This window comes from Anas platyrhynchos, chromosome 2, assembly GCF_047663525.1.
Source record: "Anas platyrhynchos isolate ZD024472 breed Pekin duck chromosome 2, IASCAAS_PekinDuck_T2T, whole genome shotgun sequence".
Taxonomy (NCBI): domain Eukaryota; kingdom Metazoa; phylum Chordata; class Aves; order Anseriformes; family Anatidae; genus Anas; species Anas platyrhynchos.
Window position 1 is genome coordinate 132,400,963 of NC_092588.1, and position 246,620 is coordinate 132,647,582.

The window sequence follows — 246,620 nt, forward strand, 5'->3', positions numbered from 1 at the left end:
AGCTTTTGAACGGCTGGGGAGGAGGCGCTGCTGGCTCCCCCTACGCCTCCTTCTTGCTTCGTTCACCTCCCTCGTGAGGGCTGCCAGGTCCTGGCGGCTCCCTCGAGTAGTCTTGGTGCCTTGGTGCTCGAAAAATTAGCCCTGCCTGTCCGATCCCCAACTCTGCTACAGAACGCATCTGCCCTGGAGCCAATTGCCTCACAAAATAATGATTCTTCATGATATCAAATATTTTGGCAACTGAAAACTGTATAAAAGCTTGCCCATTAAAGTGAATAACAACAACAGCAACAACAGCAACAGCAGCAACAACAGCAACAACAGCAACAACAACAAAACATCAATGTCCCTGTGCTTTTTTTTTTTTTTAAATAAATAAATTAATGCTTTACTTTGTAACTGTACCTCATGCTTTTAATGAAAGCTTCTGGATTACATTTGGAACCTGTTTAGAAAAAGGCAATTATTCGCTCAGCTATTTTCAGACATAAAAACTATTGACAATAAGAAAATTTAATTTGAACATGACAACTATCTTAAATATAGAAAAAATAATAAAACTTTTCTATTCGGAATATTTCTAATTTTCCTATTAAACATTATCCACATTCTGTAATACAGAATTTAATTTCTAGGACAAAAAAGATAAAACATTGATACTAGTAATGGATTTTAATCTGAAATGGAATGAAGAAAAAATAGGAACATGCATTAAAATATATTAATGTTAGTGTTTGCATAATATCATAATATGTTTTTAATGTATTTAGGCAAGCTGGAAACAACTGACATTAACAGCAGATAATAAATCCCTTTATTTTTTATTTCCAGATATAATTTACATGCTGTGATCATTGTGTTCTTTGTCATGCATTTTCAATGAAAATAACAATGAAATAAATTAATCTAACACTCCTAAATTGGACACTACAGTACCGTCTCTCAGTGGTTTTGATCCAAAAAATACACCACACATCTATACAACAAATAGGACACCGTATATACTATCTTACACCTATGAAAAAATACTATCTTACACCTATGAATTCTCTTAATACATAGAGAAACTGCCAATATGCCCTTGGAAAATATATTGTATTAAACATGTCGATAACAAACTCTATCAACTTAATGAAACAGATGTTCAGGATTTCAAGTAGATTGAATGACACTGATAACTTCATTCACAAGTAATAGTCAATATAAAATATGATTTCCTTAATAGAGTAGAGCACTGTATTGATAATTAAATAAACTTTTAATAATGAATCTGTCACAGAGCAAGAAGTGCTATGAATCATTCATAGTTACATGCTTGAGGCAAAAAGTGAAAAATGGATGATTTTTTTTCACTTTATTTTCTGCCAGATTTGCTTTTCCAAATTAGCTAGTCAAACCAGCTGAATAATGAGGTCAAATTTTGACAAGGTTGAAACATCGTGGGTTAGGGGTAATAAAAAAATAAATTATTTAACAAGAAGCCTTAATATCCAGTAAATTATTCAAGATATTTTTTCTTGTTTGTTTGTTTTTGTTTTAAGGAAACTGTGATGGAGTCTACAAAAGTTTTCCATTGCAAAGTTGGAGGAAATATCTCTTCTTAGTATATCACTGTATCTGGTTCCTCTGACTATTCAAATTTTCCACAGTCGTTTTCACTCTGTTTGGCATCAATGCTTGGGCTAAGAACTAAAATACAGAATGACTCTCTTATGATCCATCCACAGAGTTTTCAGTTGGGAATATTATAAGTAGACATACAAGCTGCATCAAATATATTGTGGTTGTTGATATAACAGGAAAGCCCTAAGGCTTTTGACAAGTTGACCCTCTAAGATCCTTCAGCCAGACACCTCAAACAATTCCATGCAGGAGACAGCCCTTTCCCCGAACGAGTTCAGTCAAAACAAAGCATACTGAAAGAAGAAAAATGTAATGCCAAGTTTGCAGATGACACCAAACTGGGGGAGACAGCAAACAGGCTCAAAACCAGAGCTGCTATTCAGAGGGACCTATTCAATGTAGACAAATGGGCTACAGGGATCTGATGAAATCCAGCAAGGGTAAATGCTGAGTTCCAGTCATGGGAAGGGAGACTGCCTTACGATGATACAGGCTAGGGAAGGGCTTTCTTGAAGGGCCAGGGGTTTAGCAGAGAGTGAGCTGCACATAAGCCTACAGTGAGTCCTTGCAGAAAAGCAGACCAACAAAATCCTGCATCACATGGACAAGAGCATAGACAGTATCTTGAGGTCTTGAGGTGAGTGATTATATGTAATGAATGAATCAGCATTCATTATAACACATCTGAATTCTATGTCCAGTTTGGGACCCTGGTATAAAGTATCAATCAACTAGAGCAAGTTTAGAGGAGATCCACCAAGAAGGTCAGGTCTTGAGAACGTACCATGTGAGGAGAGGCTGAAAGAGATGGGCTTGTTCATCCTGGAAAGGAGATGACATGGGCAGAACTAACAGCAATTTTATTTCTTACAATCAGGTACATATGGTGAGCAAACAAGCAATTCTTTATTATACTCATGTTTTCAATTAGTTCTTCCCTACTGAAGAAGTAGATCCAGGACAGTTTTTCCTAGGTAGATTTTCTACTTTCTGGAGCATAAAGCTGTCTTCTCTGTATTTGAAGAACTACTTTCATGTTTTACTGTCTTCATTACCTAATGGGCTTCAAAATGGTTATTGTTAAGTCCCTCATGAATTTATAGTATCTTCTGGTTTTTAGCACTTCAGAGTTGATGTAGGAATTTTCCATTTCAAGTCCGATGACCTATAACAAATGCACATGATCACATGATCATTTCTTCATTGTACACATTTATTTTTTCCAAGGCATCCAGTAACAATAAATGGTACTGTTCTATTATTATTATTATTATTATTATTATTATTATTATTATTATTATTATTATTATTATTATTATTATTATTATTATTAATCTAAATAATAATTAAAATATTTTTCAACATTTATTATAATATATATATATTTAACTCTCACCTAATTATACATTCTCTTCTGTTTCTTCCTCTATTGCTATTTTAGCACTTTTTTTATATACATATTAACCTTTTCTTTTCCTCTATAACTTCCAAATAGTGTAGGGCGTGTGCAGCTAAAAGTTGTGTTTTTTGTTGCTGTTGGTTTTTTTTGTTTTGTTTTGTGTTTTTTTTTTTTGTTTTGTTTTGTTTTTGTTTTGTTTTTTTTCCTTTCAACTGAAAATTAATGATTTTAGCTTATGGGCTTTGCCAAAAAATATAAATATCTTTGCCATCCATTTGTGTTTGTATTTTCTTTTAGGAAAGCATGTTCTGTATATTAAATAAAAGATACAGTAAGACATGGTAGTTGCTAGGAGATTTTTTTCACTACAATAGCAGAACAAATAGTGATTTGTCTGAAAATAATTTATAGCTACCCTGAGGCTGCAGTAAATTATGCATCTTCTTTTATTCACAGAATGTCTTCGAATGTCTTACAAATATCTACTGAAAATACCTTTTTCCACCTGTGTACTTTTTTTTTTTCCTGTAGTGTTGCATATCTTTAATATAGAGTAGTAATGTGTTCATAAGAAAAAATAGCACACTTTTCTCTATAAACTAACTTCTACAGTAGGGATGATATCTTTATAAGCACACTCTATAATGTAGCCAGCTTCTTGTCATACATAACAACTGATAATGTCTAATCACTGTTTATGGACAAGGTGAATGTCGCAGAATGTCTATTCCTTCTTCCTCCTCATCAAGAGTGTAAGGGACATTGTACAGAATCACAGAATCACATAATCATCTATGTTGGAATAGACCTCCAAGATCACTAAGTCCCCCCTCTGACTTAACACTAACAAGCCCTCCACCAAACCATATCACTAAACTCTACATCTAAACGTCTTTTAAAGACCTCCGGGCATGGTGACTCCACCACTTCCCTGGGCAGCCCATTCCAATGCCTCACAATCCACTCAGTAAAGAAATTCTTCCTAATATCCAACCTAAAACACCCCTGGAGCAACTTTAGCCCATTCCCCCTCGTCCTGTCACCAGGCACATGGGAGAATAGACCAACCCCCACCTCTCTACAGCCTCCTTCAAGGTACTTATAAAGAGCAATAAGGTCGCCCCTGAGCCTCCTTTACTCCAGGCTGAACAAACCCCGCTCCCTCAGCTGCTCCTCACAGGACTTGTTCTCCAGACCCCTCACCAGCTTCATCGCCCTTCTCTGGACTCACTCGAGCACCTCGATGTCCTTCTTGTAGCAAGGGTCCAAAACTAAACATAGTACTCGAAGTGCGGCCTCAACAGAGCCAAGCACAGGGGGAAAATCACCTCCCTCGACCTGCTGGCCACACTGCTTCTTATGGAAGCCAGGATGCTGTTAGCCTTCTTGGCCACCTGAGCACACTGATGGCTCATATTCAGCCGACTATCCACCAATACTCCCAGGACCTTCTCCGCCAGGCAGCTTTCCAACAACTCATCTCCCAGCCTGTAGCTCTGCTTGGGGTTATTGCGCCCCAGGTGCAGGACCCAGCACTTGGCCTTGTTGAACTTCATACAGCTGGCCTCAGCCCATCAGTCCAGCTTATCCAGATCACCCTGCAGAGCCTTCCTACCCTCGAGCAGATCGACACACGCACCTAACTTGGTGTCATCTGCAAACTTATTGAGGGTGCACTTGATCCCCTCATCCAGATCATCAATAAAGATATTAAAGAGAACTTACCCTATTATTGAGCCTGGGGAGAATGAGGGTTAGTTTTCAGAACTTTTAAACTACTTGTTTATTTTTAAAACCTGCACTGTGGTGTGTGGAAATCTGGAGTAAATTTTCTTTTTGGTGTTCATTATGTCCTTTCCCAGAGATTAATTCTGTTGAACTCCCCGTGTCTTTGTTTCTTACATCCAAAAAGTAACTTCAAAGACAATTCTGAATCAATTTCTTGTTGTTCATATTGGTTATAGAGTGGAACATCCAAAACTGATCCAAAACTATCAGAACTAGTTTAATGACATTGTAGGACTCTACTAAATTTTATGGAAATCTTCTTATCTTATAGTTTATAAAATGCATTTTTTTTTACAGTATAATATTGTCATGTGCACATGGAATCAATTTAAACTGGTTCCAAAGGTATGGCAGACAATCAGATTAATCTGATGAAACTGTAGCTTCACAGAAGACTGAACACAATGGTATTCTTGATGCATGGGGACAATGAAGTCTAAGAGACTGAGTATCCAGACTGACACTCTAAAAACTGTGATAAGGATGGTAAAGACTTATAGTAAGAAACCACCTTACTTAAATGATCAAAAGATTTATTGGTTATGGAAAAAATGTTCTTTTCACCTCATACTCCCTAACTCATATTATTCTCAAGCTCATGACAGGGCATAAAAGACTGGATAAAACCAAAAACTTGACTAAAACAAATTAATTTTTTCAGTCATAGATTAAGTCCAGTAAATGATATTTAACACAGAGCAAGACAGGAGATGACAAAGGAGATAGCTTTGGGAATTCCAATTTCAGAGGGCAAAAAGATCTTAAACTTGTTCAGCAAACCTTGGAGAAAATTTAAACCTGTAGGATGCTTAGAGGATTCCAATATAAATTTCTTTGTAAATCTTTTTATTTAAAGGGAGGAGATAATCATTAAAACTAAAGCATTCAGATTTTTTCCCCTGCTGGTTTGATCTTCTCAATTGACTTTGTTTAGATTCTTCATCAAGATCATCAGTCCCACCACAAATAAGGTTGGTGATAACATGGCTTCAGTGAATGTAGATGAAGATGTAAATATAAAACACTGTCACAGGTCGGCTTATCTCCTAGAGGAAAATAAATAAATAAATAAAAGTCATCTATGTATGGAGAAAGAAATCATAGAATCATAGAATATCCTGAGTTGGAAGGGACCCTTAAGGATCATCAAGTCCAACTCTTCCTGATCTATGTCTTCCAGACTTGCTTAAATTCTTAGGCTTGTGGTATTGGTTTCTAAATCCAAGAAAACTTCAACTGACCCTGGGAGTTCAGTCTTTCTGTGAAAGAAATTTGTAAATATTAGCTATTTTTAAAGGAAAAGTTCTGGTAAATATCACTCGAAGGCCTGAGCACTGAAGAATTGAGTAGGAAATTGCAATCTTAGCCTGTGGTCACTCTGCATCAAGACAATACTGACATTTCTCAAGGGCTTTTGTGGAGAAAATAGCATCTCTTCAGAAGAACCTGAAGTAGCTAAGTATTACTCTCCGAAACAATACAGTTGCAAGTTCAAGTCCTTCTCATGAAATAAATAAGAGCAAAGATTTGAAATCTGCTTTTTCATACTGCCAGTACATGGCTATCTGCTGGCAGTGACAGGTTTACTTTTTTTTTAGTTTTGACAGAAGTTAAACACTGAAGAAACAAAACAAAGAAGCAACAACAACAGCAAAACATATATTCATGCGGAAAATTCCCTTTCAATGTATAAGCATTTTGCATTTTCTTAATAAATAAATAAATAAATATATCTCCTTTTCTAGTATAATTTTTATACACTGTGTTACTTAGTTTCTGGATTTTAGGGCCAATAAAGGCCATCGCAGTATGTTATAAAGTTCCTTTTTAATAAGAATCCTTAACACAAATAAAGTCTAGAACTAGCAATAAAAGATACTTCATCTATAGCTTATTAGAGGAAAGTAATATCAGTCATAACTCCAATTTTCCTACATCTTCAAACTAATCCATTACATGGACTCAACATGAATATTAACTTTTAGCTTTTCCTAAGCAAAACTGTATCATCTCTTGTTCTTTCTGTATTTCTAGGTTATAGAAATAGGTGTTTCTTGCTTCATGTGTTTTGTGATAATGTTTTACTGAATTTTGTTTGTCCTCTTTTGTATCTAAAAACATATTTTCTGAAATGTAAATTTTTCACGTTTCACACACCTAAGAAACTTAGTAGGCTCAGTGGGGCTTATAGCAGCAGCTGTTCTGTGACATTTTTCATGCAATTTTTACAAATCTGAAATTTAAGACAAGAGCTAAGGTAATTCAAAGAAAAAAAATCAGACAGTTTCAAGTGCTTTCTAAGTTAGTGGAAGACCTGCCTCTGTGAAATAAAAAGTTTTAAGCATGGGATGAGACATCCTTCACCTTGATTTCTGACACTCAAAGAAAACAAGAAAGGTTTTAGTTGTTAGCTGCTGACAAATGTAAATGAAGTTTCGTATTTTGTTATTAACTGGATTGATATATCCTGGGTAAAAGCACTCTAGAGCACTCTCATTAGGTAGTGATATTGGGTGAAATAGCTGTTTTGCTTCTCCCCAGTTATCATTATGTTAATTAAGTTAAAAAAGTTACAGCCTCTAGCTGTAATCATATTCCTATGTGTATATCTTATTTGCCTGAGGTGTTTGAATCAACGTACTAGTCTTATCAAGTCTGACAAAATCCATATTTTGTTACACAAAATTACCAGTTTAAAAAAAAAAGGTTTGGAGGATTGGGATGTATTCAGTTACTGACACCTTGAAACATCCATTTTTAGGAAATACACCAAACAGAAACTTACAAAACTTTCCAAGTACAATTGCTGTCCCCACATGTAAACTCCAGTTATAAAGATAAAAAATTTTTTACTGTACACAGAAGACTGCAGAAATTCATATTTCTTTCTAAATAGTATTTCATAGGTTTTTATCACATAGTCATCACAGTATCAAATTTTCATCACAGTAGTTCATCAAATGGAGTCATCTCTACTTATTTAAATTAGATTTTACTTTTCCACATCTTGGTGATGTTTTGCCAAATTTCCTAAAATTTCTCATAGTTTTCAGAACATTTTTCTCAGTTTAAAATATTTGTTGATCAAATAATAAATTTCAGACCTTATCTGAGATCTGCTAAGGTAAATGGAAAAGCTACCAGCTAGAGTGGGTTAGAATCAATTAGAATCTAAATGAATCAATCAAATCAAATAGTTTAGCTTGGTTCAGTTCAGCTGGGAAGGACCTGCAAAGATCATCAAATCCACTGCCTGACCTCTTCAGAGCTAACCAAAAGCTAAAGCATATTATTAAGTGCATTATTCAAATACCTCTTAAACACTGTCAGGCATTTGTCATCAACCACCTTACTAAAAAGCTTGTTCCAGTATTTGACTACCCTCACAGTCAAGATTTTTTTCCTAACATCCAGTATGAACCTCCCCTGCTGCAATATTGTGATGATCCCTCATGTTTTACAGTTTACCAGGGAAAAGAGACTGGCACCTCTCTGTCCATTCCCCTCCCACCCACACCCCTGGAAGTTCTAGAGAACGATGAGGTCACCTCTTAGCCTTATCTCTTAGTCTACTTTTCTCCAAACTAGACGAGTGAAGTGTTCTTAGCCTCTCCTCATGTGGCATGACTTACAGCCTTTTAAAGGTTTGTTACCCTCCTTTGGACACTGATAAGTACCATAACCTACTTTCTACATTCTGGAGCCCAGATCTGTACCCAATATTCAAGGTGAGGTTGCACAAATGCTAAATATAGTGGGAGAATCATCTTTATGATCAGCTAGCTATGCTGCATTTAATGCACCCCAAAATGCAATTTGCACAGTTGGCTGCCAGGGCACACTACTGGCTCATGTTTGGCCTACTGTAAACCAGCTCCCCCAGATCACTTTCCACAGAGCTTCTCTCCAGCCATGCATCTCACAGCCTGTACCTGAGTCCATTATTATTACTCCATCTCAGGTGCAGAACCCAGCATTTATCCAGCTTCACATCCTTCCAGGGTGTCAACAGTATCTCACAGTTTACTGTCACCAGCAAACTTGTGGAAGGTGCATTCAATACTGCCATGTAAGATCACTGATAAAAATGTTGAATAGGAGTGGCCTTAGAATTCTACCCTAAGAAACACCATTAGGACCAGCTACCAGCCAGATGTAGCCCCATTCACTACAACCCTTTGAGCTCTACATTGCAGCCAGTTCATCACCCAGCATATCACGAGCCTGTTCATCTCACAGTTGTAGAATTTGTTTAGAAGGGTGTTGTGAGGGAAAGTATCAAAGGCCTTACTGAAGTCCAGAAAGATTATACCACTGCCTTCATGAGCTCATATTGACTACCCCTGTTAACAGCTTTTTTCTTTAAATGTCTTTTGATAGCACCCAAGATAATCTTCTCTGTAACTTTTCCAGGTTACTGAGATTAGACTGACATGTATACAGTTTCCTGGGTCTTCTCTTGTGCCCTTCTTGTAGATAGGCATAACATTGGTTAGTTTCCAGTCAGCAGGGACCTCCTAAGACATTTAGTAAATTGTTGAGATGGAACCAAATATAACATCTGCTTTTGATGAGACTTATAAGTTTGTTTGTTGTGTGTGTTTTGTTTGTTTGTTTGTTTGTTTGTTTTTAAAGAGAAATCGCATCATATTTTTCCCTGAAATATGCTCATTGAAGATAACAGTTATACCAGGCTTGATGATGTATTAAAAACTTTGGCACAGATTTATTATTTTTTTCCAGCTAATGCTTTCCTTTTCCAGTGCAGATCTGCAGACAGTTTAACAATATGCTAAAATTTAAAGATTCAACTATCTGTTAAAATTTAAAGATTCTCTAAAGTACTGTATCATCTAAATTTTTCCCAATAATTTCATTCTCAAAATAAATTTTATTTATTAGTCCACTAAAATGTATGATGATTTGATCAGACTGGATCTGTTCAATTTCAACCGGCAATGGTTGTATGCCAGTAAAGTTTAGCTTAGTCCAACCCACTTTCAAAGCTGTCACTGACTTGGAAGTTCTCTGTTGGGTTGACACAAAGTGCATGAAGTCAATGGGCATTTTCACTTGAATGGTAGCTAGAACACTGCATGTATAATGATGGTATCAGCACTTCCATAGTGTTCAGACTGTTCCAATTTTACTGTAAATGTCTCTTCAGCTGATTCATCTAAATGCCTCAGTTATCAGTAAACAATAGAAACATCTATGATAGCTTATTTGTGTAGTCATATTTTTAACAAACTCATCAAGGATACCAATTTACAGATGTTCTCATGCTCTTTAGCTTTTAAAAATCATATTTATATCATATGACTGTGGTGTGTATTTTTAGTTCTCAATTCTGATTTTCTTTGGGTTTGAGATTTTTGGAAGGGTTCTTTTTTCCTCTGGTTCAGCCAAATTAGCAATGTGAGTTCTAGTACAAATCACAAAGTTTTGTTATTGATTTCACAGACATCTCAAACAAGAGTTTAAAAAGGAAAACCTATTAGGAAACTTAATCATTTGTAGTAAAATTATGTTAGCTACTACTTGGCAAGATTGCTTTAGAACTAAGGCTTTGAAGCCTGTCACAGGTCTTAAAACTAAAATTGCTTGAGTAGTTGAGGAGAACTGTATTAAAATGCAAATTTCCAGCTGCTAATATTTCTTCAAAAACCAATAATCCCTCAAGGCCACCAATATGTCAAATACTTAATGGAAAAATATCCCTTAGGCAGAATGGCCTTTTTAAGTTGACTTTTGATTAAACTTAAAATACTATATAGAAAAAAAAAATCAAAAAAGGTCTATAAATATAGTACTAGACTAAAATGTCATAGAGAATGCAATTGGAGGGGCAAATTTAAGGTCACTAATTTTTAAGTAATTGTCTACCCTTTATGAGGATTAGCCAAGGAAATAATTGCTAATATAAGGTATACCTTATAGCACACATTTACAAATGGGCCTTGGTGAAACAGGGAAAGTAGAAACTGATACTTTTTCAAAGTAATATTTATGTTTACATGAATTTGAGATATATTTGGCATGTATACCACTGCTAAACACTTCTGCTTCTATACTGCTGTATGAAATCTGGAACTTGAAGATCAAAATTATTAAGTAAAAATACAACAACAGGTCTCTTTCCCTTGCAATCAGCTTTGAGGACTCTTTGTGTCTCTGTCAAACACGGGAGTCAGATTTCCTTTGGAAAAGAATGACTAGATCAAAAGTCCAACCCTGCTTCTATGAAAAGCAGTGATAAAACAATAATGTAAGCAAGAGATACTGTTTTCATACACTGTGACTGAGTTTACCAGAATTTTGTGGAAGAGAAATTGTCATTGAAATACTAAATCAACCTTAGGATGACTAGCTGTTAACAACCTGAAGTACATAATTCCTAAGTATTGTCCTATAAAAAGTATTTATGGAAAAGAAATCACAAAAATGTCTTTTTACGGATAAGCATACTACTGTGATATCTGCTACTGCAATATCAACTTTTGTGATGGAACCTGTGGCAGTAAGGTGAAAAAACATGACAGATCCACATTGTTTGTAGTGTCAATGGCTAAATAGAATTTTTAGTAACAAGAAAAGGCAAATCCAGATGCCTGAAATACAATCCAGTCTCAGTTAATCTCTAATGTACATTTGTTTTTAAATAGGACTTAGACAAGTGTTTTTCAGATAACAAAATTGTATGTGATCATGAGAAAACAGCAGCTGTATTCTCAGCTAATGTGAACCAGAATAGTAATACTGATATATCTTGAAGATATGAATAGCTCTATCAGCTAAGAACATTGTATTTGGTCTTTAGAAGGTGTGGTATGATGTTCTTAATTTGTAATATAATTCCAGAGAGCATGCTTTCAGTACTACATCTGTTTTATAGTCTTTCAGAATATAATCATCTGTAGAGCTTTAATTTAACTTTTGAGACTCCAGTCACCTATGCATTATTCTGGTGATTGTGAATTACCTAACTGCAGTGAAATTACTCAGGAAAACAAAGCATGAGGCAGGGACAATATCAGGCCCCCATTTTTAAACAGAAGGAGTGATAAAATCTGGAGTTTGCACAGAGAAAAAATGTCAAACATAAGCTTCCTTCCTCTTCTGCAACAAGCCCTGAAAAGAAAATTAGTTCCTGGAGAAGATTTACCTGGTATTCAAAACAGAATGGGTTTGTTTCAGTTCTAGAAGATGCCAGAATGGATGAATATACTCCAGAACCACAAGACTCAGGCACCACATTGAAATCTGGATTTCACAGTTTTTCTTAGAATTCTGTAGTTTCTGGATTTCATTTGTCTCTTACTAAGGAACATTAGCAGCATAAGATTCTATGTTCAAATAGAGATGCAAGCAACTGAGAAGGACATTTGACAATTTATATATCCAAATACAGATTTTACGTGCATCTTTGTATCGAGAACTAGAGCTCCCTAAAATGGCTGGGGAAGGAAGAAGAAGGTGAAGTTATAACAACAGGTGTGGAAACAAAAGAGTAAGATATAAGCACCTACCTTTACTAGAGGGCTACAGGATCTGTATGTCAAATCAGTACGGGCTCTAGTTCTTAGCAACCCTGGTCTTTAACATCCCAGAAGAGTTACAAAGGTACCCCGAATCCTGTATTTCCTCTGACTATTTCTCAGTTGCTAAGGAAGCCAAGAGTCCTAGATCTCATCTTGAAATGTCTGACCACCTTCATGTATAATCTCAGATCCTCATACAGGATTTTGGATTTTAGTTTCAGTTTAAAGACTATACATTTTCTCTCAGTATCTAATCTAGTCATTTAGAGAGATACTTCAAAAAGAGCACCCCTACTTTTGAAAACCCAAGGATTTAGTTTTGATGAGCACTCGGACCAAATAAAGTAGAATCAGATAAGGACACTCAATGTGTCCTTAGCAAGCTTCCAATTTGCTAAGTGCCAAGCTCTTTTCTGGGAAAACAAGTTAAAGTCTAAAGAAACAATAAATTATATTTCATTTTTTTGTGGCCTTTATAAACTCTTGTTCTTTTTGTCACAAAGAAGTTTCTTACTGGGTATTGAGGATGCCATGTTAAAGACAATGACTGGTCTTGATTATGACCAATGATCACATTCAAATCTGGGCTGTGACCAACAACCAAAATGTAGTTGCTGACATAGTGTATCAAAACAGTACAACTCAGAGCATCAAAATAGCTGTACAAGCAGTTGCATTTACACCAGCTGCAAGATGAATAGTAGCACTTACACATTTTCAGTTTAACAAGTCTATGATAAAGAAAGGGTAGAAAATGAAATATGATTAGAATGACAATAAACAAAGTTTATTTCACTTACAGTATTTACTGTGGAGTTTGTTGTATGAAAAATGTCAAGTGCATTTCAACCTAATTCTCTGACCTTGTCTTAGAAATTAATTTTACCAATTTATGTTGAAGTCTTAGCTCTATGTCTAGCCAAAGTACATGTACCAATACCATATAACTACAGCCATTTTTATCCCAGCTTCTCATGACATTTAATGATGGTTTGTTATAAATTCATTTTCAGTCATTTGTGAGTCAGACTTAGCAACAAAAAAGTAGTTGTTATGAGCATTGTGAAGCTAAAGATTGAACCACATTGTGTTCTGTGTTCAATTTGGGGAGTTTCATATCCCTTTCTCTCCATAATTTCAGGAGAGAAGCCAAGAAGGTCTCTTTCATAGATTTGGTTGGATGCATTCATAATTAACAGTTGTTCATTTACACATTTATTTAACACTTTTTTATATTTTCTTGTTAATAATTTAAACTCATGAATAGGTGTTCTAATACAGCATATGTAGTAAGGTTACAGCTTTATTTCACAATCACAATCATTTTGCCTTTGTTTATCTGGCAGGAAGTTCTGACAATCTTTTTAAAGTTAGAGGTCTTGTACATTTATTTACTCTATTTTCTGATGTTTCCCTTTATTTTCCCTAGGGCCCATTAGGGGTTGAAATTCTGTTTCAGCTAAGTCCAAACACCTTTATTTCTCTGTTCTCCAAATAGTGGTAAAATATAATTACTCTTAAGGGACCTTCTTACACTTAAATGGACAATTGAGCAGTCATTCTTTTTTTTCGCTCTTTTGTTTGGGGTTTTGGTTTTGCTTGTTTTGGCTTTGTTGTTTTGTGGTTTGTTTTTTTTTTGTTTCTTTTTTTGTTTTTTTTTTTTCTGTTTTTATTTTGTTTTGTGTTACATTTAAATGTCTGTTTAATTTGTTATCCAGTCATAGCATCAAATGAATTTGTCATATTTTACCTTTTTTTTTTTTTCTTTTTACTATTCACATAACAGGGGAATCAGGAAGTTGTTACACAGTGGTGTAGATTTAGACACATGGTATTTTTAACCACAAATTTTAAAAGAGACTTGTTATCTTTAATAGTTTAAAAAAAAAAAAAAAATAAGATTTGTATCAGTGAAAGAACACAAATAATTTTAAAAATATAAGTTTCTGTAAAGCATATCCCAATAATCAGTGTTGTCTAAAATTTAAATCCTTTAGTGTTCTTAGAAAAAAATTTTAAAATAAGAATTGTATGGACTTCTAACATGAGGTTTTATCATCAAAGAAAGATAAAAGTAAGAAAGAAAAAGCCTAGTAACAGATTTGTATTTAGTACCACAAAATAATACTTCTTCTAATTATTATTTTTGAATTATTGGAAATAAAGGAGTTTTTCATAACTTGTCTGTTGAGTCGTTTTCAGTTTGTTGTGTGGGTAATGTTATACTTATTTGTGAGACCAAGTATTGTCTTAATAGATGAATTCTTTTCTTTTATATAAACTTATGATTTACTTATCTTTTCACAAAGGTTGTAAATAGATTTATAACCTGTTATTGCTGACTACCATGGTTTTACCTTCGTCAGACAGCCACTGAGCTGCTCTCTCACTTCCCCTCCTCAACTAAACAGAGAGAGAAAATAACATGAAAATAGTTCATAGGTCAACATAATGACATAGAGATCGCTTGATAGTTTCAGTTATAGACAAAACAGACTTGACTTGTGGAATATTAATATATTGTCAATTGAAATAGATCTGGATGGTGAGAAAAACAGGCAATTAAAGCAACACCATCCTCCTACACCCCATTTTTCTCGTGCTCAACTTCACTCCTTCATTCCTGACTCCCCTGCTTCCTCCCTACCTCAAGGGATGCAAGCAAATGGTGAATGAGGTTTACAGACAGTCCATAACAATTTATTTCTGCCATTCCTTGTTCCTTACTTTTTCCCTGCTCCAGCATGGTCATCTACATGGGCTGCAGCCTTTCAGGATGAGCCTGCTGTAGCACAGGCTACAGTTCCTTCAGGAAATATCCAAATGCTTCAGTATGAGGTCCTCCATTAGCAGCAATGTTGTTTTCTGCTTCAACATGGTTCTCTCCATGTGCTGCAGGGAAATATATACTCCACTGTGGGCTCTTCCATGGGCTGCAGGTAAGTCTTTGCTCTGTTGCCTGGAGTGCCTCTTTTCCTCTGACTAGTGTTTGCTCTGATATTTCTCACTTATGTTTTTCACTCTCTTCTGCCTGCCTCCTCTGCCTGCTTGGTGTTTATGCCTTTTTTTTTTTAAATACTTTTTCCATGAGGCAACACCACCTTGATTGGTGGGTTCAGCTGTTTCCCAAGTGGGTCCACTGCAGCTGGCTGGAACTGGCTATATCCATCACAAGACAGACCCTGGCTTCCTACCACAGAGGTCTCCTGCTGCCAATACTTTGACACCATATGCCAGTTTATCAGAGCTGGTTACTAGATATTTTTAGTATTTTATTCAATATTTGTGTTTAAAAAATAAATCATATTTTATGTAAATTTTCCTGAAAAAAAACTTGTATGATTTATAAAATTAAATCAGGAAAGGAGTTATAATACAAGTGTTTCACATTTGTAGAAATATGGGCAAGTTTAGTAAAACTTTTGTGAACAACAAAGTACTATCTTCCTGGGTGTTTTGTTTTTACATAGGTGACAAAGTATAAGTCTTTCAGCATTTCCCTTTTCAAGCTGTTTATCTCAATAAATTGAGCAAAGACTGAACGATATTTTTATATCGTGATATTTATATTCTTCAAGTATATATGTAAAACTGAGTGTCTCTTCAAGTCAGTAACTACACAAGCAAGAGCTTAATAACATATTTTTCCCCAAATATATTGGAATTATTTTATTAATAAGTGTTTTTGTATCTCTGTTAAGACTTACTTCCTATATTGGTTTCACACCAACATGCTAAAACAAGCAGCACCTTCTTGTTGGTAATGAAAATAGAGGCAGTGATATCAGATGAAGGAGGTTACAAAGGGTCATATTCACCATAAACAGAAAGTGTTAGAAGAAATCTGATTCATTTTGAACTTGTTGGTAAATGAAGAAAACCCTTTCATACAATTTGCAGACAAAACAGCAGATTTAAAACTGCAATGTAATAGGCAGACACTCTGTATATGCATTTTACTTGAGCATGTGAACAATGTGGCACCAAAGGGGCAAAGATGTTGCCCCTGATGTATGAGGTATCCAGATAACAAGAAATTTAAAAAAGGGAAGAACAAAAGACTGTAAATACATATGATATATCCAAGAAGGATACTCATAGCTGTTTATGAAAAAAATGTTAACGACTAACAGTTATGTAAATGCAGTCATAATAACTTGCAATATGTCAGGGGGAGGGTGGAAGGGGGAGAAGGAGTAGGTATACTCGATTTCAGTAAATTTCATTTTAAAGCCCAGAAAAGGTCTGTTTTTTTTTTTCAGTAGGTTAAGCACTCACAACAATCTTCAATTATATAAAAACTATACAAAAATAAGAATAATATATTATATGAATGTATTATATTGTATATACCTACATGTAGTTATCTTCACTTGTAAGAAACTTCATGAAATTTGTCCATCAACATATTTGAACATAAACATTTTTAATTGTAACATCCAATAATTTTCAAAATGCCAAAGAGTTACCTAAGGATCAATATGCAAACTCGTAGAAAGTCTAATTAAATATGGGAAGGAAAAAAAAAAAAAAAAAAAAAAAGGAAAAAGTGTTTCAGAAATATTTTCTTACTCCTCCTGCTGAGAGCAGAGGGAGAGCTCTTCAAGCTAAGCTAATTTACCAAGCAGATGCTTAGTCAGCAAGAGTAACTTATTTAAGTTCTCTTACATTATATATAATAATAAATGTTTCACTTCTGTCTTTACTCAAACACAGTGTTATCCCCTGCACTACATAATTTTGGGCCTTTAGTGAGAGAGAAACAATAGATACCCTCTCCGAGTGTTCCTTCTGTGCTGGGAGAAGAAAAATATCTTGGAGAGGAAAAAAGAAAATTCAGACATACAAAATTTCACATAAAATCACCAAAAGTGAAAAACTTGAGACATGAGGCTGGCAATAAAAAATTCCTAAAATCTCTTTTAGGAAGCATGATTAAGATAAAGACATGTTTATCAGCATCAGAGGTCCATCCAGACCTCTCCATTGCTAACTGAAGGACTTGTTTTCAGAGTGCTCCCTGGCAAGTGCCTTCAAAATCCAGTTGTGACAGAAAATTCCTCTCAGTCCCACTGGTCCACCTTCAATTTCCATGATCACATTGTCAGTTCTGATGATGATCAAGACCACCTGTATCCTATACGTTGCCTCCAAAGTGCACTCCCAACATGTTCTCCTTTGTGTCCTTCAAATTATCAGCCCTCTCTGAAAAAAAAATAATTAATTAATTAAAAAAAATAAACAAAACAAATAAATAAACAAAGCAAGCATCTGAATAGGGATCAATTGTGTTATATGGACAGGGATATCCTAATACATCCAGGATCTTGGGACTTATCTACTTGAGTTTTATATTATTTCATAAAGCAGTTACAATGCACTGAGACAGAACTTCATTACTGTTCTCCCCAAATCAGAGGCACAGATGGTTTTGTTAATCTTATGTTATGTGCAGCATTTGGGAAGAAATAAATTGCCAGTGTAAGAATGTATTTCTACAGTATGTAACAAATTATGTAGAGAAATTCTCATATAACAAAATTCCATAACCCTAATTTTCTTTTTAAAATAACTTTTTATTTGCTTTTCATTCCAGTGACTGAAAGTTTCTTCTAAGAGAATTTTAACCAGAAGAATAAATAAATAGATAAAAAATACATAAATATAAAGAAAGCTAATGAATATGATGTTTAGTATGCTGTCAGACATTTAAGGTTCATGCTGCCACAACTCCCATTATCTGAGCACAGCAGTAGTTATGAGGAGTAATGAGTTTGCCAGACATTTTGAAAATCTCTCCTGCTGTGTGCTGTCAATTGAAAAAGAGGGAAACAGTGATGGCCAACAATTTAAACACAATGGATTGACCATAACTGGCACCTAAACAACAATAAAGCAAATACCAATGTCAGAATCTTGCCAACTATCTTGTAAGTTCCCTGAGAATGGCAAAAGCTGTTGTATTTTAAGTTTTGCTCAAAAATAAAAGTTCAGCTATGGATTCAGAAATCACCAAATAATTCATTAGAAATAAACATATTTTATTAGAAATGTAAGATAATTTATGACAGAATGATAAATATGAAAGATTTATCTTTCATATTTATTTATTAATATGAAATATTAATTTCATATTTATTTATTAAATAAATATATTCATATTTATTTAAGCATATTTTCATTTTTCTTTTACGCCTAATTGAAAGCAGAGATGCTGGAGATTATTCTCCTGCATTTCTACTGTGAAAGGTTGAAATCAGGATTAAGGGGGGGAAAAAAGTCATAACAAAATAGAACTTCATAGCTGCCACCATGCTGCACAGTTTGGTCATTTGATATTTTCTGGTAAAAGAGGTATTAGACATCAGAAATTCCACTCCAGAAGAAGCCCCTGCTTTTTGAAGTTAATTAGATATGGAAAAGTTACTTTGCTATAACCTTATTTTTAAAGTAATCCTTTAGTTTTTGCAAAAAAGGGGAAAAAATGAAGTCACAACAAATCTTATATGTCACTTTTTTACTCCTTTCCCATGAATTTAATATAATGCTTCACCATTATGAAATTAACCAAATCAGTGTCACTTGAGTTCAGTTCTACTATTCAGCAAGAGCAAGTGAGTCTGGAGAGGGCTATGAATCTGTTCTTTATTCAGCATGCAAGGCTCATCCACGATAAGTAGGAAGGCCTCATGCACCCCACTAAGATAGCCAAAGCTTAGTGTCTGAGGCTTAGCTAGTCACCCCAATATCCTGATATAGCCAGTTGAGGGAAAAAAGCCACCTCTAGACAATAATTTAGCTCCCCAAAATGGGCATAGATGGATCAGATTAATTTGGAGTATCTATTTTTGTTTATAGCGCCTACAAAGAGTCTCAAGTGTTTAATTCTGATTTAAATATCCAATTTTGAGTCATCTAAATTCTGTGCAAATTACTTTTTCATCATAATTCAATCTCATCTTGAGTATTTTGCTACAGATATTCTTTTTAATTTCCTTTGAGATAAGCAGAGTTTTTTCCTAAAATCTAATTCTGCAAGATTATGCAACAGCCTGCATTTTCAGACAGAAGAATCAGGCCTATATGCTATTTGTTTCTTGTTATATCAGTTAAGTTATGCAATAAAAATAAATGTAACATTGATTAAGTTTGACAATGCATCTCAGTTTATCTGGGTTATGAGAAATAACAAGTTTCTAGCTTATTTGGAGACTACAACAATAAGTTGTTGCAAAGTATCCTTGGGGAACTGGAAGTCCACAGTCCACAGCTGATCCTCTGGTAGCCCCCCAAAAGCCACTGGAACTCATCAGAACAATGCTACTAGGAGAGTTTTTAGTTCACAGAATACTATCTTGACCAAATATATGAAATGTTTAGCTATTTATTTTTTAATTTAAACTATTAAAAAATAATGGAACAGATTTATTTCAAACTATGAAAACAGGAATTCATCTGCTCTGTGCGCATCATGTCTGTAGAAGAGCTGTACAAAGAAGCCTCTAGACTACATGGATAATGCATATAACTTGCTCAAGGAGGCCATGGTGGATCACAGGGTTGAGATGTCTAACAGAAGCGCAGAGATCCAAAGTCAATACTAGGGCTAAAACTCACCATTGGATGTAACTGTAATCCCAGTCTGGTCATTCAATGGGAAAACAAGTTTTTGTCTTCTCACATCACTTTGATTGACATATGCCTTCTTGTCACATCATATAAAAAGGTGAGCTTTCATCACCCAAGAAACAATACCTATTGTGCTTGTGTGTGCAAGAAGAAGGAAACTGCAGCTCTGTATAGGTCACATGGAAGCTCCCCATGTTGCAGCACTGGAATGAAACCTGGGGTCTGACATTCCCAGATAGTTCTCTGCCTCCTTAGCACACTGTCTAAGCACCACAGAAAGACTGCATCTTTTACCACTAGAAAAGGAGAGCAGTTTACAGCAGGAATGTCAATAGGCTTAGGTAACACAATGCCACAATGCACAGCCAAGTCTATAACCTAAATAGTGTGTTCATAGGGCCAATTATGTGAATCTACTCTGTTAGATCCTTAATAGGATCCTATTAAATCCTTATTCAGTTTCATTTATGTGATTTTTTTCCTCTGATACTGAAATGCCTTCATAAAATAAAAGTATTTATTGCATATCTATCCAAAATTCTATAATGATATTGTCTGGAAAGACTTACCATCTATCATTTTAAAGTAAACGGAAATACAAACTTCTGAAGCATGTGCATCAACTGTCACAAGAACAAGACAGAAAACCAAGAAAAAGAGAATGATTTGTGTTTGGAGAAGGAAGCAAGCAGAAGACTTTGGAGTCAATTCCTTAATCTGCCACTGTCTTTATGTCTTTACATCCTTAGACACACCAAATAGCGTTTCTTTATCTGTGTTGGTCTTTTCTGAGGGGTGTTTTCTCCCTATCTCACAACTTTATTTTACAAATAATCCATGTGAGACTGAAGCACTTGGATAAAAAGTCAAAGAAATAAAACAATTAACTGTCCATTCTAAACATTCTAAGCTTCTCCCTCAACTCTCTTTCTTCTGGAAAATAATAATAATAATAACAACAACAATAATAATAATACAAACATTACTAGTCTATGAAAGAGTGTTCAATGTAGACTCAACACTATATTACTATCTGGGTTCCTCTTTTCACTGCCATAACTCCTAACTTTTCATTTATTTCTGTCCAATCCCCGCACTGCACAACATAACCACCCATTGATCAAGATCTTTTGAACCAGCTTCAATATATCTTTTTCACACAACTGACTATACCAGTGTTTAAGCTTTTCAGATTGTTTTGGTCTCAAATTCCTCTTCTACATTTTTGCTTCTTTTCTCTCATTTTCCTCCTCCCACCTTTATATCCCATTTCTGATCCTGAACTATAATCAGATACCTCTTGCAATTCAGGCTTCTCAGTCCTCTCCTAATTGGCAAAAGGCTCCTGGGAGGATGACTTTCAAGCATTTTAACATCTTATGATATTGCTGTGATCTTTTCTGTATAAGAGCTGCCAGACACAAATGATTCATGTTGAGTTTGCCAAATGAGATAACTAATGGGAACGGACAATGATCTGCAGATGTACCATTTTGTCTCATTCTACCCCACATGTGTGTGGATATATCACCATTTAGTTTACTGCCATTTTGTGGGGGTGGCAGGAGTTATTTATAACAATTTTATACATTCAAACTAGGAAATAATCCTCCTATTTTCAAAACCGTTATCTCTCAGAGATTACATATCCTCAAAGTCATATTAAATCCTTGTGTAGGGTATAAAGGCTTTTTCTAATTAATTCAATTTGGTTATGCAGATTTGGTTCTGTCTACATAATTTTTCCACATAGCATTTTAATATTAACTCTTTTACAAAGAGATTAGACCAGAAATTAAAATAAAATCTATGTGAAAAATAGGATGACATCAGTCTTGTTTTAAGCCTAACAACTTCCTCTGTAAGCTAACAGGTGCTGAGCAGACTAAAGTTCTTAAGTTGAAATGTGACTGCATAAATCATGCAAAACAATTCAAAGTTTCTAGACATCAAGAGGCTTGCAGACTTGAGGTGTGATTGAAGAGTAATAATGTACTTTTGTCAGTGAGTTAGCCTGGGTCTGAAAAATAGACTAGCTGATTGAAGGACTTGACCTAATGATCTCATTCTTTTATCACTACTCTGTCCTTGTTTCCAGTCCACTCTAGATCTTTGTTCTCCAGTTCTTACTGGATGAAATTTTTCCCTCAACTCCACTTATGTAAATGTATTTCACTGAGCCTGTCAGTTTTGGTGAGATCACATTTTAGAGTGCTTTACTATGTTCAGCTGACATGACGAAGCAAGCTATAGGTAACGCAAATGCCTTTGGCACAGAGATGACAGGGAAAATTCCAGATGACTTAGATAAAAATATAAATAAATATATAAAAAATGTTATTTTACTTAAATAACAAATCTTTAAGCAAGTTTAGACAAGAATCTTCATTTAGGAAAAAAAATATGTCTCAAAACCTGAGAATTAAAAAAAAAAAAAAAAAGGCTGAATATGTCTATTTAGATTTATCTTGATTTTGTTATTTGATAGAAAGTTTCATGTCTTTTTGATGTCTCAAATCAATCCAGTATAGAAATGATTCTTATGGGATTGGCAGGATTTTTCACAGACTCTATCAATTATTTTACAAATAGACATTGTGAGAGACTTGCTTTTTGAGAGATCTTGTGTGAGACCCTCACAAGTGGGGAAAAATAAAAAATAGAATAAAATAAATAAAATATTATAATTAAATTAAATACTGAAATGAAATGAAATGAAATGAAATGAAATGAAATGAAATGAAATGAAATGAAACAAATCAAAAAACCACAATGCTTTATTTCAGAAAACCAGTAAACATTTTGTATATTTACAGGGCAGGTAAAGAAAAAATAGTATCCGAATCAAAATGATAAATAAATATATTGATTAAAAACAATGATAAATAAAAGCTAATTTTAATGAAACAAAATACAATACACCATTTACCTTTTGTAAATTAGTTTGTCCACAGTTGTTGGCTTTGTCATCAGAACAGAAGGCTATTCTTATTTTCACAAAATATATGTGAATGGCTTTATGTATATGCATGTGATTCTAGATTTTGGTGTTCTTGCAGAAAATGTAGGCTTGATTTTAAATGGCTAACAGGAAAATTAGTGAAGATACATGATTTAATTTAGATATAACTGAAAATGACTTCTAAGTGTTAGATACCATCCAAGAGTGCATTTCCTCTTTCACAGAAAATGAAAATATCACTTTACAATATCTTCCATCATCAACATTATCAGTCGTTTACTGTGTTTTGGCTATTTAAAAATAAGAAAAAATCATTGCATGACTGCTGTTAAAGACAGTGTTGCTTTAAATTAAAGGAATAGTTTTTTCTTTATGTTGTTATTTTCAGTGTGTAAAGAACAATGAATTTATTTTAATATTTATTTTAATATTTTTTATTTATAAAGTACTGTTGCAATTTTGTAAATGTTATTTCTCTGTCTTCTGCCAGTTTTATGTGTTAGTTCCTGCACAAGAGACCAGCCATAAGGGAAAAAAAAAAAAAAAAAAAAAAAAAAAAAAAAGTTTTACTTTGCTTATTTTTATTATTTTTATAAATGATTTATTGTTTCTAGGGATTTAATCAAAGTTTCCCCATGAAGCCTAATATTTGAAACCAATTTACAACTTACTAGCTCTTCTAAAATAAAATTAATCAGCAGAAGACTCATTTTTATGTTGGTTTTTTTTTTTAGCTGAGAAGGGGATTTTTTAAGGGAAAATTCATCCAATACCAAAAGGGTTTGCAAAAGTTATGCATTTGCTATTTATGCCCTGTGTTCATGATAAAAGTGAAACTCTCAATGGTGCTTGCTCAGGAGACTTTAACCCAATTAAAAAGCCTTTGACAAAACAGGGTACTGCATTTCAGACTCAGCCTCAGGAGAAAACATCAGGGGTAGGGACAGGATGACATGGTCAATTAACACAACTTCAAATGTGTTAGCTGGATCTAGAATGACTAAACTCAAGTGAACTAACACAATTAAACAGCAAAGAGTATTCTTTCAAATTCTTCCCAAAGACTAAGAAGACAACCTACTGCCCAGCAGATCTTTTCAAGGAAGACAATAAAAATGCTCCATCTCACTTTTATCCATTTATTCAAGTCAAATCTGAAATCAGTTCTTCTAATCTCTTGTTTCTTTTGCATAACTTTTTATTATTCAAATTCTCTATATACACAGTGAAATATATTGCCTGTCCTGATCACACAACACACACAACACACACATACAACAGACTAACATTGTATAGAAACCATACAACTCTTATGGTGTTGTTAAACACCTGTTATAATGAAACCATATGAGAAAGGATTTTGGCTTAAGTTCTCTTTTTCCTCTTTTTCCTTAAATCATGTTTAATCCCTGTCTGGTTTTCAGTCCTTCAAAATAAATACAGAAGAAACCTATGTGCCTCTTTAGTCTTTGAGACCAAATTAGCCTACGTCTGTTAATCTACTGTAAGGTAAACTTTGATATGTTTGCTCATCCTGTCTTCTCTGTACATTTTCCAGTATGATGTAATCTTTCACAAACATGAAGAATTTAAATGGTATTCTTTGATTAGAGATTCTGATTCTTCTATGAGGTTTTCTGCATTAAGTAACTTCACTAATATTCTTAACTGCTCAAAGTTCAACCTATGCAAGTCAAAACTTCTGAATTTTATCCAGTCTTCCTCTATATTCACAAACTTCAATAAAGTTTATTTCAATCTTTTCCTGTTTTCTGTTTTCCTTTATGTCTTTATTCTTTTATTATTCTTTATTATTCTTCTTTATTATTATTCTATATATGACTATATAGTAGTCTTTATAATTATTATTCTTTATTCTTTTTTTTCTTTATTTTTTTAAATAAACTGAAAATCTTTTATAAAACATACTATCAAGACTGTATCAACAAGTCAGTAGTTTTTTTCATAACTATGGTACTATGCATGGAAATATATTTTCAATTGTCCAGACAATTTTTATGGATTTATTTTATGCTTGGAACTGAATATTTTCTTGTATTGTTGTACAAAACACACTTTCTCCATCTCTCAGCAACACAGAGCTGGATTCAGCCTTTTTCTGTGTTTTTTCCCTTATTTGAGCTATGTATACAAGAGAGTTTTTGCAGATGGAGACTACTCTGAATGTCATGCTCCTCTGAGACTTTTGTCCAGATTGTTTCCAGAAAAGAGTGTGCTCCTTTAAAATTATAAATCATAAAAGCATTTTTGTTTATCATGCTGTTATTATTGAATCATCTTCTTTGAATAACTCTCCTAAAATATCTTAATTATTTACCAAAAATAAATAACATGTCACTTTATTGGTTTTATTATTACTTGGTTAAGAAATCTGTCATATCACATATAAAAGTATGTGGGTCCTACTACCATTATCAGCACTTATTCTCTACTGTATAACTGGAAAGTTAACCTTTCTAATGTTGCCATTGAAGGCTCTACCTTTAGCCTAATTTGGGCTATTCTTTGTAGGTACTTTTATCTTCACTGTCTGAACATACACCCAACCGTCTGATTAAAAGTCATAATTCGCTTTGAAAGTTTCTTTGACCACAAGTTCATTGAAATTCTAGATTTCTAAGCACAAGTGGAATATTTTTTAAAAGGTATTCACAGACCAAAGAAGCAACGATAACTTAATATTCTTTGAATGGTAAAGCCTCACACCTTCTACAATTTGAAGAATCATCCTCAGCAAATTTCAAATGTGAAAAGCGTGACCAGCACAAGAACTGCATTAAACAATGAGTTTGTGCAATATGATACTGGTGATGTCAAAAACAAAGTTGCCCCATGTAACACAAGGGTAAAATAATGCAGATGGAAACAGACATAAATGCAAGTACACTTTTATAGCATTAGGTAAATGTTATAACTTGTACTGAATGTTGATACAGAGCAGCTTTACAGGAATTCATTTAGTCAGGTGTTTTATTAACCTAATAAGTGCAAAAGAACTGTAACTGCCCAGTGCTTGTGGGGAAACACCTTTCTCACTGCCTAAACCTGGCACCTCTGGATTGACACAGAGCATTTTTACATGTGTTTGCATGTTTACATACTGAAGTGAAATGAACTGTCTAGACAGACACACACACACACACACACAAAAAAAAAAAAAAAGCCAAAACTTGCAAATTATTTGTAACTAACAAGCCATGTGTGTGTGGCAAGCCATAAAGCTGTCAAACTTTTTCACCTTTATCCTTCAGTTTTTATGCTCCCTGCCTTGTTGCTTATTGCATTCCTTACGATCCATCTCAGAGTTGATCCTGACCTCTTCAAGGCAGAGGCTGTGTTTTCTCTGTGTATTGTCTACAAAGTGAAAAATTTTTTTGGACATCAAATAATTTGTTTCAAATAATACTTGAAAGAACTATGAATTGATTTGGATAATTAGCATTAGCTTGTCTCTTAGTGGGTCAGAAAGGAATAGCTACACTTGCTGAATCATCATTTTGGATTAAAACCTGAAAAGATTTGACAAGGAATCTGACATACTCAAGTAGTTTGCAATTTGTCTTGCAATGCTCCTAGAGAAGTCTCATAAAGGAACTGTGGTGAATGTTGCCTCTTGAATCTAAAAGGTTTCCGGAGGCTGTAGGTCTTTACAGACCTGCAATGGTTGTCATCTCTTCAGGTATGTATTTCACCTCTTTCCAATGACTCAGAATAATATTATAATGATCTCTTTGTTGTTTCTCTATGGCAATCATAGCTGTCAGTTATGCTACTCTTTGTAATTTCATGGTTTTCATGACCTTAAGTAGCAATAAAACAAAGAATTCTCTTTTATAACCAATCTAAACTTCTCCCACAACTCCACAACTCTCTTTTCACTGAAAATAAATAAATAAATAATCAAATGAAATATTTTAGTAGTATTTGACCTTTCATCTTTCAGCACAGTACGTCCAATGTAATTATGCATCTCTTAGCAATCAGGAATGCTTAAACTCTACAATAACAAATGATTTTTTTAGTCAGATAATATTAAATGTTTTAATAGGTTTCTCTAAAAAAATGTCATGACAATTCATGAAAATTCAGTTTATTTTCATTAAAGGAACTGGGTTTGTTCAGCCTGGAGAAGAGATGGCTTCAGGGGTAACCTGAATATCAGAACCTACAAGGAGAGCATCATGAAGGGCTTGTTGTTTCTACAGTTTGAAGCAAAATAAGTTCAGCTTTGATTAAAAAGTTTTTTACCATGAGGAAAGCTAAGTAACTGAATAGTTTGCCCAGAGAGGTTGGTCAGTCTCTGCCTTTGGAAATTTCATCACCTGACTGGATAATGTCCTAACTATCCTAGACTAATTTCATAGCTAACAAAGAGCAAGACTCTTTCCATCACAAATTTTCCAATGATCCTATAATCCTATGAGTAACACAAGCAGGGAAAAAGATACTGAACTATTCATGTGGTTGTATTGCACTTGTAATTCCATGTAGATACATTGAACACATATTCCTCTTTTCACCCGTAGAGAAACATCACTGACAGTACGTGTGAACCAATGAAATTCTTATTCTGCTGACTGAATAGCATGTATAATATAGCAGAGGGCCAGGGACCAGGGAGTTTAAGTGCTCAAGTAACACAGGTCATGAATAGTGATATTAAGCATACTTTACCAAGGTATTTAAATGTTTTGGCTTATTGAAAATAATATAGGACATTTAATCATTGTAAATGTACTACTAATCAAAGAGAATTTCACTGTGTGTTTACAGATATTTCCTTGTGCTCTACACATGCACCAACACACAGCATATGGCATACAGAAAACAATTAAAGCAACCATCTCATACCTATAAAATAGTGACTTGTCAGGATGCAGCCACAGGGATTTTAACATAAACATACAGTTAGAACTACTCATAAATATATATTTCAACCTTTCAATGGCTGCACTAGAGAGATTTAGAATAAGTATTTGCAGAAAGTGTCAGTACTGTTGAAAGTTATTTCCTGTGATAAACCTGCTTATCACCTCTTAGCAGGGTGCAGAGTAAAACCTCTTTACCCTCTTCTTTATATTCACTTATCCAAGTATCCATGTTTTAGTGAAGAAAGAGGTGTCACCCCTTGTGTGTGAGCATGTGTAAATAATTTCTATAGGTATCTATAAGTATCTAGTCACTGGAGAAACTGTAACTGGAAACCAACAGTCCGAAGAGTTTAAAAGGGTGTATGGAGAGGTAACGTGAGTCTCTCAAGAACTGTTATGCTTTGGTGACCAGAGGTCCTGTTGAATGTGTACAAACTTAGAAACCAAGAACACCAAGGACTGGCCAAATCTACAAGACCAGCAGCACACACTGGCATCATTAACAGATTGTGTATCTTCAAACATATTCATGAATTTGATGACTGCAAAGACTATAGAACTGTGTACATACCTCATAAAAGAAGGGAACCATTAAGGGACTTTCCAAACACCTACCTAGAAGTCACCAGTGTAAGAGATTTTAAAAATTTTAAATGGATTGATCTTGGAAATCTAGCCCAGATGAAAAGGTAGCAGGTGACTAAACTTAATGAAATGTAATGATTTCAAATAAAGGCAATGATGAAATATAAATGTCTTGATTCCACTGTGATTGGTAATGCCCAAGGACACATTTGTGGAAACATTTTTGATCCAGCTTTTCTTCACAGGTCTATTAAGATTAATCAATTACACAAAGAAGGAAAACATTTTTCAACACCTATAAAAATTGAACATGTCATTTTATTTTGTCCTAGATGTCTCAATTTACTTACTGTTTCCATAAACAAAAGGTGACGTCTGTTGTCATTTAGAGACAATTTATAACTTTTAAGGTGCAAGATACATACAAATTGCCATTTTGTTTTACTCTATGAATTTTATATTATTGCTTTGATTTGTAATGTACTGCAATTTCATTTTCAGTTTGTACTATCTTTCTAGGGAGATCAATTAAAGATAACCAGACAAATTCTTGATTATATTCAGAGAGTCAATTTTAATATTACTTACATAGGGGATTGTAATCTTATCAAAGACATAATCTCTCCAGTTCTTTCACTTACTGGGAGGTTTAAGCACTGTAATTCAAACCAATGTGATATGGAATATAAGCAAAGTCCAATTTATCAGTGTTCAATCATATAAACTGAATAAATAACAGTGCAATGAAGAAAAATCAAAGCTACAAAAAAAAAAGATTTCCATTAAATTTTCCAGAAATACAATGACATTTCTGAGAGTATATTCTGTATATTCTGAGGCAGTGAGTCCCAAAGCCAAAGCAGAGAGTGAGAAAGGAATCAAAATAATACCAGTTTCAGACAGAGGAATATACAATAACCTGTTAGATTCAGAATGATTTTATGTTGTCTTTATATTCAAAAGATAGAATGACATCCCTGAAAGAGCAGAAAAATAAAGTAGCTAGACTTCACTAACTGCACCCTTCACTGAACATGGAAATGTCAGTTACTTGCCATTTGTATAGCACTTCATGAATGGTGAACATCAAAAACTCCCAGCACTGGTCTCAATGTGGATAAGACCCTCACCTTACTGAAAGTCAGGCGTCTTATCTAATGTATAAATTTAGATGCATACCTTGAGACTTTCACTAAGTGTAAGACCTAGTTCAACCCATGTGAATTTAAAAATAAATAAATAAATAGTTAATTATTTGGTTTTGATTTGAGATAGGATGACTGGGCAGGGAGTGAAATAACAGCATTTTCTGTGCCTTTGGCTACATTTTTGTAAGAGAGTAAGTGACTCTGCCCTTGCAATAAAGGAGCCTATTGATGTCCTGCCAGTATTGCCAGCAGGCCGATTGACCTGATCCTTCCCCTCTACTAAACACTGTTGAAGCCATACCTGGAGTGCTGTATCCAGTTCAAAGCTCTCCAGTACAAAAGTGAAATGGAGTTCCAGGGGTCTACTGAAAGTCCACAGAGATGATTAAGGGCACTAAGGCATCCCTGTGGAGGGGCTGTTGGGGCTATTCAGACTGGAGAAGAGAAGGCTCAGGGTGAGTTCATCAGTGCATATAACTACCTGTGGGGAGGCTGTGAAGAAGGTGGAATGAGGTTTTTTTCAGTGCTGCCCAGTGACAAGACAAGAAGCAATGGACACAAACTGAAACACAAGATGTTCCCTCTGAACATAAGGAAAAAAATATTTTTACATTGAGGGTAACCAAGAACTGGCGGAGGTTTCCCAGAGAAGTTGTGAATTCTGTATTCATAGAGATATTCAGAATTTGCCTGGACCTAGTCCTATGTAACCTACTGTAGGTGGCCCTTCTTCAACAGAGGGGTTAGGCAAGATGACCTCTAGAATTCTCTTCCAACCTCAATCGTTCTGTGATTCTAAGTCTCTGACTCAGGTATCTCACATCTATTTCAGAAAGTAACTGAAACATATAATGACTTTCAAGACCAATTTTGGCAAATATGGGACTTGTGAAACCAGGGAAGTGGAAAGAATGGCATAATGGGAGTCACAAGGAACTGGATTCACAGAATCACAGAATGGACAACTTTGGAAGGGACCTCTGAAGATCATATAGTCCAAAACCCCTGATGAGTAGTATCACCTAGGGCACATTGCACAGGATGGCATCCAAGCGGGTTTTAAATATCTCCAGAGAAAGAGACTCCACAGCGTCTCTGGGCAACCTGTACCAGTGCTTTGTCACTCTCACAGTAAAAAAGTGCCCTCTCATATTCAGCCAGAACCTCCTGTGCTTCAGTTTGTGTCCATTGCTTCTCATCCTGTCACTGGGCACAACTGAAAAAAGACCAGCTCCATCCTCTCAACACCCTCCCCTCAGATATTTATACACATTGATGAGGTCACCCCTCAGTCTTTTCTTTTCCAGGCTAAACTGGCCCAGTTCTCTCAGCCTGTCCTCGTACAACAGGTGCTCCAGTCCTCTAATCACCTTAGTAGCCCTCCTCTGAACTTGCTCCAGTAGTTCTATGTCCCTCTTGTGCTGAATACTGTTACTCACAGTAGCATCATACTTCAGTGGGTCTGCAGTGCTTGAGTTCTGTTACATTCCAGCCAACAGGTGTAAGTTGGTCTCTTGGAACCTCATAAAGTTACGAGGTCTGTGTTCATTGAGAACAGCTTCTGTGAGCTGCAATGATTTGAAAGCCAATTGGTGCCACAGGCCACAGGCAACTTCACACTTACCCCAAAAGAAATCTGAAGTCCCACCTAAGAGCATATTTGGGCACAGTTTTAAAAGGATTTTGGACATATTTTAATTGATCAGACATACTTCCACTGGTCCTAGGTAGAATAGTGCCTTGTGAAATGCACAAATTTGAATAAGCTGCTATGTAGGCCTTCTTGGTTCATCACATAGAGGTTATGGGAAGACCAGGAGCAGGGATTGGAAGGACTAAGAACCTGAATCTGGTAGCACCCAGAGAGCTTGTGCCACTGTGGATCCCAGACAAAGTCAGTCTTCTCAATCTCTCTTCCCATGTTCAATATCTCTTAAAGAAAAAGATGGTGCCATTTTGTTGTTTGTGTAGATGTTCAGGTTTTGGAGACTTTAGTTGGGCCCTCCAGCTACAGAGTTTACAGGATGGCAATCATTAGGCACTTTATACAATTTCATTCACAAACTAGATATTCCCAGCTTCTACAGTAGTCCATCTTCAGAGCTTTAAGGCTGGAGCCAGTGCTCTGAGCAGCCCAGCAGGAAAAGTTGCAACAGTACTTTGGTTGCTTTGATGAAGCCAGTTGCAAGGGACCATACACATAACTGAATTAGACACCTGGGAGATTAGCCTGTAGTTATAGCTGAGAAAGCAGCAGCAGTGCCAATACAACAAATCTAAGCAACAATCTGTTGTTCAGGGAGTCTGAATTATTTTGAAGGCCCTAGGAAAATGGCTCAAGGAGACTGAAGGCTACAGTTACACAAACATTACTTGTGATAGAATGTTTCATAGAGATACCATGCCAGGTCCTGAGGTAGTCACTTGGGTTCACGTCCACACTAGTAAGTGTATCTTCCCTCTCAGAAAGTGATGTTTACTTGAACTAAGAACCCCACTGAGACTGGTATAGCTGCTTCTAATAGGAAAGACATATTTTTTGCTCACAGATGTTCAAAATCCCTATGTCTCTCAGGAACTTATGAAAATTGAACATTAGGTTCCCAAGTCATTTCATAGTGGATTCTAACTCATCATTCTCAATTTCTAGAACAAAAATAATAATTATTTGACCAGTAAGGAATACATGGCACTGTCTGAGTTAGTGCTTTCACTAACTTATATTCCTGTGAGACATGTCTCACAACAAGACTTCAGGTCTCTCACTTCCCCGAGCAACAAATACAGATAAATAAATAAATAAATAAATAAATAAATAAATAAATAAATAAATAAATAAATAAGAGTTTTTCAAAACGGTTCCAATCTTATTAGATATTGTGGAATTACCTTCTGATACTTGCATGTGTTCTTCCTGCTTGTAGGAAAATCAGGAGATGCTACCACCCAATATAAGATTTTAAAGTTGTAACAGTACTTCAGAAAAAAATACACATATATATATATATATATAAATTACAGTAAAAGCTAATTTTGCTTACATGTTCTCCATTTAGAAAATCTGACATGGTTTAAATTAGTCTTGAAGTCATACTAAATGCCCCATATTTATTTAGTAGTTTTAAATAAAATTTGCCACCCAGCGGGGCTAGCTGCAAAACATAAGGCTTACTGGCACTTTTTGTCTTCCTAAAATGAGATTTGTAATTCAATTATGTAGTCATAGGGGGAGAAAATGGTGTATGTTCCAGGCTGCAGCCCCCGTTGTCCGCATGTGCATTCTCAGATCAAACAGATCTAATAATTCCTTGTTAAAGTCATCATTTCCCATTAGATGAGCAACTGTGGCTGGTAAAAGGTAATAGTTACAGTGTGTTACACAATTAACACAGTGTGAAATGAACTGAAATATATTTTCTAAAGATGATTTTCAATGGAAATGGAGTATTTAGACTCTATGTATCAAAAGTACAGATCCAAGTGTTGGCTGTGGTGAATGTTTTTACAAAACTGACAGCGTGCTTACTCACAGCAGGTCTTCTTCTACACATTAACATTAGTATGTTGTCTAAAGCTCATCAAGCATTCTTTAGGGCTATGAAAAAGAAAACTTGCATTAGATGGAAATCACTTGAAGTTGTCTGGATATACATAAATGACAGAAATGTCTTCAGGCTTTGTAATGGTTTCTGCCATACACGCGCGCGCGCACACACATACAAGTACTAAAAATTCAGATAACCACAAGGACTGAGATGTATAATAATAGCAAGTTTAGTGTAAGTAAAACTAATTTTGAAAAGAAATAACACTTCTCTGGGGAAGGGAAGGGAAGGGAAGGGAAGGGAAGGGAAGGGAAGGGAAGGGAAGGGAAGGGAAGGGAAGGGAAGGGAAGGGAAGGGAAGGGAAGGGAAGGGAAGGGAAGGGAAGGGAAGGGAAGGGAAGGGAAGGGAAGGGAAGGGAAGGGAAGGGAAGGGAAGGGAAGGGAAGGGAAGGGAAGGGAAGGGAAGGGAAGGGAAGATGAAAAACCATGATTGAGCAGTTTTCTATGTTTTCTACATGATATGTGTTAAACTAACCAAATATAACTCAAGTAGTCAGTGAACCACAATATCCAGCAGTTCATAGATGCAGACATTTCTTATCAATTCCTGCAGAATCCATCTATCTTAATAAACAAAAAGAGCAGGTCTGGTGACAGATATCTGATCTGATGAAAAGTTTCATAGTTCCTTTAATGTAGTGGAGTGTTTTTCACTCCTTATTGGCTAAATGCAACTCCATGGAATTTAAGGCAATGGAACAATTGAATATCTCATCTGGGCAATGACACATTGCTGGGAAGTGGCAGAACCTGCTCTGGAAGACTGCTTCAAGTTCTGTTCTTCAACTGCATAAATCTTTAGGACCAACTTTCTAACGAGATTTATGGCCAGTGTCCATCAGCAAGTGGTGGCTGTTATGCACCAGCTCCATGCGTGCTCCAAGCCAGAGGAGATGAAGCTAGCTGAGATTCCCAAGTCATTTAGATAGGACTGTGTCCCTGCTGACAATTCTAGATTCTCATACAAACGTATTAGTATGAGCTGGTATGACTAGCTTAGATTTTATGTCCAAGTGACCAGCAAGTTTATGTCCAAGTGACAGCCTCTGACCATGAAGACAAGTCCCACATACTGTTGTGTTCAACAGAGCACATTTCTACCCTTGAGGCAGCCTGATATGGTCTTAGATGATAAGAAGCACCATGTTAGCAAGGTACGGAGATATCACTAAACTTCTCAGAAAGGAATTTCAGAAGACGGCCATATACTACGATTGAGAGAATCAGGCTGAATCTGTAATATGGGTAGTAGAGCTTTTCAGGATCCCTTAGTGCAACAAAACTAAGCTCACCTTCCAGTAAGGGTGAGATGAGGCCAACTGACAGAACAGGAAGACTTGTCAGATGAAGGGGTACAGAAAAGTGATGTGGAAGTTAGGTATCACACGAATAGTGAGATATTTAAGACTGCGCCAAAACTGAGTACTTCAAGTCATGTCAGTAGTTTTATTTAAGCAATGAATGGCAGGAAATAGAGACCAAAAAATGACCTAATGGGACAACTGTAAATACTTAGAAGAGTTATGTCCTTCAATAAATTAAAGTGACTTTGTAACTATGACCTTTGCAGAAATTATGCAATATAATGTTCCTGGACAGTGAAATGCTAGAGCATGACTTCTTATTCTGGAGTTGAAAATGCACATAACAGAAAATATCAATCTTAAATCAGGCAGACTACACTGTGGATGATGTCCAGTTAAGTTGCTTCAAATGATTGGCAGACAGACAGAGTTTACAGCCAAATCTCTTATAACCAGCAATTTATTTTCAGTCCACAGAACTTCCAAACTGCTCTGTGATTCAGACTGTCCACACATGATTTCTTTCAATACAAGTGCATTAGATAGTTCAAACTTAGAAAGAAAAGATTGGCAATAATGATGTTCTTCTGTAGCTCTTTTGAGAAACTTCAAAACAATGACCCATAATTGTACATGAAGAAATGTGATTTCTCAGCAGAAGGGCATTTCTTCAAGAGGAATATCTGCAACAAAAGCCTTTATATAATTCTTTAGAGTAGTGGTGAAAGGGATGGTAGGAAGTGTAAGAATCTTCATGCAGGGCATGAAAAAACAGCTACCAGTAGGAAAACGAGACATCTATCTATCTTCTCTCCTTGAACAGCAGGAAGCAACATGGGTGAGAAGAAATTGTATGGCTGCAAGAGTTGATTCAGTGCCACACAAAGGAGCTATGTGGAGTTCACTGTCTCCTTCCAGTATCATAGCCCATGGAAAGGTCAGGTTCCATTCTATACCCTACCTAGGATGGTGATTAACAAGACTAATAATAACAGATATATAAATAAAATTCTGGAAGGACCCACCTCTGACAGTATGTCTGCACGAAATGAACCAATTTCTTTGGGTCAGACTGTGAAGCAACAGAGAATAATTGGTATTTCAGTTCTAATAGTGAGCAGCACTGCAAACAAACTCTGAGGATACTGACTAATCAGTAAATGAGGAAATGGAGGAAGACACTGTCCTCCTTTACAGTTTAGGTGGTCTTTCCTTTGTTTAATTAAGCTGTAGAGGTTAGGTTCACAGAAACACCTTGAAGCCCATCAAGTTTGCCCTAATCCAAAATTTCACAAAATTCTTGCTTAGCCAGTGTCTGGTCATACAGTCATAAGATAAGATTGAATGGTTATTAAAAAAAAAAAAAAAAGGTGTGGAGAACAAGAAACAGAAAACTTTTTTCAGGAGCACTCTGCAGAAACTGGTCCAATGTTAAAAAAAAAAATTGCTTCCTCAGTTCCAGTCCAGTCTCTGCAAATTTGTAAATACATTTTGTTTTGTTTTATTTTTTTTACAGCAAGGCTTGAACAGACTTCACTTAAGCTGCAAGATTACCAAACCACCCTCCAACCCAAAAGTGTACAACTGCATTACCTCAGTAATGTTCTTACATTTATATCTATCATGGACTTATATTAGCACAAGAGAGTGTGTTAATGACATGACATTGATTCATCCTGATATCTGTTATGGTGAGAGCACTAGTAAAGTTTGTCTCTGCAGGCAATGAAACAAAAAGACCTGCCCATTTGTTTCCAGATGAACCTACTCCATATGTTATGATAGCCACTTTGGAACCAGAGGTAAACAGAGAACTAACAATTAACAGTAAAATAGTGTAAACAGTAGCTTTAGGTGAGTTTTGTCTTCCAAGTATTTGCATTTTAAGGTTTCATAGATGAAGATCAAACTCAAGCTAAATGACCTACATTTAATGATCAAAATTAAACAATATTTGTAAAGGTTCAAATCCTTGTTTTGATTTAAAGGTTAACTTACAATGCAAACTTGCATAGCTTCTGTTAATCATATGGTGCACATTAAAATGTAGGAGCTTGTCTAAGAATGATGTAAAAGCCATTTCCCTAGACTGGAAATTCTGATCCAGGCAACACTTGTATTTGTAATACATACATACTAACATGCCAGAAATAACGACTACTTCTAATTCATTAGGAACTGTCAGCATAAATCCCCAAAAGGCTACAGATACCCTCCTTTGGAGAACTAAGTGTAGGTAGGTCCAAGAGAGACAGTTTTCTGCCTTGACTTTACACATGAAAATCTACTTAAAGTTTAAAGTTGCTGACCTACTTTCCTCCCAAAAGAAGATAAATGATAGAAGCATCTCATTCCCTTAACACATGGAAGTCATCTCTTCTGGTGAATAATCTGGTGATCTTCCTGTTTAGTGCCCAAATAATCATTTATTTGAACTTGTGTGATTGTAGTCTAAAAACTGTACCTGTAAAATTGCCAGCTTGGTTATTCTGGCAATGTTAAGACCCCACCTGTACCATCTTGCAATGATTTACAGTAGCATTAAAGACTATGAAGAGCTGATGTTGTAACATCGTTGAAGAAGAAAAAAATAAAAAAAAAATAAAAAAATAAAAGAGGGATGCATTATTGAAAACCAAAATCATGTTGATAAATGGGAAGAATGGTCTGAAATCAATATCAGGAAATTCAATAGAGATAAGTGTAAAGTACTACACTTGTGGCTTGTCTACACAAGCAGGTTAGTACAGCAAGTTAAAGCATGAACTTGCAGTATACTTGCTGCTACATACTAACTTTTCGTGCTGACACTTGCTAAGCACTAAGTACAGCACTGTGTGATGCTGTTTACTCCACATGTTGCATAGAGCTGGCATTAGTGCAGGCAACACGTATCCACAGGGGAATCTGGCAGAGAGAAGCCAGTGTGACATAAATTTGTACCCCATTCTACTGTGATTTACGCATGTAAATAATCCCTTAGGCAGAAAAGTCAAATGCATAAATAGAAAATGTGGATTTACAGGTTAGACCACATTACTGTATAAGAAAGTTATATTATAGTCAGTGTAGAAAACACAGCAAGCAGTCAGTGACAAATGATGAAAAATAACTGTGGTTTTGGTATTACACACAACACTACTGCTAGTAAATAGATAGAAATAGAAGAGAATTTTTCATATTGTGTTTTGCTTACTGTTGATAAGACTTCAGCCAGAATAGACTGGTTTCTTTAGGGTTCTAAACTTGAAAAGGTAGGCAAGTTTTGGAGTGCTTGTAGGAACACATTCAAATACTCTACAAGACTGAGGAAGTATGACCTATAAGGGGAGGTTAAAAGAACTGGGACTGTTTAGAAACTCTAAGACTGATAGCTAAGTCTGCTAACAGCTTTTGAAGATGTAAAAGAATGCTATAAAAACAATCTCCTGATAAGTCTTTTGATTCATGGGGATTTGGAAGGAAATAATGATGCATTTACAATGAAGGTGATTTTCAATACCAACATTTGAAAATATTGAGGTCTGTCATCCTGAGGGGTACATGAGCAGGTTAACAACAGGAGCAGGAAGAAATGGGTTTATTACTTTCATTTCTAACCTGGAGACATTCTGGTTCCACAAGAGGGAGAGGGAGAGGGAGAGGGAGAGGGAGAGGGAGAGGGAGAGGGAGAGGGAGAGGGAGAGGGAGAGGGAGAGGGAGAGGGAGAGGGAGAGGGAGAGGGAGAGGGAGAGGGAGAGGGAGAGGGAGAGGGAGGCAATATGAGGTGGAAAGAGAAAGGGGGGGTGGAGAGAGAGAGTAAGAGGGAGGGAGAGAGAGTAGGAGGGAAGAAGAAAGAGTAGGAGGGAGAGTAGGAGGGAGGGGAACTTGAACAAGGATTTCCCATGGGGAAAGGTCACAAGACTATATGGTTTGAGAAATGCTGGCTGAGTTTTGAGCCAGATTACCTTCAGAGAATGAGGCATCAAGCACACTGGAGAGTCCTAATGTTTAGGCAAACATCTTTCAGTGTGGTCTAAGAATTCTTTAGCCTTCATCTGAGCAGAAGCGCAGAATTAGCTTTGCAACTCCTTTTCATTTATCTGTTGAAATCTAAGAAACTCACACTAAAATGTAGACCCTCTAGGGGCCTGTACTTGGATCAAATATACTTTTTGCAATTAGGTACAGGGCAGCAATATCTATTGACTGAAATATTGAGAAATAGGCCTAAAGAGGTAGAGCAGCAGAAAATAACATAAGAAAGAAGCTATGTAGGCATCTGAAGACTGCTAGTTCAAAACTTGAATGGTGACTGAGAAAGAGCACTGAAAAGCAATATAAGTAAAGCTTGCCATTTTTATTAGAATTAATAGTGGAGAACTCATTAGAAGTCATTTTTTATACTTTGAGACTTGAGAGAGACCATTGGAACTATGCACATGGAGAAATTTCTTTAAAAAATAAAAGATGAAGCCCTCTATCTTTGGAATTCTAACTGACATCCTGAATTCATTTGTAGTTTTAACTGCAAGAGATGTTGAGAAAATAGGATTTGTTCTAAAAAGATGAACAAAGTTCTTTTGGAATGGTTAACGAAAGACAACACTACTGGTAATATTTATGCAACTTAGATGGAGAAAATTTGCATGATTCCTATGAACAAAAGAAATGAATGCTTTTAACTCAAAATAAGCAAAAGCCTTCTGCAGGGATCTAAATTAAATACTAGCTTAATCTGAGGGGAAAAAAAGTAAAGACTTGCTTGGTACTTCCAGAGCAATGTTAGAAAATGAGAAAATAATACTTCCTATGCTACAAAGAGATATTATGTAAAAAAAAATGTTTTTCACTGTAAGAGTTTTGATCATGGCCAATACGTAAGATGCTGATATGTAGAAAAGAGAGTATTATCCCAAAATAAGGGTGGAGTTACTACTGAAAAACACTACTGATCTCCAAAGTCCAAAGTTTACAACAAATCGAGTTCATTAATCTTGTTTTCTGAAGGACTAGAACTAACAGTAAATTTCATCAATTAAATGTTTCCATTAATTGCTTTCAAGTCATGGAAGACCCATTCAGGAATTTCCTTGTTAAAGTCTGGTTGACACACCGGTTGTGGCTACTGACTGCCTGCATTTTTAACCAAGAATAACTTACATGTCATAAATAATGACAAGTGCACTTAATGTCAGATACTTATATACCAGTCCCTTTCAAGCAGTTATGAATGAACATTTGAAGGGTTAAAATGAAAAACTGCTAGGTAAATGCCTTTCCCAGAGCTTTACATTAAAAATGAATTTATTATTATTATTATTTCATAGAATAATAGAATATCCCAAGTTGGAAGGGACCAATAAGGTTATTATTATAATTATTTTTATGAAAAGGAAGAAGAAAGAAAGAGAAGGAGGAGAAGGAGAAGGAGAAGGAGAAGGAGAAGGAGAAGGAGAAGGAGAAGGAGAAGGAGAAGGAGAAGGAGAAGGAGAAGGAGAAGGAGAAGGAGAAGGAGAAGGAGAAGGAGAAGGAGAAGGAGAAGGAGAAAACTATCATGACTTCAAGATCACCACAGTCTCTATGAGTCAAACTTTATTATTTCTGTTTTGTTCGCCATCAGCAGTAATTGTTCTGTAATCTAAGCGTAGGTGGTAAAAAGGAACTTAGTCTGTTGTCTGTTGACAATAAAACCCACTTTCATCAGGAATATTATATATGTCTTGAAACTCCTATATAGATTTCTGCTCAAAAGTGGTGTTATTAGACATTTTTCTCACTATAATTATTGAAAATATATCTCTCAAAACTAGATGGGGACTTCTCATATATCTAAACAGAATATCCCCACACATAATAGTGGAGCAGAGAAACTGAGCAAAATAATGTTTTATGTATAGATTCTGTATATTTGAGGTAAAGACATACTTTATAACTTGATTTTTGAACGTTTGCATTTTAATATCATAGCTTTATTAATAATAATTTAGTAGTAGGTGTTATAAATCACTTACCTTAAACAATTTCTCACTACTGAACAAAACACAATTATGTCCCTGTGGTATAAAATAGCTGTTTTTGTTTGTTTATTTTTAGTTTTGTTTTTGTTTTCTTCAGCAGTGTTTAAAGTATTGACAGAACTGACAGATTGTTAAGTTACATCTGAAGGTTCACTGGCACCAAATTGTCTCCATGTGTTATAGCCTCAGTCTTGGCAAGGTTCAGATCTTCTTAAGGAGAACACGGTTGGAAGGCTGAGGCCATTCGTGAGTGCCTAATAACAAAGCAGTAATATTATCTTCACTGATCTCCATGCACCCCCCTACACATAGTTAAATACAATATTTAGCAAAATTTGCCAACCAATCAGTCCAGAATATTTGGAAGGAGTATGTTGCAATTGTTGGAACTTCTTTGCAAAAATTTCTGTCTTTATTTCCAGGACATCCCTGCTCTATGACTAAACAAACTACTTACTTCCACCCAAGAAATTCAAACATGCTTCATAAATATGGCACCATAAAAATCACCACGCTATTGGACATTGTAAGAATTAATATGACTTTTTATTCACTTTCCATATCTTACCTCATTTAGGTTGCCTGTTTCTTATAGTCTTTTGCATCTTATTTTAAATTTGCAGTGACCTAAATGAGGAATTTAATGTCTCATGAATGTCTCATGCTATTTATGCATTTGCCAATTCTAGCTTAACTTAACTTAACTTAATTTAACTTAACTTAACTTAACTTAACTTAACTTAACTTAACTTAACTTAACTTAACTTAACTTAACTTAACCTAAGTTAACTTAACCTAAGTTAACTTAACCTAAGTTAAGTTAAGATGAACAGATTTGTAAGTACACTGGTCTTTCCCCAGGAATGCAGTAGTTCCTCCATAAAATACCCAAAAAAAAAAAAAAAAAAAAAAAAAGTATCTTTTTGGAATGGCTAATTTTCACAACTTCACCAGTGTATTTCACCTTTATGAACTTTTTTGATCCCTCTACTGCCCATTACCAACAGACAGAAATTCATTTCACTGATCACTAAAGCCTTCCTCGTAGCAATATCTCTACTTGCTACAGGGCTGAGGTACACTTTGAACAAAGAATACACCTCACACAGGCTCCACCTTCTCAAATCTTATCTTTGACAATGAGACTGAAGCTCTCAGAAATAAATTTCATGTGAGTCATTGTTTTGCTCCTGATCTAAAGTGCACCTTAAGAAACAAACAAACGGTTTAAAATATGTACCATGCAGTTTACATAAGTCTAAGTTGAAGTAGAGACATATGCCCTTTAAAATATATATAAAATATATAAATATATACAAAATATATATAAAAAATAAATTAAAAAATAAAATTAAAATCACAGAAATATTAACATTCCAATGAGAAAACAAGCTTTACAAAACAAAGTGATCTCCCTCTTAGTTTGGGTAATGACAGAATTTCAGCCAATTAATAGGGAATTTATAAAAAAAAAAAAAAAAGTAAAGATGGTTCACCAACACTTTTTGAGAGATCATGCTATGTGTATTAGACTAGATTATCATGTGTTTACTACCCAAGTGAACATAATTTCCAAAGTCCTGCAATTTATTGCACTATTTAAAGTGATTTTAATCTTAATGAGTGCTCCTTTCACAATCAGCAATAAGTGTTAAACTTATCCATAGATACTGACTTGCTCAAATGTATTTAGAAAAAATAATTCATATGTGAATTTTAGCATAGGTTCAGTAAGACTGCCAATTCCTTATTAATAGAAAAAAAAAAAAAAAGTTTTTTTAGGCAGTAGTCAGTGCTTCCAGTGTCAGAATACTTATACATTAAAGCAGTAACAGGGAAAATCACCAAAGGACTTTATTATGCATTATAATCAAGGTTTCAGCTTTTGGATACTTGTACAAAGTGAATCAATTACTTCACTTCTCATGAATTTCAGACAGATACATTGGGATCAGAAGTTTTGAAAAGGGTCAGGAATGCTTATATTTCATTGACATATATAGAAGCATTGAAAAATAGTACTTTTTTGGGGAACTGTTCATATTTTTTAAAAAAACTAATTTCATAAATTTTATACCTCAAATTTATACACATATGGTTTACAAGAAATCTGCATTACACTGTTTTGAAAACTGGGAGTTCTTTGCATCAAAACTCTTTCTGACTATGTAAAGTAGCTACATATTTCTGTATTATAACAAAGTTCTTTGATGCAGCCATTTAAGGTCTTTGGAATGGTAGACACATAGTTACATATGGTTCAGGTGGTGAAGAGTAATTCTTTAGACAAAATGCCTAAGCTTTAGGCATGTCTTGTTGTCCAAGTAAAGCAGCTGTAATCCTTGTTTTCATCCACAGTCTTTGAACACATAGTTTTCAGTGCAGTCTGTGAAATTGCTATAGGATTCTATGTTACAGCATAGAAGTCAGAGAATGTATGAAGATGCAATGATTTAATCACAGTAACACTTCACTCTAAGTAAACACCTTAATGTAGCATTATGTAAAGCTCTAGGTCAATTTATACTACAAGACTTCCCTTCTGATCTCCTATAGATGGAGTCTGAATATTACTTAGTTCAAAGGTATAGCGAATTTCAGTAGTTTCTGGCTTCATACTTTTTATGTAAGAGAAACTTTGAAAGATAAGAACTTTTTTAAATATAAACTTACTATTTTGCTTACTATCCATGCAAACTTGGGGAAAAAGGGAGAAAGGGATAAATACATTATGAGTGACTTCATACAGAGGGAAGTATTTTCTGTCCTGTGCTGATGTATTTTCATATAACTAACAAGTTAACATTTTTCAGCTTTTTAGCACTGTTTAGAACTTTGATCTGGGATAATTGCAGTGTAAAACCACCTGTTTCTTGTATCCCAGATTCCTTGTCTCAAAACACAAATACATAAGTTCTTTTACTGATCCACCCAAGGCAAGTTTAATAAATTGATCTTTTACTCAGATGACTGATCCATGTACTTTTGCAACATGAATAATAGGTTTCATTAAAATATCCACATTTGTGGCCTCTCTAGTGAAAATAAGACACAAAGCATGCTATAGATGAAAAAAAGAAAAAGAAAAAAAAAAAAGCACTCTTTCATCTCTTAAAATTACTACCTCGACCTTCTTTAATCCTAAAAATATACCTTTAGAGCTATACATTTTTATTATGTCTAGATTTATTATGTCTAGACTTGGTGGGCTATAGTGAGGCAACATTTGCCTGACCTAGGGCTTTATTAAGATAATGTTGTACAAGACCCAGATACCCATATGTACATTGTTTAACTGAATTAAATATATTTATGCTTACTGAATTCCTTTTTCACCTAGAAAAAACAAGTGTTCTTCAACACTGAAGAACACTGAACAAAAAATTTCTTTCAAACAGAAAATATTTCCCAAAGAGACTGAAAGAACTGTAATGAACTAACAGCTAATAACACAATATATGTTATGATATTAGATCACTGTTTCACAAAAAGATAACCAAAACAACTCTTCCAACTTCATGCTCAAGAGGACTTAGGAGGAACAGAAAGTTATTCTAAGGTTTAAGACTAAAAAAAATCATGACTGGCTGTCTCAGAGGCAGATAGATAAAGTACCAGCTACCACAATCGGAAGAATCAGAACCATTACATGATGAATAATTCCAATGTGTATTGATGCTTCTGGAAATGTTGGTATACATATATATAATTTTATGTATATATACATATTTATTTATATTTATGATCACAATATAAATACTTCATATATTTATGTTTTTTTTTTAAATAATAATAATAGTAATAACAAAGCTGTACCAGTAGTAGTCATTCACATTCACTTTTCAGAAATATAAATGAGAAATCACACATGTAATGCTCAGTCATAATATAGATTGCTGATCATATTTAACACTGGAATTCTTATACTATTAAATGAAAATTAGCACCCTACTAAATAGTAAAATCCCAGTGATTTCAATGCAGCCAAGATTTTCGTCTTAGTCATAGCACAAATTACTTTTGTGTCTCATGTTCAGAATAATTACTTTCCATACAACACAAATGAGGAAACATTACTTGTATTATCACAGATCCTGTCAAAGAAAAAAGAAAAAAAAATGTAGCTCAGCATCTTCCTGAATGAGATCAGAATCTGGACTGTATGGCTTGGACCGTTTCTTTCCCCAAATCTACATAAGATCCAGCGTCACAAGGTTGTTTTGGGAAAAGTCACATATAATGAAGAAATAATTCCCAGAAGCATATTGGTTTGAAGGAGCCAAAGCATTAATAATATGTAAGTCTCCTCTACTACCTGTACATCACTGGAAAATATATACTTATCAGTAAAATTATCCATTTGTTTTATTTCATTCTCATTTAAGTTCTGCATGTTTCAGCAACAGTGGTCCATAACTGGAAGTTCTTTCAACTTCTCACTTCTTGAAATATTGTTAGAGTGTTTATTGGGACTTTGGAGAAGTTGCTCATGATATTGTGCATATTTAGAAGCCAACCTATATCTGCTTTCACAGCTTTCAGAGCCAGGGTATAAGGGTGGGTGGGGGAAGGAAGCATTGCCAGGAAGGATAATTCTGAAATGCTGAGTTCTTTGGGCAGCCTTCTTTAGGGATGGACTTGTTGCTGGTTATCTGGATAGTGGGGTTAAAGTATGCAACCATACACACCAAAAATATAATAGACATGAGCTTTTTGTTCATAGGAAGAAAAGTCCCTCATTCCATAAAAAGGGGTCTCTTTATTCCATAAAAAGGGATCTCTTCATTCCATAAAGAGAGAGCAGTGCCTCAGAGGAAGTTAAAATTAAGGCAAAGGTTCCCCACTTCTAAGCAATAATGAATCATATAAAAAAATGTCCTGCTCCAGTAATTTCTCATCTGAGTGGGGTCTACAACTCAGGTTATCTAGACCCTTCACAGTAATCTGCTTGATAGGAAAAGGGCCTGAGAAGTTTTTATATCTTCTTAATATATGTCTACATGTATTCACACACGCACGCACGCACGTGTATATGTACCCACACAAACATGCCCTCACACAGAGTTATAAATATATATATGTACATATGCAAAGAGACAGACTGAAAACCATGTCAGATGTGGAGTATTACCCACTTTTCAGAACCATTTATACTATCTACACAATACATATTGAAACTCAACTTTAAGATATTTTATTTTTATGTACAGTTCTTTTTTTTTTTTTTTTTGTCTGGAAATAAAATATCTAAATACAGACAGACTGTAATGTTGTATATGTATAGCTTTCAACAATACTTTAGCTGAATAAATGCTTTGTACATAGTTCTGTCTTTTAATGGAGTTTACAGCTACATTGATAAAATGGATTCCTCATTTCCTTGATTGCTTTTAACCAATAACAAGCAGAGAGACAATTACAAGTTAATATTAATATGCAGCTCAAATAACACTGGTTAAATTATGTACAATACAAACCATTCATACAAATGAAGACTAGGATATTGAATTTGTTACAATATTTTGTAATAAAGATAAGACAGCCACTTATAACTTACATGTTCTCCGCCAGGCATCTTCCTTTGTAAAGATCAGTTGAAGGGTTTTTAAATAGCTTAGCTTGCCTAAACTCAACCAGGTTTAAAGAATCAGAGCATAAAGAGTCAGAGAAACATGAAACCAGAATGTCTGCCCACATGTAAATTCCAAATGTTTGCCCATCTTTACTAGTAACAGGCTCGTTCCATGGAAAAAGTGCCACCTAACGCCACCTCGAATGTGCCTACTGTATGCTGGAAAAAAGTCACGATGTTTTGCTGTGTTCATATAATAAGGAATACTGAACGCTAGACACACATTTCTCCCGTTTTAACAAGTATTTACTCCTACAGCATTATTTACCAGTACAGCTACTCCAAGCAGTAGAATGCATGAGTGGGGATTATTGATTGGCATGTATTCAAAGGACTTTCAAAGAGATTTCCATAACAGTCTGTGTTAGAAACCATTCTCTGTCTAGTTGATCCATTTTGCTTGATGATAGGTTATCCAGAAACCTTAGATATCAGACAATGAAATCTCCCTTAACAGAAATCTCAATAGATGTGAGCTGAACAGAGTGTGTGTCTCTGTGTATGTGTATGGTTTTATTTTAAATCCATAGTGATTTACAACTAGATTGATACATGGAGCTGACTGGGTAAAAATTACATTAGATTGTTTTCCACTAACATATTTGCAGCCATTTGACATCAGCAGCAGCAGGTAGACACATTCCAGGCAATAGATGTGGCCTTCCTCCTTGAGGTTACAGCCCTGTCATATGACCTCTTTTATTCCCCAGGCTTCAGTCTCAGACACGTGTTCATCCTCACCCTGAAGGGAAGTAGGGTGTGTCACTGTGGTAGTTGTAATCAGGACACACCTTCTGTACTAGTTTATAATCTGTACTATAAAAGGAAATGTAAATACAGATTACTTTAAAGGGCTTGGAGCAGAGCCATGACACATGGCTCTGGGTCTGCTCCTGATAACAGGTTTTTGAAGGGTCATAGTTGCAGAGTGTGTTCTTGGTAGCCTTGTCAACCTTTTCATACTCAATTCGACAGTTAAAGGACTTGGAATCTTTGGCATCAATCACTGTCTGTTGTGCCAAGTCAAATTCCACTATTTTTGTAGGGGGCACTAGGCTCACAGATACATTCCCTTGACCAGTGGAGTTATGCCTGAAGTAAACGCTAAACGTCCCATTGCCATGGTCAACAATTTTCCCTGTTATTAACAGATTTAGCTTCACAGTCTTGATGTTGGAATGAAAATCGCCCCAGCCAAACATTTTCTTAAATTTCCCAGTCTTGACAATGGGCCGTCTCTTTGCTCTGGGTCGAGGCTCTTGCAGGTCTGTGGAGTTCCTCAGCCAGTCCCAGAGATCTTGCTCAGAATAAGTTTCTGGGGCATCATATCGCAGGTCCAAATCTGTATCATTTTCCTTTCCACGAAAAGTCTGTGACAGCAGTCGGCTGATGGACAAGTCTTTGTTACTTTCTGTCCATATGTGCTTTAGTGTGGATTTGGAGCTTCCTGATTTTAGAAGTTCTGTTTTTCCTCCATTTGTTAAATTTGCACAGGTAACCTGAAAAATAATGAAGAGAAAAAGAAAGAAAGGATATGATGAGATATGTAATATCCATATGTAAAATCCATCATTTCCTTGTGAAACAATGAGCAAATTTCAAAATCATAAGAATTTTTTTGGAGAAATAATTATATTCTCTGTACTCAGGTAAAACAAAACCTAAATGTCTTAACTTCTTTTGGAAGAACATAAACTTCTTTTAAAGTAGTCATTATTTAATGCTTTTTTGGCAATCTTTTACACTGGCCTTCAGAATTAATTCTGATCAATTCTTCAGCCTGTAAGTCACCTCTGTTATAATGCCTTTAAGTGATGAGTAAGTAAAGAAATACTGCACAAACTAAGGTACACAGCCATGTCATCTTCCAGTGTGTATGTGGTTTTCACTGGACACTTCTTATCTCAGAGGGAAATATTCTTGCTTGAATGTTCTCTCTAAACAGTGGATGCATTTTCCACCATCAGAGGCACATCCATTTTTCTTAGCTGTCCCTGGAGTTTACTGTCAAGGTCCTGTCTTGCTGGTGCCACCTTGACCATGCTCAGAGTCTATGTCATTATAAAACAAGTAATAGCAATATAACTTTCCTACTCCTTTTATAAGAACACATTGGTCTGTAGTCTTGACTGGGACCTTCAATAACAACTAAAGAATAAATAATGGGATGAAAGTTTTAATGAGTTTCTTTGACAGCAATAAACATACTGTAAGCTTTACCTCAATTAATGCAAGAGGAGTCACACATGCTCCTTTACAGATTAACTACTGATTTGCCTTGTCTATATCTAGTACGACATGTATTTCTCCTTCCTCACTCAACTTCTTTCTTCACACCTTCATCCCAAAACCAGTGGTCTCTGAAAGACAGAGATCCATTTGCATATTTTCAAGAAAAATATGGCTACCTATCTGAAAGTAGTAATAAAAAGAAATCTTACAAATCATGTTTTTATTTTGAGAGACAGAAGGAAAACCCTGCACCAAGTTCCTAAAAATCATAAACCTCAGAGATTGTTTTTCACAGAATTCAGTGTCAGTGCAATTTTACCTTATTTATTTTCTATTCACCCTGTTTGTGTGGAAAACAGAGAACAGATGCAGCTTTACACCTGTCTGATGCAGCACTAATGGAGAGCTCCGATGAAAGGTGGAAGGGATGGCTAGAATTGGCTGGGGACAGCAGGTTGACAGGGAGGAACCTACAGACTTTTCCCTTAAAAACTCACATAAGACATGCTGCCTCATTTTTTAATATTTGAACTGGTCTGAAGAAGCCATTGAGTTTCTTATTTCCCTTTTCATGGCTACATAGCACATTCTGAAAATGTCTGCTTTATGACTCTGTTCTGGTGCTGAGTTACATGCTTCTTTCATATCTTCAGTTGTATCTTTCTCTTCACTTAAAAATGAATTGGGTGTATTCCCAATCCAAGAAACACAGCTAGTATTTAAATTATTTAAACCATGGCCCTTTCTTACTGGTACAACTGCAAGTATATGTCACAGAGGTTATTTATTACATGGCCTTTTCATTTCTTAACAATCATGGAATTGAAGCATATTTTCATTAGCTTCAACACTCTTTCAAGGTCAGTTGAAGGCATATACATAAAATCAGTTTAAGCTTTCTTAACACCTTAATCAGATCAGCAACTATGCCCCAAAACTTTTACAGTAAACAAATAGGTAAACAATTCTGTCACATCCCTTACTATACCTCCTCAGTGCTCTTCAAGTTGAGGGGACAGTAACGATAATAGATAAAATATGGGTTTTTTGTAAGATCTTGCCAAAGGGATGACTTTCTCCTCCTTTGTACTGAAGGAAGGATAAACATACTCTAGAATTTTGATAGGCAGTTTGTAGATGCATTTTAGCATCAACACAGGGAGCCAGGAGAGAAGCTGTAATGAAATGCACTGATGGTGTGATGGTTAATGAAGCAGCAATGAAGATGTCACAGGGAGAGAGAAAAAGACTCAGAATAAAATTTTGCAGCAGCATATGGGGAAGGAGTGCAAAATGAGAGGAGAAATGTGGTTAAAAGGAAAAATGCGCCTGTCTAGTAAGAATCTGTCAACCCGGTCCGAGTCTAGCAGTTAGCTAGCAGAGCTAGTATACCTTCAGTCTGTAGGTAAGACACAGATTGCTGGCCACTGTATAGTTCTTTCCTTAGAGCTTGCTTTTCCTTTGTTTTGCTTTCTGCATCCAATGATTTACATTTCATAGGATTATACTACAAGTTCCATTTAGCAAGATGTAACAGTATAAAAACTACTTAAGAAGGTCTGCTTTTTTCAGCTGTGTAAAACTAAATGCTGAGGAAAATAAGTATTTTCTGAAAGAGTTGCTGACTGATCCGATATATTTGTGCTCTTGAAAGGCAGTATATTTGATGGAAATGGATGATTCAGATCCCATGCATGCTGTACTGCTTCATACCTGACATAACAAATACAATTGATTGTTACTGTCATTGATTTTGTAATACCTAAAAGGCTTCTGGTCATGCAGTTAGCCCTGAGACCTCTGTTTGCGATTTTCAGTGTGGGTAACAGTCTGCTTCCATGATTAAAAGCCTGAATTTGCCCTCCCTAGTCAAGTGTCTATGTAAGTAAGCACTGGAAAAAAAAAAAAAAAAAAAAAAAAAAAAATGAGGGTTAATAAAAAAGCTCTAGAATTCATTGCTCTTCACTAACATTTTCCAGACAACTGCTTTTTCATATACTGTTAGCGTACTATGTACTATAGAAAGTATCTATATGTATCCTCAGAGACTTGCACACCCAATAATACAGAGCATTGCTGCGTAATAGAATTTCTGCAAATGCAGCAGTTATTTTCACATGAATTAATTTACAATTTTCTTCTCTCTCTCTTCTTTCCAACCATAAGTTGGCAATAATACAAGAAAGATATTACAGATCCATGAGATTTTGCACTTACTCATGTGAAAAACAGCTTAGACCCATTTTAGCAAGGCTTGAAAAAAGTGCTGATTGAAAATGACTGATAGAGTTAAAATACTGAGCACCCAAAATTCTATGGTGGCTTTTGCGATCTTCCTTGAGTATACATGTATATAATTCAGAAACATGCAAATGCTCCCTTACCAACTAATTCACTGTAACAAGAGTTCCTTCTCTTCCAAAGCCAACTGTCACTCCCAAACTGAAATGCCTTGCCCTCGATTATTTACCTTCTTTACAATAACAGTTCACTGGAACTGTTCAAGTCTAGGAGGATTGGGATGAGTATGGGTATTTTTCTAGATATTTAGGTTCTATAAATTTATAGAGTTGGCAAGTAATACATTTCACTGTACAAAAATAAGTGCTATTTCAGTTTCTGTTGGTTTAAGTGTTCATGGTACAGACTCTTACAATGTATACAGAACTTTATATGGTAGTCTCCCAGTCTTCATTGGTAGCTTTAAGCTTTATTCTAAGGAAGTAACAATGATGAAATACACATGAACGTTGAAAACTCTAGCCCAGTACAGTGTAATATATCAATGTTGCAAAAGGGCTGAGGAGGGGTATTTCCTGTGCCAGCATACCTAGAAGTGAGTGATTATGATGTCAGCAGTGTACATATAGAACAAGAATAAGGACAAAAAAATATGGGAATGCTTAGCCAATACTACAAATGTCACTGGAAAAACACTCACTAAGACTAGGAGACTGACCTTCTGTTCTAGTCTTGTATTTTTAATGGAAAGTACAAATTTCCACTACATTGAATGACAAATTGCTATCCCATTCTTCTTGTGTTTCTAAGCAAAGGCAAAGACACTGGGCACAATATGCCAAAGCGTCATTTAAAAATAAATAGATACACAAGAATTGATCCATAATTTATTTTTTTTTCATTAAAATAGAATATTCTATTCATTCTGTATCCTCCTTTTTGAGGCTGAAGAAATTTTATTGATGAACTTTAGCTTCATTAGATGTGTTTTAATGAATATGTGTAGCTCATTTAGGCCTTCCTAAAGGATAGGTAGTTGTCTCAAAAAGCTTGGTGTTCTCTTTCAAGACTCAACTCTGAATGCTTAGGCAGGTCGAATTTAAATACTTGAAACAGAGAAAACAAATATGGAAAGTCATATTAGGAAACCATCAAGGTCTCAAGTAGTGATTTAGTCCTTCTTCCCATCTGAGGTTAAAATAAACCATAGCTGTATTAAGATTAATTTAAGACTGATAAATCTGAGATTAAAAAATAATAATAATTCAAAGATGTACAGAATGCCTCTTGATTTCTCACTCTTTTCTTTTTATTCTAGCTCTATTACAGTTCATTACCTATAATTACAGTATTGGCTTAGAAATTATGTATTTATTCCTCTGAATGTATGACTACTTGAGGGCAAATGAAAATGCAAACAAACAATCTTATAAGGTAGAAAATCTCTCTCTTCAGGTAAATAACTAATCAAAACCAAGATCATTTTTGCTGGCATAGCACTGTAAGAATTTGGCAGCGCTGTGTTTGTATGTTCTCTGTATACAAGAATTTGGAATTTTCTTTCCTCTGTCAGATATCTCAGCATTGATAAAACAATACTGATAGAACAATACTGATAGAACATTTGATAGATAGAACATTTGATTGATAGATAGATAGATTTGATTGATAGAACAAAACTGGACTATTATCAAGGCAGGATGGCACTCAGAAATTTTTTGCTGAACCTAGTTTTCCTAGGTTTTATCCTTTTTTATCCTGTTTCTTCCTGTTAGGTAGAGGAAAATCTGGACCTAGATTGCTTTGACACTGCTTTGAACAATTTTTATTCCTATACTTGTGTACACACCATACAAAGTCACTACTGGCATGGATCCATTTTATCTAATGAATAATTTCCAGATAAGTCAAAGCCTATATTCTACAGATATTTAACCATTTACATAGAAATTGAGAATTAATTTTGATATAGAAATGATTATAACAGAGGGAAATAAAACACAGTGATGGACTTGCAGCTGTTACAAATGATTACAAAAATGATATGTGAGAAATGGAGGACAAAAGCAGAATACCACACACAGTACTACTTCATATAAACAGAACTCTCTGTTTCTAACTTTCAATTCTTTTTGTTATATGACTGGCAGAGAATAAGCATGTGGATTGGCTGATCAAAATGTGCAAACTCAAATGAATCTGACAAATGGGACAGTATGTCTTAATTTACTGTGTCAAAAGAGAACACAGAAATGACTATGAAGGATCAGACCAAAAAGTCATTTAGAAGTGTCCTGCCTCCAAAAACAGCTATGAGAAGCCTCAAGAAGAGCAAGAACAAGGCAAACATGTCGTAGTCCCTTAGATTCTCCCCAGCTACCTAATATTTTTATAGCTCCCTAATATTTTTAATTTCCTCAGCTATATATTATTTCTCTGTTTGTTGGTTTTTGTTTTTGTTTTTTTCAGTAACTTTCAGTAGTTCTTTTCTGCACTTTCATCGTAATTTTGAGTAGATTTACATGAGTTTTCAGAAAAGCTTTCTTCATGCTATTTCAATTCTGCATATTTCTTGTTTTACTTTTGATATATTCTGTGTTTTTTTTTTCAAATGGCTCTTGCTAGAAGGAAAACATATCTATCTGACCACAGCTCTTTCACACAACAGAGGTTATGCAGGACCAGAAGCTGATATAAATTCACTTGATGATAGCTGATATAAATTCAGTGAAATTTAATACCATTAAATTTGAGTGACTGTATCAGTTTATGTCTGATTTGGATCTGACATACAAATAATCAAAGGGTAGTTAGAAAAGAAAGATGAGGGCACTAATAAACATGCATTCATGTTGACTGTAGTCACTGCCACAAGCTCTGTGAATGAAGAAACAGACTGAAGAAAAGAAGTGGCAGACTGCCACTACAGTTTACAAAAGTCTCAGAACATATTTTGTATTAGCCTAGTTCATGATCTAGAGTGGGAATAACCTCACTTACCACCTCGCTTGTATGGAATTTGGGTGGTAGGTACAAGGTATTCTGGGCTACAGAAGAGTGAAACAGAATGAACTACATCATCTATCTCAATTAGCTATTAATGGACCCTCAAGGATTGAATAAATGTCCATCATCTTGCATGTCTCAGGGTATGCAAGAAAACACTGACCATATTACTTATGGGTTCATATTACTTATGGATTTGCCATGGAGAGAACACAAAGGCTGCAGGCTGGAAGGTCAATGATTGCCCTTTATGAAATTCTCTAGTCATGTCCAAGTCCACTGCTCCCTATTCCATAAAGGAGGGAGGCTAGTGCTATGCTACTTGTACAGCACGGTGTGCAGGCTAAGAATCATAGAATCATAGAATCATTAAGGTTGGAAAAGACCTCAGAGATCATCTGGTACAACTATCCCCCTACTACCAATATTACCCTCTAAAGGATATCCCTAAGTACCACATCCAACCTTTCCTTAAACATGCCCAGAGACAGTGACTCCACCACCTTCCTGTGCAAACCATTCCAGTGTTTAACTACTCTTTCTGAGAATAAATTTCTCCAAATTTCCAACCTGAACCTCCCCTGGTACAACTTGAGGTCACTCCCTCTTGTTCTATTGATAGTTATCTGCAAGAAGAGGCCAACGCCCAACTCCCCACAACTTCCTTTCAGGTAGAATAGTAAAATCAGAATCATAGAATGGTTTGGGTTGGAAGGGACTTTAAAGATCATCCATTTCTGAGCCCCCTGTCATAGGCAGTGATGCCACCCACTAGATCAGGCTGCCCAAAGCCCCACCCAACTTGGCCTTAAACACTTTTTGTATTCCACTTGAATGTTTGCTAGTATTGTTCCTCTTAGATACAGGAGATTTCCTATACAGAGGTTCCATTTTGGAGGGAGTATAGCTTTGTATTATTCTGTTATCTTTGGGGTTTTGTTTGACAATACAAATAATTTTTACCGTTATTTAAATCTGAAAAATAACTCTCCTTGTGTCTTTTTTGTAGACTAGTGACTAGAACAAATGTTTTATACACAGGATTTTTAAAAGTGTTTGGTGATCTAAAGACACAGATAGGCACTTGAAATCCATCAGACAGACTGTGATTATGAAATCATTTCTTCTAACAGCAGTGCCCTAACACATTTTTCTCTTTCTCCTTTCTCTCTGCTTTGCTTTGGCAGTGCTGTCCTCTCAGCTGTGGCAGCACAGCTCATGGTATACACTTTGTAATGACTTTCTATTTCCTTTCACAAAATTCCAGAGTGGAAATCAAACTTGAAGTTAAACATTAAGGATTCTCTAAGTGCATGGAGAAACCTGGACACTTTGAACCAGGAACCAAAAGCGCAGAGTCACAACAGGAAGCCATTAGATATCAGCCCTAAATGTTCCCTTTTTCTGGAAAACAGAGGTGAATACAGGAACTGCTGTCACTCTTGTCTTTCAGAGATGAAATCTCACTCTTTTTCTTTAAAGATGTAGCAGGAAAGGAAAAATAGAGGAAAAATAAAATAAATAAATAAATAAAAATAAAAAATGTGATTGTCATATTAATTTAAGAGCTTGAGAACACCAGAGTCAAACCAAATGTCCATCTTGGATACCATGTATCCAACACTGGTCAAAAGGTGATTTTGTTGGCTAAGAAAACAAAGAGAAAAATATGTTAATTCTATCAGAAAATCTTCTCGGTCTTAAAATACTTGAAGATCACAGACTTCTGAAGTTGGAATGGTGGTTATGAATTCAATAACCTTCAACAAATATTACTTATAGGAACTGGCCTGTCTCTCTCTGAAATTCTAAACATCTGAAATGATCTGTGAGCAGCAGTTCCACACCTCAAATTCCATTTGTCTGAGGAACCTTCTCTTGGATGCTCAGGACAGAGAGAGCTGTAGAAGTTTATGGATGGCACTAGGGGAGCTTCCAGGTAAAGAAAATGAAGTGTTGTCTGAGTTAGAGGTACTTCCAGAACTAGGAAGCTCCAAAGGTGATAGTCAACAGAGAGTATAAAAACATGTTGTAACTGTGTTACTTAAATACATTGAAAATGTATGAACTCTCTCTCTCTTTATCAGCCAAATCCTGACCACCACTATAGTCAACACTAAAACAGGAGTTTTACGGGAAGAACAAAAGGATGAATATACAATATATAATGTAGTTTGCTTTCATTTTCTTGCCTAGTCATATAATTAAGGCAGATTGGATGCTGTTTAGCATGTAAAACATCATTTCTCTTTCAAATTAGAAAACATTAAATTATCCCATATAAGACTCTGTAAACTGAAGGACCAACTGAGTTACAATACACTGTGAAAATCTTCACGTTACCGTTTTACAGCTTACTGCTTTTTGCCTTAGAATTGCAAGATTTCAGCCCAAATATTTCTAATGGTGGAGATGCAAGTGAATTTATAAAGATTTGGAAAATGATTGAAATATAACTGTATGAAATATCCTATTAACTCTTGCCCTACGTTTTACATTTTTAGAAAGAATTTAAACTAAACTCTTGAAGCCTGCTGCCTATGTTGTCATTAAAGATTTTTTACTTCAGTGGATTATGACTTGAAAATTCACCCCAGCTCTGTTCAGCAGGGGATTAAACTTCCATGGAATAAATTAAAGTGGGTTGAACATGTCTAACAGAGTTCTAAGACCCCTGTATTATACCAATATCACAGAGTGCTGCTAACTTTGAAATGAAAGTCTAGCTAGGTAAATAAATTTTGTCAAGGATCTATTTCTCTCATTCCACATTCCTATAAGCCTTCTTTTATTAATGTTGGTTTGCCATTTTCTGCATACATGTAGAAGTAATATTAAATAGAATTAGATTTAATATGAAAGGCCACAGAGCAACATTTTAATCAAAATTTGCACTGTATTTTTCTTTACATATAACACACTGAAGAAAACGTCCATTTCCATATTGTTACACATATTTCTGAAGAGAGTGAAAAAGACTGTAATGTATTCTTCATGTTAAATGGAGGATCATGACAACAGTATCATATTGTCAAGATTTTGGCTGGGATGGAGTTAATTTTCTTCATAGAGGCTCACACAATGCTGAGGTTTGGATTTTTGACAAAAAGAGCTGCGATTACACACCAATGCTTTTAGTTGCAGAGCAATGTTTGCACTGAACCAAGAAATTTTCAGCTTCTCATGCTTCTCTGCCAGCAAGTAAGTTGGGGGTGGATAAGGAGCTGGGAGGCGACACAGCCAGGACAGCTTACCCAAACTGTCCAAAGGGATGTCCCACAACATATGGCATTACACTCAGCAATAAAGGCTGAGGAAGAAGGAGAAAGGGAGGGACATTCAGAGTAAAGGCATTTGTCTTCCAAAGTAATCGTTACACATGATGTACCCTGCTTTCCTGGAAGTGGCTGAATATCTGCCTGCCAAGGCAAAGTAATGAACAAATTCCTTGTTTTGCTTTGTTTGCATGTGCAGCTTTTCCTTTACATAGTAAACTGTCCTTGTTCCAACCCATGAGTTCTCACACTTTCACCTTTCCAATTCTCTCCCTCATTCTTGTGAGATGCCTCACAAGATTCCTCTGAGTGGAAGTACACACTCTGCCAACATTAGTGAATTTGTACAAGATTCTTGTGAAATACAAAAAAAGGATTGCAGAAATATGTGAAATCCTCCTGCAAAACTATAGTTTCCGGTCATAAAAATTGCCTTTTGTTTATCCATTTATTAAAAAGCTCTGTACTTTGGTAAGGGTATTTATAAAAGTACAGGAGCTGTTCCACAGTCCAGCAAGAGTTTGGTACATCCCTGCTAACATTCATGCCTTCGTCTTCAGCTTAAATCCTTACCAGAGATGCATAATATCTTTTCAGAAGTCCTCTGTAATCACAAAGACAACATTGCCTTCTCTTTGAATTTCAGCCAGAAATAGCAATATATTCCCTTTCTAACTGTGTTTTGTTTAATAAGCATTGATCATTCATTCATTCTGTCAGTGGATATGAAAATCTTTTAAAATCCATCTCTAAGAAGAGAGGTGAGTTCCTTTGATGATTTTCTGATAAGGAAGGGAAAGACTAAACAGCTATTCTATTGCAAGGGTACTCAATTATTTTTATTGAGATGTACATATCTCAATTTACATTCTCTTTACATTCACTTTACAAATCACTCTTACAGAAATTTGCTCAGCAAGAAGCAGCATGTGGTTAATGTCCCTACTGAACAAGAAAAGTCACATTTCTTTCCTGGCTATGACCTATGCAAACATGTTGCAATGTTCCCAAAATGCAGAGGTGTAGAAGAAATATGGAAATTGGCAAAAAATTGTTCTAGATCCAAATCTGATCAGGACTCCTCCATCATTTGCTCAGTTGGGATGCAAGAAAACCAAGTAGCCTCAGAAAAAAGTACTACTTCTTTTTGCATACATTGCTGGCTTTTCTGTTACTGTGGACACAGGTAACATGCAACTCATGTTATTCCATTAAGAGGAATAAAGTCACAGACCACTAGGAGATACCATATACCAATTTTTCTACTTTCTACAAACTAACAATATTTTGTTAAGTATTTCTTTGCAGTGATTATCTCTGAACTTTTGGAGACCTGTTTTTAGGTCTATGGTATCTTTTTGAGTTGATCTAAACAGACACTGTGAGGGAGCCTAGCGCAGCCAAAAAAAAATAAATACCCAACAGAAAATTGACATTGCCTATGCCTACTAGCTGTCTTTTATTTTCTTCCTACAATAGTATCATACCTAATTAAAAGTGAAAACTAATATCCATCAGGATTAATCAAATTCCATATGCAAATATCTGCCTCATGTGAGGCTTGGTCCAATTGCTAGTATCATCACTAAGGTCATTAATTTAAATTGAGATGAGTTAAGAGTCCTATGAGGATTGACATATAAATTGAAGGAGGTTATTCATTGCTAAGTTTTTCATACTGAAATGACAACTTAGGAAGAAAATATGCGAACAGTGCTTTAGCACATCAATTCCTAGGATAATGAGCAGTGCCGTGAGTTTGTCTGTGGAGGAGCATGAGTCCTCTCCTTTAATATAGTGTGGTTCTGATACTTTGCTTTAAATTCACATTAAGATGTTCAATGCAGATAGTTCAAGGTCTACTAGGCTGATATCTCTGGGATTATTTTATACTTGCTGAGTTCTGCCAAGCACCTTCAAATAACACAAACACATTTTTACTCAAAACTTGAGTGCAAGTTTCATGGACCCTTCAGAGATTCTTTCACAGTTTTTAGAAAAGGACCAAATATTTCCAATTAACAGGAAATATACACTCAATTTCCAAACAGAAATATGGGAGCTCTAGAGCACTGGTTGTACTAGTGCAAATACTCTGCATTCTCAGTTTAGCGTCACAGAATCACAGAATCACAGAATTTCTAGGTTGGAAGAGACCTCAAGATCATCGAGTCCAACCTCTAACCTAACACTAACAGTCCCCACTAAACCATATCCCTAAGCTCTACATCTAAACGTCTTTTGAAGACTTCCAGGGATGGTGACTCCACCACCTCCCTGGGCAGCCTGTTCCAGTGCCTCACAACCCTTTCAGTCCCCTCAACTCACCTCAGCTACCTCCAGTGTCTTGATCCATAACTGCATTTCTAGGCAGGGTGACTAGAAGAAATCTAGTCTTTTAAGGCAAATAATTATGGTGTGTCCAACATCTACGAATTTTCTCTAAATGCTGATGGCTGAAATATTTTAAGTCGAGTAGTAACAAAAAGACTGCAGAGTAATAAAGTAATGATGGTATTATATTACTTTTCATACATAAAGAATAAAAGTATAAATTTTATTATTCTAACCTTGTACCACAAGGACTTCTCAGGTATGTAAAAAAAATAAACTGGCCTATCAAATGAACTTAAAATAAAGGGAACCCTGCAACACATGTGGCATTCAGAAACTTTTTGAGAAATAAGTAAAAAAAAAAAAATTAGTCCAAAAATTAGTCTGTTTGGGCTTCACCACCTTGACCACACTGAATTCCTCAGACCAGTTCTGCCTGCAGCTCCATTTGTATAGACTCTTGCATGAATAGGATCTCAATGGAGTGACTCAGACAAGAATTAAGTTCTTTGCCTTTCAGAGAATAAACATTTCTTCAAAGGCAGGTCAAGATTACAGTATATTAATATATTCCTATGTCTGTCTCCCCCTCTCCCCCCCCCCCAAAAAAAAAAAAAAGCAAATAACTTTCTTCCATTGTCACATTTTTTATAACTGTGCAGCTGAACAACATCACAAAACAGTTTAACCTTAGCAAGCAAATTTCATTTGTTACCTGCCAAATGCCGATACAAAAGATAACTATGAAAAAGCAATAAAATCCTCATTCTAAGGCAATAGGTAACATGCCTTTGCTATAATATACTTGCTAAATAACATTCAATGAACTCATAAAAGCGTTTAATTTAAATATAAATGCTTTGCAGTTCCATTTTTCAGGGAGTAAATGACACTTCTGCTTGTTTCTTTGAAATGCATTTGCAGAAAAGACATTCTTTCAAAATCCACAGTTAGTGTTATATATTACCCCTATTACTGCAATGCTCATGGACCGCCCTGTGGTTAGAGCTGGGATGTACTAGAAACTGTAAAAATAGATAGTCCCTGCCCTAAGCAGCTTTCTCACTGAAACATAATTTGCAAAAGCAAGGCTAAAAGAAGAAATATTGATGTCTTATCAATTGCAGAGGTAAGAGCTAATACAAATCTCTGCACTTTTTTTTCAAGTATCATATCCAGGATGTTCCCCCAAAAATGTTGATTTCAGTAAGTGGTAGAAATATAAAATGCCACTAGATGTTTTAAACAGGATAAAAGTTCCGGGAAATAAAGTCATTTCAGGGGGTATTGGGTCCAATTCATTAGGTCTATGTCATTAAGAAGCCTGAAAACCACTCATAGTGCATTAAGAAGTCCTATTTTTTTTTCCAGGAACAGGGACACCTGCCCTCAGCAATGAGACATGTTTGACTTGTTCTAGTAAGAATTGGAATAAAAGTGATCATATATATAGAATCTGTCCTCCAAGATGTGAATCCCTCAATTCCCCTTTCATCCTTTAGCAGTCAGTCAACAGCACTTATCAATAGTTCATAAGCTACCTAGTGAATAAGAAGAATATTTTCAATTTTTTTTTTTTTAATGCACTTAATTCTAATGATATTTTTCCCATAAACTTACTGAAAACCAGAAACATCTTATTCACCTTGTTCAACCAATTAGCTTTTTAAGGTGTCTTCTTTCCTATTTTGCTGTACAGTTAACAAAGACATGGGACTGTTGGACAGCAAGAAAAGTCCAACTTATACTTGTTACAGTACTTGCACACTGAAATTTTTTTGTGCACTTATCTTAGGGATATTGATGTTAACATAAGTTTATAAAATAGTGAAATCCATTAATACCCTAGATGAATTAATAAAACAGATGTCCTAGTAATTTCAGAATAGTTTTTTTCTATGGAACACAGTATATATATGTATTTGGTCTAAAGATATCATGTTTACAAACAAATAAATAAATAAATAAATAAAGACATTCTGTCTTTTTTATTTGCAGGATAATATGAGAAAGCCAGGCTTTTTAATTCATAGTATCTATATCATGGTAGTAACCCTAACCAAATACCTGACGCCTAAGCCCCAAATCAAAGCCATAACCTCTTCATTCTAAACTTCTAACATTGAAACCCTCAGTTACACCTAAATCTAACCTGTTTGGTGCACAGGAGGTAAAAGAAGAGCACAGGCTGTGAGGTCCTGGAGTGAACACACACACATACGTATAATTTTTCTATGATACACTTTGTCTACAATTACTCATACATTTTCAAGTATCATCATGTACTTTGAGTAATACGGAAACAGATCCTTTGCCAACATTGTCTACCACTTAAATAATTTTTCAGCAGATTCATGCCCAATTAATCCAGCTGAGGATCTGATCACACATATTTAAAATTATCAAAAATATGTCATTAAGTTGCAGGTCCTTCTACATTCACATCACTTAAAATAATACACAACTATATTTGTGGTCCAAAATATTATTTAACTTCACTCAGGATAAAAGATTTCCAGATACACCAACAGAATATAAAAGACTCAGGCAGAGACAACAATTTTCCATCATGCCCTTCATTCTGAAAAAGACGATATTTTTTTGTTATGCAGTAAGGGTTGAGTGGCAGTCTCTGTGCCTGTTCAAGTACTGTTCATTCTAATCAGACTGCCAGCAAGGAATCATTAGGTATTTGGTGTTTATGATGTAAAATATCTACTAGGAATTGGATTTTGATCATAACTTCATTTTACATCTGTTTCACACTAACCAATAGAATACAGTGTTAATCACTCTTAACCTTTACTGGATTTGAACTAGTATTTTGATTGCTAATCCCTGCTGAGGGACTCTGAAGTACACCACCGAGCCCCTGAGGCATGCAGCTTGACCCCTTCTCTTCAAGTTGGTTTTAACCAACAGCATCATCAAGAATATGCTTAGACTTGCCAAGGCTAATTACAGATTTGGCCATAGTTTTCAGCTGAAGTATAGACAAAACTGTCTAACTAGAAATGTTAAAAAAAGTATGCTGGGCTCTAGGTGATTCTACATGAATAAAAAAGTAGCTCCAGCAAGAAGATTTTGCAGCCAATAAGATTTATATTTTGCAGACTCATGCAACTGCACTATCAGTTTGCTCCAAATAAATGCCCAGCTCCTGGCGATTAGTATTCTTAAGGGGCTGGGTGGAAATCTGTTAGTTTGGGCTTCTTTCAAGATCTTCCCCCAGATGGTAATACAATTCCAAACCAGCTGAGATTCACTTTGTGTTGAATTTCATTGTAAGAAAGGATCATACAGCAAAGAAATGAACAAAGGTTTTTCCTTCCTCAAATTTCAAACTACAACAAGAGAATTTCTTAGAGTTTTTTTGTTTTGTTTTTTTTTTTGTTGTTGTTGTGGTTTTTTTTTCTGAATATGATTATCTTATTCTAAATTCCTTATCTTCAGATCTAATCTTTTTCCTTGGTTATTTTAAATTTACATTCAATTATGTTTCAGATAAATGATTACTGAGGGAAATATGGGGACAATACAGATCCCCTCTGGATGAGGGAATCGAGTGCACCCTCAGTAAGTTCGCAGATGACACCAAGTTAGGTGCGTGTGTCGATCTGCTTGAGGGTAGGAAGGCTCTGCAGGAGGATCTGGATAGGCTGGACTGATGGGCTGAGGCCAACTGTATGAAGTTCAACAAGGCCAAGTGCCAGGTCCTGCACCTGGAGCGCAATAACCCCAAGCAGAGCTACAGGCTGGGAGATGAGTGGTTGGAAAGCTGCCAGGCAGAGAAAGTCATAACGATTTTCCCCCTGTGCTTGGCTCTGGTGAGGCTGCACCTCGAGTACTATGTTCAGTTTTGGACCCTTGCTACAAGAAGGACATCGAGGTGCTCGAGTGAGTCCAGAGAAGGGCAGCGAAGCTGGTGAGGGGTCTGGAGAACAAGTCCTGTGAGGAGCAGCTGAGGGAGCGGGGTTTGTTCAGCCTGGAGAAAAGGAGGCTCAGAGGCGACCTTATTGCTCTTTATAAGTACATTAAAGGAGGCTGTAGAGAGGTGGGGGTTGGTCTATTCTCCCATATGCCTGGTGACGGGATGAGGGGGAACAGGCTAAAGTTGCACCAGGGGTGTTTTAGGTTGGATATTAGGAAGAATTTCTTTACTGAGTGAGTTGTGAGGCATTGGAATGGGCTGTCCAGGGAAGTGGTGGAGTCACCATCCCTGGAGGTCTTTAAAAGACATTTAGATGTTGAACTTAGTGATATGGTTTAGTGGAGGACTTGCTAGTGTTAGGTCAGAGGTTGGACTCGATGATCTTGAGGTCTCTTCCAACCTAGACAATTCTGTGATTCTGTAGTATGGCCTACCTTGCACTCAGCACCCAAACAACAGGTATTTTAGTAGTAGAGCATGTAGGTCTTCTTTCAAAGCTTAAAACTGGAAGAACGTGGTCCACACTGTATTTGTTGTACAGTACTGACAGAGCCCTCATTTCCTACACTGCGATCCACTAAATATATACATATATATGTATATGTGTATATATATATTTTTTTTCCAAGCTAACTACGCATCACAATATTTGTATGTCTTAACTGGAGTGAATCATTTTCTGTATGAACAGAGTTCAGGCCAGTGCTTTGCAAATCCATTTGGAGTTGGGTAAGGACTTCAGCAGATACTAGGTAGTTCACACAGAGGGACACATTAAAAAATACTTCCTAGTTTGACGGGCTACCAACCACTCAGGTTGTACTTCAAGAGACAAAAAGAGAACACTTGTTTTCCAATGTGCAAATAAAAGCATTTTATATTATGAGCTGACTACATTTCAGTGGAGTTATTCTGGAACTACACCAACATCACCAAAGTTCTAATCAGCTCCATATAGTTACTGAATAGTCCAGTGAATATCAGCTTACTGAAATGGGTAATGAATTTTTGTCAAGACTGATAATATTTTCCCTTTTCTGATATCTTGGTAATACTGTGGCAGGTCTACATATATAACAAAAAATGTTTTTAAATTAATATTTTGGGCAATTTAAGTCAGGAAAAGAAAAAAAAAAAAAAAAAAAAAAAAAAAAAAAAAACCTTTCTCTTAATTCCTGCCCTAAGGTCTCAGCAAGAAACATAAGTGAGTTCCTAAAATGGAAAGCTGACTGGGAAAATGTGTTTTGTGGTGTATTGGAAATATTTCCTCAACTAGGATTTTTCAAACTTTCACACTTTCTTACGAATTACACACCCATCTCTCTCAGACCCTTCAAAGGACAAACAAAACATAGCAAGAGCCATGAAAAAGACTCAAGAATTTTTAACCATTCCCAGATCTCCTGTTGCCACAGCTCATCCAGGAAGGCAGCTTGCAAGTTTCCACAAAAAAATCCCCCACAAAAGGGAACTAAGATATTGGATAGACTCAGTCAACAGGAACTTGTGACCAGCAAGCCAGGCCACCTGTTCTAAGGAGGATCAAGCCATGGAGAGGAGTTGAATTCAATTTCCTTAGCAATTCTCTTTACATGGCTTCTCAGCATTTATCAAATCTCTGCCACCTGGAGGAACTCTCATTGTATCTAACAGAGAGGGAACAAAGGAGCAGAATGTGCATTCTCCCCACCCCCATACAAGAACAACACTGGAAACCCCTAAGTAACAACTACAGACCTTGCAATGGAAATGCAGGTTTCCAGCAAATACGATGAGGACACTTCTGGCAGATTTAAAAAAGTATTACAATTCCTTATTAATTTTCTGTGAAAATCAATGAAAACTTCAGGGGACTGAAAAAGTGAAACATCTATAGTTATTCCAGGGGAAAATTTCTATCCATTACTCTCATATTATTTACCACAATGAGGCTCAGGTGTTTTCAGGAAAATAAAACCATTCACCAGAAAACCCTCTTCTTCTTACTTATCAGTATATTTAAAAGACAAAGATCTCAGCAATGTATCAACAGGAAATTATACCACATACAAACACATATGAATACTTTTTTTCCTTTACTTTGCAACTAGAAAACAACAAATATTTCTTTCAGTATTTGGGGGAAATATTTAAGTAATTAATTGTTACTATTGACCTTTTATAAAATGTGACATGAAAAATATATTGTGAGATGAAGTTTATAGTACTGTGGGAACAAAACATACAAATAATATCACGCTCAGATACAGCACTTTTCCTTGAAGATGTCAAAGTATTTTACAGTAGAATCAAGTCTGTCTACTACATAAGAATTATTATAATCATTAAAAATTATAAATGTTAAAATGAAAGTACTTAAAGTTACACAACTTGCTCAAGGGAATCCAAAGCTACTCTAAATGTCACTTTGACTGCAAAATGGTATCAACAAAAATCAACCTAAGAATAAGGAAGGCCAATTAAGTTGAATATTTGGTGAGGATATTAATGCAAATGTGATCTTAGCTAAAAAGCACGGACAGTAGAATCTCTGTAGCTGGAATCAATTTTAAGCTAATAAATATCTGCTTTGATCAGAGATTCAGGAAATAATTGAAAGGTTAAAAATAGAAAGTACAAATAACTAATAGCATATTTTGAAAGGAAATGTGAACAATGACATTTAAATGATGCAAAGTGTTTTTTTGTGGGTTTTGTGTGTGTTTTTTATTGTTGTTGTTGTTTTGTTTTGTTTTGTTTTGTTTTGTTTTCCAATAATCTACCTGAATTCAGTATAAAGAAAAATGAGACAAGACAGACAAGAGGACAAAGCTGCTCAGTGCTGGTCCGTCATTGGAAAAGTCATAGAGAGAAAGGAAGGTGTATAGTTGGTTTGGGCCCATGTGACACCTTCTGGAGAAGGAAGCTTTTTATTCAGAAAAGAAACAGATGTTTTGGCAGATAGCATAGAAAGAATCCTGTCAGAGACTATAAACCAGTCCTGAAGGGAAGAAAAGAGTGTGGAAAAAATGTGAAGTATAAAACAAAAGAACCAAAATGACATGGATAAAATAGAAATGCATAAAAAAAGACAAGGGCTTTGTTATAACTGAAAAGAGAAAGTAAATATGCTAAGGTCCTTGTAACTTTTGTAGAAGTTTTAAGGAAAAAGGAAGGAAGGAAGGAAGGAAGGAAGGAAGGAAGGAAGGAAGGAAGGAAGGAAGGAAGGAAGGAAGGAAGGAAGGAGGGAGGGAGGGAGGGAGGGAAGGAAGGAAGGAAGGAAGGAAGGAAGGAAGGAAGGAAGGAAGGAAGGAAGGAAGGAAGGAAGGAAGGAAGGAAGGAAGGAAGGAAGGAAGGAAGGAAGGAAGGAAGGAAAACCAATTTCTCATCCACTGACATAGCTCACTGCAGCATGAGGCTGGGAGATTAATTTTATAACCGCAGACAGAAATCAAATAAAAGGAAGAGTCAATGCCCTTTTTAAACATCAGTAGAAAAAGATCACAAGCACACAGCCAATATTAAAATGCAGCCAAGGTTTATTGCCAACATTTAAGTAGGTTTGTCCTGGAAGAACAGAAAATAACCAATCGTGTAAATGGAGACAGGCATACAACCATCACCAAAAGCTTTCCTCTTTCATTTGTTTGTGGTAAAGAATTTTCTTCTGAGCCAAACAAATGTGCTAAAGAAGACTTTAAACTGAAACTTACCAAGACACTTTCTGTGCATACCCTCAGCCTTGACAAAGAGCTTTATCAAGAAACTCCCAGTCTGTTCCATTCTGAAATCTACTGCTGATGGATAATTACCTTTAACCGTCTTTAAAAATATCTTCTTTTACTCCTAAGAATAGCCTTTTCTGCAAGATTTGAAGGAAGCTACTATCAGAGTAGCAAAAACAGTTAGTCCCATCATTTCAGAGACAGGTATACCAGCTGGAGATATTATGGCATGTCTTGGTGTAAATATTTAAATTGCAATGTAGTGTGGCCTTCATGCAAGGTGCACTCCGAGCTGTGTATCTCCTGTGCTCACACTGGTAATTAAACAAGTGGTTGAAAAGGATTCAGACCACTTGTATGTCAGCTTGTCCAGGGTAAGAATTTTATACGCTTGTCCTTAGCACATAATAAATTCAACATATGTCAAAGACATTTATGCATAAAGAACAACAAAGAATTATCACAGGGAAAAAGCAAGAGCATGCGTTGTTATTGCAGAATATTCAAGATTACTCATTAGCTTCCACTGCAATAAGTATCCTACGTCCTAAAATAATGCTAGTCAGTCAGCAGGGATGCAGCTTAAGGTACAGTTCCTGAAGATGTCTTTAAGTCAGAGTCTAGACTTAGTGTTTAAATGTTGTCCTGAATATCTGTTTCTATGAGGAGAGACTGCAAAATTTAATAATGCCCAACACTTCTCATATGCTGTACAGGAGACAGGATTAAAAAGGTAATATTTCAATGAAAGTTTTACAAATTTAATCTTTTTTGATGGTAACCCCTGCATTAAGTCATTAAGATGTGTCATTTCTTGAACAGCAGGAAGTAGAATATGTATATAAAAACAGGAAACCATGAGAAAAACTGTACTGAAAGGAATGTACAAGGAAAAGCAGCAAGGAAATGAATATAAAGTCCCAGTGGAGATGACAGAAAGAAGGTTCATCTGGACAGAAAACAGACCATACAATTTTTTGCATTCCGTATGTGTTTCCAGCAGTGGCTCCTATTTGAAAATTTCTTAGTTTCAAGTCAAACCCAGATTTTCCTCTCTGATGGGCATGAAAGCTCAAATTCACATCTGCAAATTAACTGTGTTCTCTGTGCTTCATACATCAACTGTTATGTGCAACATTATTTCTGGAATTGTATCTTAGCTTACAATTTGACTATTATGGTACATCAGGGAGAAAAAAGTGCACTTTGGTCTGCCACAGCTATATTTTTATTGGCTTCACAGTACTGAATGAGGAAATCTCTTTTTGTTAGCAAACTAAGCAGGTCTGACTTGAAAGATTTAAAGGGTACAGATATGCATCAGTGATCAGGTGATGTTTGCAATGAATATGGGATAGCAAAAAAGTATCTACTTCTAGGAAGGTACTGCAATTATTTAATGGCAGCAGGAGAAATTTTTATGCCAGAAATATTAAAGGGTAGCAGACTTTTACTTGCTTTTTGTCTGGAAAGGCTTTTTGCACTCTCACCATCACCCCACCCCAGCATTTCCAGACTGTTATTCATCACTGAGAAATGGTACAAAGTAGTCTTGTCAATGGTTTCCACTGAGTCTGTTGCTTTCAGGTATTCTGACATGATCAGTCCTCCCTAGGAAAGTCTATGGCATACCAGTTTATTTCTTCCAATTCCAGTACTATGAAATAGACAATAAAGCAGGATCTTGCTCTCTCTCACACGTTCTCTGAGGCATTTAGCAGGGTCTTTCCTCTTCCTCCCCCAGACTTCTCAAAATTTTCTTTGACACTGAAAACTGGGTTTGTGTCTTCTGAGAAACAAATCCTTCCCTGGTCTGATTAAAAATCTGATGAAAAGTAAATCTCCCTTGTTCTGTAAAGAGGAAACAATTGAAGTCAGTTCTTACTGATGGAAAAGCCACAAGTCAAAAATGCCAGAAGACAGATGGACTGATCAAAAAGACAATGAAGCCTTTCCATTAACTTTGATAGACTTTGGGCTTAGGTCATTAATCAGCTCCGTTAAGAATTTGTAGGGTCTTGTAGGGAGGTTCTGTACTGGAAAAACGGAGGCAGAAAATACAACCTTGACATTTCTGTTAAAAGAGAACTCAGGAGATATACTCACAAGCATATGATACTTGCTAGACTATAATAATAAGTTTTATATTTAAATAAAGTTTTTAAATAAGTTTTATATTTAAATAAAGCAGATCAATGATAAATTAAGTATGGAACAAATGCCATTTGTTTGGTCAACAAGTTGTTTTTTTTTTGACTGGTTGTGGTCCTGAGCAATGATAAACACATTTTTAGAAATAAATGTTACAATAAACATGTATGTATGTTTTCCTTTGCAGAATTATTAGAATTAGAATTATTAGAATTATTGTTTATACTTACCTTCTCAATGCACCAAAACAGTGGAGATAGTTTCATCTCAGATTTAGTGATTTTTTAATAGTATACTAAAATAATTTTTATTCCATCATTATATTTATGTATGCTTGTTTCTTTCTTTGCTTGTTCTTATTACACATAATGTAGAAAAAGTTTCTACCATTCCTTCATCTTGATCTTCCTCTTGATTAATGTTGATTTGTTTGTGACTATGGTGAATTAACTGTTTTTACATGTTATTTTACTTCTTTCCCCTACAATTCTCTTACATTATTCTAGCTGGTATGTACACGTCAGTTCACTGAACTATGTTCCTGAGTTATCCCAGGCAAGCATGAATTAGTTTGCTTACTTCCATTATAACTCCAGATTCTTCACAGCTGCAAATCATTACCAATTCTCATCATTTTACTCACCTATGCTTCTCCTTCTTTGTATTGCTCTTGTAAATGAAAATTACCATTATGCTGATCCTTGCAAAATGGCTGAAATCATTTGCTTTCATTTATGTTTGCCATTATCTGCTAACTCCAAAGCTCTTTCATCTCCTGAAGTTAATCATGTTCCCTTATCCAAATAAGCTGAACATTTCAGCGGCTGCTGCAGTTGACACTGGTATATTTATTCCAAAGTGGCACCAATCATATCATGGTTCTGATGGGTGCAGAACCTTTGTAGCACCACTGAACCCTGAGAACATATTTCAAGGAATCACAGACTGAAAAGGAGGCCACTGCGATTTTTATATGCACAAAGATATTTTCTGGCCAGAAAACCAAAGATTTTAACAATCTCGTCTCTGTTTTAGATCATTCTGTAACCAACACTTCTTAGAATCAATTGCATTTATGTCAAAGAAGCATAGAATCATAGGATGGTTTGGATTGTAAGGGAGCTTAAAGATCATCTAATTCTAGCCTCCCTGCCATGTCTCTTGTCTCCCTCCCTTAGTTAACTTTTAATTTAGCTGAGGTAACAAGACAACTGTTTGAAATAATTAAATATCTTTCTTTTATGATTTAGTTATGACTGTAATCAAATAATACCTTTCTGAAAGTGAATGTTCATCTCTCACTATCCTCAAGAGCAGAACTGATGTTTAAATATCAATAATTTTCTGTTGCAGTTTCTAGTCACCACTTTTAAGTCTGCCAACATCCTCCCTCTGTTAAAAGATGGGTTTGACTATACCTGCTCAGGTTCTTTTGTTTTGGATATCCAGGATAGACTCATTCTGGTCCTAGAGCTTTGTTAATCTTTAGACATTTTAATATCCTGATCATCTGTTCAGGTATGGCCTTGATTTCCTTCAGTATTTCTTCTTCTTCTCCTACAAAATTTACATCAATATTCAACATCTGTCACCTTCTTTTGAATGTTAAGGCAAATCATTAATTTAATGTCTGGAAGTTCTGTCTGTTATTTATACTAAGTTTTTATTTCTACTACCTTTATAGACTTCATTCAAAGTACTTTAAAATGACTTCACAAAAGAACTCAGTACGTCATATCTAATGTTGACTCTTTCTATAGGCTTAGACTTCACACAGAAGTCACATATATGACACTTTCTTCAGGAAAAGCTACAAAAAGAAACCTATAGTATGTAATATATTTTTTCTCAAATATTCCATTAGCTACCTGGTCTCAACTACAGCAAGTTGGCCTCCATCACCTGTATTTCCCTGACTTTCAGGAAACCTATCTTTTTTTGCAAGCATTTAGGTAGTATAACTGGTCTTGCAACAGAACTACTAATAGCAAGGACTATGTAAAATTCAAATTAATCAGCTAAAGCTTTGGGGGGAAAAAAATAAATAAATAAATAAATAAATAAATAAATAAAATAAAAAATAAATAAAATAAAATAAAATAAAATAAAATAAAATAAAATAAAATAAAATAAAATAAAATAAAATAAAAAATCCCAGGATAGCATAAGTATCTGGCCAATAAAAATGGACAGAAATTAGTTTCTGTCACTACTACCATTGCTCACACTATATTTTTGTATGGAAGTGCATGAATTTGTATAAACATGTATGATTTAACTCCTTAAACTTCCTTCATTGCCTTAATTCAGACAAATGATGTAGTTTTCCACAGGAAAAAAGAAAGGAGGAGTAGACTGCATCCCTTACACAACTTTCTCTCAACACCAGATAGTGTCTGTATTTTACCTGTATAAAAGTATTTCACATACTTCTAGAAACTGATATCACATAGATATCACATGACTTTTATCCTTTATAAAAGTCAGTGTTGTAAGTAATGTTAAATAATTTCTCCGACAGTTCAGTGTAAATTTCATAGATGTTTCCACGTAACATCTTTAAAGAATGCCCATTACTATTCACCCCTATAACCAAAGGTCTTATCCAGTTTTATCCACAATCCACCTCAAATCTCCACTATTTTAACATTCATTCCTCTGCTGAACTCTGATCCCCTCACACAGAATCAAATGCAACAAAAGAATCAGCTTCTTTGACCAATCTCTGCTTATAATTTTCTAAATAATCAGATATGTATGAACTGTTTGTCTTAATCTTCAAATTCCTTCTCATTTTTGTCCTACTTATCATCTCCAGTGTATTCTGTCTCCAGTTAGACCATAATGTTGGCTTCCTTTACCCATGGAATTGACAGATATTTTTAAACAAGCTCCTCTGTGATTTTTTTCCAAGCATCTGCCACACAACCTCATTATCTTCCTTCAAATCCCTCATTAAAACCCTCTTGCTGTGATGCAAAAACATAAGAGAATGTTTAAGCTAATAATGAATTGAAACACTTTCTCTCATACTGACCAATGTTGCTTCATTGTCCTTGTGCTCCTTTGGCTGTCTGGATCCATGTGTTTTTTCTTATATTTGAATCACAGCCTCCCCATGAGGTCCTAGTTTATGACTTTGGTACTGATAATATAAATAATAATCAGAAGAAAAGGTTTTTCCTTCTCATTATATATTGTTAGCTCCTGAAAACACATTCACACTTCCTTTTTGTGTTAGTTTCTAGCAAGTAATTACATAAAGTAATATAATATAATCTCAAAGTCCTCTCTCCCTTTTTGCAAGGGAACACACAAGTGAAGGACCCAGAAAAAAAAATAATCTTTGAAAAGGAGAACTGTGGGTTAGAGGAAAAAGCTCATGTTTCAACATCTTTTTTTTTTTTCTTTTTTTCCATAGACAACAGAGAATTTCAACCCTATTTTCTCTCCACCCTGTTTCTGCCACTTAGAACAGAACAGATAGGATTCTCTTCACGGAAAGGATTATATCTTTTCTTTGAATTAGCAGTTTCCTTGCTTCCTTCCCTGAACACTACATTCCAAGTCCTGATGCTCATGAAGTTACATACTCTTGCTCTATCTCTTCTGTTCGAAAGGCAAATGTTTTCCTTTGGGAAGGAAAAGACCCATTTATTTTTCACTGATGATGGAGAACAGAATAAAAGGCAAATTATTTATTTCATCACACATTTCACAGCTCACCAGCCCACCATTTCACAGCTCATCATTATTTCAATGCTCAGGTATTTAAGTTTTTTTTAATCTTCTGAAATAAACACACCCAAAGCTGATCTGCACCTGCATTAAAAGGAACCATTCTTCTGAACAGGCCTCAGAGTGATGGCAAGGGCTGACATTCCCAGTTTAGTTTTTAAGGCCTCTACCAATATGAATTGCTCTTAACCACTACATTTTCCCTTTTACACTTCGTCTCTTTCTTTCCTTTTTACCAGACTTCATCTAACACTCATGCATTGCTCAAGGAATAACCCATGTTCACAAGCAGGATAGTTATTTTTCTGGTCTGACACATTATTATTGTTGGCAGTATACAGAGTTGTATACTTTAAACAGACATAAAACTCATTAATGTTGTTCAGCTGATAATTGTCTATCACCTGCAGAAAAACTGTAGTGTTCTTCTAACAAGAGATACATAGCGTTCAAAGACAAAGCATTTTTCTACCTATGAGAAAAATGTAAACATTTATACGCCTATAAAATATCCACAGACATCAATAAATGATAGAGCAATTACTCATTTTTGCATGTAAATAATCAGTTTTGATGCCTGTTTTTACATATAGACAAAGACACAAGAGGTCAGATTTCATTTGCTTAGGTGAGACAGGAGTTCTCAAATCCATAGGATGTTTTTTCATCCATTGTATTTTGTAAACAAAAATCACTAGCAATAAAAGCTGACAATTTATATTAGTTATGTTCATGAAGGATTAAACTCAGAGTTCTGTCCTTTTAGTCAATCTGAGGCATCAGAAAATGGTTTAATTATGTGAATTTAAGCAGTCATAGAGATTTAGTAGCACATTAATTCCATAGCACTTCCACGGGTTGCAAACCTGAAACTTCAGCTCAAGTGCTAAGCAGAACCAGAGCTATGCAACTCTGATGAATGTATGTTACAAAAGAATGGATTTTCACTCCAAACAATGTACACAAAAAAAGTTTGCATGTTACAAACACAGCTCAGCTTTGACAAGTTGAAGTCCTTCATTTTCACTCAAACACTTCTTGCAAACTTTTTGTCTTAGTCTGCATAGAATAAGAAAACTACACAAAGTGAACTGTTCCACCTTAAAATCTGAGCCACTTTAAGAAGAAACAAAATGAAACAAAATAAAATAAAACAAAAGGAAAAAGAAAAAAGACTAAAAAAAAAAAAAAAAAAAAAAAAAAAAAGAACATAAACAAGAAACATAATCTTCCAGAATTTCCCCTTTTTCTTTTTCTGATTTTCCTCAGTGAGTTTTGATCATTTTCCTAATATCACTTTCAATGTGTCTTATATTGATATCAATTTCAATCTGTTCCTAAATTCAAATAGACATCTTCACCTGCAATTGTGTTCTGATTCAGCAAGAAATGACCTTGCAAAACAGCATGAAGGGATTACCTTCACATTAAGTGAGCAGAAGAAATATAAGGTAACAATATATTAAGATATTAAACACTGGTTCATATTATTTGCATAATAATACCAATATAAAAAAAAATACTCAAAAAGGAAAATCTTTACTGTGGATCATATAACAGATGAAGTTAAGGAGGGGAAACAATTATATGATCTACAGTCTATGGACCAGATTTAAAGTTATGCACCATTTACGAAGTTCTTTTGAATAATTCACTCAGGGTAGGAAAAAAAAAAAAAAAAAAAAAAAAGTGCTGTCCAATAAAGCACAAAGCTTTACAGTTCATTTAAGCTATGTTTCTTTATGCACAAGTGGCCATATCTCCATTATGCATCCAAGGGTGCACAATCACAAAACAAGGTGGACTGTGACAGAAAGGGACATGACCTGTTCCAGTACACAAAATATATGCATTACCAGTGCTCATTTAGAAAAGGAAAAGTAAAATAGGTGTAAAATGACAGCCTGCCTGATGTAGCTTTAACTTAAAATAAATGCTCATTACCTTTGAAGGTTTTATTCTTAGATTTGCTGCAATGGAGACTCCTCTAAAAGTCTAAAATCTAAATGAAAATATATTTAGTCTAAAAACTAAATGAAAATATTAATTATATGAACAAAGAATTGGCAGAATCTTCCATCACACCATGTGCTTGAAACCACTGGGTAGAGAGAAGAGTGAACCAGCTGACAGATAACATGACAGTGGCATCCTTAGTAATTTTCAAGTAAAAGGAAATTTCAAGGAAAAGTGTAATGATACTATCTTTGTATATTTGACAATGGCCTAAATATTGCCAAAACACTCCATTCTGAACTGCTGTCTACATTTTAAGAGGACTGTTGATACAATGTAATCAGTTCACAGAAGAGCCTTGAGCATGCTTAGCAGAACAGATCTGTTCATAGCTAAATACTTCAGGAGCTCGATATTTTTACATAAGATTAAGAATGATTTGATCTACAGCTTAAAAGGATGCATACAGGAATCAACAACATTCTAAATGGCTTCTTTGATCTACACTAAAACACAATTTTAAGCACACATCTGAAAAAAAAAAAAAAATCAGACAAAAAAATGCAGATAATATAAATAATATTCATATTATTCAGAAAAGACTAGGGATTAGAAACATGGAACTTTTGATCTTATTTAGGCCAAAAATCCCCAGACTGCTGTAGAGCAACTACGTTGGAGTTGCACACACTTCATAGCCTTCTCAGACATAGGATATAGTGAAAAACAGAAGGACATACATTCACAATGGAAGAAAGACTACAAGACATGAAATGGGAATAGTTAAATATGTTACCAACAGAAATAGCTTTAAAGCCATTAGTATACACAATTAAGATTAAAAGAAGATAGCTCAGCAGTGACTTCAGCACTACATCTACCTTAAAGGAAGAAAAATAAAGATTAATAGATGATCAGTGCTCTGAGTATTTTCAACATCTGTATGATGTCTTAAAATTTTTACAGTCTTAGCATGGGAAATGAACATGTAAGAAAGAAATAGAAATAATATATATTTTTTTTGTGACAGTTTAACTCTGTTAACTTAAACGGACGTTGTAAAGGACCTTTACATAGCCCTGTTTTCTCCTCAGCCTATTCAAAAATATCTATAGCACAGATTTGGGTTACTATCAGCTAGACCTGTCGTACGCTTACTAGGCCAATCAAGTCTTTGTCTCTTGACATCAAAAACCTGGAGGGAGGCAAATGTAAGTCATACATATAAGAGAAATGTCTCTTAGAAATGTCTCATACTGTCTTGTAAGGAAAAAAATGACTCAGTAGAGAAAATGTGAATGATGAGTGTATATAAAAGACATTGTCTTAGATAATCCAATTTGCGGACACAGATGTGAGGTATTAATTCAGACTTTTATTTCTTGTTTTTTTTTCTGAAGTCCACTATATAAATCATAAATGTGTTGATACCAAAAAGAAAGACATACGAAAAAATGAAGGACAGTACAAAAACACAACTTCCAGAAGTACATCTTCATCCTGAAGACTGTAAATGAATAACTTAAAACTATTACTCAATGTGGGCTTTGTGCTACTATAATCAGTGTGATATTGCAGAATATGTCAAGGCTCAACGAGAAGCTGCAAGTCTACAAAGACAATACAAAACTTCAGTGAGAGAATAAACTGAAATGAATTTGTTAAAAAACTTGGGTAGCCTTCATGGCTTTAGTACATAATGAACTACATCTGGAATCCCACGTCTACTTTTGGACCCCTTGGTACAGGAGAGATGGATGAGGGAATGAGGGAATCTGGTGTATTGATCTGAAGATGGCTAAGGGGAAGATGTATGAGTTTGAAAGATTTGAGTTCAATATGGACATGAGTCTAAAGAAGGATCTAATTCCCAGATTTCTATTGCTTAAAAAGGAAATATAGAGAGGAACAACATTTTCCTCAAAAATGTTGTTCAAGGACAAGAAACAACAATCACAGAGAAATTCCTGTCAAAGATTAGAATAAAATTTCTCACCATATGAGTAGTCAAGCACAGACTACAGTCTCTGCAGTCAGAAAGACCATAACATCTCAGTTTACAGTATGGGACTGAACATTGCCCTGATCAACCTGATTAACATCAAAATAATCCTTGCTTTGAACAAGAGGTTAGGGTAAGTTAAAAATGAAAGAACAAACTGTGGTTATTCAAGACCTCCTTCACATCAGAATTAGGAATACAAAGTTAAACACAGATTGAAAACAATTATATACATTAACAATCAGCAGTAAAATCTGACACACACACACAAAAAAAAAATTGACATTAGTTTTAGTAAGAGTTTAGGTGATAAGGTGAGAGACAGAGGTAATTGTTATCTGATTATTATTTAAGAAGCATGATGGAACAGTTGGTATAAAAAGGTGACAACTAATGTTTCATAAAATCTGTATCTTTAAGTCCTGGCTTTTTAGTATCCAATTACAATTTTTCTTCCCAAAAAATTTCTTTTGAATGTCAGAGAGGGAAGAATTATGCTTTGAGAAGTATTCCCCCATTGGAAAATAAGTGTTTATACCCTCCCCCCCCCCCCTTTTTTTTTTGGTAGGAGTTCATTTGAGTACAGATTTGTTGTTCTTTACCATTCATTTCTATGAGGGCATTTGGTGTGCTAGGTAAAATATATTCTATTCTGGGAAATTCAGATACAAGATCAAGTGCTTTTCATGGTTCCTTTGGAGGACACATTTACTATGGTATGATGGACAGCATTGGCAAATTGTACATTTGTTCTTCAGACAAGTCTAGACCGATTCAGAGCATTATAATTTGCAGAGAAATTTCTTCTGATAGTTGAGTTTAGAGAGGCTGAGACTGTGCAAGAATTTTACAAGGGTATCAATGCATGAAGGAAAGAATATCAATAATGAGAAAGTCTGATAAAAGATAAAAATGGAAATGATTTTATTACAAGGAATGAAACTACAGAAATATGGTATGAATACTTAGACAAGCTCCATAAACAGAATGAAAAGTCTAACAACAAATGGACATTTTCCAGACAGCTGAGCCAAATTTTTGAAGAAGAGATTCAAGAGGCAATCAGAACTCTAAGGAATAACAAGCACCAGGTGTCAACAGTGTTGCTGCTGAAATGTTAAAAAAGCAGAAGCTATAATCTTAGATATCTCATCCAATTTCATTTTTTTTATAGGGAGGTTGGTGAAAATGCCAAAAAAAAAAAAAAAATAGAAGAAGAAAGCAGACATATTTCTAATTTCAAACAAGAAGACAAAATGTAAAGAGACAGTCTGCTTTCCCTACTCATTATGATTCATAGAATTCTAGCTTTAATATTTTTATATAGATTTTGCCCTTGCAGACAACAAACAATAGGAAAACGCCAGTGTTTCCAGGCATATATAATATTTCATAAATCTCATCTCCATGTATCAGATATTTTTAATGCTTCAATGACAAAGAAAGATTTTAGTTTGACCAGCATACATATCTAAATAGATTTCAAGAACTGCGTGGTAGCATTTTTCCAACCTGATTTTTGTACTGAAGTGAAAGAACTGCTTAATAAAATTATTAGGGTGGTACAATTCTTTGTTATATGATTGAAAATTAAACTGTGGCATGGGAAAACTCTGTGCAATTTGCCAGCAGTATGGGATTAAAAAAGACAATACTAAGTGCGGAAATAGTCTGGTAAGAGCCTACAGGAAGTTTATGAAGAAGCTAGGATTAAATAAATAAATGAGTCTTAGGCATGTTCAGCAGCAAAGAAGACAGTCAGAATTCTGGGAAGACATAACAGTCACAAATCTTTTGGAAAACCATGCTTAAACTGTGATTGTATAAGTATTCAGAATGCTGACCTAGGAGGAGGCAGAAAACTATGGCAAGCACCACTAGGTATCTTTAATGTCAATGTGATGAAAGAGGAGAAGCAAAAATCTGAGCTTGATTCATCACAGTGATATTCAAGTTTTATAACTGTTGGCCTTCACTGAAATTGATAGTTTCATGAGTATAATTTCAGTAGCGAGTCAGGCAGAGTATGAACTCAGTATTAAGTTGTGTTTATTCATTGAGCTAGAGCTTGTTATGGGTGTTATTTATGGCCTGCCCTTGGAGTCATACCTTGTTTGAGGTATGTTTCTGAATTATTGTCACACTTGATATTGTACTTCATTACATTAAAATTTTGCTGATGGACAATTTTAATATTCATGTGAATGATTCAACTGTACTATGTGTTTATTCTGTTTTGATTTAATTAAAGTTACCTACCTGAATATTTTTTGTCTTCCCTTTTGCTTTCAATGACCATTTCATGTCCCTCTTGCTTATTTGATAATTATTGCTCTAGGCAGACTTTAGATCCAGATAGATCTAAGTTGAAGAAAGCTGCAAATTGCAGTCTCTAAGCCAAAAGAAAGGTAAATAGGTTTTTGGCCCTGGAAAACACTCATATGTAGAAATCAGAGTTGTCTTGTAACATTTTATTATTATGAGAAGTTCTGCAAGGTGAAATCTGCCCCTGCTATCCTTTCAGATATCATCAATAGCTTTTTAATCAAGAAAAATTAGTTGAACATAGTGTCATCTATCTAAGGCTATATAATCTTTACAAATGTTTCCTGAATAGGGTCTTCACTGAAATAACTCTCTGCTGGCTATTTTATTTATTTGCTAATTTCTGCCTGTCTTAATGTCTGGCTACTGCGTTATGAAAACTATAACTGAATATTACAGCTAAGTAAAGAATTGAGAGGCCATTAGGTGCAGCAGAATAAAACTCATCTCTCTAGTCCCTTCCTAAAACAATTATTGACTGTACAGATCACCTTACAGAATACTGTAACAGTCAACAGTTGTAGTCTTTCTTGGGCCAAAAGAAAAAAAAAAAAAAAAAAAAAAAATTACAGAAGCCAATTGTGCACCAAAAAGATTTTTCTAGTCCTTCAGTATCTAGATCAGGAATTGATCGATTAAATCTCTTAATATACAGGATACATTTTAAGAAATAATGTTTTAAATACACATCTACATGTAAACACACAGATTTATTTTATATAGACAGAGTCAACTGCACCTGCAAATGAATGGTTTATGAATGTTTAAATATATCTCATGAGAATCAGCTCAGTGGAAACAGGAAACTGTTTAAACATTGCCCAGATATGAAAAAAAAAAAAAAAAAGTGTGGCTTACAGGATACTTGTTCAAACTGCCAGAGTACAGTGAAAGATGCAAAGATGGAAGGAATTCAATGATTCAATGCAAAAGTCCCTATGATCATTCAGGGATTTATTTTTTTGATATGATTTATTATTTTTTTGATGATTTGAGGAGTAGAACTCTCTCCCTTTACCCAAAGATTAGAAATTCAAAGGTATAATTCAAACATACATGTATAAACAAACATAATACAAATTATGTAAATGTGTTGTTTGCTTAACCTAAATAAATATTATCACTACATTATTACTCTAACTTGATTTTTAGGAAAGACTTGATAGCTTTCACTTTTTTTTTTTTACTTGAATTAAAAAAAAAAAAAAAAGATACAAGACTGATTCTACAGCTTTTTCTATCCTTACATGTATCTCTACGGCACCACTTTCCATTTGTCTTTGTTACCACTATGCATTTTCATTATAGTGTTGGATATTTATGGCTGGGTAGTAACTCTAGTTATAGCTAAGGACAATTGCAGCTGAGCTATGAGGAGTAACTACTTGTTTGTAGTTACTTATTTGAGTATAATTTTTGAGTTTCACCCATATACTTCATATTTAGATCATGAGTGCCTCTTTGTTGATTTTTCATTCTTTCTTTATAATTATATTGCGCTCATATCTCCACATCATAAGATCATATCACCTGAAGGTATAACTTCCCCAGAGAGACAGAAACACAGGATATCTCAATATACTTAAACGTACACCCACATATGTATATGCAAACCAAATAAAATAAGAATAATGTACAAACAATATTGTTTCAGAAGCAGTATTATACCTGATGTCAAAAAAATATATACTCCCAAGAAAAAATAATATTATTTGTTTGTCTATACATAATAGTCCCTATATTTACAGAGATACAGAAGTTGTTTAGTGTCAGACTTTGAAATAAATAACAAGTAGGCAACAGAGGTGAGTTAGGAACACAATTCACACTAATCATGGAGTGAGCCAGGTATAAGAAGATACTCTGGATCATGCCTCCTAGGAATGACACAGTAGAAATTTTCTTACCACATGCCAGAGAACATAGGGACACAGCACCTTGCAAAGGCTCACTAACTTTGGACAAGCTCCAATCATTACACTTGTTTTAGCTTGTCATCAGAATGTCAGCTGAACTTCCAATGAAACTTTCTTTCCAGTCCAAACTTTTTTGCAAGACTCCTCTCACTGAAAAAAAAAAAAAAAAAGGATGGTACGGCACACGGTTCCCCTATGAGATCAGCCACCTTTGCAGATCATTACAGAGTGTTTAAATGTCCTAGCCTTCTTGGGCTGATTTAGCAAGTAAAGGGAGCAGTGCTTAGACTCTCTGAGCACATGCTATAATTTCTGGCTATGGCTGCTGTATAGGACTGGAGTGAAACAAAACAGATCATTTCTATGTTCCATGTTACAGGCACTAATTACAATCTGATCCTACTAGAATTTCACTAAAATGATAGAAAACTCACATATGATTGGGTTCCACAGGTTTCAGTTAGGTTTTTACACTGAAGTGCTTTGGGGCTTGCACAGTGAGATTCAGCTTAGGATTTCAAAGCTGTTACACAAGGGAAATTCATGCACGAATCCCAAGAAAGAGAAAAGATTCAATTCTAAGGGTACAATTCTGAATCATTTATAATGCATTTTCAAATCCTGGAAATGAAAATATTCCAGCAGATTAAGTTAGCTATATAAAATACAGCACTTCAATATCCAGTATTCTGTCAGGGCACAGCTCTTTTCTATGTCTAAATCTGATACAGAGGTTAAAGTTGTTGCATGACAAATATAATATTGATGTGGTCATACAGATAATTATACAGAACCACACCCTGGTGTTCTAATATTGCTGTCCATCCTTCACTTTGCAAAGATCACAAAATCTTTAGTAGATTTCACTTCACAACACCTCCAAGATATACAAAGTGCTCTTAGCTTGCATTTTTCACTTGGGAATGATGGACAAAATTTGTCAAGCTATTGAGACATCTAAAGAAGTAGATTCTGGCTTTCCAGAATTTTTAAAAATTTCTAAAGCCTCTGTACACTAAGATGTGAAGAAGGTATGTCTTCAGAAAGTAAAAAAAAAAAAAAAAAAAAAAATGAACACCTACACATCTCTGAGAATTCCATTGTACTTAACCATATCTTCAACCACATAAAAAACCTGTCTTCTATTTCAAAATCATGTTTTCAATACTTCATGGAAAGAAATCCTCATTAAACAAGAGGTAGAAGATGTAATTTTATGGATATTTGGATAGTGTCCTTTTCTTGAGATGCTTTTCCTTCATAGAGTTTGCAAATGCATAGTCTGCAAACACAGGCTCACACTAGAATTGTGTAACTAGGAATGTGGAGCTAACAGAGTCCCCATATATTCTTGAGACACTGTGAAAGTGTCAAGCAGATTCGTTATGTGTTTAAACATAGGCATCTTGTGCTATTTTAGACACACTAAGTTATTCAAGTTATCAGATACCCTAAAGTGGCAAAAAAATGTCACTATGTAATTGTAGTTAAATTTAGGCACTTTAATATTTCTCAGTGTGACTACCTGGACAACAAGCTCCATTTACCTTACACTTTTCTGTCTTCTATCTGTTGATATACCTAAGCTAACTAGCTAGCTAGGCTGTGACTTTCATCTAAACTACAGATATTTCCAAAATAATCAAAAATAACTATGAACTGATAAAGACTTTCTGCCCTGATTCTTGTAATTCTTTTCTTTTCAAATGTTTTTATCCTAATTTGGGTCCTGATTTTGCAACTATGACAGACTGTATTTCCATTCTTATGGACATGTACAGCAGCTTAATTACATCTCTGCACAGTCACTCAGTCACAGACCTGGTCTTCTCAAGGTTATAAATTTTTTTGTGTGAGGAACAGATTTAAGGGCTTTCAGATTTAACAATTAAGAAATCAACAGTTCTAATGACACTGTTTTTCTGCCCCCTTCTACTCCTCCCCCCCCCCCCAAAAAAGGACAAAATTATATTGAAAGTTCATTCAATGATATTTCGTCATTATTTCAGCTGCAGAAATTAATTTTATTATATTCTGGATGTTGCATCAATAGTAAATCAATTGTAAATATGTTACTATCAGTTTCTGGCAGCAGTATACATTTTGACTTGTCACTACACACTTTACCTGGTAGAACAGTTTCATACACTGAAGGCAAAATAAATAAATAAATAAATAAATAAATAAAATGAATAAAAATAAATAAATAAGTAAAGTGGGTTGACCTGCTAACAAAAGTCTGAGCATACATCTGGCAATGTATCTATCTTATGAGCTCACTAAAGCTCTTCTCTAGATTCAAGATCAAACTCTATAGAGGAACATATTACAGCTAAAAAAGAACCACAGTGTTAAGATGAAACTGGAGTAAACCCTAGAAATTTATGCTGAATGCCATTCTTAGCCAGACTGCCCAACAGCCCAGTTGTAACGAACATTCATCACAGAAACCATTTTTAATTATTTCAGCCTCTAGGAATGTCAGTACTAATGTTTGATTTCCTGCAGAGACAGTGCACCACTCTGTAACATAAACAAAACCCTCAAATCTTGGGATCGGTGCTACTGTCACTTAACTTTTTAACTCACACTGAAGAAGATAAGAAGATGCACAGAAAAGTCTTACTTGAAGGTATCAGCTGCATAACTCAATCAGTGCATAGCTTAAAGTAACCACCCCCTATAGACCTATTATCAAAGGCAGGAAGGAAAAGAATGTTTTTCTATGAAACAGGGCAAAAAGGTGTTTCAATAGCTAATTAGATGATAAAAAGTATTTGTCAATGGGTGCTCCTAGGAGAATCCCCCATTAGCACAGTCTGTGTTAGGTGTCTGGAGACCTTTACTGAACCAAGGAGGCACCTGAACCAAATGACCTCAGGATTTAGAGTTGCAGCCTATGTAGAAGGGAAGGCCAATCATCATATCAATAACTGAATTACATATAAACTTCACATAGGTATGTAAAATAATAGGAAACAGATTGGAGAGCTGGGAGATCACCAACCACATGAAGTTTAACAAAAGCAAGTGCTGGGTCCTGCACCTGGGACGGAGCAACCCTGGCTTTACATACAGACTGGGTGACAAGACGCTGGAGAGCAGCCCCACAGAGAGGGATCTGGGGGTTGTGGTTGACAGCAAGTTGAATATGAGCCAGCACTGTGCCCAGGCAGCCAGGAGGGCCAACCATATCCTGGGGTGCACCAAGCACAGCATTGCTAATCAGTCAAGGGACATGATCGTCCCGCTCTACTCTGCGCTGGTGCAGCCTCACCTCGAGTACTGTGTGCAGTTCTGGGCACCACAGTACAAAAAGGATATTAAACAGTTAGAGAGTGTCCAGAGGAGGGTGACAAAGATGGTGAAGGGCCTAGAGGGGAAGACATATGAGGAGTGTCTGAGGTCACTAGGCCTGTTCAGCCTGGAGAAGAGGAGGCTGAGGAGGGGATCTCATCGCAGTCTACAACTTCCTCGCAAGGGGCAACGGAGAGGCAGGAAGAGGTTCTTCACCGAGAGGAGAGTGCACAGTGGAACAGGATCCCCAGTGAAGTAGTCACTTCACCAAGCCTGTCTGAATTTAAGAAGCGATTGGACTGTGCACTTAGTCGCATGGTCTAAACTTTTGGGTAGACCGGTGCGGTTCCAGGAGTTGGACTTGATGATCCTTACGGGTCCCTTCCAACTTGGGGTATTCTATGATTCTATGATTCTATGGAACAGAAAATGCAGAAGGTACATGTTATGGCAGGGCCACTGTCTCCAAAAATCTTCTTCCCCAACCCTGTTTTACTGTCCTCTAAGAAACATTTACGCAAGATGAAGCGACTCTATGCAGAACACTGTTCTTTACTTAGTAGGCTCACTTGTGATCCCCATGCAGTCCATCCATCTGTTTCTGCCCAAAACCACTTAATTAGTTCAGCTGTCTGAAGCAGCCATTTGTGAAATTTCTTTTAAATTCAGGGCATACATCATGAACAGAGTGTGGAGGACACTATCCAAGATGTGGGTGTCCACGTGGATTCGCCTCATTCTTGGTTATATGAACATTCTGGCTATTCCATGTCCTTTTCAGCTCGGGAAGTAAAGAATGACACAAAAAGGGACACACCAATGTAGTGCACTGTTCTAATAGGAGGTCTGCTGTATGTTGTCAAAAAACAGCAGCAAAGAATAAACTCTCACCTGGCTCACAATTCATCTTTCATTTATACAGGTTCAGTTTAAGAACAGCAGGTAGATGGACAGTGATAACAATCTACAGGAGAATAGGGTACCAGCAAGATACCGTAGCAAACTTGGCAGAAGAGGGAAGGAGAGGGAAGGTATGAAAAGTAATCAAAGGAAGTGAGAAATATCAAGAAGTATCAAGAAATGTAAAGCAAATGCTGTCCCATCTAAATTGATGCACAAGTTGTGAGTGTGGATAAAGGAAACACTGCAGAGGAGATAAAGATTATCCACACTAAAAAAAAAAAAAAAAAAAAAAAAAATGTTTAATAAAACACTTTGGTTGAAGAATACAAGTTAAGACACTGACTAAGGCCTTGATGGTGGGTATCACTGCACTGAGAGATTGGTTGGGAGTCAAAAGAGTCAGGATGAAAAGGGAAGGTACCTGCTCCCATAGGTAAAGCTCCAGGGTGGCTTTGAAGACACCTGATCACAGTCCTAGATTTGCAGCTAACTTCATGCCCCCAGGCAATTCATTTTGTTTCTCTGTGCTTCTGTTTCCATTCCTGTCTTCCCTGGCATCTATTTTGGGTTGTATGCTATTTAGGATAGCAGCTGTTCTTACATACTTACTAAACAATGGGGCTCTGATCTCAGAGGAGGCTTCTAGGCACTTCTAGAATACAAATAAAAAAAATCTTAATTTAGTAAATATTTATTGAGTTCTCTCAGGTATTATAACTAATTACTGCCATTTTCCTTTAAAGAACTAATCCATCACTCTGCTGATGATAAAAGACCTTTTCAAAAAAATGGATTTATAATCTATCTATCTGTTTGGAGAAATAATTTGTTCTTATTTCTTTCCCATCTTTTTATGCAAATTGTTTGCTTCCTTGTGGGACAACTCAAAAGTCTCTAAATTGTCTGAACCAAGTAAGTATTGAGCAGATTCAAATTCTGTACAATACAAAGATGCAGAGAGAGAATTTCTATTTCTAAAGAAATTACATATATACAGAGTCTACATTCCACTCGTAAGTCATTAATAAAAGAGCTGAACTACTATGACTATATGACTATCCAACCAATTAATTCGTCAGTGATATATTCACAGCAATTTTTTTCTATTTCTGAACTTTGTGATTATTGTCCAGTAATTCTATACAATCCATTTCTATCCAATCTGTTTTTCAGTGCTATACCATATAGCCTAACACACTTCTGGTAGACAGACACACTTTTAGGAGTAGTTCCTCATTTCAGCTGGATCATTTTGAGAAGCTAAAGTGAGATATAGAGTTAAATGAGACCTCACAGACCACTCGCCAGAAAGATCCAGAAGTTTGGCACTCTGCAAAAGAGGTTTGCCTACCTCAACACTGTTTACTTCAGCTAGTTTGAAAGGGTTTACTCTTAAGCACTGGAAATATTCCCATGAACTTCAGCACTATTCATCACAGACAGATGGATAAAAATTAGAAATTCTGCATTCTACTAGAAATAATAGACTAGCCAAACAGCAAGAAACATTTAGCTTTTGACTACACTGATCTCAAGTTTCAGTTCTACAAAAATAATCTCTTGCAATATGATTGAAAAGTAAATGCTATAAATAAATTATTTCATTACCGATTTGTCTTGTGGAGGCTTAAAAATCTATTCTGTCTATACGCAGCAATTTAAAATAGATATTATTCTGATATTAACCTGCTGGTATACCTTTGGTAACTGGAATGAAACTTTGATTGATTCTCATAATTAAAAAATTCATTTAGAGTAAAAGTTTAAGGTAAAATTCAAGTTTAAAGTTTAGGGTAAAAAGCATTGGTGTAGCAAAGGCTGATAGCAATTCTAGTTTGAATTTTAAAATGTTATCAGTCTTTTGTAGACACCTCTGTATCAGTCCTGCTGGTAAACCAGGCCAGTCTGCAGAAGATGTTGAAAAGATAAAAGTATTGGAATGTTTACTTTGTTATTTATTTATCCTGTTCCACAGATATCATTATTCTCATGGACCATCATGGATATTATTCTAATGACAGAGGACTGCAAAACTCTCTTTGCTTGGCATATGCTGTGGTCTAATCATGAACACATGGCCAGTAATCACAGGTCAGGTTATAAGATATAAGATTTCACTAACTGTTTCAGTCCTTGGACTATCAAATAACCAATGTTCCCAACACCTTATCCATTGATCCCATATAAAACTGCTCTTAGTGAGCAGGGCAGTGTGTAGTAGTGGACTGAATCTCATGGAATATGAAACTAAGCACAATTTGGCTACTCTGAGTTGTGTGATCTTCATCATTTCATGGTATTACTTTCTTTCCCATTCTGGCCATAGGTAGTCCAGACTGCAAGCTGTGTGTGGCAGGTACTCTCTGTTGCTCTTTTTGTACATACTTTCCAGTATGTTGTGACCTCAATTTCATGTGAAGCTCTTGGGAACATCAAAAACTCAAAATGTACAGAAATAGTAGCTCCATCAAAGCAGCTCACAATACCTCCAGACAGGGGTTACATAAACACAAACCTAAGGGACTCATCCACCTCCCAAATTTATATGGAGATAAAGCTGATAAAAGTGCTGAAACTCCATCCAGTCATTGGACTAAGTATCTGGATCAATTACAGTGTTTTGTCACCACTGAGGTCCATGTGAAGAAGAGTTAAGGGAAAAAGAAAAGGCAATAGGAAAAGAAAGAAAATAGGCATGGAGAATGGAGATAAAAGTCAGTGGAGGTCCTCCAATGTCCAGGAATATGTATACTGGAAATGTGGGAGAGAATTATTCTTGGTCAAAAAGTTCAAGCGCCACCAGAGAAGGACTGTAGTACTGAATCACAGAATGGCTTGGATTGGAAGGGACCTTAAAGATCACCTAGTTCCAAACACTGCTCGTGCAACACTTGCTTTGGCTACACAAGATGTCTAAAGACTGAGACTTCTACATTCTCATCTTGCTTTAGGGAAATTACAGGTTTTGGTTTTATGCATAGTTTTGGTTTCAGATTGTTGAAGCTCAGAGTCAAATAGAATCATTGAATGGTTTGGGTTGGAAGGGATCTTAAAGGCCATCTAGTTCCAAACCCCCTGCCATGGGCAGGTACGCCACCCACTAGATCCTCAAAACCCCATCCAACCTGGCTTTGAACACCTTCAGGAATCCACAGCTTCTTGGGGCAACCTATTTCAATGCCTCACCACCCTCATAATGGTGCTATCTAACCCTAACATCTAATCTAAATCTCTCCTCTTTTAGTTTAAAACCATTTCCCTTTGTTCTGTCACTATCTGTCCGTGTTAAATGTCACTCCCCATCCATTTTATTAGCCCCCTTTAAGTATTGAAAAGCCACAATAAGGTCTCCCCAGAGCCTTCTCTTCTTCAGTCTGAACAACTCCAGCTCTCTTTTTCCTCATAGGAGAGTTGCTCCAGCCCTCTTTGTGGTGCTCCTCTGGATCTGCTCTAACAGATTCACATCCTTCTTGTGCTGGGGGCCCCAGACCTGGATGAAGTATTGTAAGTGGGGCCTCATGAGTGGGACAATCACCTCCATTGACCTGCTGGTCTTGCTTCTCTTGATGCAGCCCAGGACACAGTTCAACTTGTGGGCTTCAAGCACACACTGCTGGCTCATGTTGAGCTTTTTGTTTGCCAGAAACCCCAAGTCCTTCTCCACAGTGCTGACCTCAGTGAATTCTTCTCTCAGTCTGCACTCATGTCTGGGATTGCCCGAGGCAATCAAGTCCTGAAGTCAGGACTTCACCTGACTTCCATGAATTTTCAAATATGATGGACAGTTGTTTAGCAATTACATCAGTCAGTTCCCTCAGAACCATTGGATGCATGTCATTGGGTCCCATAGACATGCACCTGTATTAACATCCAATTAATCAGTTCCACTACAGTGCTCCAATCTCCTGAACTCCTGTTGATTGCAGTGAGTGCGCAATCACTAAAACAAGTCTTGGAGCTCCTAAGAGCGTACCTTTGAGAATCCAAACCAATACCTCTGAATCAGTTTAGCATAGCTCCCATGCAAATCTAATATTCATCCTATTCAGAAATACAAATTCAAAAGATAGACAGGATTGTTCTTTTAGCCACGTGTGTTCCTGTACCTGCATGGCAATTACTTGTGCTTTTAGTTTTGTGCCTACTATTACAGGGAGTCTGCAATTATGTCAACCTATTAAAAACTAGGACCAAAGATCAGCGGGTTTTCCATGACAATAGTATTAAAGTTTAAAAAAGATTTAAAGTTCAAAAAGATTTAGAATTTTTATGCATCCTCCCAAGTAGTACAAAATCATTCAGTTTAACAGAGACAACAACAGATAGTAATAGATATAGTCTTAATGGCTTAATGACCACTTCTAATTGCTATTGGACCTGTGTAATATAAAACTGTTCTTCCAAAATGATGCAAGACTAGCAGAGTATGAAAAAAAATAATCCCTACCATTTCAGCATGAAGCTTGCTTAAAATACCTTTTTTTCCTCATTTGTACAAAAAACATCACCAGGTGGAATGTTTTCTTGACTGCAATGCTCAAAGGTACTCATTAAGTCCAGGGGAAAAAAAGAGATCAGATGAAATCTGGACATAGCCTTAACCCAAAACACTTCTGAAGTTCAGGCTTATTCAGATAAGTTGGGAGGAGGGATTGTTAAATAACTGGCTGGTGTTTTTGTGATTACACTATTTTGTTTCAGGTTGGCTGGCTGGCTGTGTATTTAACATAAACAAAAAATTACAAATTGCTTGAGTGGTCTAACTCCAGAATATTTTAAAATTAAGATGGTGTCATTTATCCTATTGTATAGCTAAAGGATGGAGACACACAATACTTGATACTAACTTAAGTTCAGTAATGACTTATAATTTAGCTTCTGTAATTGATTGCAGAATCACAAACCATCATGAGTGGAACCTCCCAGACTGAGTAAAGGTGGCAGGACTGAGTCCAGATTTGTCAAGACTGAACCGTTCTTAGTGTTTTAAAAGAAGAAAGAATATTCTCCAAAATCTTGCGTAAACTATTTCAAGTGAGCAGATAAAACCCACCCACTAAGGTCCTCTCAGACTTGGGCTATTTGGGTCTTTGTACCTTTGTTTTACAATAGGTATCCTAATTTTCCCATCAGCAAAAACAATTCCCTCTCCACCTTTGGAGCAAGCAGAATGTTGCTCCAGGACAGGGACTGTGAGAGACTGTTCCCTACCTCTGAAGCACAGCATCTCAGAGCTACTCCTCAATTGCTGCAGGTACTTAAAATTTTAAATTTAGAGTTAAATTACTTTCCACAGTGTACATGGGACATCAGAGAAACAAATTCTAAATTCCTGAGTCCCAATGATTTGCTTATGAGATCGTCTTTTCTGATTGACTCCAATTCAGCATTGAAAGACACTCTTAGATAACATCCAGCTGAATTTATTTAAGGCCTCTGCAGAATTTAAGCAGCCTGACTTAAGATGCATTGAAAACAGTGGGGAGTGATTTCCTACAGACCTCAGTGGCCTTGATATTTCAGAGCAAGTGTGCACAAATAACCTGTTTGCAAAAATACAAAAATACTTTCCAGATGCATGTGTTCCATATACGTTTTTAGGGTTATGTGTTAACTTGAAAAAAAATAAAATTTAGGGTATTTGTAGAAGTCTTGTAATTTCAAATTCCCATTCAGGCAGATCTATGGAATTCACCTCTTGTTTATGGCTCTTTTAATGCCCCACTTTATGAAAGCCATGAATACATATGGATTTGCACCAAGGACCTCATGTAAGTAGCTCCACATCATCTGACAAAACAGCAGTCTGATTTAATCAGATTTTTTTCTCTAGGTTCTCTCCATCTGCTTTGCACCAGTTACAGAATATAAGGTCAGAAAGAAGGTTTAACCTAGATTATTATTTTTTTTGCAGATTTTAGCAATGCCATGTTCAGAACAGTTTTCCTGATCGTTATTATGTTGTTAGCTCATCATACAAAAGAAACAGTTATGTCACAGTAGGAGCTGTCTTAGTATAAAGTGTTAGACCACTGATGGCAGATGTGAAATATTCCAGAGTTGTTGTAATGTTTGAAGGTTTGGTACACAACTGTTAAATAAAGCAATATGATTTTATTTGTTTTATTTTGTTATTAAAAAAAGGTCTGCTTTGTGCTTTTGGTTGGTTGGTTGTTTTAAAATTGGGTCATAAGATGTCACTTCTAAATCTCGAGGCAATTAACAAGAAGAATTTTTACACAGATAAGGAGCAATATGAATATTCAAATATGATTTTAAAATTACCCCCAAAAATGTCTTCACAGATTATTGTAATTTTATCTTTCAAATTTGAAAAAGAAAATCATAAAAATCAAAATCATTCATAAAGCTTCCAATGATGAAATAGAAGTCCCTTCAAAGGATAATAAAAAACAGTTCATAGGTTTCTTAAACTATACAGACAAAAATACCTTCAGCCTTGCAAAAATTTGAGATATAATATTCTGATGCTTTTCTTTCACTACACGATAATGATATATATCAGGACCACACAGAAAAGTTTCTGATTTTTTTTTTTTAATTCTTCAGGTTTTTTAAATGTTTTGATCTTCATGTTGAAAAATTTGCACACCAGATTTGTACGTATGGTGATAGTACATAACCACCTCAGCAATATAAATTAATTTCCCTACATACAATATATGTCAATTTCTATTTTTGTCATTGTTGATCTTTCTGGTAATTGCAGAAAGGCAATATGTGTATGACAGCAAGCACTGTGGCTGCTAGTCCTCTGCAGTAAATATACCTCGAATACAGACAGAAGTGGCACTCAGCCTAAACATCCATCACTACTGTGATAGTTTGAAATGCATCTGGTCCTTTGGAGTATATTTGCTGTGATTACCCAGTTCAAGTGTTTTCCAACTATTGTATGTGTCATCAAATGACAGTAATGAAAATAACCACAGCCATTATTGTAGGGTTTAAGACTTTGCCATCTGTTGAATATTAGCCTTTGCCTTTCCCAAACTGGCATGCTGTTGTGCCAAAATAGACACATAAAGTGTCACACTTGTACACATTTGTATAACTCTTTTGTTTTTACACATCCTAAGAAGTTCCACAAAAATAGTGTTAATAGAGCCAGCAATCAACAAGGGAAAAGATCAGACAGAATAAACGGAGTTCAAGTACTGACACCCAGTCACAAGTGAATGTAGAACTGGGAGCTGAGTCGGTATTCACCATTGTAAGCTATGGATTTATGAAGTTAGTGCAACTGTGTCAAGCACGTGTTAAGATCTGGTAGGATCAAAGAGATTCTAGCAGATTTTTTTTACCTTACAATCAACATAACTTAATACACTGTAAAGCATCCTAGCTAAAAGGTAAGGTAGAATACAAGCATAACATACTGCAGAACAGTTAATAGACTATTCACAGAGTTACCCTTATAAAATATCAGTATTTGCCCTCATATACAAGACATCAGTTCTGTCCCAGTATCTGAATGCTAGGTATGACTGCCTAGATCTCAAGCCATAAAACTCTCAAGTCTTTGAAAGACTCAAGTCTCATTGAAGATAAAAACACAAAAATATTCTGATACCAGTATCTCCTTCTCATGTCCAGTCTAGAAAGTTCATCAGTCACAAGACTGATGGATTAGGCTATATCTTCCATAACAATATGTACATTCCTATTGTATATGTCATGCAAGAGATCATTCTAAACAAAATACTCATGTATGCATTATGACTTGCCACGTCACAGATGATTAGGATTATTTTGTAAAATTCACATGGTATTTCCTTGTAAATGTGAGGTTTTAATGCTGACTACTTCAAAGACAGTATACAACCATTATTTTGAAAAAAATAATAAGTCAAAAAAAAGCACTGCACTAAAAAAATTTCAAGAGGAAATCCAATCAGTGGAAATGAACTCTATGAGATATAAAAAACAAAGCACCAAAGAATTTATGAGTATTTCTTGTCTGGGTTAGATTTACAAGAAAGGGAGACAAGAAAGGGAGACTTTTATTAGGATTAAAAGATCTTTGGGAACATTTATAATAGTCCATTACTGGCCACTTTCTGCCTGGAATGTATCATCTGCATTACATTTAATTTCAGAGGTTATTATTTTGGAAAATATGTGACGTCATCCTTTCATCCTCCAATCTGTAAACACAGGATGAATGGAAGATAATGTCTTAATCTATTGCCTTCAGCCAATGAAGCCATCTTAACCACTGTAAGCCATCTTAACCACTTAATTATTGTGCCACTGTAATGAATTTGATTAAAGAAAGAAAAAAAAAAAAGTGTGAAGGAGGTTCTTACATAACTTTTAATATCAAAAGTTCTTATTCATTTCTGAGAAGTCAAGTGAGATATGAACAGGCACAGAAAAAAGAAAAAAAAAAAAGTATCAGCTACAACAATAAAAAAACTGAGGAAAACATACATAATTCCACAGACTGCAGGGCACAAAACACAACCTGACTTTTACTGAAAAATGGCTTCCAGTTCTGTACTCTGCTAACCAGTGTTGTTAGTCTTATATTAAAATAAAAAGGTAGTACTTTAGAATGCATAACCCCATGAAGAACCTATTGTTGCTAGAGCTGTTAAAATAACAATAATATAGTATTCCAGTAAGCACTATTAAATACTTAGAATTGTTCTTTCATAAGCAAAGCTTACATTATGCTACAGTTTTCATCTACAGAGCAAACGTACCTTGAAATGTAAATGCTGTCCCTATGTCTATTTGGGGCAGTATATTGACTGCCTATAGAGGAAGAAGGTTTACAGCAACAGAAATCCATTTCTGTAGATCTAATTCAGTTTGCTTAATTCAAGGCACTAGATTACTCTCATGTCATCTTTACAACCCTGAGTTCTTAAATTACGTAGACTGGACATCAGGAAATGGATGCATTAAAACTTATGGAACCACTTCAATTTTTTCCTCTTGATTTTTTTCCCAATTTCTTCTCAGCTTGCCACTATGTTCACACATTTCATTGGCGTCTTCGTTAGATGAATTTTTCATTTAAAAAAATAGATGAAAAGTCTAGAAGATGGGAGAGGGTAGCATGGTTCCTTCAGTGCATCGTTTATGGAACACATGACTCTATAATGTGGGAGAAGGTTCCTCTGTCCATTGGGGACAGAGAATATAAGAGAAAATGAGTGATCAATCAACATTCAGAAGAGCTGATATCCCAAGGAGTAACATGCTCAGCCACCAATATGGTGAAGACTCACTTTTGGTTTCATACTCTCACCACATTAATTAACATACTATGAGATAGTAGATGTGATTAAGAACTCTTCCTCCATCTATCTCTATCTTACAGTTTATAATCAGAACTTCTACTACTGTAGGAGGGAAAAAAAAAAAAAAAAAAAAAAAAAAAAAAAAACCTTCTCAAATAGACTTACTGAAATATTTAGCTTACTGTGGAAAAAAAAATTGGCTTCAGTAAACTGGGATGTTTTTAAGAGCCACTTTAATAAAATATGCCTGAGTAGTGTAATTCTTTGGAATTAGCTGGAGCAGAAGAAAAAAAATAAAAATAAGGATAAACTCAGACCCTGTAATGGAAGCAGGACAACATATATCTTGCACTTTACCATAGCTCTGTAGGAACTGTAATCAGGCTAAGTGCTCTAAAATGTAGCTGCAACTATTTGCAGATGAAAAATTCCACCTACAGATATTTCTTGAATCAAAATTGAGGATGAAGAATTAGAGGTCACTGTTAAACTAAGAGCATTTTAATGTAATGTTTGTCAAGGTTGTGTCTCACAGGATTTTTGTAGTTGCTTTTATAAGATAGGGTAAAAATAAATTCCAACATTCTGCACACAATTTCTTCATATTCAAATGCAAAGCATTGGCAACTCAAAATGTTGCCAAGCAAAATAATGCTTCAGGCCATCTTCACTGATAGAAGCACAGCTGGAATGAGAACCTTCACTGAGATCTCCACTGGAGCATAGGAGTACAAAGATTGGAGAAACGGCTACATAAATGGGCAATGGGCAATCTGCTGTGGTTTCTAAGGATACAAAATTGGACCAAATTATAGAAAATTATAAATCCAGACTATTCAACCATCTGTGGAGGCAAAATGAAGAGTACTAGGATTAGACAAAAAAGTTCTAATAGTTTCATTAGATTTTGAAGATGATTTATGGTTTGCTATTTCCCCCAATTCATACAGGAATAACCTAAAGCCTTTATCTCAGGTGGAAGAACACTAGGCTCTAAGTACAGAGGGAATGTTAGGCAGAGGGGAAATATGATTGAAGCTATAAAGGAGAAAACAGGGAGCAACTAGAGAAGTCCATCTGGAGAATGAATATAGGGGGTATGGGGGAGTTATTTAAGTTTATTTATATGGCTATTCTGAAGAAGCCCATACTCAATGTTTTCATAAGCAAATTCAGTTTTGTGTTATTCCAACTATCTCAGCTGGTTACTAACCAAAAGACTAATCCCCTAATACAGACCCAGACTTTCTGAAGACCAAATTAACTCCTGTTAACTGAGCCTGACCAGCATCCATACCCTCATTTGAGTGCAACCACACAACATGTGAAAGACAACCAGGGGATCAGGCCCAGCCAGCATGAGTTCATGAAAGGCAAGTCCTGCCTGACCAACCTCATCTCCTTTTATGACCAGGTAACCTGCCTGATGGATGAGGGAAAGGCTGTTGACGTAACCTACCTAGACTTTAGCAAAGTCTTTGACACGGTCTCCCACAGTATTTTCCTGGAGAAGCTGGAAGCCCATGGCTTGGACAGGTACACTCTTTGCTGGGTTAAAAACTGTCTGGATGGCCAGGCCCAGAGAGTGGTGGGGAGTGAAATCCAGCTGGTGACCAGTCACCAGTGGTGTTCCCCAGGGTTCAGTGTTGGGGCCCATCCTCTTTAACGTCTTTACTGATGATTTGGATGAGGGAATTGAGTGCACCCTCAGTAAGTTTGCAGACACCAAGCTGGGGGAAATTGTCAATCTGTTTGAGGGTAGTAAGGCCCTGCAGAGGGACCTGGACAGGTTGGATCAGTGGTCAGAGGCCAATGGGATGAGTTCGATGTGGCTAAGTGCCAGGTCCTGCACTTTGGTCACAATAACTCCATGCAATGCTATGGGCTTGAGGCAGAGTGGCTGGAAAGATGTGCAGAGGAAAAGCATCTGAGGGTATTGGTTGATGCTCACCTGAACATGAGCCGACAGTGTGCCCAGGTGGCCAAGAAGGCCAACGGCATCCTGGCTTGTATCAGGAATAGTGTAGCCAGCAGGACCAAGGACCAAGTCCTGTGAGGAGCAGCTGAGGGAACTGTGGTTGTTTAGTCTGGAGAAGAGGAGGCTCAGGGAAGACCATATTGCTCTCTACAACTACCTGAAAGGAAGTTGTGAGGAGCTGGGGGTCGACCTCTTCTCACAGATAACTAGTGACATTTCTACTCAGAAAGAGTAGTCAGGCATTGGCATGTGTAGTTCAGAGATATGGTGGAGTCACCACCCCGGGAGCATTTAAGGAAAGGTTAGACATGGTGCTCTGGAAAATAGTTTAATGGGTGACATTGGTGGTTGAGGGACACTTGGACCAGATGATCTTGAGGTCTTTTCCTACCTTAATGATTCTATGATTCTGACTTTATACAGAAATACATATTTCCTCATTTCACACCAAAATCATTTTTACCAACATTAAAAAAGAAAGGAAGGAAGGAAGGAGGGAAGGAAGGAAGGAAGGAAGGAAGGAAGGAAGAAGAGAGAGAGATGCTGATTTCACTATAACTTCTTGAAACAAAATCAAAGCTTCTATCAAATAATCACTGTGATGCCTATTCGTTAGAAGTAAAGCAAAAACCCATAAAACAATCCAAAAAATCTGCCATACAGTAGGACTATGTGAAAACAAGTAAAAATGTGAAAACCTCATTAGCATTAATTCAATGGCCATGAGCAGTGACATGAAACCAGACAGAGCTACAGTAACTGTTGCAAAAATTATCCCTACTTTATTAGTAAATGCAGAGTTATTAAAAATAAAAATAATAATAATAAATAAAGATAAATATGCTTCTTAATTGTGAAAGATCCTGAGTCCCTAAGAGACTCAATAAATCAGTCAATTCATACAATCAGGAGGTATGGTAGTTATTGCTCATTATGATGTAGCCTTCTCTAAAGCCAAATTAAGAGAATGGGAGTAAGATATTAAGAAAGGAAATGTGTCTAATAGATTGACACATGCCATTGTGCTACACTAGATAAATTAAACCATTCTGATAGTCCTCATAGTCCTCTGACGGTAAACTGGCAGATATTCAGAATAAATATCTACACAATCTGATGAAGATTTTGAAACAGAAATCATTGATTTCAGTATGAATGGCAATAAAGACTGAACATATGACTGATGTTCTATACAAAGTCAGCCACTGTATAAGAATGCAAGAGTTGAGGCACTTTAACATTTTCTAATAAACGCCTTATAAAAATAAAAATAAATCTAAAAATAAATAAAAATAAATCTATAAATAAATAAATAAATAAATATCTTCTGTCATTAAAATGGCTCAGTCTGCTCTGCCAAACTGGCCTGAACACACAAACTTGCCATAAACAGACTAATAACTATTTTGTACTAGCAATAGGCCTTGCAGTAATTACTTAAAAAAGTCATTATTTGATTAAAGAGGAATATAATGAAGCACGGGAGCCACAGCTTCACTAGAACTGAGTACAAAGGGTAAGGAATGTGCCATTTATCCACCAGCCTAATTTAAGAGGCTGCTGAAGTAAGTTTGCATAAGTCAGTCTCAGGTTATCACTAATTCTACAAGCTATTCTTAGTGAGACAACAAACCACCCATGTCTTCTGAGCCACTCTTGAGCCACTCTTGCATTGTTCCTTTTAATCCTGTCACATCCACTCTTTCAACTCTGCTCTAAAACTGCAAGTCCTGTATCTTTTGAGAGACAAGAAATGATTCAGAGAGGTGTCACAAGGTATGAAGGAGTCATTTAATATGGCTTAAACCAATCCAGGACTGCCCTGTTTTTGAAAAGAATGATCCCTTTTCCCATGGACACAGATTGTTGTTCCATCCTTTTCATCAGCTGTAACACTGAGCTGATACAGCCATGCAAAGAATCACATCAGTCTACTGGTCCAAAGGAAAACTACTTTTTGAAGTCCTGTTTTTCAGTGTAAGTCATCAGAGCCACACACTCACTAGTGCCAACACAACAAGCGGAAAGGATGGAGGGAAGGGCAAGACCACCTTTTCTTTGTACTAGTCTTAGACTAGCATAAGTTGAACACAGCACTACTGCCTTAGAAGAAGCACTGTTATTTAGAAGCAGCTCAGTTCTCGGCAGAGCAGGGAAATTAGAAGACACTGTTAATTGGTAGCTGCAAGTGTTTACACTAGCCAGGGGACATTTTCTGGCAGAAGCTCAGATTCTCTAGGATAGAGTCAATATTCACAACATCAGGCAATTATTAGAATTTTGTCATTCCCTAACCTTACGGAACTGTGATCTGGGGGTTTAGCAGTTCATATGCAAGAAAACACAAGAGGTTCTCCCAGGTTCAGAAAGCTTCAAATAAGGGTGCTTCCATCATACCAGAAGAGTTCTTTCCAGAAATGAGGACCCAGGAAGTGGCAGAAATTGCATGCTCCTACAAACTGTGGAATATCAGCAATTTTCCTTCTTTGAATAGTTTTGACAAATTGTAAATAATTTGAATGTAGAGCCTTGTTGATGTTTCAGCAGTCAGGGTCAGTCATCTCTTAGAAAAACTTAGACAACCTGCAGTAACACCATCCAGAGCAAAAAGGAACAGTGTATAAGCTAGAGACTTGAACTCAAGTCAGGGGAAGCTATTGGGTCACTCTGTGCCTCATACCACATCTGCAGTGGGAGGACAAGTATCTTTGCTAACTGAAAGCCATTTAACCTCCTTGCACAGTTATGAACTCAAATTTTTCAGGTAAAGTTGCAGAGTTTGAAGGAAAATGAAGAATACAGCTATGGCAAGCAATAAGACTTTTGCATGTTTCATTGCAAATGTCAAAATTCCAATGCTTTAATATGGAAGCTACTGCTGGAGTTAGTCAGGGAGTAATGGAAATAAAATATCCAAAATGAGTGAACATTTGGGCATCTCCAGCTGATCAGTCTCAAGCCAGTGTCAAGAAAGCTTTCAGTGCAGCAGTTATCTTGTTTATGCAAAACATCAGTATCTTCCAAAACAAACTCCTCTTGCAAAAAAAAAAAAAAAAAAAAAAAAAAAAAAAAAAGTTTGACTTCCTTTAATTATCTTAGCAATTAAAAAGTTAAATATTGAAATTAACACGAGAACATTTTGTGCTTTCTTTGTTCCCAAATATTCCCCTGCTTCTTAATCATTTGGCTCCCCACCCCCACCCCCCAGCTATGTAAAGTAATCCTTGAAACATACTCCTCGACAGAGATCCTTCAGAGATCCTTTTAAGTGCCAAGATTTTCAAAATCTCATTTTCCAGAAACTTTATAGGAATGCATTTTAACACTTGGCTATATCACCTCAGATTAGAAATTTGGTAGAGATGGACCTTAATTAATATTTAAATGGAGTATTACACAATAAAGTTGACAATTTTAGTCCACAAAACAGTCTGCTACACTGGGACTTACCAGAGATGAGGCTTCTTTTTTAGCCAAGCCAGCAGTTGAAATTTCCACATTCCACATTTCTCCTAATTGTTCATTGTGTTCATAGAATGACAGTCTAAAAAACTGTCAATATAGGATGAATAGAATGCTATGGTCAACACGGGATACTAAAGTAGTGTCTGCTTCATGTGCTAAAGATACAACCAATGGAAAGAAACATAAACTATTGACTTAGAAGTTTTTCATCTATTCAAATTGGTCTTCAGCTAAATATAAAATTGTTGCTCCTCCCTGTCCCCCAAACTGGTTGCTTTGTTTTAAAAACATGCTTAAGATAGGACACTTTAGACTTTATTGTTAGGCTATTTAACAATGGTGACAATGTGCAATGAGTTAGAATTTTCATTATCCCAATTCCCATGTTGCAGAAATCATTTGAAGTCAGACATTTTGGCTAATTGCTCATCATTTCCACCACCCATGTAGAGGATTCATTCACCTCATGGGTTCTAGCTCTGTCCCGGTATCATAAACCTGCATTTTGTAATCCTTTGTCAGAGGTAATTCATGAACTCTGAACTGTTAGAGACTGAAGATGTGTTCTGAGGAGGCATTCCTGTATGCTTTTTTCCTACTCATCTGCTTTCGGTCGCTGTCTACATGGGCAAACATTACAGATACAGGTGTACTTTAAGATGTCCAGCTTGTGTCATTTTGTGTTAAATCTAATAATTCACACTAATGCCTGTTCTTTGCAGAAATCTTCACTGCACCATAACTGGAAGATCACAAACAGAGCTGTTTCAGTAGTAGAAAAAAAAAAAAATAGCAAAAATACCAAGAGCATCCAACCTGTGCCAGCAACTATCAGTAGAAATAGACAGGTTAAATATCTAAAGCCTATCCCAAATGTCACATCAAGAGTTAATCTTATTTTTTTCGCTAAAGTGTGACGTTACTGCAAGGTGAGGGATTTCTAGGAATTTTTTCTCAGCTTACCTCACTTAGGTCTCATCACACTTAAAGCATATTAGCAACTAAAAATTCTTTATTTTCAGAAATGGAATACTTTTAATTATAAAGACTACATAATGATTTGTCTTTCTGTTGCAGATTTGTGAGGCAACTTGCAAAACCCATACATTGGAGAGTTCAGGCTCAAAGACTGGTACAGGCCAAAGATAAAATGGGAGCTATGCAGAAACTGTGCTGTTTTCTGCTCTGTAAGGGGAAGGCTCTTTCATGCTCCCATGTCTCCACTCTGAAGTACCACAGAAAATTTGTCCATAAAGCCTGCTTCATTATGTTTTGCATTGAGATAGCGGAAAGTTATTTTTATTTCTGTTCACCATTAGTTATCTTCAAATGTATTTTATAAATGATAAGTTTCTTACAGTCAAAGAATGTTTCTTTTATGGTCTGTTTTTTATTTATTTCAAGGTTTTGCTATGACAACCGTATTGAAAGATTTTCCTACCTTCCTAAGGTTGTAAATGTGAAAATAAAAGCATACTCAGAATATTAATCAAGCCCTAATTCTGTCTTTAAGGTCAAACAGAATTTTTTAAGTTGATATATCTGACTAGGGATTATGAGTCACAACTGCACCTTAAAAACAGAGTTGAGAAATGCCAAATTATTTCAGTTCTAGCTGAAAAGCCAGGAGAAAACATCTTCACACAGAACATCTCATTTGTTTTAAATAGTTTACTCAGGTATTAATTTTCCAGTATAGACACAGCGTATACAATGAGCCTAACAGTTTCAACTGCATTGCCAGAAGTCTTGTGTTATTATAAATAAGGTCATCTACCAGTACCTACCAGTAAGGAACATCTGAGAATGTATGAAACATTACAAGCAAAAAATAATAATAATTAAAAAAAAAAAAATCACTATCCCTCCCTCAGCACAGCATGCGAGAACCTGCCTTGCCTACTTGTGACATTCAACAGCTTTAGGGAAGGTATAGCACAATGCATTAATATTTCATTATCTCTTTTTAACTTCATTTTGGGGAAAGAAAAATTCTGCATGTTGTTGCCCTGCTATTCTATTACTCCAGCTGTACCATTCTTCCATTTTACATGATTTCTATAGAATCAAGGTGTCCTCCTTCAGAGAAGGAGAAGCCAGATCATTAAAGCAGAATTGGATTATGCATTCATATTGTGGTGGGGGTTCCTTGACAAACAAGAGCATCTGATACCAACTGATACTGGGAACTAAGAGTAGAGAACATCATTTGTAGAGAAACTTCCCAAAAATTTGATGGCCAAACTTCACTTGAGAAGGCGATACTTGTACCTTGCAATTTATTAGTGTGTGCTCTGCAGCCTACTTTTCTTTCTATTTCCTCACTGAGACTCCTGCACTGGGGAGCAGAGAACATACTTGTTTCTCCCTCTGTCCAGCTGGTAGCATGGTACCACCATATTGATCAGTGAAGGAACAAATCATGACTGGTCCTGCTATTGACTTCTTTCAGGATGCATTAGTACTATTGGTCTAATCTCTTCTGGAAAGGAAACAGGAGATAAGAGCTTCCTCCGAAGGAGTAAACATTGGAAAGGTCATATTTTTATAGCAAACTGAAGAGCAAATATAAACATAGGGGCAATTTTGTGCCAAATCCTATGTTGAGTGCATTTTTGATGCTTTTTTTTTTAAGCAAAAATATTATCTGATTTTTTTCTTCATTTTTGTTCTCAGTCCAAAACTTACCACCTTTTTTTTTTTTATGAATAAAGTAAAACATGGCTGCTTTTCATGAAAAACTGCCTTTTGTGCTTTAAAGAAAATGTCCTTGTCATTTTTTGCATACTGCTTAATCCAAAAAGACTTATTTTGCAAGCTTAAAATGCTGTATATTTATGGTCAAAGGGGAATATTTCACATTTGACTGACTTTAAAAGTAGTGGATAAGAAACGAATTCACTAATACATAAAAAAACAAATGTTTGATAACGTCACTGTGGGCCACATCTGGCTTTGTGGCTAGGTCTATATGGAACATAAGATTTATAAAAACACCAATTTAATGCCTGAGGACAATAGGATTATAAGTATGCTTAAAGTAATAAAAAGTCAAGGCTTCAGGTTCTTATCAAGTCCTGTGCAGTCAACAAGAGGTCTCAGAATATTCCATTAGGTGCTAAACACCTAATGCATCCTAGGAAAGCATTATACATAACATAATCAAGACAATTTCCCTGTCTTTTCAGCCCCTGTGATCAAACCTTACCAGTACAGATTATGACAAACACAGGTGTAGTCAGTTTAAAGGAAGGAAAGTATTCTCTTTGAAAGAATACTTTTGTGATGTTAAGAAATTCACACTCACCAAAACGTCAAGCAATTAAAATTTGCATCCTTAGCAAATGTAACATCCACACTGCATGTAGGCTTGCAAATAGCTGCCAAAGGAAGTGTTAGAAAAATCTCTGCAAGATAAAAGGGGACTAAGTTAAAATTCCTGTGGAATTATCATTTTAAATTCTTGACTCCTTTATGCATGTACATTCTTTTCATGACATTGCCCAGACATACTTTTTTGCATTTCATACTACACTTCCACTACATTTGTAACACTCTAGAATATTTCACCATGGATGTAAAGCACTGGAATTCTAATACTTTGTTCTTATGGGAAAGGCTTACCAGAGCAGAAGCTGAGCTGTATTAATTTATTGTCATGATGAAGGGGCTAGTGAGAATCAGAACTGACACTGACTCTTTCTGTTTTCTCCACTACTTTTTGATTGCAATCATTGTGGTGTCTACAGATGTCATATCCATAACAGGCACACCAGAATTCGAAGCAATTTACTGAGGCTGGAAAACAATTCTGATAAAAAATGTGCTTCTCCCAGAACTTGCCATATTAGAGTATCTGAAAAGATTGCCAAGGCTGGCATTTTGCCTATGTTGCCCAGGGCTATAGAAGATTGGCACAAAGTAAAAATATTTGAAAAATGATCAACTGTGTTTGGTTTTATGAGTCACGTTTCTTTTAAAACACAACTTGCCTGTCAGACCACAAAGGCCTGATGTGACAAAGTGATGATGATTTGAGAATTGGTGTTACAGATGATATGGTTTCTATATGGTTTGAAAAAAACTGCAGAAATGGATTTATAACATCTGTTGGTATGTAAAATGTTGTGAGCAAGGTGGAATTTTGAAGACCCAAAGGAGTCAGAAGAGCAAATCTCACTGAAAATCCTACAGATCATCTAAATGGTCACAGAGAAAAACTAAAAACAGATAGGAGATTAGTATTTGATCAAGTATTGTAAATGCTGTGGTCTTCCTATACCCACAGAAAATTCAAAACTCAAGATACAAGCAGGCCGAGTAATAGTACAATACATAATTTTCACCAGTTTTTTGAAGATCCTATTCAGCCTTTTGAAAAGATGGAAATGAATTTGCCCCAAAACTCACAGAACCATTTGGACAGATGCACTCAAACATACACAATATTATTCATTTACTGTGGAATTTTTAAATCATTTTGCTTCTAGTTTTTGTGCTTTCCTTCTGTAAGTCATCATGGACCAAAGGTGTACAGGCAAAAATGTGTGCAAAATGCTTACTACCAAATCAATTACAATTGTCTAACCAGTAAAATTCAGTAAGTTCACAGCCCATAACAAACAGCATTTTTCAGAAGACTATGTTTTAATGAATTATTCTAGGATATCAGGGAAAGATAAGCATGGGACAGCGTTCTTTCTGATGTTTCATAAATAGAAAAAGATGTTTTCTCTGAGTTTGAATGATTACTAATTGAGAACTTTTTACAAACTTTAGATCTTACTGCAAAAGGAAGAACATATATTGTACACAGAAAGCAGTAGGTTAGTCTATCTTCCAACATTTGCAGTTTCTGACAGTTTCTTGCCCAGATCTTTGCCTAAATTCCTTTGAAGCAGACGATCTAAGTAATTTACAAATTCATACTGTATAATCCCCAAAATGCAGGGTAATTTTAGTTATCTTCATGTGGATTTTCATAAAACTGCCAGAAGCTCCTTTCAGGTTCTGTACATACAGATGGTATAATTGCTTTGAACTAGAATCTGATGATCTCTGGCACCTGAAGGAACTAAAAGTATAGCAAAGCTTTCAGGGACTTCAGAGAGGTAGAATCACAACCAAATTTCCTATCTATTCCAATAGGATTTTACATGGAATTAATTCAAAATGAAGACTATAGACTACATAATCTCCCCTCTGGAAGGTTACTGTATGTTTGGGGAAGCAAGCCATACACTGTAAAAAGCTGCTTCTATAAACCAGTCATAACAGGAGCAGGACTATATCTGATGGACATTATTTTCAAGGCCTTTACTACTCAGCTGTGGAAGATTGGGGGTTCATTTTTTATTTATTTATTTATTTAATCTGATACAGATGAAGTACTGACTTTCTCAAGGAAAGTAAACAAGAAATCTATTTTGGCAAGATGAATTTTTCTGAGGAGCCAATAAAATTTCATTTCACAAGCTTCTTTCAAATGCTGATCCACACATTTCTAGTTGCCGGTAGTTGGGCATCTGCCGAGTCATCACAGTGACTGACATATTTTTCTTTTCCCCATATACTTTTGGCTTTAAAAATGCTTATTTGGTGCATCACTAGCAGTTTTCAATACACTGGTTACTGTGCCCTACAGACCTCAGAGTGGAATTAGACCTTCTCCTGGCCCATAGAGATAGAACCTCCAATTATTATTTCTGCCCTATTGGTTTCCCCTACTTCTTCCAGAACAATGGGGTGTTGGATGCTGCAAAACACAGACCCCACTGAATTCACTCCTACAGATTTCTTCCCTGCTTCCTGCAGACTTTGTGGCACACAATGATAATAAATAGCGTACTACAGTACTAAGAGACAAATAGTTCTCTACAACTTTTCACTCATGTTAGCCTTCTCTCTTTTTTTTTCCTTTCCTCTCACTCTCTAAAGAATACAGTTGATATGTACATCAACCTTTATTTTTCGTTATGATAACAGTAACAACAAAAAACAGCCACAAAAAATATAAATTTAGCAGCTCTCACCTGAATCATCATAACACTCTATGTAAACACTCTACTTTAAATCCAACATAGCAATACTTAGCTTAGACTTTCCTCTGAGTTTTACTGTAAATCCCATTATCTTGCAATTGATGTAGATTAAGAACACACATCAGCTGTGCCTATTGATCAGATGATTTCAATTACTTCTGATCACTACAGCACATAGGATCAGGACTGGGTCCCCAGGACTCAGTACAAAGCCTCCAGACAATTGTCAGAGCTTTATTATTAACTAAGATAGAACCTAAGAGAATAAGCATAATTAAGTAGGAAATGAACATGACAGTTTTTTCAATGAAAATCTTTCTGCCATCTTGTTCTCTTGTTATATGAAAAGCCTGCCGGCTGCATTTATCAACACAAATATTAAGGTTATTGCCTCTTAAACCTTCAGACTGGGGCCCAAAGGACTGGCTCAAAAATTTCACCAGTCAGATTCGTGCTACACCTTTCCTTGCTGCACAGATTATACCGTGCCTCCAAGTATGTTTGAGATATCACTCTCAAACACTGGAAGGAAGAATTTTGAAAGGCTTTTGAGAAGGCTGTGAAATCATTATAGAAAAGTTCTGATATTGCTGGCAAATCTAATGTGTTTAGATCTTTAGATCTTTTGACACAATCTTTATGTGTCACATAGCTGCAGGCACTGAAGGTGAAACTTGATCTAACTAGAAGAGCAGTCAGATAGGTCTGTTAAAATATACTTTTGCTGAAATCAGCTTGAATAAAGCAGTCGCCTGATCTCTTGAGTGTAGTGGATTGGTCTCTTGAGGAAGGGCTACTTTTCAGTCCAAGTGTCAAGCACCACAACTGTTCCTTTCTATAACTTGTTGTTGTGGCTAGACTTCAACTCTTTGCTTTTGTAAACAATGAATGAAGTCATGCACTAATGTTCTACTTAACAGGTCTCTTTGTAAATCTCTTTTATCTAATATAAAGAGAAGAAAATATGAGAGCATTTGATCCTGCTTTATCTCAGTCCTGTAACAGTTTGCGAAACATTCCAGCAAGAAATTTAGAGTCCCATTAATTGCTGTAGGATGGATTCATCAAAAAAGGAAAATCCTTTTAAAGGCTCTAACCTCAGGAAAAAATACAGATGTCTGTAATAATGATTTACATTCCTTATGCATTAGACAATGTATAAAGTATGTGATTCAACATGAAATATCCATAGCCCTATGGACCATGCAAGCTCTGGATGCTGGTTCCTCAGCAGGCGAGCTGGCACATTCAGATGAAAGGTCAAACTAAAGTAGAAAGCAAATACCAAAAATACCTCAAGTGTGAGTTCTGAATGAACTCCTTGCTTCCATCTGCCACCACCCCTGGTCTCTAGATAGTCTCCCCACTGAGAGCCATGTGAATTAAATGACTTTCATTTCCCTGCTTCCCTCCTCCTCTCTTATTTCTTTGTTCTCTTTCCCAGTACCATAAACTATACTCTGCTTCTTCACTGGTTTCTTCTGATTCCTTGCTCCTTAAATAAGCATAGATGATGATAAGCAAATCCACCCAAACTGTTGGTTCAAAGCAGAAAACCAAACTCCGTATAAATCATGCTGATTTCTGTTTGTCCTTTCTGACAATAACTGCATATTTCTGCACACCAAATAAATTTTAAATATTTGTGTTTTTTTCACTATCATTATTTGGTTAATCAGAAGAGGTCATATTTGTCTACCGAGACATTCATAACCATGTAAACTACTTAGCAAGGCAACTGATAACATTTATCTTTTTAGCACGTTTCCCGTACAGTACCTATACCAGCATCTCATTCATATTTAGCAGGAAGACTTCAAAAAGGATTGAGAGTAGTTGATGTCAGCTTAGAGGAGTGCCCATTATCCACATGCTCATGTAGTATATGTTTGAATGATCCAAATCTACTGCGCCTGCAAAAATGGACTAAAAAATGTTCAGGGCAGTTCATCCTTTAAGATGCGTTAGAAGTATTTAAAAAATAGCAGACTTCAGGTAGCATTTCCTCTGTCCTAGGTGAAAAATGGAAAACAGAAGGCAGTAAAAACTAAAGTAATACAAACCACAGCTCATGAGAAATATTAAATATTTGCCCTAGGTTCAGTTGCAGTTTTTGATGGAGGTTGGTTCATATCTAGCTCTGTTTGTCAAAATCTGATTTTACAGGCAGGATTTCGAAAAAAATGAATGCTATAAAATATTACTTTTCTCCAAATACACACAAACATTTTATGTATTTGTTCTAACTAGCTACTGTGAATAAATGTGTCTGATTATTGTGCAAGCAGTTGCATCTGTACAGGTGATATCAAAAATCTGGTCATGTACAAGGCATGCTTTAAAACAGATGATTAATTACTTTTAGAAGTGGGGTGCTCTTTCTAAAATGAAAGGAAATATTTAAGTTAGTTGAGATATCTTATTACTTCTCCATAATATACAGAGCTTTAGGGAAAGATTAGGTTTATTAAGTCAGACTCACAATGCGGGCTTTCAACACTGCCATTTCCAATAAGTACACATTTGTTTAATATTAAAGTTCCTTTTCAAAACAAAATAGTTAAGCCTACCCTCACATTTATACATCTGCAGTTTGTTTGATAACTTACAACATAATTACAGGCTGTCCTCCCACTAAATGCTGTATTCAGACTTATGAAACAAGGTGGTAAAATATGCACTGGAGTCTGAGTACTAAGCCCGTAATTTACCACAAGCACTAGGAAGAAAAGAAACAGAGGGGAACCCTGCTATTTAAACTGCTCAGTTATCATGTTTCCCTCCCCCACATATACAGTAGAGTATAACCCATTCATATTTCAATTTTACATTTCCTAAACTGTCATCTTCTTATGTTTCAAGTTCATTTGAAATGCAATCTGTTTATCAGAGCGGCAGTGAATGCTTTTGCAGATCAAGAGAGAGATGTCTCTCCCCACTAACAAATAGGTCTGCAGCAAATGGGTTGGTGAAGCAACACAGGCATTGTGGGATTAAGTAAACTGCCCAGAGAATTATGGAAGGGTGAGTTTTGCAGCCCCTTTCTTATCTCCAGTGTTCAACCAGTGAGAGTGTATCCTCCCTCTCTGCTGGAGATGCAGCTAAAATAATTAAGTAAATACTCAGGTAGAACTAGAACACGTGGAAAAGGAGCTTTGGATGGCCGAGAGTAACTTCATTTCAACAAGGTTTCTTACAGAGAGTGGCCAGCCCAGGAGACATATAGAAGTGGTCAGGCTCCAGCATCCTGGGATGCTCACCGGCAGATGCTTCACGACCACCCTTCTTTCTTCAGGGCTGCTTGCTCAGGCAGAGAGCAGGACTAACCTGGCACCTGGGTTTTGCCCTGCCTTGCTTTCCAGCCACAGTTTGCAGGGCTCTTGGGGAAGGGAGCTCTTGTACTCCCTTTTCCTCAGGAACTGCGAGCCTTTAGCCAGGAACATTGCTTTCACACAATCACATTCTCTTTCTATTTTATTTATTTATTTATTTATTTATTTATTAATCCATTTTGTTATTCCATCATACTTAACCAGCAATCATGGTTCTTAATGGTGATTTTCAGTGATATGTATATGTAAAGCTCACTGTGCAGCAAAGTGTTCTCAGCACAACTCTGTTCTGTAAATATGCCAGCTCACTTGGTGCTGCTCCAAAATACATTTTTCTCAGCCACTACTGCAGTTCTAGAAACTTATCCATGTTTTAGATTTAAAAAAAATAAAGTCACATCTTCACATATACTATTTACTAAACACATCATGTACTATAAAAAAAAAAAAAAGAATGACTATTAAAAAGCATATTTATTTTTCACTGTTTTTCCCACCTTCCCTCCAAACCTGCACCATAAATATCAATGAAAACGTATTCACTTCTGATTCCATTTAAAAATCTCTAAGCTACATTTGGCAAGTTGCAAACATGAAAAAGTTCATCTGCTGTGAGAAAATATGTTGTACCAGAATAATATTTTAAAAGTAGGTGTCTGACTTTCATAACTGTAGCAGACTTAACAGGGAAGGGAGATATAAGATACCAAAAGCTGGATGCTTTAGTGTAATTTGTTTGCTAAAGCATCTCCGTAAAGTGAGCCTAGGAAACCTCCTCACTTCAGATTTTGCCTGAGATTTCAAAGACAAAGAAAGGGTGTTTTTCTCATGCCAGAGTCCAGGCTGGTTTTGTTAACATGCTAGACAAGCAGAAAAAGATGCTAAAGACACAAACTACAAAGAAGCTATTGAAATCGGTTGAAACCATCTCCACCAATTACACCCAAAGCTGCAACCTTAAGGAGACTTCAGCACTGCTGTAAAAGAGAGGATATGGAGGAGCCTGTCAAAGTAATTCTTAAATTCTTAAAAAATATTTTTTTAACAAAGTTCCTATATAAAGTACACTAAATCTAGAAATGTGTACCTTGTTGTTATGTGTGGAAGGTGGCCACTTGCATATCTGAGTGTATATATAATCTTAATGATTACAGGTACCATTTATGCTTCTTTCCCTAAACCTTTCCCTAGCAAAACATCTCCCTGAGAATACTGTCAAATATTCCAGCTGTTCTCTTCTTTCCTCATCTATCAATTATCCACAAAATATTCTCAGTGAAGTGGTGAAACACATGCCATTATTTATAAAGCCCACCTAGCTTTATAGAGATGTTTATAGATATTGTCTATGACACAGGTTTCTATATGGGTACCTAATTACTTTAGGCTTTATATCATTGCCTAATTAGCATTTGCCAATAGTTCAAATAATAATATAAGAATGTGATTGGTGATGTCCAAAAAAGGAAAGGAAACATTCTAACTAACTTCTGAAGACATTTCCCATCTGTAAACTGACCTACCTGGCATGAGAATAAGAACAGAAAGGTACACAAAACACTTCATTTTATGATCGGTCTTATTATCAAACTGTTCATTTTGTCCCATATAAGTTTGCTATGAGGGAGCGAATGATGCTTACTGCTGGATTCACAGGAAGGTCTGCTGAACTGCTTTGATGACAGGCAGTATTTCTTTTTTCTAGTTCCTGCCAGCAATAGGAATCTACTGCTGACAGATGTACTATGAATCAGAGTTAAATTACTAGGTGGCTGGGCACTATATTTCCTGTTGCTTCTTCAAAGTTCAACAGCAATGATCTTTGGCAGAAGAGCTCTCATTTCCACAGCTAATGCACTTATTTGGGGTTTACTCACACTGCTCTGTTTCATAGCAGCATCTTCAGTGCTCCATCAAGGTGAATTCCTTGAAAAAAAAATGTGACAACAAAAGTGAAGCTAAATTCTCATTGCAGTTCTTTGATCTGGGAGCATGAAATTAAGAGGTCTGGTCCTATCATAGCACTCCACTCCCAACCTCAAGCACCCTAGCTGGGCACAGCAGCACTTCTTTCACAGCCCTTCTCTCTAGACATGGCTCTTTGCCAGAAAGATGGCACATGAACTCCTATGACCAGAGAGATTGCTCAACTTTTTAAGGTTAATAATCAAGGCAAGGTGGATGTTGGCTCCACAGAACAGCCATATGTAAGGCAGAAGAGGTCAAAAGAACACTGCTAAAAAGGTAGCTAATGGGAGGACACTGTTACCTCACAGCACCCTGGGACAAAAACTTGACCCAGAGTAGGTAGGAAAGCCAAGGTCCTACATGGCTTCTATGTATGGAGAGGGAATTGCAGGACTGGTGAGAGAAAGGCATTGAAATCCTGCACCAAACTTCAGTAAACTAGTCAGCTACCAACACATTAACAAACTGGATTCAAGATTAGGGAAACTCCAACACTGGGGAATTACATATTACTTGTCCTACTCCAAATCCTCTCTTTTGCCATTAGGAAAGACTTCCTTCTTTTAATGTCATTATAATAAATAAATCTGTAGTTCATGCAGAATGAGATCATGTTCATGAAAGTGATATTTTTACATAGTCACTTCTCAGAACACAACTGCGCTAGAAAAGAGACCCTATAGTTATATACTCGCACTAATGAAAAGCAAAATTTGCATGCCACCTACTGACTTGCCTGTTCACAGTGTGCAGCTCATAAAGAATTAAATTGGGTTAAGAACATCATAATACTCAAGAGAGACTTTTCAATAATTTCAGACTCTGTCAGTTACAGTAGAAGCCTGAATGCAGTTAGACCTACAAAAATACATGCACAGGCTACATCCAGTACTACTGATGTTTTTCACTCAACATTAAGTTATGACTGAGGGTGTTAAAAAGCTGTTAGGGAAGAAAGCACCACCACAAAGTATTTGTGTTGAAAGCAGGCTTCAAATGGATTACAAGTGTAAGAAATAATAGAACATACTAGTCAACAAGACAAGGATAAAGACAATTATCTACACTATAAATGCTCATTCAAAACAAGGCTAATCAGACCATTGCCAATACTTAACAACCAAACTATTTCAGGCAGTGTCAGCTTCCCAGACAGGCACTAATGCTGACTGACATGCAAAGTGATTGTGGAAATATCAAACAATAGTCCAATTCCTGAGGTCCTTACTCATACATTTAACTCTGTTGTTACTAGGGCAATTTTTCTATTGAAATCAATCCATTCTGACACCTTGTTCTAAATGCGTGTTGGACTTGGCAATAATAATTCCGTCTGCTTCTTTTCATGTGTTATCCCTTCAGTCTCAACCCTTTCATCTGTGTCCCCTGTAGGAATGATGTGAAATCGCTACCCTATTTCCAATTATTGAGACATCTAGAGATGGCAGTGAAGAGTCACAGCAATGAAAATATTACAAAGGACCTTAAATTTAAACTTCAGATTGACCTAATAATTACAGGGGAAACAGAATATTATGATTATAAATGTATAGTCCAATAATCTACTATTTTTTTTTCTATTTGATGTATGTTTAATTCAACTAAATGCAATATCTTCATTCTTACATAAGTTTTGTATTTAAGTAATAAGATTTAAATATTTATGGAAACTCAGTATTTGAGGGGGATGTAAACATATCTACCACTTGAGGAAAAGTAAAAAAAATCCAGGTCTCCATTAAACTGCTCCTGCAGAAATTCTATATCAATTAAAATTTTAGTCAAGTAAAGATGAGGTACAAAATATAGATTGTAGAACTATTTTTATTTTTATTTTTTTCTGCAGAGAAGGAATATGGCTTATTATTTTTAAACTCTTATGTAAACCCCTGTAGTGTGGTTGTAAGAAATGAATTAGGGAACTGTTAAATTATGTTTAAATTCAGGATGATAGAGAAATAATGACCACAAATATTTTGGTATGTTGTGTCATGGATTATAGTGAATGACACAGTCCCGGCAACTTGGCAGAACATTTATGTTCTGTGTGCAAGAGGGGAAGATCAAGCACATTTTCTCATGCCTCTGAGATAAACTCTCTGTACATCTGTATATGAGCTATATTGATTTCTATTAGCAGAAGATAATATCCTGGGTGTTTCTGATTTGTAGGCAGCCCATTGTTTGTAGGTACTCTTCCTTTCTTTTAGCCCACCTAGTCCCACACTTGCTGATTGTCATCAGATGAGTGCTTTGCTCTGCCACTTGTCAGCTGCAACCTACTAGGCGTGCAAGATACCCTGCCTAAATTCTCAGCAATTGTTTCCCTTCAGAGTGAATGATTTGAAGGTTCTTCGAAGGAGGGAAGAAAGACTGCTTTATAAGCCCATATCATGCTGTGCGACAAGCTCACAGTTTTGTGTCATGCAAGCCTTAATCTCTTCACAACCTGTCTAGTTGCATTTTAGTCTGTTCTCAATATCATCTCTCTGCTGAGGGATCTGGATTTCTCATGATCTAATCATATCTCCTGTCATCTCAGTACAGGTTATTTCCCCTACATGTTTATCATAGATGCATACTTCAAAATGTCAGCTAAAAACAATGTGACATCATCAGCAAAAGGTTTTGCTTTACTGAGTGCAAACAAACTGCCCTGATGGGCATTCTAGCAAAATGGCACAGTCTTTTTTCTAATCTTTAATCCTAATGTTTGCCTTTTCAGTGTGGATAGTTGCTTCCTCCCTGCTTATCTTCTGAATCAGATACTGATGGTATGTTTTTATACTACATTACATTTTCATAAACCATGTAAGCTGAAAAGTTGTTTGTGTCAAGTTTATTTTTCTGTCATCGATTATTATAAATGTAAGTCTTCATCCACTGATATTCACAAAGCATTTTTTGTATGTATCCTTGAATATACCTTTAAAAGCAATCATTCTCTCTTGTTCAGAAGTATAAAAGTCTTTCAAGTACATTACCACCAAAAGAGCACACATCCTTGGGCTCCGTGTGTGGTGCCTTCTTTGTTTTTCATTGTGGTTTTATTTGAATGTTTTATTGATTTTTTCCCCTCAGATCCAAAACCATAAAAACAGGAAAGAACATCTACTTGCAAGTGACAGAAAAAGAAAGGGGTATTAAAAGCCTGTAACACAGTCTGAAAGTTGGAGAAAGAATCCTAATGTGATGCCATGATACAGATACTGAGCCTCTGCTTGTACACAGGGTACTACAGATGACAATGTACCTTCCTCAAATTTAACATCACTTGTAGGAGGAAGAGCAAAGGCCAGGTCACACAGTAAGCAAAGAGCAAGAAGAAGGGAAGGGAGACAAAACCAAGCACATCACTTGGCCCCTGAGAAACCAATAAAATCTCATCCTTTCCTCAAAATAGGAGGGAAACAGGTGAAATATTGCCCTAAGGTCTGCTTGAGAAGGGATGCAGCTACACAGTGTTTACTCAGACATTTCACAGGCACACAGTCTTCAGTAGCTCATTGCTGTGAAAGCATTATAGCACAGCTATCAGCCTAACACAACCATTCACAAACAGGCAGACTGAATACTTCATACATCACTCTGTCCAGGGCTTTGCCTTTAAAAGCTCTTATTCATCACCTCAAAGGTACCTCAGTATGCCCTAGTCAAGCTCACTGCAACATTTATCAGTAAGAGCAGTAGCTGCTGCCATGTCTTGCAGTTACTTGGAACTGTAGCAATCCACCTGTAAGGAAACAGTGAGAAAAAAACAACGAGATTGCCTTAGATCTGCACTGCTAACAAAGGCAAGGCCCTGGTTTAGTGAGACTAATAACATGCTCCAATATTCCAAATTTAAATGAATGTGACATTGATTTCTCCTGTAGCTCTGTTTCATAATTAAAGCTATAAGTAAAGGTTCTTATTCATTGTTTTACTCAGGCAAATTCTCACTGCATTCAGAGGAATCTATCCAATGAAAGACCAGGAAAATGTGAGTAGTAGCCCAGAGGTTTAACTGTACTTCGTTTATTTCTAATCATTCTCTTTTAAAAGGATAATTAAAGCCACCTGACATGTGACTGGTGTATATGTACCCCAACCTAGTATGAGAAAGAAAAAATATAACTTCCTCTGTTAGAAAACAAAAATCATGAACCAGAAGCCATTATCTCACCAGCGTGCCCCCGATTATAAAGAAAATCTTTCTTCTGTCCACAAAACTAGACTAATCCACAGTGCAGCATTCAAAGCCCACAGCCACAGCCGCAACTCTGCACCCAACTCCTGACTCAAACTTCCTCATCCTCTGTCTCTGTAACCCATGTTCCCTACCCACACATCTGCAGATACCCCTCATTGCTCCCCCCACCTGACCTCTGACTCCCTCCCCTACTTCCATACACATGCACAGGCATTTCCTCCACCACTGAGACTTGGATTCTTACCCCTATTTATTTGGTTCCCTTTTTCTGAGCACTGGAGATGACCACATAGGATTGGCTTTATCACATTGTCACCGCTCCCTTTTATAATTATGGGCACTGGTCTCCTTGTGTAATGTTAAATGCAGTTTAAGGATTAATGGTATTACATTTCCTTTTCTCTTGACAGTGCTAGACTGTTTTCTCTGTATTGTTACATATTTACAATAATCTTTGAAGTTTCTGCTGTAGAAAGTACAGCACCATCAGAAGCAATCACCAGTTAGTAGCATGACTTTTATACTGTGATATCAAATGTGACTTTAAAATAATGATAAAATCTTAATGCTTAAATTCTTTTTCTTTTTTTTTCATAAACACTCAGAGGGCATTTAATATGGCTTTAAAATAATGGAATAGGTCACCTGGAGGCAAAACAGTCTGAGAAGCTATCCGCCTATACAGCAAAATGTTAATGCCCTTTGAAATACAAAGGCGAGGGAGTTGTTCTCTTTGTTGCCTAATGTTTTGCACATTTTCAGACCCAGGTCCAGAAGTATTTATCTTTCACCTCAAAATCTGATTGCTGTGCTAATGCTATTTAAAACTAAATGGAAGAAAATTATATTCTCCACAAGAATTCAATTGATTCTTTTCTTTGGACAGAAAAAGAAATAGTAGTCATTTTCATTCACATAAAGTCCTGTATAGAAACCTCTGTGTGTAAATCACATTGGGCCTCTATAATTTATTAGCTATTGGTTATAGCTGGGATAAATGCATGGGAACATTATGTATGTAGTTGCAAGCAATGTCACATTTGGATTTGGGACTCAGACTTCCTGCAGAATTCTAGAAATCATTACTCTTTTTCCAGTTTACTCTTTTTCCTGCAAGTCTTTGAGTTTAAATGAAACAGGAGTGCTGTTCTCAGGCACAGGAAGAGTCAAATTAATTCTTGGAGTAAGAAAAAAAAAAAAAAAAAAAAGAATGCACTATGCAGCTGTATTAACCTTGTGCACAATGTTTAAAGTGGCATTTGAGGAATTAAATGTGCTGAAAATTTCAAGAACTATTCAAGTATTCAGTGACCCATAGGATGCCTGGGTCAACATGAACACTCTTGACATAGAAGCCCAGCGTGTTTTCCTGACTTCTGAGAACCAGCAGTCCAAAAGAGATAGTTTAATACCGCAGACCACATTAATTCTTATTTTTTTCTCATACACTATCTTGTGATCTTCCCCATTGTGCTGATACGATGTGCAACATAACACAGGACAATATGATCAATGTACTGATGCACAACTACAGAGGACCTCAATGAAAAACGTTAATATTTGTGCGTGATGCTCAGATATCACCTTCCCAGATGAAGCAGGAAAGTGATTGAATACAAATATCTCATTCTATTATGCCCTTTTGATCATTATCAATAGTGCATCTAGAAATCCAGAAAACAATTTGCAAGACTTCTTTTCAGAGAATTGTTAAAATTATCTGGAAAAAAATCATGGACAAATATTTTAAGCTTTAGCACATTACTGAGATCCAAAATCATACTTGTTTTCATGAAATATGGGCATAGAGCAATACGCTTTATTTTAATATGCAGGTACCACCACTATATGTTCATATCGTTTATATGTAAATAGGTAGTTGAACACCTATTTGCGAGTTAAGTTTACATGCCCCAGTTACAAAAAATGCTGCATTGAAATTAGGTACTTAATCGCATACTCAAAGCCTTGACTTGTTTGTAAATCTGATCTTTATTGGATTTTCCCTGGATAACAGATTCCCAAAGTACCTCAGCCTTTGTATTGCATAAATTTTCTTTCCCCTCCCAATCTCTAACTTTTATTACAGCTTCTCTGGGGCAAACATATCATTTGCTATCTCAAAGCATGTTGCAGCTCTCCTGATCTTTCTATTTGCAAAAGCACAAAAATCATTTTGTAGAAGGAAGAGTCCCTTGATCCCCTGATGTGAAGAAATTAGAGATTGTTCTCCTGCACAAGATATTTAAAGTGGGACATGTATATGAAAAAAATAATAAAAAAAAATAATTAAAAAAAAAAAATGTTCCTTGCTCTCTCATTTCCTGGATACACATGCAAACACTACACATAATGCAAGATGCAGTGATGTTTTTCAAAACAACAGCAGAAGTTACTGGCTGAATCTGGACCACAACACAGGCTATCCAATTTCCTCAATCAGAACAAGTCCATGTCTCTCTGGACTCATCAGTTTATACATGTATTTAGAATTGGGCTTCCAGAACTAAGAATACCAAACTGTCTCACAAATTTTTCCAGCTGATGATAAATGCTACAGTCCACTAGGAACAGATCTAAAATAATTATATTTCATTTCACCTCACGTCAGACAACATGTTAGCTTAGCACATTTTAATGGAGTGGTGCACAGTGTCTCTTTTTCTTAATGAGACCACATTTTGATGAGAGACTCTAGTGGTTTAAGGAATCATAACCATAATGAAATCCAAGGTTTTGAGTTTTGGTTCATTAGGCAACAAGGATAGCTCTTCAGAATAGTTGCTTCCAAAAAGGAATACAGATGCCAAGATTTTATATTCCTCTGGAGAGTTTTTCTGTGAACTGTCATTACTGAAGAAATGTACTGAGGGGGAGTGGGAAGGGAAGAAGGATTAAAGAATTCATCTATGCCACAACGCATCTATCCATCAAACAGGATGAAAAGTTGGTTTCTCAGTCATGGAAAGAAAAAAATAGTTCATTAATTGTTTTTGATAATCTTACACTGGTTAAAAAGCAGTTTCTCTTTCCAGAATACTACATATCTTACATAAATTCAAGGTGCACACACCAGCTGACAGTTAGGTGCACGCCTTTCCACAATGCATTTAAAAAATACAAGCACCAGATATGCCCTGCCTGCATATCAACAACCTTTGACAGATGTTGTCCCAGAAGAAATGAGAACCGTAACTGCACTAGGAGCAGACAGCAAGAAAAGGGGGACAAATCAGCAATTTTGCAATGTACGAACCCACAGAAACTGTATTTCCAACTTGGAAGGAAAATACGATCAGAAAAACATTAAAAGAACATTCAATTCATGTTCATATCAATTCTCCTTAGCATTATAATTTGCATAAACTAGCAACAATCCTGGTAAAAGAAGAGGATGGAAAGGTTATGGATTATCTTGCCCAGAGATAGTTCCTCTGGGAAGGTAAGCCAAAAAGACATGCATTTTTAAGGAAGGTCAAAACAAATCAGACAAATGAAGGCAGGATTTTATCCTCCAGATTTTATCCATGTTCACAGGAGGTAAGCCATACACTTAACAAATAAATGTTTATATGAAAATTATTAAGTAACGTAGGAGAAGAAGAAAGGAGAATTTATATACTGCAAAATAAGCAATATGTCTTCCATTAGCAGTAAAGGAATGTTATGAAATCAGAACTGGAAGTCCTGGACATATTTTACTATTGCAAAATGTAAAACTTTTGATCATTGAGTCTTTAAGAGTATCTTTGGGAGCTCTGTTCCTCCTTACATGTGCATGTCATGGACTGCACAAAAATCTCACAGAAAGGAATATGCTAATACCTTCAATTTGTGAAGAACTGAAAATGAAATACAATAGATGTAGTCAAAGCATTCATTTCAAAGGTTAACATGCAGACCGTACTAGTTTTCCAGACATAATCACTGAGCAGAAATGATGATTAAAAGTCATAATACTTTTTTTTTTTCCCAAATCCCACACTTGACTTTGATCAGAGTATCAGATTACAAGGCATGCATAATCAACAATATTGTAATTAAATTGCATCAAAGACTGATGACCTTTTGGTGCAATCTTTAGGGTAAAATTCACAGTACACAAACGTGCTTTAATCTATGTAAAACATTTATCATGCACAAAGAAAGGTAACTTTTTGACATCAACATAATTAGCCCTGGCGTATTGACTCTGCATGTCAGCCCTTGGCTGTGAGCTAACTTGTGTGAGATCTTGACATAATCATGTTAAGTGCTGCCAGTTTGCGTAGCTGCCATGGATTAAACAAGAAAAATGGTATCAACAATGTAGGCGTATGTTCTGTGCCGCATTTTAATGAAGCCATTTGCACTAAAATTGTTGATATTTAGAATTTGCTTTGCTTTAATTATGGAAACAATCAATATTATAGAATCTTTGTATTTTTTTAATAGACCATTCATTAACCTATTGATTATTGTGGAGAGTAGAAGAAATATTCTTCCTGAAAATACCTTCACTTTTCTAAGCTTTTCTCCATTCTGTCCAAAATGCTATGTTCTACTGACAGAATGATGTTTGCCATTTTATCATATAAATAAATAGCCATAATAGCTACAGCATAATTTACAGATAATTTCAGTTCTCCTTGAACCAAGGTCTGAAAGCTGCTAAAACCACCTAATAAAAGAAACTTGCCATCAGACAAAATTTGGATTTATGTCCATAGGAAACAGGTTTTAATTCCTCTCAACTTTATCCAGAAGTTACACACTGACAGCAGGAACCTCTGAAGAGCTTTCAGCTTGGCCTGTCTTCCACATTTTAATTTGCCTATTTGATATCCTACAGTCACCTTCTGAGATCTTAGAGTAGTGCCATTTCTGCTAGCAATGAGAGATAAAAGGATGTACCTTTTACATTCTTTACAATTGATAGAATTAAAATGTTGTATCTTGGCATTAGTAGAAAAATTCTTTTCAAATGCTGTGGTTTTTAATACATGCAATGTTTTAACTATCCAATTTTGATGATTATTAATAATAATAATAACAAAACATTAATCCTTATTTTGGCATAGGTCTTGGAGATTTGATGATCTGGTGTAAGGCAAATTTGACCACATAAAAAATAATGATGAGACACCATTTTAAGGCACTAAGACAAAACTTTAAGCTTGTGCACTATTTATATCGTACAAACACCAAAGTCTGACAACTGAACACAGTTATAATGTAATCATAAGATACAACCTCAGTATCAGCAATATCAATGTGAAAAAAAAAAAACTATTGTTTTCTGTTATTGTTATAAAATACACTTACACCCATAGATTGTTTCTAAAATGAGTTAGGAATTGGCCAGCACTAGAATTTTAAATACATCCACATCCCAGTGCATTGCAGGGTGACTAGTTTTGATTTCCCAGATCTGAGCCCACTCTAGGGTCCTCAGCCAAGCATTAATTTGGACATGAATTAATCTTCCTTCTGTTTAGGACCTCATTAAAGTGAAACCATATGTTCGCCAAGATTTAAACACAGGAGAATAGAATATTTTTGTTTCCCGTAAGAACAGCTGCATTCTCAGTGCTTCCACCATTTGTAAACCAAGACTTATAAGGAACGACTGTGGGAAATGGGGTTGCTTAGTCTGGAGAAAAGGAGGCTGAGGCAAGACCTCATCAGTCTCCCTGAAGAGAAGTTGCAGCTAGGAGGGTGTTGGTATCCTTTCTCAGGTGACAAGTGATAGGACCCAAGGAAATGGTCTCAAGTTGTGACAGGGGAAGTTTAGATTGATTATCATGAAGAGTTTCTCCATTGAGAGGGCGGTCAGGCATTACAATGGGCTGCCTAGGGATGTAGTGGAGTCCCCATCCCCGGAGGTATTTATGTGCATGGCACTTAGGGACATGGTTTAGTGACAGGACTCAGCAGGTCAGGTTGAAGGTTGGGCTTGATGATCTTGAAGGTCTTTTTCAACCTAGATGATTCTATTATCCTAAAAAATCTAATTCTGATTCCCTTCGAGTAGGTGGGTTCTGGTGATCCAAGTGCATCTCTAGCCTTGACTGGCTGAGCCTCTGCTGTTGAGGTTACAGACCTTTGGATCTGAATCCTGTTATTGTGATAGTCTTCAGAGTCCTTTTCCATACAGACTGAAATCACTCCATGTATATAAAATACTCTTATTATGATATTAATTTTCTTCATTTAATACTAGAAGAATTTCAGTTAAATATTTCAACAAGAAAGCTGCCCAGCAATGTTGGGGACAATAAAAAGTATTTTTTTAATAGAAGGAGGAACAGAGCAAACATCAGTCTGATACTTCATAAGGATGGTCACCTAACAAGCAAGGACATTGACAAAGCAGAGACATTTAATGCATTTTATGTCTCTATCTTCAACACCAGTGATGGGACTCTAGCTGGCCTGAGTTGGAGGATTGTGACTGTAAGAGTGATAAACTTCCAGGTAATCCCAAACTTGTGCAGGATTTGCTTCTCTACCTGGGTGTATTTAAGTGTATGGGGTCTGATGGGATTCATCCCAGAGTACTCAGAGAGCTGGCTGATATCATTGTGGGACCTCTCTCAATTATTTTTCAATGGTCTTAAGAATCTGGAGAGTTGACTGAGCTTCCAGTTGACTGGAAGCTGGCAAATGGGGTCCCGATTTCCAAGAAGGGCAAGAAAGAAGATCCTGGCAATTACAGGCCTGTCAGAGTCACTTCAGTGCCTGGTAAAATTATGAAGATTATCCCAGGAGTTATTGAAAAACACCTAAAGGGCAATGAAGTCATTGGTCAGAGCCAACACAAGTTCACCAGGGGAAGGTCATATCCAACAAATTTAATTTCCTTCTATGACAAGAACACCCAGCTAGATGACCAAAGAAAGCCAGCCGATATAATCTTTCTGGATTTCAGTAAAGTTTTTGACACTGTCTCTTACAGTATCCTTCTGGACAAAATGACCAGAATACAGTTAGATAAAAGAATAATAAGATAAGTGAACAACGGGCTATTGGGTCCCAGATGGTTCTTTTAACTGGGGTTACATGAGTCTGGTTACCTGTCACCAGTGGGGTTCCCCAGGGCTCCATTTTAGGACCAGCTCTCTTCAATGTTTTCATAAATGATTTGGATGAAGGACTTGAATGTTTTTTGAGCAAGTTCACAGATGATAACAAATTGGGTGAAGCTTTTGACTCCGTTAAAGGTGCTGAGGCCTTGCAGAGGGATTTGGACAAATTAGAGATCTGGGCAATCACCAACATGAAGTTCAACAAGAACAAGTGAAGAATTCTGCACCTGGAATGGGGCAATATATACAGGTTATATATACAGGCTAGGGGATGAGATGCTGGAGAAGAGCTCCGCAGAAAGGCAACTGGGGGTTTTGATCAACAGTAAGCTGAACATGAACCAGCAGTGTGCCTTGGCAGGGCCAACCATATCCTGGGGTGCATCAAGAGTGGCAGTGCTAACCAGTCGAGGGAAGGGATTCTCCTGCTCTACTCTGCACTGGTACAGCCTCACCTTGAGTACTGTGTGAAGTTTTGGGTGCCACAATTTAAGAAAGATATAAAATTATTAAAAAAGTGTCCAAAGGAAAATAACAAAGATGGTTAAGGGTCTAGAAGGGAAGATATATGAGGAGCGTCTGAAGTCAGTTGGATTGTTCAACCTGGAGAAGAGGAGACAAGGTAGACCTCATCATTGCCTAGAGCATCCTTGAAAGGGGGAGTGGAGGGGCAGGAGTTGATCTCTTCTCTCTGGTGACCAGCGATAGGACCCAAGGGAATGACTTGAAGCTGTGACGGGGAGGTTCAGGATGGAAATCCAAGCCCTTCTAGACCTACAGCTTGCATCCAGGACAATGAGTTTCCAGTGGCACTAGATCATCATGTTTAAACAACTGGATCAAGCTCTGTTGATTATACCATGAATGGAGACTTCCAGCTCACATACAGACATACATTTAGATATCTTACCTGGAACTAACGATAAAAATGTTGTCCTAATGACAAATTCCTCTTCTAGGGCCCAGTTTTCCTGTTACTCTCACCAGTTTAAATTAGAAGCAGTGCAAATCATAAACTCAATTATTTTGATGTACATCTGAGAGAAAAATAATTTGTTTGACTTCTTTTTCTATTACTTTCCAGTAATAGTATAGATTTTACAATTTTGCAAATCATAGGGTTAGTTTTGCCAATCCAAGCATCAAATCAAACCAAATGCCAGATTAAGACTCAAACATCAAAGACATACTTCTACCACTCCTCCTTCCTGCACAGTATCTTGCTCTGCTGTTTAGGGCATTATCTGAACAGTCCACATACGCTTAACCAAGTACCTGCAGTGAAACACTTCTGTTCTGCTTCTTCCATTTAGTATACTTCTGCTTATTCCTTAGCAGGAAAGAATTTTTCAAGAGGAGCTGTAATGTGTTTTCCTATTTTGTATTATGTTTAAAAAAAGCACCTGTCTAGCAATCTTCACAGTACCAAAATGTAGTGAAATTTGTTTCTTTTACTTTTTGCATTACTGCACAGGTTATTGGTTCTGGGAACTAAATTTAATTTATTTTCAAGTATCTTAGACATTTCACCATTTTAGTATTCCTTTCTTTCATCATGAACACCAGACATATTTATACTTCGAGGACTTACAATGTATCATGGACATAAAAAACAATCACTCTTTCTGCTCAATAGAGAGAATGTAAAGTTTAAAAAGAAAATCCACTGTGAAAATGCTTATTCGTCTTCTGTACACAGATGTCAATTTTTAAAATGCATGTTAAGTTATATATAAATAAATATTATTCATCAGTTTACTCTGAGGTTCTGTGTTTATTTCTGGCTATACCTTATACACCAATTTCTTCAGATTCTCTGATGAGACATGCAATCCCTTGCTCTTCTTTCTCCAAGACTTCAATGAGCTCTAGATAACACAAATAGCTGACAACAAACAAAGGTATAGGTTTCAAAAACAAGGCTAGGCAATCCACTTATTTTTTTCTGGCACTGTATTCTGCAGGATGAAAGGCATCTCTACTGATCAAAAAATAAAAAAAAATCATCCTGATCAATCAGATCCACAAAAAAAAAAAAAAAAAAAAAATCTTTTGAGATGCAATACCACTGCGATGTGCTTTAGGGGATTCCTGTAACTTTCAGAATTTCTCATGCATCAATAGCTGAATCCATTAAGCACAATAACACAAGGAAGTTTTCCAAAATGGTGTCTTACCCAATCCTCTTTTTTTTTCCCAGTTACTTTGCTTAACTGGAAAATACTGAATGTTCAAGAAATACCTAAGTCTTCTCTATGTTAACCCTATTTTTCCTTAACTCTTTGATCTGTACTAAAAGAACAGTAGCATCATTGGCAACTGTAGCTCTATATCAGTATATGGTTCATATCCAGTATTCCAGACAAATTTAATTTCCAAGAGGCTGATTTTCATATCTGACTTCAAAACATTCTTCATCAATTGCTGATTCTTCCCTTCCTACCACTGTGAATCTCATGGTATCTTCTTTTTGGAAATCTTAGATATCATGCCCTAATTGTTTGTGACTTACGATTTTTTACCATCCAGTCATCTTTTCTTACTTGTGTTCAAACAGGGAGAAATCAACAACCTAAAATTTCAGTGTTTAGAAACCTCATCTGCACTTTAGGCACCTATTAGTTTTGCTCGAGTGATCAAGGAGAGGTTTTTTTTCATATTATAATTGCTTAATATCTTATAAAAGTTTTAAATATTCATTCCCAGTTTGCCAGCTCAGACAAGTGTTTTTGTGTCTGTGGTTCAATCTTGGAGTCACTGATTTAATTAAGATCACAGTTTTCCCTCACACTCTAATATCTGATACTTAAACAAAGACATTGATTAACAACAAATGCATGTACCAAAAAGTATTCACTTCAGACTTTCCAACTTTTTCCTGATTACCATTTTGTATATACTCCATTAATAACTGGTCTACTGCACACTCTTATTCTACAAAATTGATTATCCAGATATCTAAATATTTTTAAAGCAGATATTTCTCAGTGTTTTATATATGTATGCTTTATGGTCTTTATAATCATGTAGAATCTACTGCAACCTGAATCAGATTTGCCAAAATTTCTTGCCTTCTATACATTCCCATTCCAACTTGCCTAACGTATTCATTTTGACACAAACATGCTAGCTATATGTTATGATTTTATAGATCAGCTTATTTCTGATACACTGCCAAATACTTTTCAGAAACGCAGTTAAACAGCATGTATGGCCACATCTTTATCTATCGATTCAGTAATTCACTGAAGACACCAGGTAAACATGTCAGATGTTGCTCTTGTTATCATCATTCCCAGCCACCTCTGTTAGACTGTGAATTCTTCCAAAGATTTCAACCTGCTTTCAACATGCCTGATACACTCTTTTGGAGGCTTATGATTAAATCCTGCATAGCAACTGTTCACTATATATTCACTCACTGTCAGGAGGTTAACTGGTAGATCTGCATTCACCATATTTTCTCCCAGTCCCTAAAGCCTTCATTTCCTCTGCAATGATAAATAGAGACCTTAAGAGAACCACTCTAAGTACACATGACCCTCACTTCCATCTCTGCATGAGCTTTCTGTTGACTGTTCCCTAACCACTACATGCAGCAAAGCCACATGTGTTTTGCTGTTATTCAGGCACTGTATGCCTGCTGAGGGAACGGAAATGACTGGGCTGCCTTTATAATAGTTATTGTCAGAGCAAAGCCCACTGGACAAAGCACAATAATTTCACCTTATAAAGAATAAACACTACTATTTGTGTAGAGAGAGGAAAGGTAGCTATACCTGAATGTTTTTTTGTATTCAAAATTCATAGCAAACATCGTACCAAAAATTGTATCAAATCTGAAACTTCTTATAACTAAACCTTGTTTTATGAGGTTTTCTATCATCTGCCATAACCTTCAGAAAATGAATTTACCTATACTTATTTTTAGACATGAAGGAAAAGGGGATTTAATTTTAACAAGCTTTAAAGAAAAACTTGCAAAGACAAAGATAGTTTGCCAGTAATAGTATGCTGTAACTTAGAAATACTTTATGTTAAATACTTAAAATACTAGATGGGAAGTTTTACTGCTTTAGCTACATATGGGGTATATATCTGCATGAGGGTACTGTGGTCTCCATATTGTTGCAAAAGTCAATTTCAAATTTATGAGCAGTCACAATGGGGAAATTCCTCATTTTCATATGTATATTTGTTTAATACTTAATTGATAAATGATTATTTCTAGATAATAGAAATATTATCTAGAAATATTTATACTATATTACAAGATCTCCAGCATTCAAGGTTAATTTGTTTCTTTAAATTTTTTATTCCTGTGGTCGGTAAAGATAAGTAGATACACATATTCTCATGCACAGGAGGTGTTCCTGTCCCCATTATCTTTTTCAGTTACTTATGTCTGAAAATTCATTTTCACTAATATTTTTTCACTATTTCTTCACGTTTCTTTTCTTTTACTTTGATTAAATATGATTCATGATGAAAAAAAAAAAAAAAAAAGGAAAGGAAAGAAAATAAAAGAAAAAAAGTAAGTCTCAGTGTGGTGAAAAAATGTACATTGAAAGATACTCAATTTGTGTAATACAATTTTGGTCTAGAGTGCTGACAAATTTAGCTCCTCAACAGAATTCTTCAAATTTGGCTCATTCCTTCCACTAGATTTCCAGTAGATCTAAGTGTTTTCTCTTCCTACACTGAACACAGTACACTACAATTCTCTATTGAAGAATAAGAAGAAAGTGTGAAGAAAAAAAATTGATAGCAATGAAAGTTTTAAAATTGAATATTTTGACAAGGTCTCTAGACCAGGGATAGCTGCTGAAATGAATACGAAGCTCACTTCAGAAAATTCAGAATTTGAACAGTACTTTAATATTAAGTCCATTTTAAAATTTGAATAATTATTTTTTTCTTTGGATGTGTCTTATTTTGCCAGCTCAAAAAAACTTAAAGGAATCTCCAGCTGAAGACCATCTCAACTGAAGTATGTTTTACTGCAGTTTACTGAAACATATTATAAAAGAAGAAGGTCTGTATACAGTCTGATATTTCCTACCAGTCTGAAGGGATGATTTTTCAACCTTAATAATCTTTCATATATATCACTTCTCTAGAATGCATGAAAAGAAATGCCTTTTATACCAACAGCTAGTAACTTCCATGGAGAGATTTATGTGCATTCTTCTAAAGCAGTATCTTATGAGTTTCACACTCATAAACGAATGTTTGTCTTCTAAGTAATATATGATTAGTAGATATTATGCCAAGAACAAATGTACTGTGTGATACTATCATAAATCTGTAAACTTCAGTCCTTGCAGAGTACTCTACCAGAATACCTTGCAGCAATCAATAATATGTTTCACACTATCTTCACGCTATCAATGAACAGCATAACACAGTGAAAGATGTGTGGAAGTTTTCCCTATACCAAATAAATTACATTTCATAGACAAATATTGTTTGTAGAATGGACTGCATCACAAACAACTCCAGGGAACTATAAGTTCAGGATCATTTCTATAATATCTGCAGACATATTTATGTCAAACCTGGAACATGAGGTTCCAAACCAATTTGATACCTAGACAAATTTGAACAAACGTTGTACCAAGAGCATTTTCTTTAGCATCAATAAACCTGACTTACAGCACACCACAGTGTTATACTAACAAATATATTTTCAAGAATGATCCTAACTGCAAGTAATAGTACAGATCTTGAATGTAAATGCTCTAATGCAGTGGCAACAGCAAACTTATACACACTCTATGGCATTTATACTCTCTATCCAAGTTAAATAAAACTTTTCCTAAACTTCAAATGACTACTGGTGGCAAGGTTTCTTTATAGCACAAGTTAACAAAACATTTGTAGCTCTGTAGGTAGTTCAGCTGAGAAACATCACTTATCTCAGCTATTGATAACATATCTAAATCACCATGCCTGTTTTTCTTTAGAAGTTATAAATCACAGCCTGATATAAGCTCCTGTTAATTTTTTCAGCTGTTTTTCACTGCATACAGGCAGTAGTTACACTTACAGAAGATCAATAAGCTACTGACAATAGTAGAGAAGGGGAAGGGGAAGGGGAAGGGGAAGGGGAAGGGGAAGGGGAAGGGGAAGGGGAAGGGGAAGGGGAAGGGGAAGGGGAAGGGGGAGGGGAAGGGGAAGGGGGAGGGGGAGGGGGAGGGGGAGGGGGAGGGGGAGGGGGAGGGGGAGGGGGAGGGGGAGGGGGAGGGGGAGGGGGAGGGGGAGGGGGAGGGGGAGGGGGAGGGGGAGGGGGAGGGGGAGGGGAAATGAGGGCAGGAAATAAATTACTAAAAAGTCACCACTGAAATGCATGCAACATTAAAACATTTCCCGCTCTTTGTGAAGCCACATGAAGGAATCAGTTCCAAAATATCAACTTAATTTTCAGTACTTAATGTGATTTATTCTCTATGAGGCATCAACCAAGTTGTTAAGATCAGGCCTAAATGTTGATCTTTTCATTTCAAGTGGTTTAAATATTTAAATCACCAGGCCAAAACTTAATATTTTTTACTTAATTTTGCACAATAAACTCAGGAGAAGTATAAGGAATATTGGCCACTATGAGAACTATTGCAACATTTTAAACTTTTTGTTGTCTCAAATGGAAACAATTAATTTTTGAAATGTTTCTGAAACAGACTTCAATTGTATTCATGAATTGTGTTTATTCACAAAATGTTTAATATAGCAATCAGAATTTTAACAATTTAACTCGTCCACTGTTCCTCTACTTCCTTCAGAAACAAGAAGAGCCAGAGTTCCAATCTTGATGCCTAAAATCTCAGTTTTGCTTAGGCCCCTGAGAACTTCACACAGCTCATGTCTTTTGTCTTTCCTGAGACAGATTGTGATAGACAGAACATTGACTTTTGATGGAATATGGGCAGACTTCTATCAAATCTGAAACCATACACCATAGATGAAATTTAAGTTACTCAAATCAGGAAAGCAATAGAGAAAACTTGACCTAATCCACGTAGATTTCAGGGAAAAGTCTCTGGTAATTATAGATGTATTATTGAGGAAACTCAGAAGTATCCTTCTTTTTACTGAGCTGACTGCCTAGATAAGTCACCTCCTGTTAACAATTCAGATGCACTAATATCTGAAACCTTAGAGGAGCATAGATTTCTATCCATACTCTTACAAAACTTCATTCCTTTGTACTGTTTTGAGTTGTGTGAAAAGTCTCTTATATGGATGTTTGAAACATTTGCCTCACAAACAGGAGTCCAGCTTCAATAGAAGAGGCACAGGGCACTTTTATTCAAAAAGGTGGTGTTGAAGCCCATACTTAGAATGCAAAAATCCATGTAGCTAATACAAGTGAGAGCTCTCATGTCCCCATTAACAGCATAGAAACATACTTTTTTATGAAATACCACTCTGCAAATGAGAGTTCACTGTTTTATATCACAAAGATACCCAAGTGCACACAGCAGTGCCAGGCTGAGATTCCTGGTTTCATGCAGGAGCATAACTTTTGACACCCCTCTTTTTGGCATATCCTACCGAGTAACTTAACAGTAACTTAACTACCCCAGTGATTGCCACATAAGCTTTTGTGACTTCCAGAATCAGTACAATATCTGCCTCACTGTCTGTGTGGTGAACTTTAGTTTTATGAATTAAACGGTCTCAAAAAAAAAAAAAAAAAAAAAAAAGTACGAAGAAGTGCAGAAGCTAGGACTTGGATAACAACTTGTCCTACATGGTGAAAAAGATATCACAGCCTGGGAATATCTGGGATATGTAACTTGTATTAACTTGTATATTGGTCTGGTGCTAGACTGCTGAACAGAGAAAATACATTTTCTATAAGAACGGGAGAACAGATAATGCAGTTAACTCTGCATGTTTTCTTTTCTACTGAAAATTACTATTTATCTGAGCATATTTATTGTATATTTAATTCCATTTTTGTTTGCTCTTCACAGATATTGCCTACCAGCACAGATGTCCTGTGTTGAAAAACATGACAATTTTGAAATGCAATTACTCGGCATATATAATGTCAACAGATGTTTTGGAAATATGTCCCATTTCCACACTCAGCAGGCTTTCACTACTGTCTCCCACAAAATAGCAGAAGCTTCATGAGGTTTATTATGGTTTTGAAGCAGCCATCAGCCACCTTGGAGGACTGTTGTTTATGAATTGTTGTAGTAGACTCAAAGATCTTCAGAACAAATCCCTTTGACAACCAGACTATCAATGCCAATATGACAACTACTTTCAGGCACTTTAAAACTACTTTGTTGGGACTGATACAAGAATAAGTATCATCTAAAACTTATTTAATCACTTCCCTTTGTGGGAAAACTCATTTACACTAGGACTTTTTATGCTACCTTAGCACAGTAGTGCAGTAATAAAAGGTATGTAAATGTGGAGAAAAAAAAAAAAAAAAAGGTTTTCATGTTGTGTCCATGCCATCTCTGAATAATCTCCGTGACTTTAGTTCTCTGACCTTTCATATCTCACTATTTTGTTGTCCCTCTTAAACTACCTTGTGTGAAAGCAAATTATTAGATTCTTACAGCATGACAAGTAATTTTTGGTTTTGAAGGCATCCCGAGAATGCACTGGAAAAAAAAAAAAAAAAAGAAAAAAAAAAAGTATTCATAAGAATGATACTCTGTTAAGGAATGAACTGGGAATTTCCTCTCTTTCCCTGCAAATGGAAAACTTTTGTGTGCTATATCTTTACTGTGGGTATATCTTTACTGTCTGAGAGTTAAAACTCCTTTCTAATCCCTCCTCTACATCAGAGATTACATGAATTACAAAATATAGATCATTTCTTCCTCGTTTCCTCACTTTCATCCCATAAACATCTATCACATAAATTTTGTTACCTGATTCTCTCTGAGGAGGGACTAAGGCTTCCCCACCTCCAGATCATTACCACCCACACAGCAGTCTCTGGTGCTTGACACTCCCCTTTATGTTAGGTGGGCACGGGCTCCTGTACCTCCCTGGTCTTCTGAGTATCCTGATGTAGCCAAAATGATGACCTATACTAATGTGTAGTGTAATGTATAATGACCTATACTAATATATAAATAAAGCTTGTTATGTGTGAACTCTGAAATCAGTTTGTAGAGTGTGAAGCAAGAACAGTCTGAAAGAACAGTTGTTAAAACAATACATCTTTTTACATATGAAAATGGCAATCTGGTTTTGGATGTGGAAAAACAATATTTTTTTTTTAAACTCAATAAAAATGCATTCTTAACAATAAATGTAATTAAGTAATACACAAATAAACTATAGACGGCAGATAACGTCTAGACATTACCAAGAGTTTAATCATGGGGCATAAAAGCAGAATAGTTAGAGAGTAGTTAGACAGTCCTCATATTGTACTTGAAATGAGTCAACTTCCTTATGGACTAGTGTTGTAATCTCTTCTGCCTTTCCCCCAGTATACATTCCCCAGCCACTCTATGTGAATGCAGACAAGGTCACAGGAGTAGGGAATTCAAGGACAGACAGATAAGATACTAATCACATCACCTTCCTGCCTCTTATTGGTATGCTTCAACCATTTCATCTCAGCAAGCCATCCTTAACAGGATCTGCAGCCTCAAAACTTGAAACAATGCTCATTCAGTGATGACAGTTGAGGCCTATCACTTGCTTTCTTTTTCATAGTTGCACATTTCCAACAGAAATCAAAAAATACGTAAGGGACTTTTTCTTTTCATCTCATGCCTCACTCACATACACAAATTATGTATACAGATATGAACCAACAAGTGCCTGTTTTTACTGTCCTTTACTTTTGGACAGTAAATAATTTTCTGATTTTAATATCTCTGATATTTCTCCCCGGATATGAATTTACAAGAGCTTTTAAAATATTCTACCTATAGCATTTGGAATCTGAGATTTCAGAGCACATCTGGAAAGTCAAAGTATTTACTGCAACATTTGCAGGGGTGGAAGGGCATCTAATTTTTCACCTCTTCTCTAAAACCGATGATCCTCAGATATACCATTAAGCTGGCTTCAGCAGTATACAGCATCCAGTACATGTGAGAAAGTGAGGAAAAAAATCATAAGTGGCAATTTTTAAAATAACCTGCCCACAGAGGTGATATTTTCCCAGACTGGACAACATGCTGGCATCTGAGGGCTTAAGGCTCTGATTATTTTTGTGTTTGTTGTTCCCTATTTAATGCACTATGTGTGTTAGCATTGTCTACACAAATGACACACGTCAATTAAGTATTATGTTTAAATGTTTTTCCTTGTATTGGTTTTAATTTTTGGCTTTTGATTTCAAACCAAAGTCCTTTTCTGATGAAATCTTTAGAAAGTAAGTAGAAGCCTTATTAAGAAGCTAAATTAGCATTCTTATTAATATCTGCTATCTTGTATCATTGTGTCCTTTTTCTTTTCTAATATTCAGTACTTCATCTCTTTCCTCAGATTAAAATTGTTTTATGTTTCTAACCATTTTGACAGTGTACTTGTTGGCCTATTCTAGTTTACATGTATATGGCTTCAGCAGGAGCATAGAGTTAATAAAGTGATGATCTTTCTATTTCTTCCATGTTCTGTTATTTCTCTTCTGCTGATTGTTGTGAAGATTTATAGGGAGCTGTCCAAAGTAGCTTCTAATACTTTGCTTCCAACTCCATGGTCCTTAATAAATCGAGCTTAATTGTATCAATGTCACATCTCACATATCATGTGTTCTTTCCAATTGGACTAAGTCTCACCTGCAAGGAAAGGAGTATGCTTTGTTCTTTGGAGTTTAGAGACACCAAATCTTTTTTTTTTTTTTTGGGGGGGGGGTATTAAGGCAAGTAATATATTATTGATCTCGTTTTCTCATACAAAATACCTTGGTTAAGGTGCTGGTAATGCAATAAATAAAATAATCTGTGATATAAAGCTAATATTTCTGTGGCCATGTCTATGTATTAAGAAATTATATGTCCCCAAAGATTAAAGAATAATTCAGGTATAGCACTACTCAATGATTTGATGTCTTAATCTATTCATTTTGAACATTATTTTTTAACACTGTATTGGTACATGTCATTCCTCTATGTTTCAGGAGTCTCATTACCAAAATACCCAAGCAACCAAGTTCACCTATTTGTACTTCTCAGCTATACACAAAGATGTATATGTTTTATTTATTTTTTTTTTTATATTTTATTTTACTTTGTGTTTTGACATGCCATTAACTTTCCAGGATATTCCTTTGTGAGCAGCACCTGTTCCTCCTCCAGTTCAATTGTAATTTTCCTTATCTCATATGACTGATGTCTTTGGCAGATGTCTTTGTCTGACCTGAATACTCTTTAGCACTTGTCAGGCTTCTCCCGCTCCTGCTTTATATAATCTCCCTAAACACTGCCAGTTTCTGTGGTAGCACTTTATCTCTGTTGTGGAAAAGATGAAGCAACACTTTCTGCAGATACTTTTTTGTTCTTCAAAACCTTCTGTGGTTCTATGTTGATTTAAGTCCCTCATTATTATATCAGTTCTCCCACCACAAATCTGAGATTTTGAATACTTCCTCTAGCCTGCATGTGTTGCTAAACTTAAATATATTTCATGAAAGAGTAGCTTAATGACATATTTTTTTTCTTGTTATTTATTTTTAAGTTCTGAAATACATATGTCCCTTCCCAACCTTTGCATAGGTACAAGTTCTGTCTCTGGTCAGAATAACTTCCTAGGTCTTCCAATAAATTTATTGACATACTGGAAAATCATCCCTCTTGATACCCGTCACACAAAACTTCCCTATTCATCACCTAATCAGTAAGTGAAAGATTCAAACAAATAACTGAATTTTCCACTGTCTAATGCATCTCCTAGTAATTGCATGAGTGACAATTTCACCAATTTTGGAGAGACCAGTCTGAAAACCATTATGACCATTGATATCTTCCACAGAAAACAAATTACAATAAACAAATGAAATGTGAAAATTTTCCTTCAAAAATCTTTTTTTAGGAAGTCCCAATGTATTATGACTGATATGGAATTATATTATTTTTTTAATATTTGGCATCATTAAAATGTTTTGAAAGCATCATATATAAGGAACTAAATTTTTACTGATTGTGCTATAATTGTCCATTTACATCTATTTGTTTTTTGTACAGTTTTCCTGTGTGATAGTTTCCCTCAGGCTAGAGCATAGGCAACTAATCATCCCAGTAGAAAAACTCTAGATTAAAAGATTTTCAAGTCCATTAAAAAAGTCATAATGAAAGTGTTTACATTCAGTCAGATTGTTGAATCATAGAAAGGCTTGGGCTGGAAGGGACCTTAAAGATCACCTCGTTCCAATTCCCCTACTATGGGCAAAGATGCCACCCACTAGATCAGGTTGCCCAAGGCCTCATCCAACCTGGCCTTGAACACCTCCAGAGATGGGGCATTCACAAATTCTGTGGGCAACCCCTTTCCAGTGTATCACTACCCTCTGAGTGAATAATTTCCTCCTAATATCTAACCTAAATCTCCCTTCTTTTGGCTTAAAACCATTCCCCCTTGTCCTGTCAATGTCTGCTTGAGGAAAAAAAAAAAAAAAAAAAAAAAAATTTGCTCTCTGTCTTTTTTATAAGCCTCCTTTATGTATTGAAAAGGTGTAATAAGGTTACCTCAGAGCCTTCTCTTCTCCAGCTCTCTCAGCCTGTCTTCATAGGAGAGGTTCTCCAGTTCTCTGATCAACTTCATATTCCTCTGGACCTTCTCTAACAGATCAACATCCTTCTTTCCTTCTTGTGCTGGGGGCCACAGACCTGGATGCAGCACTCCAATTGGGTCCTCACAAGAGCAGAGTAGAAGGGGAAAGTCAACTCCCTCAACCTGCTGACCACTCTTCTGTTGATCCAGCCCAGGATGCAGTTGGCCTTCTGGGCTGCAAGCATGTACTGCTGGCTCATGTTGAGATTTTTGTCCACGAGAACCCCCCAAGTTCTTTTCTATAGGGCTGCTCTCAATGATTGCTCTTCAGGTCCTACCAATACAAGACCAAGCTTAATGATTACTACTCAAAATTGCATCTCACAGCCTCTCAAGTGTTTTCTCAGGGAATATCTTTGAACAGACAGCGAAATGGGAAAAAAAATAAAAATAAAATAAAAAAAAAATAAGGGAAAAAAAAATTGCTCTGGACTCAAAGACACTATTAAAATTAGACTAAAATGGCTTACTATTCCAAGTTAGGCTGACATTTGATGCTGTAATTTGGAAAAATGAGAGAAGAGATATCATTGACAGGAAAAGGTTGAGGGGTACTGAAGGAGAAAAAAAAAGTGTGAATTGAAGCTGTGGCAAAGTGTCTGTAAAAGACAACATTACCAGATTTCTCCTATAGCAGTAATCTTATAATATATAAATCACTGGATTGTTTCTCCTGTAGAGATAATCCTGACTTTTTTCTTCCTCTGTAAAGGCTATACAAAGATTCAATAAAAACAACTCTCAGACAAAATGTAAGTGCTTTTCATCACAGGTCATTTTTAAAATTTTCAATTTCAGATCCTTTTTATTTTCTGTCAGATATAAACAGAAACGAACCAGATCTGAGTTGTTATAAACATCATAGGCTGTAGAGAGCATCATCAGTATAGCCCAGTTAAAAGGAACTACCCATGAATATCCCATAGATTTTGTTCATCTGTTGTTACTCTGGTTTTTGATACTGCATCAGAAACAAATTTGCCCTCATGCATATTCCGAAATCTAACTCCATCACTTCACAATTAAGTCCTGATGTTGCAAAGAACCAAGGGCCCTCTGCAACCCATAAGGATTGAGGGTTTTCAACACCGTAAGAGACTCACATTTTCAATTATCAAAGCTATAGTCCTCGGGCAACATCATTCCGTAACTCAGAGCTATTATATCCAGCAGTTCTTCTGATGAACTATAAGCCAGCAGCTCTGGAGTCTTCTACACAGTGGGAAATTTAGAAGTAGTTTCATTTCAAATTATTTCCTACAAGTAAAAAGACATCAATAAACACAAAACTGTGATTTTTCGATTTTCAGAAATGACCTAATGAACTGAGGCTGTGAAGCTAATGTGCCCCAATTATGGAGGGGGAGAAAGGAGGATGGGGGAGGGAAGAACAGATAGAACTTGGATTATAATAAAAGGTTATGATTTAACCCTTCTGAATGCCCCATTTTAATACTAAGTATTCTAGTCAGCAACTGAAAATAGACTGCAATTTTCTATCCATTGAGCTAGATGTTTTTAAAGGTGCATGCCTTAAAGGCAAAAAATAAGAACGCCACCACAGCAAGTATTTCCACAGGCAGTGCCTCTGGAGCAGGAGAAAAATATGGTTGTGTCATCATCCTCTTCCAATATACAGGATGTATTTATTTTGTGAGGAGCCTGCTGTACAATGTGAGACATGTCAGTCAATGTGGAATGCAGCTTTGATGGTACCATCCCTGCTCAGCACTTCCCTGAACTGTGCTAATGATACACAAAAACCCATTTCCACACAGAGACTCTTGACAAAATGCATTTAACTAGTATCTCTCCTTTCCATTTCTCTGCATCCTCCTCTCCTGATTTATGGCCATAAAGACAAGCTCTAGAGTGAACACAGTTAGAGATGTGTTTCTTGACAGAGACAAAATGGGGCTTCTTGACAGACAGGCAGCATTCTACAGATTAGATTGGACTTTCCTGGTTTGCCTTTTTCTGACACAGTCTCCTCCCCTTAGCTTCATTCCTTCTCTGTTCCTCTTAGCATGCTCAATCTCCTTCATTGTGTTTCACTTCAGTGTACCTTTTCCCTACATTTTTGCCTTCTATTTTTCTTGTCAACCCCTTATAACTCTGCTCTAGAAAGTGAAAAAAAAAAAAAAAAAAAAAAAAAAAGGAACATATATTTTGCCACCTTCCCATTACATGTTAAGACCCTTGCATCTATTCCTATTTTCTTCTCTTTAGGTTGTAAACTTCACAGGGCAAGGTTCATATATATGATTCATATAAATGCAGTATCTAAAACAAGAATCCTCCTGCTGTGTGTGGAATAACTAAATTTTTCACCCTCTCCCTCTCCAAGACAAAAAAGCAAAGGAATACAGGAGCTTTATGGGAAGCATTAGAAAACACTTTCTAACAGTACAATAAACTAGTCTTGTCTTCAGGCTCTACTGTAGCATAAGATGATTACTTTTTCCTATCCCAAAGCATGCAATTATGCCAGTAGATATGTTATAATTGTGCCTTGCCACCTCATAGGAATACAAGTGGAGGAGTCTGTGATTCTTTCCTGCCTCTTCTGTAACCATACTGAACTATATACACTGAAGTTCTGAGGTAGGAGATCTCATTTTTCTCTATTAAAAATGAAGCTGACAGTTTGAAGACGTGGTCTGAAATCAATAGGATGCAATTCAGTAAGGACAAGTGAAAGTGCTACGTTTATGTAGAAGTAATCAACTGTACAAATGGAAGATAGAAAATGAGTCAGTAAGAAACAGTTTGTGGTCTATAGGGGATCACAGTCTGAACAGAAATCAACAATTTCACCTCCCTCTGAAAAAATAAAACTACTGCCCAGGTTGTATAGGTCGTACCATTTGTCTGTATAAATTTGAGAATTATCAAAGAGCTAAACAATGTAACATCTGCACTTACAGGCACTGTGTTGTAAGAAAGATGTGAAACTATTGCAGCAGCTAAGGGAGAAAACAAGGTGGATAAGAGAGCTGAAAAAGGCGATCTGCAAGGAAAGACTGGAGGAAAAAAGAGAGAGAGAGAGAGAGAGAGAGAGAGAGAGAGAGAGAGAGAGAGAGAGAGAGAAAGAAAGAAAGAAAGAAAGAAAGAAAGAAAGAAAGAAAGAAAGAAAGAAAGAAAGAAAGAAAGAAAGAAAGAAAGAAAGAAAGAAAGAAAGAAAGAAAGAAAGAAAGAAAGAAAGAAAGAAAGAAAGAAAGAAAGAAAGAAAGAAAGAAAGAAAGAAAGAAAGAAAGAAAGAAAGAAAGAAAGAAAGAAAGAAAGAAAGAAAGAAAGAAAGAAAGAAAGAAAGAAAGAAAGAAAGAAAGAAAGAAAGAAAGAAAGAAAGAAAGAAAGAAAGAAAGAAAGAAAGAAAGAAAGAAAGAAAGAAAGAAAGAAAGAAAGAAAGAAAGAAAGAAAGAAAGAAAGAAAGAAAGAAAGAAAGAAAGAAAGAAAGAAAGAAAGAAAGAAAGAAAGAAAGAAAGAAAGAAAGAAAGAAAGAAAGAAAGAAAGAAAGAAAGAAAGAAAGAAAGAAAGAAAGAAAGAAAGAAAGAAAGAAAGAAAGAAAGAAAGAAAGAAAGAAAGAAAGAAAGAAAAAGGCTGTTCAGTCTGGAGAATGTAACTCTCAGAGGAAACATCGTAACAGACTTCAATAGTATCCTGCTGAGGAATTGGAATCAATTGTTCTCCATGTCCATGGGGATTACAGCAAGAAACAATGGAATGTGGAAACTTTAGATTAGGCACTGGAAAAACTTTCTAACATGAGGAGAGCAAAGCATTGTAACTGATTGTCTGGAAAGACTGTAAAATCCATATCATTGGATTTTTTAAGAATAGGTTCCAGACATGTTTTATTGGATTCTGTGATAACAGTTGTAATAATAACACCTTATGCTTCTCTCTTGTGTTTTATAACAAAGAACCCCAGGGTGTAGCTACCTTCTAAGTAAAACATACAGACAGGGAAAATTTACATTCCACTTTTGCAAGCAATGAAAACAATGTCTCTAAGTAGTTGAGCCTGAGATGAGTCTCCCACATACTGAGCCATAAGCAAGCCCTCAGAAGAGGATTGTGCTAGTAATTTGTGGTCTCATCTGCAGGCAGCCATCAAACCATAAAGACTCCACTGAGTGCAACTCAACTGATCTACCTTCAGATGTAGTACAAAGTAAATATCTATAACCAAAATTGACATAGCAGACTCCCTTTGTGATCAATAAAGAGAAGCAGATATGTTTAACCAGTGAATCACCTAGCCTGCAAAGGTTAAAAATAAATAAATAAATACCTTTATTTCATTGTCCTGGACTGCAAGTGGATGATTAACCAATTAGGAATCCCAGCTTTCTGTGATCTCACTTTGTACCCCACAATTTGACATAAACTTATCTAAAGTGATATTTCTGCATATAGAAAAGTATGGTTGTATTTTGTCCATCCTGAGCACATGGTTATTATGGAGTGTATTCTACGTTTAGGAGAAGAAGCAGGAAACATTTCCCTTCTGCACTAATTTTAACACGTTAAGATGATGGCTCAGTCATAAGAAGATGAACTGCCTAAGAACACATGATAGATGATGTTGGTCATGGGAATATGATCTATTCAGTTCTCTTGTGATTCCATAATTTACCACATGGTCCTGCAGTGTATAAAGTGGAAAGGATCTCTTCAGATGTAGTAGATGAATATTGTATAAAAGTCAATTCTAGTAATAGCTTTCATATTGCTTTTTCCCCAGAAATCAATCTCTTTTCACACTAGATTTGTTTCTCAAAGATGAAATCTCTTTCTTGGTCTGCTCCCCAGACTTTTTTCTTACTTCAGAAGCATCAGCTCTTTAACTTCAAACTGTCTCTCACTCTTTCTGTGTCTCTTTCTATTTTTGCCATCACTCCTAGTGAGATGTCTTTCACTTAACTGTGTCAAAGGGTTTTAGAGAGCTCTGACTAAACCTGAGACAGGTTGGCTTGTTTTGGTGGCATCTTCCTCTTGGGATAGCAAAGCAGCAATTCAGGGGCTGTATTAGCTGAGCATGCTGCTAGGGGTGTTCAGGCTGAGGAAAGAGAGCTCTGCCCCTGACTGCCCATGGTGCAGACAAGAGGACTTGGTCTACAGCTGCAGGGTGAAAGTCTGCCAGGTCAGCCATGGGTACCAGGCACAGCAGCAGGCCAAAGAGAGGTTAGCAAGGATTAGTAGTGTTTAATATGAACTTCAGGGAGGTGTTGAGCTCCCACAGTTTGCTTCTAAATATCTCCTACCTTATGTTATATAACCGTAAGTGTACTCCATTAAAGGAGGTGACCCATCTATCTAGTGCCCAGCTGCCTAACAGTCAAGGATGATCAGTTAGTCAGAGAGTTGTTAATTTAAAGACTCTGTTTCTTCAGATTATTACTTTATGTTTTTATTGGGGGGGGGAGGGGCGGAGCAGGAGGTTGGTTGAGTGTCAGTTTTTATATTATGCCGTCGCCCTGGACTGGAATGGACTTAGGAAGAGTAGGAGGAAGCTTTCATTTGGTTCTTACATGAAACCTCAGGCCCTCTAAGGTGTCTGCATTCAACAAGAGGCAATGTCTGAATTAGGATTCTGCTGACAGAGCCTTCTCTTTCAAACATATCAGCGCAATCACAATGCTTTCTTGGCTTTGTTTTAGTCCTGTAGTTGGAGAATTGCCATTACTGGTCCCTTTGGCCACTTCCTGTCATCTCCTTCAAAAAGCCAACTAGTTTGGCCACTCTGAGGACTAGTTTGGCAGCTGTCAAATTCCAGATTATACTTCTTGAGCACTGGCATCTGCATCTGTGACCAGCCCTTTCTCTAGCCTCTGCCCTGGCTTTGTTCCCAGCTGCGCAACAGCCCTCAGGTTGGTGCAGGGCCAATCTGCTTCTGGACTCCTTTAGCATCCTGGTGGCTGCTTTCCTTTGAGTCAACCTTGATAAGAGAAAATATGCTTCATAGTAGTCACTACATTTGCAAACAAACCCAATGGGCTGCATCTTGTACTCAAGAGAAGCACAGAGCTAACACTCTTCTAAACACACCTGGGAATTCTTGTCTGCCACAACTTGGCTGAGAGATGTACAAAGGATTTGTGTTTGTGCCATTGAGTGTTTACTTCAGAAACAAGGTGGAATTTTTATACCTGCCTTGTTTTCTGATACATTTTCCACTGATTTCTGGTATACAGTCATACAACTGAAAGTAATAAAATAAAGATTCTGGGAAGTTACCTATAGATGCATAGTAAGTAACAGACTGTGCGAGTACCTTGAGCCTGGATGAATCACAAAGTAATATTAGCACCTAAACAACCATTGCATAAATGCAGACCAAAATCATTTCTCATTGTTATAAACCCTTAGAAAAGTAAATCCAAATTTTGCATTTCAAATAGGAGGATTAACTGACAGGACATAAATTAATATGAATAAGGACTTGGTAGGTAAAGATCATGAAAGACCAAGAAATATTGTAAAGGGTTAAATTCTATATCTTATACGCATCCAGTGGAATTTTAAAAAAATAAAATAAATGTTCAAAACTTTGGTTACCCAGGTGTCAAGTGCTTTCTAGGTCACAAAAACAAGCCCTGCCTGAGACAAAGACTTCAAATGAATTAGCCTTAGCATGTTTTTATAGGCAAAGTCTAGCTCCCAAAACATGCTTAGGGAAATATGGTAGAACTTTCAATCACTGAAACAGGCAGTATGGACTTTGTGTTTTTCATCTAGATGTGATGTTTAGCATGTAAATATATGGTTTGTCTGCTTTGAGGTACATTCAAGCTGCAAAGTGCATGCAAAGCACCCTAAGAATGCTGCTCCCTTGCCAACAGATTTGCTCTGTACAAGGGGAATCATGACAGATATGAAGCTGGCAGAAGCTGCACCCCTGTCTCCTGTGGCAGTTCCCAGGTCCACCATCCAAATCCATTGCCAGAATGCAACATAATAGTCAGGAAACAAGGAATGGGAAAATAGAGGGACAATGACAGACCAAAGCAAACACTTTTCTGACCCGTCTCTGTGAAATCTTAATATACTGTAACTAGAGCATTACTTCCTATCACATTTGATTTCCCAGACAGAAACTGTAATTATCTGTCCAAGAGCCCTTGCTGGCCACACACTCGTTGGTTACAGTGAAGGTTCGCTCCTGCAGTGTCATAATCCCATAGATTAAATGCATCAAATCTCAGTGATAGACAGGACAATGTGCCAATGATCAAGTGCAGTCTGATAACAGCCAAATTGAGAACACCATCTGAGTGGTCTAATCCCTTCTGCGACACCCAAGGTAGACCAAACTGTGCTTTGGTGTAATGGCAACATGGGCCTCAGCTGATAACCACAGAACCTGTCATTTTGAGATACAAATGAATGAAAATATGTAGAGCCAATAATTCAGTGAATAAAGGGTATTTGCTGTATAACATCACGTATATAGCATTATTTTTTAACTTACCTAACTAAAAAATACTTGAGCAAATGCAATTATTTTGATCTGATTCCAGAAGCTCAAAAGGTGGCAAAGGTATTCAGCTGCCTGACAATTCGTTCATTAATAGTAAATCTTCAAACACAATAGTGTTGCATATTCTCCACAATGCCCTCTCCAGTGTTCCCAGGGTAGTGTGCATAGTAAGTCAAAAGAATGTGGAAGGAACATGACTGGATTGTGTCAGGCTCTGGTTTGTCTAATTTCCCCTTGGGAGATTTCTTCTTCAGGCTACTCTAGATGAATTTCTGGCCTCAGAAAGATCACAAATAGCCCTTTTAGGCCTTCACTGAGCAAGGCAATTTCAGATGAATCCACTAGTCCTGCTTATAATTTTGTGATTTTTAATATCTTTTATTCTTTCTGCAAAGAATCATTTAAATATTAGATAAAATACTTTTAAACTTATGTGGCTATACAATCAAACTGAATTTGGCAGCATTTCATCAATTAAAACAGATATTTCAGCTCGTATGAGTTAAAATGCATAGATAAAAAAAAGTAGACTCTGATGAACTAATCCAGACATCACATCTTATCTTGTCTTTTAGAAACTTATCAAAACCTACATTAATACTAATTAAGGACTTATTTCAGATCTTCTAACTGACCAGAAGCTACAGAGTTCACTTCTCTAATGGCTAGATGATTTACAGTCTGAATTTGCTCACAAACCATTGCTAGCCATTCATTCTTAAGACAACATTGTTCTCTAGATGAAGAAACTGCCCTTTGTGTTCACCCCAGTTGTATACAGAGCAGAAATATCCCTTGCTGCCAGGCTTAACAAGCCATCTTTTAGTTTTCTTTCCAAAAACTACCTGCCCCTTCCCATTGCCATTTTAGTAGCCTTTATTCTGTACACAAGTGTTTCCTTTCGTTCTTGAATATGACAGAGAAGACCAGAATTGCACATAAGGTTCCAGATAAAGTGCCAGTAATATCATTTCATATATCAATAAGAGTACCTCACCTGACCTGCCTCAGGAACATTTGACCTTTTTCATAGCTAAATGATTTTCGCAGATGTTGGTTAATTTATGGTCATTTGATTCAACCAAGCTTCCTTTCACTCAGCAATTTCCAAAATATGATTTCTCCAGTTTATAAAATAAATTTTTGTTATTATTCCCCAAATGCAGTGACTGCTTCTAAAAATATTCACTACCCTTCACTACCCTACTACTTCACTACCCTTCCTCTCTTTTCATATGAAGAATCAAGCTCACTCACACTGTAACAGCTTTTCAGAAAACAGCTCATGGATTCAGCTTTCACTCCATAGTTGGATTGGATCACTTCTCTTTCTTTTATTCACATAATTTCAATATTATAAAGCCATCTTTCTTACCACAGTGGACAAAACTTTATAGCACACACTACAAAAAGTGTATAGTACACACTAAGATAAAATCTTACATCAGAAAGGAAATTAGACTAGTTGATTTGCTGCATACTGCAGTGATTTTCATCTCTTATTTAATACACATTCAAGCTTCATCATCTGAACAGGCTTTTTTAAAACAATTTTTTAAAGCTATAAATGATAGCTTTCCCTCCATAGACGGGGAAACAGAGAGGAAGCCGTGACAAGACTTTATCCAAACAGGTAACAGTGGTGGCTGCAGAAATTACAGCTTTAATCCTTGCCCTGAGCAACACAATATTAGAACATTGTTGACTTCACTAAGACTAGGTTTTCCTAATAATATGATTAGTATAACAAAAGGCATTTTAAAATTAAATTCAGATTCTGGTTTTATTTTCTTAATTTTTTTTTTGGTTGTTATTGTTTGGTAGTTGTTCTTTTTTGATTTCCTGTATGTGCAATGAGGTTATTGTGTTTCATTTTGCTTTTATTTCATATCAGTTTTGGATTTCCAGAACTGATGAAATAGGTTTGAAAACTCTACCAATAAACAGAAAGAGAAGAAAGAATCCCTAAAGTCTCAGAAATTATGCATATTTCTACTTTGAATTAGTTTAGGCCAATTTGGGCCTAAATTATATTTCTACTACTCCTTTAACAATTTATTTTTCTCATTTTCAATAAATATTATTTTGTCATGCCCCACTATGGCATTCATCAACTACAGTGAAAGCACAATAGGCAATTAACTTCTGTCAAATCCCAAAACAGGGCATTTATGTCAGAACAAGGTTGAACTATTTACTGTAATCACATAATAGAGAAGCTTACCCTGCTACTCAGGTCTCTGCCCAAAGCAAATTAAACTCTCCTGAACCTTCATTCTATGAATACACAATGTTTTTGTTTTTTTTGTTGTTGTTGGTGGTGGTGGTGGTTTTGGTTTTTGTTTTTGTTTTTTTTTTCACATAGTACAGCAAATTGCTAAAAATACTTGCTGCAGTTTAAGGAACTTTGAAATGGAAACTGTCAGGTCAGAGACGTGATTCAACTATTCTTTATTTGAGGACTTTCCCTGAGAAAAGGTGCTGAGATATTGAGTAACAGAGATTTATTCTTGCAGAGAGGGTTATTCTGATGCTTTTGCTATACAGGTATTCCCCCACCACCTGAACACTGAAAGGTTTTACATAAAATCCACTCACTTTGTTTTATATCATTCTTGAGGGTATTTTCCTGGTGTTTTATATACTAAACTGCAGCTCTAAAAACCACAAACTAAGCCAAGTGAAGTAGTTTTTACTATATATCTCAGAGAAACCTTGGTGGACTGTTTATTCAGAATTGGTCTTCCTTCCTATACACAGTGGGAAAATATTTTAAGAACTAGATCCAGTCACAGAATGGATGCAGGCTGTGCTGGGCAACCACCACTTTCAGGATTAGCAAAGACTGTCAGACATTTTAAAAATAATAACTAATTCTGCCAGGTCATTTCAGCCTTCTCCCACAGCTCCATTTGTGTGGATCAAAGAGACCACTGAGCCTGAGGGACAGCAAGATGGGACTGGGCCTCTGAAAATCCGCAGGGGCAATATGCAAAGATGAAAGACTCCGTCACAGAAAACAGTGCAGTAAAGAGTAGAGTTCAAGAAATAGGTCATTATTAATCAAATTATAGATCAGGCCCAATAACCACATATTTCCTTGAGCTTGCACTCAACAGCCCTTTTGTAAGATATTCACAGAGTAGGATCAATACCTCTCTGGAGGTAAGTGGCATAAATTATGTCTCAACATATACACCACAGGAGTTTTACTGTGTGTTGTATACAGTAATTGCATTTTATAGATGACTGTGGAAGGCTTCAGCTTCCATTGATTTTTATCATAAACTAAAAGGTGGAAAGAAGAAAAGAACAGCACTTTATATGAAGAAGCCAGTCAGCTGAAGCTGCAAAAGAAATGAAAATTTGGCATAGTATGTGTGATCAATTCATGTTTCATGCAGAAATGAAGGCAGATATTTGATTCAGAGCAGCAAAAATCTTGAAATGTACCACAGAAATCCCTGTTCATCTAATTGTAGTCAATTGTGCTATCCATCAGCAGGTTTTAAGACTATAGGAAGTCTTTCTAATTACAGGCACTTTTAACTCTTCTTATACCATGAATGCTTTCTGAATGATTTACAAAAAAAGGTAACTGAAAGTTGTGTTTTCATTCTCACACATAATATGACCACATCTGCATTCAAATTGAGATGAGGGATATAATTTAATATTATCTTTATGTCTAACAATTGTAACATTCTAAATGTGTTTTTTTTTTCGAATATTCCTTTTCTGATTTCTTTCTTTTTTCATTTCCTTCACAGCAAGCAATTCAGAAGAGATGTTAATGCAGCTTAACAACTCTTTACCCTTTTTCAAGGCCAATTTTGCAATATGGGCAAAATGATTGGAAATGTAGTCCTGAAAAAGCTTAAACCATCTGTCAGGGACTCAGTTAAGAAGATCCACGCTGTTTCACAGCCAAAGATGTGGATAAATTATGCCTGGCTAGAAATGTCCAATGCATGTGGGTTACCATTCAAGCTTATTAGGATGAATTACAATTTTTTTATTGTTCATTACCCTAGTAAGATAATCTTTTCAAATTATAATTTGCAATAAGCCATGCAGACTGGAAAGCAAGCCAGTGGTAAACACTGGTAATAATGATTTTTAAAGTGCCATATCCTGATATATAAAAAAAAAAAAAAAAAAAAAAAAAAAAAAAAAGTAAATGTATGCACTCGAATGCCTATTTGTTTGCCTACGTTAACACACTATTATCTATATTTTTTTATTTATAAATTTTATGCACTTTATATTACTGCTCTTGTTTAATCACCTGCCATAAACTACTTGTTTAACATTTTATTTCCAAAATGTATTTTACTAAAAATGTTAAAGATCAAAAGGTTGAGGTAGCTGTGATTAAGTTATATGGTTTATGTTACCAGACATAAAAATAGACTGAATGTTACATTGTTATTTTAACACCATCATTGTTTTTATGGACAGCTGTAATCTCAACACTTTTAAACAGGGATTTTTCCAAAGCTTTTTATAAACACTTTGTCTAAAACCCTTTAAAGAACATAAATGTTTCATGAAGCTTTTATCACAAATACAAAATTGATTATTAGCTGAGGAAAAGTCTCTGGGTAATAAACAAAATCAAGTTAAATCAAATTTTTTCATCTAAATGACTATAGTATGATTCTCAAAACTTCCACAGACATTGTAAATGTAAAAAGGTATGTGAATATCTATGCTTATCATATCTGTGAAGCTTATATTTGATAATTAATAGTCATTTTGTGCACAAAAGGCCATAAGTAGTGTTTAACAATATGAGATTTTGTCTGGTATTTCCCTCCACAGCTATCCAAAATTTTTTACAAATCCTAAAATACACCCTTTACATGCTGAAAAAATATCAAAATAGCACTAATTTCACCTGGGAAAGCAAAGGATCTCTTAACCAAACCTGTCCCACTAAATTTAATATGACCCTAAACATCTTGGCTTTCAGAATCACAAGTTGTTTTTTTTTCCAGTTAGTCTCTTATGGGTCAAAATAATGTAATATATTATTTTCACACGCTATTTTTGCTATCCAGGAATGGAAGGCAATGATGCACCTGAAACAGACCATTTAGAAGGTGAAAGCAAATAAATTTTATCTGAAATACTGATGTAATTAAAATAACTCAAACTTCTATTCTTTTACCTTCTTGCTAAAAAAAATCACATGGCTGAGATCAGGCTTTTTTAGGAAAAGGAACACAGGATAAAAATGAAGGGGCACAGAATGACTCCTTATGGTAACAGAAGCAATTCAAGAAAGTGCCTGCTGTAAAACAATGTGGTGTTCAGTGTACAGGCACCCTTACCAAAACCCCCAGTGGGTCCTTACTGTCCACTTAAAGCAAAAGGCCACACATTTTGTACAAGTGTAATCAACTGAAAACATACAAAGATCACCTATTCCAAAAATAGATCCTATGCATCCAAATTTCTCAACAAAACCACCTTGGCATCCACATATCCTGAATGGTCTTTATTATATTTTTACTGGATAATGAAAGCAATGTAAAATCCATTACTATAGCAAGAAACAAACAAACAAACAAAACAAAGCAGCAGCTGGCACATTAGGTGCTGTTCAGGTGCCAACACAGCAGTCTGCACCAAACAAGATTATTTTGTGTTTGTTTGGCTGATTATATTCAGTGGAAAATAGATTGCAAGCAAGAATAGCAGCTTTATCAGTGAGGCTGACTATAGACTCCTTTAGGCTTCCTGCACAAAGTCACCTGAGCTGATTTTTACTCATACTATTTTTTTAACTTTTTTTTCTTTTTAATACTGGTGAAGCAAACACATAATTTTGCATGTCCAGTTATGGTTGCTGAGTATCTGGCAGTCCCTCTGGTCGAGTGTGTCTAATTCACAACAGAATGTGCCAAGTGACATCTTGGACTGAATTTGAACTGGTGACCTAGATAGTGGGTTAGCTCAAGACATTGTGAAGAAAAAAAAAAAGAAAAAGAAAAAAGAAAAAAAAAAAAAATATATATATATATATATATGGTTCCTTTCCCTGATTTTATTTGAGCAAATCTGTGCATCCTTGAAAGGTTGTCTTATTATATCTTTAAGCTCTCTCCTTCACTACAGTCATGAAGTGGCTGAGTTATCATTTATCACAGTGGGCTAAAATTGTCTCAGCCAAGGTTTGCCATTCAGGGAAACAGAAAAGGAAAGTTCTGACTGTGCTGGGTCAACACCCAACACACTGACACAGCCATAGGTTCTTGTCCAGTCCTACTCACTATATGTATTTTTCTGTTGTGAGAAGAGCAAACAGGCTCCTTCCAAGTAATGGAGAAAAGGATTTAAGAGATGTATGAGCCACCTCCACCCTTACCTCTTGCCAGAAGTATAAGAGGAATAAACTGGTCAGTAATAAATTGTGAAGCATCTCATCTTCTATGCAGAGATTGAAAGAGGAAGGAATAGAAGGGCAAAGATGGAAAAAATGGGCAGCATCCTGACTTGTAAACATACACTCCCTCATCTTAAACCCAGGATTAGATTGTCTGTTCTTGGAGTAGGGCAAGTACAACTGTCTTATGCATTTTCCACCATTCTATGGCAGATTCTAGAAAAACTAAGGCTTTTTTCCTAAGCCCTCTCAGAAGTCTCAATAGTACATTGCCTGTAAAATGACTAGATATCAACAGTAGCATGAAAGACCTATAAAATATCTTCTAAGGGATAGGAAAATTGTATTTGGAGTCATTTACCTCAAATCTGCTTTTCTGTGATGTAGTACAAGTCTCCTTTGGCCTAAGTCAAGCCTTGAACTACACCAGTGGAAAAACATTTATAAAGCAGCTTCTTGAACAGCCCAATACCTGTAATTCTGTTTCCTGAACAGCATCACTTCTATTCTTCTACTTATCTGCTATACACCATAGAGTTTTGGTGTTACTTCTGCTTTTCTTTTCTCTTTTTTTTAAGAAGAAAAAAAAAAAAAAAACACTTTCAGAGACCACCAAATGAAAGACTGAAAACATCCAGTCAGGGAATAATTGTTAAAGGATGAAAAACAAACGCATTTTGATGTAGTCTTTCATATAGATAGCAGTATTTAAATGTTGACTGTTTTATGATCTCATGTTTTTGAAGTTCAAAACAAATCCTGAATGCAATGCAAATGAGCTCATTATCTCACCTCTGATCTTTATGTATTTAATTTCTTGATGACCTGTTTTATTTTTCCTTTGCCTTAAAAGCAAGAAATAATTCAGAGACGGAGGAATATTTTTACATTTGTTTTATCTCTCTTACACAGATCTGATTACTAATCACAATGAATAAATGACATTTAAATAAGTACTGGGTAGACACAAAAGACTGGCTATTCAATACACCTCAGAGAAACAAGGTGCACAGGAAAAATAAAGTTTTGAGATGTTAATAAAGATAAGCCTCTGTAGCATTTAAATTATATTTTCTTAATTCACCTAATGAAATGACAAATTAAAAATTAAAAAAAAAATAAAGTTAATTGTTATAACTATTTAGTTTAATTTATATAGCACAATATATAGTAAAATGCTTGTTTTAGACATTGAATGATGCACTTCAAAAGTCTCCATCAACATGAATGTATCAGTCTGCTGCTTCTCATTAAGCCTTGGTCACAGCACCCACGTTCATCTCATTGTGTGGGGATTCACAAATGGAACCTTGCTACTGAAAGCACTTATGTGCAGTTTTTGTCAGTAATTGAAAAGTGCTGAAGATGAAAGAAGCTGACCATGAAACATCAAAAATATTGAAGTGGAAACCATGTTGCCAACATCTAAATGTGAAGATCTTGAATTACACACACTTAGAAATTGCTGCAGGAAGAAAGCTCTAATTTCCAGAACAGATTGGAAAAAGCTTGCATTCATACATCTACAGTCACCAGCAAATCTTTTCTGTTTCTTTTTTCCTAGTACAACACACAGGCTGAGAGTTCTCACACTGAACTGGTAGATTAAATAAAGATCTACAATAGTTTCTGGGAAATGCAGTTTGCATCAGGTGTTATCTGCCATTCACTAAAATCTAAGGTATGTATGTGCTACTAATGGCTGTGATTTAGCCCACTGAGATTCATTGCCCACCTCCCTGGCATTCAGGTTCTATGGATATTCTCAGAGACAAATAAAGAGACATGGTTAAGTACTGTTCTAGGTGCCCTTGGGAAAAGGGAACAATGTACATGAGGGAAAAAATGTAGAAAATATTTACAGTCAATGTTCTCAGTCTGTTGGGCTATTAAAGGTTTCTACACAAAACTGTGTTTTCATGGCTACTACCTTGGAGTTCTTCAGACTACTACAAGGTAGTAGACTACTACAGGTGTCTATGGAGAAGCAACATCTTACATATGATTCATATAGAATCATAGAATCATAGAATATCCTGAGTTGGAAGGGACCCTTAAGGATCATCAAGTCCAACTCTTGACACCACACAGGTCTACCCAAAAGTTCAGACCATGTGACTAAGTGCACAGTCCAATCTCTTCTTAAATTCAGACAGGCTCAGTGCAGTGACCACTTCCCTGGGGAGCATGTTCCAGTGTGCAACCACTCTCTCTGTGAAGAACCCCCTCCTGATGTCAAGCCTAAATTTCCCCTGCCTCAGCTTAACCCCGTTCCCGCGGGTCCTGTCACTGGTGTTAATGGAGAAAAGGTCTCCTGCCTCTCCACACCTCCTTACAGTTGTAGACTGCGATGAGGTCTCCCCTCAGCCTCCTCTTCTCCAGGCTGAACAGGCCCAGTGCCCTCAGCCGTTCCTCATACGTCTTCCCCTCCAGGCCTTTCACCATCTTCGTAGCCCTCCTCTGGACACTCTCCAACAGTTTCATGTCCTTTTTATACTGTGGTGCCCAGAACTGCACACAGTACTCGAGGTGAGGCCGCACCAGCGCAGAGTAGAGCGGGACAATCACCTCCCTTGACCTACTAGCGATGCCGTGCTTGATGCACCCCAGGACACGGTTGGCCCTCCTGGCTGCCAGGGCACACTGCTGGCTCATATTCAACTTGCTGTCTACCACGACCCCCAGATCCCTCTCTTCTAGGCCGCTCTCCAGCGTCTCATCACCCAGTCTGTACGTGCAGCCAGGGTTTCCCCGTCCCAGGTGCAGGATGTTTTTCCTGTGACGCAGAACTCACCTGTAGATGCTAGCGCAAGCTCAGATGCAACCTTTGGAGTAAGCAGAAAAGGACTTGCAGAATCCTAACTTTGCCCAGCCTATGCCAGCTAACAGAGTTCACTGACCATGGTTGTATTTTGCACCCTCTTTCACATGTTCTTACTTGGGGGTGGATTCAGGTTCATAAAAGTTCATTTAACTTAACTGATGATTCATTCAAAAGACAGTTTTTCTTCCTGATGACTGCTTTGTTCTAGCACTGACATTTATTTCATATAACATGGTTGTTTTAAACCAATAGAAAACCACCTACTTGCTTGATTTGTTTTCTTCATGGTGGAAGACAGGGAGAAATAGGTAGGAAAGCAGTCACAGCTCCCTAACTCTTCGCTTTGACCCTGCCCTAATTTAGACCAAAATAATTATTTGTGGTAGTTTTTCACCACTTCATTAGAAATGTTTGTTTCAAACTATATGTAGTTTGAAGTACTAACAAAAACATTTTATGATCTCTGCTTTAATGCACAACAAAACATATCACTTAGAGACAAAATATAATTTGATAACTAAATTACCATTCTATCTTTTAAACTGACAAAAGCAATAGAGTGATGTTAGTGAAGAAACATTGCTAAAAGGTAGCATAATACTGGATATACATTAAATGCCTTTGGAAATGTATCAGTTGACCTTTTGATATTCAATGTTAGATACAATTTGCCTCTCTTAATATACCTACGTCTCACCTCTGAAAAGCCAGTTAAAGTAATGTTTTATGACATAAGGAATATATTTCAGAAGTCTCTCTGTGGATCTTCACATCCCAGAAACAAACGGACCATCTGGCACAATAACCTCTGTACATGTAGTGAAAGTACAAAACTTTACAACAGCTGAACAGAACAGGATGGGAAAGGTTGCTTGACAATTTCTCTAAGTAGAGCTCCAAATAAGAACATTCGTTTCTCACATTCAGGAGCACATCATTAAAATGAGTAATTGGGAATGAAATAAAAGGAAAAACCCAAGCCACATGACAACAGCACTGCTACAATGTATGAAAATACATTTACTTTTTAATTGGCCTTTTACCGTCAATTTGAATTGTGGATATGTGATCCAAAATAGTCACAGCATGCCTACGTGAATTGGCTAATGAGATGTCCACTGACCGCTGAGCCCTTCAATTAATCAAATAGCTGAATACATTGAAGGTAGCTAAATATTCTTCTCTCTGGTAATATGTTAAAAACCCAATATTGTATCAGATGTTTTCACTGAAGATTAAAATCTGAGTTCGTGTTGGGATAGCCTTCACACAAAAAATGACACTCGTTTAGCAATTTGAACATCTGCTTAATTATTTTTATTACCTTCCTATATCTTAGGAATAATATACTGAGAATTTGACTTACAAAATAAATTATCTTTAAGACAAAGAATGGCAGACTAGAACTGTGGTTAAAACACCTGGGAGAGAAGTAGGTTTAAATCCCAGTTCTGCCATACTTTTATGTTTGACTTTGACCATGACATTTAGCTGTCTATCCTTATTTTCCAAATCTACTCAATACTTACTGGTGTCAGAGGAAAAAAAAAAAAAGAGAGAGAGAGAGAGAGAGAGAAGGAAAGTGCATATTTCTCTTTTCAGAAATTTAAGAGTTCCAAAGAGGGTATCTAGACCCTCCATTTTAACAAGTTAGCAGGCATGGGATCCTTGTAAGGATAGTGTTATAAAATGAGCTAAAAGGTGACTGACACAACTCAAATGACAAGCTACTATAAAGAAACAATTTCACAATGTTTCTATATAAAAACATTCTTTCACCTATGGAGGAACTGTTTGGGAAGATTTTCAGCCTCCCTGTCCAAATGGAATAGACTACTACTGAGTATACATAATTTTTTTTCTCATCTTGTGGTTTTCCCCCACATCCCCATTACTTACGTTTGCCAGTTGCATCCAAACCTAGCCACAGCCTGTAAGCTATTAGTAAAAATACTATCTTTTCACATCTTCTCTTTTGAATCATGTAGAGATGCCAAACTAAAGTCTCTAGAAACAACTACAAATTAGTGGCTACTAACATTACCATAATAGCAATGATTTCTGCAAATTCCAATGATCAAAATTGTGAAGGGAAAGGCGGGAATTAATGTTTTCATTAAAGATATCATTAGCTACACATTATATTCACCACATACAATTGCATACAGCTTCAGCCTTTCTCCAGAATGCTGCTGGGCTTGTGTTGTGGTTCATTTCCTGGACAATTCTACAATTGTGCTCTGCTGGACACCTCCCAGGCAAATGAGAATATATTAAAACCAATGGATCATTTTTTTTCCAGCACATGAGGTTCTTTGTGCCTCACTTCGGCGTTACTTGTTGAAATGATCTGCTGCGCATACACAACCTAAAAACAGTACCTAAGTAAAAATGTCATATTGCTCACACTGCACTCAATATTGATCAGTAATGACCTGATGAGAAATTGTGGTCAGTTGACCCCAACTGGCATCCGAAATCCCAACCAGTTCTAACTCACTCTCTCCTGTGGGACAGTGAAGAGAATCAGAAAAGCAAAAGCAAGATGATCTTGTGGGTCACAGTAAGGACAGTTTAATAAGTGAATTTGGGGAGAGGAAAAAAGGCAAGTGATGCAAAGTCAATCCCTCACTACTTCCTATCATCAGATGGCCCACGCAATATATGAGATTCATATATTTTGGAAAAGTTCCCCTAATGTTTTATTGCTAAGCATGGCATTACATCGTATGGAACATTTCCCTTACGTAGTACAGAATATCCCTTTGACTAGTTTGGGTCTACTGTCCTAGCTGAGTCCCCTTCCATCTTCTTTCACCCTCTTAGCCTTCTCACCATGGCAGGGGGTAAAGTGGGAAAGAGAGAAAGCCATGCTTTGTGCAAGCCATGTGCAGCAACAGATAAGACATTGGTGTGCTATCAGCACTTGTTTGGTCAGGAATTTAAAAGACAGCACCATAGATGCATACTACATCATGTCAAGTTACAGAATTTTATTGTTGTTTAGACTCTTCAATGACATTCTCCCCAGCTCTCCCTACAAAAGCTGCACCCTATTTTCAATCACATAAACTCTTTGTTTTACTCCTTAATACAGTTTCCAAGTATGTAACATAAATATTTCCTGAATATTTGCATAATATAAGATTAAGTAATGGGATCTCCTTAGACACAATCATGATAAACTGCCTTTGTTTCAGTGGAGGAACAAGAAACCTTCTATTAACCCAGCATCCTTCCAGCAGGAAATTTCAGTATTCCTAAGCCAAATTCAGTCCAAGCTAAGGACCAAACATCCTCCTCCAGGTCCCAATTCTTAAGAATCTTGGAACTTCAATAATGATGAGACTTGCTAAAAAAAAAATCTTACTGACAAACTGACACAGGAAAATAGTAAACGTGAAGTTGCTCAGTTGACCTCAGTAGGTCAGTACACTTCAGCTAAAGAACTGTCTTTATCTGATTTTGTCTGACATAATAGCAAGGTGAACATATTGTGTCACTTGTTCTACTAGTATAACTTCACACCCAGGAAAAACCTCCCCAGCTGTTCACCTTGACTTAAACCCTATAGCAAGTCACCAACAAGTAACAAACAGGAGAAGAATCCCTCCTATACCAGCAACAGCCAAATTAAATGACATAAGAAATGTTCACATGAATGAGGATGATATTGGTTTAGGTAGCTACATGTAAGTCTGTACATCTGAGCCAATGTCTAGGTTTTCATTGCAGCTAACAGGTTTAGCCTGCAGGATATACTTTTTAATTGTGGAACTTCAAGAAATTCTTTACAAACTGAAGTAAACACCAATAATTATTTGTGTTAGTCTAGTTGCTTTAGCCAAAACTCTAGAGGACAAAAACCTGATATTTCCCATTCATTCTAACTCTGCTGGAATATTTTAAGTTGCCAGAATGACAAAAAGACACTAAGTTTTTTGTGGTGCCTTCTGCCTCTGAGTCCTGATCATACCAAACATGAAGCAGAGCTACTACATGAGCCGCTCTGCTACCATTTGGAAAAACAAGGGTCATGGACCCTTGAATAGGGGTTGTGAGACTGGCCAATGAAAGAGCAGACAAAACAAGTTTAGAAATCAAGTCTGTGATTCAACTCACATTTATGAAATAGGTTGGTTTCCTAGCTTACCTAGTTCCTCTGTTTCTTGCCAATTCCTTTTCTTTGACATGTTAGTAATATTAAAGTTTCATCCTGCAGTGCTGATTCTGAATTCATCTATTTTTATTTTAAGCTTCTCATTCAGGCAGGAAGGGCTACTGTCTTCTTTGAAGACAGATTTGCTTGTTGTCACAGCTGATTTAGAGATTCCCATGACATTTGGTTTTCCTTTTGTTCCCATATTGCAGATGAGCAAAGCTTTCCCTTTGGAGACACTGACAGGTAGAGCTAATTTGCAATTCCCAGTAATTGACCATCTCTTAAAGACTAATGATGTAGTTCGCACCTAACCAGCCTTGAAAAAAATGCACAAGAGTAAAGCAAATCAGAAGAACGTACATTTCAAACCTTATTAAAGGGCTTTCATCAGCAATTCTTTCTTAGGCTTTGAAATGTCTCACTCCCTTCTTTGTTGATGCAATTCATAAACCTAAACAATTGGATCAATTAATCATTTTTATTAGATGCTTTAGTACACAATTACTACACTTTCTACAGACTAACAGCTATAAGATATATAAGAGTTATTCTGTTAACCAGAATGAAAATTCCAAACCATGTTTATTTTTATTTCTCTTCACTGGAATATAAGAATCTGTCGCCAGTAACAACTCTCAATTACCAACATAATGTATTTAATTTCTACCATATAATATCGATTGCTTTATTAATTATTTTCACACATAAGTCAAAGCTTAAGGCATTATAGGTATATAATATTCCAAGGACTTATACACCTGTAATGAAGCCTTGGACACCAGCCACAGACAATAAAATGACATTAAACTTAGAAAGTAAGCAAGAGAAATAGACTGGAAAGTGTTAAACTGTAGCAGAAACAGAAACACTGGGAGGAAAAAAAAAAAAAAAAAAAAAAAAAAAAGAACAAAGAACAACAAGCCTTGAAGACAGAAATAGTAGCCAAAGTAAAAATAAAAATAAAAATAAAAATAAAAATAAAAATAAAAAAAAAAAAAAAAAAAAGGAAGGAGAAAATCCTGGGAAATTTTAAGAGGAAGAAAATGCCATTGAAGAAACAAATGAGAAATTAATGCAACAACAGAAAACTCCAGTAAAAGACTGGAAAAAATTTGCAAATATTTAAAGGAAAATGGGTGAAGATAAAGAGGAGAAAAATACAGAACTACATTAATTACACACTTGTATTACTAATTTGTAATACATCAGAGCTTCATACTTGGTTTATTTCACAAAAATAATAATCATCATCATCATCATAAGCATACACCTTCTACATGTTATGCTCCTGTGTTTGGTAACACTTCTGCATGTGCAGGTACATACAAATATTTGCAAGATTAAAGTTTTAGTTTCCCTCTATAATGAAGATGCCACATTCATCTGGAAGCACTATTTCTGGTGACATAGTATTCCAATCCTTTCTTGTTCAGCACAACAACAAAAAAACAACATCTCCAGATCCAGCCTACATTGCTGTAGCACCCACCCTAGAATCTTGCCATCTTCTGGTAGCCTTCTTGGTGATACACCCATCTGAATTACATTAAAAATATTTCATCCAGTGTGTTTTCCAACAAAGTTCCTCTTTCCAACAAAGCTAGGTAGATGGCCATAATACACTACTTCATCTGCATATAGATTTTGAACTTGCTCCAGTCGGCTAGCAGCCATTTCACAATGCAGATACAAGAAGATGATTCTGCTTAGCAGTTGTGCAGGTATGTTATTTACTCATGACCACCCTCAGACTACAAATCTTTTTTCTCTTACAAGGAGTTCTCCCATATTTCCAAATTTGACATGAAGAAAGCACACTAACCAGTGTGCTTGAAGTGTTACTTCAAGCAAATTTGAATCCAAAATTGCTAGTGATGCTGCCTTTGGGACAATCACAAAACACGTTAAATATTGATCTGTATTTTCCCTAGTAAGAGTATTTTCCTTCTGTATCTACCGTAAGAGGTTTCTGAAGTGGAAACTTAACAAGCATGGGGGTGCTCAGTGCAATACCCCAAACTAGATGCCATTCATCTTTGTGTCAACAGCACAGCAGGTAACTAACGTACAATTTCTCCCTTTTTTAATCTACTAAGGAGTTGCACCATGACGTATTCATGAATAAACTATTCATGAGTAAGCAGCCTTCTTTACTGAAATTAATTTTCCAGGAAAGTGTTATTTCAGGCATCTCCTCAGCAGATACTAGCAACCAGTAGAAATGCTACAGCTGTTGAACACTGAATACTTAATCTAATACCAGGATAGAATTGTCTAAAATAAGTTTAAAAACATTCTAAAACAGAGGCAAATACTTCCTATACCAAGTGCATACTGAGTCATTTAATGTGTCATGATTTATTTATGAGGATTTTCACCACAGCAAGGAAAAATCTTGGTTGAAAAATAAATGAAAACCAGCATGACATTAATATGACCAGAGAGAACCTCTTGCTCTTGCCTTTGGGATATTATCAAAGGACTCACTTCTGCGGGTATAGTTCTGAAAAATAATTGCGTGTGACTGTTAGCATATGGCCCTGATCCTTAGTTGTACTTGAATGGCATTTGCCCCACCAACAGTGCAAAGCATGCCTAAAGACAGCACTCTACTCCTGCAGCAGCTACTGAAAAGGGGGTTCCCCTTTTTCTAGACATGAAGGTGGAAAACATCAAGTCTCTCCTTATAGCCTGAATGAAGGAAATGAATGGGTTTAAAGATGATCTTTTATCCTGGCCTTTAAGTAAACAATACCTTATGGGGACCTTGGGAGATGGACAAGATGGACTTGGGAGATGACAAGAAGTCAAGGCAGCATGCAACCTCTAAGATCTAAAGGAGAATAAAAGTATTTAATATATATATATATTTAAAAAAATAAAATAATATAAAAAATAAAAGACTTCCCTTTTCTCTTCAGTTGTGTTGTCGATTCCAGAGCCACCACTCAACTTAAGCAAGATACATAGAATGTGTAAAGAATGGCCTCCAAGATGTAGTCTATAGTTCCTGTTTACCACCAGCTGGGAACCTATACAAAGCTGATTAAATTTCCCCCAAAGTTCATGGGCCCTTTCCCTTCAGTAAATTAAAGCACTGGAACAGGGAGGAAGAGAAAGAGTAAAACTACTGCAAGACAAATCAGGAAAAGACCAAGTCATGCACACTAATCCAGAAGCTGGAGAGTTACTCAGGTTCCACAGATGTGATGAAGCCTAGATGAGTAGGAAATTGGGACATACACCAATACTATGTATAAAGATTCAGAAGCTTCCGACTATTTGCCCTTGATAAGCAAATAATGTTGTCCTTATCTGCATATGCCTTCTAATCCTCCTTGACACATCCTTGTATCAATTCACTCAGCAATCAAGTCAGCACAAAGATATACAAGAGGAAGGTTCATGATGCAGTGCTCAACATAATACACCTTTCAACACAGTCTGCTAAATTCATTGTAGGTGAATGTACCATTGTGTTCCACAGTTTAAAGTACAAATCATTTGCTCTTCCCTCTCAGAGCTCTTCCTTACAATTAACAATCCCACTGATCACCCCAAATTACCTTCTTTCTCTCTGTACCTTCCCACTGCTTCAAACAGCACCAGTCTTCTCAACATGAGCAAAAAAAGAAACGTTCAGGTTTGGCCCCAAAATTCACAGCTATGTTTCCAAAACCCGATGAAAATATCAGGACTGTGATTTATTGTCACTGATGATAAAGACATACTTACACTATTGAACAGTTTAGTTAATTCTGTGTTTTATTACTTAAGAACTGTGATTCATCCCAAGATAGTTAAATTAATGGTGTATAAATAGGTTTGTCACATCTTCAATAATTTTCATGAAGTGTTTTTACTTTAATTTGTGAAAATAGAATTTGTACATGTGATCAAAATCAATATTTTTTTCATATCATTTAGTTTACATGCAGATATACAGTATGGGGAGAGATCTTTTCCACTTCAGTTACTTCACCTGGGACAAGGAAAAGGGAGCAACATTTATTGAGAAACAACATTTTAAATGCAGAAATTCTTCAGCCTACAGCAAGTTTACTGCATTAATTTCCCACACTCCTAAATGCAGTTCTGTTTTAACCTCTATACTCTTGTTCTTATGAATACTCTGAGCATTTAGCATGTCCTGAGATTGAGTCCTAAGTACTTTACAGCTATACTGTTTGTGCTTTTAAAGTTCCATTTAATAAGCTGAAGTGAAGGAGGCAAAAATGGATCAATTAGCTGCAAATGATATTCATAAACTTTGAATACTGCAGAAACAGTCTCCAAAGATTTTATTATCTTAACTTTTACAGTGGACATGTTCCTTGTCTTTATTTTCAACATCTTTCCCGGTAAAGATCTTTGAATGCATAGAAATACAAATAGATATTCCACGTAGGTATGCCATGTCCACATGACATGATCAGTCCTGAAAACTGGTTATTTTTCATCTGTTCCTCTTGTGTTCAAAAATGACAATATACAGAAGCAGCTTGAATTCCATACTATGAAAAAGCAAGCTTGTTTTTTAATAAAAAAAAAATAAATAAAAATAAATAAATAAAAAGTCTCTAGGGATATCTTTTATCTTCAAGGACTACTAAAGTACCAAAATAGAGTATAGATTTTCCTAGATAGTCCTAGATTTGAAAAGGTACTTAGGTAAATGATGTTCATTTCAAAAGCACCAAACACCCATGAGTATCTATTGTAGAAAATGGGAGACACCATATTCCCACCTTTGAAAACTTGAGTTGTTTAAACAAACTGAGGAATCTCATTTCAGGCTCAGTCATAGTGAGCAGCTGTTCCTTAGTCTTTTATTTGCTAGAGAAGCACTGACCTTCATTTATCATTTTGTACTTCAGATAGTCATTTGTGCTCATGCAAAGTGTAACACACTGTTGTTTTTCTAATCATTGTTCTGGCCAAAGGGATAAGTCAAAATTAGTGTTAAGTGGTAGAAAACCAGATGCACCTATTTAAATGTAATTAAAGATACATTTCAAATAAATCTATAATGTACTTAATGTAAAACACGTTAGAATTATTTTTTGAAATAATATATTTTCCTGTTCCATTGAATTTCCCCTATGATATGCCACTCTTTGAACATGAAAACAGGGAAAGAGCAATGAGTATGAGGACTGGAACTTCTTTATAGAAAAAGTCAGCTGAAGCTTCCATTCAAGCTTTGAAATACAGTTACTGTCCTATGATTTTTTTATGAAACTTTGTGTATTTCAGAATTCCCACAGTGATTTTAGAAACCCACAGAGGTAGTAAATACCATGCAGATCTTCTAGGTGAAAAACAAATCAGATCAGAAGTAGAAACCGCACAAAAATAAAGTACCTAACTTTAATTTGCAAGCCACTGAATAAAGAGTAATATACATTTTTAAGAAAAAGAAACTTGACTGAACAGCCAAAGAAAAAGGTAAATGAAAATTAAGTCCCAATGAGCTTCTCATTTTTCAGATGGCCAATCTCAAGCTTGAATTTGTCACAGAAAAATGCTTTGGGTGTTTGTTTTTTTTTAGAGCTTGCCAATTTTATTTTCAATCAACTGAACCAGAATATTTAATCTCAGGAGTAGAGGCAGATGTCTCTTAGATAAGACACCTGCTTCCTTTAAGTTAGAAAATATAGTCAAATTGCATTAAATTATCCACCTGCATAAGCATATTCTAGCTGCACAAAGGGGAGTTTTTTGCAAAGCATTGATTATACTTAACTTGCAGCAACTCAGATACTTGTTACTGCTTCAAGGGATGGATGCAGAGATCAGAAGAAGCAAATTCAATGACCATACCCTGTCTCAGAATGTGGTACAGAAAACAGTTTTCCTTGCTTGACCACAGGAGACTAACATCACATGAAGCAAATTCACCACCACCTACATAAGCACAAAAGAACAGGCAAATAGGTGAGACCAAAGGTCTAATTTCAATTCCAGCTGACGAAAGGTACCTAGGGAAGAGTATAAGAACAAGATAAATCTGTAGTGACATTTCCCAAGAATACCCTTCTAATTTCTAGCCACTTGTGTCTCAGGCATCTCCTCAAGCCAGAACATACACTTTCTGGAAAACAACACCCATTGTCTCAGCTCAGGTGACTCAAGGAACAGAAACCCAACAGCTACGTCTACCTCAGAATCAGGAATGGGCTCATTTGTGCCCTAAACTCACCAGCTTTGGCAAAAAGCAGTGCTAAAATCCTGAAAATATAGGATCCCAAATAAGTATAAAGGGCCAAAACCTCCTTTGCTTTGCGCTATTGTAAATCATAAGTTACTCTGTATGTTGCACACTTCTGAAATGACAACTATAGACAAATCTGGCCTAGCAACTGACCTGTCTCAGTGATCAATGCAGGGAATAGGGAGAATCCTGGGCAACCCTCTCTGTTTTATACTGTACAGTAGACATGGCCAGTATTTATCAGTAGAATAATGATAAAGAATAGTTATAGGTTTCCTTCAAATGTCCCCCTCACGAACCTTGTACTTCAGTCCCTCATTCTCCTACACAGGACCAGGAACAGCTGAGCAGTCCTGCTGTATGTAGTAAGCCAAGGATGCATGTTATTTCTGTTGCATACCGCACATGCTGTAATATTAAAAAGTATAATAGACTTTATGTTCCATGTTCACAAAGGATGTGCACTCAGAGTATAACATATGTACTTCACTAGACCCTTCAAAATAAATAAAATAAAAATATGTCATTTTGATAATAAAGTTACCAAGTCTTCTCCCCCAGACCTCTTAGCAGAAGGAGGAAATTGCAACTGTTGACAAGTACGTAATTTCCTCTTGATTCCTATTCACACAAACTCCTTATGAACGTTAACACTGTAGGTCTTGTGTATGATTGAAATTAAGATTTTTGCCTGGCAATACTTGTTTCCTTGTAAAAGCTTGGCCTACAAAGGCTTTCAGATTGTTAGAGTTGTTTGCATAAGAAAGGAAGCTTCACTTTATTGTGAGCCATGGCAGCCTGGTAGGCAGATAAAGCTTCACCCTAGACTGTTGTGTTAACTTCTTTGTACTTCTGATTTCCCCGTTCATTTACTTTTTAAATAACAGAGAAAAATAGATCAGATAGATGCATAATTTACAGTTACATCCATTTTCTATCATGCTTATTGCTTAGTGGCAATCTCTCTTTGACTTTCAAAAGAGTAACATGGAGTCTTTCAGCCTTTCAAAATGTAGAATTTTGAAACAAGTTCTGCTTTAAGCTGTGGTTATTGTGCAATGATGATTATTTTAAAAATAGAATTGTCATTTATTGTCTAAAAGAATAGGACTTCCCATAAAATAAAGGCCAAATCCCTCGGGGAGGGGGGAGGGGGAAGAAGAAAAGAAATCACAGACAAAAGTTAGAACATTGATGTAAGTCCTGTTAAAAGAAATATAAAGAGATGAGCTTTAAATGAGCTTTAAGCTCCTCTAGCCAATGGGATCACATACAAATGCATTATCTTTATGTAACTGCCACCAAATTCAGTATTTACACCCCAGATGTGGTGAAATATCCATTAAAGTCAGTAGTAGCTCATGGCCTTGAACCTCATGATGCCCGTTTTCTGTGTTTGTTTGTTTGTGTTGTTTTAAATTTAGATGTGCCTGCATAAATCCTTTAAGTTTCTCCTACTGAGGGAAACACATATTACAGCCCTATAGGCATCTATGCACATTCCTGTCTACCTTGTATGAGCTCACACTACATATATGCTGATGGGTGCCAGCCCCTCATCTGTCTTCCTACAAGCCTGCTTGTCATGCTTTTGATAACTTCATCGTGGGACCAACCACACAACGTAATAGGCCCTGACTGAATCTCACCACTTGCTAACTTAGTACTCAGAGTCAGAAGAAAAGGAGACCAGCCAGTGGAGATGGCTATCAGATTTCCATCAGGTATTTGTAGCTGGTAGCGCAAGAGGGCAGAGTAGCAAGCAGGCACCTATCTTTCCAGGGACCCAGGCCAGAGCACTTCAGCAGACATTATTATCTATTTACATAATTTTTCAATTCATGTTGGGATGTATTGAGATATACCTTTTTCCTACTAATATGATCCAGAGTCAGAGGCCACCAAGGATAGAGCATACAAGAAAAGATTGGACACAACTTTCTTTGGTACCCTCAAAGATGGAGTAGGAGAACAGACATTAGCAAGGCTAAGGTCCTTTCCCAAGTCAGATAGAGAGGAGATTAATCACATGTTAACATCTCACCATTTTTACTCCTCTAAAAAGCTTTATTGTTTTCCAAGACAAGATTTTTGTTCACTTCACTCCACACTTTATTCCCTTCACAAAGAATGTATTCTGACAGCCCTGCTGCAAGGACTGAGCACCCTGAGTGCTTTTCTGTGTTCTTGGCTCATCTAGAAGGCAAAGATGGCATTTATTGCAAAGGATTTTGTCCTTAGCCCACCCTGTAATATTTTGAAATGTGAAATTTCATGGGTAGACACCTCAGCTGTATGAGTCCTAACCTGAAATCTCTGTCAAAGGCTGGCAATATTAAGAAAATCCTCTCCTGACCTGGACTTTTATAAAAGCAGGCAAAATTAGTTGTCATTTATACATATTTATACATATATTTATACATATCCATATGCATGCATATATATGGTCCTTGTGCTTAATTTTCATCCTAAAAGGCACAGAGCTCTACTCACAGATGGCTAGTCTGTCCTTCCAGGCAGGCGTCTAAATTAAAAATTATTATCATCTGACCAAGCAATCTTACCCTGTAATCTGGATTTTGAATAAATAAATAGATAAATAACGCATATGAAAACATGTTAAGATATACTGTCTTTGTTCCTGGCCTCTGCATTTGCCAAGAATGTCCTTCCAACACTCAACACCAAAGCCATTTCAAGACGGGCCCTTGTACTTGAGCCATCTTCACAGGCGGTCCTTTTCTCACGTGTGTTCCCAGGACAGTCATCTGACTTGACAGGTTCATTTGGATGGCTTAATTTGTGGGCAGGGTTCTTCCTCCACCCAACAATGAAAGAGATGATCAATCTAATCCCAAAGCAAAGTAGATTGCCACATAGAGTAGCAATAGATTGGTTTCCAAAAAGACCAAGCAGGGAGACTGTGATAGAGCAGAACCTAGGACAAGGGAGTGATGAGGCCAAACCAAAAAATCACCAACATGATAGCCTTTCACAGATTACACCTTTTTGACGTTTTAGGATTTTTAATCGAATTTGTCATTTGATCGGGAACCTCGTAGGGACCGGCTGCAGCGAGGGCTCCTAGCAGGGAGATGAACAAAGCCAACCCCAAACCCCCCAATAATGCGGAACAGAGCCATGGCCCCGGCCCCCACCTCCCACCCCTGAGCAGGCAGGAGCTGTGCTTGTGCCACCACAGGTGCTGACGTGCTGAGGACGGAGCCAGAGGTGACAACAGCCCACCCACTCCTGGTGCTATAAAAGCAGTCCCTAGGGAGCGCCGCAAACAGGACATGCTAACAGGACTGGCTTGGCAGTTAGCACAGGCAGTTCAAGTGGGGCAGGCCAAGTGGGGAACCCAGGCCAGGAGGAGAACCTAGACCTCACCATGGTGGGCACCCATCGCAGCAGTCAGTCCAAGGCGGCAACCCAAACAGAGGAAATGCTGCCTCTCTGGGCTCCCATGGGCACCCAGGTGGATCCCCTGAGGGAGGAGGTGGCAGTCCAGACAGGTGACTGCGGGGAACTCCGGAATCTGGAGGCTCATCTGGGCCATGAGGGAAAAGAGCGCTGTCACGGGTGCAGGTGTGCCCTGCTTCAGGGACTCCTCTAGCAGATGGCTGGGCTGCTGTGAGAAATCAGCAGCCTGAGGGAGTCTCTGAGGGTGACAGATAGGAGGGGTCTCCCCACCCCTGCTGTTGCTCGGCAGCCCTCTCCTATGTCCCAACAAGGGGTAGAGGCTGGCCCTGTTGAACACATGCAGAACAGAGGGCTAGACTGTCCACAAGAGACAAGGGGCTGGACCCTTGTCTCAGCTCGGAGCAGAAAGAGACATCTGCCCCGACACCCACGGTGCCACCTTCCCCCACGGTGTCCCTGGGAAATAGATGAGGTTGCGGAAGAGGCTGAGGGTCCAGGCAGTAGTCCGAACCCAAGAAGCAACCCCGAGAAGAGAGTCAAGATTGGGAGAAGTGCAAAACAAGGATCAGGGCCGGATGGAGCACCGCATTGTAACCTGTGCCACAGAAAAAGAGCAGAGTCCTGGTGATTGAGGACTCCTTGCTGAGGGGCACTGAGGCTCCTATCTGCCACCCAAATAACCTAGCCAGAGAAGTGTGCTGTCTTCCTGGGGCACATGTCAGAGACGTTAGGAAAATTCTGCCACGGCTCATTAAACCGGAGGACTACTATCCTCTCATAGTCATTCAGGTTGGATCCCGGGAAGCCGCTATTAGAAAAATGAAGAATATTAAAAAGGATTTTGCATCCCTGAGGAGGTTGTTGAGGGGATTGGGGCTGCAGGTAGTGTTCTCCTCTGTCCTCCCACTGGGTGACTGGGATGCAGACAGAAAGAGCAGAACAGGACAGGAAAATGACTGGCTGAGGGGGTGGTGTCTAGACCAGGGATTTGGGTATTTTGATCTTGAGCCATCCTTTGAGAGGCCGGGTATGTGAGCTACGAACAGACACCAACTGAGCAAGCGGGGTGAAAGTGTGTTGGGGAGCAAGCTCTCTGGGCTGATTACCAGGGCTTTAAACTAGGTTTGATGGGGGAAGGGCGGGGTAGCTAAAGGTAACAGAGAAGAGGGGGAAAGGCGTCACTACTGTCACTGCTGAAGACAAGGAAAAATTTCTGAGCTATCCCATAGGATTGTCTGAGGGCTCCTCAGAGAAGGTAGTGTTCCCGATCCCCCATCCAGTATCTTCTTCTTGCATCCCCCCAGGCTAACTGTACCTGTTGCTTCCCTAAAGTGCCTGTACACCAATGCACAGAGCATGGGAAATAAACAGGATGAGCTCAAGATCTGTGTTAGGTCGCGGTGCCATGATCTCGTTGCAATCACTGAGATGTGGTGGAACAGCTCACATGACTGGAACGCTGTCATTGAGGGCTATGTCCTCTTTAGGAAAGACAGGCTGGGGAAGCGAGGGGGTGGGGTTGCCCCTTATGTGAGGGAGCAATTAGAGTGTACCCAGCTCCAGCTGGGGGAGGGTGAAGGACAAGTGGAGAGCTTGTGGGTAAGAATTAAGAGGTGGCCTGGTATGGGAGACATAGTGGTGGGGGTCTACTACAGGTCTCCAGATCAGGAGGAGGAAGTCAGTGAGGCCTTCTACGAGCAGCTGCTAGTAGCCTCATGATCACAAGTGCTGGTCCTCATGGGGGACTTCAATTACCCATACATCTGCTGGGTAAGCAACTCAGCCAGGCACGAGCAGTCCAAATGGTTCCTACAATGTGTTGAGGACAATTTTCTGACACAGGTGGTGGAGGAGCCGATGAGGCAGGGGGTGCTTCTGGACCTCATTCTTACCAACAGAGATGGCCTTGTTAGGGATGTGAAGGTTGGGGGCACCTTGGGATGCAGCGATTATGAAATGGTGGAGTTCCAGATGGAACTAGGCAAAGGAAGTAAGGCTAAAAGCAGGATTGCTACCCTGGACTTCCGAAGAGCCAACTTCGACCTCTTCCGGGACCTGCTTGGGAGTATCTCATGGGATAGGTTGCTAGAAGACAAGGGTGCTTGTGAGAGCTGGGCTGTATTTAAGCAGCACTTCTTCCATTCTCAGGATCAGTGCATCCTGAAGAGTAGGAAATCGGGGAAGGGGGACAGGAAACGCGTGTGGATGAGCAAAGAGTTCATCAATAAGATCAAAAGGAAGAGAAAGGTCTATGAAATGTGGAAAAAGGGCCTGTCCGCTTGGGAGGAGCATAAATGTGTTGTCAGGGCCTGCAGGGACATGATAAGGAAGGCTAAAACCCACCTAGAGATGAGGCTTGCAAAAGAGATAAAGGATAATAAGAAGGGTTTTTTCAAGTATGTAAACAGCAAGAGGAAGACTAGGGATAATTCAGAACCCTTGCTGAATGAGGGGGGTGTCCTGGTCACAGGAGATGCTGAGAAGGCAGAGATACTGAATGCTTTCTTTGCTTCAGTCTTTGCTTCAAGAACACTCCCCTGGGACTCCTCGCCCCTGGTAATAGGACAAAAGGTCTGGGAAATGGAGGGCTCCCCCCGGTGGATGTGAGAGTGGTTCGGGAGCATCTGAGTGGGCTCAACGCACACAAATCCATGTGTCCCGATGGGATGCATCCGCGTGTGCTAAGGGAGTTAGCAGATGTGATCGCCAAACCACTCTCTATCATCTTTGAAAGGTCCTGGAAAATGGGTGAGGTGCCTGAAGACTGGAGGACAGCCAATGTCACTCCAGTCTTCAAGAAGGGCAGGAAGAAGGATCTGGGAAACTACAGGCCAGTCAATCTCACCTCTGTCCCTGGAAAAGTATTGGAGCAGCTTGTTCTGGATGCCGTCTCCAAGCAATTGGAAGAGAAGAAGGTTATGAGGAGTAGTCAGCATGGATTCACCAAGGGGAAGTCATGCTTGACCAACCTCATTGCCTTCTATGATGGCATCACCAGCTGGGTAGATGGGGGGAGAGTGGTGGATGTCATCTACTTTGACTTTAGCAAGGCTTTCGATACTGTCTCCCATGACATCCTACTAGCAAAGCTGAGAAAGTGTGGGATAGATGACTGGAAGGCAAGGTGGGTTGAGAACTGGCTGACTGGCTGAGCTCAGAGGGTGGTGATTGGTGGAGCAGAGTCTGGCTGGAGGCCTGTGACTAGCAGTGTTTCCCAGGGGTCGGTGCTGGGTCCAGTTTTGTTCAACATCTTCATCAACGACCTTGATGAGGGAACAGTGTCTGCCCTCAGCAAGTATGCCAATGACATAAAGCTGGGAGGAGTGGCTGACATGCCAGAAGGCTGTGCTGCCATTCAGCAAGACCTGGACCGGCTGGAGAGATAGGCAGGAAGAAACCAAATGAGATTTAATAAAAGCAAGTGTAGAGTTCTGCACCTGGGAAGGAACAACCCGAAGTATCAGTACAGGCTAGGGGACAACCTTCTGGAGAGGAGCTCTGAGAAGGACCTGGGGGTCCTGGTGGATGACAGGTTGACCATGAGCCAGCACTGTGCCCTTGTGGCCAAAAGCGCTAATGGGATCCTGGCATGCATTAAAAGGAGCGTGGCCAGCAGGTCAAGGAAGGTGATCCTCCCCCTCTACTCTGTCCTGGTCAGGCCTCACCTGGAGTACTGTGTCCAGTTCTGGGCTCCCCAGTACAAGAAAGATAGGGATCTCCTGGAAAGAGTCCAGTGGAGGGCCACAAAGATGATACGGGGCCTGGAGCATCTTCCCTATGAAGAAAGGCTGAGAGACCTGGGTCTGTTCAGCCTGGAGAAGAGAAGACTGAGAGGGGATCTCCTCAATGTATATAAATATCTGAGGGGTGGTGGACGGAAGGATGTAGCCAACCTCTTCTCAGTGGTTTGTGGGAATAGGACAAAGGGCAATGGCTGCAAGTTAGAGCACAGGAAGTTCCACACTGACATGTGAAAGAACTTCTTCATGGTGAGGGTGACAGAGCATTGGAACAGGCTGTCTAGGGAGGTTGTGGAGTCTCCTTCTCTGGAGATATTCAAGGCCTGTCTGGACACCTGCATGGGCAGCCTGCTCTGAGGAACCTGCTTTGGCAGGGGGGTTGAACCCAATGATCTTTCAAGGTCCCTTCCAACCCCTACAGTTATGTGATTCTGTGATTCTGTGATTGCTGGATGCATAGCCCCGAATACTAATTCAGAAAATGTTCAAGAGTAACAGACCAGAGTAATGACAGAAGGAGTGATGTGGCAGCCAAACTGTCAGTGAGCTTTCTGTATAGCAAGGGAAAACATTGCTACTTAGTCAAGTAGATGTGTCTTTTCAGGTGCGCCACTCACATTTTGTCCCCTGAATGACTTTATGCCAAAGTGGATAAACTAATAAGGGATTTTTTTCAAATACATGCACTTGGAATGTATTCACTCCCTACAAAAGTGTTCTTTACTGTACCAAGCCAAAACACTCTGTATAACTGATGAGTGCTTATAACCAAAGTTAGCTAGGGTTAACAGCTAACCAACAGATAGGCCGGGAAGGAGACAGTTCCTTTCAGGTCACACAGAGCTGCGTCAAATCCTTTTAGCAGGAGAGATCCTTTTAGCAGATGAAGTCCTCAGAGCCCTGGGAAGAAAGGAGAGAAGCCATGTGGAGAGAGCTGGGTGGTCTTCACAGCAGGGACAGGCAGCCAAGCTAGTGACTGATTTTGCTTTACCCAAGCATGGGTGCAGACTGGCAATAGACAACACCAGTACATGCACAACTAAAGCTAGGACTGTTCCTAGTGGTTGACACGACAGGTAAGCAAAGGCAAGACCAAGCAGAAGCAGCCACAGACCGATATGGTAACCATGGAAAGACAAAGCAATGGCATACATACTCACTTGTTTCATGCTGACCACCAAGAACCAGTGTAATTGTCTGATATCCTCCAAGGGTATGAAAAGTAGAAAAACACAGACTGTATCTTCCTCAATACTTAGCCAGCATCATACACAAACCCATGCAAGGCAGAAATATGTTTTCTTTCTCATCTGAGAACCCCAGACACATCTTGTGCTACTGTGGGAATGAGATATGCTCTAGCTGCAGCAGATAGAGTCTCAGATGGGACTCAGTGAGATGTAACCAAGGTCTGTCCTCATAATCTTGTAACAAGCAGTGGACAAACAGTGCTCCCCAGCACTAAGCAGGGTCATTTTGTAAAACACAACAGAGTTTACATTGAAAAAAAAAATAGCCAAACAGAACTGTGACCAAACAACAAGTGAAATTGACCTCTTACCATCATTAAAATAGGACAAGGTCATTCCACCATTTTCACTGCTATTTCAGTAGTTTAAAATTTGTCATAGTCTTAGCATTAAAACTATATTACAGTTGGTTTTACTGATACCAGAAAAGTATTTTCTCCTAAGTGCCTAAGGGCTGAATTGTTTCTCAGTAACCACTGTAAGTTAAAACCAGTTAGAAAACTAATGCCTAACCATTCTCTTATCCTACATAAGCCTTGCTTTGGATAGCACCTAAATCCTCCGTGTGTCTTGCTAGAGAGCAAAGACCCTCATCTTTTGAACCATACAAAATTATCATTATCCCTCAATCAAATTCACATCAGTAAGCTAAGTAACAAAGATGTAAAGCAATATAAAATAATAAACAATTACCTTTGTTAGTTCTATTTTCTAGTTCAAATCCTCAGGCTATTGCCTCAAGCTGTACTCAGTTTGAGCACTAGCTTGTCATGTGACTTTTGGTACTGTTCAGGTGTTTATATTTCAAGTTACAGAAGAGAAAAATGAGAGTATTATATTAATAAGTGTATTAGCAAATGTTTGAGATATAAATTTGAAATTTGGTTTAAGACTAATATACAAGAATTTTCCTTAAGTTTGTGTTTACAGTTAAGGAAATAGGGTTTCATCTAGAGAAAAGGAGGCTCAAGGGAGACCTTATCACTCTCTACAACTACCTCAAGGGTGGTTGTAGGATGATGGGAGTCAATCTCTTCTCCCAAGCAAGAAGTTATATGACAGGAGGAAATGGTATCAAGTTGTGCCAGGGAAAATTTAGGCTGAATATTAGGAAAAATTTCTTCACTGAAAGGGGTGGGAAGCATTGTAAGAGATTGCCCAGGGAAGTGGTTGTATCACTGTCACTGGACGTATTCAAAAGCCGTGTAGATGTGGTTCTTAGGGACATGGTTTAGTGATAGACTTGGCGGTGCTAGGTTAACGGTTGGACTTGACAATCTTGGAGGTCTTTTCCAATGATTTTCCAATAGAAGTTGTGATTCTGTTTCTACTCAGTGATACTCCTGCAAGACGTGGGTCACAACCCAGAAGAGAATGGAAACAAATATTTAAACATGTGAAGAGCGACTGCAATCTGTGTTGCATATTTAAAATTAAGCATATGCTTTGGCATTTCACTGGGCTGGCACTAACAAGGCTTCCATTTCAGGAAACAAATGGCATCAAGTAATCCCTCTTCATCACTGTAGTAAACAATTTAACACAAAACCTCAGCCTGGATTTATTTGCAATGATACAACAGACACATGTAAATTGCCTTTTGTTTTTCTACTATTACCTTCAAAACTATGGATCAAGTATATAATATGTAAAGACTTGCAGAAAGCTCAGCTATTCAGGCGAGGTCAGACACAGCAAAAATCAAAGGATCGTAGAATGGCTTGGGTTGGAAATTCCAACCCCCCTGCCATGGGCCTCTCACTAGACCAGGTTGCTACATTTTTTGACATCTAAAGGCCCACTGCACAGCTCTGCCAATAGTAAGAAAATGAACTGTTTGCCATTCTTTGGCTAGGTTTCTATCAACGATGATGATCTGTGAATAGCTTTCTAAGGCATCATGAGGAATTCAGTTCTGGTGCTTTTAAATCCTTTTGAGTCATATTTCTGTGCTCTGGGGCTTTTATTACAGATGAGTTAGTTGCAAAAACACGTAATATCCCAAAACATCAATCTGAAATGGCATAATGAGAGCAGGATTCATGTTTAAAAAAATCAATTACTGACAAATCAATATATCTTTCCGCTATTTCTGTCTCACTGTTTTATTCTTTCATGAGGTCTACAACTTCAATTAAAGACTAAATGTGTTGAGCTATCATACCATTAATTGTTCTCAATAGGTGGAATATTCCTACTTACATATGAATGTCCTTGTTCTGTTACAGATAGGACAACTGCCTCACACAGAGATATTGTTGCTATAGTGTGAAGTCCCACTCAGCATCCAACATTACTGCTTATGTTGAGTGCTGTGGTTAAAGTCTGATTTGCAGAGAACTTCTCTCTATCTCCAATTTTGCCACCAATTCTCTTGTAGTAAGTCAGACAAGCAATGCAAGTGTTTGGAGTTCAATGACTAAAATCAGAGGTACCCAAAACAGGTAGCACCTTTTACTACCTAATATCCGGATTTATGGGTTTTACTGTGGGGTTTTGCTTGTTTGTTTTGGTGCTGCTGGTCATTTTGTTTTTATTTTTTAAAAAGCTCCGAAATCTTTGAATGAAAGACTTTCCTAAACTTGTCTGATGGCAACAGGGAAAATGCCCACTTATTTCAAGTGATGAGCTTTAGATCAGACTATGAATAGCATAGACAACTACTATTCTTTTCTATTCACTTTTTCTTTTTTGCCATTTCATAATATATTGGGAATACAGTTTATAACCCTTGAGGCTCTTCTTGTACTTTTTTCAGAAGGGCTGACAAAGAGACAAATATATAAATAAATAAAAAGAATCTTTACTTCTCCTAACCATGTAGTAATCTTGGTTATAGTCAGCACATATTCTCAGATTTCATTGACCTTAACAGGAGACTCATTTTAAATGTATATATTCTGGAAAAAAAAAAAAATATATATATATATATATATATATTTCCTCTTGCTTAATAAACACATTAACTGTTTCTTTTAGACTCATAGGTTTGCTTCATATTTTCCTTCAAGCTGAGACTTACCGTGAAATCTACAAATAAACATTGCCCTCATATCTCTTATTGAACCTAGAAATACTTCTGTAAGCAAGGATCAGCAAAAGTGGTTGACAAGAGAAATTTCATGAAGATGGACCTTCTGCTCCTGTGTCTCAGATACAATATTCATCTTGTTCATTTATTCTGACTTTGAGTAGAAAACTGTGTGGTGAAATGCAATTTATGTCTGCCTGCACATAAGCACACTCCAAGCTAGAACCATTTACATTTTTGCACAGCTAAAATCATACTAATTGTCCATTTAGGAGACAAGACTTCTTAGCTCAAATACTGACATTCCTAATTCAACTACATATGCTCAGAATTAGGGATGCTTCATGTCCCACCACCTCAAAAGATATGCTAACCAAGCATATAGTTGTCTACATATGGCTATGCAGTTGTGCTCCAAGCAAGAGTAATAACCATGTTCTCTACAGTAACCCTTTACAGAAATCTCTTCTAGTTTATGAGATGCTGAGTTCCCCACTACCAGGCATAGTGACAACTCCTTCTGTTTGTAGTATTAGAAATTATATTAAATGCTGCCACAGAAAACCTAAGAATATTTTTACAAAAATATTTTCATTTACTTCTTAATATCCTCACTTAATACTAGAAGTCAGATCTTCTTATAGACCCATACGTATCCAAGCATGAGTGTTGGAAGTGGTTTTGATCATAATTCCACCATAGTAAAACATCTGTAATATCTAATAGTAGTCAGACATCACCTGCTACTTTCAACTAGGTGGAAGTAATTTCATGGTAATGTGTATTCAATGTGTTCCATTTATTACAGAAACAAACAAAAAACAAAACAAAAAAAAAAAAAGCCAAAACAGTTCATATAATCTGGTGTCTTGATTCTACCTATGGCTAATATCAAATGTGTCTAATGAAGTTGTAAATAATGCAGCAGCAAAAAGCGTCAGAATATTGTTCATACTCCAATGGAAGGAACATCTATTCTCCATACACTGAGCAAGTGTAGAATCAGTTGTGTGTAGGAAAGTTCATATTAGCATTTCACATTTAATGGTTTGTTTCCATCTTAAAGCATGACAACTTTGCTTTCAGAACTGCTTTCAGATCTGCTAGCCAATAGAGGAAACAACAGCAGAAGGTATGGACAGTCACATATGGCCAGATCAAGGGAAACATACGGACTTAATGCCTGTTGAAGCTCTGGCCAACAAACATTCCAGATACCCAGAGAGAAATCTGCAGGCACCTGGGTAGTCTGATTTGTGGTAAACAAACCTCACACATATTCCCAGGTTTTATGATAAAAAAAAAAAAAAAAAAAAAAAAAAAAAAAAAAAAAGCACTGTATCATTTAAATTCAAACTGTTTTTATCCATTCCCTACCCCAGCAGCAGGCACAGTGGCTCTTGCATGTTTTCTTACTTATGCCATATCTGTTACAAGGGTGATCTGTGAAAAAAATGTGTGAGATAAGCACATAAAAGTTAAAATTAAAGCCAAGAGAGAACCCTTGAACTCTTTTGCTAGTCATTACTCCTGTTTTCTAGTATTCCGTCTCTCCACTTTGCAATTAAGACTGTAATACAAGATGTTCTGGCATTCTAAAAAACTTCTGTGTTTGATACATAGTTATTCTGTAAATAAATCTGCCACAAAGTGCTTAAAGGTTTACTTCTTACTTTTTAGCAACTAGGCATAAAATATTGAGCTATAAAATGCTTACAAAATTAGATTACTGGAAGTGAATAGAACACATTGTTATCTACTGAACCAATGATGGGTCAAATGGCAGTTTGAATTCTTGTGGTGAATATGACTGTGACCTTCACATATGCCACTGACAGAAAGCAATTTTATTTACATTTTTAAATCCACATAAAGGTGAAAGATGGTACTGCTACAAAATGAAACATTAAATTTTTTTGTCCCAAGGAATAACTAAGCTCTCCCAAGGTCACATATAGCCTAAAATGAAGCAAGACTTTCTCAGTTGTGCTACCAGTATATTTCACTCCAAACTGGTAGCACTGGTGATCTATTTTCATTTATCATTTGAGAAAAAAACTCTTTGTTAACTCCGTATTTTAAAATAGAGAAATAAGAAATAAGAGACTGCTTCTTTTGTCCTTTAACTGCTTCTGCAGACTGATCACTAATTATGTTTGGAGCTGCTATAATAAGCTACATGTTTCAGTTGTACAGATTAAAAAGGTCTACCCATTGGTGGCAGGGTGAAAACACCTTATTCTAAAAGAAATTAATCATAGTCTTCTGAACCAACAGCACTATGATGTCTGTACTTCTAGAACAGTACATTCAGAAAATAATGAAAGCTATATATAATTTGATACAATCTGCATATTTAAGTATTTAAAGAACAGCTTTTTTCATTCTGTGTTTACCAAATGTGTCTAGCCACCACTTTTAATTAAAAAAAAAAAAATCCATTCCATTCCATACCCAGCATTACCTTTGCTCTTTCTAAGCACTTCATGACAAAAAGATATTACTAAAAGTCTGGTCTGTAACCACTATACAGTCAGCACTGTTATAAAAAAATCATAAATAATAACTGGATTTTTCCAACCATTCTATTTAACACTTCAAGTTTCTCCAAGGTAAAATATTGTGTGTGGTTTTTTGTTGTTGTTGTTGTTTTGTTTGTGGTTTTTTTTTTTAAAGCAAAAGGTATTTATAGGATAGAACCATTTTAGAGAATACTTTCACACAGAGTGTCTAGGAGGGTACATGTGTCTATAAATTATAGGTGTTTCTGGTGGCAATGGTTATGATTAAGTTTACCTGAAACTTCCCATAATAAGACTTTTTTTTCAATTGCTTATAAGTTTGCTGAACTTTAACCACTTGAAGTAAAATTTTCACTGCAAGGTATCTGCCTCAATATTTGTTAAGTCTTTGTGGAAAGTTTTACAAAAATGGTTTAGAGAACAAGATTACAGGAAAAATATACCTTGCTTTGACAAAACAGTTCTTCTTTTAGAAGTCCTAATGATGCCTTTTTAAAGCATGGAAAATTTTTGACATGTGGTAGTGCATGGCCTTTTTGTCAGGCATATAATTTTTACAGTTCCTGAAATGCCCATTCAAAGTCTGTTTGTTGTTGGTGGTTTTGTTTTTATTTTTAAAAAATCTCAAGTCCAAACTATTATTTTTCAGAGCCTTCACAGATTTTAGAGCTAAAATCACTAGTATTCTTTACATGCCTCCACGCTCAGAGCTATTTGTGTAGGATAGCCTATACATGTTCCAGCTCCACAAAATAGTGCTTTTTCTCAAGCCCACAGAATTAGATACACAGAGCAACAACGTCCCTGCAATCCTCATTCCTGGTACCCTGTGCCAGTGAAATGAGATGCTGGAGCCTTGTTCCCAAGTCCTTTTACTGAGGGTTCCTGCCAGTGAGGCACTGAGGAGGAGGCTAGACAGAAGGAACATGTAGTACATAGAAGATAGACTTTTATGGGAAGTAATAGACATAGTTTTGCTACAAATCATTAAACAAAGCCAATTATAAGTTGTTTTTTGTTTGCTTGTTTGTTTTAAAAGGGCAGGGAGAGAGGGATGGAAGTACCTGACAAATTGTTAGCTTGTTTCAAGTTAACAATATACACCAACAACTGACCTTGAGTATTGCTTTTAGGGAAAAAAAAAAAAAAAAAAAGAACAAAAAACATGTGCCTGAGATCTTGAAGTCATTTAACAGCTTTCTGGGAGTCATTAGCTGTGCCATGACAGACTTACAGAGGTTTGTTAAAGTTTAAGAACAAAAGTTGGACTTAGATGTAGTTATGAAGATAAAAGAAGTCAAACAGATAAAAAACAGGAAAGTACATGACTGCTGAAGCTTAGTATTAGCAGTTTTCACAGAATCTTCAAGTTAGATCCAGAAGGTGCCTATAATCACCACAATGAAGTGCTCACATTTCTCTGTCTCAGGAACTCTAACATGTCCCTAACCTGGAATTAGGTACTCACATAACACTGAACAATGTTTTCTGAAAGCATGATTTACAGAAGCTACAATGTAGGCCAAGCTGAACCACCAGAGGAAGGTGAGGAATTAACACTTTCTGATATTTCCTAGGCACACACTGCTCCTAGAGTTAGCCACCTTATTTTACTGGTACTAATATGCCCATGAATAGAGTAGGCAAGACAATGTAATTTCAACTTTCTAGTTCAACCACTTCTTTCACAACAAAATAAATCTGTTTTCTAGCACTGGGCTCTGAAGATCTGAAGTGATTCTAGTATGAATGAACTCATATGCATAAGGGCAAAGGGCAAGAAACAAAGACTTAATACCACCAGTGTTTCAGAACCCACCTACAAGCAGATCCTGTTTCCTGAATGGAGTCCCTGAGTGTATTTGACGAAGCAGAAAAAAAAGTGAATAAATGAAAACAAGAAAATCTGACATATTATTGTACTAGACAGTGGTTAAAGATATTGCCTCAGAAACACATATGTTACATTTACACTTCCTAAAACAGAGGATGAAATTGAGTCTCCCAAACCCATAGTGGAAGCTTCAGTTAGCAGGCTTATGAGGAAAATAGGGGATTAGAACAAAGGAAATTGAGACTGGAAGCATTCCATAACCCTCCCATGCCTTTCCTAAGGCATGTTACAGACCCACCTCAATAGCCAGTACAACACTATTTTTTGCTTTCGTGTGCTTATATGAGTCAAAAGCAGGATTACTAAAGAAGTTACAGCACATTTGGCTACATGTGCATTTAAGCTCAAAAATAACACAGAAGTCTTAACTATCCCAGCTGATACTAATTCTGCCATAAGCTGAATGCAAGATGCAGTCATTTACCTGGGAGCTGAGTTTAGCTGCATGTTGTTAGCTTCTTACAGCTGACTAATGGGATACTTGGACGTGTGACTGAAGCTGACAGTTTAACTCAGAATGATCAAAGATAGCCATGGCCTGACATATCAGCTACAGAGAAGGTACAGTACATTGAGGATATGCACGTAGGAGAGTGTCCAGAGGTGATATTCAGAGTGTCATGAACTGAAATCACTGTGCCAAGAAAAAACAAAGGTTGAGTGCATCGTTGATATGAAGTAGTTAATGAATTAAATGTAGAAGCTCTGATAGAAAACAATAATGAAAAAAAAATGCAGGTAAGAGAAGCTTTCTGCACAGTAATTTCATTGGACAGTTTAATCAAACATTTACATTGTTTCATTACCGTGCTCAATGGCAGTAATGCTGCATGAGCAAAAACAAAAACTAGATGAAGAATTCAGCCTTGACCAAAGCCTGTGACTGAAGTCTGTCTTAGGTTTGTGTGTAACACTGACTCGGTCACTATTGATTCTAGAGGTTGTGTGAACAATTCTTAAATAGCCAAGAATACAACAGAGACCAAGTTTTATAGGAAATTGACAGACAGAAATAGGCATTGAAGGAGCCAAACCTGTAAAAGATCAACAATTGGGACAGAAAGACTCTTTCTTTCATTTCTGTTGATTTCTCTAATATTTTATTTTGAATTCTCAGCAAGAATTTGAGCTAGGATTGTCATTTGATTACTGTACTCATTTCTATGCAACTCTGTTGACTGATTCATATTTTAGAAGCAGCAGGCTTTCATTGAAGATGAACCCCCTGCTCCTCTTTATGAGAGCTAATGACACACATTCCCTACAGTTCCAAACAAACCCCCTAGCAAAAAAAAAAAAAAAGAAAAAGAAAAAAAAAAAAGACGTTGCCATCATAAACATTCCTTAAGTATTTTTTTAATTCCTTAAACCGATCAAACCATGTGAGGTTTACCATGTGATGTTTTTCAGAAATAGTAGTTCCCATATCATGTTTACTTGTCACAAAAACAGGGGGAAAAAAAAGCATAACCTCGAGTTTAACTGCTGGAAGTCACTTTTTTGTTGGCATTCCTACTAGGACTTTTAAGTAGTGATACATTTGACATCTTTAAATAACCCCTAAATGATTTCTATTGTCAAAGAGAGATATCTCAATTAAAAAGATAGTTGAGGTTGTTTTCTGCTAGGCTGTCTTTATGACAGCTTTTGTTTCCTAAATATAGATTCAAAAGACATTGGAAATTAGAATAAATTTATCAATGTAATTTCACTTGGGAAAATTTTCCATTCCCACTGGACATATTTATTGGAATCTGACTGTAGCTAGCCACATTAATAGCACACAATTTATTTGATTAATTGACCCTACATTTCTGTTCATAAAATAACCTCTCCCATTTTGATTTCTGCTTTTTTTATTCATGAGTATTCAGTGAATGTTTTCAGCATATTTTATGCAGGAGTTTGTTTGGGAGCTGTTTATTTCATCTAATCAAAATGATTTTTTTCTTATTATTTTAAACAGGATATGGCATGACTTGAAGTCTTCAGAAAGCATTGTCTTTGTTCCCTACTTGACTTTGCCACTGTAAGTGCAGTATCAGGAACAATTCTGATACAACTGCTGAACATCTAGCATTATGTTTGAAACTCTGACCTACCAAGAGATGCATGAGTCCATGCAGAAGCAATCCTTATACAATCATTCATTGGAAACAATATATATATATTTACACAGATATACATTGAAAAAAAATGTAGAGAATGAAAATATAGGAGAATTAAACAGTTCTGAAGATCAAGAACTTCTATAGCTGAATACTCGTGCTATTATCCCTCCAAATGTCAAGCTATTCTCTTGTTTTTCTCTGAGATGTTTTCCAACACAGAAGGATCTTTCATGCCTTACTTCAACCACCACATGGCTAGCTACAGTTAAAACATTAAAAAAAGGACAGCATGGACCATAGTCCATAGATTATGCAAGCAGATCTCTATGAAACCAGTATTATGAGATGTACAAGCAATGAGTTTGTTATTTTACTTAATAATTTATTAGCACAAATCCACAGTAACGAGCCTTTTCTAAACAGGCAGAAGAGATAAATATTTAAAATATTTGTAAAGTCTTTTGAGATGCAAACAAAAAGGCAGAGCACAGCTGTATTTACTGAAATTCCTAAAAATTCCTAGAATTCATGGATTAACCTTAAATCAATCATTCAATACTCTAAGAGCTCTATGTGGCTGTACTGTCGCAGTCTAACATCCCCAGCAGTGTACAGAGTTGGAGTCAAAACTAAATTTTCATAGTGCACCCTTAGGACCATCACATTTCCACCAACAAAAAACTTTTCCTGACAAATACATGAGTACATACGCTTGATATTATCTGAAGTGTTTTAAAGCCTAGGAAGTTTAAAACCTTTCAAGAACAATTGAAATGCAGGTGTAAATTTAGGGGACATAAAAATATATGAGCAAAAATGAGCCAGGAACATGTCCAGCTAGATGAATTTTAGCCTGAATCAACAGGCTAGCGAAGTCACAGCTCCACCTGTTGAGCTAAAGCAAATCATCCACCCATAACAGCTGACAGTACAGATTTTTACTTTTCCTCCCCCCCCCCCTTTTTTTTCCAGACATAGATCACTAATATTGTGCCACTTGGCTAAAACAAAACATAAAGGTTTACATACAAATCACATAGTCATTATTCTAGGTAAAGGGGTACTGTATCTACTGAGCCATTCTGACGAGAACCTGGATTTAAAGGAGGGGTCTCATGGCAGACCAAAGACAGGACCTCATTCTTCTTGGTAAATTTACTAAAGCACACCACAGTGGCAGAAACATTGTTAGAAATGAAAGAATATAGAACCCACTCAGCTCTTTTTGACTTCACAGGAAACTTGCTTATACCAAAGACAATGAATACCACTAATGAAATACTTATATCTCACATCAGAAATACTTACATGCTTAGCTATACATACATGCTCTTCTACATCTATTAGAAATGTTCATTTCTTTCTTCTGTGCTAGCTATGAATAGCCACTGCACATAAAACAAAGCAAGATAAAATGTAATGAAATATTGTTCCCAAGCACTATATAAAAATGGAAATCAAGCTAATATCATTTTATGACCATAGAAGTCAATGGCTAAGTTCTCATGAGTCTGAATGGTGTGAGCAATGAACATGCAATATTTTTGTGGAAAATAAATAAATAAATATAAAGTAATTTTTATATATTTTATTATTATTATTATTATTGCCTTACATGGTCATCATTAAAGTACATATATTTTTCTGAAAGGAAAAAATCTGCAGTGGTCTGCAAAAAATATATATACATCAATAGCAGTTAGACTTCAAATCTAGATCACAGATAGAATACTCCATACAGGTCACACATGGCTTCCTCAGATAGTCACCATTTGCATACCTTTGTAATTTTAGAAAACAGTAAGTGTTGGTGTTTGAACACTCCAAAAATACATTCATCAAAATATATATGTATAAATAAAGAATGTATTTGAAAAGCCTACTTTGGGTTTCATTTCAAAGATAACGATGTTTTGCAGACTACTTATACAGAAGTTGAATTAACAGTCAGAATCAGTCACAGCTCATGGTTTCAAATTTCAGAATTAATCAGAAAAAATATATTGTTCAATAACAATCGGATAACTGTTATTATCAAATTACTTATTATCCAATAATTATTGTGAAAATATAATAAAGAGGATATGTTTAGGATAAGGTAGCATAATGCTTGTTTGTAAGCACAGTTCTGTTATAGATCCTTAGTAGCCTAAACATAAATTCAGCAAGTTCTCAGCAAAATTATTACTCTGTAAGATTCACAAAGACATTGATTCATGATCTTTTCTATCATGGCAAAAGAAAATTTTATAACCTAAAAGCAGAAATGCAAAATCCATACTGCATTCACTTTCTTATGTTCCCCATTCATTAAAACACTGAAACATGTGTGAGCGATTCTCCTGTTTTCAGTTAAGCATGTGTTTTGCTTCTAAAACATAGTCACAAACCACTGGCATCTACCCTACAGTGTCTGGTGTGACCCCACAATTTCAGAACATTCCATAAATTGGGCAGAATAAGAGAAGCAGTCGTACCTCCTCTAATCTACTTAGTCACACGTTTCCATATTCACAGAAAGACTGAACCATATCATTACAATCTGTTAACCCACCCAATAACTTTTCCAAGACTCACACACTGCTCCTAGCTAGCAAATATTATGTGCATTAAAGATACAGGCACAAGCTACATTCTGATACCTTTACAATTCTGTAGAACAGCATGTTATTCCAGTGACTAGTGTTAGTTGAGGCAGCAGAGCTGCTCACAGAGGAACCAGGTACACAGCAAGAGAAGGATACCACCATTTGATTCACTACAAAGAAGCTGAAAATACAATAGGTGATTCATACACAGCACTTTTTTATCAAAGGCTAGATAATGTTGTTCCTTACTCACTCCAAATAATCACACAGTGAAGTGGCTTCATAAGGTTATTCTTTGTGCAAGGAACCCCAGATTTGTGCAAAATCCCAGATTTTTATAATTCAGATATTGGTAGGTAGTGTTACGCTTGCATTTCTATTTGCAGATTGTACCACTCTACCAACTCCTACAAGCAAGCCAATGAAGAAAATGGGATTATTTGTGGCAGCAGAGAAAAGAAATAAGTAGGAAAATAAAAGTGTGGATCTTGTAAAGGTAATATGTATCACAAATTCAGGCAGCAGAACAGAACTCGTCTTTTTTAATACTGAAGGTTTTGATGTACTATTGATTATGCACATTTTTATGTCACATTTCTATATTTGTACTCCTGCTTATTTCCCCACTCTTTAAAGATCTGTGCACTGAGCAATCGTCATCCATAAAGCTACAATATTATTGCTGTTTTACCTAGCAGTATTACTTTAAAGAAATATATATTCTCAATGTCCAAAAGCATTCCCAATGCAAATATTAAGAAAACACTGTGTATGCAATACAGAGTAGCTGCAGTAAGTGCCAACAGAAGTTACTCTAAATTAGAGTTGAATTGCAGAGTAACATCCTGATTTTAAACAGACCAATATTTTACAATATTGCAATTGACTGTGCAACAACTGTGAGGGCATGGCTTTAATATTCTTCTTGTTTTAAGTCCATGACTTCTTTTGAAAGGTCTCAAATGCTATGGATGAGATTGTAAATATATAAAATTAATGGACTGCTTTTTCATAAGTAGTTTTATATACCTGAAGGCCTACAATAACATTTCTTGACTAAACAGCTTAGCAAGAAGAATTATTTTTCAAAAGTTCAATCAAGAATGGCTTATAAAAATGAGTGTTCTGATAAATACTCTGGTACAGGTGGTCTGAACTATCCATAACAGAAATTCCATTAGTTAGAATTTTTGAAGAGCTGCCAATGACACTTTAAATTTGAAGAGACATCTAAATAATGACAAGCAATCCTCAGTCATAGAAAGTACAGTACAGAATCCGTAGTCCTCACACTAGTAAACCATTGATTTACATAGGAATGTTATCCTGTATAATACTGAAGGATAAAGCCATACAATCAGCTCTATAGTAGCCTTTGTTTCTCAAGTGTTCAAGTGTTCTCAGCATGTTGCTAGTGTGTTGCTTTGTTTTTGTTTGTTCCCTCCTCCACCCCCCTCCTTTATTTTTATCCTGTGGCTCATCCATGCATCTCTAAGATAAATACAGAAAATACTGTTACAGCAGAAAATTATTTCCCATGTAATATGAGGCTTGTGTTGTGGGGAGGTGAGTTCCCATAAGACATGACAGTCACTAAATATTTCTAATGTTATTTATGTTATTTCTGACATAGGTATGCAGTGGGTGGGAGAATCCCTATACTCATGGGGCCAGATCTAAAACTACTGGAATTGTCAGAAATCACCACTGTGTTCAGTGATTTCTGGATCAAAGCATCAGGCGTTTTAACTAGGAAGGCAAGTAACATCTTCTGGTATTCAACCAAAGAGGCTAAATTGCTTAGATTTTAAGTATCTGTTTATTTCTCTTCCTAAATAAATTACATAAATTATATATACATATGAATATCAGATTTTAATTACAGGTGGTTCCAAGAATGGAGGCTACTAGATCACTTCTTTGCTAATATTATTTTGGCTGTCAGCTCTGCTGCTAAAAGAAGTCTGATGATCCTATAGATCTTGTCCCAGCAATCAAAATTTAAGGAAATGTACAAAGAAAAAGTATATTATATTTTACTTATAAGTTTCTCAAAAGCACAGCAAAAAGCAGACTGATCAAATAAGCACACAAAGACAAACAACTGGGATGCATGTAAAAAGAAACAGCCAGGCTCTTCATTCCTTAGATATGTTTGCAATAAATGAGTCTGTGAGATTTAAGAAAAATAGGGCACTGGTATTGTTATCATTTGGTAGTCACCCAGAAAAAAAAAGCCTTATATTTCTCCCCTTTAAGCCATCCGAAGATGTGGAAAGAGCAGGTAATCTTCCCATGCACTGGTCAACCTGTCGTCTAAGTGACAAAACAGCTAACAGAAGAAGTGATACCCTAGAGGACACTGGCAAAACCAACACGTGAACAGACAGGACAGAGACCAACCAGCAGACAAATCATTTTACAGCAGACAAAGGGGCAAGAAAGAAAATACTACTAAACTACCCCTTGGAGAGAAAGAGACGGGCCACCTAGAGAGATGAATGCAGTGTGAAAAGCAGATGAACGTCACTGAGACATTTGTCACTAGCTGGACTGCAAGACGCTGACATTAATGAGGATGGCATTTGGAAGATAAAAGCAATATCTCTGAAGCAGACAATGCAGTTTCCAGGCACCATGCATGGGGACATGTCGTAATCAAAAGGGACTGGAAAATGTTCACATCTAGCAAAAGCACCACAATCACTACTGATATTCATGAGAAAATATGGATCAGGAATAAATGGCCTATGGTTTTGTCTGCAGGGTTGGTGGAGATTGTAGGTTGTTTTTTCTCTCAGCCCAGTCAATTCCCATCACATTCCGTTATTGAAGGGCTCTCCATCACTCATCCACTTATACCTTCCGTGTCAATGGTTGGTGTTTCACCGACAAGTGCTTTTCAGGCAGCAGACCTCTAGAGGATAGCTCTGTCAACAGCAAGTGGGGATTTACAGGGGTGGAGGATCTTACTTGAGGATTATCTCCTCTTGAAAGCAAGGAGGGAGCTGGGAGATACCCTAAGCTCTGTCTGTGAGGCCACAAGCAAGTGGAGTGAGCCAGATCTGTCTGCCCTCACAGGTGTCCCAGAGCACCACCACCCTCAGAACGACATCAACATTTGACTACATATGACTCTCTCCCACTATAACACAGGAGATGGGAACTGTCACTATTAATTTATTAATCAATCATTCCTTGCTCTCATGCCTCAGTGTTAGTTGCATCCCACAGTCCATTTTGACTCTGATGCTCTCAGATGTTCCTGATCTCTCCCAGAAAGGAGAGGATACAGTGGCCTTCGGATGGTACAAGACAAACCCAAACATGCCAGAGCAACCTTCCTGATCCCCAGAGGCATCCTGCTGGGGACCTTAGATAATTAAATCCAAGACCCCATGCCTGCTTCCCTCCCCACTCATGTATTGCCCCTCTGGCCAGTATATCCACAGAAAGCTAAGAGGCTGCTTCACCACTAAAAGAAAGCCACACCACAGCAACAGCTAATATATCAATCTGCTTGGCAGCCCATCTACTTCTTCCTCCAGGAAAGCCAATGAAGGCAGCCAAACCCCAAGTCCGGAGCAAGTTTTGGGTAAGAACTCACTCGGTACTGACCCGAAATATTGACTAGTCCGGGACAAGGTGTCCGTGAAAAAGAGGAGTTTGGTCGGTGAAAGAGGAGTTTGATCGGTGGAAGTGGAGTTTGGTCCGTGTAGAGCCGTCACCGAGGGCCCGGCCGGGCAGAGCATGTGGAGGGGCGGCTCCGGGCGCTGTCCGTGGTGCTGGCGCCGCCGCCCCGGAGCTCTCCGAGGCGCTGCACGGCCGGGCCGGGCCGGTGATCGGGGCCGGGGGGCGGCTGGGCGAGGCGAGGCAGTCGCGGAGCGGAGCACCGCAGTGTCAGCCTTGCCCCAGTCCGTCTGTAAGCACTGGTCTGCTCTCCTCGCGGGTCTTGCGCTAGCTTTCCCCGGCTCAAAAAATATTCCGACAGAAGGGAGAAGAAAAAGAAATACTAACAACCACGTGGGCTACTCGTGCTCTGAAGAAAGTTTTGGACGCGGATCCAGGAACGAACAGAGAAATGGGAACACGCACTAACCCGACCGGGATGAGCACAAGCTCTTTCTGCTTCCTCTTTCATGTTGTGTGCAGGCAGCGCAGCTCCACGTGCAAAAGTGCTCTTGTCCTCAGCCTCCTGCAGAGTACCGAGCACCTCCCGATCGTCCTTCAAAACCGTCCCTTTCTCTCTCTCCACTTCAATTAAAAAATCGAAAGAGAGGTGGGAAGTGGTAGCAGAAAGCTGACTGAATTCCTCCTTTAATCACAAACAAGCCCAGCAAGACGGATTCTGGGAAAAGAAACTGTATTACAGAGCAGCGACCAGTGTCATAGTAGTTAAAATAGAAGAGAAAAGCCTCTCACAAAAATCAATTCTTATGTAGATGAGGCGACATAAGAGTCTCTCTCTCTCTCTTTGCGGGCTTAGTGAATTTCTAATTAGCCCAAAGAAGCCCTAGAGGAATGAGGAAGAAAGGGCGGGAATATTGGGATATCTAGTCATAACAAATATTGCCGTGCTCTGGATTATTGCCTGGAAATACACTGAAAATGAGGGGACCCAACACCATTGTCTCAGCCGAGTTATTTCCCTTGACCTTCGGCTTTGTCCATCCAGGCTGAACAAACTTCCTGAAATGAGCATCGCCCCTGCTCTCTGCCAGACACACAACTTCGGCCTCTTTAGGTCACAGAAAGGCAGAGAGGATGAGAGGCCGTTTCCCCTCCAAAGGAAGGGCACCCTTAGAGGTTTAAACAACAGCCAGAAAAACGTGGGGTTAAACAATAAACTAGTTAAAGTGCTGTCCTGTTGAACAGAGAGCAGTTTCCACTGCATTGAGAACCCGCCAATATATATCATATCAATAAAAAAGAGCTCTTCGAAAGCTTGCATAGTAATTGAGATTGGAGATCTTTTTTGATATGGGTTGGCATTTCCTCATATCAATCTGACAGAGCCAACTCAGGAAATTGCTGGTAATATTCATCTGGGGAGCACTTTCATTAAACGTAATTCATTCGACTTTCACAATAAATTGAGTGACATCCTTACAGCAGAACCTTTTTATCCTTGATGAAGTGCTTGCCAGCCTTTGGTTTTCCACTTTATTGTCACATTCCTTAAAGCAGAATCGTCAACATGTCAATCTGCTGCATGAAAAAATGCTAAAGCTGTATTTACAAAGCACCCAGGAGGTGGTTTAATGCTGACTTACAAGAAGAGCGAGTTGGGAGTTAAACTATCTGATAAATCACAGCATAACTTCACCAAGCCCTATCGGGGAACAGAAGCCAATGCTAAGGAGGGAAGGATGGCTCACACATTCATTTTCTCCAAGTGCTGGCTATTCCGAGCAATTGGTTTCTTAACCTGCTTCATCGCACTTTCCAAGACGACTGGGAAATTGGCTTTTTGTTAATTAAAATGGCGGTTTACGGATGCAGAGAAATATTAAAGAGCTTAAAATGGATACCTCTAGGTACCGACATGGAATTTGTGGCAGGGAAAGGGATATTGGACTGTGCTTAGGTGCCTCCCTAAAAAGTGAAATCTATTCCAAGCGGCTTTCTTCAGAGATTTAAGAAGTGAAAATAGTACGTACTAAGCACCAGAAAATATATATATGTATCAATGCGGGAAACCCCCTTCAGAAACTCCTAGCAAGGTCCTTGATAGTTACAAAGGAAGAAAGCCCGCAAAAGAATGAGCTATCTTCCGCTTAACAGAAAAATAGAGCACAGATAAGTTTTTTTCACCAGTTCCAAGTGATTCGAGTCCCTTTATTAATCCTGTGCTTCATCTTCCGAAAGGGTAACAATTTCCTCTACACCACCGCGAAAGGGTCTCAAACTCCTTTACAGAGGGGGAGCAGATCATCTCAAGACTGCGTAAAGTCTCTAGCAGAAAAAGCCCTGCCACTTCTCTCCCTCTCTGCCAAGCGCTCTCCCCCTCTCCCCGCCTTGGACGTGAAAATTAAAAATAAATAAATAAATAAATAAATGCAAGAAATTGCTTATCTGGATTAAAAAAAAAAAAAAAAAAAAAAAAAAAAACACGAATGCTTTCAGCACCAAATACCTCTGAGAAAACACTGTGGGTGGTGATTATGACAGGACAATGCTTTCCCTCTCTTTTGTTTTTTATTTTCTTTTATCTTCGCTGCCTATAGAGGTTTCTTTCCTCCCACATCAAAGTAGGACACAACCAGCAACTATCTTTAAAAAGGAAAAAAAAAAAATCAACTTATCTTCGCCGGCACGTGATAGCTCTTCACGTTCTCCATAGCTTTCATTAACCGGGGTGAAATGGCCGCAAACAGTGCAACACGGAGCGAAATTAAATGTACACAAACTCTGGAGCCACTAACCCCCTGTTTGCCCCCTCAGCAAACACCGCATCAGGTGTGCCACCGCTGATGCACGCGATTTTAAACCACTATCATTCAGGACATTTCTGCGGGAGCGCTTCGCTCGGCTGTCAGGAGGCCTCCAAACGGCGAGGAGCAGACCTTAAAACCCCAGCCCGGCTCGGGGAGAAGGTCAGCAGGCTGTTTCCAAGACCCTTTGCCATTGTCCTGTAAGCCAAGGTGCCGGAGTGTCCCGCAGTTGGCTGACAAAGCGCTCGCAGAGCTGCGCCCCCGCGGAACTACCTCGCAGCCCTTGTCGGGGTGGGGGGAGAAATCCCCCGCGATTTGCTCCTGCTCCGCTTAAACGCTGCACGGAGGAAAAAATCTCTGCCAGTCAATGCTGGTGTACAGCCTAATTTCCAAACCCGCCGGTGAAGAAACTCTGCTGGAAGAGCACGGCAAGCCGGGGAGGGGGATGTTTGCCCTAGCAGCACGCAGCGCAAAACTCGGGTTGGTTTTAGGTTCACCCAGACGGTGAGCTCTAGCCCCTTTAAAGCAGGGTGAGCCCCGCAAAACAAGTTACACCTTGCTTGCACCATGCGGGAAGTTCCCCCCGGAGCAGGCGGGGGCAGAGCCCGCGGGCACGCCGGGGACAAATCCTGCTGCCGCCCGGCGGGGGCTTGCCGGGGGCAGAACGGGGCCAGGGCTGCGGCCACCAGCCCGCCGCCCGCCCAGCGGGTCCCCTTGTCTGCCTGCCCTTATCTTATCTGCCCCGGCCTTTTGCCCGATCTTGAGCTGGCTCCCCGAGAAATAAGTAGTCAGGGTCCGTGCCGCTTTTGCCAGCAGCTTTGTCGTGCGATTCGCAGGCGCTTCTGCAGCATGTTGCTTCTACCCGGGAAAAAAAATAATAATAGTAATAATGAAGAAAGAAATGAAAAGAAAGTGCCTGGCGTTTTATTGTCCTGTGGTGTCGGGCTGGAGATTCACCGGCAACTAGGCAGGAATTAAACGGGAAGGTTTCAATTAAGGGAATGGTGTAAAACCCCGGTGTCCTTATAAACAGACAGAACTGAAACCTTAAAAATAAAATACAAAGTCTACAATCTCTGTGTGGCTTTTTCTTTCTTAATATCTACGCGCTTTCCTAATGACAATTTTGAGCTTGACACAGCGCTGTTAGTTAAGAAAACATTATTCGTTAGAATAAGACTAAGATGTTCCTGAAAGAAAAGAAGGGGAGGTTCGAGGTAAATACGACCGAGCATGGCATTTTGAACAATTTCTGTTGCTCTTTAAATCTGAAGAAACAAAATACCTGTAAAGGTTGGCTCCTAATTCTACCAAATAAATACAAAGTTATTCGTTTAGGCCAAAAGAAACGCACTTCGAGTGTAAGTCAAATACAGCATTTGCAATACGCTGCACAGCTCAAAACAAGGAGAACACGCATGTCTTGGATGTCTAGCTAATGTTCTTATCAATAAACATAATAGGGCGAGCCAGCTCTACCCCAGCAAAACTCTCACTCGTTTGGATCGGCCATGACCTCTATAAATTTCAGGCAATAAGGCTGACTGGCATATGGCTCTATTAAAAAGGGGGAGAAAAGCAGAAGCACTTTTTTTTTTTTTCCTCCAAGATTTCATTAGGAAAAGGTTTAATGGTGGAAGGAAAAAAAAAAAAAAAAAAAAAAAGAGCAGCGGTTTGCTGGGTGGAGAGGAATCAGAAGCCGGCGAATGAGGAACTTGAAGGCAGCCCAGCCTGGCTGCGGCTGTTCACTTTCTCTGCACAGCGCCTGGCTAAGGCGGAGGGGAAACATGTTTTCCCTCTGTGTTATCAACCTCCCTCAAGGAGGATCCTTTAACAAACTCAGTGGGAAGCTGTTGGTGTTGTCATTTCATTTCCCCTTCCTAACAGGCTGGGTACAGAAAATCCAACTCCTGCTTGGCGCTGCCCGAGTGATGCTCAGGCGGAGCGGCACCGGGGGCTGCACCTCGCTGCCTAAAGCCTAACAAAACTTCGTGCTCCCAGGCTGATAAGCAGTTTATCGTCGCGCAAACTTTCGGATTCACTCCCTAAATGCAGAGCATGGGGAGAGGGAGGCTGGCGTAAACGTGCGAGCAGCGACTTAGGAAGTCTTGGGCTGGGCAGGGAAATCCTTTGGATCCCCCTCGAGCGTTTTGGCAGAAGACGCAGCCGAGCCGAAGAGCACATCCCCTCCCCCTAGCCTGCCTTTTATTCCTTTTTTTTTTTTTTTTTAACCATATTCGCATTGTTTCGAGGGAAACTGAAAAAAAAAAAATCGTCTCCTTTTCTCTAACGCCAAACACTCGGAACACACACACACACACACAAAAAAAAAAAAAAAAAAAAGCATTCAGGTAATGAAGTCTGTAACTAAACGGTAATTGAATCAGCATAATTTGCACACTGAATGGTTTTCAAATGCTCCCAGTTTACAATTAAAGGAGAATTAATGCGCTTGTTGTTCAGACTGCGGCGCACTAGAATAAATCCAGCACTGTTGTTGTAATGAGTCGGGAGCAGTTTAACTGCCAGCAAACACATTTAAAATTTAACACGATGTATCGATCTCGCTCCGGCTTTTTGATAGATTATTCGCCGCGCACTTTTCTCCCCCCATGCCCCCACCCCCGCCTGTAAAACCGTCGGGGCTGGAAGGGAAGGGAATTTGGGGGGGGGAGGGAGGGGGGGGATACCGAGGGAGGGTTCGGGCCGGCCGCGACCCCCTGCGCTGGGCTCTGCGCGGCCGCGGGAGGAGCGCGCAGGCGGCCGGGTCTGCCCCCCCCTCCCCAGCCCCCCGTCGGTCCCCCCCACCCCCGGCCGGGATCGGCGGCCCGCAGCGCCCCCAGGCGGCCCGGCCGCGGCAGCGCAGGGGGTCGCGGAGAGGAGCGGAGCGGGCAGCGCCGCCCCCCGCCCCCGCCAGCCCCGCAGCCGCAGCCGGAGCATCCCCGGAGCGGGTGGCGGGGTGCTTGTGGCTCCTGGAAAAAAGGCTCCTTCCTTGCCCTCCGCCGCGGGGAGGATGCTCCGCAGAGCGCTCGGCTGATGAATGGCGCATCAGGCAGGGCTGGGAAGGGGCAGCCCGCCGGGGGTTGCTCCTGGAGGTTTTTAAGGGGGGAGAAAGTGGGAGCGAAAGGAGATAGCGCCGCTGTTTGCTCGCGTTCCCCCGGCTAATCTCAGGGGAGATTCGCCACAGAACCAACGGGACCGCACACGGAAAACCCACGCAGCTCCGCTCCTCGCTGCGCGCTGCGCGCCCGGGCTTCGCATCCAGGATGGGCACGGTGCTGGAGGGCTGCTGGGGGGCTCTCGGGGGGCTGCCACCCCCGGCCGAGGGCAGGCGTAAGAAGTTGCCTCCGCTCCGGAGCCTGCCAGGGAGCCCCCCCGGAGGCGTTGCCGTGCCCGCACTGGCACCGGGGGGCCCGGTCCAGGAGGTGGCACCGGGGAGCCCCCCGAGCCCGCTGTCCCCGAGGGGAGCAGAAGTTGCGGGGTTGCCCCCCCTGTACCCTCTTACCGGCCCCGGGCTGCCCGGAAGGCGGCGGCAGTTGCCGTGAGTTTGCTCGTTCTCCGCCGGGCTGCTGCCCCCTTCCCCGCCGCGCTCCCCCCGGCACCGGGGGGCACTCACCAAGTAGAGGGTGGGCTGCAGCAGAAGGACCGCGTACCAGTAGACAGCCTGCATCCTCGCCGCTCAAACTTCCCCCGCGCTGCCTTCGCTGCCTCTTTGTTCCTTCCAGAACATAGATCCACCTGACATCCACTTTACAGAACGAGCGGAGCTCTCACCAGCCTAGACAAAAATGAAATTATAGACCCCATGACCACAAGACAAGGTTAGGCTTGAGACAAGGGGGGAAGAGAGGTGCGTAGGAAAGGGGGGGCGGGAGAGAAGGAGGAGATGGGGTGTGTGGATGGGGGTGGGGGGGAACAAAAAACGATTAAAATCGAGTTAATCCGGCGGCAGAGTAAAGTGGTCGCGCGATCCAGGCTGGCTGCGGAGCGCCCTGTGGGCAGCGCTACCGGGCTCTCGCTCCTTTTGCCGGGCTGGGGAGCCCCGGGGGTGGGCTGGGACGGCCCGGGGGTGCCACCGCCAGCCCCACCGCCCTCCCGCCCGCCTCCCTGCGCGCCCTCGCCGGGCACCGGGCGGCAGCCGCCCGCCGCGGAGCCCCGCAGCGCCGGAGCGCGGAGGAGAGGGGTCGGGGGTGCGGCGCCGGGGCTCCGGCGGCTTCAAGCCGGGACCCCCGGGCAGGCTCCTCGCCCCCCCGCACCCCCCGCAAGCCCACCTCCCTCCTCTCCGCCGCTCCTAAAGCACCCAAAATGCTCGCCCCGGGCCGGGGCCGCGCCGCGGGGCGCCCCGACGGGCTCCGACCCCCGACCCCCGGCCCCGGCCCTCTCCGCCCCCGCGCCCCGCGGACAGCCCCGGCGCCGCGGGGGGGCCGCGGCGGGGATACGTACGGCGTGGGGGGTCCGACGGCGGCCGGGGCTCCGCGGGGCGCTCCATGGGCGAGCCTAGAGGGGCCGAGCGGCGCGGCGCAGCCCGCCGCCCCTGCGCATCTCCTGGCCGCGCTCCGCGCCGGGCCGTCCCGCGGCCGCTGGGCATCCGGCGGTGGCGGGGCGGCTGGCAGGCTGTCCGTCCCCCCCTCGCCTCCCCTTCTCCGCACACAGCCGAGCAGGACACTTACGGGAGGAGGGAGCTGCCCGGGCTGCCCGCTAGCCTTCGGCGGGGGGCGCGGGCAGGAGCGGCGGCAGCGGCGCTCCGGGGCGTCCAGGGCGATTTGTCTCTATTAAAAATGCCTTATCGGCGAGGGAGCGGCGAGCGCCTGCTCTTTAACTTCAGATAAAATCTATCTGCAAAGACCTTGGCCGAGCATCTCGGAATAAAGCGCCGGAGCCGAGCGCCGTCCGAGCCTCACTGCTTGGGGAGAGAGAAAGAGCGGCGGAGGGGGGAGGAGAGGGGGGGGCTTGCCTGGCGGAGAGGGGAAGGGAGGAGGGAGAAAGGGGACTTCAACGGCGTCCCATCCTCTCCTCCGAGCGGGGTGATGAATCAGAGCCCTCCCCGAGCGGCGAGAGCCGCCCCGCGCCGCCCGCCCTGCCTGCCCCGCCGGGCTGCTCGCCCTGCCCAGCGCCGGGAAGGAGCCGGCCGGAGCCTCGCTTTTTTCCCCCTCTCTCTTTCATTTCAGTTTTTCCGCCTCCCTCGGGGGAGGCGTCCCGTGCACCGCCAGCCCGGAGCAGAGCCGGCCGGGGCTGCGGAGCCGAGCTGCGGGATGGCAGGGAGGGAAGGAGGGATGGAGGGATGCTTCTCCCCGCCGGCAGGAACCTGTAGCTGGACGGCCCCGCGGAGGGAGGCTGGGGAAGCTTGGCCCTGCCCCGTGCCGTGCCTAATCCCGCCAGCTGTCATGCAAAGAGAAAGGTCTCATCGACCTTGTTTGCCTTCTTCTTTACAAGTCCTGGGGTTTCTTCTCCTGCCCTCTTCCATCCTCCCCAAACCGTACCGTTACCACTGTGACATTGGGACAGGGTGAAGGGGAGGATACCAACAGCACAGGGTTGCCTTACCAGATCCCCGGCCTCGACAGCAAAGCTCAGATTTATCACCTCCCAAAGGGGAGCCAAGAAGCAAGCCAGAGTGCTGTACAGAGCAGGAAACGAGAGAGAGAGAGAGAGAGAGAGAAAGAGAGAGAGAGAGAGGAAGGACTTCACTTGTCCTGCCAAATCCTTGCTGCTCTCAGAGCATGTCCTTGTAATTAACATTTGCAATCTGAGGCTTCAATACCAATCTGTAAAATACTGTATTAAGTCGGGGGTCTGAGTCTGGGATGCTGTAATAAGAGGGGAGAAGGAAAAGGAGGAGGAAGGAAATGAATATTCCTTGGAAGGGCGGCACCATAGCTTCCCCCATGGCCATCGCTGCTCCAAACACCTGGAAGATGGACACCTCCATATGTCCCCAGCACCATCCCTCTGTTAGACATGTGGGACGCTCACGTCACGGCTTTGAACAGGAGCATGCAGCCTGCGAGGAATCATACTGTCATCCTGCCCCTCCAGACAGCCTCTGCAATACCATGCAGGCTGAAGCTGCCTAGGGACTTCTTGTTTCCAACGGGTAACAAATCAAAAATCACAGCTGACTTATCCCTCCTGCCAGCTGCCTCCTTCCTGTCTTTTCCACTCTTATTCCCCATAAGTGAGGGGCTTTGTCTGCATTTATTAATCAATCTATAGATAGAAAGATAAATGTTACTTTCTTAGCACAGAACAAACTTGCCACAAGCTGCGTGGAGCCTACTGATGACCTAGGCTATGGATCTTTGCAAGAAGCCACTGAGATACATATTTAGACCCAGCATGGTTGCTCTTACCTCAGATAGGAGATTGCAGGGTTGATATGGAGCAGGAAGAGCAAATGCAATGTCTGACTGATTTCCATAGGTCACATTCCTGAGGAGGCCAATGCTTGTTCGAGAAGGAACAATCCACTCTAGGGCCTGTATAACTTGATTCGGCCTCAGCAAGGTTTGATCGTTAATGTCTTCATAGTGGAGGTGACAAGGAAGTAGTCCTTGGAGAAGAATTCCTCCTCCAGCTGGGCAAACCAAACATCTTCCCTGTCTTTCTGACCCAGATCCTTGTGTCTCATTTAGGGGAGAACTGCAGAGGAATGTTGGACTCCATTGGCATCACGAGAATGGTCACTCTTGACTTCAGCCCACTGAAATCTCCTCCTCCTGTGAATTCAGCGAGATCTATGAACAGTCTGGTCTGCATGCTACCTACCTGAGGCATCAGAAGGCTCTTGAGGTAAAGGTCTTAAGGGGGAGGAACCTATTTTCAATTGTGTGGGGGCTGATCCAAGGCTTTAGTGAAAACTTCTTCATACTTTGGCTGACCTCCTCAGCCAAAGGCACTGAGAAAACTGATGCTCCATTTGGACTGCTTCTCTCTATTGTGTCTCCAGAAGACAGGAGAAAGGATCATATGGAAGCCTGGATTGATCTTTTTTACCAAAGAAAAAAAATATATAAAATAAAATATAAAAAAGCAGGCTACAACGTATTCCAGCTGTGAACATTTTCAAAGGAAATGCACTACTTATCTGACATTTAGGATTTTTCAGCATAGTCATTTGACTTTTATCTGATTCTGTAATATTAGCAGAGCAGCTTAAGTGAAATATTAGATTTTTTAAAGTTAATTTTAATTTCAACCATTTGGATACTGTATGTAATCTTAGCAACAAGGTCCCCAGCAAGGTAGTGTGAGCTGGTGGGGCTTTAAAGAATCACAAATTCTGGGCTTACTAATGGACTTTTGAAAAGTCCAATTAGACTTTAAAATGCAATTGGGCTATTTTTAAAGCTTTGAAATATATTCTGACCTTTAGGTAGCTTCCCTGTTATTGCGAAGAAAGCTTCCTGGCTTGCAGAACTAAAAGGGTCACAGGCAGAAAATCCAAAGACAATGGCAAGTGATTAATAATTGCTAGGGGTTCCAAAAGAAGATGGGCACGTGGTTTAATTGCTTGAGGCACTAGAAGAAGATACAGTGCTCTAATGATAAATATCAAATAAGTGAGCTAAATTTACTGTGCAATGTAACTAACCTCCCTGCACGTGGGCAGTTATGTATGAAGTAAAACTGACAAATAGATCTGAATCCTCTGCAATACAATCCATAGAGCATACGCGTCTATTTTGGAAATACTGCTTGGGAGATGAAAAAAAAAAAAAAAGTAAAAAAAAAAAATAAATAAATAAGAGAAACCAAAGGTGGGCCAGGGTACTAAGGGCTGAAGCAAGACTTAGGAAGTGAAAAGCCAATGCAGCTTAACCACCATTTTTCAGTCTGCTCTGTACTAGACTTTTTTTTTTTTTCTCTGTGTTTCATTGCTACAATCAATGCCTGGGTCAGGAATTTTGGTGAAGTCAATAGAAGTTTTGTCCCGTCTCTTTAAAGGATATATTAAATTGTTAACAATGGCTGTCTTCAAACAAAAAAATCTGCCTGTGCTATGAGCAAATATCATCTCATCAATATGCATGTTGAAGTACTATTGAATTCAAGTGGAGTTGCATATGCACTACAGTGACAGATTATGGCCTCCACAGCTTTTCTATATTTGTACTATACAGTACAGGCCAGATGCCTCATATCATTCATGTAAATAATCTTACTGAAATGTTCTTCATATTGCCAACCGCTAATTCATCAGACCTTTTCTTTTTATTCCTTCCCCTTTTCACATATTAAATAGATTTAGTTTTGTTTCAAGGAAATCTTCGTGTACAATCAGAGTATTTTTACTCTTAGTATAAATACTACAAACAGAATCCCTTGTCACATCTTATTTCCATTCTTTCAAGGTCAGAATATGACTGTATGTACTATTCATATATCTAAATATAAAAATATCTGTGAGACTCTTATTTTTATTGCATTGATTTCTGCCTACTTACAGTCAAAGACATACCTTGAAGTGGTGTTACTCTGTATTCCATATGGAAAAATACAGGAATACTCCAGGTACTACAAGGGAAGGGTCTTGAATTCATGATGTTTTTAATTATTTCTCCTGTCATTATGTCATGAGGAATCACACAACGGTGGAGTGAGCTGTGGCATTCAGTATCAAAGATGACTAAAAGGTAATGTACTAACAGTAATGCCTGGATCACTCGATGCTTCTGTGATATAAATGTGAGCAAGCCTACAGGCTTCACTGGACTTATTCCAGGTGACACTCTGTGTGCGCACACGTACTCAGGATTTTTTCCAAAATACTTGAGATAAGGTGAGACATAAATTATTGCCTATATGAATAAAATTTACAGCCAAGTTTATCTACAGGACTGGCTCATTAATAATGCCTTTAAATCCAAGGGAAAAAAAAATCTCATGAATCATGAATGCAATAAGTAAAAAAGCTTTCTAATCTTCTTTGCATAGGGAGCTTCTTTTCTAACATAATGTGTATAATAGAGAGTTGTATTTGCATTCACATTTATTTCATCCATTAGATCTTGACAACACAGGAAATAGAAGAGTTTTAATAATACCCATAAGAAAAGAAACGACAAAAAAAAAAAAGAAGGAAAAAAAATAAAGTAATGGAAGGTGTCTGTACTGAGCAAAGAGTGATGTTGTCCAGAAAATACCACAACCTGTGTGATTTTCCTAAAGACATAATTAGATTTCAAAAATACTGTAGGACTAAGTGATTTTTTAAATTAAAATCCAATTATTGGAATACTTCATGATGGCCACTCTAGGGATTATTAGCTGACAGCAACACTTGTTGAAATCATAAAACTTGATAACAAAAGTTTTATTAAAATCTCCTCTGTGTGTTTTTTTAATTGCACAGTAACCCAACACATATAATATTAGCTGGAAAGGCTTTATGCAAAAGAGCTAAAATATAAGGGAGTTACATTGTCTCAAAGAAGAAATTGATCTGGGAGACAGTCTTTGAGGTCGATTGTCTTCACTTTCTGAGAGAAATAAAGTGGGGAAGACCCTGAAGGGTCTTTGGACTTCTTGCAGGGCCAGAGGAAGGAGGGACAATCACAGCTGAAGGCACCATGAAAACAAAGGCTCTTGGGCTCCTGGGAGCACATCATTCTTCAAGGCTTGGCCAAAAAGTGCTTTGTACAAATTCTGAGCATCCAGGACAGAAGTCAGCTCCACACAGAAAAAGAGGAAAAGGCAAAACTTCTCCCCAGAAGCCTGTCAGGATAGGACATCCTGGCTCTATATCACATGTGCCTTAAGCAGGAGTCAACTCCCTGACATAGCATTACAGCCACTGAAGGAAGATCTCCTAGTGTCTTTCCCTCTCTCATTTTTTCTCAGTCACACTGCAGCAGTTGTGTATGCTCAAGCAGTGCCAGGTTGACCGTCCTGAAGACAGAATTTACCTGTTACTTTATGGAGCAGTTGCTGCAGAAGGGCAGGATGCCAGGCTGTCAACATCTCTAAAGGCTCTGAGGGCAGCTCCTTCCTCACACTATTCCCTCCCTTGAGTTTTGTGCCAAGAACATTACAGCATGGCCAACAGGCAGGGCCCAGAGCAGTGCTGGGTTTTCTGCTCCAAGCTCGCTTATCCATGGGAACCTGGACTGGAGCTACGGCTTCTATGCACTGCAATAAACAACCTCACAGATCTGTTGACATCAAGGGAAGTAAAGGTGGTGAATGACTGGAACTGCTATGTCAAAAAGAAACCTTAATCTTTTTTATGGAGGCAGCTGATAAAGGGGCAAATTATCTCACTTTGAGCAGCCCGAGACCTGAGCTCAGACACAGGACTCATCATGCCAAATACTGTTGCCAGTGGCTGTAGCTGAGATGAAGTGGGCTCCTGGGTGAGTTTTCAAAGAGATATGTGCAGCTCTAAACCCTTTCAGATTGTTTTTTCTTTGTGGGTAGCTTGTAATCTACCTACTATGATGATTTGGGTGGCAGAACGTGAGTGAGGGTGATAGTTTACCTTTCAAAATGACATAGCTTAGTATAGTTGGTTTTGTAAGGCAAGAAGATATATTGGGGAATAACTCAGAAATTTCTGCCTTTCATGTTTTAGACCCTTAAACTTGGTCTAGCAGTCTATTCTTCCTCAGACAAATGAAAGTTTTGAGACTTTCTGCAAATGAGGTAGAGTTAAGCCTTTGTGAAAGTTCATGTTTGGATACCTCTTGCATGAAAATGTGTCAAATTTTACCTTGTAATAACAACACAATAATTGTTTTTGCCTAGCCAAGCCTACATCTGCTATGAAAACAAAATGAGATATTTTGGACCTGAACATTCTGAAATCTTTATTAGAAATGGACAAATCTCAGAAGAACTTTCACCTTTGATGAAAGGCTGAAATAGACTTTTGTCTTTGCTTTACAAGGGGAGAGAAGGCTTCAGGCAACATATCAAAGAAATTACAGAAGAAATGAAATTCTTGCTTTTGCATGCAGCTGTTGCTGAGGTATGAATACTTGGCTGCAAAAAGACAGCTGTCAGGATCACCAATATTAATGAATATATATTTAAAAACAAAGGAATGTTGATTTGTTGAGTTACTTTGCTGTGCTGATGCAATAGCTGTACTGCACACAGATGCATTTCCATTTTACTCTTGAGAAAACTTTGCTAAAAATTATTGGAAAGTAAAGCCAAAAATCAGATGAAAGAGAAGTAACCAATTCCTTTGGTTTACATCATTTAATGTAAAAAATCATACTGTCTCTGTCAAAGATTTATAAAGGATGGTGGGAGGGACACGGGGGGGGGGGTGTTAATTACGCTGGATTATTACAATCTTCCAGTGCCACCTTGTGGTTTAGCATAAGACTGCAAAATGCATCCAACATTAAACTTCACATTTGCCAAGCATAAACACCCAATTGCGCATGTAGCAGTCCATAAGTTAAGATAACAAACTGAGAATGGGAAGAGAGTTTTTCATCCTGTGTATTGAACAGCATTTTTCTCTGGCTACAAACAACATGCCAGCTTCTTCTGGTACAGAGTTGCACCCATCATGCCCAATGCTAACATTTGGGTATTACTCAAAGGGCATGATCTAAAGCATATTGCAGAGAGCCTCTGAGGGGGGATTTCCAACAGACTATGTCAGAACTGATTTAGCACTACTTTGTGTCTATGCCATGTACTTTAGCACCAAGGAAGTGCTTTTTGTTTTGAAACCACTGTTCTTACTTTACCATGAGTGTATCACCATACACGGCCTTACCACATGTGGGCCACTATTCCAGTGCTACACCACTCCCACTTCCTAAACCTACTAGGACTTCCTTTGCTGCAATCTGAGGCTTCATTATTGAATCACGCTTAGAGCAATGGGATAACAGTTCCTGAACAGAGACCTCAGACATTGCTACAAGAGCAAAACCTTGCATAAATATGCATAGTACCTTGGTGATAAGGGCTTTGCACCAACAGATAAGTGGACTTCTTAAAGCTGGAAGTGAAGAAATACACATCATCCAGAAATAAAATTGGCCCATTTCAGGTAGACATAACCTCTCTGAACAGGAAAAGCACACCTTTGAGAAGGGAAGGTGTACAAGACAGCAGCAATGGCAGTGACACTGGCATTAGCTGCCGGATGGCTCACACTCAGATCAGTACTGTGAACTGTGTTTCATGGGTAAGACAGTACAGTTCCCAGGCTAACTCACCCCACATCCTAGAGAAACTGCCATTTTCAGCTGTACAAGACTTGGAGCGATGGCAAAGGCATTTAGAGGACATCAAAAATTAAACCAAGGGGAATCCAGTTGCTTGTTTTCAAAAAATCCATACAACTCACAGAAGGCAATTGTATGAAAATAATCTCTAGGTTGCTAAAGCTGAATTGACTACTAAGATCAAAATCATTCCTGGATAATTATGTCTCAAATGATCTTCCAGTGCCAGTCAACCATTATATAACAGCTCTTAAATTGGGATTCCTGTTTTGGAGAATGAACCATTTAGCCTACTGACAGAGCCATCTTTTACGTTTCAGCCCACACTCCTTACAAATCTGTGCTGACAAATCTGTTGTTTCATGTCATCTGTCGATAGTATATATTATGCCATTTTCAAAGGTGCTGAGCTTATGTACTGTACCACTCATAAGATAATAGGATCATAAAACATAATTGTAAGAAGCACATTTTAGGAAGATTCATCTTCCACTCGAGGATATAAGATGTGTCCATGGTTTTATATCCACACATAGATTTAAGGAGACTATCAGATGCTGACAGAGGCCTGATTTAAACAGCAATGTTAGAGCAAGGTGGCCATGATCACTCCAGCTCCCCAGGTAAATCCAGACTTGTAGATCTCATTTTGTCTCACAGATGTGGAGGACAGTCTCAGTATGAATGACTAAACTCTTTCTAGCCAAACACATGCTAACTAAACTGGCATCTATGTGCACATCAGAACTTGGATGCACTGTTTTACCGAGTTTGGATATCTCCAGATTCAGATATACAGTCTGAAATTACTCTGCAATAACAACAGACTGTTTAGAATTAAATCTGCATTTCCAAGCTGATAAGTTCAAACACAGAAAGAGTAAATTTGGGTTCTAGAAATCAGAATTCTAGAATTTATATGTCCCTAGTCTTAAGGGGAATTACATTTCAAGTTAAGTGTGTGTGTGGAGGAAATTATATAGTTAATTATGTTTTAAGCTCAATGAAATGTTGAAACATTGCCAGCATGGCAGAGTGCACTGAGATAAAACAGATGTAAGGAGCTCAGTTTTAGAACTTGTTCAGTATAAGCCCTTGTTGACTAAAATTTAGTAAATCCTGGAGCTTGGTAGTTTAAACTCTGACTTTGAATTACATCCACAGATTTAATGAACAATCTTTAACTGGATCAAGTATAAAGCTGGTCAGAGAAAATGATAAATAGGTACCTGTTTGTTTCCCATTTGAGTGCTGGGCACTGCAAAGATAGATTAATTACTCTTAATTAACTATCTCCTTTGTAGAAGCTTGAAGCAAACTATCTAATGAGGCCAAAAAAAAAAGAGTGGAAGCTACTTGATTCACTTAATGTGCAAGTATCGTCTGCGCAATTATCTGCCCTCTGAGCAAATGGGGTGCACTCATAGAAACCAAGCTCCTGGCCCTGGTAAATGTGACAAATTGAAGGAACTTGGGGAGCTAGAAAACTATGAGTGCTCACAGAAACGTCATAGCACAGTGTCAGCTGTGGGCAAACAGCCCCTGTGCTACCGAAGACAAAGCAAGTTTTGTGTAAGGGCAGCATCCACTGAACCTCTCCAGGAAATGTGTTCCCTGAACCAGACAATATCTATATATTCTCTTGAACTAAAGATATCAGTCTGAGGACAAGAAATCTAGCTTAAATTGTTAAGAAGATACCCTGCAGAGATTCAATTGTCATGCACATGAATAATCCGGTTTCTGATGCCACAGAAAATGGTCCAAAGATTTGTCTGCCACATGTAACAGTGATGGACCTCTGAAGGCATCTAGTCAATTTCTTACACAATACCAAAAAGGATCTGATAGCTGTGGATCATGATAATATCAATATCAAGGGGAGAAGCAGAAAAGACAAAACATGACCTTTTAGGCAGGGGGCTAAATTGTAGTCTGAAATGCCCCCAGAACCATGCTCATAACCAGAGAAAAGATACACCTGAAAGAATGGTTGAGCAAAGACAAAAGGGTAAATTTCTGAAACTCTCTGGAACAGACAAGATCTACATCAGAAGGAAAGCAAAGCCAAATAAGAACCAAGTCATTGGTTCATTCAGAAAATTATGCAGAACTTTTTAAATAAAACTCAAGGAAAGGCAACACTTGTGAAAAAGCACCTGCTCTTTCCAATCCTCTGTAATGTTATATCTCTCTTTCTTTTTAAGCAAGCCAAATGGCATTCCTCTTCACAGAATCCACAGCTCTGTCAAGACACCTTCATGGGGTGTCTACTGCCATGATATCTGAAGGGAAGCTTGCTTCCTTCTGTCCCTCAGAGGACTCATAAATTCTCATTAAGAAAGGACTTTATGAGTGACAACCCCTAGAAGCAGCGCTGCCTCATCTCCATGATGACATGCCAAGATTAATCAAACACCCAGAGTAGCTGTATTTCCCAGTCCATTCACAGCAGTACCCCATTCTTGACTTGAAGCACAGCTCAGAACTGTCAGCTCAGAGCAAGCTTCTCAGTGCCCACTTTCAAAGTACCCTTAGACAGGGCGGGAGCTGGAGCACCTGAAGCTTTGGAAGGGTCTTGATAAACAAAAGGCATGAAAACACAGTGCTCTCAGGAACTAACTCGGAAGGTCTATTCTTTGCCCAGAGCCCACAGTTAGGGAGTTAAGGAAATAACATACACGGATTCCTTATTTGTAAGGATTTGTAAGGAATGAATGACTTCTCTCTCCTCATTGATCTGAATACACTGGGGAAAGACTTCAGCTCCTAAATTTCCATTCATTTGACATTCACTCCTTCTGCTCCAAGATACTGGTGCTTAAATCAAGCAGACTCTTTCAGTAGAGTGGAAGGATGGAATCATATATGTGTGATAAAGCATGGCCAGATAGCTGATAAGCATTATTAGGGCTTTGCTAGAGGTACTCAAAGGTCCCAGGGGACAGCTGTTGTACAGAACAGTGTTAGAGGTGCCTGCTCTGTCCTATCCTCAGGACTGCTGTAGAAAAAAAAACATAGACATGGCCCACTTTTGATTACATATCATCATAGCTCAAAGAGTCCACAAGAAAAAAAGACAGTATTGACTCAGCAGCTCTAAGAAGTGTCCCACTTCAAAGAGACCTGCAAAAAGGCTGTAATATATTCTTATATTACATGCACAGTGACTATGCCCATAGGAGCAAAAGAGTTCAAAGAATTAACATGAATTGTATTTGACTTCAAGAAAGTGAACTACTTAGAACAGAGAAAGTTGGGGAAGAGGAAAATAAATGTGACAGGCAAAAGGGTAAACGTTGTTGTATGGTGTGGAAATTGTTTTAAAATGTCATATTAGAGGCTCTTACTAAGCCAGCAATAACTACAAAAAAAAAAAAACTTTTAAAGGAAAAAAAAATATGTCAGTTGTAGCAAACAACGGGGTGAAGAAAGCTGATGAAAGTAAAAGCAACAAACAAGAAGTTTAATCCAAGTGAGAAAAAAAAAATCATAAACCTGGGAAGTTAAACTAAAAAAAAAAAAAAAAAAAAAAAAAAAAAAAAAAAAAAAGGAAGCCCAAAATATTTTTAGAAGCAATTTGCTGAAGGCATAAAAGTGTTTCATAGAAAAATCTTTTAAACACCTCAGAGGTAGGAAGCTTGCCAACTAGTTAGTCAGGCAGATACATGATCAAGATGTAAAAGGAGTGCTTATGGAAGATAAGGCTAAAAATGTTTAATGAATTTTTCCACTAGTGTTCATGGTGGAGGATCTGAAGGAGGCTCAGGAAGCACAGTATTTTATATGGGGGAAGAATGTGATAATCTGTCCCAGACTGACATGTTAGAGGAAAAGATTTCAGAACAAATGATATAATAAGTTGCAACAAATCAGGTTCCGGGACGAAATAATGTTCACTCAAGAGTCCTAAAGGAATTCATGTACAAAACTGCTGAGCAACCAACTCCGTTTTGTAACTTACAGATACCAGCCTCACTGCTGGAGATGTTAAGGATGATGCCAATTTTTTTACAGAGTTGTTGACCTGAAACTAGGAAATCTGAGTTCCATCTTGGGGAAATCAGTGGAAATTATATTGAAGAACAGAATTAATAGACCCAGGAATAAGTACATTATGTTGGAGATGGGTCCATATGACTTTTGTGGAGGGACGTCATGCTTCATAAATCCATTACCTTTCTTTGAAGAGTTGATTAACATGTAAACAAGGATACTGCAGATCATGAGCAATAAGTGGATTTCTTAAAACTTTTGCCAAACTCTCTTAGTTAGGTCTTTAAAAGCAGTAAGCTTTCTTTGAGCAAGTTTGAAAGTCCTGTTACAAATTCATTTTTTTTCCAGTGGGGGAATTTAGCCATGGGTCTCGTAGAGATCTTTGCAGGCATTGTTTGCAGGCATTGTTTGCAGGCATCGTTGGTGTGCAGTGGATCTGGAAGGATCCCCAAATTTACTGATTTTACAGAACTACTCAGGATAGGAAAAAAAGTGAAGACGGTAGTGTAGAAATATTTCATTTACAAAATGGCTGTCATGCAAAATGATAATAAATGTAATGTGAAATTCGAGGTCAGAAAGGTAGAAGCTTATTTAAACATGTGCTCTAAACTAGCTATTTGCACTCAGGAAAGGGGTATGTGGAAAGTTCTCTGAAACTATCAGCTTGACAGTCAGTGGAAATTGTACAGACAAATTGATCTTTAACATTTTTTGAAGATAACGGGCAAACAAGTCAGAAAACATGAGTACACCACTCACAAATGGTTACTATGTCCCCATTGTTGACTGTGCACAGGCCTGATCACTGTATCTGCAAATGACTTTAACAGAAGTAGGAAGGCTGCAGAGAAAGATAAGAGCAATCACCACTGTGCTGCAGTTCCCACATAAGGAGAGCCTCTACAAACCAGGCTCATCTGCTAGCAAAACCAATGGCAAAGGGAGAAAATGATCTGGAGAAGGTAAGCAGGCAATGATTTTTCACTATTTCAACACAGGAATGTCTACCCAGTGAACTGAGAAAGTAGTACTTTTAAAGGAAAGTGAAGGTCAAGATGTAAGTGAATTCTGGAGCTTGTGACTGAAGGACGTGCAGGTTGTACAACTGAAAGGATGGAAAAAGAGACAACTTCATGGAAGACAGAGCCAGTAGATGCTATTAAAGGGTAACAATAGTCCTGTTGCTCTCTCTAGGTCTGTCAATGTTTAAATTGCTGGTTACCTGAAGCTGGGAATTTTTGTTCTTATACACTTCCATAATACCTGTCAGAGGCAGATTTTTGGTCTAAACAGAGCTTTTATATGTCTAGCCACCCTTAAACCACAGGAACACAGATGCACAAAATACGACTAGAAGAAACCATTTGAATCACAGGGTCCAGTCCTTGGCAGGACAAGCCTCCAACAGCAACTACCTGGCTCTGAAAGGATCTGCTGAACAAGAAGTCTCCAAGGGCCATAAAAAGCCACACTTAAAAACTAAAGTAAAAGGAGAAAAGACAAAACTGCAGTGAATTACCAGAAGAGAACATGGGAGATTGAAGGATTCCATCTTCTCGTTCATCCCTCCCAAGTAAAACAGAACTGCAAAAAGCAGATGCCTACCCAGAAAATAAATAAATAAATAATAAAATAATAATAATAACAATAACAATTTTTGCTGAACTACTGTGGATTGAAAAACAATCTCTTTTGAATGAAAACGTATCATTTTTTTTTATTCTTCTATTCCTAAAAATACAGATGCCTAGATGCCTAGGTGCTGTTTTTGAAAAGTCTGATGTTACTTTTGCCTTTCTGTATTGTAATTTATGTTTAGGTGCATCTGAGTGAGTAGGACTCTCAGAAGGCAAAAGAGGTGCCAATTTTTGTAAAAGGAAATGGAAGTGCTGTTATTCAACTCTGCTATACGATCACTAAATCTTAAAGCTTGTCTCATAGTGGAGGAGCAGTGAAGCAAGAAATTGCTAATGCAAAGTGTATAAGAGAAGATCCACTAGAGCAGGATTCAGGCCTCATCCCAAAAGCCACTGTTGCAAAGGAAAAATATAAGAAATATGTGGGCAGTGGAGAGCACTATGAAAATACAACAACAACAACAAAAAATCTAATAACCATTTTACTACTGTATTCCAAGTTTAATTGTGTTATAATTTTGACTGCAGTGTTTAGACTTCAGTAATGCACACAGATGACAGACAGCACAGCTCCCCAGAATCTAAACCACATCAGTACATTGATTTAAGAGTGGGAGAATAATATAATTTGTTTTAAAATTGGTGATTATCTACCTGAGAAGACAGGCTGGCAGTAGCACTTCAGATTTGAAGATCTGTAGCTGCAAGTTGCTTGCTGTCCCTATGGGGTTCCTTGGGACCCTGCAGGCAATGCTGGTGGACAGTCACTGGTGGGATGTTTCTGCAGACTCACTCAGAACATGCCATTTTTCTATGAATGAAGATAAAAGGCTTTTAGATCTCTGTTTAATCTAGAGCCTTTAAGCATCTGTTTTAACTCTGCTAACTTCAGCACTACTATGTATCAATGGCGCTGTTAGTACTCTTTAAATTATGCACATATTTAAAGTGTTTTCAGGGGCACAGTTTGTATTCCTCCAGGCATAAACCCAGCTGTGTCTGGCAGGTATAGGCATGTAGAGCTATGTAATATGATTGATAACTGAAACCATGTGGCTGCATAAGTCTTCCCAGTTTAAGACTGAAACAGTTCACGTGTGGACAAATGACATCATGTTTTCCTGAGGTGCTGTAAAACATAATATTCCCAACCAAAATTGATTTCACACTATTTGCTCAATCCAGCTGTTGTAATTTCTGCAGTGAAGCTGTTGTAATTTCTGCAGTGAATACTTTCATGTCTTCATTACACTGCAAAGGCATCTCTAAACCCAAAAGGGAATCTTCCCTATCCTACATTGTCTCAAGTGTCTTCTTACAAAAGGAAGGCTAGGAATCCTTCTACAACCCTACTGACTTGGCAAATGTGCTATGAACAAAATTGTACCTACATTTTAGATAAACTATAATATCATCTGGGTTTTATGTATTTACTTATTTATGGAAAACATGGAATCATTTGCAAAAGTAATTTGCTGAAAATGTAGCCTTCAGGATGTAGCTGCAGCCGTAATTGACAGAGCTGTAGGCATATTTATGTGTGTGATACCTATATGGCAGTATTTTAACAGACCTTAAATACACAGTTATATAGTTCAGAGTACTTCACTGTCAGCTGTGTGAGATGTTAATGCATCTTAATATTCAGCATATTCAGAGATTCACAACTATTGAACAATTCATTCTCACAGTAATAGCTGAAGCAGAGTTTGGTTATACAAGAGAACAGTAAATTGGAAAATGTAAAAGATTGAACATATTCTAACCTTAGGGAAAAAATAACTCTAGTTATTCCACATAAAGCTATGACTAGCTCCAGCCTCAAGGTTAGGCTGTGCACTGTACTTGTTGAAAGCAACTAACCTGGTACATCATTCTGTCAATAGATGCTGCTATGGATCTAATTTCCAAAGGTTTTGCTGGGTTTGTGATGCAAAGCAAAATGCTTCATATCCTTTACATCCCCTTGTGCTCTTTGGGCATGAACCAGGAGCCTTTACTCTCCAAGGCACTGCTCAGCTGATCCCTCTTTCTTAAATATTGCTAACTGTATGGAGAGCCAAATATGCAAAAAGGATCTAATTTGGGCAGTTTCTATAGCTATCATTTCTGATGTGGGATTCATCACATCTACATGTAACCATCAAAAAATTTGGCCTGTACACTTAGCTAGCTGTCTAGTTTTCACAGAGGACTAGGGCAAGAAACTCCATAGGGCAATTCATCTTGTCTAGCTCAGACGTGAAGCTTTAGAGCATTTTGACATTTGATTTAGATTCCTGGCACCAATTAGGCACCTGCTTTAGCGAGACCATATTGCGCTTTGAAGATGCCATGTCTCTCCACTGGCTGCAGAAGAGGGGCCAACACAGATTAAATTCTGTATTTCAGGCACCCAAAGTTAGAGAGAATGAAACCTGTTTCTTGTGTCCTCTAACCTGCTGGAATCATTAATTGTGGATTTTAAATGATGGTATCGAGGCAGCCCTTTGCCTGATGTTGCTTTCAGATACATTATACACTCACTAAAATGTTAACCTTAAAGTTCAAATTTCTTAATGTTCAAAATCAGATGCTATTCTCTAAAAAAAAAAAAAAAATGTCCCGGGATCCAAGACTGAAATCACCCTTGAAGGTCAAACTTCGAAGTCTTTTGCTTTTTCTCCAGTATGAATATTAAACAGTCACTAGCTAAGGTATAATGTAAAGATGTTGCTCAGATACAGCCATCTACATAATACCATTGTATGTATACAGGGAACAAACCAGGAGCATTTACTGTCAGAGAGCAGCAGTTATTTACAAACACAGCTGAGGTGCTTCCAGCAGTGAATTGTTCACATGCTGCTTGATGTAAATAAGCCCTTTTTACAAGCTCCCTGGGGCAGGGATCTATTCCTCCAAGCGGCTCACCTCAGCCACCTGGTTAAAAATAAACAAATAATACAATGCACAAAGACATTGGGAATACCTTTGCCATTTTAGTTCCAGGCAAAACAATTTTCCTTTCACTATTTAGCACAAAAATTTCATGGCTGAGGATTGTGGCCATACACCTACTCTAGATGCTTCCTTTGGCTGTACAGTGTACCATGCCCTAGACATCCCTGATTTCTGGATTCCTGTATTTGGCCATTCATTACTTGCTTAAACTGAGCTGTAGGCACCAAAATGAATGGATGACATGAAAAACAGTCTTAATATGGTAAAGAGCAGAGTGGTGGAGCACTCATTCAAATTTTTGTTGCATTTGGCCTCTTTCAGCAGAGGAATAATAGATTAATAGATTAATACTCACTGTGTAGCTCTGCTGGCAATGTTCCCTCTAGTTTTAACTGCTGCCTATGAGCAAACCCAGAAATAAAAGACCAGTGTACCATTTGGTGGAGTTATGCCCACTTCACTCATCCATTGTCCTCATTAGCAAAAGGCCTGAAGAAAAATGACTCCATTTGTATTAATTTCTTAACCAAAATTCCCACTGGATACCCAGCTGTCAGAACATCCCTGTGTTTCAAGGCATTCAAGCATTTCTGAACCAAGATTTGAGTTTTCCTCTGTGTTAATTACAGGAACAACATGCTGAGCTGATCTTCAGTCAGAAATCTCCTTTTTGCCACCCAAGAATGTGTCACGTACAGCTTATGACTGAAAGAAGTGAGAAGTCACAGCTGCATTTAGCACTCACATAAAATTGAACTTGCATTTTTGAGAGGGCATTGCAAAAGAATTTGAAAGATTCTCACTGGATCAAACACTGTAACAATAATCTGCAGCAGTAGCATAACTTTGAGGTTCTCTTGCTCTAACTTTGTGTTTTCTTCTACTGGGAGGAGGAGATCCAACATTCTGAATTTCCCAATAATCCTGCTGCCCATACTTCTGCCTAGGGGTGAAAGAGAAGGAAAAATGAGATACGAGACCATTTCCAAATGAAGAGGTAACAGCGATGAGATGTGATGGGACACAGCCCTTGCAAAGGAAGAGACTGGAAATGGAAGAAGCAAGTGAGATGAAAGCAAGAAATGGTTTATAATTGTAAACAGGCTCATTGTAAAGGGAAGTGAAAAGGTCGTTGGACTGGAATCAGTGACTGACAAAGATGAAAAGTAATAGTGTGTGATGAAAGGATTCCTATTATGTACAGCAGCGGGTTCTTGAAAATGGAAATACTGTACTCCTGTGTATCAGATGATGTTAGTCAAGCTGTTAGCAAAAGACTGTATGAAAGTGACATTACTCAAGGAGAAACAGGTTTTTAAAAGTGAATGAAAAGACGAGAGCACGTATGGAATTGCTGCCAAACTGTTTAAAGAACTAGTGAGTGATAGGAAAGTGTCTGCTACTGTATGCCCTTATAAAAAGTTATCTGTTCATCAGAGCACACTGCAAAGGCAGCCATGAAGAAAGAGCTGCAAGAAATCACAGCACAAGACTGTGTTCACTGTTCCCAAGAAAACAAGTTATCCGATCCGCCGTTACCGGTAGGGCAACCCGTGAGAGGCTTGGCAAAAGGTGTGGGTGGGTGTGCAGTATGTCTCCAATGATGCTGGTGGTGAAGAGAGATGTTGGCTTGGAGCCGGTCATTATGTGAAACCATGGAAAGAAGGTGTGCCAAACTGCTGAAGAAAATCTCAGGGAGGTGCAAGCGCCTGCATGGGTTCAGATGTAGTGCAATATCTTGTCATAGGGGCTGCTACTGAGGTGTCTACTTCAGCTTCATAGAATCATAGAAGAATCACAGAACCATTAAGGATGGAAAAACCTCCAAGATCAGCTGATCCAACTGTCCCCCCACCATCAACATCACCCACTAAACCATTTGCCTAAATAGAATACACCATGTCCCTAAATAAAATTCAGTCATAGTCAAAAAGAGCAAAAGTAGCAAGCAGTAAGTGTAAGAAAGTAAGACAGCAAAAAGGAATAGTAAATAGTAAGAGAAAAAATATATATTTAAATGTCTTTGGAGAGTTGTGCAAATGGCAGTCTTGCCTCTTAGAAAGCTTGCTGGTAAAAATGTGAGGCACTGGTAGGTGAGATCAATCAAATAACTGTCTGAGCAGATGAGTGGGGAAGTGGCAAGAGAGAGGAAGTGTCAGCAGGCAAAATGTTGACTGCAGGAGAGGATACACAGACCTCCCAGGGCAGCCTGCAGATTGCCCTCTTCTCTTGCCTCCCCCTGGCCCTACCACAGAGCCTCAAAGGCGAACTGAAACCACCTCCTCTCCTTTTTCATCCCGCAGGAGGGGCTGCCAGAACAGCAGGTGCTTCCATGTGTGCAGATCCTGTCACTTACTCATGTAGCTCTTCATGAGCCTAAGTTTGCCTGCATGTTTCTGCCCACATAAAACAGAGGAGCCAGACTTCGAAGACAGATTTTCGTCTCAGCTAAGCTAAAAGAGTGAGAGATGCTAGCTAAAACGATGCCTGAAGGTACAGTGAGATTAGTTCATAGTGCTGAGCCTCAGCTGGACTCTCTGGAAGCTGCAGCTGCTGGGTAGTGTGGCTCTGAATATTAATAGGAAGAAAACACAGAAATGTCACTAGTATTTGTGCCTTATATAAAATGTATTACTAGTGTCAGCTAGTTATTTCCGTGCTGTACTGAAAGGGCGGTGACACCCTGAGAACCTCTCTGTCCTCCGCAGGACTGAAACCTGTGTGCTTTTATTTTCTTCTCTGACTTAGCTTCCCACAGTGATTCCAACTCAGAAATGATCTGAAATACCCCTTGGTTATCTTTTCATTGCTGGAGGGTGTTCTGTCCTGACCACATACAATCTAACACCTTTACCAGTTTCTCAGTGTTTGGAAGTTATGTAGGAAGTACCGAAAGGAACCTCCTGGATCACTCGCCATAGCTGAGACAAGTAGAGCTGGTCAGTCCACATTTCTTTTACAGGCCACCAGAACCACAAGTGAAAGCATTGTGCCTCCCTGGCTTCTGCATCCTCATGGAAGACAGCATCAGGGCTTTTCTAGGGATGCCACAGAGCTGCCCCTCCAACCCACAGTGCCAGACCCCATCCGCATGGCAGGGAAGTCAATCACTGGACCGTGTGGTGTAGCTTGCACCCAAAGTTCTCCCCAGAGGTGTACAGCCCCAGAGCTACTCCAGCTATGATGTGGTTGGAAGGCAGCAAACCTGTCTGCAGCCTCTGGCCTGACTCTGAGGGTACCTCTGCTGAGTCTTTTCCCTTCAGGTCCAAGCTACCACGTAACATCTTTCCACGTTATACCTTCTGATGACAGCACCCATTTGGCTTTCCTGAGTATGTGTGTGATTACCTGGGAACAGCTGTGTCAACAAGTTTCTTCCCCTTCTCCAGTTTTTATCTCTCAGTGAGAGATAAAACTCTTAAAGATGTTAATGTTTGGTCATTATTCTTTAAAAGACCTGATTAGTTCCATTTATTGCAATTGACACCTGTATAAAGTGAAATTTCAGATTATCCTCAATCCTATTTTAACTTTGCGATTTTTTATTGATTTTAATTAGAATTTTCTTTTGCCTTTGCAGTTCTTCTTTCTGTATTCTTCATAGAACATATAATAAAATATGCATTACTGTAAACTCTTGGTTTGTTAAGTATCATAATGATTTCAGGATGATTGGTTGTGACAAATGCAAGATGCTCTGTGCTACAGCTATCTTGAGAGGGCTGTAAGCATTAGCTGGCATTCCCTAAGTGTATTTCTCATTACATTCCATCATTTTACTGTCTTTCAACAATGATGTCCCTTGTCTTCATTCCAATGTTGCCTTGGGGATAAAGTAATGAGTCCTCAGACCATTTTCTTCTCTTTTTCTCTCTAAAAAGAAGGCAAACAAAGTACCAGACAGAGAAGAAGATAAAGTAGCTCACATAGTAGGGAAGAAGAGAAAGAGATGGGACTATATGTCAAAGAAACTGACGATTTGATTCACATTGGATTCGGGCACCACTTGACTCATCTGTAATATATACCAGCTTGGTATATTCTGCAAAACTCCATCAACATCATTTTAGGTTTCTCGTGCAAACTAGCTCGTTTCTCACCACCTCAGCTGCTGGATTTCAAGTAGCCCCTCTGAGCATCAGATCACAGACAGAAAACAAGAATTTTATCAATTAGAGAATGCTGTGATAGACCTTGGCATTTATGAGATGGAAGGAAAAATGACTAAGTTATTTTATTTTACACTGACAGTTGCTAGAGACATTTCCATGGTTATTACATCCTTAGCAAGTTCCAGTATATAATATTGAAACTGAATTATGGATAGCACACATCATTTTCAACACCTTTAGCTTTCACCTTGAGGCAGTCATGTGAAAACCGTACATCTTGGACTCTCCACCATCTTAAATATGGCATCCTGCTCTCCGCTTCAAGGCTACATCTCTGTCCCTTACCATGTGGAGATTATCAGGACCATTCATTTTCTTCCCCTTTTCCCGGCACATCTCCTTCTGCTTCTCACTTTTTACATAAGCTGAAGGCTTCAAGCTAAATGTTCCTCCTCAGCATAGAGATCACCTCAGTCAATGTTTTTGTGCCTAGGACCTCAGGGATCTTTATTTTTATTGCCCAATGGGTATTTCAGTTTCCACTTCTTTTGTTCAGGAAATAAATAACACTGGTTCTTCTCTATGCAATTCAGAAATCAATACCTATTTGAAATTTCCGCAGTTATCAGTGCTGTTGTTCTCTTTAAAGTGCAAAACATTTCACAGCTTTGTACCCTAGCCACACAAAGCAAGGCAGAATATTCTGTTTAAAAAACATTTCTTCCTGCTGGGGATGCACAGAAGCCGTTATGTGAGATACAACATACACATTCTTGTCACAGCTCCCCACAGCCCAGCAGCTTTCCTGACCCAAGAAACTCACATCCTGGGGAGGCTCGCAAATAGTTGTAGCCTGGTGTGGGAGGCTTGAGGGTCACCCATAAACAGCCACGCAGATTGCCTGGGTTTACTCAGGGAAGTCAGAAATAAATGCATGATTTATGGAAGAGGTCTGCAGAAAAAGAGGTAGCTCAAGCTCGGAATATAGCTGTCGTGGCACCTGAGGAACCATTTCCAGGAAAAGACACTTGTTTTCCTTTCAAACTTATCCATAAAGAAAATATACAAAGCAGAGCTTCCTTAAAGGCATTTTGTCCTTTTCATGTGTCCAAAGCACTGCTTTAACTGCTTATTGACAAATTATTTCATTCAAAGCTAAAGGAGCCACACAAACTTCCAGCAGAAGTGTATAAGCATGCAAATAAGAACAAAATATCCTGCCTTTTCATTTCTCCCCCACAAAACTGCATCTTGACCGAAATCCTGATTTCTTGAAACCAAACACCTCTGGCTGTAACTGGGGCAGAATATCCCTTGTTTCTGCTCCCCTACCGTGTCCCCCCAATGCCACCAGGCAGGCCCTCTTGGTCTGAGGGGCTCTGCTCATAGGCAGCTGTTTGCACAGCTGCTTCTCTCCGTAGCAGCACTGAGTAATTGCTCTGCAGCCACACCTCCACGACAGCTCTCACAAAAGACAAGTGCAGCATGAATGCAGCAAGTGCTTAATCTTTGTCCTCATCTTCCTTCCTTCCAATTTCTTCCTTTCCAATCAAACGTGACCAAACCATACATTTTTGTCTCCATTATCATTAGTTTACTTTTTGTTTAACACCTTAGGGCCTCTTCGGGGCTACAACGTGCTATTTCTCATTCCTGCACCCTCAGCTGGTACCTTGAGTGCAAAAGCCCATTCCCAGATGGGGAGAGTTGTCCAAATGATCCCAGGACATCTAAACATTCCTAATCACTACAGAACCATGGATAAACAGGCAGATATGGATTGTGAGACTCTAGGGAAAAGGAATAAACATTTTCGGAAGATAACCTTTCCTCTGGCATATTTCTGCGACGGCACTTTTAAACATCTGCTGCATCCTCCCACCTTGCATTGTAATACTGTCATAACTCATCAGCAGTGCCTGGGCAGTATTTGCATAGTGAACCCCTAAGGAATATCTTGATTCCTCTGAGAGGAAAAATGGTGATTTGGTAGCTTGCATCTTTCCCTCCAATACTAATTCTCAGGCTGATATCTCAGGACGATGTGAGGAGCAGTGAGCTGCAGAGGATTCTGCCTTCCAGATAACATGTAAATCCAAGAGTCTGCTACTTGCAGTCACTGAAGATACTATGCCACTTTCCTGTAAGGTATTATTTCCTTCTACTGTGGGTGAAATCCCAGCTGTGAACCTTACATCCTGCCTATCTATTTGCTCCTTAAAAATAAATTGGATAGGATGGTTTTCATTTCCTGTCCCTTCACTTCTTCTGTTGTTTGGCTACAGGCAGTTAAACAACCACAGTGTTTCACCCTGGAGGTGCCTGTATGTCAGTAATGGGTGAAATAATCCTTTTATGAAAAGATTTACCTGCCTCATAGGAATGTTGTGAAGTTAAAGCCCCCTCTTTTTTTTTTAAGAGGATTGAGATAAAAAGCACCATGGGTATACAGATGACCTGCATATTTGCAAAGAATTGATAAATTTTGTATGCAATTAACAAATACCATATTTTTTGAGATTTAAATTTCCTTCATCATTTTTGAGTGGAAGGAGTTGGTTTTCATTAAGCAAAATAAAAGCAGCTGAAAGATAATCCAGACAGGGAAGAAAAACCAACTACAGTGCTTTTCTTTAAAGGAAATAGCTCTCTCTGCCAGGCAGGATCTCTACAGGATGCAGAAAAACTATTGTGAAGGATGGCTGTCATATTAATGCATTTTCAGGTCTTTTCCTACAGCCACTTTCAAGACATGTGACTCAGCTGTATTTCTTTCTATTCAGCAAAAACGGTGCTTGGTTTGAATACCAAAGTCAGAAAAGAAGGAAACACAGAGAGATCTCTGTCAGCAATCACACAGGCAGTGCATTTTCTGATGAAAAGGATGGCAGAAGCCCAGATTTCATTGGTTCCTTACACTTCCATTCCTACTTCATTGAGTTTTGTAGATCTGGAGACTTGCCATCCAAGAAAAATTAACCCCTTGAGGTGAAACAAGGGAGTGTGCTTAAAATCAGGTGTTACCATTGATTTCAACAGACGTGGTAAAGACAGGACGTGTTATTCCATGAAGCCCTGGCAGAGGGAGACATCAGAAACATATCTAGTTATATTAGAGGATCTTCTGTCTTGGAAGGATAATGGCTATTATTAGTCACTGCTTCTGGCAGCATGCAACATGATTGAGAGACTTTCCAAGCAATAGAGACCAGTCCCTAATCTTACAATCGTAAATTAAATACCAAGTGGGAGGTAAGGGAAATAGTACAATGTACAGAAGAGTGAGTGCTCCTTAGGACAGTTTGAACTTGTTAACGTGAATCAGCCAGGAAGTCTCACAAGTAGCACTGGGGATTATCTTGAGAATCCTCCAGTCTATTTTAGTCATAGTGTTTGCAGAAACTGAATGCTTTACTCATGATGGATTTTGTCAAGTACCTCCTGTGAAAGTAGGTATACACACTGTAGAGAGAAAATTAAGTGCAGCCTATTCTCATTTATTTTCAGGAGAATTTCCCAACTTGCAGCTTAATGAGACTTCACTGAACAAAACCAAATTCTTCCTTTTTAAATTCTCCATGTAAAGTCTTAACTTTCTTTTTTTTTCTTTCCAAAAGTAAATATACTAACTATGGTCTGGCCTCAGACATCAGTCTACAAATGTTTTATATTAACCAGGTGTTTATTTTGTTTGCATTATCTCATCCCCTTCTTCCCTGGATATTTGAGGATTAGCATATGTTATGGACGAGATCAAAGAGATCAATTTACAGTTTGTGAGCTTTATTCAGGAATTATTTGATTTTTGCAAACACAACACAGCTGTTGTGTATGCAAAAATGTACTTACTTAATGGTAAGTAAAGAAAAGATTTCTATGGAGTCTTTTGTTTGACAGAATTCACTCTTCCATCTCCTACAAAAATCAATTAAGATGAAAATACAACTGGACTGTGTATGTGTTTTTTTATTATTTTTTTTTAATCAATAGACCCCCGTGTTCCCAGATTCTATTGAATTAGGTTTTCAAAGCTCTTTTGTTCTCACCTGTCTATGAAAAATCATTCACAGCATCCTGGATCTCAGTTCACAGTGTCTGCCTGAATCCAAAAGGTAAAGCACTCCATCCCCAGGGAGGGCGCCAGCTGTCTCATTGATTCAGCATGGCTCTTGGATGATTCTGAAGTAGCACTGGCATAATTTCCAGAGAGAGGTGTATAATGAGGTAGCGCCATGTTAACCATTACCAGGGAGAAGTAGAACATCTGGTCTGGAACAAAAGAGAAGTCCAGACCTGAACTATCAGCATCAAAGCATGCACTTGTGGGGTAGCATATGCCAGGATTCACTGCCTAGAAGCAACAGATTTAGGGATGAAATGGGATGTGAAAATAAGAGTAAAAATAATAAGGAGGAAAAAAAAAATTCTCATGTATATATTTTTTTATAGAATTTATGTTCTTGCTGACTTAAAAATTCTTGTACGTTGATAAAAGAAGGGGTATTCAGAACAAGCCTCACTTTGTACAAATGCATAGTTATCTCCTGTACTTTTTTTTTTTTTTAATCTAGCTGTCTTTACTCTTTTCACAGACTGAGCTGCCACTTTGATGTAATCCCACTAAAACCCCAGCTCAGTGCAATATTTTCTACCCTTTGCAGGTTCCAGTTGTACAGCAGGAAGTCTGGAAATGCCAGGGAGCCCCCAGTCTGTCAGCTGGGAGCAATCTCCCCATGCACTTCTCCCACAGTCTGGAGGGCTGAGGATGTAAACAGTGAAAATTCTTCATCAACAGTTGGTGGAGATGGTGGGGAGTGTTTTAAAACAGAGTCAGAGGGAGAGAAAAGGAAGGATGTCATCATAGGCAGCCCTTGCTAGCAGGTGCATTCACACCAGGAGCTGGCTCTGTTCTCCACTGATTCAATGAAATCTCTGTCTATAGCAGCAGGACGCTGGCAGCTTTGTCAGGGGTATACAAATGCCTGGGTATGTACATGCTTTTTTAGGGGGCAGGCAGAGGGGGGAGACTTTTAAGAAATCTGGGGTTTATATGAGAGAAAGGGCAGGGGGGCAGAAGAAGCGTTTTCCTATCATAAGAAATAAAACTATCTCTCCATCAGCTTCCAGAGTACATCTCTCTCACTGGCTGCACTGTTGGGTACCCTGGTGAGCATATGGTACCTTCACAGCTCTCTCATCATCATTCTGGACATCTTCCTTACTGGCCTGAATTGCCTCCTAGAGGACTGATAGTAGAGAATCTGGCCAAGTCTCCTTGGTGCCAAGTCCTTGTGGCAGGTATTTTATAATGAAATTCATCATTCCCTCTCACATTCACAGAGGGGGGTGTCTCTGCCGGAGGTTTTCTGTTTGCTCTGGGGGATGTTAGGATTCCTGGCATTGCTCTGTCTCATGACCAGCAACATGGCTTAGTTGTGCACCAAGACTTCTGTCCTTTTGTCTGTTCATCCTTGGGAACTTAGCAAAGCATTATGAGTTTGATTGCAATGTTATTGCAATGCTAAATATGGAATAGTTAAATCTACCAGGCACTCTTTAATCAATATCTCTAGCAATTTTCCTGCTGTCCCACCAGGCTGTTCATAGTATGGATTCAATGTGACGGACTTTAAATGACACGGTAAAGAAAAGTACTGTTGGAACATAAGACTTCTGTGACCCCTTCCAACCTCAATCAGGACTCCCCAAACTCCCTTATTTCACATTGCAAGGAGTCAAATGCACATCAGCAAGTAATTAGCTCCTAAAACAGAATACCAATCCTTCATCTTCATCCGTTTTCTCCTCTTCTATTCACAAACTGCTCCAGGTAGTTTTCTACTGTGAATGGCCCATTGCTCTTCCTCTACTCCTCCATCTGCCCCTCAGAGCAACACATCATCTCCTTTCCTCATCATCATTTTCTATGATACTTTTGGACTGCAAAATGTTCTGTGCTTTTTTGGATTTGCAAGGCCATATTTTCCTGTCAGCCCATTCTGCTTCCTGAGTCTTTCAGGCCCACCCCTCTTTATATACCCCCACAAGATTGCTGGGGGCTTAACATATATGCTCTGTTTCTCAATTTAGGGTTATGAGTTTGTATCTTTATCACTGGAGATGTGAACTCCGTAAAACATCCACTCTCTTCAGCCCCTGATGGTTCAGATTGGCAGACCTGTTGGTGCACATTGTGCTCCACGTTCCAGCCCATGTATGTATGTATTTTTTGTTTGGACATTGAAACACAAACAGAAAGAGGTATTTCCCCCAAGTTTCAGCTCAACAAGTAGCCAGAACACTGCTGGCATGTGCCTCCACAGCCAGGAGCTGAAAAATACTCCCAAAAGCCAAGGTACGGCTATATCCAGAGGGGAGAAAAAAAAAAAAAAAAAAAAAGCCACTGCACTATAACAGGCTATATAGGCTATATAAAAAGGTTCTTTACAGACCCATCTGTACAAAAGTAAGTGGCTGATCCATTTCCCTATAACACTTCTGATATCAGTAGCCTGACAAGTTACTTGTGGGGAGGGGGGAAGAAATAACTTGTCATCAAAATGAACTCCTTGAGTATTTCCATTTTGGTGTAGAGAACATTCGATAAAAAGAGGCACTTGTCATCTCTTCCTTAAACATAGTCTTCTGCCTCTTTTGTTCAAGCCACTATAAGCGAGATAGCATATGCACAGGGAGTAAATTCTTCACAGGCAGGCATCTGGATCAGTATATTGAAATTGAGTCTATTTTTAGACAGCTGATGCTAGCTTCCCCATGAAACTGCATATTTGTAGTTTTCAGGCTTTCTGAAGTGGATTTTTGCCATAAATTGATTGTAAGTCGTTTTGAGAGTATGGGAGGAAGGGCCTGCTCCAAAGTCTATTGAAAATATATTAGAGTCTTTCTATTGATTTGAAAAGCTGAAGATCAAGCCAGCAAGGACTCATTCTGTCCATGTAAAATACAGGCAATTTGCATTAGAAATGCAACATAAATGTATTTCTTATGCAAAACTCAGCTGAACAGCATACTTCACTGCCTATCTAGCAAATTCCACAGCTGGAAATATTGTTCTCTCTTTTATATCCTTATTCTTTTATCCAAATAGTTAACCAGATATTTGGGGTTTTCTCAATTGTTTCGTTAGGGGGATAAATTGATGACAGAGTCTGTGATTGCTCTGGTACAACCCATTTTCTTTACCAGGAACAAGCATAAATCCCTGATGCAGCAGGAACAAGCAATAGAATGTCATTTTTTTTATTTTTTTTTCAGCATCCTAAATCTGTCTTTTTAACAATCAGTCTGTCCCAAAAGCTGCTGCTTTTTGCTTTGGCTTTCCTTCAGTCATGCCACAGTTATTTCTCTGTCTCTTGCTTTTCTGGTCCTTTCTGCTTGTTTTTCTCACTACCATTGATTCTCTGTTCTATTCATTTGATCCTCAGGCTCTGAGTCTGCTTTTCAGAAATCTGAGGCTGCTGAGATTTCCTGTCAGTGTCCATAGTAGCAAACCCATTGTGTCCCCTATTTCATACCTACTATCACTTAACCATCACTCATTTACCTTAAGAAACAGTGATAGTCATGCCTAGTAATGTCAATGAGAGGTGTGATTGTATCCAAATGAAGAAACTCTGGTCTACGACTACTTTACAACATATATGTTGTTACCTTGCACTATCTGATCCACACTATGTGTCCAAATATCCTTGTTCCTAGGCAATGTCAAATACATTGGAAATTCATTTTGCTAAGTCTGCAAAGAGTGTCATCCAAATCAAAATAAACTTCATGTTGATCCACTTGTTCTCAGTCCACAGAGACTCACTGAAGACTATATGTAGATCAATAGGTTCACAAGGGGTCACATGAGAGCAGAATATGGTTTGAAACTTCTTCAGGAAATATCTGAGTAACCAACAGAGCTATTCCTCATTTTGTGAAATTGTTTTACCTTGAATGGCCAAAAATTGTGAAGTAGATGACATATATTAAATTATTACCTTTTGTGAACAGTGAAACTTAGCTAAGTTACACACTGTTAGGACTGAGACTCAGTGTCCAATGTAATCCTATGATAAATATATATATTTATTTTTTTCCCTCCAGCTCATGCATTTTTATTTCTTAAAGTTTTGAAATACATGCAAAGTCATGACGTATTCTTAGAACATATTTTAGTAAACAGGTGTGGTATCTGATCTTGAAGGGAGCCTGGTAATAGAAATTCCTAGGATTTATCCTGGGATCAATCATCAATTTATGGAGAGTTTTGAAAACTCTTTATATTTGAATTTTTAGTCTTGTGTGATGGCCTGGAGAATATTTTTCAGTAGACTTTCAAATTTCCATTAGTTTATAAACCATGTTTATGACTTCAGTTTTCAACATAGAATAAGTTATGCAAAAAAGAAAACAGACCATGTCTGACAACCAGAAATAATTCCTGAGGTCTTTGTACAGCTTCTCCACAGAAAAATAATTGAAGTCACTGCCTCAGCTATTAACTCATAATAACTTCAAGCAGCAAGTTAAAAACTGGATGGAGAATGGAAACAACACAGAGGAAGGACAGAAGTTTTTCAAAACTAGATTTTATAGGCAACCTCCAAACAAAAGTAAATAATAAAAAAAAATAGTTTAGGAAAGAGGGTCTGACAAAGAGCCCAGAAGTCCTGAAATCACAGAATCACAGAATCACAGAATTTCTAGGTTGGAAGAGACCTCAAGATCATCGAGTCCAACCTCTGACCTAACACTAACAGTCCCCACTAAATCATATCCCTAAGCTCTACATCTAAACGTCTTTTGAAGACTTCCAGGGATGGTGACTCCACCACTTCCATGGGCAGCCTGTTCCAATGTCTAACAACCCTTTCGGTAAAGAAGTTCTTCCTAAGATCCAACCTAAAAAAAAAAAGAAAAGAAAAGAAAGCCTTAATCACAGTATCAATGACCCTTTAAAAAATATTTTTTAAAAAAATATTTTAAACAGTGGAATTTGTTTCAACTGTTCATATGTTCTTTTCTTTTTCTTATTCTTTTTCTTTTTAGATCTACAAATCTTCTTTATTTTCCATATCTTTCACTATTTGTATGCTTAAGTTCTTTTGTGATGGCTGAGTGTGTTTTGCTTCAGCAGTTGCAGAGCTCTGCAGTTAAACAGCCTGTCAGGGCTACCTCAGGAGGGCTCTTCTTCTAGACCTTCATGAAACCAAAACAGTTTCAGCTGAATATTATCAGGATAAAAAGTTACAAGATGTAAAATCTATTTACCAAGGTCTTCTACTGCCCAATGGAAGGTTTTTACCTCTAAACCACCATTTAAAGTTGGTTTAAACCTGTTCTCCCTATTCTTTCTCTGTACCTTCAGAGAAGAAACAGATGTAATTATTTTTTTCTAATTAGCTGGCATAAACAAAAGTGATCCCTATCCAAGGGGCTCACCTTTCTGCATACATTAGACACCCAACTCCACTCCCAGAGTCAGTGCTGTCACAGACCTGGGCCTACAAGCCTGAGCATACGCGAAATCTCAGTATAAAGGATTTGACCAAGGTCATGTAGAAGTCTGGGATGGAGCAGTGGACTGAAATTCTTTCCCTGAAATGGTTTCTCACCTTCTAGTACACCTGGAACAGCCCTGAGGACCGAAGCACTGCCTATTCATATAATGAATAACCCTTCTACTAAAAATTGCTCCAGACACACTTGGCAGCAGTAACATGGATAAGTGGGAGGACTAAGCTAGCTGATAACACTTGGTAAACTATTAACCATCCCACACATGGGCTTGAAAGGTTTGTATGTGTATATATTAATCTTTCCTGTAAACACAGAGGACAATTATGGACACAGTGGCTAAACTGCCAGTGTTAATAGATTGCTAACCCAACACAATTACTACTGCACTACTCCCACAGAAATCTGTCCTTTCTACTCAGAAGGACATCTTAGTTGGTGGGGAGTGTCTATGTATATACATTTGGTGTTAGGTTTGCACTGATAAATACTAGCAATATCACAGAAAAGTTCTTCATGATACCTAATATGGAAGATTATCTCGGGGAGCGTGGGACTTGCCCTTACTTGAACATGGCAGTGTGCAGAGTGCATGGAGGCTGCCATTTGTTGGCAGTGGTTACAACAGCAGCATCACAGTCTTGTTTAGTGGCCATAGGTTAAAGAGAAAATTTCACCTCTGCAGACCACCTGTACTCCATCCAGCTAAAGTCCCAAAAATATAAAAGCAGAGCACCTCTTAGCGTGGATGTATAAGTACCAAGTATCAAAAAAAAAACATGCACAAATGAGTATGCATGTGTCTGCATCTGTGTACTTGTCCTTTGTGTCCTGGAAGACCCAAGATCCCAGCAAAACTCTTGCATCCCTCTCCAGTTTCTCTCCATATTCTGTCTTAATGGTTGTATGACATTGCTGGTGGCTGTGGAAAAGGTCTCTGTTCCACTGCAGAAGTACACACATACCAACTCTGAGAAATGTCATTCTTCTTTATATCAAAACGCCTGGCTTCCTTTTGCAATAAAAGGTGCTATATAAGGCGAGATATGACAATCTGAGCAATAAAACAAGAAATCCTAATCTCTTCATGCTGGGCACAGAGAGAAGTTTATTGAAGCACTGGTTTACTGTAGTATGTTATCGAATTGTGATAAAGCAGATAAAAAGGGAATGGAAATGGAAAAGTTATTAAACTAATTGTATCAGCAAGAATATTAATTTAATTTATCTCACTTTATTATTGCCATCAAGCTCAAATGCAAATCCTAAAGTGTGAGTTAAATAGATGATTGAATTTGGTTTGGGTGGAAAATAAAGGCTGAGAAATGATAAATGCTGTTTCATTACATTAATTTTGAAAAACAAGTCTTTCCCCTAAGTGATCCTTTGATATCCTTTTTGTTTTCTAGTCTTGCCAGGAACTGTTACACTTTAGAAAGACCCCTGAAGAGGACTAAGGGGTACAATTTTGCTTTACTGGACATGAGCAAACTCGCCTGACATTAATTCTTAATTCTTGGGTGTTTCAGTAGATGCTTAGAAACATATTGAAATCAGAAGATATAGTAACCTCAAAGAGAAATTTGAATAGTTCTTCTGCTAACAACAAATAAATAATATGCTTTAATTCATTTTAAAAATGTATTAGGGTATTATGAAGCTAACATACCCTCAAAAGTATTAAAAATTGAAATAAATTGTGGGTGTTCCACGTTTCCATTTCAGTCTATGAGATTCTTTCTTTAGATTTCATCTTTCTTTAAAGAGTTAAGGTTGGGTTGGGTTTCCTAACACTGTAAGTATTTAAAAGCTCATGTCTAAGGGAAAGCACAATAAACCAGTGTATTCTCATGGATTAAAGAAAATTCCAGGGTGTCAGTTAAAGTGTAAATACTGGAATCTGAGATTTTTGTCATTCTGATGGAGGCTATATCTATAATATTTAACACAGTTTGAAGTTACGTGCCAAGCACAATTTACTCTTTAAAAGACCATTTAATTAGAATGACTGTGATGCTTCTGGTACCCCAGTACCTTGCTCAGAGCACTGTGCTCTGAAGATATAACCAGAGAACTATGGCAGAGCCTTCAGTCATCTACTTAATCCTTGTACCTTAGTTTAGATGCTGACAGAGTGGAGGCAAACACGGAACTGAGATTCGGGCAAAAAAAAAAATGAGGTAAAAAATATGGTAAACTTTGTTAAGTATTATGTAAATCTTAAATAAGAATTAAGTTTAAAAAAAAATAGAAACAAAATTCAAAATTTATTCTGTGAATTCAATCTCCTAGTTCAATTTTAACTTTTCCTCTTTTAATTCCTTGCAACTATCACTTCTCATCCCTAGCAAGTTATCTCCAGAAACAACTTCCTATGGATTTATGTCCTACAATTGGGTTCTCTGGTGTCTCATCTGCTATTGGGACCATGCTCAAACTGCAGCCTTTCCTTGGAGAAAGAGGAAGACAGTTCTTTCTGTCTCCACCCAGCCACATATTTTATAAAGTGAGTGAAAAATTTTCTTTGATATTACTGTTTTTCTCTCAGACTGGTTGGAATAGACCAAGAAATTCAATGGTTATAAGAAGATAAGGGGACAGTAGAACAAACATACATCCACACACACATTAATCCAGCAATGATTGCAGTAGCCTCCTTTCTTTAGGAAACGGAGCTGAAAATGGTTTTAAAAACTTCAAATAGTAGGTGAAGAAAAACAAGGAATAACCATTCAGAATTGCAGGGAAGTTGATTCACTTCTGATAAAATTCAGACTACAGTGTATTAGACCAAGTCTTAAAACATGTAATGCTCGTTCTTAAGGTAATGCGTTTAAATGGACTTCATGCTTAGAAGATTTATTAAGTTGCAGTCATACTTTGTCCTGAAAGTTCAGATTCAGATCTTATGAATTTCAAATAATAGCTAAGCCAAGTGTAGTCAATGTTTATTTTTATAGCTGTGAGCAGCATGGTAATCAAAACTGTGGAAATGTCTGCAGCTGTACCCACAACATCCCTTCTGCAATGCTCCCTTCGCTAAGGAAGCTGTTGAACTAAGTAGATTGTTGCCTACCATGCAACATACACAGAAAGAATAGGCAGTAGAAAGCAAAATATCATTTTGGCTGCCATTTCTCTAAGTTAATAATCATTGTAGGAGCACATGTTGAGTTTTAGTATTAAAACGAAGGGTTTCATATTACAGATTATAGGGAGACTTATGTGAACAATGTGGCAGATATAGACAATCAAAGTGTCTATTGAGGCATGGAGCTGCAATACAAAAGCAATCAGTGCAGAAAGCAAGGCAGTGACAATACAATTTTAAATCCATTTGATAGGCAAACTATATCTGTTGAAATTTCTCAGGGTGAATGAGTATAAAACTCATTATCAGTATTGCAGCATGTCCCATGGCACCACTTTATTTATTCAAATTAAGATTGGAGAAAGTGAGTAAATACAGCATCCCTGTACTCTAAAAATTCTTTGCAGATAAATCCTTTGCTTATATTTGTTCTTTGCACACTTCCTATGAGTCTCTCATGCAATGTTCCTCCCAGTGCAGGAAAACAAGCCTTATAGAAAGTACAGCGCATACGCCTGTGAAGTGTATTTACCATTTAGAATGCTCGGTGAACACATTCAGGGGCTGAATGATAGTGGAAAAGACTGAATCCTTAATCGTGGCTTTTATCATTTAATATTCTCAGCTGAGTATCTAAGATATCTGTGAAGCATCACAGACTACTCAGTCATGCTTTTAAATGATGAGAATTATTTGGCTGATAGAGTCCACCCAGTCACACTGTATGGCAACTTCACATCTTGACACAAATGTTCGCTTTTTACCAAGTACTTTTCACATACTAATTTTCCCCCAAGGCCTGTGGATCCCAAACAGTTTGCAGCCCATTTCAATCCATGTCACTGGTCAGCATCTTGGATCCTAATGCAGAGCGATCTTCTCCTATTTGAATACATAAACTAACATTCCTGAAATATTTCAAAGGCATACAACTAATCACATTTATACATTTTTCAAGACAGCAGAAATTTTAGAGATCACAGTGTCAGTGATCACCAGTGTTTTGGACTGTGGGTATTTAGATTTCTGACATCAAAGCCAACACTACCCCTGATACTGTATTATCCAAACCCCAAGAGATCTCAGCACTTCTATGTGGGGATGTATAATTTCCATTTAGGTTTGTATCAGACTCACATACAATAATTACTACAGTTTGCACTGTAGTGAAGAGCTAGTGAAAGATTCAGACTATGCTTTCTTTTTATTTTTTTTTCTCTTCTCATCCTTGCTATAATCTCTGTAATTGTGATGATAAGTCTAAACTACTCTGCCCTTTTCATTGTTGAGTAATTTGATTAGAAAGTAATTCCTATCCTCAAGCTCAGTAACCTTAGGGAAAAGGTGAAACAGAGAGGTCATTCAAAATACAGAGACTATCAAAAAAGGTTTAAATAACTGAATCATTAAGATTCTATAGCCTCCTGTCCATGACAAAGATGGTAATGAGAAGAGGAAATAGCATTCCCAATGTATTCATTGGGAAAATTACTGTAATGAAACTTAAGCACAGGAAATAATGCAAATGTAGCCTGTTCTCATTATATGTGAAAGATTGACATTTTTGTATCCCTTTCTTCCTGTCATTGTTACTGTTGTATGAAAATCAAACCATGCTTTCATCTTAAAAAACACATTCTACTCAACATACAATACAAATGTATCACAGAAAATTGTAAGAACAGATAGTCAAGTGGTCAGAGTATTTATTTACAGTTCATGCAAAACAGGAAACAAACCTTATGCTCAAATCTAAATGCAGTATTTATCATTCATTATGACTGCATTCATTAAGTTGTATTAAGTATAGAATAGCTTTTGGAAATATCCCAAGTAAGTTTCTATGTGCAACCTTTTTATGGATCACTGAGAATGGATACTGATTCTGAAGATCTACAAAACCCAATTGTAAGAAAAAAGCCTTACAGGTTAATTTATGATGTAGTATAGAAGAACTGAAAAAGAAACATATAACTATCTGTCCAGTTAACAGGGCTACAGCTATCACCTATCTGCCTGTTTCATTGGCTATCACTGAAAAAATACTATTCCTGACATAAGATTTTCTTTTTACAATGAATGAATTGTTCTAAGTTATTCCACCCTAACTTAACTTAAAAATGAAGAAGTCATTTTTCTCCTCAGATATTCCAAAGATAACTCATGCCCAAATGTCAGCCAGAGCCTAGTTCTGAAATCCGTACCTCCAAAGGTGAACATTTTGCAAAATATTGAGCAACTTCAAAAAAATCCCAACTACTACAAAGAGGAACACATGAATAAGATTAAAGGCAGCAGTCACTAGAAATCATGTTAATTCTTTTCATACTGTATGGTTCCAAAACACTATAAATACTATATGTACTGTTTTTCTAAATAATGAAATGCAGTCAACAAGATGAAGGGTAGAAAATTTTAAAAGTGTTTTAAAGTTACATAAACAAATACTTCACCACAGCTAGATAGATGCCCAAAGCAACAAGAAAAGAAATAAACAAATAAATAAAAAGCATATAACTGTGGTTGCTTCATAACTACAGGAAATAGCAAAGATCTTTAGCAGTTACAAGTATTTTTTCTAATTTATTTTGACCATTTTCTGCAAAATACAGTTAAACTGGATTTTGAAGCCATCAAATTTAAAAGGGGTTTTGTCCAGTCAACCTTCTTTTTCATCAGTCTAATTCTGAACCAACAATGAGTATCACTTCAGGTAAATTGAACCACTTGAGCCTTTCTGATGATAATCCAAACTGTTCCTTCTGTACTGACTAGAGTACAAAGATCATTATCATAAAATCTACAGCCCTGAATTCCTTTCTGATCTAAACCAAGGCAACTATAACAGCACCAAATTAAATCATTTTTCCTTAGGAGACTTTCATAGAGATGATTACTCCAGTTATCCACAATACTCACGGACTTATCATCCACAATGCAAAACGAGTAAAATGTCGCTGATACTTCCATAGCTCACTCTCCTTGTTGGCCTTGATCTAAACCCTTTAAATCATAGAAAGAAGATAGTGAAGTGGGGCCCAGTAATCCTCACTTCATAGAATTATATATGAACAATATGAACTCAGTACAGAGTGGCATACTGTATGCAACTTTTTCGTAATTTCATCTAAAAATCGGTTAAATGAACAGGCATGCATCATCAAATGATTCTTTGTGCGGAGGCACTAACAGACATGAAGATGCTACTTATTCTTTAGACTCACCTGTAGCAAAGTGACACTTGACAGCTTGGGATTTCTTTTCTCTTCCCATCTGGCTTGCTTTCTTTAAGCAAAATTCCAGCACTCCGTTCCTGGTGGCCCCCGCATCAGTAAACATCCTTATGTTGCTCATGTTACATCTTCACTTGACATAACAACAAATGAAAGTGTTCTTCTGTATATCCATTTCTTTTCACATAGCTTTGGCAACCGCCAGCTGGAATAGGAAAAGATGTTCTGATTTCAATAGCTGACAACTGATATGCAGAGAAAGCCAACAAGTGCCAAAAGAAAAGGAGCAGGGCATTACAGAAATCCTGTATGTTAACACCAGAGTCCAAGACCAAGCAAACCACTAAATAAGATTCAAATCCTGTCCTTTCTGTCCCCAGCTGTCACCAGGCATTGGACCTAAACAATTGCTAAATTCATGTTTTTCCTCACTGTCTCATAGTCAGTGCTTCTGTACGTGGATGGTGCAGTACTTGTCACAGCTCGCTTTGAATGCATTCTAGAAAGGAGGAAAAATGGAGAAATGAAAACCAAGTGAAAAGACCTGGATATTCTTCATGACTTCAGCTGTTCTCCTATTCTCCTATCCCAGAGATGAGGATTACGAAATAAGGGAATAGGGGCATACAAGAGAAATTTTGAGAACTGCTAGTAGAGTCTACAGAGAGCATGAAGTATAACATTTTCCTTGTGTAAAGTCATGTCTTGTACTGGAATAATGTTTTTCCCCATTTGAATTCATGGCCCCTACTGCATACATGCCTTTGTCCTTAGAAGGTGCAGGTGACACTGTGTAGGTACATCTAAGAACTTGGGGAGTTGGGAGAAAGGGTGTAGGAGTTGTCATGGACAGACTTGATGTATGAAAACGTCGCGTTTTGATCTGAGTGCCATAAAAATCCTCTGTAGCTCTGATAAAACACACAGAGTTTGCTGCTGATCTCACTTCTACTAACTTCTGACTTCCTAAAACTTCAGTGTAACAAATTCCAGGGCAAACTCATCTACAGAAGAATTTCAATGTATACAGAAACTTATTTCCAACACTTCACATGATATTACCAGACATGTGACAAACCCTGGATGGAGCATTTATGACACCTGACATCTAGAGCCTTTCCATGCCTTTTCAATGACAGCTGCTGAGAAGAAATAACATCCTCCAGCTGCACAACTTTATCCTTCCCTCACTTGTGAATTGAGACATTTTGCTTTAAAGTGGCACTCTATACTGTACTCTTAAAACTGCAATTGTCACTCGATGAAAGGAAGCCAAATGCTCCATCAGTGACATCTGACAGCAAATAAAAATCTCCTTCCTAAGGGCATAATGGGCAGGATGCAGCCATATCATTCTTTCCTCTTATTAAATCACACTATCAGTGGGATTAACTATCAGGCAGTAGACACAAGGGCTCCATGAGAATATACAAAACAGAAGCAGGGCACAAAAGAGCAGCGCATGCCCCTCCTCAGAACTGAGCACCGTGACATTCCATGAATAAATTAATGTGATTAGTCCTCCAAAGAAAGCCTAAGGAAAACAGTCGGCACTAACACAAGGCCAGGTACCCTATCACCTTAAGCCTGGCCTTCACAGTGGGATGAAGCCACAGGGGAGGAAAGAAACAGCAGTTCCTCACTAACCAGATTCACTTGCAGGCTACATTTTAAAGAACAACAAAAACATATACAGAGTAATTGCCAGATAGTTAAACAGGGATGAAAAGCATGACCAGATGAACAAAAAGTCTGAGCTTATTCATTCTTTCCTCCCACAGCTGCTGTCTGACCACAAGCTCCTTCTAAAGTCTAATTAGCAGGCCAAATTAAGCCCTCATGTTACTCTGTTCAGTGGAGTTCGCATGTGGCATACATTTGCATTAACGTGCTATGCTAGAGAGTTTCTTAAGTGACTTTCTGTTAGTACAAAGATGTTAAAGGAATCTGATTTCTGAAAGGGCTTGAGTGTCCCTGCGCTCAGATATTCTCTTTGTATAAGGACTGAGGTGTCAAAGGCAATCCAGAGTCAACCAACTAGTTGCAGCTCTACAGGGGCTGTGGTCCCCATGTCAGACCTAGTAGGCACATGTCTACACGCACAGCATCTTCAATGACACTAGACACCTGTGGTTAGGAACCTTAAAAATTCCTCATAAGTCAAATCAAGAGGTTTCTGACTCATGCATGCTGTATAAAGACAAAATGACCCTGAGTTACCACATCTTTCTTCAGCCTAAAAACCAAAACAACAACAAAAATAGCGTTAATAAAAATCAAATAAAATAATAAGAGCTTTTTGTTTTTAAACTCTCTTTTATTTATACTTATGATGCCATTTTCAAATTATAGATAATTCCAAAGGATCCACAGGGGGTTAACAAAAAGATTCCCTCTTGAATACAAACAACTGCAATACCAAGGTCAGTACACCTGTCTCCTCCACTACTTGGTCAAAGTAGCTGCTTTGTTGGGAGAACCTCACTATAAAAACATCCTGCCCCAAGAGACTATCCATGTCCCTGCTACTCCCACCCTGCAGAAAGGCTGACCATATCTCCCCTTCAGCGTAAGCAAGAAAACAGGGGAGTCAACAGAATCCCTCTTTTCTTATCTGTCCTCACTGTTGAGGAGTAAGGGGTCATCCCTGTAAAAAGCCCCCATTTCCTTTATTCAGTGGTACAGCTTGGGCTGCTAAGACACAATGTTACTGTTTCTCTCTTGCACAGAAAAGGCCAGATTCTGTGTTGCATGGTATAAGTGATGAGTGGATTTGGGCTTTCCCAGGCAGACATCTAGTGCAGACCTCAGACTAGAAGTGTCTCAGATAAGAAGTACTTACACATGGGGTGAGGGAGGAGAGGACACACATCACTGCACTATCTCTGACTGCACAGCAAGCCTGGACCTCCCCGATGCTCCAGTCAAAAGCACCATGCAAATTACCTTAACTGACCCCATTTTATTCACAGAGCATTTTATTCTAGAACATACATCCTGTGAATCCCCTTGGCAACTAGCTAACAGCCAGCAAAATATTCTCTGGCAAATGCCCATTAAACTTCACACAACGTTCCTACACCAAAGAGGCTTTATCTCTAGTTTGTAGTCTCATTTTTTTTAAGCATCCTGCAGTACCAGATAAGCTTTATAAAAGCTGTTCATTATTTGATGTTTCCTTTGTTCAGAAAAAATGACAACAAATAAATTTTGGGAAAAAATAGGCACCACTTTGATATTTTCAGTGGTGCTATTCAGAAGACAAAGAAAAGATACATTTTTAACATCCTTGCCCAGAATATTAAAGCCCTGGGTTTTGCCAGAGAGATGATTTGGGTATAGAGAGCTTCATTATCAAAGGTCTCAGCAGTTCTTCTTGTCTGTACCTTCCCCAGCAGCATCCTGGATGTCACAATCACTTTCTGGAAAACCAATTTTGATCTTTCACAGAAAGCTATTAAAAGTAACCTGGATCTTACGGATATAACACTATAACCTAAGAATTTTAGAAAGCTGGTAGCCTTTCTTAATTGTTTAATGAAGGTTTAGCACTGGGTATTAGCTCCTGGGCAGAGCTGTATGTCAAGTATATGTCATACGATTTGTTACTGAAGGATGAACATTAATGTCTGTTGTCACATTAGGAGACAGGCTCAACCTGGGCAATACTTTACTAATAGTTTGCAGGGTGGGAGGACTTTGAATTTCAATCATTTTAAATGATTCATTTGTGTTTTAATGCGGATCCAGGTTCACTTCACATCCTTGGGCCATTGCAGACATTTTAGCCCCCTGAGTTAATCCTGTGTTCATTCTCCAAAATGAATATTCATACCATTCAAATGCATTTTTTAATTAACTGCACCAGCAGCATTATCATTATTGCACCTGAAAGATCCAAAGCCAGATCAGAGAAATGTTGCCACAATAGAATTCACTAAATTCTGCTCACATTCCCTTCTAAGGCTGATCACCTTTAAAGTAATGAGAATAAACTGTGGGATAATATGAGACAGATCTAATTAAGATAATGAACTGGAGATTATGAACATTGCTACTCTGTGTCTGAAGAATTTTAATATATTAGTCTAACAGAAGGTTAAGGATTTACAAAAGGAAAGATATAGAAATATACAATGTGTTTTTGTTGGACAAAGCTTGAGATTCAGCACCTAAAATGTATAAATGAAAGAAGGATAGAAGGAAATAAAGGAGCATATTTCAGGAAACACATATCATAATTTATTTTAATTAATTTACTTAACACTTGCATAGAACACAGGATGAGAGATTTCTCCCTACAAAGTGTGGAATAAAAAGAAAGCGGGCAGGGAAACATTATGACAAGCTGAGAGGCACTTATAAGGCTATACTGTGGAGTTTTATCCTAGCTTCCATCTGATATGGCTATTATGGCCTTGGATGAATTTTTCTTGTGGGAGCAGCCTAATTAGCTTGCCAGCAGCAGCAAGGAAGGGAAAGGGAGGGAGGCAGACAGAAAGGAAGGGGGTAAATGAGCTGTTAGGTAAAATAGAGTTGATATCAATAAGACCCACTGTTCCTGTGAAGCTTCATCTTCCAAAACAAGGCAGCAGAGAGACAAATGTTTGAGGCTGAAACTAGAACTCAACAATTTTCTGCAATCAATAGCAGATTGTCAGAAATCGTCCTTCTCACATTTGCAGAGGTACATTCTTCAAAGCCAGTGCCTGGGAACTGCTGCCTTGGAAAGGTACCCCCAGTTATTTCACTGTAATTATTCTGCCACGGATAAAATTTCACTCCAGAAAGCATCACTATTATTTTCTAGAATAGAAACGTTGGTAATAAGCATATTCATTACAGAATGAATAAAGGAAAAAAATAATAATAATAATAATTGAAAAAATATATAGGCCAGGCTGTGCTGACCCAAAGCTGCATATCGGGGGGACACCCATGTCCTCTGTTGAGATGGGAACATTGAGAAAACTGAATTCTTGAGGTGTACGTCAACCGTGAGGCATGACTGCAGCACAGGCAGGCATAAACAACCCATCACTGACAGTGACAGCAGCATCCCTGCAGCTGCACAGCTTCACTCAGACTGTACTGCCCACAGCTGTAGGTAGGTGCTGGGCTATGAAGCCTCAGCTGCAGTTGAAGGTCTGCCCCTTACACCCAACACAGGTAGTACAAAGCCCAGGCCCCCGTATCCTGGGAGTCCTGACAGTGCAAGGAGGGACACAGCTCCCAGAGATCATTTTCTCTGTGTTGCAAGATGTTACTGTAGACTAGGAGATCCTTTGGTGTGCTCCAGTACCTGTGGAAGTATAAACGAGTGAAAATGTCCATGGTGCCATTCTGACTCACCACAGGCCCCTTCACAGAGCTCAACTAGCATTGCTAGAAGCAACAGGAGGCACCAGACCCTGCACTCGGGGGATGCAGGGTCTGTAGCACAGACTGATCACCTGGATGTAGGTGGAAGTAGTTGGGGTCAGCCAGCCCAAAATGCCATTTCATGTTGCGTTGCTATAGCAATATGATATAAGGACAATGGAATCAAATTTTGCCTGATTAAAGACCACAAGGTTTAGTTTAGAAAAATACCCTTTGATAGAGAGACATATCTGAGAAAATAAAACGACAGTAATCTCATTCTGGTCCATTTCTACTGCTCCAAACAGGATGCCATGGACAATACGTAATGGCTCCAAAGTTCATTTCCAAAAGTACAATTCTCACTGCCGCTTCCTGTCCAATTTTCATCTTGTTCCAGAAGCAAAGACTGTACTATAGATAAGCATAATTGTCATTGGCTTCACTGAAATAGCAATGTTTTTTCTCTGTATTTAGGAAAATACCGTTTCCTTGGAAAAATAGCCATCTATGGATCTGGAGACAGAGAAATTCAACTTATTGGAGCTTTCCTTCAGATTGCTCTACTAAATAAATAAATAAATAAATGATCAGCCTTTTCTCCCTACAGCACCAAGAGACAATATCCATAACATATTCTCTACAAAGAGGAAAGCCTGTCTGTGAAGCAGGCAGAATTTCCTGGAGGTTTATTCAATGCTTGAGGTAAGCAAGAAAATAAGGACATAACCAGTCTCATTGCTCATGCTCTGAACACCAAGCACATCGCTTTTACCCTCACTTCTCTCTTATTAGCACGGTATTAAAAATAATTCCGAAGGAAAACATTCTGCTGTGCACACTCGTCCCCCTGAGGAGAGGATGAGAGAACAAACACACACCAGCTGTTCGTTGTGCTGCTCTGTGCTCTACTGCATGTCACTCTGTTTCTTTGGTCATGAGCTCAATATAAAACCCCAAAAGAATAAACTGGAAATCAAGACTGTCCTAATATCACTGAGCAGAGCCTGAAAAAAATCATAGCGAGAACACTGAAGCAATTGCTCAGAGGTCTGTCAGCTGTGTACTACACATCAGCTCACCAGGAGAGGACAAATTAAATGAGAAGGAGTCATCTTTACTCCTCAAATTTTAAAAGAGACTCTTAGGGAATGTCTTGTAAAAAATCAGTAGACTTCAAGGGTGGATAAGCCTGGTCTTTTAGAAAAATCTGGTTTACCCTAATGACTTGTATTGACCAAGGCACTGTAATAAATTGTTAATACTGACCCAATACATACACATTTAATACAGGCATTAAACATTATATACCTCCCTCGTAATTTTTGTTAGACAATATGGTGTTTGAACAACAAGCAAGGTGGAGAATCAATGAGAATTTAAGACACCACTTGGTAAACACTTGGGTGATGTGAGGTTCCTTACCCTCAGAAGGACAGTCTCAGCCTACCAGTGATCCCACAAATTGTCCTCTGTACACTGAGAAGACAAAGCAATTCTGAATGCATAAAAAGTTAGTATCTCTATTCCAGGAAAAGGCACCTAGAAATACAGGGATATGTTTAAGCAGATATTGTCTGGAGGTAAGTTGAAGGCAGCAGGTCAGTCTGCCTTTAAAAAAAGGAAACTTAAATACATGGGGACAAAGATTTGTTTTAAAACCTTTTTCTCTAACTGCTGTATTCTTACTGCCACCTTAGAAAAGAAGCAATCTAGTCACTAAATTCTGTCTAGCCACTGTCCACGAGATCAGGACTTGGTCAAGTGAGGGAGAGTCACTAGATTTTATCCAAAGAAAAATTATAGATGCAAAAGCTAAAACATGAAATCTGAGAAAACAGAAAAAAATAAAGAAAAGTTGGCCTTCCAAAGTGTTACAGATTAGTAAAGGAAGCAAGGAAAGATGCCAGAGAATCTTATTTTCCTGCTTACTAATTCTGACAATTTTTCAGACAGGTAATATAATTATAGCTTGACCATTTCTGATGTAGCTCATAATCATCATGGAAAGATAAGATAGCACCTGTCATCTCTGATTTGCAGAGCTAAAGTATTTTTACCCATATTTAAGAGATTTGTTCATTCTGTCCAGGATTTGTTAGCTTTAAAATAAATAAATAAATAAAAATCCAAAGTGATCTTAGCTCACACAGACACTAACTTACCTCTTGAATTCTGCCTCCATCTTCAGGGAAGAGAGAGAATTCCTTCACAAATGGAGAACAAAGACCTAGCTGGAGTGTCACTTGAAGTGATTTCTTCTGATTAAACTGGAAATAAAATATATTATTTGCTTTGAGAACACAGTCTTGACTCCAAAATTGTTGTATTACATATTATTTGTCTTTTACCGTCAGTGTTTATTGTCTTTTCATTATCACTGGATTTCAAGGATATCATCGTTTATAGGTATTTTCCTTCCCCAATATTTAAATCAATAGTTTCAAATACTCTTTTACTCTCCATTATCCTTCCAACTTTTGTTGCCCTCAAGACCATATTTCTATCCCATGCATATGCATGGAGATGAAAAGATCAAGAGATACGAGCTCATTCAAATCTCATCATCTGTCTTATATCCAATGTACCGTACATTAATGGAGCATTAAAGTTTTTGAGTTAAATCAAGGTAAAAAATTCAGTTATGATGATAAAGACTGCTATGATCTAGCAATCACAATTTTAACTGCTGCATGAATACAAGAGTAGGACATATGATTTGAATAACAATGGGAATATTGACAAATATTGAGTAAGTGTGAAAGTATAACGTTTAATATAGCAGCTGTATTATTCTTAAAAAATGTAGGAAAACAGACACATCACCTGACCAAGAACAAGTCCTGATTTTCTCACTACTTCTATACTGATCTTTAGTTACTTCTCATTCCAGGTACTGAAGTGTACTACCTTAATCATGTTTTTGTTATTGCGTTGTTCTATTTAAAGTGAAACAACTAAAGGAATAATCATTTAGCAAAAAGATCAAAAAGTATTCCAGCCAAAAAATTCTAGAAAACTATGTCACACTCTTAACAGGGCTTTAACTTAGCAGCCGCCGAGACAATCTACATCAAAATCACCAGGACAGTGAGATGCAATTCCAACCTGGCATGATAAGTGTGGGGAGGAAAGCATTGTCACTCTGACACAGCAGCCTCTGAGCAGACAGCTCTTAAGTGAAAGTTTCCAGAAGTCTGGACCTATGTTGTCATTGTAGAGATGTTTCTGGATGATGTACGGAAGACACTGTAGTTAAAATGAGTCATTTTCTGCACATGCACACACACAAGCACACACACACATACAAAAAATTCTCACTTCTAAAAACTAAAATGACCTAATAAAAAGTCAGGTGTCCCGTTTTTTAATTCTTTCTCCTAATTATCTATTTTCCAGCATCCTTAGACATCCCCAGAGAACTCTAGACTCATCTCCCCTGGGACCAACACTTGGAATAAAATCCAAACACAATCTAAAAAGCTTACAATTTAGGAACACGTAAAAAGAAAAGCATCTTATACCTGAGACTTAGAGGGATTAAACAGAAAAGCCTCTTCTTTACTCTTATCCATCCTAAAGGGGCCCTAAAAATCCCTTACACCAAGTCAGTTTTCCTCAGCAGAATCACTACGAAAAATGCAATAAGCCTTGTTCCTAACATCTTTTCTCAAGGTCTAGTATAAGCAGCATGCTACATTTTGGAGTGAGGACAAGAGGAACAGCATTATGGCTATTTCAGCCATGACATTTCTATTTCATGCAATCCTATTTCACATCCCCTTAGGACACTGCAGAGGAACCACAATTTGAGCTGAATAGATTACACCAGAGCTCTCACCAGACCCCAGGGCAATCCAAGGTGAAAGGAGCACAAAAGTATCTTGAAGCTACTTTGGCCTATCTTCCTACTGGGTCATGACTTCTGCGCTCTTACTCTAGAGACACAGCACAGAATTTCACTCTGATTTGCTCAAAGGTTTCAGTTCCAGAACTGATTTCAGGTGTCCTGAGTTCCCACTCCGCCTGCTTTACTCTGCAAGAGCTGGGGCTGCTCAGCCCAGAGAAGAGAAGGCTTGGGTGGGTCTTATCAGTGTGTATAAAGACCTTCATGAGTGTGAGTAAAGAAGTCAGAGCCAGAATCTTCTCAGTGATCCCAGTGACAGGTCAAGAGGTGACTGAGATGAACTGAAATAAAAGGAATTCCATCTAAATGAAAGGAAAACCTTTTTTATGGTGAGAGTCGTCAAACACTGGGACATGTTTCCCAGAGATGTCACAGAGCCTCCATACTGGGAGATACTCAATACCCAGCTGGCTATGACCTGAGCAACCTGCTCTAGCTGACTCTGCTTTGAGGAAGGGCTTGAACTAGACAGTTTCCAGAGATGCCTTCCAACTTCAGCCACTCTGTCCAGGCAATAACTTTACGGTGACTTTATTGTCAGGAACTGAAAGGTATGAGCATCTGGAATGCCTGCTTCAAAATATATGCTTCTCTAAGGGAACACAGGATGTGCTGACATTGAGGTGCAAGCTGAAAAATGCAACTAGGAGTTGCTCTGGGATACCAAAGTAATTCAAAACTGTTAATTAAGAACTGCTAATGAAGAACACAGTGCTGGATCAATTTCTTCTAGGTTTTATTTCTAACTGCTCTAGCCTGATTCTCAAGGGTGTCTGAGTGAAAGATGGGCAGCAGAAACTTGGAACTAGAGGACTCCCATATGCTTCTGTGTGTCTTTAGCAATTCTCCAGCTTTAATGCTTAGTTATACACAGGCTTTCTTAGCACTAATTTCCACTATAAATTAATGGCAATTTGGACATCCTTTTCTTTGGCTGGTGAGGAAAATGCAGCCCACTATATTTTTCCCTTCTTGTGTATGGCTCCTTGCAATGTGAGCTACAAATTCAGTGATGCCAGACCATGAAAGTTTCACACCCCTCTAACAATAATTCATTGTGGGCCACTTTATCCCATATGCTTCTGTCCAGTAGCTCATGAGTTTGGGAGCCACAGACCCCCAAGTTAGCAGAATGCATCAGGTAAGGAACAGAAATTCTTTCCCAGAAAAAAATAACCAACACAATGATGTTGTTAGTTGTCCTAAAATGGTATAATTCTACAGTGGCAGATGATGAACATATCAGGATTTTTTGCATGGCACCAGGAACATCAGCTTCCTTCTTACTTTTTTTTTTTTTTTTTTTCCAACAGGCTCTGAGGCATCAGCTTGTACCACTATTGTTTCCTCACCTTGACAAGCTGTCACAGAAAAAAAAAAAAAAAAACAAAAAAAAAAAAAAAACAGGAAATATAGGGAGGCCACTATATGTATTTTACATGTAGAAAAAGGTTCAAAGGTTCAAATCTTCACTACGGCTTGCCTCAATCCTAACAAAGAATTCCTACCTTTCACTTTCATCTCAAACCAATTATCCCATGCTAGCAAAATTTGAATTACATCTAGCACTCACATCCTGGATCTCCATGTCCTAGAAAAGCAGGACCCACAAGAACACTTACGTAGCCCTACTTTAGCCTGACACTGGGATCTGTGAACCCCATATTAAATAAAAACTGAACAAACAATGCAGTCTGTCAGGTCTGCCTGCCACAGATAGGAGCTTCTTTGACACTGCTGCAGAGCTAACAAACAGAAGGGACATTCATGGCATGCGTGCACTTCTCAGGGGCCCCTGACTCTCATTTCTTTGAAAAACCCAAAGCTCTTTGGATCTCTACTGCACACATAGCCTCAGTGATGCTCAGTTTCTTTGCTTCCACACTGATATTTTGCAGATTCTTAATAACCCCTTAGTAAACAAAGGAGTGCCATTTCATACATGTTAATAAGAACATAATGTTAGTTCAGGGAGAAGGAGGCACTCTCTTGCAATGAAGCCAAAACTTTGCCGAAATACCTCGGTATTCCCATGGGCAGGTGAAATACATACTTGAGGACAGAATAATCACAAAGCCATATTCACACGCGAGGACATCTGAGCATACATGGCATATAATGAATATGTGTTTAAGCATCTGAACAGAGTGCCTCTGCATAAAATGCTATGAAGGGATTAAGCCAAGAGAGTCATGTGGCAGTGACTCAATGAGAAAGATAAAGCGCAATCATTTAGACCCCAGTTCCCCCAAAACCTTAGCTTCAGCTGCTCAGGCTTCATTTACATTACCACATCTTGCGCTTCAGCTATTAACAGCATACTACATTGTGAGTGGGCTTTTGTGGGGGCACAAAAAGAACGAGTGGTCACAAGGAAACCTTTGTGCCTCTTCCATGGTTGCATAGGAGCTCCAGTCCTTGCAGTCCACAGCTGTATGGGGAGTTTCAGAGTTAATAATGCCAGCAGCAGAGCACTTTTCAAAGGAAAGTGGAGCAGAAGGGAGGGCAGCTAAAGATCTGCTCTCTTTCTCTCACATCGGCTACCAAACTAAACAGAGGGAGTTTATGCTGTGTCTCCACAAAGGAGACATACAAACTACTTGTCATTGCAGAAAGCCTTTCCACAGCACCGAGGCTTTCCGTCTGCCCTTGAGAGCTGACAGGCACGATGCTTTCAGGCATTACCCGTGCTGCAGTGCACCTGCAACTCACCCATGCTTTTGCTGTGCCTTTGCTAGTGCCTGGAGAATAGGTATACAGGATTTACACATGTCCTGTTGCTGGATTTATTTTTGGTGTTTTTAAGCACCAGGCATATGCATGATGCTTAATAAGACATAAGCTTCAGATAGCCTCTGCCTGGAGAAGATTATTTGTTACATATTCATTCTGTGACTCAAAAAGATTGCAAAGAATATTTTTAAAGGGAGGCAAGAAGCCTTATTCAACCTTAAATAAGGGTGTCCATCAGCATGCCTAACTAGCCACATTTTCAGCACTAATTTTTTCCTAAATATCAAACTTTATGAATGAGCAATCATAAAGTGTGAAGTTAGAACTGAAAACCCAAATTCTGAGCATGTTTTACTTTTCTTTCTTTCTTTCTTTCTTTCCTTCCTTCCTTTCTTCCTTCCTTCCTTCTTTCCTTCCTTCCTTCCTTCCTTCCTTCTTTCCTTCTCTTTCTTTCTTCCTTCCTTCCTTCTTTCCTTCTCTTTCTTTCTTCCTTCCTTCCTTCCTTCTTTCTTTTTTCCTTTTTTCCTTTTTTTTATTTTTTTCCTTTTTTTTTCCCTTTTTTTTTTTCCTATTTTTCTTTCTTCTTTTTTTTTTCTCCCTCTTTTTTTTTTTTTTTCCCCCCTAGGGGTGTGCTTATATTATGCAATATCATCTATAAGCCCCACAGAATAGTTGCTCACAATCTATAGAAAACCAAAAAGAATAAACCGAGGAAGGGGACGATGCTGGAACACCAGAGGTGCCCTGATGCAGGGAGGATGCAGAGGGCTGGCTGAAATGGAGGCGACGTGCCCCGCCTGCAGAAGCCGGGCGGCGGGCAGCACGGCCGGCAGGTGTCAGCCTTGCTTTGCACAACCCGCGCAAGCCAACGCTGGCAAATTGGTTTCATCTGATTATTAATATTGACAGTAATTTTCTCGTGAGGAGCAACAGTCGCGCAAGTTAACCGCGTTATCGCAGGAGCCTATAGGCAGCGATATTTATATAGGTCCCAGTGTCGAACGAGCTGTTACCGTGGCAACTGCTCCATCGGCTGGATTATAACTGGGCAAAGGAGGGGACGGGAACAGCTTCCTGATGAGAAATTCAATTAATGTGCTGCTGTTCGCAGACAGAAGCTAAACAGCAATTCCTCTGAGCGGGCAGTCACGTCTCACATGCGATGTTTTGCCCCAAAGGGGAAACGCTGTCCACTGTATGTGTTCTTCACGCTTACCCTATGCCCATTTTCAAGGCATTGACTTGCGAGTGAATTCACTTGCAAAAATTTTCCTCCTACCAAATTATGTGTAGGTTTCCATTCAACATAACCACACAGATAGCATATTGTAACGCCAGGTGTCCTTCTGCCATGTTGCAACATGCAAACAAAATATTTTTAAGACAGTGTTTCCTTTATTAAAAATGCATGGAATATATCTTTTAAGGTACAGCTTCACAATCAATCAATCAATCAATAAAAATGCTGTTACTCACTCAGTATGCTAAGAGGGGGGAAAAAAAGAGCCCAGTCCTTGTGCAATTTAGTTTCTGAAAGACTCCTTATCTCCTGCTGTGCTGTAATTTTCACAGCACTCTGAATTCACGGGGATGCTGTCAGTCACTCTGATGGGTGCAGCACCCAACCCTGTTCATTTCTAATCTTATTTCTTCCCTCATGATCTTTTAAATCTCACCTGTACGGTCCCACCCACAGGAAGCACCTGCGGGGAACAGTTCACAGAAGCAAAAATTGTGTCTGTGGAAGAATCCTGGCTCTTCATTTACTTATCTGCATTAAATCACACCATAATTTGATGTAGGGATCTGTAGTCATTCTTTCTTCTGTAGTCATTCTCTCTTCTGAGATCCCCAAATCATTTTTGGCCTATGCTCATATGAAAATGTCCTTTTGGTTCTGTACTTTAAAAGCCTTTGATCTACTTCAACCACAAAAACCTGCAAATGCTAGCTAACATCCAAGCTATCTTATTTCCATTTGAAATAGAAATGTAGTACCTGACTCATCCCTTTCTTAACAAATGAATGCAAAGAACATCAGTAGGAAAATATATTGGAAAAGTTTCCCACTTACAAATTTCCCAATCTGTCTTTCCAGCTAATCATTCACTTAAAATAAGCTTTCTCCTCTCTCATAGTACTTCCACCCAGTGCTAAACTCACAGATTCCCTAGGTCTCTGCTATTTATCTTCAGGCAGACATCTGCACCAAACTGACACATCAGTCCCCATAGTTGTGGTCAGTTTTGAGGGAAATCCCCTTGGCTGCCCAGCCAAATATTCTACTTGGGCCTTGTCCAGTCTAACTCCAGTTTCTACTGCTTTATCTGCCATTAAAAAGAGTGAAAATCAGGGACTTCCTCACTTAGAGTAAAGCAGAAATAACTGTAGTAATGCACACCCAAAAGCATCTTTGAGGTCAGCCAAGGAGCACCACAACAAAGAAGAGCAATACCCTTTCACACAGGATATGGTCAAACTTGTTCATAGTAAGCACACACCTAACATGAAGCTTCCTACTGTCACAAGTAAATCGGTGTCAGCAGATACCTATATGACCTCTGAAAATATCTGTTTTTGCTTTGAGATTGTGTTATTGTTTCATTATCAGTGCAACTCTGTGAATTTGGAAGGTTTTCCATGCAACCAGAAGGACTGAAAATAGCCTATAAAATTATCTGTTAAATTGTGCTTGGTGCAGATTGCAGTTAGGTGGGCTTAAGGAGTATATGAGTGGCAGTTTATACTAATAAATAAGCCACTGGACTGAGGCTCAGATGGATGAGACTCGAGAGACTTGTGTCTTTCAGCTTTCTCACATATCTGATGGGACCACAGAAAACTCACTTCCCTTCCCCATAATTGTTTATATTCTGCTATCCTTTTTCTTTCTTGCCTGCTTAGATTATGTAGAGACAGAGACTGCCTTTCATTTTATTTATATCATGTTTATACAGAAGGAAGTATATATTGTCTGGATGTCTGAGTACTCAAGCACTATAGTTGTACTGCTAACAATTACAAAAACATTATTAATAAATCATAGATACCATGGCAAATGTCAACTCACTGAAAATAGCTTTGCAATATTTGTCATATAAGCAAGGCCATCCATCTCAGGGTTTATTGATTTAATTTTTTTTTCTTATTATATTGCATTAAACATTTCCTGAAATCAGACAAATTTTGGCCAACTTCCTTTTTCTATTCCCTTTACCAAATAAAAGAAATATGCAGAAATATGTTTTATTATTAAAGAAATCATTTCAAAATACAGTTATACTGAGATTCCACACAGGGAATTGCTGCTAGTATGTTAAATTGCAATAAACAAGTTAATTGTCATATTTCAATGTCAATGCAGTTTCGCTCTATCTAAATTTATGGACCTTAGAAGTGAAAGAAGTTGATTTCGATGACACTAAAGTATACTTGGGTTTCTTATTAGGCAGGTTATTATGAATGTATGTAATTTGATATGGAATTATACACAACGTAAGTCCAGAAAAGAAGTTGAATCAAATCAAATAGACAATTTTTGTGAAGATAAAGTATTTTTATGCCATGTTGGCAACCATGTTAATGAATTATAGGATAAATGCATAAATCCTAACGACTCCTTGTACATATTTACACCACACAGCTGGGAGGCTAAGAACACAGAAGCAGCATGACTAAATAACAGAGTAACCAGAACAGTATCAGGATGTTATCAGGACATTGCTTCTGCTTTAATTGGTCTTCTTTTACTAACTTGGAAGCGAGGCCACACCTACAGGATTATAGCACGGTCAGACATCAACAAATATCCCTCACTTTGGTGCACTACAGAGTTTGCACATGAGCGCAGGCCAGCACAAGAATAGGCATTTCTAGCAAGATCCACTGTGCTTTCTAGACTTAGCCAAAGAAATGGTTTTGCTGGGCTGTTGCTATGGAGTACTGGCTTAATAACACAGAGTGACATTTACTAACACTTCCCAGTGTTTATCAAAAGAAAAATCAAAACTGTTGTCTTTTATACTTGCTTGTTCTTGTCTGCTGAAAATGCTCCACAGAGAGTAATGCAAAGTGTCTGTAGAAATTCAGGCACTTGTTAATAGGTCTCTTTAACCAGCTGCATCGTTTCAGACCAAAGAAGATCTTTCATAATCTACTGCCATTTCCTGTGCTGTAATTATAAATCTTACATCTTAACACAACCTACTGCTCCATCTCTCTCTCTCTCTCTCACTCTCTCTCTCTCTCTTTTTTTTTTTTTTTTTTTACTAGATGTTTTTCAGAATTTAGTTTTCAGGAATATGTCAGCATCCATGAACCAGATTTTTCACCTTGTGTAAAGTTCTGTAGGTACAGGATGTTTTCTGTGGCACAAATTGCTGGGAGCCTTAGATTTGTCCTGGGAGTTGGTTACCTAACTGTCCTTTGTGCCTTAGAAAATATCCCATGGGGCCCCATATTTATTTTTCTAATTATTTAGAACACTTTGGACCTGAGCCAGCAAGGTTCTTTAAGAGGCACTCAACCAGTTTCTTCATGTAAATTGCAAACGTCTTTAAATACATGAAAAGTAAAATACATGAAAGTAAAGAAAATAGTTTCCTCTGGACTAGCCACAATCCCCTCTGAA

At 37.8% G+C, this 246,620-nt stretch overlaps 1 protein-coding gene and 1 long non-coding RNA gene across 5 annotated transcripts; both read right to left on the bottom strand.

Annotated features, from left to right (window-relative positions):
• Positions 1 to 44,180: 44,180 nt before the first annotated feature.
• NXPH1 (neurexophilin 1) lies at positions 44,181 to 194,910 on the bottom strand. Of its 4 annotated transcripts, none has more exons than XM_038175434.2 (3): positions 194,806 to 194,910; positions 192,878 to 193,039; positions 44,181 to 47,605 (listed from the first exon to the last, which is right to left on the bottom strand). In XM_038175434.2, the coding sequence occupies exons 2-3, from the start codon at positions 192,929 to 192,931 to the stop codon at positions 46,844 to 46,846; spliced, it is 816 nt and encodes a 271-aa protein (XP_038031362.1). In that variant the 5' UTR covers positions 192,932 to 193,039; positions 194,806 to 194,910; the 3' UTR covers positions 44,181 to 46,843. The 4 variants fall into 4 exon arrangements, with proteins under 4 accessions (XP_038031362.1, XP_071889719.1, XP_027306652.1 ...); XM_072033618.1 differs by lacking the exon at positions 194,806 to 194,910 and adding an exon at positions 194,671 to 194,799; XM_027450851.3 differs by lacking the exon at positions 194,806 to 194,910 and adding an exon at positions 193,932 to 194,603.
• Positions 66,626 to 105,941, bottom strand: LOC110354778 (uncharacterized). Its single transcript, XR_002406995.4, has 3 exons — positions 105,865 to 105,941; positions 103,140 to 103,239; positions 66,626 to 68,680 (listed from the first exon to the last, which is right to left on the bottom strand). It is a non-coding gene; the product is annotated as an uncharacterized lncRNA (long non-coding RNA).
• Positions 194,911 to 246,620: the final 51,710 nt, after the last annotated feature.

Excerpts from the sequence above, each read along its gene's own strand:
- NXPH1 (XM_038175434.2), bottom strand. The coding sequence starts at position 192,931 with ATGCAGGCTGTCTACTGGTACGCGGTCCTTCTGCTGCAGCCCACCCTC. Across the intron at positions 47,606-192,877 it reads TGCAGCCCACCCTCTACTTG|GTTACCTGTGCAAATTTAAC; the intron begins GTGAGTGCCCCC and ends ATTATTTTTCAG.